The sequence below is a fragment of the Dermacentor silvarum genome, chromosome 2 (genome assembly GCF_013339745.2).
Source record: "Dermacentor silvarum isolate Dsil-2018 chromosome 2, BIME_Dsil_1.4, whole genome shotgun sequence".
In the NCBI taxonomy this organism is placed as follows: domain Eukaryota; kingdom Metazoa; phylum Arthropoda; class Arachnida; order Ixodida; family Ixodidae; genus Dermacentor; species Dermacentor silvarum.
In genome coordinates this window covers 194,298,805-194,587,162 of record NC_051155.1, presented here as the reverse complement: position 1 = coordinate 194,587,162, position 288,358 = coordinate 194,298,805, and the positions used below count along the sequence as shown (strand labels likewise).

At 48.7% G+C, this 288,358-nt stretch overlaps 1 protein-coding gene across 2 annotated transcripts; it reads right to left on the bottom strand.

Annotated features, from left to right (window-relative positions):
• Positions 1-66,875: 66,875 nt before the first annotated feature.
• LOC119442374 (steroid receptor seven-up, isoforms B/C) lies at positions 66,876-201,254 on the bottom strand. Of its 2 annotated transcripts, XM_049662098.1 has the most exons (5): positions 200,720-201,254; positions 174,628-174,762; positions 170,609-170,895; positions 166,576-166,834; positions 66,876-72,263 (listed from the first exon to the last, which is right to left on the bottom strand). In XM_049662098.1, exons 1-5 carry the CDS (start codon positions 201,063-201,065, stop codon positions 71,989-71,991), a joined length of 1,302 nt encoding a protein of 433 aa, XP_049518055.1. In that variant the 5' UTR covers positions 201,066-201,254; the 3' UTR covers positions 66,876-71,988. The 2 variants fall into 2 exon arrangements, with proteins under 2 accessions (XP_049518055.1, XP_037563157.1); XM_037707229.2 differs by lacking the exon at positions 174,628-174,762 and having other exon boundaries at positions 200,720-201,252.
• Positions 201,255-288,358: the final 87,104 nt, after the last annotated feature.

The window sequence follows — 288,358 nt, the reverse complement described above, 5'->3', positions numbered from 1 at the left end:
GTGCGAACTTCCCTAGTAAATATAAGTTACCGCGGTGAACCATTCGTTTGTCATTAGTGGCGGGTTAAGATGAGCTATGCGGTCTCTATAGTGACGCTGCGATTTTCTGGTGCAACGCCTTGCATGTGTCCTAACGCAATCCAACATTTTGCAACTTCTTGGTACTTAAATAACTCCCTTCTTTTTTGTTCTCGCGCGTGGTAGCCAACCGAACTTTATTTTGGTTAGCGCTCGTTGCTTGTCTATAACTACATAAGTGAGCGCCCTCAACCACTCGCTCTTGCTCAGTTGAGCGGAAACGAACCCTGCAAAGCGCGCTGCGAAGTCTCGTGAATTAACCAACCATTTTTTTTGTCTTGTTTGTTGAAGCAATCCACGACAATCGGTATACTGGAAGCAACGACACTGCTTTTATCGGGAGAATCCTGGCTTCTGTCGCGTGTGCAGAAGCTTCAACCTGCTCTTTCTTGTTTTTGTTTCCTCCTGGCCCTGCAGCGCCTGGCCATTCGCTGGTCCGTACAGCTTCCAGGAGTATTTTCGTTCCACCCCAGGGCCAGCTCGCTGAGTCTTCCCTATCCTTCTACTTCCGCCCTCCAGCCTTCGTTCCTAATCCACTTCCCAAGCACGCCGGTCGCGTGCCCGGCAAAGGTAGGGTGAGAGAGGCTTTCCCGCCCAGAATACGTGGCCTGCAGTGAAGTGGCAGTCACCCCACGGAGGGGGGAAGCACGTTTCCGCGGCCGCTCGTAAAGTTTCGGCGGGTTGGGGGGGTTTCGCCCGCGATGTCCAAGGCCGACGAGCAGTTTTCGTGCCGCCGCAGCACACACAAAACGACGTTCGATGTGTGTGCGTGCTGCGTGCGAAGGTTGGCAGAGGGTTCAGGCCCCGCCCCCGCCTGGCCCGGAGCCGTCCAATCAGCGGCCGAGGTCGGCCCAGAGGTCGACCAGGGCGATACCCTCGGACAGGAGGAACTTCGACCCGGGTCACGTTTTGAGCGCCGGGGCCGGGCGCTCGATGAGCCGGCGGCCCGAATCTTCCATTCGTTCTCTCCGTCTTCCTCACCCTTTCGCTCTGCTCGCTGTTCGGGCAGGGAATAATTTATAAACGCGTTCCGGGGCGTCGGCGAGCGCGGTTCCCTCTGACGGCTGCTGCTGCGCTATCCGTGATCTCGCGCGTAATCGGTGCACTTTGGCTGCTTCGCTAAGGACGCCGAGGAGAGAATAAAAGGAAGACGAGGGACGGGCCCTGTCCCTTTGCGGCGCGGATAAAGCGGGAAAGGCCGGCGTTCAACGCGAATTATGGGACCAGCAGGGGGTACCTTCCTCGAGACACTCTTTTGTTTGCCCTGAGAAACATACGGAAAATTTCGGTTTGTTTACTTGTGAACATAACAGGCTTGCTCTTTCGAAAATATCCTAACGGTTGTTGTTCGCGTGGGCCTTAGATCATTTGAATGGCTTTAGGGAATGAGCAGGCACGCCTTCCCAACCGCACGGATTAGCAACAAGCGCAAACGATGGCGCGCTGGAAATTTTTCACTTCAGTCTCTTTTCAAACTACTGCAAAGGTTTGCTGACGCTTCTCGTTTCTTATTGAAAGAAGTCAATTCGTACTCGTTCATGCCAAGACTTTGTTTCTGAAAACTAAAGCTTCTTACCATTTTATATACACGGATAAAGTACAGTAAATCACTTCCCTGCAAAAATGGAACCGGTAATGTGGCGTACCTTCTACTAGATATGACATAGAGTTTGAATAAATGATATTAATTGTTCTCGGCATATAGTAACACGTAAATCTAAGCAGCAAGTAACTCGAGATCCAACTGTTTAAAAGCATGTGGTGAGTAAATAAGCTAAAATAGACATTTAAGTGAAGAAGGACACGAGGTTGTTTTTCGTCATTTACTGCTCTTACGTGACAAGGTCAGTATCGGCCATGTAATCTAAACAACACGCACGGCTAAAAGGATCGTGTAGTTAAAACAGGGACCTCCAGTAAACCCACATTCTAAATGGCAACCGAAAGTACATAAAACAACCTGCATGCTTTTCTTCAAGTTTGCTTTGCACAGCCAACTTATTAAGGAATTCTCTATTTAACTGAACACCCCAAAATTTTACAGCAACTTTCTTAGTCACAAGAAAGAAAAAATTAAACAAATTGAAATAACCATGTTACAGTACACATGATGTGTTTTTCGTTTTAGTTCGATCACTTGGAACACTTCTGCCATAGACTCATCTTCGTTGAGGATGACGACGCTTAAGACCTGTAGAAGGCGTCAAGACAGTAGGACGCACGTGTTGCATTAAACGATCTTGTAACTTTGTCTCTAAGTTAAAGTACACCAGCATCTCATTCCCTCGGCGAGGAGGAAAGCCTCGAAGTTGGAGAAGTGTGAGTTTGACTTATTCAGAAGAAGATTAAAGCATGATCACGAATACTAAAAAGCTAGATCGCAACAAAGCTACTCGTTTAAGTGCGATAAGACAGGGTATTAAAAACTGAAGAGAGGAGGGAAGAGAAAGAACAAGGAGTCTGATGGGCAGAAGATAAAAAAATATTGCAGCCGTGCTGCGCTCCGGCGTGCGCTACAGTGCGACCTCGATATCCGCGTCCATTTTACGTGGACCATTGCCGCGGCATCCATGGAGAAGTCCAGTATACATGAGTTAGAAAGGGCAAGCCTCTGGAAACAGCAGGGAAAAAAAAAAGGGGGGGGGGGGAGCAAAGGTGCATTTGGGAAATGAGAAGCGCGGGTGGGTGCGTAGGGCTCACTGCTTTCCTGGATGAAAGGGAGTAAGAACGCTAGGGAAAGGAGGGCTTTGTGGCGGGGGAAGAGTGAGGGTTACACCCATGGCGCTTGACGTCCGGCGGAACCGTCGCCGTAGGGGTTCTGTTGTTCTTGTCGAATGCGCGGGCGCGCGCCTACTACGTGACGTGCCCGGTCCACGGGGTATCGGGTTTCGGGGCGGAGTTGAAATCGTGACGGCCTGGCGTGGCGCTCGTAAACGGAATTTGCGGCGGCCGGCGGTGCACAATTGGGTCGAATTAGCCTGCCCCGCTCCTCTCCTCTTCCCAGCTCCCCGCATCATCGGGCACCCTCGCTCTCTTTCTCTTTTACGTTCGCCTCGGGTTTCCAGTGGCGTTCCCGAATTGGCTTTCCAGTTGGCCGTCTCCGGCTCCATTTGTTATTCTCTTCTTTTTTTTATTCTTGGTTTGGGGGACTCGGATCACATGTTGAGGTATTGTTATAGCTCTCTGCGGACATTTGTCTTTGGAGGAGGCGTATTCGTATAGGCGCCACTTTTTTCCGTTTCTTTGTGCGGATCCTTTATGAAGTGCGTAGCGTATGCCGTTGAGCCCCGTTGTTCTGCGCCAGGATTCGTTTTGAGTTAGCACAATGCGCTTAGTTACGACACGCTTCTGAAAGAAAGGCGAAATACTGAGTTACCGAAGCGCCTTTCAATACTGCCAATACGGCCTGCTACACGGAATTCTTGTTACATTACTTTTCTGTCTTCAAGCTTTTCTGTCTTCAAAACACATTCGTCAGGAATGTTTTGTTATGCTGCACAGCGAGGTTAACCATAACACCTTGGGTTAAACTCAAACAAGGGTTACTTCACCGAATTTAGCTGTCATGAATGGCAAAACACGGTGAAGGCTTCAAGGGGCACACGCGAAACTGCGCTGCCAACTTCACAAGCGTGCATGTACTGTCAGGAGAAAGCCACTAAAAGGTGTAGACACGGATAAAACGTGTTCTTCCGGCTGCAGCCTTCCGTCGCGTCGCGTACTAAGGCACCACAACATCAAGCGGATGTGAAAAAAAATACGCAAATATCGACTAAAGTGTGAGGCCAGCGAACTCTGGCTGACCAAATTGAGCAAGACGAACCGCGAGGTGAAGAAAACAAATAGGCGATGTGCAAGTGTTCTCGATGTTTATTCGCAGTCTTCTTTTTTCTTTCTTCTTTTTCTCTCTTGTTTTCTTTTTTGCCAGAAATAATCGTCTTTCGCTTTCCTCGGGATCCGCTGCACTAGCGTCACTCGCTGCGCCGGCGTCGGATCGACTTGAGGCTGGCAGGCGCTTCGGGGGAGCGCACGCTCCTTCTATTCGTTAGTCCTTTTTTTCCCCTTTTCTTTTCTTTTTCTCTTTTTTTCGAGTATGCCATTTTTAGACGCTTTTAAAAAATTCCAACGATGAGACGACGCTCGCGCGGCGGCCCGTGAGGCGCGACGAAGAAAAATGAAACTTAGCTTCTTTTGTAGAAAATGATAAAACGTATTACTTCTTTCTTCCTGTTTATATTTTTCTCTTTGGTATAGCGTGTGCTCGTATGTAGTACAAGGGAGACGAGAAAACAAGATGAGGAAGAGGATGTAAAAGGTGGCACTGCGCGCGAGACAGAGAGAGAGAGAGAGTCATCTCTCGCGCTCCCTCGGGCGAACCCCCTCCCCCCCACGTCTTGCCATGCTTGACGTCTTCGGAAGCAGCTATTCATTGACTCCATTATGAATGGAGCTCTTTTCTTCTCCCTCCTTCCATACTTCACACTTACGCTGGCGAAGCCCCACACCGCCGCGAACTTCCCGAGTATAGTGAGAGACCGCGTTCGCGTTTGCAGTTCGCGGTGACACTTTCACGCCTCAAACTCGGAGAGGCGGATACATACATAAATGGTGGAGGTCGGGGAGACGCATCTATTCTTTCGTGACGGGGCTTTGTGTGGCCTTCTACGTCATAGAACTGGCCAGGCCTTATCGTCAACTGTCCGGCAACCGCCGTTGTTTGACTAAAGTCGGGCCTGCAGCACGCGCACGTGTGTGTTTTTGTCGTTGTACTGGACGACCGCTGAGTCGAGCCTTCGTGTTGTACGCGATGTCGCCTCAAGTCGAGAATATTCGGCAGCCGAGCAAAGTTGTCCGGCAGCTCCTCTTTTCTTCGTGGATGATGGAGTGTTTCCGTTGTCCCCTGTTGCGGCCAGGAGATATATAGCGCGCGCCAGCGCGCTTGGGTCCGAGGAATCTTCAAAAACAGATTTCATTTCTTTAAAATGGAGCGTAGGTGACGTGCTTAAAATGGGAGAGGCGTTTTCTGACACGGATATTGGGTGTCAAGCGGCTGCGGAACGACACGCACAGGTAAATTGACCGGTTTCTCACCTGTTCCCTTGCAGTATCTGTACAGGACTCATAGTCTGCATAGACGCTGCTATCATAAGCGGCTGACAGTAGTCAATACGCCGTGGATTGATGAACATGAAGATCACGTTCAGCACGCAGCTGTGCAATCGTAACTGGAGCTTTTCTTCCTTTTTTTTTTCGTTTGAACGAAAACATGTGATTGCTGTTGACATGGTAAACATCGAAACTGCATGTGGCAGGCAGCAGTGCTGGCGTTCGAGACATCTACCGCTTCGCTACAAAATTTCTGTAGGTAGAGCATACATTAAATGTAATAGGGGGGAAGGGGAAAGGGTGAAGGGATGAATCGGTGGCTTTATCACTGTGCGTGCTTTCATCATAATCACGAAGTGACTGACTCGTAAATTGACGAATAAATTAACAAACAATGTAATGCAGTTTCGAGCTGCTTGAGTACGCCAACCACCTTCCTACCCGCATCCTTGATCGCCGCCGTTCCTCGTCGTCTCACCTCGCACTTCGCTTAACCATATGCGCAAAGTGCCGGCGGTCGTACCGCTGACGACGCGGAATGAGCCACGGGTGTGCAGCGAGAGACGCGTTTGCGTGTGATGTGCTTGCGCCCAACAAACAGAGCAACAAGCGGAAAACAACGCCGAGGGCCCGGCCCTCCTCATTTCCGGCCCGTGTAGAGCCTCTGCGGCCACGTTATCGGCAGCGTTGCGGAACGCTGACTCCTGCCCTGCCTTCACCCGCGGCTGTGGAACATATACGCACGCACCCACGGGTGCGCTCAAGGAACCGCGGAAGGCGAAAGCTGCGCCCGTAGGCAATCCAGGGTTCCCACGGCCGGCTATGGGAACGTCGCGAGCATCCAGCGCTACCTGGCCGGACTTCAGGCGGACCCTGTACGGCTGCGTCTCCGGTCTCCCCAGGCCACTGAGTGTGAACGCTAGATCCGGCGTGACGTACCGTACACGCTTGCAATAAATAGCTTTATATGGTTTCGAAAAGAAAACGGGGGTGCATTGGGTCCATCGACAAAGGCATTAAAGAGTGGTTAAGAGAGCATGAGCAAATAGTCAGCTATTATCGCCTGATAGGCATTTGTTAAAGCATTGTAATGATGACAAAACTGAACAAAGAACCTAACTTCTTTCTTTCTTTTTTGCTCGTATCCGTTGCGGTCGGCATCATCGTGTTTTATTTGGTTAGCCGTCCTTGTTACTGGCTAGAGACCGATATTGCTGCTGGAGGATCGGTCGACGTTGATTTGGCCGCTGCCGGATACCGTGTACATTACTGCTAAATGTTATGGGCTGGGTTAGGGACATTACTGGGTTAGGTAAACTTTTCACTGGGCTTGACATAGATGGTTAACTATGAAAAAGGTAACTATGAAAAAGGTAAGAAGGACTGTTCATTGAGTGAGCGCTTTCTGCTCCATCTATGCACTGTCGTTAATCCACATCCTCGACCGAATTCGCCTCGCTCGATACATTGTCGTTGATCCACAACTTCGGCCAATAGAATATTACGCATTTATTTGGCGAGTTAAATGTTAAATATATCATGAATCTAAGTTGACGTGGCACATTCTTTTGGGGCTTTCTAATCTGCACTATACTTGCTGTCAGTAGCAAAGAATGCGATAAAACTATTCATTATTGCAGCTTTGTAACAGAAACGATACGGTATTCTTGATCACCAAACATATTTATAGCTATTTAACACAAAGCACCAATTTACGTATGGCTGTTTGTAACATGTACACGGAGGTGACGCATCATTTCATTTTACTGTTCCCTGTTTGCATTCCAGCTGCCGATAGGTGATTTCCAGTGTTGTGAATATGTTTCAAGAGGTTCACGCATCCTTCTTGCAACGGACAAAACGTGTGTCAAGTCTGCGTTCGTGGAGCATGAAGCGAGTGATATAGTTAAATTTAAAGTCTTCGTCTAAGGCAAAACTCCCTCTCGACTCCGTTTTAACCACCTCTACTTAGTGTGCGAGCCACTCTCACAAGCGACGAAAGGTAGCGTCACATCACGATAAGCGCCTGTACTCTCGTTGTTAAAAACATGTGAACGGGTTTGTGATAAGAGGAATATGCGCCCAGCGAGAACCACACTACTAAACAGAGACAGACCACAATGAAAAGAAAATTCAATGGCACGGGCAGTATTAGATGTACTTAAAGCACATTCGGGTTCGGGCATGAACTGGTAATATTTTCTAGGAGCATTAGTTTTTGCTATTAAATGCACTTTCTTTCCCGCCCAACACACAAACGTAAACGATATGCCGGCCACAGAATACGTACACTCATTCATTTAATTTTAACCGGTCGGACTGTTTACGTGCAAGCTAAAGTAGGCCCATTACCGGTGCATGCCTTCATGCATGCCGGTCTGCACCTCTTTAAAAAACGACTCCTCACGGTACGTCGTAGTAATGTGCAGCCCGTTATCGCTTAAGCAACTCAATTTATTACTTCTGTCGTCACGCCAAGAGATCACGAGTGACTCCTTAGCGCACTGAGCCGCGGCCGTGTGTTCTGTGCACCTGCCGAGTCTGTCGTTGAAAGCGCGCGGATCAGGGCAACCCGTCTCACTTGTAACCTGTCCTCTGCCACATGAGCTGCAGCCAACCATGGAAATATGCAGACCTTGCACGCAACATCGTTGGTTACGCTCTCTAACCTCACCTGGCGTTGGTAACGCTTGCGCGACTCCTCGCGGAGTCTAGAATGCCGAGGCATGCTGCATTATCACACGAACCGAGCTCTTTCTCAGTTCTTGTCTATTCTGGGGAGGTGGTATGAATCAAGCATTGCTCATGATCATCCCCTCCTAGTACAATCGCATTGTCTTTTCTCTAAAGAATGATTGTTGTTATTCGTTGTATAACTGCAGACAAATATAGTCTGCATTGAGCCTGCTATGCAAAGACACGAAATCAACGTTCAATGAATGAATAAATTAATGAATTAAATCGGTAAATAATTATTAGTGAATGAATGAATGAATGTCTTAATTCAGTATGAATGGTCATAAGTCACAGTCCCTATATTGTTTTTTTCTACATTGAAACAAAAATGTTCAATAACCCTACAAGTTGGAAGATCGCACTTAATGTTCGGCATTTTCAATGCTTGCACTGGTTGACGGGCTTAAGAAGAGCGTGACCGTCACTGTAATACACTTGCACAGTGAGAAGGCAGCACAGAAATCCTGAGTCAAAATTTGTGCATGTTGTGTTGCCGCGTACAAATCATGAACCTAACAAGAAACAATGTAAAAAAGGGTGCGAAGAATTTTGCATCTTATTTGTTTCTTTAGTGAACGAGAGAAGAGCATAGCTTGCATGTATACTGTAATTGACGTAGGCTGAAGATCGCATAGTAGTTTTCGAATTCTGAATTAAGATAAAAGTTATTATCCCCGTTATTACGTGTTGTATTAAGAACCACGCAGAAACTAAGTGTGCATATGCACATGCAAACAATCTGTCAAACAAAACAATTCTTTAGGAAGGTTCTCATTGAGAAACGAATTTTAGAAAGTATCTGAGAAACTGAAGTACTGGCAAGTTTCTCACTAAGAAATTAAAGTACTAAGAAGTAATCGACGACAGAATAAAAAAAATAAAGCCTTACGTAACACACGCCCACGCACACTTATTTAGGCTCGCATACACAATCGTACACACGCGCGCACACGCACACGCATACACACACACAATCACACACACACATGTACACGCACGCACAAGCGCGCGCGCACGTGCAGTCATGCACACAATGCCATCGTAATGTATTTTCTCTCCTTCATATCCTATGAGCTTTCCCTTTCTCTAACTTAAAGATTACTAGGGGTCCCTTATCCTACAACTAAGTCGACTTAAGCGAAAGCCCGAGTGCCACTCACGCATATTTCAAGACGACGTTTTTTTTTCGTTTTTTTAGTAATAACTCTGAAACCACAATTTACACTCATTTTTGCAAGTCATCATGTTTTTTGCAAGTCACCCTCCCTATGATTCACCAAACTCCAACCGTGACTCAGCACTTTTTTGCTGAGTCACTCTCATTTGCACCCTCAAATCTCACAGATATTTTTTCCAAGTCACTCCCCCGCTCCATAACCCCTTTATTCACTCTTAATTCACACTTTATTCACCCTTGATACACCCTATCGCTGCTTGGATCACCTTTATTCACTCTATTATCTCGGGTTTACTTCTATCACACTTGGTTTGCTCTATTACTTCAAATTTGCAATTGCCATCACTCTTGATTCACCCTATCACAACTTGATTCCCTTTCCTTCACTCTTAATTCGCTCTTATTTACTTTTCATTGTCTTAGCTCACTATATCTCATCATTACCTTACGTTTGACTCCTATCTCCCAAATAAGCCCCTTTAATTCACCATGCCCCCCCCCAAAAAAAATTCCTCCCCCCCTCCCTATATTTATTTCACCATCAATTCACACTTAATTCACCATCAATTCACTCTTAATTCACCTTTCTGTATACCAATTATAACTTCAGTTCACTTGCTTAATCATTCTTCCACCCTCAATCGCGGTTTTGTGCGCATTATCGCCTCTTATCCTAAGAGGACCATGTCGTGTCGACGACGCGGTTTTGAAACGGCCTTGAAACGGAGACTTCACCATGAGACATATAAGGCTTTCGCCTTAAAAATGGTCGCACGGGCGAACGCGTGCTGATCGCGTTTGTCAACGCCAGCAGCAGAAGAGCATCTCACGAAACACCTGCAAGACGATGAACATGAAATGAAGCTTGCTTAGCGATGCCATCGATATACGTACTTCCGTGCACGCTGAGAACCGAAGTCGTTTCCTTTGTGCTATTTCACTGACCTTCTTCATCCAGCATTCGCAAGTGTGGCATAATGAGCTATAGCGTACATAAAACAGACGCACCGACTTAGGCTTCCCCTACGTTCCCAGTGCGAGCTTGCATTGATATCTATAAGAATCCACAAATCTGCGTAAGAATGTTCGTAGCACACTGGAGAGTTTCCAGATGAAGCTTAATGCTCTTGAATCTCATTTGAGCGGCGCAATCGTGCAACCCCGTGAATCTTTCGATCTGATTCTTTAGCTCCCTCATTTATCTCCTTTCTTTCTCTCTTTTTCTCTTTCTTGCATTCTATATTTCTTTATTGCTCTCAGGCTTTGAGCATACACGTGCTAACGTCGCCATATACTGAGCATTCCTAGCGTCTTAGGAAGAGAGCACGCCTAATGTGGATTATTCCAAAACGAATAGCAAACACTTCTTCCACCTATGTGCTTCTAAGAGAAATAAGTGGCAGGAGTTATTCCCGTACGTGCTCGGCCGTGCCGCCTCCGCAGTACGTGCTAGGGCCGTGTTCCGTGCTAAGCAGACTACATAGCCCGATCCAGGAGTCCGCCGAGGGCAAGGCGTCCCACGAGTGGGTACACAGTGCGAAAGGATTGCCAGTTGCCCGGAAGGAACGTGGTTCCCTGCCCGGCCGAGGGATCAGGGTTCCGGGTTCATCAGCCAAAGTGCTTCACGCGGAGGGAGTCCCTCGGCCGGCTGTGTTTGCCAACGTCGCGGCTACTGCAACGTTCGTTGCGGCGTTGCGAAGGCGCTGGCCAGATATCCAGGCGTTGCTGTCATTTCTACTTGTTTCTCGGTGTTGTTTACCTTAGCGTTTATAAGAAATCTTGGCGAGCTTGCTCGTGTGGTACGATCAGCTTTTTCATCGCGGTTGGTCGGCCCTGTGTACGTGTCTGTATATGTTGAGTATAAGACGCCGGGACACCGCGAGTATACGCCGGGATGTATACATTGTAAACTTCTTGGCTATCGCTGGCTTCGAAAGAACACTGTGGAGCGTAGAAAAAAAAAGCGGGAGGGGGGTCGCAGTGGGGAATGAAACAAGCTTCGTATTACAATTGAAATGTGAGTGTTTGCTTGACTTCGGACTTCCAAGAAAGAACTACATTGACTTAAGGCACTCGTGCTTCTTCGAATACCCCCTTTTTATATATGATTCATACTTCTACTGAGTAGTTTCTCAATCATAATATATGAACGTTCTTTCCTCCTCTCGATTCTTCTTTTTTTTTTTTGGGGGGAGGGGGGGGGACGGTTAATACCGCGGCGCCTTTTTGTAGACTTCACCAGCAAGCGGTTGTAGGAGGAAGTAACGGACATCATCAAAGGTGGCTTTCAGCCTGTAGGAAACTTGCTATGCATTAAATAGGAATAATAAGCAGAGCGACATTTACTCGTCGTTAGTTTAAGTTAGTAATTTACGTTTCGAAGAGTGCAACGTGCAAACTCACTTGCTTGGAGACGCTGATTCAGAGCCAAGTCTCTGTGATCGATGGGATCGAACTCGTGCGGGGAAATCTGCCTTTAAGACTCGTGCGCTTGGGGCGGCATGCCTCCAAGCGCAGTTGCGGCTTCACGACAACTTGCCGGAACTTGTGCAAGTAAGTACTCAGAGTTTGATTCCGATATATAGGAATCAGAAAAGGATGTCGAGTGGCACAGAAAAATCTATGCGAATATAAAATGATGTTGCCGCTTCTATAAATCTAAGCACTCGAACATAAAAGAAAACAAAAGGTCAGCCTACTTAATTCTCTAAATGCAGCTCATGCACTTCGAGAGACAGTGTGTAGCCCTTTAAGTCATAGTGAACGCATTTTTGTACACGGCTTGCATTTGCCAGTTCTGTAACGTGCTGGCAAGGGCACAAACATTTCAGGCTGAACTGCGCGTAAATTGAACTTTCTGCAGACTCAACGTGGCTCTATTTTAACTCAGCGCGCTGGGTATTGCTACACATGACCAGTTTGGAGAAAGCATTATCGTGAATATTTAGCCGGATGTTCTGCGTTCCGTTAGCGTTGTCCAAAGAATCATTCCGTCTATATCGTGATGCTTGCAACTAATAAATACCTTGTTCACATATATGCTTTGAGCCAGTCAGTCAGTTCTTTTTAACAAAAAAAAAAAAAAAGAAACGCGACAGGGATTACTATACAATAAATTGATATTAAATTACTCTGTAATTATAACTACTCACTAGAAAGCCTACAAAACGTCATGCTAACGCCTTGAAATTCCCTCAGTGAAGTAGTCCGCCGCGCCTTGGAACAAAGCTAAGCCACTTTGACGCATTTATCGTCAGTACAGTATAATTTCTAACTGAAAAGCATGAGGTATAAATACTCACATTTCCTTATCTGTCATGTCAGCTGCCAGGAAACAAAAAAAAAAATTCTGCAGGTTTTCTCTGATGCCTCGGAGTCAAGAAGAATCATGAACACACAAAAAAAAGTAGTTAATGCACTGAGAAATATATTTGTGCTTTGGTAAGTTCACGTTTCACTCCGAGTACGAAATGATGCATTCTTTTGTCGTTTCAACTACTTTCTTTCTTTACAGCTTAAGCACAAAGTGCTCATAAGCGGCAACCAGATTGCAGATGCTTTATTGCCGACTGTCCCCGAGTCTCGGAAGGTTACACCAGAAACAGTCTATCTTGCGCCTCCGTTCCCCATATAAGCAAACTGTTACCACTGGTCTAGCCATTAATCTAACTCGATCCCGAATCTAACCTCGACTCTAACTTCTGAGCATCTTGACTACTGTTTTAGCGCACGAAAGGTGATATAACAGTAGTCCAGATGCAAGTAAACCAACTAGCCCAGCTGTCAATTCTGCTAACTTCTGAGCGCTGAGCTCATCAGAGTTGAAGGGCACTCGGAGTCGCAAAGCGCACCGATCATATCAGAAAGCAAAGAAATATCCTGACGATGTGGATGGGCAATGTGACATTTGAATCATCAGTCACCTCGTTAGCAGTGAGATAGACGGGTGATGATCACCGAAAGACTGGGAGCAGAACCTTATTGTCCAGAAGAATCAAGCACACAGGCACTACTCAAGTTTGCCCCTGCAAGTTGATCCATTCCTTAGTAATACCCGACGCGTCACAGTGCGACCGTTGGGGTCACTGTTAATAACATGCGCCAGTGAATGGTATAGGTGGTTTCAATTCATCGCCCTTGTTTAAGACGCGAGAGTGATGTGACGTTAGTCCACTAATACGGCTAAGGAGGCGAGAGAGGATCCGGATACGGCTAAGGATCCGTTCATGGCTATGAGAACACGATTGATAATAAGGACGCGATGGAATGAACGTCGGATATTCAAGGCGTTGTGGTGCACCCAATTTGGGACAAAGTGGACCCAATTTGGGACAAATGACGCTAAAAATTAGCGTCATTTTTTTTTCTTCATTTCTTACGATGCCGCATCGAAAACGGCTGGCCTGCATAAATCTATATTTCTGCAGCAGAGAACGTGGAAGTCACCAATCGAGAAGCGTCCGAAGCCCAAGGGGCGCTTTCGTGTGTTAACGATAGAACGTTCTAAATATGATTTCATCTATATCTGCAGAGTGAAAGACACACCGCCATTATTTGCGAAAATAGAATTGAGCGAAGGAGTGGAGTGGAGTGGCACGTGCTGGTACACACTCCTTCCAGCCGTTATTTCAATGATATAAATCAATACATATTCATAGAATCGTCATGAACGATGACAGTAGATGTTCGGCCTTGTTGGTAAGCCATGTACACTGAAGAATGTACAAGCACAACACAGCACACGGTTTTCTAAGCGTGTGCCGACTTGCATGTGTGTTTACATTATTGCGCTTGAACGTTATTTATGAACGACCCAATAATGCGGCTGCGTCCCGCTTCTTTTGAGGAGAGGCCCTCAGAAGCTCTCACTGACTGATTGATTGATTGATTGTTTTTTTTCACACTTCTAAACAGGCCTATAGCTCAAGTAAGAGCAAACTTTATGTAGAAGACCTGACATCTAATGCATTATCTGCAACAAACATGCGCAAGGTCATCCTCTTCAATTGTACCGGACCAATCTAGTCATCTTTCGCGACAGCGACAGCCGTGGCAACGTTCCGCATGCCCGCTGGAACTTTGGCTCTGACTCCAGACCGTGGACGGGGAGGGCGCGTTGGGCAAACAGTTGGCCAGACGCACGTGCGCTCCGCACCCACGGGCGTTGATTGCCCGACTTTTTGGCTTCTTCCCGCTTTTGCCCGCGCTGCAGCCCCAAACTGTGTTTAGTGAAACCCGAAACCACGCAGAGTGCGTGCGTGCGTATAGTGCGTGGCCGGCCGTTTTGATGATGCGCCATCTCGCAGCATCGGCCGGGCCGTGGTAACGGCAAGGTTCGCCCCCCTGGCGTCGGGCGTCGGTAACACGAGACCGCCGCCGGGCACGTGCCCCCGGCGCAGTACGTGCGCCCGAGCTGGCGTCTTCAGCGCTCGTGCACGCGTGCTGCCGCAATCGCAACAGCGCGGGCTGCCAGATGGGACACTCCGGTTCGGCCGAACGAGCGGGATAGCGGGGTTCTGCGAGGCGCCTGTTATATAGCTGTGGTGACGGCCTGGGCTCGCCCATTATATTCAGAAACGCCTGCTGGGCCGTTAGGTGTTCGGTTTGCGGTCCCGCCCTCCCCAGGCAATGAATGCTCTGTGCTCGTACGAAATATGAATGCAAAGCAGCAAAAAAAAAAACTTCTAATAAAAATATTATTGGAGGTAATAAGGTCAGGGAGGGAATACAATACGCTTCGAGCACATATATTGGCGTGATCCCGGCTACGCGGTGTTTGCCGATGGTGCATTTTTTCAGGCAAATATTTTTTCCTTTATCTTTCTCTAGTTTTGTTCATCTGTTCCCAAATTCTTTTCAAGCTTCGACCACAAGCTAAATATGAGAGCCATAGACTTTGCCAGATGGCTGAATGACACGGCGGAGGGGATTCAGCGAGAACGTACGAATAACTTCCCATAGAAAAACATGTGATGCTCTGCAGCGTGTCCCTTGCTAGGGGCATTTAACACCGTTTCTCTTATATGTTCAAGACTTGCAGGTGCAGCTGTGCTGTAGTTATTTCTTAAAATACAACAGCACGAATCACGCCGAATCTGCAGTATAGTGAACCAGCTATATTCGCTGCTACAACTCCATCTGTGAAAAACGGCCTCTGAGTTGCATGAATTGCGTGGTAATTGCAATCTTACCTGCTAAAACACTCAGTAGGCACGCAGTGTAATATTAAACGCGGCACACCAGTGGCCGAGAAAGTATAGAGTCATAAAAAGCCGCTATTGAATGTCAAGTGTGATTGGCGTGCCAATCTAGCAACGCTACTCTGTGAAGTCTGTATGAAGGCCGCGCATTGCTTGACAGTATACAGAGCGAGTCGGCAGCCAAAAGAGTTCATTGAGAAAGTTTTTCGGTGGACGCTACTTTGGATAAGCGCATATGCTTGACCGCAAAGTTCTGCTTTCGGATTACATTAGAAGCTTCCACCGGTCACAGCCACAAAAAGTGCCCGTTTTTAAAGGAATAGTGAGAAGTTCGAATACGTCGAGCACATAAAAACCGACGTTAATCGGAGCACGTGAAAGTTGACTTGGCAATCGGAGTGAAGTCGTGCTGAAATAAACGTGGACGCAAGAAAGCGTGACGTGAGGCTAGGAAAGGATTGATGCATTTTACAACCTTCCTGTGTATAGAACTGCGTCTGCAAGCTTTTCATGCCTCCACATCAACTCATACATGATTTATACAAATAAATTTAAATTTATTGCCATGTTCCGCACGCTAACGTACGTTGTACTGATATTTACTAACCCGCCCGTACGATGTACCACCGCACTAAAGCATACCTCTCAGAAATCCCAGTGGCAAACATTTGAGTTCCGAGCAGGAAAACAACAAATAAAAGAGATTCACACCTTATTCCCAACCGAAAAATTTCTTCTAACATTATTTTCACTGTCTTCTATCATTATTCTCACTGGATTTGTGGCAATCGGTGTTAACACTGATTGCCACAAATGCGTCGGTTTTTCTTTTTCTAATATACCTCTTTAAGTCTGCACCAACGTATGCCATATAATATGCTACGTGTTTCCAACTGTTTTAACAAGAAAGCAGCGTTATACTACTTTATAATTTCTTTTTACGAAAGTAAGGCAGCGCTGGCAACAACAGATGATCCCAGTGCATCTACCCAAGCCTATCTCATATGCGCTCATATCTACAGTTTCTTGAATTAAGCAACGCGAAGCTCAAATTTAGTTGAGGACCAAGCCGAATAAGAAATGAAGAACGAAACAATGTGAAGTGATGGCCACAGTGCGCATTCAAGAAAATGTCGCAGGAAATAGAATTCTTCGGGCAAGACCAATACCAACCAATTCTGATGCTGGACAGATTACTAGCAAAGGTGGCCAGCCAATGAAAAGAAGCACTTGCGAACGAAAAGCTTCGGTAATTTGGCCCCACATATTTATAAAGCCACTGGCGGTTATTATTATTTCTATTAGGTTAAGTTGGTGACTCATGCATGGATCTTCGGGTGCGTGTATTTCCGTGCATCGTCTTTTCAACAAAACCGCTGGTAGGGAACGCCCGTTCTGTCCATTCTGAAATTTGCCCTCGTTTAAATTTGCACTCATCGAACGCTCCCTGTACTATCTCCTACCTGCCAAGAAATATGTCAGTTTTTCACCGGCAACCACAATTATGGCGTCCACTGCGAAGCCTCCTTTCCTTTTTTCGCTTGCATTCATTTTCTCCGCTCTTTCATTTCCACGTGATTCCCTCGAGATTTGCAAAATGGTAAACTATAGACGCTGTATGTTCGGCACAGCTCTGTGCAACGGACATCGCACTAGAAAGCTCGCGAAGAGCACGAGCAGCGAGCCATAAGTGGGAAAAGGCGAGGGGACACGGATGTGGCGATGAGTTTGACTAATGTCTTCATGCGGGGCGGCAGCATACACAGACATACACACACGCGTATACGCGCAGAGCCTATGTGATTGGGGATATATGCACACAGCGAGCGAGCGCCGGGGTGAGCTGCGTTGTAACAAAAACCGTCGCTCCCGCCACTGTATGTGGTCGCCGAAGCCACTGGTCCCACATGCGGGTGCCCCCCCCCCCAGACCCGCCGTCGGAAGACATGGGCGTATACGCTGTGACTCGGTGGGGGTCCTCTATTATGACATCACAAACCGCGTAATCGTGTGACCGCGGGACCGCTGCCTCCAAGCCTCGGGCAGCGGGAAAACGGGGAAACGGAGGGAAATGGGAGAGAGAGAGAGAGTAAGGGAAAAGCGGGAAAAGGAGACGAAGGCAGCTTCATGATGAGGCGCGTGCGCGCGCATTCGCGGGGACAACGAAGCGCTTCGTCAGTTCCGTACAGTGCACAGCTGTTGCCACAGGAAGGGATTGCATGTACCGGTCCTAAAAGTGACCGCTCTCTAACTTCTAGGGTTCTTCGGGTTCGTACTACGCTATGTTGTTCTCCCATCGCTAGGTGAGCCCACTGCTAGCGTTCGTTAAAACGCTTTCCAAAGGACGCCTGCTTTTGCATGTCAGTGAGGCTCGTGGTGTCGAAGCTATATGCACTGCACGCAACTTGTTGGACCATGAAAGGCCCCCAGAGGCCTTAGGTCGCGGTCCCGGGGTCGAGAGTGTCTGGTTACAGAACTGCCGCGTCTGCGTCCTCCCCCTTAGCACAATGCCCTCCGCAGTTAGTCTTTCCTTTATTCGCCCGTCGCGAGCCGAGCGCGTGCGATCACTCGTGCGGCTACGCAGAGAGCGTCCGAGAGGGGGACATTGTGAGTCGCTGCGCACGCGACCGGGTATCACGCAGCGAGTGTGCCGCAGTGAGGTAACGTTACGTTACGCATTTTTTTCCACCCTGTATTACAGATTGGGCGTATAGTGGACTATGAAGCAAAGAGAACGCAGCTTTTGTTCGCTAGCCTTTGTTCTGACGGCTACGGGAGGGTTACAACCGGCGGGCGGGGGTTTTTTCTTCTTTTTTTTCTTTCTTTCCTTTTTATTTTCTTTTGTTCAACGCTGCACATGTGTGTGGCAGGGTTGACATAACTTGTAAACCGCTGTCTTCCGCTTACTTTTTGCCCGCTACTTTCCGCCCAATCCGCCCTCCGGAAGGATAAAGAAGAGGAAAGAACTCCAACTGTGAACGGCAGCTTACATGTTGCCAGGTCTCCGGATGTGAGTCCAGAAAAAAAAATGGCTTTGGCATCGGTCAATAAAAGCCCTCAGACCGCAATCGGCTTTCCATTGTGTTTATTTTGGGCTTTCTTTTTGATCATTTCTGTTAGCTAGACAGCCTGTAAGCAGCACTCGGTCTCATGAGCCCAGAAAAAGGCCGTACAAGGCACAAGGGGTATAAGTGTCGAGCGGGACGCCTTCTTTGAGAGGAACATTGTAATGGGTGGATCGTAACATGACTTCCAGTTCCAGCCCTTAATAGATTGTTACACTGGACATCCGTTACTGCTGGAGGATTGAAATAACAAAAAAAAATGCCAGGCCTGCGCGGCACACACAGGACAGTCACAGCGTAAGCTAGACGAGCGTTTCGACAGTACTACCTAGTAATTTGAATGAATGCGCCAGGAAAGCGCTTGGGACGCCGTCGCGCGTGCAAGCCAACGCGTTCCATCGCCGATGGCTAGCGTCGTTCGGTCCAGCCAAGCGGCCGACAATGCAACTACGGCTGTCACATTCGCTCCCATTGCAACGCGCCCCATCTAGCGCAATCAACGTGATCCCGAGCGTCCGTCTAGGGTGCTTCGATGCCCAGCGTCGCTTTCAGAGTGGGGACACCCACATCTTTCGGCGCCATCTTGGTTCTTTCCAATACGGAGGCGCTGGGCGTGTGGCGGCTACAGATTAACCATTGGGCAGAAAGAAAGGGCGGTGGGCGTGCTAAGGGCGATACCGACGCGATTTAAATGCAGATTTTCTACTTTGCCATCCGATAAACAGTTTGCTTGCATAGAATGCTCGTTTCAAAAGAGGTTGTCCGACCGTTTTCGCGTGTATCGCAACCTGAAGGTAGCACGATTTGTTTGCGAGGTTACCCCCTTTTTTGTTTACTCATTTCACTGGTAAACGACCCACAAATATTACGGGAATTGTACACTTGATGAAATGTCAAGTTTGAAGCTATTTTAATAGTAATCTTGCTTCTTAGTCCGTCGGTATGTTAGCGCCATCTAGTTAAGGTGGCAGCAAAACTTACAGTGTCTGAAAGGTTGCGTTTGCCGGCGCCTTAACTAGATGGCGCAATGATACAGGCGGAGGCTTGGGACCACGTTGTTTGCGTTCCGCGTCTGAATCGCATCTCGTCGTCTGCGCCTGCGCGCCTGCATAGGGCGCGTTTATAGTACATTTTCCCGCTCTTGGATGGCAAGCGCTTGCGTGGCTCAGTGGTAGAGTAGTATCCGCCTCCCACGCAGCGGGCCTGGGTGCGATCCCGGCGGAGAGTGGGTACATTTTTTCGCATTTTCGGAGGTAGTCACAGGCTACGGGGTGACGGCGGCGGCATCATCGCGACCCGAAACGGCTATTAGAATGAGCCCATAACAGCTTACGCTGTATAATTTATTTAACACCGAATTACGCAACAGTAAAGAAAAAAAGTACAATAACAGGAAGTACATTAACACTTGAGAGGGTAGTATTGCTAACCTCGAGAAATAATCAGATATGACTCATTTTCTTATTAAAAGTAAATACCGACATAGTGTAACATCTCTTGGCATGTCTTTCACAAAAATGGGAAACGCCCCTAATCCTTTACTTAGGTGTCTGCTAGTGGCACTCTCACCTCGGTGTTGGTGTACCCTGGTGTATTGTTTGGGTTAACTTTGTGTTTTCCTTGTGTATACACTTGGCCCGGCGTCATCGTCGTCAACTTCCATGGCGAACGGGACTGGCAGGAAACCGCCTCGCACAGAGGAGCGGGTGAGGGAGTGAATAAGGGCGAGGAGGGCACGACGCGTAGCCCTCTAACGGACGGCGCACGAAGCGCACCTTACGCACCCCTCCACCGCTGACGTGAGAGCATGTAACGAGTGCAGCGCGCAGCTGGGGCGTGCGAGCGAGTGACGGAGCAATTGCGCGCCGGGACACGAGAAACAAGAAAGGAAGGAGTAACGTCACCCCTCCGCTGTGTTATGCAGGCGTTCATTCTGTGTCACGTGGTGTGTAGCTCTAATTAACTTGTCTTTATTTCATTTTGTAATGAGCGGGTTCCCCTGGTTTAAGTGTGACGTCACTGATGACGTCACTTCTGCTCCAGCAGTTTCACGGGAACCTGTACTGATGCGGCGGGTATCTAAAGTGCACGATTGTGTGTTTTGGTCTACGGTAACTAGACTTTCCTTAATTGTTTCTAATTATTGCTGACCCTTAATAAGCTCTTTACTGTACTAAACATGCGCTCTGCTGTCATATCCATCATAAACCATAAGTAGAGCCATCGATATCTACCTGCTTTTATTTTTCTATGATTTATTTTTAATTTTGTCCCACCTCTGTGACAAACCGGAAGTTGGTCTCTAACCGGAAGTTGTGACGCCAGAAACAAAGAGTGTCACTCGGTGCTCGTGCCACTAAAAAAGGTGGGGCCGAATTACAAAGCTTTTCGTTCGTATGAACTCTTTCCCATTGACCAATCTTGTTCGATAATAATATGTCCAGTGTCAGGAATTTGCTCTTACGAACAACTCTAGCATAACAAATTTTGTGAATATGGGCCCTCGGTCCGTATTACAAAAAATTCACTTACGCTAGAGCATATGGTAAGAGCAGATGCTAGCCAATCATGACGTTGCACTAAATATTAGCGAAGGCGAGTGGCTAATGGCAAAATGTGCTCACGAAGTAAAAGCTTTGTGAATTCGGCCCCAGCTTTATGGTCACCTATGAATAGATTTAGGTTAGTCTGCTTTCTCTGGCTTAGAAGTGAACAGATTTTGCAAGTTCCCTCTTTTTTTGTTTGTGCGCGATTAGTAACTGATAGTTTTATGACAGAAAGCTGGGCTAGTCGGATTTCTGGTAACTGGTGAATTTCGAGCACATCGGAAGAAACAGAAAAATTGAGACAGTAAAAGAGAACAAGACAGGTTCAAAGTTGGTAATGTTAGGAACGGGTTGGCGTTTCATCTCAGCGCTGCCATCCGTTGTTGCGGGTCGGAGATTTATCCCGCCGCTGCTGCCAGTTTGTTGAGACTCGGGTAGCGTTTAGGCCGGTGATCCTTGAGCCAAAGGGATGAGTACGTCCGGGAGTAAGAGCGATAGAAAAAAGGGTTTATTCTACATATTTACAGTGGCTCCGAATAAGGAAGCCCACTCCATGGGGGAGGGGGGGGCACTTTGATAGTCTCAGCTCACTACATGTCTGAGCACATATCAGAACAGGTCAGGACACACCACTGCACTCAAGGTGTCTCCTTATAAAACATCGGTCTTCCCTAGTTGACCCGACTAGGGAATCAGATGACCTTGATGCGGCCAATCAGACGGGCCGTCTTGTTCGCTAACTCCGCCTCTAATGTTGCACCTTCGAAGCAAGGACGAGGCAATCCGGAAACAGGGGGTTGACACTCCTTCCACGAAAGTCGGTGACCTGTTTCTTGCCCACCGACGCTCATCTTGCCAGGGTCGGGAGAATGGCCTATGCACTAATCCCCGCGTCTAACGAAGGGTGGCGGTTTGGTCGGTCGCTTCTAAACGAGCTTCTTTGTCATGGCGTCACTGCCGCTGTCGGGCACTGTCGCCGTCTGGACGACGCTGATGAAAGGGGTGCCATCGGGGGAAGCACCCAAAGAATGCGCACTGCCGAGTTGGGGCGCTTGTTTGCCTGCCTCGTCAGGTGTCTGGCACTGTCGCCGTCTGAGCGACGCTCATGAAAGGGCCTGCCTCGATGGGAAACAATGAAAGAATGCGCCCGGCCGATTCGGGACGCAACAGTAACAAGAAAAATGTCATCGTCGTTGAATAGAACATGTTACGGGAGCTTTTCCGTAAAGTAACTGCCGAAGAAGGGCATTCAGTGAGAATTCTTCAGATCCTTAAGAAGACTAAACTTGGAGTAGAAAGAGAGAGAGAATAAACTTTATTTTGATGGGGCACGGAGAGGTTTGGATCCCCGTGGTGGGTGGAGCCTTCAGTCCAGGGCGCCAGCGGCGGTGGCAGCACTTTGGGCACTGGCGATCAGCTTTCACTGATCCTCCAGTGCCGAGCAGGTCAGCATGATCAGTCGAAAGCGATAATGATATTACGGACAAAGGAAAGCATAAAAAGAAGGAGACGCATACGCGCTGTGATGATTGTGGAATGGCACTACTCGTGGATGATGTGTGCCCATTTGGGTCCTTCCTACATGACTAAGTGTGATTCTATGTGACAGTCGGTTTCGTCACAACTCTAACAGCCCATAGACGTTGTATTCGGGACTTTCACTTTTTGTTTACATTATTGGCGCTGAAGAAGCTAACTCGAAGCAGTGCAACGAAGCCAACTTTCTCTTAAATTAAATATGTTTATACGTATTCTGCAAGCAAATACATTTTCTGAGTATATTATGGGCATAAATTCAATGTGCCAATTCAATCGAGCACTTGGAAAAAGTGGTATTTTGGAAACGTTTCTTTTTTCAGAAATAACTCGAGAGGTCAACGGTTAAACATAATGTGAACTCGAAGAAATTAAGTGTATCTGCAACACAGAACATTGGTTGCCTTGCTTCATTGTCAACCTCAGTCACCACAACAATATATTTTATGGTTTCTCACCTACTTACCTACAAAAGTGGACAAAATGCATGCGCCTTTCGTATAACACAACATTCATAATTCACAACTAAACGAATGAAAGTAAGTGATAACCTAAAAAAAGCCAAGTTTAATCTTCACTAATTCACGAGCAAGTAGCTTCCCGCTCAGGTGGCTCATAAAACAGTAAGCTGTGCTAATAATCTTAGTCAATGGTGGTGACCGTCATGTGTAGTGCCTCAGGGAAATGCAGGCAGCAGTATGACAATACCTGCTTTCCGGGTTTTGATTATGCCACATCAACTGATGAATTGAGATTAAATCATTAATAAAAAATTACAGGGTTATAATTTCCCCACACAGGGCACTACTGATAATAAAATCACCGCCAGCGCTTGTATAATGGCTGCCGCAGTGCTACAGTTGACCTGCCGAAGGGGACCCGAGCCCCTTCTTAATAAATGGGGGGAGGGGGGGGGGGCGCATTTCCGTCGACAGGCATCGTGAGACGGGTTCTGCCGATTGGTTTCCTTACTTGAGCTGCGGGGTTTGCTTACACGAAGTAGAGATACAATGATGCCCGCCGCTTTTGTAAGGAAGATTCTTTCGCCATACAGATCGGCATTGTGGTGAAGCCTTACAACATGCTCCCGGTAGTTCTTTCGATACTTTCGCCTATCATCGTGAGATCTGCCTTTAACTTATAAATTACCTTGACTAATATTGTACAACATATAAACTATTAACATCTATAAGCCATATTAGTACATGTTCGCATTCATCTGAATGCAAGTGACATCTCAGACAACTACAACTGACATCTCTAGAATAAACAGATTCTGGATAATGCTAGAGTTGAAAACAAATAAAAAATTGCGAGTCATCATAAACATCTTCCTGACATAGAAATATGCAAACCTCTATTTGATACGCATTGAGTAATAAATTTATAATAGAGTCAAAGGGTTATAATAGAGTCAGTTGACGTTACAACGATAATTTGACATCACCAGAATAGGTATTAGTACTGCAATAGACTTAAATATAGGATGGTTGTAATTACGATGACCCATACCTACTTACACTAACAGTTTCTTTTTGTTTTTTTACAGCGCAGCTCATAGGCGGACGTTCCTGGGTCAAGCGTCGGCGTCCCTCGGTCTAACCGCGCGAACGCGCGTGTGGCCCTGCTCGCGCGTTGGCCGTCGTCTTCTTCCAACAGCTGGCTCCGATGCCACTCATTATGCCAGCGTTCCCATACAGCCCCTCCCTCTGCGAAGGCGCTGATGGCACTGGTCAACTGCCAGTCGGTGCGGTGATTTCGATCTCAAATTCATTGCCTCAATATATGGCGAAATAAAAACACGTATACAGCTGCGTTCAAATTTTGCATTAGGGAGTATTCTTAATCGCCAGACATTTTTTTTAACAAAACGTAAACGTTTCGTTTTATTTATAAGAACGTTACACGCCGCTTTCTAAAGCTTACGGTAAACCCTACGTTCCACGTTTTTCTGGCAGTCATCCTTCCGTTTATGTTAACGCTACCACTAAGTAAAACTCATTGCTAAACAGGCATGCGTGCGTCTTAAGCGAAAGGCGATCGCAGGACAGTAAAGTGAGAGAATGGAGGCTCTGTATTGCATTAGACGAAACTCTAGGCGCAGACTATATATACATACACAAGCCTTTTGGCTCCGCTAGGTTTGCCTATTGTCTCTCGACTCTCAAACTAGGGCTTCGGACGGGAGCGAGCGCAGCTCCATCTGTCTTCGTGAATTCGGAACAGCGGAGAGCCGAGGGCTGCCCGCCTATTTTTCTTCCGCGCGGGAGCGGGTTACGACGCACGGTCGACTGTGTCACGGAAGGCAAAACCGCGACAGCACCTCTCCCGGCCAACCCAAAGTATAAAGGGGAAAAGAAATCCCCAAGGGCGCCCACGCAGGGCAGGAAAGGGTAGGCAAGCGTAAAGGCGGCGGATATAAGGAGCGATTGGAAAATTGAAAGGGATTCTTTGGTCCCGGTGCAGGAAAAGGAATAAGCTGCAGCCGAAGGAAAAAAAACAAAAAAAAAACATGAGCAAGTGTCTTGCGAAATGCGAGAAAAAGAAAGGAAGAACTGGTAAAAGAAACCAGAAGAGAGGTGGCGACAAGGAAATGTAGAAAAGCGGGCCGCGACAGAACCTTTTTCCTATATATCAGTCTCGAAGAATCGCTGTTTCGCGTCTTCCCCTTCTTTTCAGACGATGTCAAGCCTTCCCGATCGGGGCGCTCGCTCCCTCTTTGCCTCGGACCCGATATCCCTATGTTTCCTAAAAAGGGAGCAAGACCGATGACTTCTGCTCCCTTCTCGTCCGGGTGCCGCCCCGTGCACTCCCGTTATTTGCCGCGTTTCCTTTATTCTGCCTAAGTTCACCCCCTCTTTCGTTTCGAGTCTTTCCCTTTTTTCTTCGCTCTTTGATTCATTCTCTCGCACGTTTCCGGTTCCCGTGTCGAAGTTGGGAGGGCAGGAGTTGTTTTCCTCGTGTTCCGGGAACTTGGGCACCCTTTTGTTCCCGCAAAAGGAGGTGTCGCGGCGAGAGAGGGTTAGACCGCGGGGTTTGGCGTCGGCCGTTGTTTTTCCAAGGCGGCGAAGAGAAACGGCACAAAAGAACAGAAAGCTGTCTTGGGCGTCGGCGGGATCCTCTCCCGTAGATATATATCTTTGCATGCCGGCGTGTGCCCCGGGATGTCAGGTTCGCAGAAGTGCCGAATACTATGCGAGCGAAAACGTCACAAGAAAAGCGCCAAAGATGCAGAAAGGGGCAACACAGAAATCACCGCAAAGGAGTGAGTGCGGGTGCACTGCGCTCATGGTGAGCTCGAAGCGGACTCGTGCGCTGGCGGGGATTTGGAGAAAGAAAAGGGTCGCGCAGCAAAGTCCAGGGCTGGGGGGGGGGGGGGGGGGGAATCGATGTGATCGAATCGTGTCTTCCAGGCGGCGGCGTGCTTCTGCCTCTTCGCACCGCTCTTTTGAACGAAGCTGCCTCGCGGTCGGGCGGTCGCTCGGCTTTTGCCCGCTGCCTATCTACAGCCCCGTGGAAAACCTATCGACTCGGTGACGCTTGTCCCCGGCCGTGTCACTGACAGCTTTTCTTCGATTGGTATGGCGCGGCAAGCTTTGTCGTATATAACGATGGGGAGTCCGGGATGGCATGCAAGAGTCGAATGTCTCCTTGCGCGGCGCTTCGTGGTACGGGGCTCATTTGTTCACCAATGTACGCGTGTTTAGGTTCCTTTCTACGTCTTCTGCGACAAGATTCAGCTCGCTTTTGTGTTGCTAATCGCGTGGGAACGGCGCGTTGAGTTCCCGACAATAGCAAGCGGCTCATTTCTCTCGCTCCTGGCACCGCTTCAGCAGCACGTGTAGAAACCTGAAAAGATGTTGCCAGTGTAGCTGTACTTAGTCACGTTGAGAAGGAACACTTGCGAGGTTCGTTGTGCTTGGAAGTTTAATTAAGCGGAGAGAGGCGTGCTTATCCCAAATTAGCTGTACCTTATTAAAAACACGGCTGAAAATGAAAGACGAAGTCAATTACTGCGAGCAACAAGGCATCTAAGGTATACGCTCATATCCTTTGAGGAAATTAAGACCTGAAAGGAGAAAGAAATACGAGTTTTTTGGCGTCCGTATCGCATGCGTCGTTCTTGCAGTCTAATTAAAAAAATAAGAGTAAACAAAACTTAATGATGATGCTATGGTGATGCTGACATTCAGAAATAGCAAAGTCAGAAGGAAATTAAGTCATGATTACGATGACTTGTCTGGAAAACACACCCTGCGTTTTGGATATTCTGCATTCCGTACTCGCTTTTTTTACGATGTATTACTTTATTATTTCTGCCTATAATATTGTTTGCCTTTGCTAATTGCCAATGTATTGCATGTAAACTAAATATTGGGTTAATTGTTATTGTTATATTGTAAGATAACTATGTGCATGCCCTTCTGTTATGATCCCTGATGGAATCGACAGTCCAAATAAATAAGTAAAATAAATAAAGAATAGCATGCCTGTGGGAACGTGCAGCCGTTCAATTCGATTTTGTTGTGCTTACATTTATCTGCAATACAAAAAGCGTTCTATACCTTTTAGAACCTATTGCCCTAATGGCTAGAGTGGCGTTCACAGAACCGCTCGCAACTTTCGACCATTATCTGCGTCTTTCATAGAACGAGTTAAAGTTAACATAGTATGACCATGTTTACTTTTAAATATCATTGTGATACAATAACACGTATAGTATCACAGCTGCTGGGTTCATCTCAAACGGTCGCTAAGAGTATATGATTTCTGCAAGAAGACTCCCCTACCAAAAACTGGTGGCTGTCTGACTAGCGCTGGCGTGCACGACCCAATTGCACTGCTCATATTCGTTAGTATAAATTCCATGATAAGTGCATCCTATAAGCGAAGCTCTGTGCTATAACGTTCCTGCGAAAGTCGTTCTATCTTGGCCTATTGTTTTGTCTTTCATACAAGTTTTTTCTTCTTTTTTTTCTTTTTTTTTCTTTCCTCCGCATTTTGCTTCCCCAGCACCCTACTTCGCTATCGCCGCAAAGCGTGTTGCTCGCACACATGATTGTTCCCAGATGGGAACGTTTTCTGGGTTGCACGCGCTCACTCCTTAACACGTCATTTATCACCAATTAGAATATGAAGCGCGCGAACGAATCTGCCTTCTGAATAGAGCCATAACTCACGCATTCTTTCTCATTCACCGTTGTTCGAGCCGATGACCCCCTGAGGTCATGTCGGTGGGAGCCCGGGGACGCCAAAGGGTGACCCCACGCAGCCCCATCCTGTTTTCAGCAGCTGGCTCTCCAAAGGACTGGACAGAATGCTGACCGGAAACCACGGCCGTCACGGTCGCGATTTACGGTGGTGCAATAGTTTGCTTCCGGTTTCGCTTGAAAGTCCGGTCCCAGGTTCCAATCTATGAGGCGGAAGCGACGTGTGAACTTCCGTTTATATTGGTTTTGCACGGTATTTTCTGCACTTTCTCTTGCACGCACCGCAAAAAAAAAAATAAAATAAAAAACCGAAATAACGGCAACATTTTCGTTCTTGTCACAGGAAACTATCTCAGGTATGTTACGTATGGGCGAAAGGGCATGTTATTCTTTAGTACTTCCAACGTTGTGAGTCTTCATAACACGGCATACCTCAGGTAATTCTTGAACAGCCACCGAATTTGGAACCAGGGTTTCTGGCTTGATCGGACCAGTCCGCGTATCCTTAAATTAAATCAGTAATGTTTGCAATGGTAATATTATGTTAGACCAGAAGATATTTAAAACAATATTGAGCCCTTATTCACTGTGCTCTCACGCTGCTTGTCGAAAGGATGGGCATTATGTGATAGAGCCATCCTTTCTTAACTTTCCATATATGCTTACGGGGTACAGCTGAATCTCACAGGTGGAAAGCCAAAGGAAAATGTCCTCGTCCACGGTACTGTGCTGTGCAGTGTCCGCAATTCGTATGGACACACCCAACATAGCGAGCAATGCTCACTCTATTCGTGCTCATTGCCCGTGTAGAGCAGATCTGAGCATTTCTTGTTCTGAGCATGTTTTTATTTGCTCTCGGTCTTACGTCACATCTGTACATGACAACTTTTGAGGTCCTAGAGTTTCCTTGCCATTACCCTAAGTTCACCTCCTTCTCTTAAAAGAAACAAAAAAAGTGTATTTGCTTATTTTGCGTGCTTGCATGCGCCTGAACTCGGGGTTGAGTTGCGCCTCCTTCATTTTTCACTATGGCGATACGTCAGGAAGATTAAACAACGATCGAAAGCTTCCACAGAAGCGCGCCGCTCACTGAGCTTGCGCAACATCATGGGTTGCATAGTCAGGATGCATAGCGCATTGTCGTGACACCCATTTTGGGACTTGCTAACTTTTTTAACGGCTAACTCACCCTAAATAACGCAGAAAAAAATTAGGATTGACGGCTCCTAATTACTCTCCTTATTCTCTCGAGCAAAGGCTGCCGGAGAAAGTGCTGCCCGATCAATAAAACTGACGCCAGTGGACAGCTTCATACCCTGTCTTAGAGAGTTGTTAATCGCAATGTTTCCTGCAGCGTAAAAAAACAAAACACAAAAAAGCGCGCTTCATTATGTAGTGCGGTAAAGTTGCCAACAAAAGAATCAGGCACTCCTGACTCTGACATCCGCCCATGACAAGTTCCGATGTTCCTTGATCCAGGCGAAACTTCAAGCGAAACTTGTGACGTTCAAGCTTAGTCTCGCCATGGAAACTAACGTTTCTTGGCTACTGAGAGTACAGACCACCACCCGCCGTGGTGGTCAGTGGCTATGGCATCATGCTGGTGATCACCAGGTCAGGGGTTCGATTCCCCGCCATGAGAGCCTCATCTTGATGGGGGCGAAAAGCAAAAAAAAAAAAAAAAAAAAAAAAAAACGCCCGTGCACTTAGGTGCACGTTAAAGAACCCCGGGTGCTCAAAACTAAACCGGAGCACTTCACTATATACGGCGTCTCTCATTGCCCCTGTACTGATTGGTTTATTTAATTTAATTTTATACATTCATTCGGTTGATATTACATGATTATCATGATGCTAAACACGAAAGGCGTTGGAACGCTGGAACATTGTACCCGTTAATCAGTATATCAGCTGAGACCACTGCATCCCGAGAACAGTCTTCTGTATTATTCTCGTATCTATCATTCGGACAACATAGGCAGCGCATATGTCCTGTTGTTTTGTGTTCAACTCATCCACTTGTGTAGTGCTGCTAACCTCAATACTAAGGTAGGGCCACACGCGCGTTCGTTTGTACTTTTTGCCCGCGATCGCACGGTTGCACGTCACACCGGTTTAGCGCAAGACACCCACTCGCTCTATGGGAAACCTTGTGAACTTTGTCGCAAATTCTATAGTAAGAAAGCCCCTCTAATCAGACTATATACGCAACGTTAATGGTGCCGAACCGACACTATAAGAAACGACGAGAACGCGACCGACTGTTCTGGGATGTATACGAAGACGCATTTGTGGCATCACGGACTTCAGTATCGAGATTTGACTCGAGGACCACGGACTGCGCTAGCTTCCACGCTTTCATTTAGACACACATCTATGCCACAAGCCAAGCTGCACGAAAAAGAGAGATAGAAGAAGACAGAAAAAAGAAAGACTGTGGTCGCCGCTAATAGTTGCTTTGCTTCCAGAGCGCAAGATGGCCGAATAAGCAGTTTCCTCTTGACGTTTATCATTTAAGCTAATGTTCCAGCCTATGGATCGACCATCAATACCACATGTAATGAAATTGTGCCTCTCTTTCTCTCAATCTTTCTTTCTTTTTTGTTTGTGCAAGATACTGCAAATGTCTACATGCTCAGCAGATCATAAGAGCAAATATAGCAAAGAAAAAAAAATCCCGATGAACGACTCCAAGAAGTCGGGAGAGAGAATAGGAGTGTTTGGCAAGTATCCGTAACACTGCAGGCAACGTTAAGGTAGTTGCTTATTTCAAGACTATTGTTTAAAATCCTGGGGTGTTACGTGCCAAATCCACAATTAGATTACGAGGCACGCCATAGTGGGAATACTCCGGATTAATTTTGACCATTTGGTGTTATTTAACGTGCCCCTGAATTTAAGTACGAAGGCGTTTTTGCACTTTGCGGGCATATAAATGCGGCCGCCGCGGCCGAGTTCGAACCCTTGAGCTCGAGCTTAGAAGCGCAACGCCATTGCTATAAAGATAACGGTGTGGGTGTGGCTGAAGGCCGTAATTTGATTTTGTCTAGCTGATACATTCATTTCATCATACCGCGTTATTACGATTGTGCATAGCTTTCTATGGCGCAATTCTTTTGTAATAATAATCGTGCAGCATCTTCTTTCACTAATTTACTACTGCACAATGCTATTGGAATAACAACATTTGCTTGTAGATATTCCCTTGTCCTCAAATATTCTGAATGTTCGTCGCTCGGACCACTCCTCCCCGAAATATTCGTTGTTTCATTAAGTTCACATCAATGATATCGTAAAGAGTAATAAATTATTACAGTTACGCACATGACGCCGACTGGCTTTCAAAGTTGTACTATCTTGAGGGAACTTGAGGCCTAGGAAGAAAAATTAACAAAAGCCTTCACCAGATGCAAAAAGCAAAAAGAAAAGATCCACAGCCCACGATTTCTTGAGCTACTGGGTCTGCGATGACGCAGTTTTCATTCCGGTTTTGTTTCCACATTCTTGCACTTCAATGCAGGCGTTCCAATCATATAATATACTGTAAATAGAAACTACGACACTAAGAGAGTCACATGACACAGACACACAAGCTTTCTACCTGCCCCTTCCCTGTGTTCACAAAAATCTCTTACGCTAGGATTGTTCATAAGAGTATTTTATAGCCAATACTGATGCTGGACATATTCCGTGGCCCCACGCGTCGCAGGCTTACAAAGCGACGCGGGCATTGTTACAGTTCATGAAGTCGACTGGCCTCAGTGACCGATTGTGAAGTGTGGGGCAACCTCACGTGTTCATACTGCGAGTACTTTCTTCCCTCTCTCTCCTTTCTTTTCATCTCTTTAAACCCCTTCCCCCGTGTAGGATAGCAAGCCGGACGTGCGTCTGGTTAACGTCCCTGCCTTTCCTTTCTTCTTTTTCCTCCTCCTCCTCCTCCTCCTCCTCCTCCTCCTCCTTCGTGAAAGCGGCCAACAAATGTCAAATACCACCTACTAACAAAAAGACTTGTGAATACGGCCCCGGATTTTGTCTTCTGGTTAACCTCCCTGCCTTTCATTTTTCCTTTGCTTACATCACCAACTTGTAACTTGACTTTGGTGTCATGGCGCTTCGCTGCACACATTGCAACATGCACACGCAATGTTCACTCACTCCCTCTTTCTTCTTTCTATTCTCCCTTTTCATATCCTCCAGTGCAGGGTAGCAAATCAGAGGCTCGTCTGGTTGACTCCCCTGCCTTTCCTCTCCTTGATTTATCTGTCTCTTGCTCTCTCTCACCAAAATAAAGTTATTTGGAGAATAATTGCTGATGTGTTATTCGAGTATTCCTTTATCAATGCTTCGGACCGCAGGTGGTGTACTCTGCTGCAGAACCTGTTCGCAGTATTATCCATGTTATAGTACAACACATCGTCAAAATGATACTGCACATGAACCTTCCTTTGTTGGCAACCAGTGTTAGGTGTGTGTCTGCGCCCTGGCCTATTTCGGCTCTCGTGAGGCCGTATAACGCTGATTTCAAATCTGATTTGCCACGTCATCGGACCAGGCACTAGTACGATGAAGTAGAATTGGAGCAAACTGAGATAGTCCACGCTCCTCCCCCATTTATTATATTATTTTACGTCACCTGCCCCGCGATAGATACAACTACAGCTACAAAAAAAAAAAGTGGGAAACTGCGTAAATAATGGCACAGTCAGAAAACATCATGCAAGGAGCACTATTCGATCTAACAAATACGAAAGCAGTTTTGATTTGTGACGGCGACTCCTCAATTACGTGATGACTCGGCTGATATATCCATTTCGGGAACTCAAATATCTCTCCAGCTTCCCCTCTTCCCGCGTCTTTTTTTTTTTGTTTTTTTTTCTCACTGCCAGTACTGAATTTTCCTCCTTGCTAAAAGGGCGGAAGGGGAGGGGGGACTCTACGTATACGCTGCACAGTAGGGCTGTGGCCTGCTGTCCGTGTTGCACCGTCGTGTTATGTTTCACCGCTAACAACCTCTCCAGCCAACTCCCTGTGGTGGCGGCTAAATCGTTGGCGCTGTTCTCCCAACTCCGCCGCTCCGTTTCTGCCACTTCGTCCCTACTACTCCATCTCGCAGTCTCATTTGAAGGACCATGTCATAAGGAGCGTTCGTGGTTCGCTTACGCCCCTTACTTATCCTTCCGCCTGGCTTTTCCTCTTTTTATTTTTTACCCCGGAACGGACAAGGGCCATCGACGATGCTACGCGTTCGCAGTGAATGAGATGTTCGTTGCGCCAAAATGTGCTTCGGTGAGACATCCCCGCAGCTGAAGAACAGCTTCTAAATGGACATTGTAACCTGATACCTGGCACCAGCAGAAGCGAGGGAGGCTACGGTGCGCGGTCCGGGAACATCGAAAAGCTTTCCCGGCCCGTGCGGGGAAGCGGCCCCGAAGGAGGCACGTGGGGCAGCTCTGGACGCCGCGGCTCCGGAACGCACGGCGGTGTTATATGTGCCTCGTGGAAAACGACTGTTTATGGCCGAAGCAAGAGCCACAACGGCGGATGGGGCTCGCGTTTTTGCCGCCGTCCAGATATGCATTATGCCCGCTTTTTCGAGGCTCGGCATAGGCTGCCGCGGTCGTTTATTGGGGTTCGCTCGTGTTCGACGTGGGAACGCAGTTCGGGCATGGTGTACGAGCATAATGGCGCGGTTCGAAACGTGATACGGACTGACTCTCGAGCTGCCGTGCTACGTACAAGGTACGCTTCTGCGGGGTGCTGCTGTGAAAGCTTCGCGGGGGCCACGTCCATCTCCTCTCGAACGAACTCGGAGCCATTACTTTGTATCATCGATAGCCGCCGCACGTGGAAGTCTGTACCGGTAAACAGCCGCCACGAATGAGTCGCGGGGTGTGACGTCAGCGCGAATTGGGAATGGATATCTGTGAACAATGCCAGTGAGCTTTTGCAGACCTTCGACTTCTATTCTTACCACAGTCACCAGACATGCAATCTGTGTGCCAGTAGCTAGACACGTGGAAAGCGGCCAACCACCGATTGCCACCTAAATCGCATTAGCGCGCACTGTTCAGCGTCCGTTACTGCGTCCGGTTCTGCTGGGCTGTTGAATTTACGGCAAATGATCCTAAGCTAGACTGGAGGTACAGTAGGGGTCGGAACGTAGATTAGAAATTAATGGACCGATATATCGGTCTCAGTCTCAGGCTCTAACGTGACAGTAATGCAACATATAAATATCTGCGTTGCTTGTTAGTCTATGTGTCGTTTTGTGTTATCAATAAATTGAAGAGTGTACGCCTTGTAATCCAAAAAACACCTGACGTTCGTGAGCGCCCTGAGCAACTATCATCTTCACGCTTGTGCAAAGCCACCATGGAAAAGTGATTGAAAGGATAAGCTTGGAAAAGCCGTGATTATTGGTTCGGTCACAAATATTTTGGATATATTCTCTGTTCTTTTTTTCTTTTTCCTGTTATGACATGCCGACCAAAGCATGACAGACGGATAGATGAACGAACGAACGAACGAACGAAGAAACAAAGAAACGAACGGCATCAGCTCATTTCGTAGCTTATAGCTACTGTCCTGAATAAAATTTAAAATGAATCAGAAGGAGCCAGTGAAAAAAAGAACAGACCATTAAGCTTGCATCATTGACTTCGCAAAGTCCTAAGCTTACATATCAGTTTCACTATGCGCCATTTTACGACAGAACAGCAGCCGCGGCTATGCGTCCGAATACATTGCGTTAAAGCACGGTTTATCGCCCATGCATTTTTCTATTTACCACGTCAACATCTCCCTTTCTTTCTCAATTATTAAAACAAGAGCTACAGAGCCAACAGGAACACGACTGACGCAGTTTATCTAAGATGTCTCAGTGAGGGCAAAGCTAGTCTACAAAAAAAAAGCAAATTAATCAATGCTTTTACGTGCGAGTAAATCGGGAACCTCACTTACCATAGGTCAACAATTACATAACTGTGCGAAAAGTTGCCAATCTCAGACGTTGGCCCCGTTAGCCCTTTCAGACGCTGTGTACACAATTGTGTACCCCAAGATAGTGCACCAACAGCAAAAGCACTGATGAAAATATATCTTGAAACACTGTGGTTGGAATTGTGCTGCAATTTTGGATAGTATACGCAAAATGTTTTAGCAAAATGAGTTGGAAGGGAGACGGTTGGGTGTTCTTGCTCGATGTCAGTATGTTGTATGTAGTACGTGGGTTCGCTTTTTTCATTGTTTTTCACAATGTCATGCACCCGTCATAACTTTCAAGCGGCCGAATAATTGTTTTCCAAGCTTTTCAATACACGAAATAGTTGACGTTCTCAAATTTGATGTTCATGTACCGAGCTTCTGCGTGGAGTCCACATTCTGTAAACTTGACAAAACTCACTAAGAATTGTAAATTCTTAATCTTTTCTGTGGCTGTACACTTTCTATGATTCTGAAGATGCACGGAATGTAGTGAAACTAAGTTTTCAATCAACAGGATAAACTGGCGTCTGAAAGGGCTAAGTCAAAAAGAAACGCTATAGCGTAGACCAAACTGTCGTGGCATTTTATTTCTTGTCGCTGCTTCGGGGCTTATATTCACAAAAATTTCTTACGCCAAAATTCACTTGTAAGAGGAAATTCCAGCCAATCCTAATGCTGGACATATTATTAGCGAAATCAGTCAGTCAATGGCCAAGAGTACTAACGAACGAAAGGCGTTGTGAATTCGGCCCAAGTGCCCAGATTTAGCCAGCTCACGAGCGCACTCGAACGCTGTCTTGCTCGCGCACCATTATCGGATCGCGCCAGCACTTCGAGCTTATGAAGTAAGATCGTGGTTTTAGTAACACTATCTACAGTGTTTTTTTTTTTTTTACTTCGCATACTTTTCTTTTAGAAGCCTACTCGATTTAGTCTAATTGGAGAAGGGAAGCGCAGTCGAGGACGGCAGAAAACTAGGTGGGGCGATGAAATTGGGAAATTTGCAGGTAGAAATTGGAATCAGCTAGGCGCAAGACAGGGGTAACTGGAGATCGCAAGGAGAGGCCTTCGTACTGCAGTGGACATAAATATAGGCTGATGATGATGATGACGACGTCACTGCGGATGAATTTTTGGCCCAGGTGGATGCCATTTGCAAGAAAAGCCAAAGAAATCTATTCGCTAAATAAAATTAATTACATTAATTGACTTCTTACTCACAAACTTTACAGCACTATGCTTATATTGGAAAGTTTAAGGAAATCGTCGTAAAAGTCTAGGTTACATTTTTCTACACTTTGCAGTGACCTTGTAGACCGAAATAACTGGCTTCAAATTATTCATTCAATATACCTGATTACGCAAGCAGCATCACGTGCTATCCCCCTGTGATGTAGTAGGGCGGCGTAAAGTGAAGCTTCGCCCTACCGCACGATAAAGCGGTCTGTCTCGCCCCTTCTGCTGAAGTGATTACGCATGCGTCGAAGTGAGAAGTCACTCGAAGCGCCAATCGGAACGAACTCTTGGTAAGAGGCGAGTGCAACAGGTACCTTCGTTTTACGTCACACTTCTGCGTCACTGAAGGGTTAGACGAAGAGCCGCGTTTCGGGGTGCCGCGTGTGTAATTAGCTAAATTCAAGGAATAATTTGACACCAATTATTTCGGTATACATGGACATATTAAAATCTACACAGACGTAACTAGACCTTTATGATGATTCCCTCCAACTTTCAAAACAAATATGTGCTGTAAATTTTCTAACTAGAAAGCTGAATTAGTCAATTAATTGCTTACGTTTTTCTTGCAAATGACGTCCGCCGGGAAAATCATTCAGCTGAATCGAAATAATTCGAGTAAGACGTTTTTTTACAGTGTTCGAAGCAAAAAAAAATAAAGGAAAAAAAACGCTACTAACACTCAAGCATTCCCAATAGGCATCGCGAAGACGCCCAATGCTGTCGATTCCACTCGTTTGGTTGAACCTTACAGCGTTGCTTTGGGCGTAGAATGTTTCAGTGCGAGCAGGTTATTAGGAGTTTTGAAAAGCTGGTCACTCGGCTGTAGTCGTCGCAAATAGGCTAGCGAAGCGTTAGTGACGCAGAGAAGTCGCTATGTAGCTGTTTTCTTCGGGCACCTGTGCACGCTCGAGAACTCCACGGCGCCATGAAAGCATATCGTGTATCAGTTTCTTGGCAGCGTGTCAGTGAGTCTCCGCCTTCAGCGCACGCTCGGGGAAATCATGATCGAAGTTTGCGTTCCCAAACATGCGGATGTGCATTGATGCGCCAGCGGCCGGTTTTGGGTAGTGGGCACGCGGTTCTATAAATACCGTGACGCGCAAGTCAGCTATATAACACGCATACGGAGTCACGCATATGATTAACTTGTGCCTACAGACGATCTTATCCAGAAATCTGACTCGCCGCTTAAGCGCGCCATGCAAAGCGATCGATCAGACCTGCCAGTATACACCGGGAAGTTGAGACGCCTCGGGCATATGCAGTTGTGAAATGCGAAAAGTAGTGAAAGCTTGGCGTGAGAACCATTTCTTATTACAAAGCTGGTAAGAAAAAAAAAGGGAAAGAGAAACGACTGAACAACAGCACAGAAGTAAATCCTTGCTTGAGTAGCGAACAAACGATATCCTTGTCATCGAGGCTGCAATAGAGAAATAAAGAAATGGCACTTTAGCGCTCTTCAATAGTCTCACAAACGCGCTCTCACATCAGACACTCGTGAGCAAAGGCCGTCGATATATCTGTATAATAATAACGTGCGCACTACGACGAAGATTGCGGCCAGAACAGCCATCCATTTAAATTTATGGGTATATAGGCGACGGTGAAATTGTCACGGCAAATCTGAGTAGCGCCGCACGATGTTGCGTTGAGCTGTGGTGGGAGCTTTGACTTCAAAGCGCCCGTATGGAACCCCCCTACGTTCAATGCCACAGCCAGGTTATTGATTATGGCATGTGTAAAATTCGGATACACAGAACCTAACTTTCAGAATCAGAGAAGGCGGCTATTCGAAGACGACTACAAATAGTTGGCTCGCAATGGCAATTAATAAGCACACTGGCGCGCCACAGCCGGTTCATTAGGCCTGCATACTATATATGCGCCACAGTGCAAGCGAGAACACACTCGGAGAAAAAGTATGCCGGAACTGCTGCCCCAATTCCAACTCTCATAAAACACGCAGGTTTGCCGCTCTGCAGCGCCACTCTCATATAGCGACCACAGCGGCGCACAGAAAGGTCCAGCAGCGCTGCTGCAGGGACAGACCGCGGCGTTGTTGGCAGTATATGAATGACCCAGTCGGCCCTGCGCCGTGGTCTCGTAATGCCCGCTCTTTTTCGCACCTTCGTAAAGCGCGTTCAGAGTCTCTCCGCATCGCGCAGCGTACATTCCACGGCACGCACGTGCATGCAAAGGGCAGCCGACGAGCACTTTGCCTCGACGGCGGCCGCTGTATAGTCGTGCACGAGACAGGTGCATTCATCTGTGACGTGCTGTGCATAGCAGCGCACTAGCCACACCGGTGGCAGCGAAACGTTCCGCAAGAAAAAGAAGAAAACGCTCGCACCACCAAAGTAGAGAGAGGTCATGCTGATGCGAAGAGCAGAAAAAGAGAAGGCGTACGCGATCACGCGAGCTAGTGCGACGCATGCTTGCGTACATACTATATACGCGTGGTGTTTTAATCAACTGTCGCACTGAGGGGTCTCGCTGCCTGCTCTTCCTTCTCGGCTGCTTCTGCTGCTGTTTGTCGTGCCCGAACTGAGCACAGAGCGCTCCTGCTGACCACAGAGGGCGCTCCAGCGATGGGCGGTGTGGGGAGGAGCCTGGCAGGTCGCGACCTCCGCGACCTTTCGTACTGACCCCTCGACACGGTACCAACGGCTCATCGCGGCAGTGCAAGCTATATCCTAGAGCGGAGAGCTTCGTACATCTCTTGGAAGCCGAGCTTTATACGTACCTACGTACGCGCCTCGCCCCAGCAACGCCGTGGGCAGCTGCCACGGACGACGGGTACATCGGAGCAAGTCGCTTCCTCCTTCACAAGAGGGCTGATAAAGCGTTGCTTTCGTGCTTATTTTCTGTTGCCTTTATTTTTCTTTAATTATTTTTGCGCTCGCGTTTTCTGTTTGTCTTCTTGTTTCTTTTCTCTTTTTGGCTCGTAACGAGTTACCTCTCTCGTTCTTGTGCTGTTCGTTGGCCACAGATTCGCTTAAGCATAGATGACCAATTTTTTACTGCATTTTTTTATGAGTTCCACATCTTTTTCTTCTTCGGAGATCCGAAGAGCCGCTTTATCATCTCTCCAAGATTGAGGCGGCCGCATGCCTGAGTTGAACGTTTGTTTCTTGGGGGGTCGACGAAAAACATCAGTGGCGGCGCCAGTTGGGGCGAGAAGAGTTCATTCATTTCTGCTTGCTTTATTCCCTACGCACCACTCGCTGCTTCACAGGAAAGGAGGAGCCTTATGAGAGATACAAAAACACTTTGCTTATAACTTGGCCGTAGCGGTTAGGCACGGTCTATCCTGGCTTCCTTTCTCAGATTATATGGAGTGCAGGTCCACATCAGCCCGGAGTAGAGAGGCATTCAATATCTGGTGCAATGTGCAGGAAGACAGTCGTCTCTACATATGTTCGTTCTTCAGTGATTATGTTTCCAATGGGATTGTTTTTCGCTGACAGCTATAAGCAAGCCCCAAATGCCGGAGTGTCGTTCGGAATTTTTGTGATGCTTTGCCAACAAACTTACGCTATGCCTAAGTCTAACGATGTTAGGGCTGAGAAACCCGACGTTCTTACAGCTTTTTTTTTTTCTTTCTAGTTACACAAAACGTGATCTCTACAAGAGAGCACGCAGAAGACGGTCTCAAGATAACAGACCGTACAGGGAACTTGAAGCAAACACAAAGAGACAGAAAAAAAATTAAATTCAAGCAAGACTTAAATACCATACCAAAAGTGCAAATACGTTAATTTAAACAAATATAAGCAGGCAGAAAAAAAGGCAGAGCTCATGTGTGACATAAAAAGCCAAACTTATAAGGGCAAATATGCCAGCAAAGCTGCCTCGTCAACTAAACCAGAACTTAACCAATAAATAAAAAGGCAAGCTCAGTGTCTTCGATTGAAATATACAAGTGAGATCCCCTAATCGACAAGTGTACATCATTGAAACACAGCATTGCTAGAAGAAAAAGGAAACTGGAAATCTTACGGCAATATATATCCTGCAGGGAGAAAGAGAGATGCCAGCTTTGTTTGTGAGAGGAATTCTCACACGTGTTTGCAATGTTAACAGTAATTTTGACTGCAACCTTTCCAATGCGAGTTTCAAGTGGACCCCTAAAACGTTCGCCATATGAAAGTACGTTATTCCCGGGAACATCACATATAAAGGCTGCCAAGAGAATGGTGATTATTTGTGAAAATAAGAAATAAGTGCAGTATCGTAGTGGTCTCTGTTGAGATCCCAACAGCACTAACTTTTTCAACGGCTAACTTTTTAACAGCTAAATCTTCCTAAATAATGCAGAAAAGCAGTTTATGATTGACGGCTCGTAATTAATCTCCTTATTTTCTGAAGTAAAGGCTGCCGGAGAAAGTGCTGCCCGATCAATAAAAGTGACACCAGTGGAACGCTTCATACGCTGTCTTAGAGAGTTGTTAATCGCAATGTTTCCTGCAGAGCACAAAAAAGGGCATTGCATTATGTAGTGCGGTAAAGTTGCCAACAAAAGAATCAGGGACTCCTGACTTTGACAACCGCCAATGAAAAGGTCCAAGGTTCCTTGATCCAGGTGAAAATTCAGGTGGAACCTGTGACGTTCAAGCTTACTCTCGCCATGGAAACTAACGCTTTGTGGCTACTGAGACCTTCAGCAAATACAAAGAGGCAGAAAAAAATTATATTCAAGCAAGGCGTAAAAACCATACCAAGAGAGCAAATGGTTGATTTAAACAAATACAAGCAGGTCGAAAAAAAAGTCCGAGTTCATGAGTGACATAAAAAGACAAACTGACAAGTGCAACTATGCAAGCAAAGCTGCCTCGTCAGCGAAACCAGAACACAAGCCAGAAATAAAAGGCAAGCCGAGTCTCTTCAATTAAAATATACAATTGAAATCACCTAATCGACAAGTGTACATCAAGAATGAAACCACGGGAGTAATGTAGGCAGGCGTGGGAAGAAGCGCGCCCAGCCCTGTCACAATCATTCCTTTCATTATTTGTTCGGAAGATATGTAGCAAATCATAGCGAGAAAGTTTAAATGAAATGCATGGAGCTCTGCATTCTGCATTAATGGCAGTGATTACTCATAGATCTTGTCTGTAACCCATGGAATACATTTAGTTTTCTGGTACATCCGGCTTAAATTTTGCCTTCGGTCGCATCTTCAGCATGATCAGCGAGATGTCAAATATCTGCCGCAGCTGTTGATGTCGGACACTTCGAGGATGCGCCTTGGTCGTGTCTCGCAATCTGTCGGACAATTTTATTCTCGTTAAAACGTAAAACACTGCTACACTCGCCCGTGGTGTGCAGGTCCACTTGAAGCATCCGCATTCCATGATGTATCAATAAAATGGTAGTCTTGTCACGCCTTCCGTGTTTTTTGTATATGCTGAACCAGAACTAACAAGTCTAAATTCACCCATATTCTTAAAAGTTATGACGGTGATGGTGTGTCCTGGGCACATTCGTTGTTCGGAACACACTACTACACATCCCCTTCATGTGAGACGATACCATATTTTCTTCGCATAACAACGGGAACAAAAGGTGGTGCAGAAAATGATGTGCCGCAGATAACTAGCAACATTTAATCGGTTTCTGGTAGGCACGTCCCGATTCTGAGTGCACCGTTACAAAACAAGCCTTGTTGAATTCCCGTCTCTAGCCATCCTTCACCCTTAAAAAAAGCAGTAAAAAAAAAAAAAAAAAGAAGCGCAACTCTTATCACTACAGCGTAGTTACATGTATGAGGGAAGACTCACCGACAACTATACGTTAAGCTCCCCAGACTAGCTTCGATCAAATTGTGGTTTTACGGTGGTCATACATATCGATAACGAGTCAGCTATTCATTTTGGCCCCACCGTAGGTAACGCTGTAGTCCTAAATGCTCGACCATTTACATCAAATTAGTGGTCCATTACACAGTGATTCCTTTCCCGCAAGCTCACGAACTCAATCGCTCACTCGCTCGCTGTGCGCAAGAAGCTGTAGCGCTAACAATGCACCATCATTCCTAACGTGATGGAGGGAGAATGAACGCATATATTTTACTTAACCGGTATTTAAGAAGCTAGGGAGCCTCTGGGTGTGTTCCACCCTCATAGGCTCCCTAGCTTTCGAATGCCCTGCGAACAGAAGGCGCAGATGATGAATTGGTGAATAATTTTTTTGCAAGGTGAGCTTGTGAACATCTAAGAGGAAAAACGCTGTTTAAAAAAAAGAAACGTTTTAAGAGGAAATGAAAGAAAGTGGGTAGGACACTGCTCTCCGCGGAAACGCAGCGGAGTAATTTTCTGTCTCGCCTCGGGGTAGAGCTCGTATACTGCACAGAAGGAAGGGTTGTTATAGTTACCCATAATCACCGACAACTATCTCACCTAACAGCCCGGAAACGCGTTCGTTCTTTTTTTATTATTATTATTTTATTTATTTATTTTTGCCACGATGTGAGACAATACTCGACCGGGTCTCTCGTTCCGCACTGCGAAGTCTCGTCGCAATCTTGATAGCATTCAGCTCCGCCCCTTGCGTGTGAACCGGGTATTTTTTCTCCAGTTTCTGCCGGAAGTTGAAAAGCTCTAGTGTATTGCATGTGCTGCAATGCGTGTTTAGGGACGAAGAGAGGAAAACACGACGCCTAGACGTCGCTTAACTTTCAGCCTCCATGGTTAGCGTTCTTCTTTTTTTCAGCTCACCCTAGAAACACAGCCATGTTTCCATGACAAAAAAAAAAATCTAGATCTCGGATAAAAATCTCGTCTCTCCACTGAAAGATCAGTGCTCTTTAGTTTACGTGGACCTACATCGTATTTACCGAAACGTGCAGTCGATGATGAGCTTCTGACAGGCAAACCAGTAGTGCCGTACTCTAAAATAAAACAATTGTTTAAAAGAAAGAAAGGTCGATTTCTAAAATGAGCGTAGTGCGGAGGGCGTTCATAATTTTGTAAGCCTACTTGTCGGCAACTCCTGGACATAGCATGACTTTTTGCCACGCCCATAACATCAAAATAGTTGCGCCGTCAAGCCTGCAACTTTCCGCAGCAAAATGTGCTGCAGTGGCATTTACAAGGAAATCAATGACACGGTATCCGATATTCGTTGACGAAGCAGCGTTCCGTCAACGAATATCGCACTCACGTACTATAGATATTTAGGTGCCGTCATTGGCCGCAGCCTCATCTTGGTCGAAGCATGTCAGTGCACTGCGGACCGAACGATTCAGTTTTATAACCGTTCTTCTTGTTGTAGCTGGACTTATAGTTGGGGTCCCTCTTAAAAAAGTCTTTTGCAGCTACATCAGGTGCTGTTTGTGGGCTACCTACAATACAGCATGCCTGTGCTTTCCAATATACGTATAACTTGTCTTCACTCATTGGAAAATCTTTAGGCCCAAGCTCTGCGAACATCCCTAGGCATGTCACGGTGTACATCGACTTCCGGCACTATAAAGGAATCACGGGCCTGTCCAATTGAAGTTTACGTGTTGTGTGAGCCACTTCGAATTCACCTCCGGCTGCTGACTCGACACACATACCATCCCTTATCTTCAATTCAGGAAAACCGCCCAAGCTGCACCTACTCAAGCTGTCTCACTACTCACAGACGTATCATACCCTCAGACTTCGCGGTTACCGTCATCTCTTAAGTGCGACCGTGGACACTGCATAGACCAAAGTGCGCCTTCACATACCTGGGATTTCGAAGAAGTCGCGTATCCCTTCCACTGGCCTTAAACAACTCACCTGTCCCATTTGGCTGGGCTATACGACGGCTCTGTGCACATATACACCGACGAATCGGTTACCTCATGCGCCTCGACCGCGGCCTTTGCGATCCCTCAGCTGGGCACATCCCGCCAATACAAATTGGACCACAAATCGTCCTCAACAGCTGCTGAGCTTGTCGTAATACGGGAAGCTGTCCGTTTTGTCTCCTACCTGACACCACGTACATGGACTATTCTTTCTGACGCAATATCAGCGCTGCAAGCTATCGATTCTCTCTCGAGGAGAGGCCAGTATTACATGCTAGCGTTAGACATCCTAAAAATATTTGATCTTGCTCAGAGGAACGGTCACTCAGTTACCTTCCAATGTGTACCTGGTCACTGCGGCTTGACCGGCAACGAACTAACTGATGCGGAAGCAAGAACCGCTATTCCTACAGCCGTCGAACTAAAGATTCCTTACTCACGGAGCGATGTAAACTCTTTGTTGACTACGCTCATGCGATATTACGCAGCAGATTACTGGGCTCAACCAGACCATCGGCACAGGTGCCTGCGGGAAATAGACTGTGACAGGAGTTATCGCCTCCCAGCTAAAGTCAAGTGATGCCAAGCAAGCATGCTTCACCGGATTCACCTGGGCGTCGCCTTCACTCGACGCTATGCACATCTGATTGGCCGTACGGACAGCCCGAACTGTGAACGCTGCCAAGTGTCTGAGACTCTTTAACATCTCTTTTGCGACTGCCCCCTACGCATCACAGCGGAAATGCTGGCTTGGAGGCTAGCAGGCATTGGCAGGCGAACATTGTCCGAAAATAATATTTTTTCCGCAATGTGTCACCGTACAGTAGCATCAATAACTACAAGGGCTGCTCTGGACTACCTGAAGATCACTGGACTAGACGCAATTGTTTAAGTAAACCACTGTGTTAGTGTAGATATGCAGCCTTTCTTCCTGTCCTCATCATCGTTCATCACTTTTTTGTCCCCTTTCCTTTTTCCCCTGTGCCGAGTAGCAGGCCAGAGCATGCTCGCGAAGGCCGACCTCTCTGCCTTTCTAATAAACTATCTCTCCTCTTTTCCACGTGGTCAAATGCGCCAGGGACATCTTGTTCACTTCATTTGTCCGCAACGTTCATTGCCTTTCGCAAGTTCAATACCTAGTTAATTTAAAAACACGACCGCTAACATGCTGTTGCAGAACACTGACCTCTTAAAATTTCAAAAAAAAATGGCTCTAGATACTGTACCATCTCGCACGGTACCCATCTCTAAACATTGACTCCGAGACTTTTAGCAAGCGAGCTTTCTTGCAATGCATGCCTCCTTCTTGTCTGTGGCATTGCACCCGGCGGAGAAGCACCTTTGTGGGGAACTCGGACGTTCCCAGGTCTTCGAAAACTTACGCGAATGTACGCTCACCGAAAAATGACACGTAGTTTTGGCTGAAGACGTCAATAATGCATTCGCATGTTGAATAATTCTTGAAATCATCATGCACGTTTCATAATTGTAACTTTGCTTCACCACACTGCACGTCTCTCTGACTACAAAAGTGCGGCTGTAGTCAGTGTTCAAATGAATAGGTAAGGCAAACTGTGCATGATGGCGTAGCATTAAAAGGTAACGTGGGCATGGAAATACTTTCGCCACTTTCCACGTTACAGATTGAGCAAGTTAATTCACACAGCCGCTATTTTTTTATATTAACAGTGCCGCCATTTTAGTTTCGGACACTCTTGCGGGAAAGGCGGCTTAACAGTCGGAAACATATTAACGCGACAGCGTTAAGGGACCCGTGTCACAGAAAATCCGGTGTCGGCGTTGTTGTCCGTGAGCAAAATTTCCTTATATATTTAGGAATATGTATATGCCACGCCTTGCTTATGACATGTGGTATATGCGGGTTTTGTTGCCACACCATTCTATCACTAATGTTGCTCATGCCTTGTCTTACATTCTTCACATAGTTATTCCTCGGAATTTTGAGAGACAACCCACAAACAAATTTCATGAAACAAAACACCGACAGCGGATGCCTTTTATGTTCAATCTTCTCAGACTGAAATATTAAAAGTGCGAAACAATAACACAAACCTTTAAGCGTCCTCCTAGTCTGTTTTTCCTTTTTTTTCGCAAGTTATGTAAGTGATCTTAAATTGTTCTTACGGCCATTTGACCATTTATATTCCTCTTAGGGACTGCACACACAAATTTGGTTGTCATACTGTCACTAATACTTACAAAATTATTTTCTTATCATTTTTGTTTTGTTATTTCGAACTACAGTGCAAATAAAGTTCACCTGAACAAATCAATCCAGAGCAATACAAGACGCATACCTAAACCTGTGTGGTTGTTGCAGACTGGTCGTGTCTTTGTATCTAGCGAATCATTAAGTGTTGATTATAAGTCATTTTCAACAACGTGACCGAGGCACCTCAGCATTTGCTGTATACGTATAGTGAAATGCTTTATAGCAAATTACAACTGCAAACTGCAATCATAGGAAGTGATAGACAATTAAGTCAAAGAAAGCACAGGGTAAGGTCATTGTTATGTTTAATCGAAATATTGAAATAATAAGGCGAAGGAAAATGGAACTGAACGAAAATATAACTTGCTGCAGGTGAGGATTGAAACCCAGGTGCATTACGCGCGTGCTGCTTTCCCCCAATTCTTCTTGCTAACTGCAAACTGCAGTTGCAACTGTAGTTACAACTGCATACTGCGAAGTACAACTTTACAACTGCAAATTATGTAGTTTCCATACAGATGCCACTCAAAAGTGTTATCAGTTCACTTTCAGACTTACAATGAGTTCGCTCAGGATCTTTATATGTTTGTATGGAGTGTTGAATTTATTATGAAGAGAGATTAATTTTTGTGCCACTGAGAATGTGAAAACTTTGGCACATTGCTTAAGTTCCTAAGGGCATACATGACAGAATTTGATAACCCTGCCTACTGCCACAGGATTGTCTAGCCCGGTTTTTACGTCATTTGTGCTTTCTCTCCCCTCTCTCTATAGCCTTATTTGCTCCCCCTCTCCGCCTCCGTGGAAGTTAGCCAACCAGAACCTGGTTACTCTGAATTCCTTTCCATACATTCTTTCTCACGCTTATAACGGATGCAACCAAATATAGTTAAAAAAAGAACTCCAACATTTATATGACAATACAAAAAAGTAGGGATGTTTAAATACTTTAATTGCCGAACTGAATATAATATGAATATTGAAGAGAAACGACCTCCGAATATCGAATATTTCATTTCAAAACATACTGAAACATAGTAGGCATGGGACCTTCTTGCCTTCTGCATTATTTATATAGATTATTTATAGGCGTGCACGCAATGTCGTTCGCAAATGGACGTCCAGTCAAGTGAAGCGCTTTTAAATGAGAAACAACTGCTTTCTGTTATCAGATGCACCACGACAATGACAATGATAAAAATAGGAACAGCGCTTCACCACATGCACTTAGAGCGTTGAATTCGTTTAAGGAGAGAATTGTGATACCACAGCACCGACATTGTTTTACAGGGATGGAAACACAGTGCGAACGGCCAAATAGTAAATTGCGTTGCCTAAATTAGGGCAGCAAATTTGCACACATAGTGCTTAAAATAAGGAATTCAAAAGGAACGACTGAAAATCATTGAACAGTAGTTATCTGCCCCGTGCGTTTGCGTAGGAACTGGTGCCTCTGCTAAGTAACCGCAGCTCCCCTGCAGCAGAATCATTCGAAACAGTCCTCACTTAAATCGTCCTCTCTCCTTTGCGACTCCAATAAGCGTTGTTATTCCTTCCATATTGGAACGAAACAAACATTTGACAAATACGAATAGTGAATTCTTGGATCACATAGCAAGAGACTAGTTAATTCGTAATCGAAATTTCTAATATTCGCAGCACTCCGACAAAAGACGTAAAGCAGTCAACTTCAGGCACCTATATATTTTCCTGCTGAGGAAGCGACGCAAATCCAGCTATGATGTCATTTCCATTACAGGCTATGTACAAGCCGTTCAGAATGAACACATCCCCAAATTCACTTTAAAAATATCAAGAATTTTGAACTGAATCCAATTTTTGATATTTTCAATGTGTAAGCAAATTGAAATATAAGGGTTGTGTGTAGTGCTCTTGGTATTAAAGAAAGGGCTTATTTGCATTACTTCATAGATATAATGTGGTCAATAAGCGCGTATCAGGTCAATTGAGAAGCTTAATTTTTGTACATTAGGAACAACTGAAATGTGATCGTATCTGATGCAGTATGGCAATGACAGCAATGAAGCAAAGCAACAGCACGTCACCACAAGCACGTACTAGGCTGTTGTTTCTTGAATGAGCTAAGGGTACTACTGTAGCCCCGCCCATTTTACTAAATGAATACAAACACGGTGAAACTGGCGAAATAATAAGCTCTTTTTCTTGAATCTAAATAACAAATTCTTAGGCTGCACGAGGCATAACGTGCTCATTTAATGACTGGAAACTGTTGTGTAGATGTGATCTCTTCCATGCATTTGCTCATGAACTGGTACGTTTGAGCGAAAACTACGGTTCTCCTGCAGCAGATTAAATTGGAAGAGTATCCATTTTCATCTGCCTTTTTCCTTATAGAAAGTAACGACAGTCGTTATTCCTTATAGTATTGTAACACGAACAGCAGTGATTTCTCGAATAAAATACGAATCGAACAGCAAAGACTGTTTGATTCATATTCTACACTTCGAATATTCGCACACACCTATAAAATTAGTTACGTGGCTCTGGGTCTACTACTGAACATAAGTTTGGTGCAGCGCGATAGGACGAAGACGTAGACTAGATACACACGACGGTGGTGGTGGCGCTGACTCTCAACTGAAGATTTTATTGAAAAAGATGGTATATAAGCGATCGCAACCCACACAGAAACCAAGCAGCACGTGGTCAGATACAAATACGAAGGATAGCAAGGCATAGAAATTAAAAGAAAGAAATAATCAAGCATAGAAAGTTGCCAGAAAAAAAAACTAGGCCACAAAGGCAAAAAAAAAAAAACTTAAAATAACAGATTATGTAGGGTAAGCACACGTGCTAAGCAGATATGCATATTCTTTGTCCGACAACGATACCGAAGCCTGGCTAACGCATCCATCCCTCATTCTTTTAATATGAAGACTTCGCTTATTTGTGCATTATCTGTGTATCTCGCCTACGTCTTCGTCATTTCGCGCTGCACCAAAATTATGTTACCCTATCAACTCGGCCAACTTGTGAGGTTCTACTGAAATTCTGGCGTCCTTCTTTCCTTGCTATCTTTTAAATATATATTCCTTTTTCTTGTTCTGTCGTTCATTTCTGCACAATCTGCTGGCGTGAGAACATTAGCAAAATTACCCTCGGTAAAGGAACTCCTGGACCGACCAAGCATTACAATGACAAATTGTGAGGCAAGCAACGTCTACTCCGGAGCGAACACGAACCAGCTGAACTTTCCTGGTGATTCGGTGCTGCTTATTGTCTTACGAGTAGTCCTTTATATAATCTTCACTGAATGTTATTGAGTTGCTCGTAATACCCACAGTGGGGTTAAGTCTATTGTGTATATGGCAGACTCTCGTACGTCATTACGCAATTTCATTGTTCTCGTTTCCTCCCGAAACGAGATGGAGGACGCAAAAAAAGCGGACAGAAGAACCACTGGCACCCTTCCGCAATTGTCGTATTGCCCATTTCTCGCATCTATCAAATCTCCGTCCCCGTGCCAACCGGCAGAGACAATGCAACCGAGTAGTGGTCATCGCGATTCCACGCCGCCGCGTCGCTATACGAAACATATGCATTCAGAAAAGGTCATTACGTTCAATCACGAGCGCTGCAAGATTCGCAAAGAGCCTATTACGCCGGACGAACGTTTTCGGATGGAAAACAACAACAACAAAAAAAAAGGGACGGGGCGAACAACTCTGCGCCGTCGACGACATGCGCGCGCTAAACATCCGGCGCTGGTAGAACCGAGGAGAGAGAGCTGCGAATCCCAACTCGAATGGGTGGCGTCCCGTGTCGATGCTGTAGCTCGCGGTCGTCGAGCAAATTGATAACGGGTCGCACACAGAGTAGAGACGTCTAACAGCGCGCACATCGTCGGGCATTAGTATAACAAGAACTCCATTCAATACAACACCCCCGTTCCGGCAGCTAACCGACCGTCTCTTCTCTGCCACCTCCTTTCTCTTTCTCTCCTTCACTTACTCCCCGCACTGTGATCCCGCTGCCCTGCATCCCCGTTCCCTCCCAGACACTGGGCCAAATGAAGTTCCGAGCCCCGGCAGCTCGGCTGCATGCATCTGACTTTCTTTCCATCGCCCGGGGTCTCCCGACTGCTCGGATGACAGTTGGAGAGAGTGGAAGGCGACTGCCGCGCGCCGCGGTCGCCCCCATTGTTGTCCGGAGCCGCGGCTCGAGCTCGCGGCTTTTGGCCCGACCCGGCTTGTCTTGGCTTCGGTTCGCTCGCCCCCAAAAGGACGCCCCCGCGAACAAAGTGGTCGTTTGTCACGGGAAGAGAGACGACGACGGGCAACCACCGCCGCGGCGCGCCGTTGACTTGCTGCAAACCACTATATGCGTCTCGCCGAACCGAGGATTGGGGAGTGCGGGTTGTCGGGAAAGGGAAGCCAGTGGGGAGGAGGTCGGGAAGAGGGAGCGACTACTGCTGTGCTCGGGCGACGGAAACGAGCTCCGCGGCTGTCCGCGTTTTTGTGGGCCACGGGTTTTATACACTGGGCTGCCAAGCCATACAGGGCGGCAATGAGGCACGTTCTGCGTGGGCTTCCTGAATTCAAAAGAGGCGCGAGCGCCCGCGTGCGGTTTTCGCAGTGGCTGCAGCCAGCGAAACACAGCACGAGTCCCTTTCTTGCACGGTGATGTTCGCGGAAGGCATATCACTCGTCCAGACGACACGTTAATTACTCTTTAGTCATCACTGCTCCGTGGCCGCGCTCCGCATTAGCGACGGACCAACTCTGACCAACTCGGGTCAAGGATGACCTCGAGAGTTTAAATGACAACGGCGCACTTGCTACTGTCAAGAAAAAAAATGAATAAATAAAACGCAACCGACACGTGAGAGAAAGAGGGAGAACGACGTAGGCGAAAACTGTGTTGTGCCACCTCTTCTCCTTCTTTGCGCTGTGTTTCGCGCTAATTTCGCGCATTACTATGACTGACCAACACACTCGACAACACACAATCTTGTAAGGCTATTGGGTCTCTTCGCGCTCCGCGAAGAGCGCCTTACTTCACTTTTATTTACCTTTCCTAGTTCTTTTTCTTATGTATATACATATATTTATTTTGCTCACGTGCAAAGCCCTTCTAGATGGCGCTAAATTTTGTGGCCTGCATAACAGGCTGCACAGTGAAATGCTAAAAGTATTCCTCTGTGCGCTTTAATTTTCAATGCGCACATATCCAGGAATCTTGGACGTTGCCTCGGCGGCCAACTCTTGAACTTCACCGCATTGCACCAGCGTACCTCATTGGGCAGGATTTCTTAAAATTATATTTCAAAAGGCCGCGCAAATTTCAACAACTTCCAGTTAGCGACATCGAGAGAGTACACCCTTATAATAACATTGCATATTTACGGCACTTATTTGTAACTTTCCTGCAACGTTTTAGCGGTGTTTTAATCTTGGCGAAAATATCGCTCACACACAGCAAAGCGTTGCGGGTAACTTGCGACTACGTGCCGTAAATACGCATGTTAATAAAAGGGCGTAGCATCTCGACGTTGCTAACACAAAGTTGTGGAAATTCCGGTGGCCTTCTAAAATATATGTTTCTTTGTCTTCTTTTTTCTTTTGGAGGAGGAGGGGGGGGGGGGGGGGGGGCAGGGCGGGGAGTTATTCATTGAAGTTACCCTAATGCACTGCGGTGAAGGTGGACAGATAACCGAAGGGGCACTGTCCAAAATTCCGGGACATATAAGGCAATACTCGTTTCATGACACTCTGAACTGTTTGTTGGACTATTTCGGGCCATATACCTGGCCCGAAACACCCGACATGCATGAATATCGGCTGTCCTGCCTTTCTCTCACCTTCATCTCTTTTACATAACTCAGTCTGCGGACGCCCGTCAGGGCAAAATCGCCGGAGCTATATACTCCAGTCAGGTACTCTGAGCCCAGGAAGAAAGGCAAGGCCGCCACTATTTTCGCAAATAGCCTTCTCTTTACGTTACATTTCTTATAGCTTGAAAAGATGCATCAAATATGGTGTGCACCATTAGAATAGTCAAGTTATGCTTTATCTCTATCTGGGAAAGAAAGTTTAAGTATCAGTCCAGCGTTCAGCGGTTATGGGCAATTACGTAGCACGGTTGTGTTCGAATTATTGGGTAGAACATAACTTGATGGGTGCTACTACGTCGGAGCCTTTCAACGGCAGTGGCAGCCAGAGGTCGCAACATGTGGGAAATTGGCGGTACACGGAGATCATTTAAAGTAGTTAGGCCATCAGAAACTGACTAACGTGCACCAAAGCTTTCCTGTCCCGTCGTTTCTTGAATTGCTCTTCCTACAGGCTCAGTTCTCGTTAACCTCCTTGCCTTTCGTCTGTCATTCTCTACCTCATTTTCTTTTCACAGCCGAAGCGCCAAGTCGGCGTAGCAACATCATAGTTGGCAGGAGTACGCATTAGCCAACAGGCCGCTATTTACCTTAACTGTTTTCTCATATCACTCGATTTCCTTAACTGCACTTAATTTCAGTCATGAGAACTGTACTATCGCTTAGAGTGCGGAGTTTGACCTAATAAAGTCCCAGCGAGGGCAATTACAAATGCGAATCATCTGTTACCGGTGTTTCTAACCTTCCTGAAAAGACGCCAGATCAATACTACAGAACAATTTAAGTAAGGATGAACGCACCGATTGAATACGTTCGGTCATTAGCCTCAACTCACCGACCTATCCTTCCCTTCTGTTCTTGTTCTTCTGCTTTAATGAGCGGTAAAACAAGGAAATAGGTACCAGCCCAAAGCGATCAATCCACCTTCAGGAGTCACAAAGCAATTTTCTTGCTTTTTTTTTTTCGTGCTTTATTTTCTTTTCGTTCTTGAATCATACGTTGCTAGCGTTATTATGGGGAACGGAGCATCTGCCATTGGAAATATTTTTTTTATGCTGCTGCGTCGCGCAGTATTTGCTCACCGCGCCTTCGATTGTTTCATTCCTGACCCAACTTCGTGATGCCTTCTTCACGGGCTCGCTATCATTGAACAAAGACCCTTCAATGTAGGGACACGAAGAAGATGCCTTCCCAGTTTGAACCAAAACCTGTAATTTCAGATCAAAGAACAACGAGATGCCACGTTTGCCCGATGACACACTTTTGGTCTGCAATGCTCAGTGAGCCATTATATAAAGCCATTTACGAGCTCCGGGTCAATCGGTGAACGGCACGAACAGAAGAGCGCGCTTTCGACAATTTTCTGCTCGGTCATTTGATGCTGCTTCGCTCTTGCTCAAGAGCAGTGAAAAGAACTGGTGATAAACGAGAAAGGTAAGCGCATAAATCAAAATGATAGACGTAAGAAAGGAAGTTTCCTGAGGGGACGAGAGAAGCGTGCGTGATCATTATGATGTCACTGCCGTTTCCCTTAGGCAAGCACGCGCGTGCGTCTTAAGTATGCGCCAACTTGATTGATGAACACAAGATAGAGCCAAATTTTGCCAAACGAAATAGTGAATGGCGAGCTTGTGGATAAAAAAAAAACGACCTCCTAATTGAAGGAAATTTCCTTTGATAAGTGTAATACAATAACCTTATAGGAGTAATTGTCGTCGAAAAAGTGCCCCTGCTCGCGTGCACCTTGAGCTTCACCGCGTTTTATAATGTATCTTATTATTTTTTTCGATCAATATTTAAGCCGATATTACAAACGTTACAGTAATTAGAAGTTGTTGTGCATGTTTTTTTATATTTTTTTTTTTATTTTTTTTAAATTTTTTTTATGAGGGCCTGCGGAACTTTTGTGCGACGGTTATCAGTAGACACAGGAGCAGGTTCATGGTGAAATAGATAGTTCAAGTTCGTCTTCTTCTTTCTGGGCTTTTACGTGCCGAAACCAGTTCTGATTACGAGGCACGCCATAGCGGAGGGCTCCGCATTATTTATGACTACCTGGGGTTATTTAACGTGAACTACAACGCAAGCACACGGGCGTTTTTGCATTTCGCCTCCATGAGTGAGTGAGTGAGTGAGTGAGTGAGTGAGTGAGTGAGTGAGTGAGTGAGTGAGTGAGTGAGTGAGTGAGTGAGTGAGTGAGTGAGTGAGTGAGTGAGTGAGTGAGTGAGTGAGTGAGTGAGTGAGTGAGTGAGTGAGTGAGTGAGTGAGTGAGTGAGTGAGTGAGTGAGTGAGTGAGTGAGTGAGCGAGCCAAAACCTACTGCTGCGAAATTCGAAGCCAATAGCATGAGTATAGCAGCATATATCTATACCGTGACCAGCCTCGTTCGCCGCGTCTCCCCTTTCGGCCGTGGCGAAAGAGCCCCCAAAAGCAGCGAAGCGCAATCGCGCTTCCTCGTTCTCCCGTAACGGGAGACGGCAAGCAGCGGCCGTGGCCCCTTTCATCCCATCTCGTTCGGTCCAGTGGCAGTTCCGTTTCCTGTCCTGTCATTTGCGTCGGTGCAGGCGCCGCACTTTGACACTAGGGCGTGGCGGGTTGTGTGCGTGCTCGCAGCAAGACCGCGTGCCTCGGGTACGAACGGGCAACTCCGGCACGTCGACGTCTCTTCCGGCGTCATCCCGCGCAAGCCGGAAGCATGACATCACGCCGACCAGCGAGTTGATGAGCCGACTTCTCTGGAGGAGGCCTGACAATCCTATACCAAGCGTTTCGAGGGATCCCGCATTGTGAAACTGCTTTGTTGCGCACATCCGCGAGCGTTCCTCCGAAAGCGTGCATGCCATGTATGAATAACAATCACGCTTACCACCATTTCTGATTAACTACGGCCGTGAGAAACGTTTGCTGCAGAAGCTGCAGTTTCTTCGTTTATCGGAGGGTTTCTCTCTTCTCTGGTCGTTAATAATGGATGGTACAGGTAGCCCTGCAAACGCTTGTGTCGCGATGCGTAACCGTACGAAAGGGCTTTTCATTATGGTATGTTCGTTAATTTGTTAGTGAACACCTTGTACTTCTAATTTACAAAGAAACGGGCCAACGAGGACATTCGTTATTCGTGGCGCAATACATTCCCCGGAACAAAATAAAATGAAGCAATAACTTACCAGTAGCCCTTTTTAAGGAATTGGTGATCGTGTACTTACTCGCTGAAAACGCGCAACAAATATGGCACGGTTATTGGAAAGCTGGTCTCAACTTATTCTCCGCAATCTTGCCAGCGAAGAAACAAAGAATCTCTATTCGCGGGATCTGGTAATAATTATGAGGATAAAGAAAAAAAAGGGCAACCTGTGGGAAAAAATATATATATACACGTATATGCGGCAGACTTGGCGGGGCCAAGGCGATGCCACGCAGTCTACGCGCAGAGACCCGTGCCACGATGCAGCCCTGGCCCCCGACAGACGAACGGCGCCGGGCAACAGGCGGGCGCGCGCCAGCACCCCGCTTGCACATACACCAGCGGCGCAAGAAAAGTCCCCCTCCATTCTCGTTGTTGCTGCCGCACTGCTATACTGCTAACACCGCGCAAGCCCGGGCGGTTCGGGCCTTGGCACACTACGGAGAGACGCGCCGCTGAGTCCCGGGCCAATAACTTGCAAATGAGAGCAAGCAAAATTCGCCACCGCGTTGCCGAGTGGTTGGAAAAGAGGGAGACCCCGGCGAAGAGAGAGAGACCTCGCACCAAACGAGTGCTGAGAGAAGAGCCGCGGGTTCAGCTCCGCTTCTCCTCAGGGCCGCGGTCACCCTCCTCCCGGTGGCGGATGCGGTGGCAACGAAAGACGTCGCTCGCCGCTGCGCCCTTGTTGTTGCCAGATTATTATAAAGTGGTGACGACGACGCTTCGCTCCTCACTGCATCGGCGGGCGGTGCCGGCCGTTTTGCTGGCAGGCAGTCCGCCGCCGTTTTGTTTCTTTCTCGCGTTGTGTGTGGCTCCGTGTTGTGCGTCCGTTTGTGCGTGCCCCTTTGGCGCAGTGGCGCGGGCTGGCCGCGCCGCATCTGGCGCATATAAGCCGTGCGCGCACCGCATGCACAGCTGGCGCCCGTGACGTCGTCGGGAGGCCGCTCTCTTCGGGCGCCGCTGCCTCTCCTTGTCGGTTATGTCCCCGCACTTTGACGGGGGGAGACAAGAGACTTGCGTCAGGCGCGTGACAAGTGAAAAGCATCAGGCGACACGTCCTGTGTTTCGAGACGCAGGGACAGGACATGCTGTTGTCTTTCCTGCATTTTCTTCTCTCTTTTTTTTCCCCATTTTTTTTTTTCCTTTTTGTGAACCGAACCGCGTTCTGGATTCACTGAATCGAAGAGGAGGATGATGCTGCGATGTAGAAAGGAGAGTGACAGCCGCGCTGCGGGAGTGTGTAGTATACGAAACAGAGTGAGATGAACGCTGTTTATTTGCCACTGCGGTTTCTGCATTACCAGACTTAACAATAGTGCCGTTCATACGGAAATAGATCAAACAGTGGCCCATGCCCAGTTATAGCGTCTTTAAGGTATTTGACAGGCTATCAGAATAATGTAGATGCCATGTTTCATGGCATCTGGTTTCATGGGGCTACTTCATGTTGCAAAGCTAAACTGCCAGCAGCGAACACCGTAATGGTTGGCTCCGAGTCGACATCCACTGGACTAATGTTCTTGAGTCTGCCCAAAAATACATTTGCGTGCAACCATTTTTCACCTCTCGCTTCTACGGTCGCTACACCGTAACGAGAGGCAGTCAAACCTACAACCTCGTACCTAGGCAGCATATATCGCACAAGCAGCCGGACAATCGAATACTGCGGTTCAGTTGGCAAGCTTCGCTGACGGCGCTCTTCGTTCAAACCTTCCAGCAGCGCAATCAATTCGCGAAGAAGTCGAACCTAAAGGCGCAAGTGGCGTGGGAATAGCCAAGAATATCCTACACTGCGCGTCTGAAAAATGAAGGTACAGGAAGTACGTATGCGTAGGAAGCCCAATACGTGCGACGAGCGGGTCAAGAAATGCCCCCTGCCGCGCTAACGACCCGCGCCTCTTTCCGATAACCCTCTCCGCGGTACTCGGGTGTCCGACCGAGAAGCCAACGCGAGGAGATCAATAAAGACAGAGAAACAAGAGGAGGAAACAAAACAAAACAAAAGCGATGGCAGTGCACGAAGTGCAGGCGAAACAGCAGCAGCAGCAAGAGCGGGCTTGCAGGCCAGTCGTCAAGGGAACAACGGTACATGCCTCCTCCGCGGGCGGCCGCCACTCTCCTTAAGAGTTGGACGGCCAAAAATAAAATAGAATAAAATGAAGTAATAAGTGAAAGAAGGGAAGGTGGTGGCGAGCAGCTCAGAAAACTGCGAGCCTGCGCAGGCGCGTGACGATCCCTCCTCCCATTGTGTGTGGCAAACGACGGAGTGACCGCTTGGGGCAGCGACCAGGCGAGACCGGGTAGCATGTGTAACTTCGCCTCATTGTGGTTTTTCTATATCACACGCATCACAGAGAGTTTGCTGTGACACAGGTTCGCTTCTTCTGGACGAGAGAACGCAAGTGCAAGCAGAGTGCTCTGCACTCTAGGACGTTCTAACATCCCGTCCAAAGCTCGTTGTTGGCGACTACAGACGCTACATAAGTAAACTTCGTTGATTTAGATGGTAGACCATGCATTTATACGGTCGCCTTGGACCTGACCGCTATGATTTCAGTTTCTACGGCAAAGATTAGTTTACTTGCAGGTTCATAATGTGTAAGTGTACGTATAGCAGAAAAGAAATAAAAATGGGCAAAGGAACAAATCAGCGCGAAGCCTCGAAAGGTGACCAATACAGTATCTGGTTGCCTGCGGTATACTTCGGGGAGAGGATAGAGATATCCTGGAAGATGGAGTAAGAAACCAGAAACGAAGGAAATGCACGTGCACACGCGATGAAGCGCTGAACAAGTGTTAGGCAGTGCGTCGAACCGAAGTCTTTTCGGGTTCGGTTCGGGTTTGGGTTCACGCTTTTCGGTTTGGTTCTGGTTCAGCTCCGGAGTGAAAATAATAATGGCTGGAACTGGTTCGAGTATTTGACCTGAGGCTCTATTCTCGACACGCATGGCGGCTGTGTAGCAGCTGCACGGCCGCTATTTTCCGCCATGTTGACTCTCTCATTGGCTGTCGAAAGGTCACGTGTTTTGAAATTTGTGCCGGGAAACGCAAGTTTTGCAAAATGCAATTTTGCGTTTTCATCAGAGTGATGAAACGTGACGTGGAGCTGCAAATTTTATCGACTAATACTTTTTTGTGGTCCTTGGCACCTATATTGTGACTTTAGCGCTTTAAATAGAAAGTGGACGGTAGCGTGTAGAAACCTGTGCGATGCATCTGCAATATCGCGAATATGTGGTGGCGTTCCAAGATAGCCGGCATGTGAGTTTGTTGATTGGCTGAAGGAATATCCCCTGAAGAGCGTCACACAAAGGGCCATTTCGTAATCACCGAGTGTCTTACGGCGCGCTTATAAAGAGAGGGCGCACTCTACCTGTGTGTAAAACCAAATTGATTAGGACGGAGAAAATTATTAGAGTATAGGAACTAATATCAATGGAAATTCAGAACTCGTTATAAAATTTTGCCAGAAATGGAATTCATTACATTGGGCCGGTATGATGACAGTCAATTGGGTGGTCGGATAGGTTTTGCTAAAAAATAACCAGTTCGCGGAACAACTGGTCGTAAATTAGCGTTGTGTAAGCGTTTGAAAATAATATGGACTTTATTATTTGCAAAATCTAAAGGTTCTTTTTAATAAAGAGGGGTTGAATCAATTGGAAGCAATTAATTATAATTTCCAGAATCGCTTGTGTTCCAAATTTTGTGAAGCTTTATAGTTGAGGCTTGTTTTGACAGAAAAGAATCTAAAAATTACTTAATTTTATTATTGTAACTTTGATAATAACGCTGTATTTGTTGAAGTGTTCCTATTTTTAAAGCAAAGCTTTATATGGCTAGGCGAAACGAAAAAGCGCCTGTCCGTCGCCTGTGTAGAGAAAACTATCATCATCAGCATTGGCTCGAGCGTCGTCGTCTTCTTCCGCAGCTAGCTCGTTGGCGCCCCTCGGGTTGCGCTCATGCTCGTGCTCGGCACGCGCTCGTGCCACTGCTCCCGCGTTGGTCGTCGTCGTCGTCTTCTTCCCCAGCTGGCCCCGTTGCCGCTCATCATTCCAGCGTAGAATTTCACTTCTCTTCTGTCATCGTGGGCTGTCCAGAGAGCCCACGATGCGGCGCTGGAGCTTGGTCTCCCCGTCCCGACGTGGGTGCGGCCCGCGGCTTCGTCGCCTCCCTGAGAGGGGCCAACAGAGCTTCTCAGGACCTTCATTAAAGTTATTTGTCTGTCTGTCTGTCTCTTCTGTCGTCGTAATGGGGAGGCCGCGTTTACGGGGGTATGAGCCATTCATTGTCTTACGTGACGGACAGATTTAACTTTGAAGCAAATTAACTTCAAAGAATCGCAAGCGGCAATGGCGGGCGAATGCTTCTTGCTAACCACGCCGCCAAGCAAACTCGAGACATCGAACGCAAGCGACAACGGCAGACTGTGGGCATACCGTCCGTGACGTCGTTCTCTCCGTCGCAGCCGAGCATGTGTGTAACCTCTTTAAGAAACACAAAGACGTAACCAATAATTGACAAATACTTTAATGAGCCGTCGGGATTGACCCAGTCATAAATACCGAAGCCGCACCTTTCAGCTTCGCTGGTTAACCATCTGTACGAAGTGCTTGGGCGGTGATTTTTTATTTTTTTTTATTTCACGAATTCATATATACCTGTTTTCCGTATTCACTTTTAATACTGTGTTTCTTCTGTGTTAATGCGCCCTGTGTTTTCCACCAACGAGAGTCGCCGTGTGCTCGTCAACATGAACGTTCGAAGGCCTGCGAACAGCCCAGAAACAATTGTTTTCGTTGTGTGTATAAACTGTACGTACAACTGTTATCACTATAGTATTTTCTCTATTCTTTGTCTGGCACATTTTTTTAGCTCACTTATCAATTAAGAGAAGCATTCGGCGCCGTCTAGCGGGCGCCAACATCTCCTTGCATACGGTTAATTAAAAATATAAGGAGAATTGAACGTTTTGATGGTCAGAGTTTCCGAATCGCTTGCGTACCAGCCGTATCCGTAGGAGGCGAGAGCAATAATGCTAACGTGCCATCCATCCAGTTGTCAGCAAGTGCGATTGCAATGTATACGCTGGGATCGATAGTTTTTAAATACTAAGAGATCATTGGTGGACGCGAATTGGGATCACTGTACGCTGCGCGTAACCCCGTCAACCGTGCCCAGATTTAGTAGTTTTGCACTGAAGTCACCGTTAATGACCATAAATAAGGGCACGACGTGAGTGATGCGTAATTGAATTTTGTCGAGCAGTGGTTCGGGTGGAGCACGAGGCGGTGCATAAACTGTGATGGTGACAAATGTAAAACCAGGAGTCGCGCAGTTGGCTGCTGCAACCAATTTTGAGGTGTGAAATATAAATCTCTGTTATAGAAGTAGCACTGCTACAGAAGTGAATGGTGAGTCGATACAGGGTTGGAAAGTGGATGGTGAGCCGTATGGGTCATCGTGGTTCTGGAAACGCGCAGTGTATTGGGTTCCGAGTCAACTTGTTTTTCGTACTTGGTGTTGTTAGTTGCACTGCGAAGTGTTTCAGACCTTATCGCGGTTTATAGGTAACGTTCAGGCGGAGCAATTGCGGCAACCTTTATAAGGCTTAAGTCCGCCTGCAACAGACAACGCCTCTTCCGCGCGCGGCGACGAATCGACGCAAGATACATCATCTACTCTCGTCAGCGCCGCGCCCTGCAGGTAAAACTTCAGTAAAAACGATCCAGGGCTGAATCTTCGGTCTAACCGGTTCGAAACGGTTCCTCCAAGAAAGTTCCAGTTTGCGTTCAGTTCCAAGATGTCGGAAAACATAATCGGTTCGCTTCGGTCCCGGTTCGGCTGAAAATAAGAGTTCAGCTCCGCTTTCCGGCTCAATTACGGTTCGGTTACACGCCCTGGTGTCAGCACCAGTGATACCTTCCAGGTGTGTTAAAGATCACCAGCAATGTTCTTAAAGCCGTCACCAATTCATGCGATGTGAATATCTAACGCATTACACTGTGCCGGACCTCACGATTCTTGTACGCAATGAGCATAGTTTTCTTGTTAATGCGCCGCGGGCACTCAATGCAAAGAAACAGTCGATCAGTGGCACTTGACCACGCTTGTTCAGATTGGCAAAAGTAATTGGAGAATGCTATAACTATGTTGGAACTGAGGAAAGGAGAAGCTGCTCCTCATGAAGCGTCTTCTCCTTCGCATCAAAGAAGCGCTACTTAAACGGAGTGTAATACCCGCACCCTCTACAGCTGCAGCCTCAGTGACCACTTCCTCGCAGTGTCCAGGTCCCCAGGACGGTCCACATCGCACGCAACCGCACCGCGATTAACGTACTACAGACGCAAGGAAAGGCGAGCTCGAGCCGGCACGAGGGAGGCGTGCGTGCGGCGAGCGCGCCTCCTTTTTTTGGGGTCGGCCGTCGAGCGCGCCACGGTTCAGCGACCCCTTAGCGGGTCAGTCCGATGCGCTCTTGTAAATACCACTGGCGGATGGCTCCTCCTCGGCGTACACACCGGGTGCCTGCCTAGTAGTGGCCGGCCCGGTCGTCGTCCACTCGTCGTCCCGCGACGGGGGAAAAAAAAAGAGAAGCGCCAGGCTCGGCCTCGGTGCTCGTGCACGCCGAACAACTCCTCTTCGTTGCCCCCTTCCGCGCTGGTCGCGCAGTCGACATCGTTCGTATACAGTCGCGCAGGAAGTGGGCTTAAAGAGCGCGCGCGCAGCGCGGGCGCGTTTCGAGATCAGCCTGATCACGCCGTCCGCGCTGGCAATGTTGCGTGTTCCTGTCAGACCGAGGGTGAAAACGGAAAAAGTGTTTTTGCGCGCCGTTCGCCGCACTCCCTCTCTCCGTCTCTCGTTCATTCTTTCATTTGATTTTTCCCCCGCACGTGTCTCTCTTTTTTTTTCTCTCTCCATCTCTTACTTTTTTCATTCTGTCCAGCAACTAGCGCGTCGCCGCCGTTTCGGCCGCTTGCGCCGAGCGCTCGCGCGGTCGTGACGAATGTGAATTCGGCTAGTGTTGCTGGCGGTCTGCGTGCCTCGGAGAGCACATGGGCTCCAAGCGTGTAAAAGGGACCGGCCGGCGGCGGCGTGATACAAATGGGAGGTCAGCAAGAAACCACGAACTGCCTCGGCTGTTGCCTTTCGGGCCGGCAGGCGTGCATTTCCGCGCTGCGGGCCTGCATTACAAGCGCCACCCTCCGGTTGAGCGAAGTTATGAGCGGAGGTCCCCTTATAAGCGCGTTTCATATGCCTTGCTTTGAGGTGCCGAGCCCGAACTGTGCTACAAACCCCTCCAGGTCCCAGGGGTTCAACTAAACGCGCGGATCTCTGTACCTGAGGGGTGCAAATAGATCATTACAATATGGCATCTCACATGTGAATGCATAAGTAACATTCTTGGGCGGAAATCACCAAGATAAAAAGTAAGAACTGTTCGTAATTAGTCGGTAGGCTTCTGCATGTTTCCTATCACGAGTGGCCGGAGCCTCTTCTTACTACTGTAGGTTACAAAGCGCTTAATTAATACGGGCGCGGCCTTTAAAGGATAGACCGTCTTCGAATATTGTTTCGTAAAATCATTATCTCGTAATATATCTTCGTGCGCTTACATTTTGAACATTCCTTCTTACGTATAGAAAAAAACGGCAAAGATTGCGCATTGTAGCAGAAAACTGGAAATTGTGAATCTTACGATTTCTGCATTTTCTTTTTTCTGGTACTGTAACAGGGGGGTAATAGAAAATTTCACGGTCCTATTACAGTCACTACAACGACACAAGTTCGTTGATCTTGGAGCTACTTCAGGTCCCCATAGATGAACACCCTGTGACGCGTAGCTTGAAACAGTACGAGGCAAGACATTATCGTATAGCGTTGCTTCATGTTTCGTTCCTCTAAATGTGAAATCCGCGATCCCAAGGACAAGGACAACTTCATATTTTAGTAGCGGGTGTAAGCGAATTTAAGCACGGAAAATATTGATCATACTTCGTTGCGCGAAAACCTTGCACACAGCATAAATCCCAACTTCTGGGTGGTGGTGAAGGCGATGGTACCTAAAGAAGCCTTTATTTCGTCACTGGGTTGTCAACGATGAGGAAACTACCAGTATGTGGCCATCGGCTTTCTTGGATACTTCTGTGAGGACGAAGTACTCGAGCACACGAAACGGCGAGATTGTACGTTGCCTTGGTGGCAAACGACGCGCCGCAGGCTAACCTTTCATGGACAACATAAAACAAACGACACCCACGAAGCACCACAAACAACACTGTTCAATACCGTCACCCATGCACCGAGGTAATACATCAGGAGGCCAGATCCTTCAGGAATAGCGGGCGATACTTCGCTTAGCGAACGCAGACGACAAGAGACAACCAGCCAACTTCCATTTTCTCCCCCCTCAGCACACATTTCGACTCCGAACAGTGCCCGCATCTCCGAGTTAGCCCATGCGTCGGCATTCCTTCGCGCGTGCATATCGCGCCGCGGAAAACGGTGCCTCACGAAACTCGGTTAATGTGCGCCCACTGACCAACCGGTTAGTGGAACACGAGAAAACAAAACGAAAAGGGTCCTCTCCTCCTCTCGGCCTCAAAAGCGAGCAAGCGTACTTCCTTCGCGTTTCCTTCCCCGAACGCAAGCCTCAAAGAGTCAAGCGCGGGCGCGTTCGCGCGAGAAATGTGACGGGTATACAGGGCTCTGGAAAAGTGTCGGGAGGCAGTATACGTAGCACGCCGCTTTCTCTTGTCCATCTGCACGGCTGGAACGATCGGCCGCCGTTTGGCCAGTTGTTTTAAATTAGTTCTGGCACGTCAGGAGCGGCGCTTCCTGGTTGTCGCGCCGAATGTATACAGCTTTTCCTTCGGCGAGCGTATGTATAAGTCGCCGCGGTGCGCACGAACAAGGCGCGCACACACAGGATCACGAGAGCTCTTCACTGTTTGCCCGCCATCTCTCCTCTTTCGCAGAGCCGCCGGCCGGCCGCTGCTATAGAATAGGGGGTCGTCGCGTCTTCCGAGCATTTGACGCTCCCGTGATTGCCTCACGAGCCCCGCCGCCGGCGACATGCGTACGCGCCGCTCTGGCAGCGATGATTGGCGCGGCGTAGCGCAGTAGCTGCCCGGCGTCGGTAACGATCCTTCTCCCGAATAGCGGGGGCCGCAGGAAAGTATAGCAACACCGCCGATGCCAACGAGACGGGACAACGCTTGCCTTGTGGCGGGCTTGGGAAGCGTACGTGCCGGCGTGAAGCAGGAGAGTTCAGGATCCTCGACGGCACGGGCTGCAATACGGCAAGGAATAAGTAGGTATCATGCTGTCGAGGCCCACGAAAGGCAAATTTTACGGTCAGTGAGAAAAAAAAAAAGAAAGAAAGCTAGATTCGTCGTTTCTAAATAGAATCGCAGCAAAAGCAACTGTGCAATACTGGTTAAGTTGAGTATGGCATGGAGGAAGCAAGCTAGCCTGTCAGTAGAAGTTATTGCAGGGACCCATTGCTCCAATTTGCGCGTTGCGTACGATTCACTTAAACAACCTTTCCTTTTATTTTTTTTTATTTTTTCATAAAATAAGGCGAGCGCTATTACGGATCCCTCGTCAGGAATTTTGGGCTTCTAGCCTAAGCCCCTCTTTATAGCAGACACTATATAGACGACGAAAAAAAAAAAGATATTTGCACAAAAAGTACACTACCAAGCTGAACGTTACCTTTTAACGCAGGACACTCCTTCCCGTTCGTACTTACGATGTTCGAAGTTCCATCGAACAAGGAGATCACTTAGATGTCGGGCAAGCACAGTTCAGCCATTAGTGGAAGATCTTTGTGTGGTTGGTGTTTCGTTCACGTGCACCAAAAGCACGGTATACAAGAGCATGTTTGCACTCCGCCCACATCGGAATTCGGCTGGGAACTCGACCTGTGAACTCGAGTTCAGCAGCGGAACGCCGTAGCCACTCACCGTTCAAGCGTTATATATATAGATAGATAGATCAACGCGATGCTTAACAGAGCGACGAAGACGACGATGAAGACGCTGGCACATGGGCCGGATCGGACGTCTCTAGCCCTAGCCTGCTCTGTATATATTTTGTAAATATATCCTTCGCCATCATCTCGCTGCCGTCACTATATATATATATATATATGTAGTGCGATTAAGTCTCTCCGGCTGCAATCAGATGGTACATAACACTATACTATGCTACGCAAACTAAGCGAGCCAATTCACTTCGGCAAGACTGTAGCACCAGCAACGCTTCGGGACGCGCCACGATGCTTTTCCTCGGTGCATATACGGTCCCCCTATCTATACGTGGGTCGTGCCCGCGACGCGGCGGCGGGGATCGCGACGCTTGGTCGGTTTGCGCAGCGGTTAGCGCGGTTTATGCCCTTGACAGGCGGGACGGCTGGGGGGAGATAAATATGAAAGGCCTGCTCGTGCAGTCGCTCTTTTCCTTTTTCATTATTATCCCCCCCGATGACGAACCCTAAGCTTATACTATACTCTATATACCAAAGCGCCGACGATGTGTGTCGCCGCCTGCCGGAGCTTCACTTTGTGATCAACAACGACGCCTGCCTCTTTCGCTTCACTTGAATTGTGTTTCATAATTGTAGTCTGGGGCAACAAAAGATCGCAGTGGCAAATGAGCCTATTGCGAGATAATTTTATATATTTGCCAATAAATTATACGCTACCTCATTACAGTGACGTCATACTTCTTTGAATGCTGGAGTAGCTCCGGAACTATGTTTTCGAATGCGTAGGCTCAGAAAGCAGGTGCATTAGGGTTTTCTGTGAGAAACTGAATTCTTAGTATGTTAACCATCATATTTGTTTTGATGGCACAAGAACAACGCTTAACTGTATACGCACACGTGATTGCTGATTAACCTTAGTGTGCTTGTCTTTTTCATTTTCATATTGGGATATACATCTGATCTTCATCTTTATTTCGAACGAATTATTTTTTTTTTTACTCCTTGCTACTTTCCTTTTTTCATGTTACTGCCCAAGTTTGCTTTCTCTTTCAGACTTTGTCTAGCTTTTGAAAACTTATCACTTACTTTATGGCTTTACGTTTATATAATCTGTCAGTTTATAAAAATGAGGAGCCAGCTTTGCTGCTTAAAGTCCCGCTAATAAAAACTTGCCCACAGTGTCTAGTTGACTCTAGTTTTAAGCTCAATAAGCTTTTACTTTTCCCCGCCTTTTTCTATGGTTTCCTTTTACCACTTTTTCCTCGCGTCAGGTAAGAAACATAAAGAAAATAGAATAATAGTGGGAGAGTTGGGGAGAGGGGTGCGGGGTGCTTGGTTAAACAATGCTTTTCCTTTTTGCTTCGTTCTTTCCTTCTTGCTTGCTCATTTTCTTTGCCTCTATAAATTCGTGATTGCTCTTAATTTTTCGTTTTTCTTTCAATGTGCTTTCATGATTTATTTTTCTTTAACATTACCTGTGCTCTCCCCCTCTAAACTAGCAGGCCCTGCATATGACATGGCTTACGCCAGGTTCCATTAGTATCTCCTTTCCTTCTGCAACCAGGTGAGCACCTTATATATATATATATATATATATATATATATATATATATATATATATATATATATAAGCAATCTCGCATTTAGACGCAACATTCATAAAGCCATAAATCGAAATAATTCGGGAGGACTGGCATGTATGCATATATTGTTGAATCTCTGAAAAAAGAAACTTGGTGGACCAACTTCAAACAGTCGTTTTTCGTGAAACAGCACCCTCTTGCACCAGGCAGGTACCTAGATACACGAGCAATGTACAATAAAACCTTCCTCTTTATGAACAATCCTTCCGCCCTTTCCGTTGCATTCCGTTAGTGGTTCCGTAAGCCCTTCAGGGTGTGCACGGGACACAAAAACGCCAGCCGTAATTGACAACAGGACGACGGCATTCGAGAAAAAAAAATTGCACTTTATTGTGATCAGTATCACTCCTCTCCATTGCGCTATATAATAACGAATTGGTGGGTGTGAGTGCGCGGGCCACCTTCAGTTTGAAGCATGAGTACGCGCACATGAAAACCACGGTGGGCAGAAAGGAAACGTTTCCGTTCGTTGTTTTCTTTTTCTTAGTTTTTCTGTAGTAAATGATTACACCAGCAGGAACGTATTCTGGACCGCTTGATGATTTGCATGAACGACTCTAGGATTCGAAGCTCAATGCAGGGTAATCTTGGCCAGCGTCATAGACAGCATCTTCGAGCGGCCGTTCTGGCGTACATCCCCGAAGAGCAACAAAGTTGTGTAGGACAACGTTCAAGCTGCAATTAGAAAACAGGTGGTCTCTACCACTGATAATTGGGTTTCGTTCTACCCGTTATAACGTGTATAACGGGACTTTTCCTTAAGCGACGATTAAGTAGGCGTGTGAAGAGGCATTCAAGGTTGCAGCTTCTATCTTTACAAGCTAAGATTATCTGAGCAGCCTTTTTCCTGATCCGCATTTATGGCTGAGTACGAAATTTCCTGACGGATAATGTTTGCAGGTAAGCAGAACACTTACTGTGTGGACAGCAATAAAAAAAAATCTTTTTTTTTTTTTTTCATACTGGTGTCTAGACGAGAAGCAGTCCTCAGAAACGTTAAAGTGGTTAGACAGGTTTGTAGGTGGTCCACAACAAACGGTGCAACAGATGCTGACAAGTAATTTTAATAATCGATCCAACTTGAAAAAGAAAACATTCTTAAGGCTGTGTGCAAATTACCGCCATTGCAACCAGGATAATGAACGAGCCCCTTGTACAAACCACAACTACGCCTTACCTAAACGTAATCTTTCAATAACGCTTCTTTATACAAAGGGTGATCGCTGACTGCGTACATTTAGCTGTTGAGGCAAGATCAAGATAAAACACAGCTTTTATAGCATGGAACCGTTAAAGAAGTATTTGAAGTCTTTTCACTGGCACGGGCGAATTCCTAATTCAGTAATCACAGAACGGAAATGTTTCCCCTCTGTCCAGAGCTCAGTAAAACCGGACCTCTGCAATCATTCGGTGTCGTTCATCTAAAACACACTCTGGTTCGCTGCTTGCAGAACACGTCTGCTGTCACATATGGCCGCTTGTTGACACGGAGAAGAAAGTAATTCGCAGATCGTACAAACCGTTCCAACAACAAATGAACAGCGCCAAAAGTTTCCGGCGGTGCGTAAAGATTGAAAGTACAGGTGTGCAATGAACGAGGCGGATGGCTTGAACCTCTATCGCTGTCCCCAAGCGCTGAGTGAACGGGCTACGTATTACTGTAGTCAGTGTAGAGTATAACGTGACTACGCGGGATACCGTAGGCCAAATACGGCGTGCTTTCGTTCTGATCACTTCTGTTCGCCCACCTAAAGACTCTCAGTTTGATCAACGTATAGTACGGTGTTACTGTGCCTGCTCTCTTTGAAAGATTTTCTTCACCTAGATTCAAGGTAAACATTGAGTCAGTCCATGTCACCGTAAAGCTGAGGTTGCTACGAGTCAGTTATCTCAGACGAACAGCGCTAGCAAACAACTGTCCTTTCTAACTTTTTTCTTTCGGTGAAACCGAGCGAAATCAGTAATTTTAAAGTCTTGTATTCCATCAAACGGCCCGTCAACGCAGCGCTAAGGGAAGGCGACATTTTTTTTATCTCTTTCTCCCTGTTTTCTTTTATCTCTTTCTCCCTGTCTTTTCGCCTAGAATGTCAGAGGTTCACAAAGCAGAAGCGAGCAGATAGAACGGGACAAAGACGCTGTATCGACACTGATAAAATACCACAATGTGTACAACGTTCACACACACACAGGCACACATAATTGAAATACACACGCACGAATTCAGCTCGGCTGTGGAGTGTCTGTCTCCATGTACGGCTTAATTTGGCTCTCTGTCCGTATGAGAGATGGGATAAAATGAGCGAAAAACTATACAGTAACCAACGATGTCGAAGGTCGCCGAGATCACCGACTGCTAAGCTGTACGAAACACGAGCAGTCGTTATACTTGCAGTCACTGAGATGTGAGACGCTTTTGATGACGCACAATGGTTCACGCGAAAGCACGCGCTGTAGCCGGACCTCTTTCCACCGTGGTTTTTGTAACTTCCGAAAAGAAATTGCCGCAGAACTGATGGGTTAACTCGGACGATTTCACCTATAGATGAACATTTTGTGACTGTTTGGGGGGAGGAGACGAAACATGGTCGTCAGGTGTACTCCGGCACGCAAGGGCGACGTCCCTTAAGTTAAATGTTCATTGTTCCCAGCCCATGTGAATTTAGAGTTTGCGAGTTACTAAAGTATTTAAATTGGGGCAATAAACGCCTTCATCTGCCGACATACAGTTATGATGGTAACACGGAGACACTCTGCCATCACCACGTTTGATCATTTGTCTTAGCGACAGCAGCTCTTTCAGCGATTTTCGTTTATGGTTCTCGCAATAAAAAGGTAGTTGGTGTAGCCGCCGCTTCATATTTGAAGATAAGAGGGTGAAAGTGAAGACTGCTTGTGGGCTACCTAAGCACCTGCTCCTGAATGTGCTCCTGAAGCTTCCCGGAACACCACTGCTGACTAACAGACCAGTGCTCACGTTCACGGGCTTCTAAAACATGCATGCTGTGCTTTTGAAACAGTCGCCAATTTTCAACATTCGATGTTTTTATAGCCGCGTGGATAAACAGCAACTTAAGTTTTACATCTTATGGTTGCATGCATTATTTGTTTTTGTTTTTACCCTTACATGTTTGATGCTCGGCGACACTTACGTTCATTTGGCAGCAGCACTGATGTTTATGTGGTTGCGAAAGCTAGGAGATGACAGGGTGGGACGACAAATTAGAGCAACGTCGTGTCTAGAGTACAGGATGGGAACTACGTGACCTTTGAGACAATTGTAAGAGCCAGTACGCCTGTACTCCGCGGGCTGCATCACTAAAAATTTAGGATTAATCTGAGAACGGGGCGCGAGGACATAGGCTAATAACAACTTCTTTTTCATTTTAGGACCATCTAACGGTCGCATACACCTTTATTGACTCCTTTTTTTAAGTCAACTAAAAAGCTGCAGTAACACGCGGGCAGATAAGAAATCGAAAGTACTGCGAGCTCCTATCTTAAGCGTGCAAGATAAACTCCGAGAGCATGAATGAATGAGAATGGATGAGCATTTGGCCTTCGCACGTGGGTTTGATGCGTAAATTTGGCACCCATGGTCTGAATCCTTCGACACGCGAGGCAAGCCGAGCATTTGAATACGACTTCCTATATTATCACTTGAAACATCTAAGATGGTCTATCAAGCGACCTGTGGTATGGTATCGAAGCGATGAGCTCGAAGTGATTCAGCGGACAATGGGAGAAACAGTAGCGATACTTTCGAGAGATTATACTCTGGGAATAGAGAGAGCGAGTATGTATGCATCATCTGTACACTGAAAAGGATATCTCGCTATCGTTTGCCCTGCTCGGCAACATGTCTTGCTCACTGCGTTTTCTGGTCCGCTCATCAGTCACTAACGTATTTACAAGAACAAAACATGCATTGTCCGAACACACACTGCACGACATGATTGTTCTCTGCGACTCGCGAGAACTGCGGTCCAAACTGTTGAGCTGTACCTGATCTTCGGTGTTCATTACACGCATGTTCACAAGCTCATCACGTTCGCCTGATGCTGCACCGTCACGCAGTCCACTGTGACTCTGGCTCCTGTCAGCTATTTTCGGTCACCGGACGTGGACATCATTTGTGGCCAGCTCATTGATATCACCGGTGGTCTGGAAGCAGATGTGAAACGTGGCACTGCGTCTCGTTGTCAGTATGCTGCAGCGCACTAACTGGTAGACACGAGCTTCTCCGCGTAGATAAACACCGGCCAATGGTCAGAGTCCAAGCACAACAACCAGAAGCTGATCTTGACAGAGCTACTGTAGGGTCTTATAATTCGACGCTGCACAGGACTTTCGTAACACGCGGCGCTCCGATCGTATCAGGGGCTTCCTCCAAGGCCGGGGATCCCTTTGCTTTGTCAACAGCATGCAAGGATGCCTGATAACATCACTCGTGGGCCACGTATGCCAGATCTCGTCATGGCTAGCAACGGTATTTTCTTGGGCTGTGGCATTCAGTTCAAGAAACAGTGCAGAACACCTGGAAATGAGCGAACTGCAGGCGCCCTACCCTGTACGATATAGCATTTCTCTTACGCTGCCTCTTTCATTTCTTTGCTTGCATGGCTTTCAGCTTCAGTTCTGCAGCTTCACCGCGGATGTTCTGTGAGGCTCTAGACCAGGCGATGTCTTTCCAAGATAGCTTGCTTCCTCTTCACAACCCTCGACAGCGCGTAGCGGACAGCAGTTGCCGCAAACTCGCACAAAACCGGCGGGCAAGACGACTTCGCCGATGACGTTGTGTCCGGAAGCTGCTGAATGTTTTCTTCCGGTAAGCCAGGATCACAGGTATCACTGAGGGAACAATGGTGCCGAGGAACATTAACAGACCACCGGCCACAAGAAGCTGAACATTATAAGTTCACCGTCTCTGGTTGCCGACTCGTTCCGCGCACTTTTTGGTCTTTTGCTGCGCTTTCTACACAACGCACCGATTGCGCCGAGTGGATGGCCACCTCGCTTTAGCAAAGGCCGGGACCATAGGCATAACTTCGAGGACCAGGATCTCGAAGAACCTCAAGATGCTGCCGGCCACTGCTAGCCGCTGCAGGACGTCGTGGCCGCGCCGTTTCAACCAACAACTCACTCCGCAGACCTTCTTAGCGTCGCCGCCTAAACAACACACCGGGTGGAATGGGTTGGCCGCGCGATGTCTCACGATGCGCTCCTAGGAGCAGGTCACAGCTGCTTGCCGTTCCTCCGGAACGGGTCCTGAGGCATGCCAAGCACGTCAGCCGCCGTCTCGGCAGCCAGCGGACTGGTGGCCGCGACGGCGCCGGTGGCCATCGGTTGCCAGAGAGGCGCGGCAGTGGGCAGCAGTGAGGATGCCCAGGGGTCCAACGTCGCGTGGACCCCCGACGGAGGTCACTGGAGCGGCATGTAGGGCCAGTTGAACGAGCTGCCGGACAGCAGCATGTCGCGTATCAGCGTCTCGATGGGCGTCTTGCCCACCAAGCGCACGAAGAAGAGCTGCTCGATGACCTGCGAGCTCACTGTCCGTAAGCTGGGTAGCCGCAGCAGCAGCTTGCCGAACCGCGTTGGCTGGTTTGGGTACTGCGTCCGGCAGTACTCTTCGAGCGCGCACTGGGACTTCTCTTGCAGGCTTTCGATGTGCGCTACGTCCGAGAGGCCGCAGGCGTCTGCATCGGGTGGAGAACAAAAAGAGAGGAGGTTAGCGCTAAGGTTAGCCAACGGCGACGCATTTTTCTACAATGGCACACGAACACGGCAAGAATACAATACTGTCTTTGAGATAGATTAACATGGTTTTCGTTCGCAAAGGCTATGTGTCACGTTTTAAGACATGGCGATTGCGAACGAGGATAAAGGGGGGACCACTCATGATGAGGCCTGTGTCCTGGGTCACACATGGCGAGCGCCGACGCCGACTCAGAGCTCGTCATTGTGTAATCCATGCTCTGTACTCGTTGTTCGAGCTGCCTTTAATGATTCGCCAACATTAACGTACTCGTTTTTCAATTTCACTAAGAGTGTATGCCGCTGGCCGACGCCTTCGTTATCGTCGCCTTCACCTTCAGAATAGGCCGGGACGTTATTGCGAACAAATCTGGCAAATACGATCGGCTTTGTGAATCGTCGTCCAGGCATCGCGTACGAATTCAGCGACGACGGCGAGCACAAGCCTTTCGGTGAAAACAGCAAAAAGCACATTCCTAAGCAGCCAGCATTCTTTGTCGATATTCCTGTTAGGCATTGGTAAATCGCGTATAGAACGGACTACAATGGTAATGGACATCGCAGTGCAGTTCGACAACAATGACACGGTGCAAACAGAAAGAAAAGAAAGAAGAAAGGAAAGAGAGGATAGGCTCTTCACTTACGGTCGACAAAGCAAGAGAGGTGAAGCATGTAAGCCAGTCCGTTCGTCCGACCACACGCACGCAGACGCAAAAAAGAAGCAGGACAATAAAGGAAAAGAACGCCGTAAAACCGCGAGGTCGAACGCATGCGTCTAACGGTTCTGCACAGAGCCGCGCGACCGGCCGCGTGCGCTTAATTGATCCCGACGTCTTGTGTCACGGCACCAGTGCCGAACCGGCGCGGAGCAGCCGCCCAAGCTGGTCGCGAGAAGCCCTCGCTCTTTCTTTATTTCTCGTTCTCGGTTCCCCTGCGTTATCGTCTAGCCGGCCAGGGGTGTAAGCATCTTGTCCGAGGACCAGTATCCCGCGCACGCGCTGTCTCGCACCGTAGATTAGAGGGGAGGGCCGGGCAGCGCGCGCGCTTCGTCCGTAGTACATATACTACACGTCCTTCCCCGCTGCACTGTGCGTTCGGTCGAGATGGAGGCTGAGAGCTTCCTCCAGCCGCCGTGCCGTTGGTTGGGTGGCGGCGGTGTACTACTATACGTTGCTATTTCGGGAGGGCGGTGGTGGACGGCTAGCGAAGCGTACGTGCGCGCGTGCATATACATATATACGGCTTCTTCTCTCTCGCGTTCACCTTGTGACCTTCGCTGACCCCCGGCGTGTACAGTGCCGCGGCCGTCGGGGTTAAACGGCGCGGGACCTTTTCGGGCATCGTTAAGAATCCTTTATAATGCGCGCGCGCGGCTGGGGCTACGGCAACATGGGTGTGTTGCGCGTCACTGCTTCGCTCACTGTTTTACTGCGCGGTACGTGGACAGTGTACGCACTGCGCAGCGCAGCTTTTTATGGCGAACGACGCGCACACGTCGACGTCGTCATTTTCTTCCCTGCGCTTGACGGGCGCCTTCGTCAGCAGTTCAGCACCGCAGGCATTCCCGTTATACCCGTATGTGTATATGCTCAACCGCCCACAACCAAAACTACCAGCCCGCTGCTGCGGCTACGGTCCCGTTTCGTCCCAGGATCACCACGCTTGTACGAAACTGCTCGCGTACTCGTTTCTTTTATTACTTTTCCTTTGTTTGGTCGTGGGACGGCGCTGGCTATACGCGGTCCTGCAATATAACCCGACTATTCTCGTCCCACGTCGAAACTATGAGCGGTGAGTCACAAAATGGTGCTGGCGGTAGTCTTGATTTCTCATCTGGGCCACGAATGCAAGAAGCGTCGTTGGTCCGGGGCACAAAAGAATTTAAGAAAGAAGACAATGGCCAGAGCAACACGCAGTGGACCGGAGGGAGAATTAAGCGGAGGCGGGCGATCTCACTCCCGAGGCCAAAAGGTCAAGTCGTGATCAGCTATGGGGCAGGTGCCGAGCCACGGCTTGTCCGGGACGCTATTAAATTCAGGTTTGATGGTCTGCACCGTTCGTTCCATTTTACCACAGAGCAGTTATACGTTCTCGAGGAGTGTGCGCCCGCTTACGCGAGTGCAGCGTCGATGTCGTGGAGTAAATGATGGCTGCAATCATTTCACCAGCCTGTGACTGCAAGTAGCGGAAACCAATACCCCGAATCACCGGCCCCTGGAGCAAGAGTTATTGCAGACAATTTGCTCGACCTCTTTTTCGTCCGCTATTCTCGGTATTCAGCTCGCATTATTATTATTATTATTATTATTATTATTATTATTATTATTATTATTATTATTATTATTATTATTATTATTATTATTATTATTATTATTATTATTATCAGTAGTAGTAGTAGCAGGAGGAGAGGAGGCTTGAGAAGGCGGAAACCATGGCTGTTCTAATCAATGTATTAACTGTTTTTCTGATTGATTGATTGATTGATCCGTAAATGAATAGAATGCTGCTAATGATGCATTCACAGATATGTTTCGGAGAAAAGGGAATGCAGACCAATACGACGATCAAGCAAGCTTGACTAATGGCAGACTTCTTTCTCGTTCAAGGCGGACTTAGTCGCGTTCACTTTACGGTTGGAAGACGATTGAGTCATTTTGTCCCGCTTGAAGGAAAAGAACTTGCTCTGCCAATGTGGGCAGTTACACCGCAAAAGCGTATTCCCCATAAACGCTGACATCATTCGCAGCTTGCAGCACTCGCTCTCTTTTCCTAGCTTCACACTGCCGCCGACGACGCGCGTGTCACATATATATGCCCTATAGCCGCCAGACGAATCGCGTGAAGTCCCCCGGTGACAGCTTTTGGGCGCGTAGACAAAACAATCGCAGCTGTTTCACGGTGGGGGCGATGGCACAAAGCGTGCGCCGAGCCAACGCAAGCCGCCGCGTAGGGATCTGGAGGGCGCGGCTGGCGGCGACAAAGCGTCAAAAACGGAAGCGCGACGACGCCTTGTATTCCAGCGTACAATCTAGCACGCTGTTAGCGCTGGCTTCCTTCTCGGGGCAACGCTGCCCCCCAAATGCCCCCGAGGCTCACCACCGAGGAAGCGAGGGAACATCGAAACGCTGCCTGGCGGGGAAGAAAGATGGCGAAACAAAGTGTGACAGAGGGAGGGGGAGGAATAAGAAAGTCGAGATTAGAAATAAAAATGCCAGAGTGCTCTTATAACGAGAGGCCGGCGCCGAAGAAAAGACGGGGGTCGTGTCGCTCGGGTCCCTCCGCTCCTCCCTGCTTTATTAATTAAAACAAGCTCGACGAGCGGCGTTGCGGTGTCGTTGCTCCTGCCGCTACTGCGTGCTGTTGTCACTTTCTCGCTTTGTTCCTTCATTTTTTCTTTCTTCTTTTAATTCTCGAAAAGACAGACGGCAAGCGCAAGCTGTGCCGCACAATTAACGCAATTAACACGCGAGCGCCGGCGGGACGAATAGGCGTGAGAGACACCGCACTTCATGAATAAAAGCGAAATGAAGAGGGGGCTGCAGGAGAAAATCCCAGCTCCAGTGGCACTTGGCACAAGCTGTTCTTATGTCGCGTTTTTGCAGCGGCCCCTTTCTTATACGTACACAGCTCTGGCGATTACGCGCGTATGTCTGGTTACGTTGCGTACTATTGCTTATGCAGGTCTGATGTTGTCGCGGGTGCGAAAGAGACCGACCATATATGAGCGTAATACAGACACGTCGCGTCGCGGCATTATATTTCTATGTTTACCGTTGTGCTGACTCTGGCTTGTTCTACTGGATGGTCCTTGCGGCGCGTCGTCTTTTGTTTCTTCTCTGTTTCTTTCTCCGCGTTCTTTCCTTCCCCTTAGCTCCACGCAGTAGGAATACGTTCTGCTCGCTCTTGGCAGCCGGTTCCTTTCGCATCCTCCCCCCCCCCTCCCTCCACCTTTTTTTGTAGCGTCTTGTGCATGTGTACGTGCCACAAAATAATCATAACGATGATTCCTGCACTGTCTCGCGACAGTGGGCGACGTTGGGCTTGTGGCGTTGCATGACTACTGAAGAGCGAGACAGCCGCAACGAGACGTGGACAAATAGGCTTGCGTTGTCTACAATTCCTACCTGACTTCGTCTTCTGAGGTGCGATGTCTCGCACCTCAGAAGCTGTCTTGCGAACTTGGTTCGCCCGAACTATGCAGAACTCGATCGCAACAGTTATGTGTATACTCTGTAATGAAGTACGGTTTACCCCTGCGCGTGCGTGCCCATAAATTTGCTGTTGTCACAGCGATGTGAGTGGTAGTTCGCTTTGTCGACGCTGCAGCTACCCGCAAACAAATTTTCATATATAGCGGCATCGGTCTGCCAATATTCCTCCGTGGCACGCTCACGCGACGTGAGGCGGTGACGGGGCGTGACGTGACGTGACATCTGGGTGACGTGACGTGACGTGGTGTCCCTGTCAAGCGTATGGCGCACATTCAACGGCATAAATTGCGTCGCCTCGAACACGTAAATAAGTTCTGCGGAAATGAACAAGGTGAGAAGTTTTTTTCCCCCCCTTTCTTTTCATACAGCTGGACAATAAGGAAGTCTGAGAGAATGCAAATAACAATATGGTGCTAACGAACAAGCCAATGAATATAAAGCGCCGCCTGCCAAAACAACACAAAAGCGTAGGATGTTTATTTCCTGCACGTTTAAAGTGATCTGACTGCTGTTATGACTACGTTTCGAAGGGAGTGGTTAGATTGCTTTCTTCTCTTCTATGTCTTTTTTTTTTCTGAGAAAAGTGCTTATGATCATCGCTAACAAGACGACGATTCGAAGAGCAGAAGAAAATCGACCCACAAAGCGCAATATTATACTCGGCACAAACGGCGTATATGCTAGAACGGCGTATATATAGTAATAAACGATGCGCACGCTCGAAAAGCACACGTAGCCCGTATAAGCAGTCGCGTACTCAAAACCACGTCCCAGAATTGACGCTGCTATAATTTGCTTGTCCAGTCTCGCCGTTTCTATAGACTACAGAACCAACCGGCCGTTCAGGTCCTCGTCTGAATATTCATGACTTCATCGCGCGCGAGAAGTATTAAAGCGCGGTCGTAAGAAGCAAAGTGGCGAGTGGCTGGTGCGCTAATTATATTACACTGGTGCAGCGTTTGTTATTCTTCCATTCGGAACCAAGTTAGAGGCGACACATGGCGGCACGTGTGATAAGACGACTGCTGAAAGCAAAGTAAACACGCATGCAATTGGAGCGTTACCGAGAGAAGTGAGAAGAAAAAAAAAAGAAATAAAGGCTTCTTTGCTGTTCATATCATTGCCATTCACAGCTAAACCGCAAGGCACGGATCACCGAAAGCACGCCTCAGCGACGAGTCACTAATATATTTGGTCCTTCAAAGCTTCAATAAGGCACTTCATCACGCAGCTTCTTTTTTTCCCGCACAAAATTATTAGCAGCACTTCTTTTGCGTGGCATTCAGTTTGCCGCGTTCAATAGACACTCCAATCGAGAGTGTAAGGTACGCATTCAAAAGATGAACGACGGTGTCGTCGTTCATCTTTTGAATGCGTACCTTACTGCTAGGAAGATGATTGGACAAAAAAAGAAGAAGAAGAAGAAAAAGAACCTTAAAACAAGTCAACCTTTCTAGCGTCGCCCATACGCGCTGAGTAAATATTGCCTGCGAGCCAAACGTGCAGCCCCTCCGTTAAGGGGAATTTTTTATATAGCGAATTAAAAAAAATGGAGGAAGAAAGAGAGGGGACCTGTCTGCACTGAGCCGCCCCCACGCAGAACAAAGAGCAATAAATAAATGAGCGCATAAATAAACAAGGTGTTGTTGCGTCTCTGTTTGTGGCGTTCCCTGCTCAGAAATGCTGGGCACGGTTCGAGAGTGCGAGTTGCAGATTAGTCCGCTGTGTGCCCGGGACCTGGCGATACGCGTGCGCCAGCCAGCGTCAAGTGTGATTCCGTATTCAATTAGGCGCGGAATAATTGGAAGGAGCGAGGCGAAGGCGAGAGCTCAAAGTATTCCTCCTCATTAGGAATCTACAATGGCCAGTTCCTATGCATTGCACACTCCCGCCGCCTCCTCTTTCAGCGATCCGCACTTCTTTTCGCCAAGGCCCCCGCAACGCTCTGATGCGTACAGCATGCATTTGCTTTAGGCGTGCCGCCGGATGCACTGGACAGGAAAGCTGGGCGACGTAGTACAGTGACAAAAAAGAAAAAGAAAAAAGAAAACGAAAATGAAAATGAAATGAAGAAACTACATAAAGAAAGACGGCAGTTACAGAGGCCTTGCGTGTACTTGCGCGGACGTGTTGCGAGCATTCAGCTAAGAACAAAATAAGAACAGTAATAAGATGGGCACTTCAGGGAAGGCTAGGTGCTCGCCGTCCTGTAATGAATCCTCGTCGGGATACGAACTGCGGGTCTCACGTGCCGTGTATTTTTTTTTTCTTCTTATATTATTCTTGCATTGAAGCGCGCGTCGGTGGTAGTATTAATGTTATACAGAGCTCCATGCGTTTGGGATGCGCAGATACCATATGCTGCTCTCCGGGGCTAGAGTTCGTTTATCTATATTTTTTAACCAACATAAGCGAGTTCGCCCGTTGGTTATCATCTTGGTGGGCGCTCGAATAAACATTTTTATTTTTAATTCAGATCCGCAGACGCATTACGTGTTCTCGGCCTCGTATTTCCCGGCTCTTGGATCTCCTTACAAGTCTTGAAGCGGGCGTTACAGGCGTCGCCAAAACGACGCCGTGCAGCTCGCATAACAATTGCGCAATTCTCAACGGCGCTACAGCTGCGCGAAAGTTAGCGCGAAGTGTGCTACGGTTGCCGCATGGAACAGCCGGAGGGTTCCGCTCTGAATATTTATTTTCCTTTGTTCGTGTCTTGAAGATTCAGATCTGACATTTCGAGAATTTTAATTCCTCGCTTTTAGCAAACAACAAGTGTCCACAAAAGCAGAATGTTGCTTGCAACAAGCTTTTCTTCTTTTCTTTTCTGTCTTTCTTGTTACCTCTTGTCCTTTTTTCGTCTTTTGACCATTCGTTCCTTCACCTACGTTTCGTAAAACAGAACCAAGACAAATAGCCGACCACGACCTCAAGTTACAAAAAAGAAGCCGCGTTAAAGCGTGCATGCGAACGAGACTTTACGAGCTTGCTGCGGTTTAATCTCTTTCTCTATCAGTGCGTTGCGCGTTCGCCGCGATCTAGTTTTACGCGCAAATACCATATAGTTTTCTGGCCCGGAGGCGACAGACGCATTAGTTCGCGCGAAAAACGCAGCGCATGCGGTGCTTTTGTACGTCGGTGTATATGTTGCGCTGGGTCGCCGCCAACAGACAGCCAGCCCTCTTGGGATTCCAGCGGGCCGTCCTGCTTGTGCTAGGGTTGAGCGGCAAGCTGTATAGAGTGTGAGAAATCACTGCAAGGCGGCGCCGCTGTTCCGCCGTCAGCCTCACGGCGTTGCCGCGGGGTTATGTGGGCACAATAAAACAAAGGGGCATCACTGTTGCGACAGGGTTGCGTCCGCGCGTCGGGGAAAAGCGTGATTAATCGCTCGTTTATGCCGACTCCATCTCCGGCTCGCCCGTAGTACCGCTGAAACGCGTGCGTGCGCGTCTCTGTGCGCCTCGTCCGCTGCACTGACCGCCTGCGAACAACTGCGTCGGCTCGACGGCAGTGCACGCCGGTGATGTTGGGAAACACTCGCGGTTTAGGAAGGAAAAAGAAACAAAATTGTTTTTGTCACGTTTTTTGTGATCGCGTGCGATAAGGAAGGACAGACAGCCCGGGAAGTTCTGCGAGACTTGGCGCAAGGAAACTTAAGGACGAAGATAACAACAAGAAAACGGTGTGAAAGTAATTAAACTTGACAACGGCGATAAAGGTTGGCGTATGTAATACATATAATACTGTGGCACCCGCCGCAACGATTCGTGTTTGCTATCATATGCTGAGCTACTTTCCCCCAATTCTGGGACATTTCTTTTTTTTCTTTCATCCATAACGCTTTTGGCTGGCTTCCACGTGAGATCAGCCGATGCCAGGATTATTTTCTTACTGATCGCCAGTCGCCCTAAGGCAATGCGAAGAGTTTTAAAGTGAAGGCCGCCGGCGCGTTATGTTTACCTCTTATAAGAAGAAGCCTTAGAGCAACTGGTAGAGAGAAAATATCCGCCATTCACGCCCAATCAACAGTACATTTTTAGCAAACTTCTGTTTTCCCCTTTCGTTTTGTTGCTTCTCTCAGTCGAGGAATTAGAAAGCGCACGACTGATGGACGACAGAGGCTGCAGTAACGTTCATGTAAGGCACGGACCACAAGAGACGCAAGGAAAATGCGCGGAGTGCGTATATTGTTGTTGTTTTTTCTTTCTTTCTTTCTTTAAGTGTTTCGCGTCCAGCTCACTATGGATCGCGCATAACACGGGCAACTGCGTCAGAACGACGCGCTGAATCACAAGCGATGTAAGCGTGTTCGTTTGTTTGTTTACATGTTTGTTTACTTGTTTGTTCCTAGCTACCCTTAAGCACCGTACAAGCCATATCATCCAAACGAACCACACGTGGCGGAGTGGTTATCACCTCCTGAGTAGGAACTCCACTCCTGAGCTCTGCCAAAGAATCGCTCAACCTAACCCGAACTACGCCTCTCTATAACTATGTTTACTACTGCAAAGATCGCACTAGCACACTCTAACATATATAGATAGCTTACAAAACCAGTAAGCGCCCACCACTTAGGCGCAGCCCCTCTCAAGATAGCCTGCTTCCAGACAATGGATGGCAGATGGACTTAACGTACACAGGTCCCCCTATAGGGGGAAAAAAAAAGCGCTCCCTAACGTTACCAACATAGCTTCTGGGCGCGCTATATGTAAACGAAGCCACTGCTACACAGAACACCGACGCGATGATCATCGCGCCGAGCGTATACATACACGATGTGCACACGAAGGCCCACCGCGGTCGCCAAAGGGACGGAAATTAGTTTAGCTGCAAGCTTATAGTGACCGCGCTCGATTCGGCTTGCTCTGCACTTCAGCCCGAAATGAGAGGGGAGTGCGAACGAGGAGCTTCATCGAGGGCTATTTAGGCGGGCCCACCGTTGTTGCGCAGGTGTCCAGCGAAAGTGCATGCGCGCCGCCAAATTGTGCGAGGCCGCGGCGTCATTGTGCGGTAAACCAGGGCAGCTCGCCGCTAGTTCGGGTGCAGCGTGCTTCAACTCTCGCGGCGCATGTACGCATGCGAATGATCCCTATATTATGCGTATACAGAGCGTCGAGCCAACTCTCGCCGAACTACGCGTGAATATAACCGCATGGGCGACGTTGCCGGGCGGATAAAGAGTACAAGCTATACGGTTATCGTACATTCTCTTTTCCGCGGTCGCGAACACGTGATTGCGTACCTCGCCAGAGAACTGGAAGGACGGGGAGTACGCGACAATCGCAGGGCGCGAAATGCAAACTTCGCTTGGGTTCTCTTGTACGCAGGCCTGATAGCGTCTGCTAAATTTGAGTCCGCTGTTTCTAAACTTACCTCACATAAGTCGTTATCGCGATGGATACATAACGACTTAAGTCAGTGGAAATTTGCCTTCATCGGCGCGGCATCAATAAGCTCATCGCGCCGTCTACACATGTTGATACGGTAGAAACTAATCAGCATCGCCTTGCGGAATGCATATATGTCCTAATAATTAAAGTATTATATATATACACTGAAGGCGTTTTCCTGGAACTGAAATTCCGACGCCAGATTACATCTCAAGAAAGATAAAAACAGACTGAGAATGACGCTGCACTATGTCTGAGGTCTGGCGGAGGATACATTTTCAGTTAGAAAACTTATTTTTCATTTCGGCGAAATTCGCGAGCTCCACCCGATCAGTCACTCTTGCTCTATCGTTTGGCACTAAAAGGAAACTAAGATGGCCAAATAGACTTCATCAACTTTCATTTTCTTTCCTGTTATCTCCTTAACCAAAAACGACCTCGAAGTAAGGAACGCGAGAAAGAATACATAGAAATGGAACGCGCCAAGGTAAACAGCAACAAGAATTACCACATCGCGGGAATACTCTCCCGGCGTAATTTATGCATGACCAACATCCGCGAGTCCATAAGATAACAGCGCTTTGCGGTATAATAATAACAGGGAGGACTGTTGCTTGGTGTTAATAATTATCGCCGTTAACGCGCAAAAACAGCCGCGGGTCGCACCAATCATTCCGTAGAATAACTCTGGTACATTGCCAAATGGAGACTACTAATGCCCAGACACTAATTGACACTGGCTCAAGGAAGGAATAACCAGAAAGGAAACACAAAATTCCAGTCACATGGAATGGAGTTGGCTCGCGGTCACGAAACTACGTGCATACTGCGCTTGGCTAAAAAGGTCAACATGATAAGCCACAAACCATTACGGCAAACTTCACTCTTTCCCGAATTGTTGAAGCTAACCGTATTACAGTGGTGCTACTGCAGGCTGTCTCGCGGGTTTATCGCTAGCCTGAATTTGCTCGAAGGCAGTGAGTGACACTACAAAGGTAGCGCGGAACGCCGCGAAAGTAGCGGACAATGAAATGTCGAGATAAAGCCACCTATGTCAACACCGAGCGCACCTTGCGCACGCCGCTTACTCGTTTTGAAACACCGAATATTGAGCAACGTTGCGCGCCAGCGCCGCTTATTGTTATCAAAGCCATATCGCAATGCCCGTGACTGCCCCGCTGACTATCGACACACTCGGCGCAAGCCGCTTGCCACGCCTTTCTGGGGCGCGTCACGGGCGTGTCTAAATTTTTCGGACATTATCTGTCTATCCACCGCCGAATACGAACAGTACAGACGTGGCGCGTTTTCGCACCAATCCTTTTCTTTCTTTCGAATACGTTAAAAAACAATTTTTGTATACCTTACTTGTACAGGTGGAACGATAAACAAATTGAAACAACGCACCGGCGGTTTGACTAAATGACTTCTTTTTTTTTTTTTTTTTTTCTCGGCCGCCCATGAGGTAACGCCCAAGCTATGATAACCCAAGAGGGAATCTAGATTAGTCAATGAAACTGAAGGTGTGCCCACGGTTTAATTTTATGTCTTGATACCATTAGTTAATTCATCTGAGGTCGTCGCCAGAGCTCGCGAAAATCCCGAACTTTGACAAACTCGGGCCATCCTGCATAGCACCCCAGGTCACATTTCAGAATTTTAGCTTCAGCGGGGATGATCATCGGAATGTTTAAGAACACCGAAATATAATCATCAGAAACGACTACACTCCTGCGCAGATTGAAATGCGCTTGCACTTTCACCTATTTTTCTTCATACGTCCAGCCCATCCCACAAGCTGCCGACGCGCGCTAAACTGAAGTAGCGTATATCAAGCATTAATTATTCTCGCATTGATATTCATGGAATAAGCGAATCAAATGCGAAAGTCTAGGAATAAGAAGTCAACAACATAAAAAGTTTCTTTCAGGAACTTATCATATATATTAGATGGCGATCGTATAACTCGTCGCACGCGTTCACCGAATAGCTTGGCGACGCGCATATGTCTGTAGAGATCGACGACTTCTCGAGACGCTATTCGAAACAAATCTGGAATAGGACAAAAAAAAAAGGTTTGGAAGAACGTTATCCCTTTGAAGGCACCCCTACAATAGTTCCATCACGATGTGCATCTTTTCACAACACAGAAACATCAGCAGGCCCAAGAGTGTACATGGGTTCATCAAGCACTCGATGATGTGAGTATACATGCGAGAACTCGATAAAGCTCAGCGCTCCAGCAATGTACTCCGACTGTTTCAGCGCTCGCACGCGATACAACCTAAGGACAAATTGAAGTACAAAAAACGGGCAACAAATCATGACGATCTCAGAGGTTCGCGAAATCGCCCTTTTCTTACATTTCTTCCGTTTTTCTTTTTTTTCGTTCGAAAACGGAGATAGAAGGGAACAAAAAGAAACAAGTTGAGAAAGTGCGATACCGTCTAATCACGAAAGCGTGCATCCAGACGACGAAAGCATTAAGAGAGAAGAGTGCGGTAAGGAAGTAGCAAAAGTAACTCGAGCAATCATTCAGTCTGATTCGATTTAAAAAGCGGCGCGAACTCGTGAGAGTTCTCATAGCAGAGTCCCGAAAAAGTGCCGAATTTCTCACTTGCGGCGCATAATTGCGTACACGCCTTCTTCGAGCAGCCCTCGAAACATCCCACTCCCTTTTCTTTTTTTCTTTTCTCCTTCTCAAGAATGAACGAACATTCAAATTATCAAAAAACAAAGTTGGTTCAAACAGTGGACCAGGGCGAGGTTAAAGTGCTCGCGTTCTTCACATTTATTCGCAACTTCTATTTTCAACTTATTTCTTGCCATCGCTGTGCGTGTGTGCTTTTTTCGCCTCCACCAAGCGGTAGTTTGCTTTCATCTGAATTATGATTCTGCTAATGAATTTAATGCGTCCTCGTTCGCGAGAGCTAATTACTACTTGCGCACTCCGGGCAAGGAGCCCGAGCGATCGCGCCTAATTTGCATACGCTTCGCGATCACCGCCAGCACGCGATCGCGCGCTCCTGCCAGGGGGTCGCCACGGGCGCTCGCTGCAGCTGGCGAGGGAACTCACGCTAAGAACGCGCTACGCTCGAGGTGCGCGAGCGGCAGCAATCAACAAGGAGAAACAAATAAAAGGAAATTTCTTACCCTCGTGATGCCTGAGATGCGTCACTGGTGAGCATTCGCTCATTCCAAGGCGCCATACATTAAAAAACATAATAATGATGAAAATAAATAGCAAAGAAAGACGCTTACACATTCATTCGACGTACAGCGACAACTTTATGACATGTTATCTCTGGCATCCTTCCGTAAGACGGGAATCATTTCACTTTACTTTCTTTCGGTTTGTTTATCAAGGACCGCCCATTTATAGTTATGAACTCAACGTGTCACGGTGAAACGAAGAAAGAAAGAGAGCAAATAAAATAGTGGGAAAATGACAAAAAGGGTAAGCGGGGTAAGTCCAGGCATAGAGGTACGAAAACTACCCTCCATTATGCCCGTGCTCGGAAAGGTGTGAAAGTGCTTTAAAAAGTGGGGAAGTATAAGAATATGAAGATCTATACGCAAGCACGCCAGGAGGCACGCTTGCGGAAATGGCATAATCCACCTGCTAGAGCTCGCACAGGGTCCGCACTGACCTGCTTCATGGTGTGATCACTCATCAGAACATTCTGCGCCTACAGCATGCGCTTGTCGATTCAGTGATAGAGAGCGCGTTAAATTTTTAATACCCAATAAAATTCAACTATGCAGGGACCCCTTTCTCGTGTTATTGTTATTGCACATTAAATCCAAAGACAAATAAAACATGCTTGTTCTTTTTCTGCTTGTTCTTTTTTTACTGTAAAGGGAAAGCGATCGTTAAAGTCTTTTGTGACCGTTTCGTCGTTGCCACACGTCGCAAGCTGGCGAGCTCAGCCGATTATACAACTTGGCTAGTCTATGCTCGGGAGTCAGCGAGCGGAGACTATCGATGAATCGATTCTTGAACTCGGAATGGGGATACAGTGCGGACGCCGCCGTGAGCAGATCGAGTGACCCCGTCCGCATACTCGCTCATAATAATGACATAGCGGCCCGATATCACATTGGGAAATGGCGACCTGTCTCTTGTCGATTACGCCATGACGCCTGCGACTACACTCTTTTCCCATTTACTAAGGCACTGAGTGAGGCCTGCTTTGGCGCTGTACATTGAGCCCCAAGAACGCTGTAGGGACTGCTGACAATGCTTTTAGGCGGACGAAAGCGCGACACAATGACACATGAATTCATATGATCATGCTTCTTGCTGGCTCGACACCAGTTGTATAGCTCCAATGGACCCCAGTGATACATAATAATGAAATGAAGCGTCGATGACCCCGGTATCTGGTCCGTATAACGTCGGTATAAGGATGAGGAAGGCAATCCTGGAAGTAACGGAGGCTGTGACGGTCCCTGATAAGTGAGTTTAGGTTCAGCACGGAAGGCTGTGAGTTTTGAAGCCACCCAAGGCTTTCTATGAGTTGTAATCAACTTCATTTTGAGGAGCTTCGCAACGAGAAGGATTAAGTCACTGCATTCACTTTAACGTTCAACGCCAGCCACTTAGTAACGCTCTCAGCCAACTCCACTAAGGCAAAGGTCCCCGGTGCACGGCCTCATCCATCACCAACCCGAAAAGCTACGCGTGCTCTAACGACTTTTCTCAAAGCAACGGACCTGATAAGACGCTTATGGACACCCTACGTCTACTGCTGCGCGCGTGAACTATTTCTCTCCTTTTCCCGTCTTTTTTTTTTTCTACTGCTCCCTCATCTCCTCTCCCACTGCAGGGTAGCCTACTGGTCGTCCGTCTGGTTAAGCTCCCTGCCTTTCCTTGTATCTCTCAATCTCTCTCTTTCATGTATGTTCAACGCAGTTTCTCAAGGGCATAGGTGCTACTGAATTAAAACAAAAGAAGGAAGTCGGGCAGACGGAAAGAATCGTATCCGTTATGCGCACCATCACAACGACGCATTTCCGTTCGTTTGTCAGATGCTCACGAGGACAAATGTCTATATAGAATGGTAGTGCCGCGGAGTCAGCAAATGCGCGGGGAGCAAAATAACAGTAAGGAAAGAGAAGCAAACAAACAAGCACCGATTGCTGTCCGCAACACACGACGAACATTGTGAAGCAAATAATAATAATAATAACAATAAAAAGCACCGCTTTAACTTATGCATTTCTCTTCATCCAGGCAGCCTTTGTTTATGACCCGAGGAGAACAAACTCACTTCGACATTCAGGTCGCAGTTTTCGGATCGTTTATCTGCCATTCTGGGCCGCCTCCCAGCTCCCCTGCTCATATATATACACTCGCCTAGCCGCGTCCGGGAGAGGTCCCGACATTTCTCAGCGGGGGAACAACAAAAATAAATGCGCGAGGAATATACGACGCGCAAAGCTCGATAAATACAGAACCCACGCGCCTGCGTACAAACCACGTGCGAGCTGAGCTGCCCACGCGTCTTCCAGAAAGCAAAAAGGTGAGACCGGGCGACGGTGGAGAGGCAGGTCTCTTCAGGAATCACCGCGTAAAACGACGTATGCGTTCGGGGTACCGCCATCCATTCCGGAGAGTTCGTAGTGAAGGTTCACAACCACAAGAAGTCCTGCACGCACACACACACACGCGCGCGCGCGCACACAGTCTCGTATCGGGACAGGCTAGAACACCTCGGCGCACCACCTCTCACCGACCTCGGTCCCTTCGTCTTCCCTAAAGCACGCACGCGTCTCCGTGGGCATATATATAAACACGGCGGTTTACTCGCTTCGCCCCGAAGATCCCTTATTCTCTCCAATGTATGCGGATGGGCCTTCTTCCTCCGTAGTTCACAACGTCTACACGGAGGACGGAAGCGACAAGAAAATATAGCCTTCCACAGAACGTCCGAGAAGCGAGTCCACGCACAAGAAGAAACGACCAAGTTTGGGCCAACAAACGCGAAGGCAAACAAAACAAACGGAAAAGAAAGAAAAAAAAAAAAAAAAACGGGAGCGGCGCCCCGTGATCCGAGAAAAGGGCGGGGAGAAACAATGCGACCCGCATTCCGGCGTATTTGTTTTCGCAAAACCTGTCTCCCGACATCTCTTCTTTCTCCTTTCCTTCTTTCCCTCTACAGTTCAGCGGCACCCTTCGAAGTCGTGAGCTTGTGCTTTACGGTGCCGATATGTTTCGCGAGATGTAAATGTCCTTGCCACCACTCCCCTTGTTCTCACGGGGCGTGGAAGGCGGGAGGGGGGGGGGGGGGGGTTATGTGCGACGCCGTCCCCGATGCTCTTACGCCAGCATCCCCCCTCCCGCCGCTCTTCTTCCTCATATGCATTCTACTCTTTGCGCCGCTCAGGAAAAGCCGCTGGTCTCTTTTGGGTTTGCGCGCGTCTATGAATCTCCGAACCCCTACATTTTCTGACCGAGGTGCGAGCTATAGGAAAGGCGCACTTAGAGAGAGTACGAGTTTGAGACAGAAATGCCGAGACGGAGGGGGCGGGCTTGGAGCGGGTTGCCCCGAGTCGGAGCGGAGGTACCTGCATCGTTCATTCTCTTTCGGCAAAATAAAGTGAATAAATAGAAAAGAAAGGAGAAAACAAGACTGCGTTCTCGCGCGCCCGTCGCAGCGGGGACGTAGGTGAGTCGAGAAAGGCGGGAGGGCGAGTCATAAGGGATATAGCCCCGCGGTGGTGGTGGTTTGTGTATTTGCCTCTAGATGGCGTTCGCGGAATAGATCCTTATATTTATAACGCACGCGCGCCCCCTTAGACCCTGGCTTATGGATATCTCGCGAGTTTTGGCGCGGCCGCGCGATTCCGCCGGCGAGAGGCCATATGTCTTCGCGCGCGCTGCCGACCGACAGGGGGCAGCCGCTTCGTAATCTCGGGGCTTGGGCCACGAAACGCAGAAAGGAGCGGCTGAAGCGAGAGAGAAAAAAAAGAAAGATGATGAAAAAAAAAAGGAAAAACGCGGAAACGGAGCGAAACTGATGCGAAAGTGGGGACGAAAAAGCAAGCGGCGTGGAGTACGCAACGGCGAAAAGTGAAGTAAATAAGAGCGGGGACGAAAAGTGGAAGAGTGCGGGACAGCTGAAGCAACGACAGCGAGAAGGAGAAGCTGGCGGCAAACTGTGACGGCGGTGGACGGCGTTTCTCTTCCGCGCCCACAGTGGTTGAGGGGCCAGAGGCAACGGCGACGAACGAGTCTGTAAGCAAATACAAATGGTATGGTCGTCAGCGAAGCTGTGCCCGGAGAGTATTGCGTATGTCGCTCCCTATGCGCACTTGTAGCGTTTTGCTCCGTGTTGTCTTTATTTTTTTTTTTTTTCATCCTGCTCTGACGCTTCGGCTTTCCAGCATTGCTTGCATGCTCGCTCGCTAGCTTACCCGCTTGTTTGTTTGTCCGCTGACGCTATATGGATTTCGAGGGCGTTCGGCATGTTTTATTTTTTTTTCTCGATTTCGCCGTGTTGCGGCCAGAGAGAGGCTATGTGGCCATTTCTCGCTCTGATACCCCGCTCCCCCCGTATCCTCCTTTTTTTTTTTTTCGGCATTTGTTCCGGGCGGACGCTTCGCCAATGCCCCTCGGCAAGCCCGAGCGTTTGCGCGGAAGTCAATCCTTCGGCTAGCTTGCTTGTCGCGATCCCGACCATTTCTCGGAGCTCCCGGGTCTCTGATGCGAAGCAGCCGACTTTTAGGGGTCCCGGAGACTTACCCTGTGCATCGGAAGCAGTACGAGCCAGAGGCTTCGCTCGGTTGAGTTGCTGTCGCTGCAGGCGCGGAAAAGGGCCAGAACTTGGTGCACACTTGAAAGTATTTGGACTTGCAATTTGAGGTGTCCAATTTAAAATGGCGCTGTAATTCAGATGATCGCTTCTCATAAGAGAACCTAAACTGTGTCACCGATCCGGTTAACCGCTTCTTTGCGCAATGTTGTTTACGCTGCTCTGAGTGCGTTAGGAAACGGTGCTTCCGCGTTACCTCCGGCGACATTTCACAACCCCCGCTTCCACATTTTTATTTTTGTAGTAACTGTAAGCAAGACTCAGAACACGATAATTTTCAACGCTGAACAAAGTTGGAACGAGAAGTGTAGCGACTGAAACGCGCTCCGCTAAATGGCCGGAAACCATGGAAGATGGTCGCGAAGGATGAGAGTTGCCCATGTTATTTCGTGACAATGCCTACATTCATCCCTCGGATCAAGCGAGGGCAAAGACCGCAGGTGAAGAAGAAGAAGAAAAAAAAGGTAATAAAGGCACGACACCCACAACTGGCAGTCATTCTCGCAACCACGGACGTTACACGCGACTGGCGATGACAAAAGAAGGAAAAGGAACTCGTCACTGACAAAACGAGCCACGGTTATCGCGCAAAAAAAAAAAGGAAAAGAAAAAGAAAAGTCTCGGCTCAGTGGGCACCTAATCGCCCCATTTTCGCGCGCCACCACAACGACCGACCTCCAGTGGCTTTTATAAATGTCCCAGCGTTCCCCGCCACCCCGACAACATCCTGCGTCCCTCTCCACACAGCCAACAACTGTCGTCGTTTTCTTCGCTGCTGACCGACGAACCATGCCAGCGAGCGAGCGAGTTCGCGGGGGTGAACTTTGGGCGAGCGCTGGTAGCTCGTTCTCCTCCGGGGTCCATCTGTTTGTTTCACGACCACCGCCGTGGTGGTCTCACTGGACGAGGTCCCCGAGGTGTCGTCGTCGTCGTCTCTTGCAGTCCACGCAGCAGCCTCCCGGGGAATCGCTTACGACCGCGACGACGCCTCCATGCGCCTTGTTCTCCGTGTCGCGCCCTCTGGGTCTCCCGCGCACGCTGCTTCATTTGTTATGTGCCTCGGCGGTGCGCCGCGCACGCCATCGCGCAGTTTCGCGAGGCCTGGTCAAAAGGCAGTGCCCATTGTCTGTGCGTGTGCGCGCTTCTATACACGCACTTGCCTACGCACGGTCGTGTCCTTTGCCGCACATTCTGTCTTATACCTCGTCTTTTGTATTCCCTTGCTGCTTCATCTCTTTCTATCATCCTTTTTTTTTTTTCGTCCTAGCACCATCCGCTCCAATCTCGGCCTTCTTCACGCCAGTCTTTTGTCTTTGGATACGGTTGGGCTGCCTTTCTGGGCACGCGTCGTTTGCTGCTTATGGCCATGTGCGCACGCTGCTCAGGCGTTATAGTCGTCAGCGAGAGAATTTCTCTTCTCCTTCGTACTCCGCAACGCCGGGGCCACACTCTCTCGCGAGGTGTCCACGGCCTCGTGTCCATAAGGCCTCAGGCAGCCTATTCTCGAAACCGTCGATGAGGTACTTTGTCTTTCTCCCCCCGATGGCCTCTTGTCGTCGCGAAGGACCCCTGGCGGCGGCGATTTTCGCTCTGTGGGTCTCCGCGGTCAGCGTAGGGGGAGAACGCGGGATATCTATACGTTCCTCATTTTCTGGAAGGGCCCGGGATGCAGTGCGGTGATGAGGTGCTCTCTATAGGCGCCGGCCGGCTGAATATGGATCGTGGGAGAAGAGAGGGGTCACCGCTGTGCAACGCATAGAGGTTGCCGAACCAAGACTGAAGTAGACTCGTTGTCGGGAATGACTTCCGACGGGCCAATAACGCTTCCTATTATCGCTTCGACGGAAGTGACAAACGAGTATGCCTGGATTGGAAACCGGCAATCGTCTGGCTATTGACTGTATGCTCAGCAGCAAAACCATCGTCCATCTAACAATTAAAGGCACCAATACATAAGTATTCTAGAATACCGACAAAGTTACCGACAAAGAATACTGACAATTCTAGACGACCGAGCAAAAGACAATGCATTTCTATTTCTTTCGTTCTTCTTTTTTTTGTGTGTGTGTGCAGTTTAGTCACTGTACTTCAGCGGTTACCACACAAGTGGGACACAGCTCACTGAATATTTCTTTTTTTTTTCCTGCCTTAAAACTAACGATAGCAAAACCGCACAACTTATGTTATCCCGTTCCACGCGGTAGCGGAGTTAAAACGATAACGCAGCCACATCAATGAAGGATTTGTACATTGACCCGACTTGTAAATGCCGAACAAAGGTAATTGCGTCATTTGTAGCGGCCGGATCGTTTCTCGGCTTCCTATCGTCGCAATTTTGCAGAACTAGATATGCGCGGCGAACCGTGTCCGCTCAACGATGACAGATTCACTTTCTTTTCTTATTGTGCGCGCGGGCAACAAAACGCCTCATTGCGTCCGAGCAAACGCGCTAAAAGGCCAACAAGGTGAAGAGAACAAAAGCGGAGATAAAGCAAGGAAGCATCCCGCGTGGTGCCAGGACCTGCGAAGAAGGGCGCCTCGCGGCATTCATTCGGGATGCAGATCAGCGATGCGCGTCGCCGCGCGAGCGATGAAGAAGAGAAGAGATCCCGGCGGCACGCGTTTCGCCGTGTACATTCACACGCCGGTTTCCGGTTCCGCTCGATTGAACACCGCCTCTGCTTGTAGGCCTCCGGAGCGCAGGAGCACGTCGCCTTGCCCTCCGAAAAGGCGACCAGGAGGCACGCGCGCGCGCACGCTCTTCACGGACGACGCCTGAGAGGCGCTGCTGAGAGCTAGCAGCGCAGAAGAAAGGTTCGGCACGAGAAAAAAAAAACACTCAAAGTAAAAAAAAAAAGCAAAGTAACAGCGAGAGCAACGCTACAAACACGGAGACGGGTCGGTCGTGTATACGACGGAGGAGGTGCAAAAAAACAAACACGAGCGTGTAAATACACGTATATGTACCCATACGTACATGCACAGGGGCATGCCATCTTTAGGGCATCCCGCGCGGTGACAGCAACTGTCACTTAGCGTAGCCCGTAACGACCCCCGCGTCGCACCTCTCCCGATGAGGGCAACCGGCGACTGCTCAGTCGCGCGTCGTTTCCTAGGCAGCCGAGAATTTCACGACGGTGACGCCGAGCGGTGCAGAACGTGATGCGTAAGAGACGGCGCTTCGAGAGAGCTTTGAAAGAAGCAGGATAAGGAGGAAATAAAGAGTGGGAGTACTACGAGCAATTGGCATTTATACTGAGGAAGAACGCGTCGTCTTGAACTCCAGCGTGCTGTCACCTGCACGGTATGATACTTCTTTACGACTTTAATTATATATGTTTTATCTCGTGGGAGCTCGAAACAGGAATACATATGGCTGAGTACATTGCGTCAACTTCTCGTATTCTTCGCGCGAACTCTATGGGGGTGCACGAAGTCGCTTACTCTCGTCGTGCCTTCGGAGACGACCCGCGCTTGGAAACATATGCACGATGACCCCCAGCGACAGACGAGCCTGGAGAGAGGTGCAGCCATGCACGGTCGTACAAACGCAAAGCTCCTGGCTGTTGCCCGGTGAGCCCGCGCAGAACAGTCACGCGCGGCTCAGCTGTTTGTTTCGGCTAGCGAGTCGGGTGGTGCGCGCCCGCCCACACGCTTGCTGCACGCGTCGCGCCGCATAATAATTATTGTAACCCTGAGCTCCCTAATATACTTGCTTGACTGTCTTACTATTAACAATCTCCACCGTAAGCGACCATCGTAAATAAATCACTGCTAATATCTGCGCTCGAAATGACAAAGCTTGCCGGTTTTACGAACATCATTTTCGTCATTGGACGACTCCCTTGGCTAAAAATGTTTGCTATTACGATCGACACGTGCCTGTTTTTTGTCAGGCACCTCCAGCGCACGAAGTGCTTCGTAAATAAGGGTACTGTGGAACATTGTATACGGTGGAATAAAATGGAGTGACAATAAGAACATCCGACACGAAAGCACCAAGGGCTTTACGCAGAATGGCGAACTAAAGGGTGTTGATATTTGCTGTTGCCCCTTACAGTGACCGTTAATGTTTAACTTAGTCAACCGAGCTTTAACAATCGTGAGAATAATTTTGAGGCAACGTCTCGCATTTTGAAGAAATCGCAGTCCGTACACACCAGCACCGGAGAGTGATGAAGAATGTCAGAAGCTGGCAAAGCCTATATAACCCTACGCAGCCACGTGTCATCGCGTATAAACTAAGGGCTTCTTTCCGGAAGCTGCCTCTTGAGCCTTCAAGAGTCGGTCGCGGCTTAATCCCGCCGCGAGAGAACGACTCAAGTACGGCGAATGAATAAACATGGAAGTGTAGTACGTCCCCGTATCTGCGGTCACTTCGCGAGCTTTCCCGTCGCTGAATCCCGTCTCTCTCTGTCCTCCACCCCTTCCTTCATCCCTCTTTCTCTGTGAAGCATCGACGCATGCCTATGTATGAAGAACCGACCACCCCCTATCTCTACTTCGCCTCGTTCGATCTTCCTCCCTCCCGAACTTCTTCCATACCGTCTTCTGTACTCGCGCCGCCTTATTTTATGTCGTCCGGCGTAGACTTTCTTTTAGGCGCCTTTGTTTACTTCCTTCAAGTTGTCGTGATTTACGCCCCGCGCCAAATTGCGGCTTCCCCCCCACCGCGGCGCGATAGGAAGCCGCGACAGCGGCCGACACTTCTGCTGCTGCCCGCTCGCTCCGGCCAAGCTTCGACGACTCGATGGTGGTCGCCTGCAGCCTGCTCCGTCTTCCTTATCTCATCTCAAGGCGCCTTCCCCAGCCTTCCCACCAGTACCACCACCTCCGCTCCTTATCCCTCTCACTTCCTGCCTGTCGTTGTTGCACTTTTCAGTTGTAGCCTCCTCTATAAACGCGATTCCTCGCCCCTGTTTTATCGCAATATTCATTCTGTGTCACTTCTCTGGATGGATGTCGCTGGTTTCTTTTTTTTTTTTTTTTAGATTCCGCATCTTGCCATTGATACGCCTTTTGTGCCTCGGCATTTGCTTTTAGGACCCTCACGTCAACACTGCTAGTGTCGGCTTGAACGCCGGGATTACCTCCACGTCGTACGCTAACCTTGGGGTGAATAGCGATAAAGCGGTCGCACAAAGCGAGTGAAGGGAATCAAATACGTTCACGGTACACCATAATTAATTCTCTCCCTGACGAAACAGAAACTATGGACAGTTTACATCACTGTGTTTAGGAATGGGCGGAGTTTAGGCGCTATTGTAATTGTAAAGAGCGGAGCTCTGCTATATACGTGTACGCATGCAGCATTCCAACTTGCGCGCAGAAATATCAGAAATACATCGCGTGGAGCCGAGACGGTGCGAAGTAAGTTTCCGAAAGCGTCATGAAGCTCCGAGTATACGTTTCGTTAGTGAGATTCACTCCGCTGCACTATGCACTTACCCTTCAGGCAACAAAGTGCAAGAATGAATAGCGCATGCGTGAACAAGAATTCGTACAGCAGGTTGGTACCGCCACGTGTTAAGGACGCCGGTGCACCAGGCGTATACGTTAATGCCCTTCAAGCGACTGCGCTTATGCAGGCATGCTGCCCCGTTTAACGGAAAGCCCCCTTCCTAAAACAGTTCAGTGAAGTCTACCCGTCGCATATTTGTTTAGTGAATAACTTGAACCTTACGTCGTGCTTCACGGCACGCGAAAAGCGTAGGCTAGGAAAGACAAAGAGCGCCTCGATGTTCGGCCACAAACTTGATGCCCACCAAGCAGTGACGTCGTTGTGGAGATTATTATCCAGCTCGCAACAGTCAGCACGTGAAAGTTCTTCCTCTATTCGCCGCACACTCCGCCGTTCCATTGTTCTCACTCGAACAAACACGCTAATAATTTAATCAGCTAATGACGTCAACGCGCACGCCGCCCACGTTGGCCAATTATCAGGCCCGCCATGAATTGCCCAGTTGCCCCTCAGAACTATACCTTTATATATATTTTTTATTTTTATTCGGGTAGTGCTAAATTCGCGACCGCGCACAACACCTAGAACATTGCCACTGCCGTCTCTCGGCATCCAGTGGATGACGCTCGACGCAGCCCATTTGCCGGCGCTCCGGCCAACTCGTGTTCAGCTTTATTCGAACTTCCTCGAAGTCGCCCTCTCCTCCGCTCTCACATCCGCCCGCATCTGTAGCTTCACCCTCTTGCCTCCCACGCGAAAAAAAAAAAAAAAAAAAAAAAAGCAGTACAAGAGAGACAGAGAGAGAGAGAGACAGAGGTTGCTCGTGCGATATTATACCGAAGTGCCCCTCCATCGTCGTATAAACGGATACACAGCGTGCACGAAAGAAACGAACCGCCCTTCTCTTGCCAAAAATGCAAATACATATCTCCGCGCGCTCTCGCTCCGAGCCGTGGGCAGGCAGTCAGGACGGTGAGGAGACTCTCCGCCGCCACCACACTCAAGGTGTTTTCGACGTCTCATTTGTCTCTTTCACCTTTCTTTCGGCGGCAGTTCTTTTTGTTACGTTACCGCTGCTTCTACTTCTTCTCCTCGTTCTCCTTCTCTCGAGGGTACAGTTATTAGCCGTCTTAATTTTTTTTATTTTTCCACTTGCTTTCTTGTTTCTCGTTTTCCAACACACTCTTGCACGCGCCTGCCTGCCTGGCCGGCGTTGTGTTCAGAGGCGCCGCAGCGGCGTCCTTCTAATGCCATAGCCGCTGCCTTTTCTTCATCACGGTTGCCATTGCGAAGATGCTACAACCTCCTATCTCCACCACTCTTTTTTTTTTTCTCTCTCTCTCACCGAAACAGCACAAAGCAGGCATCGCTTATTGGCCGGCATTACCAATGCGGCTCTTGAAGAGGGTCAAACATCGTTTGGGTGACGACGCACTTTCTTTTTTTTCTTGCGACTCGTTTGGCACCGCTTCGTGCGCCAGCGAGATGCAGGAAGCCACGCGAGTGGTTGCGGCACGCCGCGCGTGCGCCTGTTTATGAATCGTCGAATCAAGCCGCGAAAGGAGAACGCTGCCGCTTGGCAAGTAACGAAAGCAAAAGACAAGCACGCGCCTGAGGTGAGCATACGTACGTACGCAGACGCGCGAAGGCTGCAGCGCCTTTCCTGCAATAGCCGAAACGCTTCATTCGTCGCCAATTATCGCAGAAGTCGGTCATCTCCGCGGCAACGTCCGGCGAATGCTTAAGTGCGCCGGAGGTACACGACTGTGCTCGGACTCTAACACCGCGCGCCGCTGAAGATTATATATATATATATATATATATATATATATATATATATATATATATATATACGACATAACGACGTGGCGTACGGAAGAAGGGCGCCGGCATGACCGTATAACGCGCGAATGAGTTGTGGGACAAGGTTTTGAATCTCGGATCGTGATTGTCCGCGAACGTGTGGGCGGAATCGGAAATGTGTGCGAATGTACGGGGAAGTAGATATGGCAGTGTAGAGAAGGTGCGAATCATTCTGCATTGCAAGGAAAGGGGCAGTTATTCGGGCAGATATTCACGCTTTACGTCAGAGCGTGACTTGAGTAAAGAAATGAATCTACGATGCAACAACCTTAGAAATGAAATTCTGGGCCCGTATTCACGAAGAGCTCTTACGCTGGAATTGTCCGTGACAGCAAAATTCTAGCTAATCCCGCTGCTGGAAATGTTATTAGTGAATGTGACTGATTCTTTCAACGCTGATTCTTTCAAGCACGCCCTGAAAGCTTTGAGCAGCCGGCTTCGTTTAAGGACTGGCTTCGTAAAATCATTTCGTACCGTTTTAACCACGTCAATACCGCAGTAAGTTTGGCAGCACGCGTATTCCAGATTTTGAAAAGAAAGAGAAGGTAAGAAAGGTATAGACATGTGTTCTACACAGGTATAGAAAAAGTCCACAACGTCAAAAGACAACGCGCGGCGAGAGGCGATTTTTTGCAAGCGCCACGCTTTGTCAGAGCGTGTTCTAAGTGAACGCGGCGGCAATGTCTCCCGTTAACAGAAGGGGTTAGTTTCAACTCCCTGGATAGTCATCTTGACCTTCACAACTAAGAGAACGGAACGAGTAAAACACAAACGGAAACACTGGCGTAATGGATTCTCGAAGAGATGTGTCTGGATCGCATGTGCACATATATGCTTTTTTCGTACGCGGGCCATAGCTCTTAATTTGTGTTGGGAGATTCCGTGCTACCCAGAAACCCCGTCAATGACCCCCAGGGGGCGTACAGAGAACGTTCTCGGTGAAGGAACCACCGTGGGGCAAAGAAACAAAAATACAAAAAAGGCAATGCCGCTCCAAAACCTCCTCTCTGCTTCGAACTGCGGGTAGCAGTTTTCCAAAGAGAGATAAAAAAAGAAAGGTAGTGTTATAAAGTAAGAGACATCAAAGCTTGACTAATGTCTATTCATTAAAAGCGTCTATTCCACCCACCTTTTTTAAGAACCGCACTTACGTTGACCCGCTCCCTCGGGCCGCTTTTCCCACGTGCTTGGCGGCGCTATACGGTTCTACACAGCAGACACCCCTCCTCTTCCCTCCCCAACGCCCCCTCGTGCCGAGCCTCAAATTACCGGAGCGGCATCATACACCACCCACCCGGCAAAGCGCGCATACGTACACACACTGGACGCAGAAAGAACAGCATGGGGGTCATCCGCGCACTTCATCCCCGCCTAGCAGCCTACATACGTCCAAACACTCACTCGGCACATACGCACACACACGTCTAGCTCGCGAAGAGCAAAGTAATGTTTCAGAGGAATCACGGATGCATCTGTCTATCTGTCTGTGCGCGTCCGACTGCGCGTACCTGCGTCCCGGCTGGGTCGGTCGACTGCGCTGTTTATTTACAAGCGCGGCGCGTCCTGCGAGCCCGCCGTCGTGACTTTCTTCTTTCACGCGTCGTTTTCCTCGTAATTACGCGCTTCTTCCAACCTTCCGCTCCCTCCTCTCTTTCTCTCCCTCGCACACACATTCTATCACTCTTTCTCATCTGCCTCGTTCTCACGTATACTCTCCAGGCTCATGGTGCGTCTTATACGCTCACCACCGCCATCTTGGTTTCCGAGAGCAGCAAAGCCTCGCTCGTTCATATACTCGGATTCACGCTTGCCGCCCGCACGGTAAAGCTTCGCGCGTCTACGCTTCGTGACGGTTGCCTTCGGACTCTTCTCAAAACTTCCTCCCCCAGACTGTGCACGTGCATACGTTTATGTTTTTGTTCATGCCACAGAGGCATCCTAGTCACCGCGCTCCCTATCGGGAACGATGCTTCTTTTTTTTTTTTTTTTTTGTTTTTCGCCGAGTTCGCTGGTCGCAGTCGCTCGTTCCAGACCACGCACTCCTATCCTTCGCCGGTAGTATAACCCGTCTCATTCTGCAAGGTCCTCGCCAGCCCCGCGCTTATGTAGTACTTACTACCTTGCTCTGGTACCACGTCGAGCGTGGCCTGCGGTTTCGTGAAAAATATTCTTGCCTCCCTCTCGGAGCATCGAAATTAATCACCGGCGGACCCCTCATTACCCGCCGCCCGCTCGTCCTCTCTCCAACAGCTGCGCCTGCATCGCCTTGAGGCGCAGGACGTGTTTCTTCTGTTCCATCACACACTCGCCCTCCTACTCCTGCCTAAAACAAGCCGCAAGCTACACGTTCTTGTTTTCGTTTTACACCAGGAGGTGAGGTATATAACCATTACGAACTCGGAGGTCTCAGCTTCTCGGTTTTCTTTTTTTTTTTTTTTTTTGTCATCGAGGCAGCATACGCTGACATTGGGCCTTTCCAACGCGAGAAAGCGGATCACCCCGGGCTACGTAGTTTATTGAGCCCACGCTTCAAACTGTACGCTTTAGGCGGGTCTACGTTAGTGTTTGACACACTCAATTTTCAGCCGGACAGACCTGCTGGTTGTCTTGCAAAAGGGGGGGGGGGGGGGGGGGGGGGATTGCAAGAAAATTCGCACGTTCTGGTAGGATGAACTGACGATTGTTCGGCGTTATACTTCAAATAGCACCGCCCTAGAACCAATACGAAGTACGAGGCACCGCTCCCCATAGATGAATTACGGGCTGCCGATTACAATACAAAATAATTAAATTCTTCCGTTTTACGTACCAAAGCCACGATATGATTATGAGGCGCGCCGACTCTGGACTAATGTTGATCACCTGGGCTCCTTTAGTGGGCGCCCAATACACGGTACACGGGCTTTTTCTTTTCTTTTTTCTTTTCTTTTTTTTTTTGCATTTCGCCTCCATCGGAATGCGGCAGCCGCGGCACTGTGCTCAGCAAGGCAGCGCCATATATCCACTGAGCTACCACTGTAAGTATGCATGCTGCCGATTAGTTAACGTGTAGAAATAACGCTTATCACGTGAGGAGTCTGCCCGCGAAAGTCGCAGACCGGCTGCGGATAAATTACATTAAGTTCTGCACGCCGCCCTCTTCGTCCGGTTCTTGCACTGGACAAATTTGCCTCTATTACAGTATAGCTATAGACATGCGCGTGAACTCAACGTGTATGAAACTTTCGTTAACCATAAAAATCGAGAGACAAAACAACACGTCCCACGCGGCGGTGCACGTTTCTGTGGAGCACGCTCCGACATAACCCCACTGACAATCCTACCACACTGGTCTAAAACAAAAATAGACTTCTACAACAGTTTACTGCCAGCACTCTGGAGCGCTACTGAATGCGAAAGCTCTGTGAAGCACGTTTTGCACCAAACAGCAGTAGCAACAGCCTTTCAAGTTGCACTATGCCCCTGGGTTCACCACCTCTCGCTAGCGTTCAATCACCAGCCTCCGAGAAACTGCGGAGCGCAGAAATACGGGATCAAAGCTTATAAGCTGTGAGTAAAACGACGTTCCGCATACGTTGCACAACATACACTTTCCTCCGGAGGGCGTAAGTATAAATAAAGTAAAATATATAGGCGCATACAAGCAGTCGTAAAGAAGGGAAAAAAAATCGATGCGTCAGAAGGGCGAAGAATGTATATATGCATACAAAAATGGAGAGCGCCCTCCGGTTAGGATTCTCGTAATCCTCCGCTCGATCCCACACAGCGACTTAGCCTTTTTTTCTTCGTTGTACGACCTAAACGCGCTTGTTGGTACATTTCTCAATAGCTTTGTTAGCAGCTTCAAAGTGGCAGTAAGTGAAAGACAAACAAACATCGGGAACGAGTTCGAAAACAAAGCGGATCAAGAAACGTAAAATACAGAGAGGTCGGTCATACAGCACAGCGTGTCGTACAGCATTAGATTTCAGCAGCATTGTGTGCCATGCAGTAGCCGTATTCCAGAGCCTCATAGGGGAAAAAAAGAAGAAAAAAGAAAAAAAAGAAAACACGAAGAACTTGTGGTCTCCCCGAGCCGCGGCGCAATCCACGCCCGGTCCTGGTTCCTTTTGCTTCCCTCGCTGTTATCCACCGAAAACCAAGAAACAATGCATCACGCTCTAATCGGATTCCAACCGTATGGTTCGGCTTTCCCACCTATATCTCTTCTGCTCCCGCTTCCTTCTGCGTCTCGGCGCTATGGCACAGACGGTAGGCCGCTCTTTGTCTGCCGAGCTTTGCGCTGAAAGTGCACTGAGCGAGGAAAGCCGGGAGTCCGAGAGCGAGGAAGAAAAATGGCAGAGCTAGAAACAAAAGATTCAAGGTGCTGCTGAAAAAAAAAAGAAAGAAAAACGGAAGAATACGAAATAAGGCAAGAAACTCGGCCTCTCAGCAGTCAGGCCATCCTACCCGTTGTTCTGCCACGAGAAACGTTCAGTGAAGTCGGAGTCCTGATTAGAGGAAACGACGGAAAGCTCATGAGTAAGAAGGTGAAGCCGGAGTTAGCAGGAACGGTCGCGGCTTGACCTCGCAATGTTGCTCCCTTATGCGACGCCATGTGGATGCGATTTGTGAGAAAAAATGCGGCGTCTAGAGACCACGATGCTTAGCCCGGTCTTCATGAAGCGCATAACTTACAGCTTGGCTCGCAGAGCAATCTAATCAGTGCCTAGCCAATATAACTGAATCTAGATGAATGAAGTTCGCTGGATGTTTTCCGTGTTCGGAGTAGCCGGTTTCATATTATTATTACTATTGTCATTGTTGTTGCTGCTGCTGCTGTTGTTGTTCAAAAGCTAATGAGGTGACAGGGGAAAATTTTCGTTTCCATGGGTTACTATGACTCACTCTTGCCACCCTTTTAATTCATATGCTATTTTATATGCTGTTCTTTCACCTTTGGACGGGACAAGCTATCACCGCCTCAGGATGAAGTTCGTGTTACTGCATTTTCGAGTTTTCTTCAGGAGATCTGGCTGGTTCCGTTAATTGCGTAACAGTTACACGTGAGTTCCGTAAAAGAAGAAGCAATAACAATGGATCTGGTTTAGCTGAGTTGCAGCAGCTGCAATGCTGCAGTGAAGTGGACGCCCAACTAGAAGCGAACGGGCGTTACAAAGCAACCTACGGCATAATTAAAAGAAGGTAGATTATATATCAAATGAAAATAGGATGGCTGTGACTATCCTTTCGAAGGTCAAAGTACTTGCCGTTACTGAGGTCCATAGCGTATCCGCACTAATTAGCATGGCAAGCATTTTTTAGGTTCACTTGAATGCTGCTACTATACACGCTTGCACTATACGGGTACGCACTTAGTCGAAATACATTTAGCGCTTTCGAGAGAATCAAAACGACGAGACAAGAAAAGATCCCTGCTTTTCTTCGCGTCTGCAACATTCTTTCCCACGGAAGCATACATACAGACACACACACGCACACACGCACGCGCACTCAAGTGCGAACGCACGCACACACACACACACACAAGAGCCGAAACAAGCAAACAAGAGAAGTCCACGCAGTATCCTTCCTTCAGAGAGCTGGTCGAGCGATCGAAAGGGCCAAAAGAGAAAGACAAAGGGTTGGACGTGCGAGCAACAACAGACATGTCGAAAGAAAAAAAAAATGTGAGATGAAGGAAGGAACCAAACTAAGAAAGAAAGACAACCGGAGGCGGCATTCCGAGATCTGACGAAGCGCGTCAGATAGCGCGGTAAAAAGGCAACACAGCGCGCGGGAGCGCTCCCCGTACCTGCGGAGCGCGCATGGCATGCTGGCCTCGGCGAAATAGAATTCCGCACTGGTATAAAAAAACGAGAAAAAAAAAAAACAATGCCAGAGACTAGAGGAAAAAAAAAAAGAAACGCGCGTGGAAACGAAAGAAACCGAGCGGCGCCGCCGACTCCCCGGACCATGTGGGAAGCGCGAACGCAAGGAAAGGCGGCGGCGGCGGTTGTGTTTCGGCATCAGGTGCCCTGCGTTCTCTCGGTGCGCTCCGGGGTCCTGAAGGATTTGAGTGCGAAGCGGACTGGACAGAGACACAAACAGAGGCCGCAGCCTTTGCCGCTCCGCGCCCGCAGTCGGATAACCATGAGAACGAAACCGCGAGGAGGATATGGAAGCCCGAGCCGTCTCTTCTTGGGAGAGCTGTGGCGCGATGCTGGCGAGCAGCAGTGTAGACTTGCACCCGCAGTTTCCCATGGAAGGAAGCGGCTCGTTCCATTGTTCTTGTTTGGTTTTTGTTTTTGTTCCGTCCCAGGGTCTCTTCTTCTCGTCCGATTTCTGTCTTCCTGCCCGGCGCTGCATCTGACGCCGCCGCTTGCAACGTGCGTGGGCTTTGTTGCCGGGGAGCGCCACAGCCGACGGAAAGAAAGAGAGACAAGGAGCGAGAAAATAGTGTTGCGCGCGCTGCGCGCGTACGACTTGTTGGCCTGTCGCGCGCGTGTTTGTCTTGGAGCTCCAGACAGATGCCGTTTCCAACCTGCGCGCTCCTACTTCTTCTTCTTCTTCATGTCTTTCTCCTTTCTCTTCTTCGTGGCCCATCGTTTATGCCGAGATCTCCCGCGGAGGGAGCGAGGGACGGTCATTTCTTCGTGCTCCGTTTCACTTTTTCTCTTCGCTGCAGGCAGAAAGGCAGCGCTTTTCTCTTCGTGAATTATGCAGGCTCGCGCCCACGAGATGCGGTTCTGCTTTTGTGAGGATCGAGAGATGTACGAGAAAAGGGGAAGTTGCGGCGGTCATGTCTGATCAAGAGGAGCCAGCGCGCATTTCGCTTTCGAGCTCCGCTGCATATGAAGAGGGAGGCGGCGGTCGGGACGAGTTCCCGGCAGCCATTTACCTTCGACGTGAGCCGCGCACGTCTTTACGGCGACTCGAGGGTAATCGTTGTGCAAGACCCCCGCAACTATCGGTTAGCGCGCGAAGTCGTCTTGCTGCATGTAGCATTGTGTGGCCGCAAGTAATTTGTCGCCAGACGAGAGTCGCACCTTTTTCTTGAACAGGTGTTCTGGTCTGTCCGTGCTTTATTCCGCACCATTAGGTGCCGGTTTCTGAAACTGTAGATGCTATACTGTGGTTGACAGTAGCTTGAAAAATGTAGACGTGACTGTAGTGACGAAGCCATGCGCGAGAAACAAGTTCCCAGCATGAGCAACTAGCACTTTGTCTTAAATTGAAGTGTGACCAGTGCTGCCTTTACTTGGGCAACTATGCAAAGCAGAGAAGCGCACTTGTGTATTAGAAAAATGGTCTATCAGTTGACAGCCCGTGCGAGATCTTGTTCTTCAATCTCCACAGGCTACGTCGAGCTCTCAGCCTCCGGATACTGAAATCCGTATCTCGTTATACAATCGTATATCAGATAAAAATATTTTGAATATTAATAAATATTTGCTGTGCATGCGCGATTATACGTTAAACCCCATGATTACCATACTTCCCTTCCGTTAAGTGAAGTAAGAAAAAAATCAGATGAAAAATTTGTCATGTCCTTGTCATGCGCAACATTACTAGCTGTGCCGACTGACAAAATCGAAGGTCATTGCCACCAAAAGCTAGAGTCACGCACGAGAGCAGATTGCCACCATCAAACGCAGGCAAACAACACGTGCAGACGCTATACGTATGGAGCTGTGGAGAGCCCGATAAGTATCCACGAACAGTGGGATAATACTGATGAAAGCGGAAGAGCTATGAAGAACTATAAAGAAAAACAAGGAACGAAGTCCAGAAAGAATTGTTCCGGCATGTCTCTGCCAGACACGATGAGACTATGGGCGAAACCGGAGACACGGTGACCCACTTTGCCAGGCAGAAAATTGAATCCCGAGCACAGCTCCTGGAGATGTGACACCGCCCGGCAGCGAGGTGCGCGATCGATCGCCGAAACCGGAGCGCTCGGCTACCGGCGCTGTGCCTCCGCTGTTCAAAATCGCGCATCGGTAGACGTGACTTTAAGGCAAAAAATGCGCCTTCTCGAGCGTGCAGTGCGAAAGTGCGAGGCACGAGAAGGCTGCACCGGCAGCACGTTACGTAATCCTCGCTTTCTAGAAAAAAAAAAAAAGAAAGAAAAACAGAGAGGAGAGAGAGAGAGAGAGAAAACAAGCAAGAGTCAGACATATATTCGCTTCTCGAGAGCGCGCCATTAGCCCTGTAGAACAGTGAACAATAAAAACGAGGACACACGTGCTCCAGGCCGTTGCTGCTCAAATGTGCGTTTCGCGTGAGCTCGCTCGGTATAGTTTCTTGCCGTTCGAAACGCTCGTTTATCCGGCAGGATTGCCGTAAACCGTTTGTGTTTCTCGCAGCCGAAGTTCAAATACAGTATTTCAGCAATTAATTAAAGGATGTGAGTAGATTAAAATTCTTGACACGGTTAGCCACCAGCGATGCTTTAACAGGTGGTTTTCGCAAATGGAGGATCATCTGAAAGCCAAAATTTGGCGTAAGGCATCACACAGTTATCAGTGACACGTCGTGGACATTTCGAACACAGTGGTGTTTACAAAGCAGCTACAAAGCAGCGCTGGAGCTATCAGTTCCTTTTTTTTCCCTTTAATGTGTAGTATGCAAATGAAACATTCAAACTATCGATAAGTATGTCTAAATGAAACAAAAGGCGACGGTAATTTCCTGGATAAACGTAAGAACGGGAAAGTTACTCCCGGTGCATTCAAAACTCAGCTGCTGTATAAGCACCAAGTAGTGTCTTGATGATACATGGAGATGCTCAAACTATCGTCGCTCAATGTTTTCAAGCGATGGACTTGCAAATTTAGAATGGGAGTTCAGTTGGCGCGCCAACAAAGCACCAACTAGCTGACAGCATCCGAAACTACGAAATCAGAACAATGCCCTCGCCTCCCGAGCCACTTGATCGTCGAGTTCATCTTCAACTTCGATCAAACGTTAGACAAAGAGAAAGCAAATGCAACCGAGATATAACGAGGCACAGACGACGGCGAAAGAGTAACAATGAGTAGCAAGCTTCAGCAGCCAAGACGGACGGAACTCGCATACTGAGAGAAAGTAGCAAACCGAGGTTGCGTCCAAGCGACTTCGCAACGTGACTGCACTCACAGCACGCACACTCGCACGCACACACAACGAACAGTACACGGACGGTACGCACGAAAGATTAAAGGAAAAGTAACAAGAACGTCCAGGCGCTTTCACCAGACGTGATGAGGGAGTGGGGGCGCGGGGCTTTGCAGGGAAAGTCCTCAGCGTAACGCGGTCGACCGAGGACAGGGTCATTATCGGTAATCACTTTGTCGCATCAGGAAAGAAGGAAAGAAATAAGAAAATAAAAAAATATATATGCTTCTCCTGTCCCGCCACCCCAGTGGCCACATGCGTGCCTCGCTTATCAAGCGGTTACGCTTCACGGAGGTGCTACTGGCTCTTTATAGCGGCCACGGCCCCCGCCCCCAGCAACGACCGTCCTTTTACCGTTTCTTCTTTTCGTCGGCGTCGTCGTGGTCGTCTTTTATTCGCCGGAGCAGCGCGCCGCGTTGCGTGTCGCCTTCGATACACTCGTCGCCTTCCCCTTCCTCTCCGACCGCCGATGACGACCCTGCCCTCTGCTTGGCGACCGCGGTATCTATCTCCGCGGCGGATTCAATCTTGCGTGGTCAAATCTGCTGCTGCCGCCGCCGCCTTCGACCGGCGGCCCCTTTTCACTGGACTATACCACTCCCTCCTCTCATCGCTTCGCGCGCCATTCCTCATCACGTCGCCCTGGGTTTCGCGGGCGCCCTTTGCTGAACTTTTGTTCCACAGCATCCCTCTACGCAATCCTCATCTCCTCCCCGCCACCCTAAGATTATTATTTTTTTTTTTTGTAACTATTCTGCTGTACCCTGACTTCATTTAGTACAAGCGGTGTCGGCGGACTGGAACCGAACTGGAACTGTGGATCCCTTAATTTACGACGCCGGAGTCTTCTGTGTGAAAAATGAGAAAGTTCACGTTGCTGCTACAATAAAGGTTATAAACCCTTTTCTGCCTATCTATGCGCAGATCAATGATACGCTAACCAGCTTTTAGTCCGCAATATAAATAAGTAGCATTGGCACCAATAGAGAGCATGTGTGAATTTCAAAATTTCACATATATATATAGAACAACGCAATGAGAGAAGCTAAGCAGCACGGGTTTTTCCGCGTGACACAATATATGGGCGCCACGCAAACTGAACAAGCACTGCGCGCATAAAGCGGACGCCGGAAAAAAAGGTACACGGAAACGCTGTACATTCTTTCGCTAGCACAATGGAGAGCTTCCACGGAGGTTATCGGCAAAGTGGCGCGCTTTATGGAAGGATGCGCCCACGAGCAAAGGGCAGCGACTCTTCTTTTGAAGGGTTGTAACCCCAGCCTCGAGGCCCGCAGCTGCCGGCTTTGAAAACCCGAGCGCGATAAGGTTAATTCGATCGGAAGCGCTTTGATTAATGCGCTATTCATGGGTTCCGTCCATGCACACTTTGCAGCAGCTTGGCGATTAGAGTTCAAAAGAACGAGCGAAAAAAAAAATTGGAAAAAAAATTTAAGTGCCGAAGTGTCAGTACAGCAGAAAGACCGAGGCGTCGTCGACGCGAAGTCACCGGGAGATATCGAAGCGCACGCACCAATGCCCGAAGTTTCAACGCTGCCAGGCATGAACTTGCTAAGAGACCTGTGAAAAGGTCTGAGAAGTGAATGAATATACACAGCAAATAAAAAGAAAGAAAAGCATAGAAAGAATTGCTGTGAAAGCCGCTGCTGGTAAACGCCGCGTTTGCGTCATGATCATAGAGAGTTGCATTGATTCAGGCGCGAATACCACTGCAAGGCATATTATAATGTGATGGTAAACAGCAAGCGCCCTTACAGGACTATTATTATTCAGCTATGAGAAAATGTTGACCTCAATGAAGCTTTCTTCACGCTCTCATTCACGATGATGTGCGAAGGCTAATAGGTGAGAAATAAAGGGAAATTTGTCTATGACAAAAAGGACAGCCATTCCGACGCAGTCTAAAAAGTATCAAACGAGTAAAGGAAAAAAAATAACTAGGAAACATGCACAGAAACATACCGGAGCAGTTTGGTCTGCGGAGGGCTGCTGGAGAAGACATCGGGCTGTTCTGCAGCCACTCAGCACGCGATTATTCCGTACGTCTTTAGCACACCGTTTAGCTACCTTTCCTACAACAACATGTGAAGGTTCGCAAAGCATAGAATCCCCGGTTCATATCGCATACGCTCAACGCGCAGACGAGCAATGTCCAGCGCAAAGTGGAACAGAGACGGTAAGCGAACGACGTCTGCTGCCACACTGCAAACCGACGACGATCGTCAGCAGGATAACAATGAGTTATACGGATGCGGACAGCTCGGCTATTCAATCGACTTATGCGAAGCTGCCGCTGTAAAAAATGCCACAAAGCCACTACAGGAGAGTCTGACAATCATCGCTCGGTCCTGACAGAGAACAACGTACTACATGTAGCCATGTTGCATGGCGGAAGAAACATTAATCGACGAGACCAAACGGCGTATAACGACTTCAACACAGGTTTGGGTGCCGCAGCAAAAGCGCGCGCGCTGTACAAGCAAGTGCATCGATGATGGTGGAGAAGCATAGCAGCTTCTTCCTCAAGGCGGTTATAACCCACGGGAGCAACCGATAATTTCCTCTTTTATGGCGCGGGTTTACGATGTCACGACTCTAAGATTCCAGAGCAGCGGCTGGATTGCATCGCATCTGATGCGAGGAAATGAGCGAGCAGCTGCAGCACCGGCGGAGAGGCCATGCATGGCGGCCCCAAGGGGAAGGACGACCCGTGGGCGCGCGTATAGGGCGCGCGTGGCGCTGAGAATCGCTGACGCTATCCGTTGCATCGGTACGAGCGAATGCCCGCGCAATCGCCACTTTGTGCTCGATTATGGACAGCGCTATAGGCGCATCTCACGGGGGGCAGTCGCGCAATTAGCCCTGTTCTCACGCGAGAGTGACGCAACGAACGAACGCGAAGAGCGAGCAATGCTGCACAGTCGGCGTTTATGTAAGGACCCTCCGCAGTTTCCTTCCTTCGAAAAAGCGTAATGCGATCATCGTTCGACTTCCCCGTGTGAGAGAAATTTCAGGCACTAAACGATCGAGGTAAAGAAGATCAGGCGCTTTGCGTCGCAATTATATATATATATATATATATATATATATATATATATATATATATACGTCCAATAAGTGTCGATGACTATCGGTGTCCATGAGCGCGATAATCATAACTCGTGTTTGGCCCTTGTCGGAAACCCACCGCGGGCTTCGCCTCTGACGGCGCCGATGCCGCTTGCGGCTGTTCCCGTGAGGGCGGCGCTAAGAGCAAATAAACAGCAGTTGCATTTCCAGCAATTAAAGTGACTCTGCCTGGCGGTCAAGCACGGCAGAACGGCAAGAAGTAAATGCGAACTGCAAACACCAAAAGAAAAAAGAAAGAGAAAAAAATCTCAGCTATACACAACGCTCCTCTAAGACATGCGGGTTTAGATGCGCGCGTACCAATTAATTACGACGCCCGCCGGATTCCTGCGCAGGCGATTCGTGCGGCCCCCACGGATTACGCAAATCCGCCGTTCGGAAACGACACACGAAATACACGACCGAGATGCCCGCATGACGTAACCTCGTAATACCCTTAGCGACCAACGCACGAGCTGAGGCAGTCAACAATCGAGAAGCGCGCGAGCTGGAATCACCTGCATGATCCTACATGTCCTACTTAGAAGTCAAGCTCCTTCATCTGACACAACGCGCAAGCCGTGCTAGCACGTACCGGAGTGGGGACTGCAGAGAGGGACCTCCCTATAGTAGACACGCGAGGTTTATACAAGGCGCACGCATGCTATAGAAGCCCCGCAAGCCAGGGCCGAACAAAGAGGCACGCTTTTAACATCCTCCCTTTTCCGTCTTCGTTTGCATATTGGCAAAGAAGGGAAGGAGGAGGAGGGAAGACGCGATTATGTAAGCGCGCGCCACACGCCACACTTAGCCCAGGGCGACTCCATTTAGGATGAGATCCGCGTCGCCCAAGGGGGCCACGCGAGAGAGCTGCTGGCACACACTCGAAGCCAACGAAAGAGCCCGCGCCGAGCATAGTATGTGTGTGGCGCACGCGTACATACTATACGACGTGCATAATCACGGCGTCTCGATCCACATCCTTCTTCGATCAGCCCTGCTTCTAGGATTGCTGCCTGCTCGGCCTGAAGATCTGGAAAGGGGCGTCCGAATCGTCATTGCTCGTGCTCGAATTCGGCACCGAAGATCATTACAGCCGCCCTCATGCACGCAGATCGTATAGGTGGATTGCCGCGGCCTCACCGGTAGACCGGGGAGTATTTCCCTGCGCCCCCGTATAACCACCGGTGGGTGCCGAAGGAGAAGAAGACGAGTTTCGGTGTCACCGCGACGCTCCTTTCCCGTGAATAGCGCGGCGCCCTTTTCAATTGGCTCACGTCGCCTCACCTCGGTTGTCGCAAGCGTGCACACGTGCCACGGCACGACCCGATGCCGCCGGCGTCTCCTCGGTTTGGTGGCGTCAGGAGTCATCTCTCGCGCGGTTGGCTTTTCCCGAGCATAAAGCACCGCCGCAAGGTCGACGCGTGCCGGAATTTGAATGACAATAGCCGCGCGCGCACGGCGCTAAGACCTCGTCGTCGCGCTGTTTCTTGATCCGGTTGCGCCGCGCTCGCACAGGTCCTGCGCCCCCACCTCATACGGCGCTAGACCTTTACATAAGACAGGTCGTCGTCGCGCCCGGCTATCTCGGTACGGCGCTTTATTCGCAGAAATGTACGCGCGAGCTTTCGAACCTTGGCGACGAGAATAGCGGCGTCCTCCGACTGTATACGTGCGCGTGTCGGTTTCCTTTTGTTGCATGTCGCGCACCCTGTCGGAAGCGCCTTGTTACGTCCTATACGACGAGGTCAAGGCACGTCGGGATGTTCGCGACGCGTGCCGCTCGCTCGTGACTCCTGAAACTGAGTCGAGAAAGACTGCGCGGTCACGGCCGGATGTGGTGTAATTTCTTTTTCATCGTCCGCGTCATTTCACAATAGATCTCACTGACGCCGTACGAATGCCTAAGCGCAGCTAACATTACTCAGCCTCTGTTTGTGCGACGGATACCACGTTTACACAAACTCGGCAAAGTCGAGTCGAGCTTGTGGGGTCGAAAACCGGTCTCTTCGTTTCATGTAAACGCTAGCGGATCGGGCCGAGCGAGTGTCGAGTCGAATTTTGCCCACGCGCCGGAAAGGAGTGAGTTGATTCTCCCAACGCACCTGGCAAGGTGCAAGCTAACGCGGCCGCGTTGAGCTGCGCCAGCTCGACTGCAGACTCGATGCCCTCGCGTCGTGCCCATGTAAGGGAAGCCTATAGAGAGAAACGAAACCCACATGCTTTTCAGAGAGAGCGGTGTCTGTGTTTGCAGATTACCCCTTTTGCGGGAATAAAAGGTTTTCCTCACACGAACATCCCGCTTACTCACACGACAAGCCAACGGCTCAGGTATCATATAGTGCGAGACGAGCCGCTAACATCACCCCAAGATTAATTATTCCTTTCGCTATATATATAACGGCGAATAAGCAGTGCTCCTCAATCGCACACAACGCGCATGGCCGACTGCTCCGCTGAACAACTCACGCTGACCCAGCATGCGAAGTGCCATAATGCCCCCTCAGCCGTAATCCGTGAAGCGAAAATGGCGTTAGAAAGGGCAAGCAGAAGAGGCGTGCCCCATTGCGCAAGGCCCACAGAGGCGCCACCGTCGGAGGAAAAAAAAAATACAATAAAAATTAAGTGAGACGCAGGGCGAGGTGGGCAGTGGGAGGAAAGCAAGGAGGGGGGTGGGGGTCATTTTTGCTCGACGCACGTTCGCCGCCATTAGAAGGGCGACGAACAAAAATAAAATGACGCTAGAAGACAGAATCAAGCGTGTGCTGAGGGAAGCTGTCCATTGCAGGGCGAGGCCGGAGAATGCTCACGGGCCATAACCCCGTCCCAGAATTGTACGCAGCGCAGCGAGATGCCTATATGCAGCTTGGCGATGCGAGCCTTTCAGCGCACGGTGAGGATGGACAACGATAACGAATAGCAACAGTCCTGCCTGCAGGATGACTTCCTAATCTTCCAAATCGTGCGGTATGGTGAAGCTCCTATCTGTGGTCAACAGCTTATATCTGATTACAGAGGTTAACTAAGTTGTAGCATGTGCTAAGGTGCAGCCTGCCAAAGTTGTGTCATCGCCGTACAGAAGATTGAGCCTCTAGGGAGCCTCGTTAGTGCGAAGGATCTGTCGCTAAGTTATGTGGAGCACTTAAACGCTTTATGTCAGCAAGCTTCACGTGAAGCAATTAAAGCTGGTAGGTTATGGCTTTTCCCTGAAATAAAGAAAATAACATGCATTCCCTTTGGTATAAGATGTCTAAACATATCGCTTGCCAAGTTTTCTCGTAAACCTCTCATAAGAATTATAGGCTATACAAATGCAGTAGAAGGGGCTGGAATGTATACAAAAGCATGTTCCTCACCGGCAAGCAAAGACCTGGCGGTGTCGTCGCGCTCCTGCAATGCGATTGCTCCGCCATTGTCTAAGAAATCTATAAACGAAATTCAAATAGCTGGCTAAGATAAACGCGCAAAGACGCTGTTGTCTATTCGAGTGAGGTTTACGCACGGTAATTTTTATGCTATCACTGTTGGTAGTTACGTTTACAGGACATTTACGCAGGCTGAGTTGCTGGTTCTTCTTCGACTAGCATTTGATACTGAGCACGCTGTCGTACGCCGTCGCGTTTCACCGCCCTCGCACAAAAACGGTCATGGAAGTCCCCAACATCTTCGCCGTAATTTATTTTTAACACTCCCTTGCAAACGTAGTCAGCGAAAGCTTAATAGCGTTCTTGACCCGTTGAAACAACCTGCGAGTGTTCGTCATCAGCGGTTGTAGAAAGCTCGAATCCAGTTAACGACACCTTGTTATTAACTGGATTCAAACTGTCAAAGAAGATGCAGGAACTACTTTTGATGACAAGCATGTCATCCGGTCGAAATTCCGCAACCGGACTCGGGCACTGCTCTTGTTAACCCCGTAGTCCTTTCAAGCAACCACCTCGCAATTCCGTCTGGCCTGCCATGGTAAAGGATGATGTAGCGGTAAGTGGGCCTCGAGTGACAAGGTTAAGAGCATGCACTGGTTCCGCGTGAATGCTTTCGGCCTCCGCTGCACCGAATTGCGCGTGCATGCACGGGGCAAGAAGGCGCGCGGCGCCTGGTGCAACTGCGTGCCGCCGTCGCCGAGTTCGCCCACACCGATGGCTACGCGGCGGCCGGGGAACCTGTCCCTCGTATCCGGATTCCACAGGGGGGCGCTTCTCCGCAACAGTACCCCCCCCCCCGCCCCCCTCTCCTTCCCCCTGGAAAGAGGGAAGGGGGGCGAGAACGCGCGCACGAGACGGCGGCGCCATCTTTCCTTTGTGGCTGCCCGCCCCGCCCCGACCACGCCGGACACGAACGGGCTGCTGCCGCCTGCTGCTTCTTCCTTCGCGGTGCCTCTGCAGTTGCTGTTGCGGAGGCATTCCGCGCCGGTCGCGCCACCCCCATCCCTCCACACCGCCCCCCCCCCCTCATCCATTTGGAACACACACGCGTTCTCTCTCTCTATCCTTCCTTTTTAAATTTTTGTCTAGCGTCGCCCTTTAGCGCTGCCTACTTCGCCTTTCCTGGCGTACACTCAGCCAACACTTGCCCTCTTGCTGTATCCAATCTTCTGTTCTTTTCATAGAGCGGGAGGTCGAGCAACAAGAGAGTGTCCCAATATACATTCACAATGAGGAAATTATGGTCACTAAAACGCAAACCGGGACTGTACTACTAAAGGTGCTTCGTTTACCATTACCTTCTTTTTTTTTTCTTTTTTTTTTTTTTTATGGTCAAACTCACGGCACATCTTCCTCCGGGAGAACTCGTGGCCTAGTTTGTTATTCATGATGTGGAAACAGCGCCCCACACGGAGCACACTAAGAACAGTGTGCTGACTTAAAGTCAGTGCGATGTCTTCTATCGTCATTGTGCTCCGTTTTCCGAACAGCTGCCACGTTAACGTTCTGACAGAGCACGTTCCACAAAGATCGCGCTTCCGTCGAAGCAGCAAAGCAGATCAGGGGAGCTTATACGCGGAATCATACCCTTTGCTTCTCCGCCTACTGACACGCTAGAGTACAACACAGATATCCAGGGCCGCGCCGCTTTCAAGAACATCTCACAAGATACCTTCCTCTCAGCACGAGGGCGAAGGGCACCTCCCGCTGCTCTTTACGCCATCTCGCGATTTTCTGCGCCGCGAGAGCACAACAAGTCGGAGCTCTCGAAGGACGCCAGACTCATTAGAACGACCAACAGACCTGGGCGAAAAAAAAATAGTAATAATAACCGAAAACTAAACAAACGCAGCCACCCTCCGCCCTACCCACCGAACCACCCCTTGAGAAAAAAAGCGTCAAAGTCTCTTGATCGTCAGCATAACGATCACCAGAGATGGACCGGCGCTGGTCTCCGCTTCTCTGTGCGCTTCTTGAACGTTTCTCTCTCTCTCTCTCTCTATTCTTTCTTTCTTTCTCTCTCTTCCTTTTTTTTCCTTTTTTTTTTTCTTTTTGGATACTGCTAAGAAAGTTCTTCAGGAGCTGTGTGGTGGGCTCGGACAGCAGTGGAAATCAAGGTCACTTCAAGCACGTTTGTCTCCGACCTCGTCACGCCCACAGACGCGTAATCCCGGCTTTTACCTCACGTCACCGCGTGGTGTTGAAACGTGCGCTATATAGCGATTCGAGACAACCAAAGAGACAGTGCCGGCTCGACAGGTGGTCCGCGCACTCCATTAGCTCTAGCGATGCTGAGAACGCTGCATGATGCCATGCAGCGGCTATAGACATTTGATGATCATGTTTAGATCTTGTGGTGTAAATCGCAGATATATTCCCATACTTATTTTATAGTTTTTAATTTAGTGTATTATTTAGCTTCAAATCAACAATCAGTATACACGTACTGTTAAGCCTATTGACGGTATTTCTGACTAACGGGGGAAGTGGGGAGGTGGGCTGCACATATGAAGGGGAGGGGGCAGTGCAGACTGTAGCAACTGCAGCAGAGCAGCAGCCAGATTATGTGACATGCGTGGCATGTGTGGCATGACACTGATCCCACGGTCACGTTCCTCTGCTCCCAAGCAATACGACGTACCTTTCTGAAAAGTACAGATGTCACACGGCGTGCGACTAGAATTTATATTACGGACCGTGTGGTTGGGCTGTGGTTGTATCAACGGCGTTCCAACGCTCAGGAAGGAACGGCATGACCTATTTGCTATTCACAGCTTTGAAGTGCACCAGGCGGCACATCGCATACAGTCCTGACACAGTTCTCGTAACGCCCGCACTGGTCTGAGGAGTTTTACGGAAAGCTGTCAATAAAATCGAGAAAAATAGGTGCATGCTGCCCACATAGTAGGAAAAGAGAAAGGCGAGAGTAGAAGCCCTAATATCCCGATCTCCACCATGCGCCAACAGAGTTACTTGGAGAACTTATAGGGCTGCTTTCGGCACTGAGGATCGTCTGTCGGCATGTCATCGCTCAATGATATGCTGATATACACGTGCGTTTAAGAGCTCACCCTCAGCGCATTCCCTTCTTACTTCGGATAAGCATAACAAGTATATAAGCCTGTTTTGAATAGCATATTTCTCTTCCGTCTCACGAAGCATATTCCTCCCCGCATCGCCGAACGAAGGCCAAAAGAGCAGATAGAAGCTACATGCGCCCACACACGAAAGTAAAACTAAACCGATACAAATTACTTGGCCGTGTTTGCTTTCCGGCATTACGCGAACACAGACGCCACGGCCCCCGAGTAAGCAGACCACTAATCATAACCCCGCCGCCTTCGCGCCGTCTTCCGCGTGCATGTGTGTGTGCGTAAGCGGCGACCAGTTGACATCCCGTCTTTGCCGCGCACGGCGCAGAAGAAACATGCATAAAGCAGTAGCCACCACCACACCGCCAGAGGTCACTTATTCCCTTCAACGCGACTGGCCTTGTCTGCTCGCCGCGACTCCGGTTTCATCCGGCGAATGCCTTTTTTGCATGCATACAAATTCAGATTCGAGAAGCTTACATACGGCGCGCGGAGGAGCCGCTTGCCACCGAGCTCATAGTGGCAGCTCTGTGTGTGTGTGCGTGCGTGAGCTGTTCAGCATATTCGACGTGACGAGGAATCCGTGGCGAGGGTTTCAAGGAAGCGACGATCACGATTCCCCCCCCTCCGTGTGAAGGTTCCGCTCGTTGGCTCCGTCGAGACACCAGCTCCAGCAACCCCCCCTCCTACTATACACGCTCTTTCTTTATCTTGCCATTTATTTTATCGTCCTCTTCTTTTATCTCCCTTTCCTCGCTATCCGTCTCCGTGGTGCGCTCCCTCCTTGTATTCTCCTGCGTCGTTACGGCGGTCCTCGCGTAATCAAGGCAGTTATCGCGTACCGGCATCGAATTCAATCTGCGCTTTGCGCATTGCGAGAGATGGAAGGGGATAGGGGGGTGCGCAGTGGCGGGCAGATGGGGGAGGTGAAAACGATCGCGATGTACTGCGCGATGCGTTTGTACGTAAGCGTACAGCGGACCGTAAGAATACCGGTGCGCTACGGTACGGGGGAAAACAAGTTTGGCTGTTTCAGGCCATGCCAGCGGAACGATAATGATCGCATCGCGGGAATTAAGCAAATCGAAGCCGCGCGTCTCGCCGCTGCCTTGGTTTCTCCGACTGTCCGCATTCGCCCAGCCAAGAGCGAACGCACCGCGGAACTAGCGACCTTCGGACTCAAAATGGGCAGTCGGGAACTAAAGCCTTTGGCATATGCATGCGTTATAGCGATGTGGCTACGAACCGCAAGCGGGGAACGCAGCGAAGACCACCATACGTGTGCATCTGCGAGAACTGTACAGACGAAAGCAGTGCAAAAACAACCCTCCCCATGATGCGCGATTAGTTTTCGACGACGTAAATGTCCGAGGGCGACACTATATGCCCGCAAACTGAACGGTGATTTGCCGATCAATACTGTATATATACGAAAGAAAGAACAAAATTGTGGACGGAAGAAAGGAAGGTGGGATAAGCGATACGGGCGTCCAAGACTACTTGGCAAGCACGTGACTGTATGGCGTTACCCACATACGAAACGGAAGCTGTGCGGCTAACGCCAGAGTGCCGCAGTTCAGCCACTTGTAGCGCTGCCTAATCCGACTTGCGCTAAGCATCGTCCGCTCTTGTCGTCTAGCCAAGAAAAGAGCAAGCTTCTCTGGCGGCAGTTCCTCTTGACAGTTTAATTTAAAATTTAAGCAGGGACGCAAGGACGGGAGTACATGGTTGCCACCGCACCGCGCCAGGTGCAATGCTGGATTACTTACAATAAAGCACTTCGAATAATTAATCAGTGCTGTTTCTACTATAGAGGGCGAACAAATGACTCAGCTCGCCAAGCACAGGGCTTGCGCATGCATAACGATACTTTAGCTGGCGATCACGAATTTAGTAATGTAATAGAAGAGTTATTTTATCGTACCCCGAATGGGATATAGAAGCATGCCGCCACAAGTAACATCGTCGTACAAAATGTATACGACTGCGCAAGAAGTGGCCAAGAAAAATGACTAATTTCAGAGAACGCTACTGGCCACAACTATATAGAGTACAAGCAAGAGTTCGATGGGTACCAGCTAGGCGGTTAGGCGATATAGTACAGTAAGGTCAGAGAACGTAGATTATGCGCACGGATTCGCCGTGCGACAAAAATAAACAAAAGCTTACATTTCGCCACGGCTACGCAGGGCACGCACACATATACGCACGCACGCACGCACGCACGCACGCACGCACGCACGCACGCACGCACGCACACACACACACACACGCACACACACACACACACACACACACACACACACACACACACACACACAAGCAAGCAAGCACGCGCATGAGTTGCTCAGGGGGGATGCCCACCGACCCAGGGTCAGGAAGACCTTTCTTTCCGACACTACAGCCGATACTTTCGGCAGCAGGGCACCGGCGTTGTCACCTCCGAAAGAAGCGCAAACGGAGGGCCAGGAAACAAAGAACCCGGGCAAGCCGTCAAACGGGCGACTCAACGCCGACGCACGCCAAGTGAGAAGACCCATTCTTCGCGCGACCAACTCGGGTGCGCACGAGAGCAAAAGGGCTCCTCTTCCACCCCAACAGTGTCGGGCGCGAAGCAGTGGAAGCCACGGCGGCGCTATCAGGGGCCGCGCAGGCCACGAGGGGTGGGTGCGGTCGGCCGTGCGACCGCACCCGTGGCCCGAGAAGTGCGCCCGGAGGTTGCCTCTGGCTGGTCGCTGATAAAAGCCTCTCCACGGCGGACAACAGAAAAAACAAGAGAGGAAAAGTCTGGGGCACAAGAGGTCGCTTCAGTTGCTTCAGAATCGGGGTGACTTCTCGGCGTGTCCAAAAGGCTGACCGCACCATTTCCCTTCTTTTCCTGCTGCCACCATTTATGGTTTTGTACTTGTTTCCCGTTATTTCAGTACCCGTCTCGTAACGAATTGCTCTGCAACCCTTCTGACCGGAACCCACGGCCCCGATGAGAGTGCTCCCTCTCAAGTAGTGTCTTTTTACTTTGTCTCGCATCCTTAACGAGCTCGTCACAACCAAAAGACCTAGGTGGCCGCATCCGCTCGCCGTTATTGCCCCGAGTCGGTCCTACGGTAAGGGCGTCCGCCGTTGGCTGTCGCTGTCAAGTACCCACTTTTGAATCTTTCACTTATTTTTTTTTCTTTTCACAGACCATGTCGTCTACTAAATAAAAAAAAGAAAGGACAAAAAAAGAAAAAAAAAAGAAATGCGCAGTGCGTGCTAAGGTACCTGCGCGTCCCCAGTCAAACGGACTTCTACCTCACATTCGGCAGTTTGAGAACAAGTCGATAGCTTTCACCGGCCTCTCAATTAGCCTTTCTCGCACTTTTTCCAGTAAGATCTAGAGAATTGGCCGTCAAAGAGCGCCTCGTTCTCTATTGCTATATATTTTCCAACCTAATCAGTTCGTGTTTATTTCCGGCCATTTGTTCTTGGCGCTGGCCTATCGCAGACGAACTCCCGTCATTCACGGCAGACTTTCGAAAACGTAGTACAAACAAAAATGCGAGTGAACGCATTCAAGCGCAGCGTAAAGCTTCGAGCTTTCGGCCGCTTGCCGCAGCGGTAGTTGTCAAGGAAATTTATGGGCTTCCGGGTCGTCTTTAACGTTCAGTAAGGTCTTCGCGGTTGTTTCTATACGATGCATCACTGCCGACTTCCCGAGGCTGTGTCCAAGCCAGTTCGTTAAACCCAAACCATGCGCCTCCGGTCGCGTGGAATTCGGCACGGCAATCGCATAAAACGAGGTTAACACTCGCGCACGTATTGACTCGCGCACGCCAGAAAGAAAAGAAAGCCAGCCAACACTATATACGCCGCAACACGCGGTAGATTGAAGCCGACGAGCAGTATGCGTGCTGCGCGCGTCTTAGGAATCAAAAAAGAGTTAAACAGCGATAACCACCAGGAAGAAAGCCACCTACCGAGCTGCCACGCTAAGTCAACTGAATGGGCGAAAGACGCTTCTTTAAAGCGGATTCCGCGCGTTAATACCCGCCTTGCGCGCTCAACAGGCCTTGCGTGTATGTATACGCAGCGTCGGCGAGGAGCCGGTGACTACGCACGCAGTCCCGCCGTATAGTCGGATGCCCGCGCGACAGTGCCGACCCCAATAAAGACGGAACGGATTCCGCGTGTGTGCGTGTGGACTCGCCGTGGCATTCGGCCAGCGGCCAGAGCCGAGGGTACGCCCTCGTGGGACGCTTATAAATAGTCATACACGGCACATAACTTACAGCGGTCCGTGCATATAGGCACACGAGCAAAATGGGTTTCAGCATGTACTGCACCGAATTTCTTCCTCGTCCGACGACGCGCGAGTAAAAGAAGGCTTGGTCGTCGGCCGCCAGCTTCGGGGATTGGCGCGTACAAACAACGCACACACGCACGTACCCCCCCCCCCCCCCCTCACACACATACACACATAAAACAAAAAAGTGTGCTTTTATGATAGCGACGCCTTTCTGTATATGTCGATTAGCATACCGAAGTCTTCCAGGTAACGCTGGCTACAGCAAAGTTTGCTTACAGGAGAGTAACAAAATACACTACAGTCAAACTTTCGTCAACTCTGAAGAGCGTTTAGTTCACTATTTTATTTTTAGTATTTGACGCTCCTGGTTTCCTATTTCTCTGAAGCTTTCCCACCTCATACATGGTCACTTACAGTGCTACAGGTAACACCTGCGCAACACTTTCATTTCTCGCAATGTTTGGCAAGTCAGGCGTTTGCTTGCGCCCCTGTCAACGTGTTTTCCATCTTCGTGTACAGTGGAATCGGTGACCAAAGAGCTAGTTTCACCTTCATTGACGCGCCTAAAGGCATTTTAGCGCAACAAAGACGACGATCAGCTAAAAAAATATCCACATGTAGGAAGGCTACAACAAAAATCTTTCCTCTGCCAGCATACGAGATGACGCATAGCGGATATGTATGTTCTCAGCTCGAGAGGCAAAAGAACGGAACGACGAGAAACGCGCGGACGGCAGATTGACACGTCTTTCTTCTGTGTTCTGTCTTCCAAGCAGCGCACTCAAGCAACGATTGTACGCCACCAACTAGACCGCACAAATGCTGTACTGAGGCAATACGGAGTGATAAATCTTGTCCTGAATGTCCTAAAGTAACGGTTTAGGCCCTCGACGCAAGCGAACCCCCTTCGCAACGTGCAACGGGCACCCTTCCCGGCCACTCGCTGTATTACGATCTCACAATGGTAGAAATTGGTGAGCTCTACGGCACGTGCGGTAGGCTTGGACCCGCATATACTTGCAGGACTCCGCGCATGCGCCGTTGGCCAGCGTGAGAAGCGCCGCGTCTTCGGGGAGCCCGCGGGAATCCCATCGGGAGAGCCATATGAGCCGCCGCGCACTGCACCGACCATCCGTCTTACTTAAAGGCCAGCGCAGCGGTCTCTGTCAAAAAACCGGCCAAACTTCCGCATGCGGCCGAGCCCCACCGCTGGAGTGAAGCATGAGGAACGCACGCATCGTCCTCAAGGCAAAAAAAAAAAAGCAAGAAAATATAGAAATAAACAAAGATGCGCGAAGGACAGGCTTTCAGCTTATGGGGCGTCCAGTGGTCAAGCCTGCACCATTTCGTACCACTGCAGCCTACACACAATGTTCGACGAACATCCCGCGGGAATCATTTGTACTCTTCTGTTTCGTCCACTTTTCAGTCAAGCTGTCTCGTCCAAAGTTCGACAAGATAATTGGTTTAATTGCTTAGAAACACAGACAGGCAGACACACAGCAAACACACACACACACACGCACGCACACGCACACACGGGCGCGCGCACCTATGTCCTCTTCCTCCCCAAATACATAATTAAATGAAATCGTTTCATCATGCACCACACATGAACCCGCAGCACTATTTCAGGTAACTGTATTCGTATCTGCATTTAAAATGATGCATTCCTTACAAAATCACGTAATTCAGACGTCTAGCTGAATTCATGCGGCATCACTCTGTAAGTCATCAGGTGGGATATGCGAATAGGCTAGCAACATCGCTTCACTTTTGACATTTCTACTTCCTACAATACGTAGAGTGCAGTTACCATTAGCTTTTTGTGTACAATCGCGTCAGACGCGGAGTACTGGGATAGCTTACAACCTTTCGACTCCACCACCTCAGTAAGGCACTAAGCTCACAAACCCTGTTTGTTTTTTTTTATTTTTTTTATTTATTTTTTAGCTGATCGTGCGGAACAGCCGTATTTTTCGATTCTATTCAATCTTGGAAAACAAAGTACTCGGAGAGATGCATTTATTACGACTATATATCACACTACCAGAATTGGCACACAGTTTCCAAGTCCTTGGTTCGCAAGGTCGGTACTTTTTCATCTTGAAAGCATAAATTTCCGAGAGTGGGCAGTTCGCCGGTGAATCACATGCAAATGGAGATCATAAGCCCCAAGATCGTTTCTTTCCTTCTTTCTTCATTCTTTCTTTCTATGCTTGCACTCTTGCGCAATTGAACTTAATTACATTGTTATTTGCAAGAGAGTGGAAGCAGATTTGACTGCTACATTTATGGCACCATAATTTCAGCAAAAATATCATTGCAGTCGAGTTATGTTTCATTATGTACAAAGCATACCAGCATGACATCCAGGCTAGACAAGTGCAACTGTAACGGTTCCTTCTGCTATCCTTATAAGAGGGGGAAGCTTAATGGACAGTGTACGAAGCTGCTGGAGTGGTCGAAATTTTGATTTTGCAGGCACCACGTTAAGCATAACAATAACACCCTCCTTCCCCCTCCCCCCCCCCTTTTTTTTTTTTGGTTCAATGACATCTGTCAGAAGCTGAGCCACGGCGAAGCCACGTCAAAACACCTCAAGTTGTGCTGAAGAAAACAACGACCGAGTCATGACGGTAAAATCTACTGCATAATGGAGTCTCGACTTTTTCCGATATGCAGACAGACACTGTTCCAGCTTATAATGATACTCAGGTATATCGACTAAGCAGCTAAGCGTGTGGCTTCCCTGGTTTCTGCGACTAAGAATACTACGTTCGCTCAATCACGCCAGTCAAGGTATCAACAACGAGACAAGCGCTTGTCCCGAACACTTCTTTAATCTCAGTGGCAGCTTTAAGCGGTCTTGCTGCTGAACAAACCTGTAAACAACCTCCTATTGTACCTTAAGAACCTCCTAAAATATATCCAGGCAAAACGCCGAAAGGCCATGAGTGTATGTATTCAAGCGACTAGTTCTAAAAAAAAAGAAAAAAGCCAATGAGCGCGAACGCTTGAACGCGCAGTGGCGATTACTGATAACCTCGAGACGTGCCCGTTGTTCTCTGGCGCCTGCAGAACGCGCACAACACCGAGAGGAACGTGGCAGCAGAACCCGGCTCGCAACTACACACACACACGCACACCATCCCCCAGCCACCCTTCTCCCGTTTCGTTCGCTCGCCTTTGCCGGCTAGAGGTTGTTTTGCTCCGCGCGCTTCCGAGAACGTGGAGTTTTCGGGCAGAGCACAAGTGGCGGCGGGCCCCTTCGCCACCACCGCCGCCACTGCGAAGACCGCGGCCAGACACCACCGCAGTTTGCACGATGAAAGAGAACTTTCAAGAGACGGCTGACTCGCAGACACGACGACAAGGCGAGAGCTCGAGGCCTAGATAGATAAAAAGCGAACAACGAAGAAGACTTTGAAAGAGCAGCGGCGGAAAGGGCCATTGGCAGGGAGGCTCGGAGAGTAAAGTGAACAGCTACAAGGGAGCGCAGCAAATACGTGAAACGATGAACGCTGTTAAGCGGAGGGAGAGCAAAAGAAAGTAAAAGCTCCACTAAACTGGCGTGCGCGAGGCGAGACGGACAGTTTGGTAAAGTAAATAACACGAGAAGCGGCGCGGTTGGGTGCAGAGGGCAAAAGTTGGGGTATAGAGGGCGCCTGCCTGCGCGTCTTCTAGAACCGGCACTGCAGGAAGAAAAAGTAATAATAATAATGAAGAAGCGTGTTGACGCCCTTAAAAGACAAAACAAATAAAGTTAAAACAGTGGTCGCAAGTAGAGACGCTGCCCAACATGGTAAAGCCAGTTCTTTCCAAGTTCTCCACTAAATCACCGCAATAGGGCGAGCACCAGCGAGGGTGGAAAAAAAAGTAAAAAGGAGTAATGGAGGCGTCAAGAAGAGAAAAAGTGCTGGTATACGTATACGACGCACTCCAGAGGAATGGTGGAAGTGGAAGGTCCCTAAAACCCTATAGAGCTCGTCGCCTATACTTTCAATGCACTTGTTCACTCAGAAGTTCCGTGCACCTCATTTGTTCCTTGCCTCTCGCCCTTTTGAGGTACGCGCATTTTGCTCGGCTAGAATAATTACCTGAAGCCATGCCTCATGTTGTCCCCCCTGAGCTAGCAAAACGCATTTACTTTCTCTTCATCGTTATGTGCTTCTTTTTGCGCGCGCTTGTACGCTTGTTTCGGACGTACGGCGGTGTGTTTCGACGGCTGCGGTTGCCGGCTGCGGTTGCCAGCTGCGGTTGAGCTGTTGACGTGCAAGGTTGCCGTTAACATTTTGGACGACAGCGGACGCATCCCAAGAGAACACGAATGAAAAGTCCACGTGGACAACAAGACTTCGAGCATAGAAACTAAAATGTTTCGAGGATGCAGCTTTAGGCCGTTGCTCCACTCTGTGCACAATAAATGGCCATGGAAACTGCGACTGAATGTGATGAATTGCGCGTCCAATGTGCGTAACGCAAGGACGCGCCGATTAGTTACGGGGCGCAAGCACGTATAATTCCAGTATCGCACACGGTACGCGATTTGAATTATGTTCGCGTTAGACAGCCAGGGAAACGATCATTTTTCTTTTCGCGGCCGTTATTTTTGCAGGCGATTCGCCGCCAACGGTAAGCGCTAACAAGCTATAGGTCATTCGCCCAGCAGGAAGCCAAAAGGTGGGAATTCCTCTGGTCCTTGTCGAGACAATGCAAGGTTGAAACCGCGTTTTGTGCGGAACGAGGCTGATCCATAACGGTAATGATTTTCCTCTGAACACAAGACGGATGATAAGAGGCTACAAAGTGTTGCTGTTCATTTCCTTTGGGTATTGTCCATTTTGGCGTCGCGTTGAACGCGGATTTCAGTCTACATGTCTCTATAGGCCGCGTGAAATTCTCAAGCCACATTTAAAGTAGCGTCAAGTTCCACAAATTGTGGCTTTGGAACAATGTGTGCAAATACACTAGCAAGCTTGCGATACGCTAAGTAAGCGCTCTTCCAGGCTACAACAAAGCACTACTGGTAGCACCGACAGAAATCCTTGCTTCCTCTAGTGACCTGCTATCGCAGGAAGAAGTAGCCAGTAGGCAACATTTACGCATCCGTATAGTAGCAGCCATCAAATATATTCGGCAACGCACAATCGCCCTCCGGCAAAGACGGTACAAGCGGCAAAACTAAATGGCCCTGCCGGTGCAACTAAAGCTGAAGGGGGTAAAAAAAAAAAAAAAAGGCAAAGAGAGGAAAGAAACAACGAAACTAACATCGCAACCAGATAGCGGAGAAGAGTTCACTGTTATCGCTCGAGTTATACACGACAGGCAAAACGCAGGGTAGGCGGACGACGCGCGCGGACGGCTGCCGCGATCTAGGTCAACGGCACCACGGCCTTCATCATTTTCATGCTCCCGCGAGCAAGCGGCCGGCCTTCCCAAACGACGGGTCGCCAGCGAAACGATCCACCATCAAAATTGAACCGACAACAGCGAGACTACGGCGCGCCGTTTCCTTTAACTGCGACGTCCGGATTTCACGCAAATGCGGTCGGTAAACGAGACGGCCCGAACGGGGGCGGCGGCGGCGGCCTGTGCTTCGCGATGATCGGCGACGGGGCGGGTGGGGGCCTAAGCTGGCAAGACAAATCCTGCTCCATGCAGGGCGAAGAACACAAACTGTTCCACAAGTGTGCGCGCAGCCACGCCAAGCACCGCTGGAAACAAGGGACCCGAAGGAGAGGGATCTTTGCAGAGAACGCCGAGTGGAAGCGAGAGAGGTAAAATAGCCAAGAAACGCGGCCGTTCTCTCACATCCGGAAAAAGCGGCAAGTGGCAGCGGGCGCGATGTAAAGGCGCCGCGCGCACGTGACCTTGGTTAGATTCTTTCGGATGCTTTTTCATAGCTCACTCTTCCAGTGTGTGAGTGCGTATGCGGCCGAGCTGCCGCGGCCATCTTATTATCAAGCTTTGTTTTCTTCCCTTCAGAAGGTGGGAGGGAATGGCTGGGACTGCGAGAAGACTAGGAGGGGGGGGGGGGGGGGGGTTATGCGGTTGGCATGAAGGCACAGGGGTTGGGAACATCGGAGGTGGGGGGTTGGTCGTGGAGAAGGTTAGGAAGGACATAGTGTAGAGTAAGTCTGCACACAAGTAGAGGGGTGAGGCCAAGTGTAAGGAAAGGGAATCTTCATGGTGGGGAGACAGTGGGAGGAAATAAGGGGCCACGCTTGTTTTTGGAGCCACGTTTCTTACTGCCTCTCGAGCATCTTCTATATAGATTGTGCGAGTTCCCCGCGCTATGCTCCTTTCTTCTTTTTCTTACAACTTTCTCTTATTGGGCCCTCTGAGCTTCCAAGAAGTCTGCTATAGCGGCACTGCGCGCGACCTCCTCGCCTATGCGAGCGCAGATGATGGAAGCCATGCTTGCAAAACAACAGGCGGCTGCCACATTTTCGCATCTGCCGCGTTGGCACTTCGCCTTTCTTTCGCTTTATTTTGATTCGCTTCACCGGTACCCCAGTACGCTTTCGCGTCTTAAACTCAAAGGAGCCTACGCATTCGATTCAGGCCTGGGCCTGAGCGCTGTGTCTGGATTAGGTAAGAAAATGAAAGCGCTGATGTCTGGAAACAAGACGAGCTGAAGAGTGGAAGAGCGTGAGAGTGAAGCGTTAGGATGCGGGGGCTTCGAGATGGGAGTGTAACACAACGCGTCGTCAGGCGCTGAATGCATTTTTTGTTCTTCTTTCCTGAGCAATTACTCCCTTCTTTGCCTATTTTAGTTCACCCCCTAAGTTATTATCGTCAATATAACGGCTGTTTCTGCGGCTCTATAAAGCGGCCCCTTAGACCTGCGCAAAGCATCGAGCAACCTCGCAGTTTTACACAACGATTTGGAGAAAACCCGCGACATTCAACACTAACAAGATGACAAAACAAGACGCTAACAAGATGACAAAAAGAAAAAAAGAGAAAGGCAGACAAGATTGAAGTTGACGTTTGTGCGAATGCTATATTATTATGCTCGACGTGAAATGCCCGAGCTTCACGGGAGTAGTAACAGAAGAATGTCAACGATTTACAATCCCAGTTTCGAGGCAGTTGGTCCACGTCACGATCGCGAAAACGCATCGTACAGGGTTTAGCAACAACTCGAGCGAATGCCTTGTGTAGTGTCTTGAACTCGACCTCTTCTTTCTTCCTGTTTGGTATCCGCAGACGTCGTCCTTTTACTTGCCATTTTGTGGTCATCATCACTTTATCTCTAACTTTTATACTAAATTTACAGATAGATAATCGGGACCTGACGCTTTTTTCTTCGTAGTCAAAATTCATGCCTCCACCCTTTCAATGTGAGTCGCATTCTTTGAAAAAATTGGCAGCTGTCAGCCGGCGCTAGCGCTTATATACGCTTAGTCTCGACCACCACACCAAGTTCGCCGTCGAGAGGTCTGGAGTCTAATTATCAGTTCGTACCGGTGGTGTAGTCTTCCTTTTTTAGTTGATTACCAGTGCCGGGGCGGAAGGGTTTCGTAGGAGGTGATGAGGGCCGACGAAATATTAGGGGAGAACGCGGTTAAAGCATTCGTAAAGTGTCGCTCTCGCGGACTGATACCTGCTTTAAGGATTTGATGCATAAACAGTAATTTGTTGGCGACTGAAATGCTGGTGAAAGGCTGTTCACAGACTGCGTGTTCAAAATGTGTCCGCGGCGTTACAGTTTTCTTAAAGAGAACGAACACCGTCAAAAACCCTTTACGCTAACTTCTAGCGTTCCACCTTCTTTGGCCTTTAGCACAAAGCAACTATTTATACACACAACGCTACTAACTGCAGAAAGATTGCTTCGAAAACAACATCTACAAACATGCACAGAAAAGGTCGCGACGTAGCAAGGCAGCATCGCCACGTCGACACGTGCAAGCGGAGGTGTTCAGCGGACGTCATGCGTGTCACGACCGCGAGACAGGCGTTGTATATACACCACTCCCGCTTGCTAACGCAGCCACCGCGCTGCACCGACCGCAAGTATCTTTTTTTTTTTTTTTTTGAAAGATGCATCGCCAACCAAGCGAAACTAAACCACCGCGGCCGCTGAATAGGCGCCGAAAAGCCGTGGCAGCGGCTATACAACGCCAAACAGCGCGTGCTCATCTGGCGCCTCACGATGAGCAGCCTACGCAGCGAGCCGTAACAAAAGACTGTGACGTCACGCGTGACGTTGCCGCCTACATCGTGATCTGAATGAAGCATAGTCGAGACACGTCGACGACGACGCAACAGCTCGGTCGCAGCAACAGGAGGGACGTGCCTGTACTACTGTGATTTTTTTTTTTTTTTTTACGACCTTTCATTTTACACCCTTGTTCGTTCTTTTTTTATCACTTCCCCTTTTTCTACACAGTCACTAAACCTCGACCTTTTCTCTAAAAAAGAAGCGCTGAGCGGAGAAAGCAATCTCGTCTGCTACGGCATAACTGCAGGCGTGCTTCCGCGGCCGCTGTTGTTTTTATATCGCAGCGATATACCGCAAACAAGAGCGAACTAAAAGACACTTCACATAAACTGCCCTCTGGGAGCGCAGGAAAGGCGCCCGAAAAAATGAGGCGGCAGCTACGCCGGCGACCGCAGCGAAGGCTACGCGCCATGCCGCGGGGTCTATTGCCTCGGTCTCGGCTCGAGCGACGAGTCACACAAACACTGCTCGCTCGCGCTTTGCCCCCCTCCCCCTCTCTTGCCACCGCAGTCGCCCCCGCGGTTCTATACTCGCCTGCTTGCTCCATTTGTGACGATGGCGGGCGCCCCTTTATATTTTGCTCCTCATCTTCCGCAGCCAGCCAGATAGCTCGCTGCTGCGCCGCTTTTTGTCTCGTCGCATTCTTTCGCTGGCTTATTTCCCCACCCCTCTCGCGGGATCCCGGAGCTTCCAGTGGGCGCTTCTCTAAAGAGTCGCGGCCATAATGGACCGCTGCCGAGCCATGCCAGTCGGCGGCTGCTGGAGCTATACGGCTATAGCGGTTCGAGGGCGGGAAGGAAGAACCCCGGCTTCCTACGAGCGCGATGAGTTTTGCTGCCGTTTTGTGCGTGGCTGACGCGTCGTCGCCGTCTCTTCGGTCGCTATGTTTCGCTCGTCAACAGCGCCGTGCCCGCGACTGCAGCCTCTGTGGCCTCGCTTATGCCGTATAACGGACCGCCGGGTCGCGAGCGCTTAGCGCTAGGCCGCGCTCTCTCCCTTTGTTGGGCCTCCTTGTCGCCTGCTGTCGTCATCGGCTGACGTTTTGTTGTTCTTGGATGCCCACAGGCTTGACGCGTACACAACCAGTGGTTATTTCTTTCACTTCTACGGTACTATTTCTTTGTAGCATTTTATCTCTGATTTGTAGCATTTTATCTCTGAAATTAAATTATGGGGTTTTACGTGCCAAAACCACGATCTGATTATGAGGCACGCCGTAGTGGGGGACTCCGGAAATTTGGACCACCTGGGGTTCTTTAACGTGTACCTAAATCTAAGTAAACGGGTGTTTTCGCATTTCGCCCCCATCGAAATGCGGCCGCCGTGGCCGGGATTCGATCCCGCGACCTCGTGCTCAGCAGCCCAACACCATAGATTTTCTGTATCGTCCGAGCTACTGGTGTTATAGTGGGTGTTGACGGCGCACGTACTGTCGTCTCCTTCGTGATCGTATATATTTGCGCCTCTAGCCTCAGATGATTTCGTCTCTCAGAACGATCACCAGCGCATTGTTTTTCTTCATTTCGTTGTCCCGTCATCACAGGTCACCAGCCAAACTGACCATAAGAACGCTTATGTATTCATTAAAAGCTATAGCTTATGATCGGACCTGAAAGGTGATTTCTCTTGTTTTAGATACGTAAACGCGTTTTCTGTGCCAGTGATGCATTTCATGATTAAGTTTGACAGTAAGAACGGAAGGCGTTATACGTTTGCACGGTGTATATGTATTGGCCGCTGGGCTATATCCGAGAGGTGCGCTAGTTCGTGACCGGCAGCCAGGAAAGAACTGTTTCTAAGCGAGCAAAGTCTGCACGGTGTCTACTGCCCTTTATCTCTTATTCTAATACGATCTGTGACAGCTTTACTAGCAACTTCACCGAGTAACATCCCGAAGAAAATTAACGTCTCGTCCCGCCGTTATATCTTCATTAAGATGCTGCTCGCGTGTCTTATTGAGCTACACAAACACGTACGTTCGCGCATGTGACCGGCTACCAGGCTTTACCACGCCTTACAACGTGTACGGTCGCTCTGTTCTTTACCTGCTGCTGACGGTATACGCAACGCTGCTTTTATGCACGGATAAGCTAGTCTGCTGCACAAGACAAACGTCCGAGCGTTGAAAAAAGAAACGTTAAGCACCCGCAACGCTAACGGGCTTCTAGAGTTCGGAACGGCGTCGACTGTATAGTGCCGGTCAGAGATAGTGATCACGCTCGTGACGCCACTGAGCGACGCTCGGTGTTTCAGTTCACGCACGACGCCGAAGCAGGTTTCTTTCGCGCCGGCTTTCTATAGCTGGGACCCGTTGCATAAAGACATCTGCGAGTCTCCATCACAAACATCGCGAGGCTAGAGCTCACGATGTCTTGCTCACGCTTGTGTGCGCAATGGCATTCTTCCAAAATGGCCGCCAAACAACCCAGCGCCGCGTTGCGGACGCCATGGGCGCCGCCAACAAAGCCCATAGAGGATGCCCTCGTGTAAGAAGATGGAACGTCATGCGCAATGTGGAGCAGGCTTGCCTGCCGAACCGCTCGTGCGTGCGCATTTGCTCAAACGTTCTTCGGGGAGTGCGCGCATCCAGCGCAAATAACGGGAGCGTGATCTCGAAGAGGAGATAGCAGGGGGCAGGGAAAGAAGATAGCGCGCGCCGGGGAACAGCTGTAAAGGAGAATCCGAACAAGATAAGAAGAATAAGAAAACAGAAGGGGTGACCGGCAGATATATGAGTATCATCGGCTTCAACATCTCTGTGGGAGGCTAGTAATTATAAGCCTAACGGCGTGCCCCAGCCATTAATTCGACCGCGTTGCGGTTCTGTTAAAGACGACCATCGTGGTTAGGAGCCCGCTTTGTGGGCGCGATCGTCGTTATAAGAAGGTAACAAATTACGAAATCGTAACGTGCAGACAAAAAAAAAAAGGGGGGGGGGGTATTCAAGGAGAGAGAGAGAGAAAGAAATCCAAGCAGAGTAATCACAGCTCTAATGGTTGTTACGCTATCGCTGGCCTGAGCCACGCCTGTAGATTTTGAAGCTCGGACCTGTAGTGCAGGTGAGTCCGAGACATGCGATAGTCGAAAATAAGAACTACCGGCGTTCCAGCGCAGCGTGAAGACGCACCTACGTCATCTGTATCATTAGCGCATCTGACACACTTAGGTGTGTTCGAATGTCAGACAAACAAAGCCACATAAGATAACAGGGGTGTGCGCGAGCTAATATGCAACTTCATGACAGGCCTCCTGAAGATAAATTAGGGTGCTCGACCATAAGTCATAGAGTGAGAATCGCGGTGGTAGCGATGAATAATTGAACAAGATACAGATTAGACTTCTGAAGAGACGCTGACAATATATAAGGCGCACGCGCGGTTCATATATATCTAGAAAAATATTCAAAACGATGTTTTCTTTCAGCCCTATAGACATGTATAGACACTGCTACAACAATAACGACCACAGCATCAACGTTTGCAATTCAAAGTCTTGCACGCGTTGTAACTGCATAAGCGAAGCTTGGACACTGCGCACGTTTCTTGTCTAACAAGGTCCAAACAGAGCAAGCGCTTCACGCGTTTACGGTATGTAGGGACAAACACGATAGACAAGACATAGCACGCGCTGAAAGCAATTAACCGTAAGTTACGTGGCCATCGCCCACTATTAAAGTCACTCAAGGAGGAGAGGTCAGGTCTTGTGCGCTCGGCTGTCGAATACGAAGGGTACCGGACGAAGATAAATAAAAAAGTGGATGCACGTCATTAAAGTATATCCCAAAGACGCGTGGGTACGGGACGCTCGTCGAAGGGCGAGTGAGAGTTTCGGGCGTGGTAGACATCTCCACGTCCGTCACGCCCGACGGCTGCTGACGCCGCCAAGCGTCCCGCACGGTAGCTCGCGCGCGCTTTCGCTTCCTCACAGCCTCGCGCTTCTGTCGACATGTTTCGCCAGCGTAACGAGCTGCGCTGTATATACACGTGAAGAAGAGAGAGAGAGAGAGAGAGAGCACGTGACGCTTTAGCGCGAGCAAAAGCGTGCCGGCGCGTCAAAAAATCAACGCGAGGCGCGACTTCGGCGGACAGCTCGCACGTGCGAACTGGATCGCCCTGAGTGTGGCGTACTGCGTATACAGCGCAGATTGCGTCGCCAATTCTTGTTTAACTCTTGTTTTTTCAATCATTTTAATGTAAGGGCGCGACGGGTGGTCGCTGTACGCATCATATCTTGAGAAAAGAGTCACATGTAGTATAACTTTACAACATACATCAAATGATCCACGTCAACGACGGTAACCGCCGACGAGCACGTCTTTCTAGACGAGGTTGGGTGATAGGTCTATAACGGTGATAACTAGATTGCGAAGTGTAAACTCGACGCTAACATCGGTTGATCGACGCCAACGGTATATTTTATCGAAATGCTGAAAACCAATTCACGCGGGACAGAGCAGCCGAGCCATAGTACATTGAACGATTGTAGTCTCTGCGAAGTGTTCAAAGATTTAGTAGAACAACCACAGTAGCTCTCCTAAGCTTCAGAGCGCCAAGCGCTCATATAAGCAGGACCCGACGACAGACCATTCCTAGCATGACCGCGCGAACGCTCTGATAAAAGCGCTGTTATAGACAAATGTCCAGGTACGAGGAAGATAATCCAGCAAATTGAACTTCTGAATACAGCGCAGGGCCCATCATCAACACGCGATATCGTCTTCAAGGGATAAGCGAAGCTTTGAGAAAGGGGATTATGCGTTACGCGAGCACGGCTATCCAAATAGAGCCGTGAAACGGGCGCAGCGATATGTTACAAAACCGGTGCGCGCCGTCTATCGTCCTTCGAAGCTGCAGCTGACTAATTGAGTGCGAAGTTCGCCTTGCCTTCGGTGCATCAATAATAAAAAAAAAAAGAAGCCTGAGCAGCAGGGATCGCGGCGGAATAGACTCTGCACACATATAAAAATGAAATGTTAACTGAAAGAAATAAAAAAATAAGAAAGAAAAATCTAGGGGTGTTTTAAAACAAACACGAGCGTGAGCGCAAAGTTCTGGCAAAGAAAAAAATGAATAACGAAGACCTGGAAGGCGCCACACGAGCCGGTTTTGTGACATTCGAGGCGCAAAAAAGCAAGAACAAGAAAACGTGAGAATAAAACGCGCAGATTTCTAAAGCGGCGGAAGTTCATGGTAAAGAAGAAACAAGGAAAGAAGAAAGAAGAGATCGTTTCTTAAAAGGAAAGAAGCGGGGCGTCAAATCTGTTCTGCCGACCCAGGTCGTGTCGCAATTTCGACGACGACGAATTCCCGCTGCCGCATGAAAATTATTAATAACCTCTTATGCGGGCGATGTAATCGAGTGCGCGAGGCGACGGCGGCGGGCGCCGCACAGGCGACGCCGGTCAGCCAGTCAGGCAAGTAAAGAAAACCATAACGCCCAATAGAAAATTAAAGAATATATTAATAAAGGAAAGAGGCGACCAATAACTGCAAAGGAACAGAGGTTGATGATTCTCAATTGCTTCCTTCTACCGCCTTATACACTCAGAGAGCCTTGACGCAAGCCTTTCTTCATCATTCTCGAAGAGTGATTTCCATTTACTTTTCAAGAAAACCACATATAGGAAAGGGAAGCGGAGGTGATTTATCGATTTAATTGTTTCGCGCAATCTTGAAGTTCTCGCCGTGGCGACGCCAAATTTATATGCCCCGCTCTAAAACGCTCTTTTTTTTTTACTTTCGATGTACTTTTTTTTTCGACGCACTTTTTAAAGTAGCAGCGTGTTAATCGTTTCATCTACTGCCGACTTAGTATAGGCGCCTAATTGTTTTTTTAATGTATACTGTAAGGCAGCGCATCTCGTGATTACATCAAAGGTGAAGCACATAATAACATCAGTATTCGTTCGAGAGTAAGCTTATGCACACGGGGCCGGCCTATCTCCCGTGTCACGGAAAGTTGTAAATAGATTTATATGCGCTGCATTTCTTCAGTGTATACTCCCCTTTCTTTCCCATATATACTTCAATCCTGCCCTCACGATTACGAGTTTCTCCCATCTCTGCTGGCTGTGTGTTCGTGCAGCACCTTTGCGTCTGGCAGTGGCGGCGAGCGGACCTTTTTCTTTGATGCTGAAAAGCAATCAGACGAAAACGAAGACCGGATACAAAAACCAGAGGCTGCATCCTTCATCATCAAGCTTCGGCTTAACATAAAGTTTAATATTCTATCCAATCTGTTACTATGGTAGGCGGCGGAACATTTTCATTAATTAGGAAAGGAAGTAATTATGGCTTGGTACTAGCCGCGAAAGCGCGACTGGAAGACGGCTTCTTGAAATTAGTTAATTACCATATATTTTTAAAATAATATCTGCTATAGGCTACAAGTGACTCCTATGCTTGGTAGCAGAGGGAGATGTCACCCTACCTCTTTTCTATCATTAATATCTAAAGATCTCATTTTGAATAACTCATTAACTGTGGCAGCAATAACGAATGTTTCACGTATGCCTAAAAGCAATCTTCAGATCGATCAATGCATAAAATACTTGGGTCTTCTTTGTAATCAATATTTTCTAGCGCTTCCAATGATCTTTGCAGATCCACCGTGGAGACTCAGTGGCTATGGTTTTATACTGCTGAGCACATTGAAAATTTGGTTTCAACGACCAAGACCACGAGCTAGATAATGGCGGCGAAGATAAACATATTCCGGCTTGTACGGGGCGTAAACTGCCGGAGAGGACGACGTTATCTTGGCAAAACATCAGTGGCTATACTCTCGCAGCTAAATTTAAGTTCCATGCACTGTCCGTGCACTTTGCTAGTGGTTTCCGGTGCTTTGAACAGCGCAGTAGGCCTTATCGAGTCGGGGTCCTTGGTCTCAAGTGATAAGATAAGAAATCAAATTGTATCAATAGATAGGGACAGAATGTTTATACAGTAAAAGCCTTAGGGGGCATGTGAACAGTCGACAAAGTTTATCTACACGGCGTCAAGCATGAGGCGAGCATACAACAACTCTCTTGCCTTGGTTAACAAGTTTCAACAGCAGTCGTACGTAGAATATCAGTCGTCTCCCTAATTGAGAAATCGCGCTGTTTCTATTGCATACTTCCTTATCACAGGTTTTTGCCTTCTCCCACGTAGAGCGCAGTTTATAGTTCTATGTCAGGGATCTCAAAGCACACGCATCCAAGTACTTGTTCGCTGCGCATGCGGCGATCTTGACTGTCAGATTTCTAAACTTTCCGAGACTTAGCAAAACTTCTCGACCGCGCCCTGAAATCATCATAGCTTGGCTCTCAAGACAGACTGGCCTTACGCGACAACTTGAAGCTGGAAACACTTCGAGGCGCAGTCATTTTAAATATAGTTATACTTCAATTTAACAAAACCTGATTTTACAATATTTTGATTTCACAAAGTGATTTCATTTCCTCGACACATATTCGAAGGGCCTAATACGTTAAAAATATTGAAGCAATCAAGTTAACTCAATGTATAGTCTGATTTAACGATGTTCTATGTGTAAAATACATACCGGGTTTCAGTACAGGTGATGGACGCATTGATCTGTTAAGAAGGTTTGCCCTCCCACCAGGGAACACAAGACAGTTGCAGCCAGCTGAGCGGTTGTATAAGTTGGAAGGGTTGCAATACCAGTTAAATCTTGCCAGCAGAAGCTCGTTACCCTGTCACGGCGGACGACGTTGCCAAATAGTGAAAGAGAGAGAGAGAGAGAGGGTCCAGGCCATAGTTGTGAATTTTTGTGCGACGGCGGCTTAAAACTGAAGAGCGCCACCGCGTCTCTGCAGCAAAATATATCCGCGCAAGGTTACAACCGCCGCAACCCACGCCTCGCTTTATCGCTGTTTATTCGTTAATGAAAGAACCGCGACGAAGCCCCATAAGCGCGCGACCGCCGCGCACGAGTGTCCGCAAAGTTTATACTTTGACGACTCATAAAAGTGCCAAATGGGTCAGGAGCCATGCGCCTGCGAGGGTGCCAGCGGCCAACAGCGTTCGCGCACGCAAACAAAGGCGGATACGGCGCGTCCTCCAACGCCAGCTTGGCCTCAAACACTCTTGGTTCAACAGTGCTGCTTCGAAACATCGAGTGTATAGTGTACCCTATACATATTGCGGAGCTCAAACGGTTGGCCGATAGCGCTGCAGCAGCAGCAACAACAACAAACAAAGAAAAACGTAGCGCGGATGCGCTACGTATAGAGGACTAAAAGCATGGAGAGCCGTAAAGAAACCGTCGAATAGCCGGAAACGCACGAAGCTCCTCGCACGGCCACCAAGACTGCAGCCAAACGAACTCACCCTAACTACCGCGCAGAGCTTGCAGAGAGCGCGGCGAAGGAACAAGAAAAGCGCAAGGGCGAAGACACCCGCTGTGGCGTCAGCCGCGAAGATAACAGAAAGCGAAGAGCGGCGCCGCGTAAGAACAATCGGGGAGAAAAGCCTAGCCTCGCTCGAAGGCGGGTTTTCGGTAATTAAGAATCAATAGACAATGGGCCCCCGCGCGGCTTGCATGCGTTGCCGCCGCGGGCGACTGGCTTGCTTTCGCGAGCCATCCGGCAAAATAGGCTTCGCGTGCTCGCTCGGAGTGTGTCCGTACGTGCGTGCGTGCGTGCGCGCGCGCGCGCGCTTGTGCCCGCGCTTGTTCTCCATATCCGCGCTGAAAATAAGGGGGACGCAGGCGGCGAAGTGGCGCGCGCCCTCGTGTTCGAACGTGCCAACACGTATGCAGATGCGCGGCCCGGCGGAACAGGCATACTAATGCGCGCTTTCGAGCCGCAGAACAGGGACACAAACGGAGTAATTACATCTCTTCGTTTCCCTCGTCTTCTCTCCTGGCACGGCGCAATGGTCGGTTCTCGTTGGTTCCCCGCGGTTGCGTGCGCCTACAGCGCGTGGCCTCAAGTCCCTCCCTCTCTGTCACTGTGCGTCTGTAAACGTGTGCGCGTGCTAAGCACAGACGCTTTTTTATCGCGTCTTCTACATTTGGCCGGAATTTCCAGCCGTCTGGTCGTTTTTCCAGTCGAACCGTGCCTTTCCGTCCGATATATCTCCCCGCTCTTTGCTATTTGTGCTCTTTCCGAGTAATTAATTTCCTTTTTTTTTCATAATTTTCACCCTAAACTACCACGCTCGAGCGAAAACCTGGCGCCACCAGAAAAGAGAGCAGCGGTCCGGTCCGGGTCGGTCGGCTCCTTTTCTTTCTTGCATCTGCGCCCTTCCGAGCGCAGAGGCGAAGGGTGAAGTTGGGTCGGCGTGTTCGTTTCGTTTATTATCATTAGCGAGAACGAGATCGCCGCGCAGCGCTCTGACGAAGTTTCCCGAGAAAAATTCATTAGCTGAGTCACGACCGGTTTCGTTGCTGAGCTGTCTGTTGGGTTCCCGCAACGGGAAATGGGGAGCAAGTCTGTAGAACGGGAGATATACCCGGTGGGGGCCAAATCTTTCCGAAGCGGCGTGAAGGGCGCAGCTTTAGGCCGCGAGCTATAACAATACTTTGCATCGGAAATCACGACGCATGCGCGATCATCTTGCGAACATCGGGCTATCAGTGTGTTCTTTTGCCACGCGTAACCATTACTTTCTGCGGTAATACGCACGCGCACAGCAGAGTGCAACCCTCGAGTTCCTATTACTCAACAGCAGCACAGGGTGGCTTGCAGTGCTGGAGGCCGGCGGATGGCGGTACAGGAATGGCATGACGTGCGACTTAGTGTCACTCGCTCTTCAAGGCTGTCCACTATGGCTTACGACTTCTACCAATTTGGCACAAAATGAAGTGCATTCCACTTCAGACAGCGCTCAATTCGCTAAATAGAAAGAAAGAAAGAAGAAAGAAAGAAAGAAAGAAAGAAAGAAAGAAAGAAAGAAAGAAAGAAAGAAAGAAAGAAAGAAAGAAAGAAAGAAAGAAAGAAAGGGAAGAACTTATCAGCAGGCCCATGAGAACCACATGAAATTTTCAGTGCGATGTGCGTTTTGGTAAACACGACTGGCAGCAAGAAACAGATCAAACCTTCATGCATAGACAAAAAGGCACGAAACGATATGGTAACGAAACAAAGCTACAACGTACGACCACTAATTATGTTGCTTCATAACCGGTTACGTATTGCGTGGGCGTAAGCTCAAATTAACACATTTCCGCAGGTCATTCGTGTGCAGACTTCGATGAAAATCTCGTCTATTCAATATTTTTCTTTTTTTTCTTTTTTTTTTACAGTCTGCCTGCATGCAGTGCGGGCGCCACGCTTGGCACCAATATCATGCTCTCCTAGCGCACTGTATAACACTGCTTTTCATTCTTTTATGCACAGCAACCGTGACCAGTCGGAATTGTATACACTGCACGCACCACGACAGCCTCCTCCAGTTATTCATTCGCGCTAAAGCGCGAATTCCAACGTACACATCGTATGAATCATGGGCCTTTTTTTTGTGACAACTATCCGCCGGAAAGTACATATTCCCTGCAAGGACTCGCCCATGTTGCAGTAAGTGGCGCGGTTCTTCAGTCTAAAGCATCGTTGGGCGAGCGGCGCAGCTTTTGACTCTGCCGTCGCGCAGGCGTTAAAATTCTACACTGACCATACCTACAGCACCGCTAAGCTGATTAGCAATTCATTACTCGGCGCACCCTCGTTTCCAAGGTTCCCGGCTAGGAGCGAGGCCCTCTTTAATCTACCCACGTGGCTCTGTGGTACGCTATACACTCCATTGTTTTAAACAGGCGGCAAGTAATTTGAGGCGGCGACGTAATTTCTTTCTCCGTGGTGTCAATATTCTCAACGGTACATCAAAGAAATAAAAAAGAAGAAACGCGAATGTGCTTAAATAGAGTGGGTTATTAAGCTGGAAGACATTCAGAATAAGTGTGCACCAATTCATGCTTAAGAAAGGTGGTCCGTGATCCTTCAAGAACTCACGAAGACGGCATGGCCATAATAATTGCGCAAGGAAGACCTTGGTTTCGTAGGGGGCGTAAACCCTAAAAGTAGGCCTTATTTTAAGCGCTAGTTTCTTGCTTGCGACGCACATCAAAGCTCTCCGTGCGTGAGTGCGTAGCTCGCTACAGAACGCTCGTCAAAACTGGCTTTCCCACAATAAGAGCACGTTTGGGGAGAAGCCCGCTTCACGTACTTCCGTCTTTCGACAGGCGACAGCCGGTGTATTGGAAGAGTTTAGGGGTGCGTGCTGCGTGTAACCTAGAGCGTTAACGTGGCAATGGTACGTTAACAATTGCCTGCCTGGTAGAATCCGTGACGTATAGTGGCAATGTGTTCACAATAAGTTTAATCGACTTGAGAGAGGCTTCCCGCGAAACACATGTTGTGCTTCTTGGACTCAATAAAAGAGCACATTCGACTAAAATTTCGGAGAATAGAACGAAGGGTTCTGTCTTCAATTTCCCGACATTTTGCATTTGAACAGACATTGCCGCACCTTGTAAATTCAGATTATACTCAGTCAGTTGCTTTTCCTCGCAGCAATCTCGAGATTTCGTTCACGCCGCTTCCTTCCATCCGGCAACACGTTTTAAATAAACAAATTGCTATAGTAGTCTGCGAGCAACGCCCCCCCCCCCCCCCTCTTAGTTGCACTGAATATATAGCATCAGCAAACTATCTGACCTCCGAATGTAATCAGCTTCGCTAATCATTTTAATGATGTACGCAGGAAATCAATAAAACCTGAACTTTAATTTAGCTGGATTGAAGGAGGAGATGTTTCGCAGCTAACGCGATTGAAAAACCGTGCAGTAGCTTTCAACGCAAAGCATGCATAAATACATTACGAACGACGTCGTAGCCGACACGAAGTAGCAAATCCGGTCGGGAAGACATCTGACAGTACGAATCAGCCAAGAGCTCTCCCGCGTGAGCACGGTGTCACACGGGTCGGTGCGCGTTCGGGACGAAATCGTGGTCGGCAGGCGGTGTCGGAGAATGATGCTGCCGATGCCGCGGAAGACAGATAGATACCGATGATGGATCTGCTGCTTTAGAGGTTGAATACTTATAAGGACCGATACTTTATGTGTTACTCTTTTGATTTGGTTAAGCATTTCATTATTTGTATTCATCTTGAGGTTGTGCACAAGTATAAACGTAGGGACACACTAAGTAGCTTTTTTTTTTTTTTCAGACCTACGCTGCACGACGTACCATGATCAAGGCGAGTCGCTTAATTACGTCAAGACAAAGTCAAGTTTTTTTTTTTTACTTTTTACTTTTTTGGCTCTGGTTAACTTGAAACGGAAATAAATGTTCGTTTACTGAACGGCCGACTGAATCAGCGCAAAGCAACTTCTCCCACATGGGTTTGAGATATTGTATTATGTAAGTGTCTGCGAAGAGCGGCCCGAGAATAAGCGATGGAACAGTTTCCGTATGCACGGCGCCGATAATAACCGGCTTCCTACTTTCGCGTTTAGGAAGGATTACACTAGCAGCACGATGTGCATATGTATAAGGAAGATAGTGAAGCACTGCAAATTCGAGGGACGTTGTCCAGGAGCTGAACAGAAATACTAAAACTGCTGGTCATAGATAAGCGCCAATTATCGACTCCTAATATGCTTCCTCGTCTGCCTTATTGAAATGTGAGCTCCGTCTCTATCCCGACTTAACCGTTATCACAAGAGGGGGCACCCGTAAGGTGCTATTGGCAATCCGCGGCGAGTGATACGCATAGCGGCGTCACTGCAAGCCACTCTGAATAAAAGGTCAAGAGGATCAGCTCCTCTCTCTTCCCGCGCGTGTCGTCCGTTTTGAATGCAGCGAGCGACGGCGAGGGCAGCAAAAAAAGACGCGGAGGCGCTACACCGCGCATCCAAAAGCTCGCGCGTCACCTCGTAGTCGAAGTGGGGGGAAGCCTGCCCCCCTCGCAACCCGCCCCACCTTCCTCTGGTCTACACTTATGCTCGCAAGCGCGCTCTGCGCGCGCTCTCCGTACACTCTCCGCGCCAGTGATCCCGTGCAGCGTCGTCAAAGCTGCGAGCGCGCACAATAAAATGGCTTCTTCGCACCTGTCGGCCCGCGATTTTCAACGGAGAACGGTCGCGGCTCTGTCGCGGTTATGGTCGGCGCAGCACCGGACAAGTGGCAGTTAAAGGCCACCCCGACTTTCACGAGGCGGAAAAATATGCACAAGGCGCCGCGACATAAATGACAGCCGCGACGCGCAGCGAAGTTTATCCGGCGTTTGAACGCCATTGAGCGCGCGCCCCTTTCTGCTGTCTCTGGCAGGGCTGCCGGAGGCCACCGGTAAGCCAAGCTACAGTTTCACGCAATGCTGCATCCAACTTGGACGAACGGAGCGTATTTGCCGCAGCGGCGAGGAACCGGTTTCGCGGCCGCCGTCGGCAACAGCGGGGAGGAGGAGGAGAGAGGAGACAGACCTGCCGGGAGTTCCAGGTCAAGGACACCGCACCTTTGCAGGCTCGAAGAGGAGGACCGCATACGCACAGACGGACGGGCGGCAAGGCTTCGCGAGGCGGCGCTGCGAAGGGCGTCGGCGGTCGCCTAGTGCGGCCGTGACAAAGGTAGCTCGCGCCCCGATGCCGTAATCGCAGCGAAACGCCTTTGTTGTGACGGCGAGTGACTGCAGAGTGGTGGCGGGAGCGCGACCCTGCCTCGATCAAAGCCGCCGCAGGCGGCCCCGATTAGCGGACGCTAACGTTGTGCGCGCGGCTGCGCGTTCCGCGACGTCGCGCTTTGACCGTGGACTTCTCGCGCTCCTTGTTCGCGAAGGATTCACTGTGAGACATCCTGCAGTTCGTGGTAATTGTCAGGTTTGTCGCGCCCTTTGTAAGCGTCCGACACATGTTCGCTGTCTGTTTATACCTACCAACGTCCCTTCTCTTGTTTGCTGTCACGTTTCACGGTCACCTCGCGAGCCCCGTCATTTGAGGATGCCAGCTTGCAATCCCAGCTCATGGTCTCTATGAAGATTAGGTGTGCCGTATGCGTCCAGAGAACAGAGGTTGTGTAAGGAAATTTTCAGCTTCGCTACACGACCTCGAGGACGAGTACCATCCATTGGTAACTTGAAAGGGTCTGAAGGCAAGCTCGTTGGTATGCATCCATGGTGGAAAAAACAGCGCTAAAAACACGGACAGAAGATAGAACACAGGACGAACGCAGTCCCGTGTACCATTGGCTCCACGCAAGTGTGAGAAATCCTTGCCACGGAAACCGTTCGAGTCATCTGATGGAACCTGGTATAGAGAACGCGACTGCGGTTCGAGGAACGCCTGCTGGCGAGAACAAGGGGGCGTCGAGCTATAGCATGCCTGCACTGCACGCCCAGCTCGCCTGGAGTTCGCAGTCACGCCGAGAGCGGCGGCGGTGTCGGGTAGTTGACCTTCGCGGTGCACGCCTATCCGTGGAAGGAGGCGAGCGATTCCCCTCGTGGCCGAACGGCCACTACACTCGCCAGCGTCGTCGTGCATCGTTAGCGGCGTGCGATGTGTCAGTCGGCGACGACGCCGATATCGGGGAGGCCACCCGTCGGCAAGTTTGACGGTCGGCTCGAATCGATCTCGCAAATGGAGCACGAAGAGAAGTCGCTCGGCATGCGCGTAGGACGGGTCGCGGCCTCTTTTTTTTTTTTTTTTTCCTTCTTGTAAACATGACTATTGTGCGTTCGCCAGTCCGTTGCCACTACGTTATTTTCCGATTTTTCATTCCTCTAACATATCGTTCTCAAAGTTCTAATGTCACGTTGACTTCAGTATTCTCACTATACTCTTCCTTTCTTTTCGTTTTCTTTCTTTATTTTTTTCTGTAGGTGATACGAAAAAAATTAAGCCCAAGGTTAACTGGCTGGAATGTTTGTTCGTCACACAAAATTACGTCAACTGCCGTAGCTTGCCGTCGAAATGTCACAGGCGATAGCGCTGCCTGTATTTATTTGCGTGTGCTGTACGTCTTTCGCCACTGCCATCGCGTGGTCTTTATTGTACGACTAATCATCTGCTCTACGCTGCCGTCATCGTCAGTGTTTAGCGTGCAGCGCGGTAACCCCCACTCTATAAAGCGAGTCAGTGAATCTTAGCGCATGCAGGTAGCCTACAACCTTAGACGAAAGCCACTGATTCCGGTTATTAGTTTTGTGAGCCGGCCCAAGTTCAATGCAGGATAGCATACCTATAATTATTGATTCATTAGTTACTTATAAAGATGTCTGTTATTGCTGGCTACACTTGCGCATAAATACTTCAGAAATACAGGTTATCATATGAAAAATAATGGGAATCCCTGAAGCAGGCTTCTCCTCGTGGAGTTTCGTGCTGCGGAGAAGCCAGCTTTGAAGAAAGAACGAGCTACGCACGTACGCAGGGACAGCCTTCGAAGTGCGTCCGACGTATTCTACCGCTTCCATTTTTTTTTAGGCTACACGTATCAAAAAGCAAAGAATTGTCAGGAAGGTAGCGCAATTCCACCACTTCGTGTTGATCTCTGGAACAGATGCGCATTAAACCCATTAAAGGCTAAATAAAACATTCCTCACTTACTTCGAGATAAAGCTATGCTGAAAGCTCATTAATATCGCAACGCATTTCCGTATGCATATCTCAAAAGCGGCCCCACACAAGTCACTACCTAGAGAGCAGGAGCGATTCCTCCGAGCTCTACAGGTTAACACATTTCCCCACCCAACCAGAAACCACCTCATAGCCCCTACACAATTCTCTCCGCAATGCCGCTTCTGCGCAGAGCCCGGGTCCCTCAGGCACATAGTAGGGGGCTGCAGAGAGGCACCACTCAATCCTCCGAACCCCTACCACACCAACGAGCTTTGGGAGAGAGCCTTGGCCAGCTCCGACCTCGAAGATCAGCAACGGCTGATTGCGAGGGCCCAGGACGCGGCCCGAGCTCAAGGCATCCTGGAATGAGGACGCCTCTCCAAAGCTGCATTTATACATTAAAGATGTTTATTCTCTCTCTCAAAAGCGGTTCTAGACTGAAGGTAGGTCTGTCCAGAGAGCCCACGACCTGGCCGCCGAGTTCCACCTCCCGGTCCCGTCGTGGACGCGGCCCGCAGACGAGCCCCATTAGGGGGACTTGCTCTTCTCAGGACCAAATAAAGTTCAGTTCAGTTCAGTTCAAGGTAGGCATTAAATATGCATGATGTCAGCACTCATGAATTTGTGTATATGCACACTAATGTAAATACACAAAGAATAAGCCACGGCTAATTAGTAGGCTGAACATTGATTTTCCCGAACAAGTATTGTTTCGTCCAATCAGCTGATTAGAGCTGCATAACCTCTCACGTAATTCAAAGAAGCAAAAATGAGCTATCTGGCACATGCGATTTTTCAAATATCCGTTTAAACAGCCGTTTTAAAACGCAGATATTTGGCAAATACGTGAGACTCAAGGTTTCTAGCTAGGACACTTCATGTTTGCCCTCGTGAGAACGAGAAGCAGTTCAAGAAGAATAGAAAGCACACCGCCTTTTCTTTAGCGACATATCGTATCGTTCTTTATTTTTTGCTTTTCAATTCAGCATACAGTCTAAGTTAAATTTCATCTTCAAACTTTCACCAAGAAAGTAAGCTAGTAATTTTATATTTCTAGGTCGCCCTTTTCATCGTCGTCAGAATGTTATTGCAAGAGGAAGGAAGAAGCAGAATCGCAGCTTGTGGGATTCATCATCATCACCACCAAGTTTTGTTCCCTACCTCAGTTCAATGCAGTGCCATCAATTGCTTGACCTTATGCATTGTCTGCGCCAGGGTAGAGGTACCCCCTACGGTAAGCTATGGCTTGTCTCAAGGGGCTAGGAATGGCTAGCAATGGCAGAGGCTGTAGGGCACGCAAACGTTATGCTTATTTCGCAATGTCAACAATGCCCGCAGCATGCAGGACTCACGTAATCATGCGTCTATCTCATAATTTCTGTCTTCGCTTTCGATCCCGCATTACCTGATTCACGTACGCTTCGATTTCGTCTCCACAACAGCTTAGAACAAGCAGCACCTTTTGCTAGCACAGCTCCTAATGGATTCGTAGGATTACGCGCGAAGATGTCTCCATTCTGCATGCATTTGCATAAGAAAAACGCCGCCTTCATCAGAAGAGCTATCGGGTTCATTTGCTAGTTAGTACGCGTGCTTCGCAATTGTTTACCGAGCGTAGCTCTTCTAACCAGTTTACAAGCGAGAGCATTACAAGGCAGTGAAGGCGGATTGCGATGGTGCTTGTAATTACGCGCGCAGCCACTTTACGACCGACTGGTAAGAAAATAACGACGCGCACTTGTTTGACCACCGTATTCCAAGCGGATCCCGCTTCGTCAGTGACGCAACAGTCGCCAGAATTCCGGCACAGTATACGACAGCACAGTGAAGGGCAGCCGTGGCACTGAAAGCAAAACACGACGCAATCGCCTAAGCGTGCTAGAAACAAGCGGTCAAATTAGCATTCGACACGCCGCGCATGAACGGCTTCGGAGGGGCTTTCGCCGTTTTCTCTTCTTTCAGTCCGCTGCTCTTTCATTTATCTTCGCTTTACGTCCCCTTCTCGGTAGAAGCCGCTTCTCCAACTGAAACATTATGCCTGTGACGCTCATATATAACCTGCACGCACTAACACAAGCAATTGTGCCAGCGGGACGTGTCCTTGAGCTAAGACGCAGCGGCTAACTATCCAGTCACGCGCAATCTCAGTAATACCTTGCAGCGTTGGCCGAAGCGAGGGCATGTTTTAGAACCGCCAGTCAGGGGCCTCATGCGCAAAAGTTCGATTACGCAACGTGTAAAAACATGTAACAAGGTGCGAACGGCTGTATGGTCGGCTGAAGAACGGGCCAATCACGTGATCCTGTGTGACCTGTCCGCGGCGCCGAATCACAACAGCCACCGGCGCAAGGCTTCTGAAACGAATCCGAATCATGAAGCGTTCTCGAGCCTAACCAGCTTTGTGTATACGGCGCGCTGTAGCACGGCGGCTAAGGTCCGTTCTGTAACTTCCACGATGCTGCACGCTTTTAATGAAACAGAGTATAGTTAGCACTCGGCCGCGGGGCTTGCTCTCCCGCAACCCATGTCAGCGCCGAGTTTGAGTAATGCTCTCGAAATGAAGATGACCCGGTGACCCCGCTATATAGCTATAGTCCGCGGCGGGGCCGATATCGGCGGCGCGCGCTGGACCTTTCTTCTGAACGTCGTTATCGCGCGTACGCGGCGCGGACAGCCGCGCGCAAAGCTGCATGGAGGCAACGCCGCGTGGGGGCCTATACATACCCGTGCGCTTCGCGACCTTGTTCCAACCTCCGGCAGCGCACGAGGAGGAACGAGACGACGCCGCAGCCGCAATTTCTAGCACCTCGTCTTTTGTGCCTTTTCTGATCGATTCCGTTATACCTCTGCGGCGGCGACGCGACGTTACACACACACAGAGAAAACAGAGAATCCTGTCCGGGCAATCTGCAAGGCGTTACATGAAAGCGTGCAGTGGAGCTTGTGGGCGTACACGCACATGCAGTGCTGCCGTCTGTTTCCATGCAGGTGAAACAGATTGCCGTCAGATTTTCGTAATGCGCGCGAATAAGGCCGTCCACATAATTAGCGCAGTGGCGAGCTTCGTATGGCCATGAGCTTTGTGCGAAGGCACAGCCAATACTGTAGGACTTCTTTTCGAAAGCTATTCCTACTTTGAAAATCGGAAGTTAAAGCTATTTATAAGCGAACAGGATGTAGACAGCCACTGTTCAAAGCCAGTATTAGGGCATTAGTTATTAGTCAGTAATTAGAAAACTTGGGCACCATCCGTGAGTCTTTATCACGCCGGTCGCTATATCATGGATGGTCAGCGCTCCTTAATATGAGACCTATAACTGTGACATCCCATCACTGAGCCTCTTTCTTCACAAATCCTGCATCTTGCCTGGAGAAAACATTGGTTTAGTGTACAGGCACTGTCGTATTAAAAACACCCGACTCTTCGCGAACAAGCTGTCAGGATATGGGCGTTTTAGTATCACCCCTTTTATTATTTTCACTGCAACAGCTTCAACCTAGTAAAAGATTACAGTAGAGCTACCACGCTATACAAAAGCCTGTGGGACTATAGTCGGGGCCACCCCGACTTTCAGTAAGATACGTATCATGTTGGACAGCCTCTTAATTAATCTGCAAAATCAATATCTAGGTGGGCTGCAATTTCGCCATACCCACACTAATTAAAGGAGCTCGAGATGCACTCTTGTAATTCTCATTTGCGCCGCCTGCACTCCAGGTTAAGGTACCCAGTGCCCACTCATGACAGCACTATCACGAGAGCTGATAAATTCGACGGATAGCGCATGTCAAGCTAATGATTCCAGAGGCGTCGACTAATACGATCGGTGCGCTTTGTAAGGGACGAGGCCTGAAGTCCAGCGCAGCTACAGACATAAGATACATAAATCCTTAATGGAGTAACCTCTCACTCTCATAATGTCGACGGCACTGCGCGTGGCGTTAGGGCTTTTAATTGGCGCGTTTATTCGCATCATGAAAGTCCAGGTTTGGCTTTTCTTCTGCAGCGCGCTGCCAGCTTGAAGACACAGCCCAACCGATGGAGCTAGCATCGCCACATTTTAAGTAACACTTCTCCTGCGTACTCGACTCAAAGGAACAGACCCCGCGTCTCCATACACTTTACGTTGTTACTGTAGAGGGACCCAACGATGGAAACTTTGTCCGTGGGAAGCAAGAATTATACCCTGAGAAAGAAGAGCCTTGTGAACACGGTCGTACAGCTCATTTTGCCTCTACGAACCTGTGTAATAAAGTCTCTATTTTTCAGGACAGCGAGCGGTAAACCTAAACAATTGCGCAAGCTCGCTAAAATTGAAGCCCTCCGTCTACTTTCCACACTCTAGACGAGGAGTCGGCCATCGAACAAGTTAAGGAGGCTTCTCAGAAAGCACGTTAAACTTCAGCTCTTTAGAAAATCCGGAGCTCAGCCAATTTCCTCCGCGGGCATCAGCCCCGAACGCGCCCGAGGAGGCAAGCAAGGAACAGTTGCGAACCAGCAACGCTGTATATAACGCGGCCAGTCCCCCGTCTGATGCTCTGTTCTTTTGTCTTTCTTTTCATCGATAATCGTTTGGCGCTTCCTTCATGGTTTCGAGTCTCTTGTCGTCTCCCGTCCGTACCAAGCCACTCCTCCAGCGTATCTTTCTTTCTCTTTTGTCTCTTCTCGATGGCCGCCTTTTCTGCGCTTGCGACATCAATGAACGCTCGTCTAACTGCGGCAAAGCGGCAGTCGCGCGGCGTCTCGCATTTCCTCCATTTTTCATCGTCTACTCTGAAGGGAAGGCGAAGAAGGAAGAGAGGGGATGGGGGGCGTCAAGAACGAACTGTTTCGTCTGCGCCAAGCCCGGAGAAGAAGTCGAGCCAACGGCCAAGCCAGAAGCCAGAGAAGCAAATTGCCTCAATTGCCTCAATTTCGAGCTGCATGCGCTCCGCGCCGGCCTGCGCCGAGGCCGCGAACCGTGCGCGCAGCCAGCCCATCGTTTGTTCCGTTTTCGCGTGTGTCCTCTCTTCTTTTTTTTTTTTCTCTCTCTCTCTTTCGCCAGCACTGCTTTCATCCGTCTCTCACGCACACTGTCTTTCGAGCTCGCTTTATGTGCTTCATTCCGACACTGCCGCCAACCAAGGCAGCGCGTCGTGTAGCGAGGGATAATTGGAGGGGCCTACTCTCGAAAAATCGCCTCCTTTAAGAAAGGCATGCACAAACGTCTCCCCTGTCACTGCGCCCCCCCCCCCCCCTCACCCCACCCTACACCCCTCCCCCAATTCACCTTTCCGCACGCCCTGTTTTCTCGATTCCTTGTCTTTGTGTCTCCCCGTTTTGTTGCCTCATTCATTCGTCCACCTTGCATGCTATATTTTGACGACTAGAACACCATAGTGCCTCTACCATGCGCTGCACCACACTCCGCACGGAGCTGTGCATATACGACTCTACCCCACCTCCCCTCCCCCTCTCGGCTGCACGACGTGGAAAGGACGCGCGCGCGGTAGCAGCGTCTTGCTCGCGTGTAAGCGCGTATTCTTAGCCTATCGCCGCCGTTTATTTTCATCTTCTTGTTATATGTTTTTGTTTCTCTAGCCACCGGTTGTCCCGAGGGCTCGAGCACGTGCCACAGAGCGCGCGTTCCCGTCCGAAATTAACGCGGTGGCTGTAATTCGCCTCCCACAAAAAAATAAAACAGCCTTTCCCGTACACTCCATCTTCCTCCTCCTTCATCACTACACACGCACTTCTACCCCACTTAGCTGCCAGCAGCGTCCAGCCAACGACGAACTCCGTCGTTTCGTGCTTTATTTATCTCGGCGTTCTTTTCTTTCTATCTCCCCTCCTTCCCTTCCCTTCCCTTGTTTTCTTTCTCTCCAAGCGTCTCTGAAACAATGGACCGAGCAAGCGAGCAAGCCAGCCCGCCATTCGGTGGAACCACGTCTCCGTAATAACAGTAATGGCGTCTCCCGCGGCGGAGTAGTATATGCCGCGTCGAGGCACGGCGAGCGAGCGATGGGTCGCGCAAGCTCCGTACCTGGAAGTTTCCGACAATTTTCTTCCAGATTTTTGTTTGTTTGCTTGTTTGTTTGTTTGGTTGGTTGGTTGGTTTCTTTCGTTTTGATGTTTTCGCTCCTACATACGCTGGCGCGCTGAGCAGTCTCTGATACGCCCTTCGTATTCTCTTGCTTTCGTTCATCTTTCAGGGTGCGTGGTATTCCAAGCCGGGCAGTCATCGCCTGCGGCCCGTTTGTTGTTCTTGAACGTCGTTCCTCCCAAACTATCCTTTCTCTCTTTCCGTCTTTCCATCTTTCTAGCGTGGCGATCCTGCGGCTACAACACCCGTGTTGAGAGCGGCGCGATACTATACACCGCCGAGATGTTCCCATTGTTCGGCCAAAAAGTAATAGCCCCCAAGTGGTTGTGCTGGTGTCGGTGGCGGCTGGCTAAGAGAGGGGCGCGCAACTTCAAACGGGTTGAACGCGCCCCGGCGCGTTTCGTGCGAGGCATGTATACGGCCGTCGTGCACGGCATCGCAATGATTACGCCGCCCGGTTTGCCTAGACAACAGGTCCTTCTTCATTGCTGGTTTACGGGTATAAAGTTGCGTGCCCTATCTACCCGCGAGGCGCTTCGAGCGTTGGTGCGTGCACCGCCCAGATTCACGTCGACCATGGGTGCGCCTCTGCCTCATTTTTTTTTTTTTTTACCCGAAAGGATAAACTAAAAGCTGTTACGCACTATAGGAGACACGCACGAACTGTCACGTGTGTACGGAAGGGAGGGACCGCAGTATAACGGACGTCCCAACAGGCTGGGTTCGTTAATTTCCGTCCTTGCATTTACGCGAGGATCTAGACGTTTTCTCTCGTGGAAGTATATGGTACGCGGTCGAATGCCGCTATCGCTCTACCTCGCTTTGTTGGCGCTTCGGGAACGCCTTTCGCAGCCACGAGGATGTTTAATCTCGAGATAATACGCGCGATAAGTAACCGACATCAAGATCGCGGCTACAGCGAATTGGGATATCCATGGATGTCGTGTACCATGCGGCCCTAGTACGCTTGTGCAGTTTGAGACGTGCATCGGCTCATCAGGCGCCACTGCCCAACGCTTGTGTTTCTACGTCCAGAGCCTGAAACCGGGCGGCGTAATCATCATCAGAGCTCCGTGTCCTCTCTAGTTTTGCTTCTTCTCCCGCAGCCAAAGCCGTGATGGCCGTTTTCGCTCCCGGCCAGACGCCTTCGCCCTGCAGCTCCTCGGTGCGAGGTATCGCGTTACCGCTTCCAGCGTGCACCTCTGCAGCCGGCGCAGACGTTGGCACAGACACACACAACCGACACCACCGAGCACGGCCACGCGGAGAATCAGTGGTCGCAGTTGAAGCGTGCAGTACGATAGAGGTCGCTGGTATGCAGCTTCAGTTCAGGCAAAGCAGCGCAGTTGTCGCAGCGTACCCTTTCATCACCCCAGATGCTTGCTTCTCTGCCCTAGTTTGTTTCTTTCAAGTTTCTGACATCTGTCGGCGTTTATTGTTAAGAGTCCACTAAATCAATAAAGCTGAAGCACAACGTCGTTCCCTTGATGTTCTGCGCTCTAACGTCTAGTATAGGCCAAGCTGAAGGTGCAAGAACGCGCGGCTCACCAAATACGACGCCGCATATGTCGCGCTCAAGCACTCGCCGTTCAGCAGCGGAAGCCAGTATCGACCGCTGCTGCACGGAACTGCGCCGGCACGCAGGGCGTCTTCCGCTCGTCCTCCTCCGCCGGGAGTCGTGTCGTCGTCTACCCGACCGAACAAAGTTCGGCTGCGGCGGCGGCGCCCTCGGAGGGAGAACCCGACACGGCGAAGCAGCTCGCTTCCTTTCTCGTGTTCAGCTCGGAAACAGCCAGGGTCCGAAGGACAGTGCCTGCAACTCCTCCTCGCTTTCCAGCGTGCGCTGCCTCTTTGCTCAGGCATCGGCAGCGGCCCCTGTACTCTCTTGGTGGTTTCTATTTCTTCGCGGATTTCCTTTCCTCGCGAGCGCTCCCTGCAAGCCAAAAAGGACGGTCTGGATCTCGCGTCACTGCCGTTCTCAGACACTCGCCGTCGAACGACACAATACTGCCACCCTTTCTGTACCTACACGCATGTGCGGCCCCTGTCATTAACCATCGAGTTGTTCCCTTTGTCGCAATGAACCGAAATCAATACGGGTTGCACTGCGCTGTCGACGCAGAGCACTGTGCGGATCACACTGTCCCTTTCTGGGTGGGAAGACAAGCGCGCCGCTTTATTTCGTACAGAGAGGCGTAAGAACAGCATTCTTCGGCGCCCTTGCGACACGTATAGTCCTGTAGCGCCCACCGACGCTGCAACGCGGGGCGCTTTGGTCGGCGCTCCCAACCGGTGGCTTGGCACCGACTGTCAAGGAAGTAAACAATAAAGAAGCGCAGCGCGTGCTCGAGGCGCAAGCTCGGCACGCGCAGTGTTGTTCCAGGAGCTTGAGACGCTGGTCGTCGCAGCCTCCGCTCGGCTTACTGCCTTCTGAGTAGGAACGACGGCACGCGGCTCGTTCACCGCCGTCACGTTAATTCCTACAGTCCCATTACATCACGACGAACGCATCAGCGACACAACTTCAGTGAGTCGCGCGTTGGCAGGAAACAAGGCGCCAGGAAAGCAAAATTAAATGACTTAACGATCCGATCGATCCGGATCCATTTCGCGAATTGATTTCTGTGACGAGATTGTGCGATGGCAGCCCGCTACTACGAGCCACACACTAGCGATCCCTCCCTGTTCGACATATTCGCAGTCCCTGCAGAAACTACCTTTGACAGTGTGTCTATTCTTAGTTGTAATTAATTGAGAAAAACTCATCAAGTGTTACTTCTAAGCAAGACACGGACCTTGGAAACGATAGACGCAGCAAGGCAAGAAAACCTAACATATTATTTATCCCCCCTGTGTCTGGTGCATGCAAAAGGGCAGAAGGACGCGCACCTTCCCGCTCTGAGGCCTTTCACAAGATTCTTGGCAAGCCACAACGCGCGCAATACCGAACTTGTCCAAAGCACGAGCGGCAACGCAGCTGCGTTCCGTAATTGGCCGCGCGTACAGATATATATATATATAAGCACTCGGCTCGGCCCGTGTAGGGGCGCCCGTGTACCGAGACCTTGACGAACGTTTCTCGGCGCTATAGTGTCGAAACACGGCGAGGCACCTTCGCTCGAGCGCTGCCGCGCTTTCGCGACTCGCAGGCACGCACTTTGGAAAACGGACGCGAGCTGGGCGATGTTTACGCGAGCGGTGACTAAACGGGAATCATCGGGAAAAGAAGCGCGCTCGTTAATTACGCACGGCGGCGTCGTGCATACCTGCAGTGCGTGCGTGCGTGCGTGCGTGCGTGCGTGCGTGCGTGCGTGCCTCTGTGTGTGTGTACGTGCGTGCGTGCGTGCGAGTGCGCGTTTGTGCGTGTGCGTGTGTTCTTCTTAATGCACGAGCATTTGGAATGTCAAAGTGGGAAAAAGTGTATTTGTGTGAAGTGTGGGAAGCCGATCACGTGGTAGAGGTAGAGAGGGAACGGCAGAGCATATATATATATATATATATATATATATATATATATATAGTGTCCCAGCTATGCCGCAGCACGATTTAAAAAAGAGGAACGGCGTTACGCGTAGCAAACCTAGTGCGTATTGTTTCCAGTGCAGTGTAGTAGCCGCCAGTAATTTTTTCGTTACTGAGATTTAATTAGTTAATTGTAATATAATTATCTAACTCGAGAAGTAATGTCCTAATTATCAAAGTGTCAATGAGAAAATTGTAGAGCAACATGAAAAACTCCCGATACAGCTTTCTGTTGCTCAATACGTGCTACATAAATGTGTTTTTCCGAGTCTGAAAGCAGCCCGCGAATACACGCAGAATTGCCGCGCGACTATCCGCTCGAGGCGCTTTGCGTGTATTCGCGGGCATCTTTCACGCTCGGAAAAACACATTTATGTAGCACGTACTGAGCAACAGAAAGCTGTATCGGGAGTTTTTCATGTTGCTCTACAATTTTCTCATTGACACTTTGATAATTAGGACATTACTTCTCGAGTTAGATAATTATATTACAATTAACTAATTAAATCTCAGTAACGAAATAATTACTGGCGGCTACTCCACTGCACTGGAAACAATACGCACTAGGTTTGCTTCGCGTAACGCCGTTCCTCTTTTTTTAAATCGTGCTGCGTGATAGCTGGGACACCCTGTAGAGTGCAACTGACGGTGGTCAGCACAACTAACTGCGGTCAGAAAGAAGCGAAGCGCTCCTTCCTTTCAACCCTTGTCATCTATTAGACCCGGACTAGCATGCCAAGAATACCGCTACGCTAACTTCTCCAGATACCATCTTAATACCTCTCTCTTGCAGACTTTTCGTGACAGCGAAGTCTCATGGCCGTGAAAAAAAAAAACAATTGTTATGACGACTGACAGCATATACAACACAGCACGAACGTGTAGTACACTCTCTTTATACGCATGTAGTTCTAAAAAGAAATTCTATAAACGAAAATCCCAAACTTATTTTTACCAGTCCGTGCGCGCCACGTGTTCCCGTCAACCGTGCACTAATAACGCGTGACAGACGATGCCCTTCTCTCTCTCGAGCGTTGCTCTGGATTTGGGCTTCCTATAACGCGCGCACTGCAGGCTCGTATATTGTCGCGTGTTTTTTTCGCCCAGAAAGAAGCGAGGTTTTGTGGCGGCCAGCGGTGGGGCCCCGTCGACTCTTGAGGCGCGAGCGGCCGATCCCGAATGCGGACGACACTCATCAAACCAAATTAGCGGCCCCGCACAAACGGCGCAGCCCTCGACAGAAGCCGGCGAAAACGAAAGTCGTTAGCCCATTTCCAGACTGGCGTTAGTTTTCCCTTCCAAAGTGCGCCTGCGGCCGCGCCTTTCGTTCTCCTCTCCCGAGTCCAATTAGCATTGACGACTTCTTGGCCTGACGCTATGTGTTCCAGAGAAGGAACCACCGCTGCTGCTTCTGCCATCTGCGGCTAAATGTCGCCCAAAAGCGGCTCCGTCGAGGATAGAGCGCCGCTTCCTCGATTCGGTTCATCTTTTTTTTTTTTTCTGTCTCCCTCTTTCTCTCTTTTATATTCATGTTCCTTTAATGGGCCGGCGTTTCCTATTCCACTTTCTGCCTTCATATTTCTGTCCGTGTACACACTATACCTGCTGCGGGGCATTGAACTGTCCCGCTATATCGACAAATTGACCCGCGGCCATTCCGTCGACCAAAAAAACCGGCTCTGTTTGTATCGGACTGGAGCTAGCCATAGGATCGCTCGCTGGACCCTATTCTTCCTACCACGCGTGCGAACTATATCCCTGCATAAGGCGCGTAGTAGCTAGACCGGCGACGTTCTGTTAGCCAACTATTTCTGATGTGCTTGTAACTTGTACACTTTTATCCTCAAACCGGAAACGAGGTGCACAGTTTGATACCGAAATACGTATGTTTCGGTATCGGATACTTCGTCTTATTGGCGCGCAGTTATGACACCCTTGCTCAGAGTTGGAGACACATACTGGATGATCCACCGGTATAGGCAGAGTTAAAGGCGGCGGCGGTTCAGTATACAATCCTAATTCCCATTCCTTGTTTTCGTACACGTCCTACAGTGTGATATAGAGTTAATGCTGGGCCACTGACGCCATTCATCACGGTACGCAAACGCAGTACTTATCATTAGTCGTGTTTAAAAACACTGAAGTCTGCACATTTCTGTGTAACAATCTCACCATGAGTTAACAATAGCGGCCGGCTTATATCACGCATGAGCTCGACTAGGGGAGATGCCGCCTCAAACGCACGACATCAATCAGGGGAAGCAACCGTGTAGGCAGGCGCCAATAACGACGAACGATTACACACACAATCAGAGCGACTGTCACGGGTACAGTTCTTTAAATAAAGCACTGGCGAGTATCTCGCGTGGCCTGGGACATATGAATATGTAGCAAAAAGTTAATTTCATCTCTTTTTTTTTCTTAGTAATCGTAGCGAGCGTGACGGTGCTGTCAGGAATGCGACCAGTCCAGTGTAACTTGGGGTCGCCAAACAATGTAGCCTGCAGTTGCTGCAACGCGAACTCGGCGGCGACGATTCACCACAGCTGCTGACACCTGGGCGTGGCATAGACGCCATGCAGACGAAACTAAATTTAAGTAGGCCATTTTAAGAAGCGTCGTCGTACGTGTCCCTGTCTATCAATATGCCTATCCTACACGTACAGATCGATCCGCTTCCAAACGTTGATAGGTCTCGCGCTGATAGCCTTTAACACCACAAGATGTCACGCGGTCTCCCGCACTCAGGACCTCGCACCTCCGTTCCACCGCCCTTTGATCGTTAAGCACATGCCATGCATTCATCGGCCCCAGCTGGCCTCATTTGCATAAGGCCAGCCGAGCGTCGGCGGCGCGCCTCGGGTTCTAGCCAGGGTCGCGAGGTGGAAGGGGCCGCTATTAGGCGACGCTAACGAGTTGCCCTATTTGAATCAGCCCCGACTAAGCTCAGCATGCAGCGCCAACCTCCCTGCTCTCCTCTATCACACACTGCGCCCCCTCCTCTGCAAGGCGCCTTGTTTCATGAAACAGAGGGTGTAACTTATATAAAGCGCAGCGCCTGCTTCGCGCAACAAGCGCCCCTTTTGCGAGGAAATAGCGTGGCCGCGAGCACGTTACCGTTTATGTACTCCGCGGTCTCGAGGTTCTCGAGGTTTATATAAGCCTTTCATCGACTATGAGCGTAATTACCCGAGACTTCGTCTTAATAGAGTCCCAGGTGCACGTTTTAGAACGGTCTAAAGTAAACGCGCTCCCTATCGAACACTTAAATTTTAACAGCATTAGATGACTTCGTCCATCTCGTGCACTCAATCATTGTAATACTTCATTCAAGAAAACTTCATGCTCGTGCTCGTGTCGCGATCTACGGACATGTAATGTTGGCGGACGTAAGCGCATCATATAATAGACTGTTCTTTTTTTTTCTGTTTTCTTTCCTGTGTCCACTAGCATGTGTGTGTTTGTGTGTGCATATACTTGTGCTACAAGAACTTACGTGCTGCGTCTGCGCAGCAGAAAGCGAACAGCTTTCTCGGAGCACGCGCGTTTCGAAAGACCAGAGAGACGCGAGAGAGAGCTCGGGATGTCTCTCTTTCATCAAGTCGCCAAGCACGCGGCGCGGTTTTTCTTTCCTCGTCCAGAAGCCTCGTTGGCAGGGGCCGCGTTCAGCACACGCGTACACAGCCCTGCAGGACTCCTCCGCGGCATGCATTGTCCGCGCGCGCACAACAGGAGCAGACCACGACGAGTGCAAAAGAGAAGAGTGGCCGCGCGACCGCGCAACTACGGCACAGAAGCTCTCCCACTGCGAGTCCAGCGTATACGTAGTACAACGGTGTTGCTGCTACGTCGTGGCACACTCGCAGACACACGCACAGACGCTCTCACGCCTGGACGAAGAAGGATCGCCGTGCCGCTGCATGCAGCACCGCACACACACACACACACACACACGTGTCGGCGAGGAAAAGTGCGCGCGAGCCGGGAGGCAGCGGCAACTGAGTCGTGTCCATAAGCACCCACGGCACGTCGGGTCATCAGGCTGCCGATCTCGGGCAAGAGAGGAGCGGCGGTGCAACTCGCGGGAGCACCGGCGAGCAAGCAGCTTGACTCGCCGGCGCCCGAGGAACCATCAGCGCGAGGAGCGGTGCGAGTCATCATCGTCGCTCGCCGACGAGAGGACTTCTCTCGAGAGGCATGAAGAACGCGCGCCCGCGCACCGCACTGTTTTTTTTTTTTTTTTTTTTTTCGGGAGCCGCGCCGTTGTATGCCAGCCTTCTAACTTCCTATACGCCTGCTGGTGGATGCCATTGTTCGCGCGCGCCGCGATGATCTCTGTCTCGCCGCGCGGGTGCTCCCACGATGAACGAGCTTCGCGCGGCGTGGAAGTCCGAGGTTTAACAGAAGGCTGAAGAGGCCCCGCGGACCGCGTGTACGATCTGGCATCTGTCTCTGGTCAACGCTGATATATAGGTGTTCTTCTTGCAAATAAAAAATTGCTCCCGGCGTGCTACAGATTTACCGCTGATGTACTAAATATTATTTGTACTAAATGCGCAATTAGCGCTCTTTTTTGTTCACCACTGTCTCAACGCTCGCAGAGTGTTCTGGCTTCGAAAATGAAGCCACCACTCGATTCCGCGAACGACCTCCTCGACACGCAACGAACCCTGAAGAGGCCGCAAGTTCATGCGCGGGCGAAAGTTGACGTGCGGAGAAGCAGTCGCTACAGCTGCATGCGCGCGCGCCGAACACCCACGCTCGCCAGCGAAGCGTGTCACCAACCAGCGCGCGGACATGCACCAATCTGGCCAACACGGCAACGACGACGACTGCAGCTTCCTGTTTCTTTGTTTTTGACCTTTCCTCGTCTTGCTTTTTCGTACGCGAGCGCACTTTTTTCTTTCTTTTTTTTTTTGAATTTTTTTTTTTTTCCGTGCTACCGAGTCCGGTGTACCAACTGTGGGAACGGCACCCGCCGGCGATCAAGGCACAGTGCGCGAGGCCGCACCAGGGCCTCCCTTCTGATGGGCTCGACGAACGAACCCCTTGCCAAGCAACGCGTCCACGCGCTTCTGAGAAACAAAGGGCCATGGTCGCGACCGCAGGTCTCCCCCCCCCCCCCCCCCCCACCCCCTTCCTCCTCTCCTTGTTTGCTCTTTTTGCTTTGACGTCACGGAGCAGCGCGTGTGTCTGCGGGGCACTGAAGCGGTGAGCGTCGAGCGGTGCTGCGTGCAGTGCGCTTCGCTCTGCGTGCTCAACCTTTCGCGGCTTGTCTTCAGTTTACCTCCACTTCTGGTGCACTTCTAGGTTCCTTCGTCGTGCGCCGCGTGTTCGTTCGACTGATGCTGAGTTCGTGGCGCTATTGCTTCTTTCGTTTCCGGTTCGGGATAGAGAAAATGACCCTGCACGACGCTTGCGACGTGGGCCGCCGAAGTATATATATATATATATATATATATATATATATATATATATATATATATATATATATATATGAGGCTCCGTTTCCTTGCTCAATCTGCGAATATATATCTCATACTGAGGCGCCTCTTCTGAGTATCTGAGTCCGACCTTAAAAGCCTTGTAAGCGAGCACAGGTGTGACGCGTGTGTAAAACACTCCATGGAGGGGGGAAAAAAAAGATAGAGAGGTTCGCCTACAAAGAGGGATAGAAAAAATAAAACACATACATACACAAGAACATAAATTATTAATGTATAGCCGGGAACAAGAAGGAAACATCCAAGAAAGTTAGCTTATTTTTATTTTTTTTAGTTGCGAAATATTATCCCGAAGGAAATCATTTGCACGACCACGGCAACTTGCCCGCTCATGTGTTTTCGCACGCAACAGTCATGAATGTTACATATCGTTCACATTGTTACATAACAGTGCGTCTACGTCACATTTCCCCACCCACACTTTTCTGCACTGACTTACAGTCTCCTCGGTGCACGCAATTAGCAGCACGTCACTCTCCTCCTGGTGGACGTTGCAACCACCGTCGTTCCTTGTGATGTCGTTGAGGAGTGTATCCATTGGTTCTTTATCCAGCTTATTAACGCATTCTTACGTCAACGCCCTTTCTGACGCTCAAGTGAGAGAAGACAGATGCAAAGAGAATGGATAGTAAAGCGCGAGCAGCTTCAGTGAGCGCACGTCAATGAGTGTACCAGCGTCACCGATATCAAGTCAGCTGGGTAGGGTTTTACATTTCGGCTTGCGGAGAGAGACGGTAGACGCCACGTGTCATTTGCGTTGTGTCGAGGCGGCGTTCGGCGATGGTGTTCGAAGCACGCAGCAAAACGTTTACACCACTTTACCCAGTGATCATGCGCCGTAAACGTAGGTCGATGATGGTGATCATCTCCCTGACATATACATAAATAATAGAGCTCTAACCTCGATACTCCTACACAAATAAGCATCAAAACATGTACGCCTGTACACAACTCCAGACTGCGTTCCATACATGATGCACAACGACGCGGAACGTACAGGCGTCAGCGCATGTAGTCGTATAAAGCGGGTAGCTAGGAGTGCGTGCGTGTGGTCATCTTACGATGGCGTGGTGGCGTAACCACACCGTCGCTATTCCGCAAGCGTCGTGACCCTGCTGCTCGATGACAGAAGTCCCGCGACATGTCCCAAACCCAATAGGGGGACGAACAAATAACAAAATGGAGAAAATGAAGGCAATTAGACGCATTCTCAACAATTACTCGCCCATTTACTGCGATTACCATAAGCACGCGCAGTTAGCATTGCAGAAGCTCGCGTTTTCGTATATTTTGCTTGATACGGGCGACGCAGTACACCTTCGCAGGGCTACTAACACATGCGAGGGCGAAATGTCGTGCGGCCTTCACATTTCCGTCGTGCCGCGGGATAGCGGAGTAGTTTAGGAAGCACTCCGGTCATTCGTCTTAAGAAGAACGGCGCGCAATCGGCAATCCATCCACGCATGCTTTAGCGCTCCGATCAAGTATATAGCCGACAGCCATGCGTGCGAGAATGCAGAGCGGGTGAGTTGGGGTTCACGCGGGCGTCAAGCCCAATGGGTGCGCAAGGCGGAAGATTCACCAACGGTAAAAGCGTTCACTGTTGAACCGGTTCTATAGCTCGGAAAGCCTAAACTGCTTCGTTGCCCCCCCCCAACGAGACGCCACGGCCCGTCAAAGGCAGTGCGAAGCGTGACGGCGACGCGGCGTTAACAGGCACGAAACGAGTCGATAAACTGCGACGGCGAACATTCATCAAATACGAGTCTTCGAGCGGGGCGCGCTCGCTGTAGGTGAGACGAGGAACGCCAACTGCTCTACCGCCTTCCTGTGCCTAACCAGCCGGCGGCACATACGCATAAAAACGACTGCGTATATAAGATGGCACGAAGAGGCAGTCAATCGAGGGTAAGCTAGACATATACGTGCATCATATACCTTGTCATTACTCGGGAGACTCGAGGAACGGGCTGGCGCCGAGGCTTCGCCTAAGAAATGCACCCGACCTCTCCTTGGTATGCGCGAACTTCCTCGCCGCGAGGCACGCCGCGTGTGTTTAGCCCCACATTCGGTGGCAGGTGAGTATCTAACGCGACGCAAACAATGTGCGCTGTAGGAGCTATAAAAGGCCAAGCAGGTTACAGATTCGCCCGATGCACGTTAGGACCTTCGAAGCTGTCAGTCATATTCGTGTCGTTATATGTACTACCACTATACGTTCCCGGAGCAAAAATGTGGGTCAAGGAAGAACAATGCGCATAGTTTCTTATTCCTTTTTGCCGTAATCTGGAAAAGAGAGCACTACGGTTCTTTGTGTTTTGAAGGTGTACAGTCATATCTACTTTTTTATTACAGGGCAAGACACCTTAAAGACGCACCCGGTATTTATACTGATTGATAGCGGAGAATACCGCGTCTATTGTTTCCTACCATTCGGAGCAGTACCGATATTCCCTCCCCGTCTCCCTTCATCCCATATCTAGCTTCACGACGGAGCTATTTTTCACGGTATTAGCACAGATATCAGCTTATGTGCACAGCATGGTTGATATTCAAGCGCGAAGTGTTCAATTGGCGCTGCTATTAATAGCATGCCGCGGAGGTTTCTCGATTTACTAGTTCTGTCCATTGAATTTCGTTCTTACAGCACACGTGCCTCTTGCTTCGAATGTTCCGCGGCAAACTTCTCTCTTCCGCGCCTGGAAACGTGACCCAAAGCGGAGTGCTTCGATCTCCCGCTGTAATCCACGCTATCCGGCGGATGGTGATCATCAGCAGAGCATCGTTCGCAGCGCCGCCCCTTCCCATTCTTTTAAGCCCGCGTGCCGTTTCGCCCAGCGTCGTCTCGCGGTCGTCGTTTCGGCGCGTGGTGCACCTTCCTCTCCTCTCTCACCGTAGACGCGACCCCCCTCTGTAGCTGCAGAACCAGTCTGGCGCCCAAACTGGTCCTCCCCTCTCTTCTGCTGCAGCTCCTCGCGTCGCTGCTGGACACACGAGAGCAGAGCAGAGGCTTAGTAGGGCCGAAGCGGGTCAGTGATGCCTCCGCCGGCAGAAAACCTAGCTGACCCCGTTCCGATATCCGCTGGACCGTCTCCAATCGCTGACCAGCCGAGCTACACAAGAAGAAGCCTTTCTTTTGCTTCCCCCCCAAAAAGACTGCTATTCTTCGCTTACATTTATTTCCACTTCATTTCCCCCAGTTCTTTTTTTTCCCCTCTCGTCTGCCTATTTCTGCGCGGGCATTCTTTGCGTGAGTTGTTGCGTTGGCCAATTCGTCCACTCTTTTATAGCGAGGCCGTCCACCTCGCACAGGTTTGTACGGCAGCACCAAGCCGCGAGGAAAAAATAAATCGAGGTAGATATAATAATCGAATGAAAGAAAGAAGAAAAGAAAGATTAAGGAGGCGTGTTTTCTGTTTTCGTCTCGGTTCTCCTATGTCCGCGTGACCCCGCGAGTCGTTCCCCGAGACGCAGTGACATATCTCTGCTGCGTGCTCCGTTTCATCGCCGCGGTGTAGGATGAGCGCTGATATTCCTCGTTTACCTGGAAGTGGGTCGCAAGCTCCGGCTGAGGATAGTTAGACGACGACGAAACGAGATCTCTGTACAACACGGGCCGACAAAAAGTCGTCACACACTGAGCTCGCTGATTTCGCTGAACGATCAGTCGAGGCGGAGTGCGGAGCCGGCCGGATTCTGTCAAGTGGCGGCACCGTAACGAAGACCGTGGGAGCTTTATCATCGGCTTATCATCTACCCTTTTACCTGCTAGGCCCACAAACGTTGGTGACCGGCTCCGTTCGTCTGTTGCCCTTGAGTCAGGGTGGCTTTTTCAGCTGCACTTAAAAAGCAGCATAAAAAATGCATTTCATTTTACTATAAAGAGAAGGCATTGTGCCTAAGAGAAGGCACACATCTCTAGGAGGAAGATCAAAACCACTTTTTTTCCCCTTAACTAATGTGCGAGTGGAATGTCTCCGGGAGCTAAAACAACGCCAGAAATAACACAAAGTTTTTAGTGGTCACTCTCCTTGGGGACTATACTCGAAGAACCCAGTATACCATGAAGCATCCGCGTGTTTCCGTGCACAAGTGGCAATCTGTGGCGTGCCTTCCGCATTGTTCCGATACAGGAAGGTGGGTCGATCATTGCTATCTATATGCTGCATTCTATATGACGAGAACACTACGCGTTGCCCTACAGAAAATCGAAACAATGACAGCGGAGGGAAAGCTTCCGTCAAAGGAGTAAGCTTGGATTAATCCTACCCGCGGTAAAATGCAAGCTGATTCTTGTGTTGTGCACTGCCAGATACTTGACAGTGTTCACATACCGGCATTCGAATGTGTGACGACGCGGGAAGAGTTATCCCGGAGCAGGAAACGGGCAATCCGTCAAAGCAAGCCGAAGATGGTGTAGCGCTGTGCTGGGCGCGTTCTCTGCATACTGGAACGCGGCGCGTGACAGGCGACGTGAGCAGTCTGACGAAGTGGTGCGTGCGCGTCTTTTTCTTTCTTTTTTTCTGAACCTTGTTTATCGTCCCATCAACCTGCCGCACATATGCACACCTTCGATCTCTTCTCGCCACCCCGCGCAGTGTTGGTGTCAGCGGCGCATCGACACACAGGAGAGATCAGCGGCGCGGCTTTTGCCAACGTGAACACACACGCGCGGAGGAGAGAAAAGATCACGCAAGTTTCTCGGCCTTGCAGTACTGGAGGTGCGATAGACAGCAGCGGCGTCTCGCTTGCAGCCGTATATATACTGCAGTTTCCTCTTCACGAAGACGGCGCAGCAGCTGACTGAACGGGCAACAGGGAAACTCGGGCGAAGACGCGCACAACGGACGGCGCAGCGCTTGCGCCGGTCTGCTTAGATGAAGAAGAAGACAGAGGCGTGAGAGAGGATGGGAAGTACCGATACGCATTGTCCAGAGCGGCGCGGCTTTATAACAGGCCAGGGCTTGCCGACCGAACGGGCGAAAGAATTGGGAATGGCGCGGCCCAGTACAGGAGCAGCATTCACCTCCGTCGGCGCCGCCATCGCCGTCGGCTACTTTGGAGAAGGCGCCACTACACGACGATATAGCATACGAGACGAGAGATTCGTCGCGCTTTCGAAACTCGCGCACGCGCGCTAGCCCTGCGGGCCCCGGCAGGAGCCGCCGGGCGCCCCGTTTGCCGCCGTGTCCTCAGGCGCGAAGCTGTCTTCAGGTTTGGCGAAGTCTCTAAGGTGCTCTTGATTCTGTCTTTTCTTTCTATATCTATTTTTTGCCACCGTTCGTACGCGTGTAGCGCGGCGGCGGCAGCTGCGCGAGGTGCGAACGAGACAGAAGGGCGGGCGCCCTCGGGCGCCTATCGTTATTACGACGCAGCAGTAGGCCCGAAGGTGCGAAAAAGGAAAAAGAAAAAAAGAAAGTAAGAAGATTAAAGGAAAGATGTGCATAACTGTGCAAAGGACGGACGACGGCTATCGTGTCGGATCATCTGAACCGATTGTGCACGGCTGCCGTGCCTATAGCTACCTACCCTTCCCTACATCTTATACAGTTCCTCTTTTTGCATGAAGCGGGGACGCGCGCAGCCTTCGTCTGCTCTTCTTCGCCCCCTCCCCCCCCCCCCTTCCCCCGTCCGTCCAGGCTCACAATTTCGTCACGCGTATTTTGTTTTTTCTCACTCTCCTTCTTTTCGCACAGACCTCGTATCGCGCGAGTTCGAGACCCACGAGCGCATTCCGAGGAGCTTGGACCTATTCGGGACGGACAGCGCGCGTGGCCCATTCTGCGCGAAGGATGAGCAGCTACTATTACGCTGGACCTACATCGAGGAGAAAGAGAGAGAGAGAGAGAGAGGCAGAGGCCATTCTGGCGTAAACGCCAAGGCAGCGCAGGCAGGACACGCCGGCAGCCCTATAGCGCCAACGATGTCTGCGTGAATAACGGCCGCGCCGCATTTTTCCCGTCAGGTGAAGAAAAGCTGCTGGACGACATATAAGCACGCCGCGCATGTATAGCATCGTGAGAAGCGCGCTAGATTAGGAGATAAGGACAAATCGGATCATCACGCCGTCTGCGGCGTGCTGCTTTAGCAGGTTTGTTCGTTGATTACAAGGCAGCCAACTTGTTTGTCCGCCGTAGGTCAACAGCACACTTCCGCCAACGGCATCCTTTCTTTAGCGGAGCGCGATTCTGCCTGGAGCGCGTGCAAACAACATGATTGTAGTAAATATTGGCTCCGTTGTGTCCGAAGTACGAGGAGGAACGCGTACTATGCGTAAGTATGTAGACGTCGGAGAAACGTCATTAGTCTAAGTTGTTGCAGGAAGCGCCGCGTTAAAATCGTGAACACGGAATCAGATTCCATCCAGTGGGCGCTATATACAAAACGGTGCGATAGGCGTGACTGTCATGCATGAAAAGATTGAACGGTCATTATACGGTCAAAAAATATCATTTTCAGTGCTGCAGAGGGCAACTTAGGATTCAATTTGCTGTTCCCGCACCTGGAACAGGCACACTAAGATTAGTACGTATTGATTGTTCGCTTAGTAACGTCCGACGACACGGTTCGAGCACTGTCGCACCATCACTAACAGTTTGCAGCATTTTCAGAACGAGAAAGAGTCAGGAAGCGGTCGTACACCACGTTCTCATGATGCAAGCTCAATTCTAACCTTCAAATGCAAGCTCCCACACTTTAAATGTCGCCGTGTACAAGTGGACAAATATCCCCGACGAGGCATAGGTGCGCGAAGCCGTTTTCATAATCACCCTTGGCTCCTTAATCAAACAGCTTGAAACGCAGCAACGTCCCACATCCGAAACCGCATTTAGTGCTCACTATAGGCGAGGCGAACGCTAGACTTAAAAGACGCTTCAAATAAAGCGAGCTAAATATGCAGACAGTATTACATATAATAGCCGACACGACACTAATGCATTGATAGTTAAGAAGAAGCATGTGCTGTTGACATAAACCTAGTCAAGGTAAACTGAAGCACTCGTTTGCCCTTTCCTAACGGCGAGATTTAGAATTGAAAGGCGAGTTTCGGGTCCGCAGCCTCTCTTCTCTAATCGCTGAGCACGCAGTGACAGCGTATCGCACCCGCAAAGTAATCATGCACAGCTTTTTCAAAAAGGCATACAGGATGCTTCGCGCCTTCATCGTTCTGCTGTACGCTCCTGATACTCCATTCATCTGTACGGAAAGTACGAGAGTCCTTTTCATTCCCCAGGGCATTGGAGCTTTGGCACACCACAGGAACTCCTTTAAAAAGCCTGTAGTCAGCATGTCGGTCGCACGCAACGTAGCCAGTATACTTTGTACAAACACTGTCCATAATAAACTCTGTTTGCGTTTCAGTTTATGGTGACAGTACATATAAGCGGCGCCTCCTGTAAAGCACTGAAAGCGCGTGAAACAACGGTTAGCGCAGAAAAAAAAAAAGTGTGTTCACAACTAACGCCGACAAAAATGTCCTGCGGTCCCATGTTTGACTCCTTCCTACACGGCCAAACTGCGTGCCTTGCGCAAGGAGAGGAGGACTCACCGGTGGTGAAGAGAACGATGGCCTTGAGGCAGCTGTATTCGGCGGCGTCCACGTGCAGTGCCTTGAGCTTCTCGACCTGCTCCTGGAAGATGCGGATGTGGTCCATGAAAGCCACCACGCGGTCTGCCGCCATGGGCGACGCGTGAAGACCCGCTGCCGCCAGTAAAGGCGCCACGTGCAGCGGCATAGAGCACTGCGACGCGTTCAGCACGAACAGCTCGCTCCAGACCAGCCGCAAGAGCGCCACCTGGTCCGTCACCTGCGACACAAAGCAGCGACACACAGAGCCTGTCAGCGGCAGAAAAGACGTTGAACACTCAGGCGCGCCGTCCAAAAAAGGTGCGCGTATAGACAATGTGACGCTCCTAAAATGAGCGCTATTAATGCCCGTGAGCAACAGGAACGCTAAGTCAGAGCTAACTGGAATGGACAGACACTTTCCTACGCAACTTATTTACGCAAGATGTTGTAAGCGTCTGTTTTTTTTTTTTTTTTTTATCCTGTAGTTTGCAGGTCCAAATTCACTTCGCATAAAACGAACACGAAGGTCGCCCCCCCCCCCCCCCCCCCCCCCCCCCGTTTTCGCTGGCCTGACCGCGTCAGCCAGAGTTCTTTCTACATGGTGGTTTGAATTCCAGAAGCGGCACTACCGGTGTCAAAGTGTATGCCTCTCTACCGAAAATGAAAGCATGTCCTCAAGCATTGTCCTCAGATGCCCTTCTAGGTGTCGGAAACATTCCATCGCTATAGTGCTGTCTGAGGCTGGCGTGCTTTAGGTATACACTCCAGTTAAGCTTGCGCAACGTCCGTGAAGTTCAGCTCCTCGCTAAATGTATACCACATTCGACGTCGCCCTTGTCATGGACAAGCGTCTTTCCTTGGCGCTCAAGGCACTGAAGGAACAGTTGTTTTTATGCGATGGTTGCGCATGAAAATAACTCATCTCTCGTGAGATGAATTCGACACTGTGTTTTCCAGGCCGAGTAAAGAGCCCTAAGCTGATCACGCATTTGGTCGGTTTAGGACCCGGTAAAATCAAGTGTCATTTCTCTGGTCTTTATCAAGACGCCTGAACGTATTGTCTTAGTCAGAATGGCATGTGTGATGCGCACCCTACGTGCGCCTTCTAAGCACCTGCATGCTAACACGCTCACAAGACAGCGCACGGGCGTTTCATTGCAACAAGTGTTTCACTGACTGCAGTTAACGGAGTATCTGTGCGGTTTTGGCGCGAACACCAAGAAGCACAGACGTCCTGGCATCTACACTGTAAAGGCGGCCTCGTTTCACGAAGTGGTAACTTTGCTAGGCCTTTATGATGTAGTCCAGGCACCGGACTATAGGAATAGCTTAAACGAACCCTTCAGGAAGTCCTTAGTTTAACGAGACTGAAGTAATAAAATGAGAACTAACGTAGACGGTCACAAAACGCACGCAACGTGCGACACAATTTCGTGACAGGTTTCTGTTTATAGGGCCCGTAGATGGCACCACCGATTGGGTGCATTAATAAAACACAATAAATACTTTAGCATACGAGGCTGCCTCCGCAATAGCTCCGACTTATTTTCTGTGCCCCCGAGGCGCGCGGTGAAGGAGACACAGAAGTACACCTAAATAACAACGTCATCCAGACTTGGCAGGCAAGTTGAAAGCCGCGTGAAAAGGGCCGAGTCAAAAAGGAACGGCTCTTCTCGAGGCGAAACGAATGTTGCCAGCTAAACAAGTCGCCAAATCAGTTCTGTTTTGTTGCTTCTTTCTGCAACGCTTCAGTAGCTAAGTTTTTTTTTTTCTTCTTTACTTCAAAGGCGCGGACAGACTCACACGTACACAGCCATGGCGCGATCTATAAAGGGGAAGCGCCAAAATTGTGCGGGGTGCGTGTCGAATCGGCCGAATAAGAGGACCAACTGGCGTTCACGGCGATTACCAATTGGCGCTGGACGTTGCAGAGATAACTCGGGACAGCGCAGAAAAAGAGCCCATCGGATGCCGTGAAATTAGCTGTTACACGCGCCTCGTGCACTGCGCCACGCCATGCTCGCAAATTCGTGCATGGCCAGCACGTCGTTCGTTCTTTTCCCGTGTCACTCGTCCACGTATGCGGAGACGACAGGCAGGCACTCATACAAACACGCAAGAAAAACGCGAGGGAGGCAGTTCGTGAGGATGAGGACGTGTGAGATGCGACAGACTCTACCGCGAGCGCATATGTGCCCACGTATATACGCGCATCCAAGCAGGACGCCAAGCCGGACGGTATTGAGACGTCGTGGCCGAACGTAGAAGACAGGAAACGTCAGTATACCGCGTCGAGCGAACGGCGTCACGTGTATCGCGATAGCACATAACGTCGCGAATGCACGTCGATCACGGTGACACGGCCTAAACGCTCCTAATTGCGGCGATGGGCAGAAGCCAGCCGCGTAGCCGGTGGTCGGTCCTTCTTTCACGGTTTTCTTGACACACGCACACACGGGTCAGAAGAGTTGCTAAAACGGGTTGCGTGTCTCGCCTGTGAGCTACGTCTGAATTGGCTTCACGGGCATGACATTCGGTGCACGCACACCCCGCTACGAACAAAGAAATACGTGGAGGAAAACAGGAGGACGACGATTGTGGAAGCCGTTGGTCTATGCAGGCGGGCGGCAACATTATTTTGTTTGTTTGTTTCTTCGTTTCCATCCCTGGTACACGAAAGTTTTCCTCGTACAGCAGAAGAGATTAAGGACCGGAAACTAGACCCTCAATGGCCATTATTTGTATATAAGCAGATGCCGAGCCAATTACACGAAATAACGTCGCTTAGAGTTTAAAAATAGAACATCGGAGAGGTCTACGCGAATACTAGGGGTCACAAGAAACAATGGCAGCTTTTACTTCCTGAAGAACGCTCACGCAAGTGAAAAACACCGTCAACTGCTCACATAAGAAGATCGTGCGTGAATTGAAAACAATAGATTTTGCTTTGGGAACCAAGCGTTGTAAGAAGCAAGATCAATCAAATATAGTTTACATATATAGTGACGTGAAGGGCCAGCAGCATCTTCCGAATTTGACATCAATAAATGTCCGCCTGTGTTATAAAGCTATATTTACATAGCTTTCGACTTCTGTAATGCTTCTATAGACTGTGTTGTCAGCGAGCTCTCTTGCTTAGATTAATAAATGAGGGTATGAATCCTCCCCGAGCCTTACGGCACCATTTCTTTATGACATGCGTGCCAGGAAAGGGTACACCGATGAAGGTGAAAGGTCGTAGTAACGAACATTGAAAACAGACGAAACATTCTGTCTAAAGCATTGACAACGCCACTGCAAACATTTCTCGGCGTGCCAAAGCGTGACGTCCTAAAGTTGAAGTTACAGGCAACTTTTGTTTTACGAGGTGACGAAAGGTTGCTGTAACGAAATGACATAAGACGAGACCATTTCAGCGTTCCTGCTTCAGCTGCATCCATACAGGTATAAGCTAAACTCAAGCAAAGCATTTGGCGTTCTTGTATCACAATAACGTAAAACAGTGACCACATATGAAGAAGCGACTCGTAGATAAGCCTATATAGTTTGGAGAAATCACAAAAGAGCCTACAGCGCGTTTCATCGCATACCTTCAGTGGCGGTGCTTTGTAATTAAGCACTCGTACGTTCATGTCGCAGTTTCACGATAGCGCCAGAGAATACCTCTACATGGCTATACTCTGTTTCAAAATGACGTGGAGCCCAAGTGGAAAACAAAACGTGCTGTACCAGACTGAGCATACGGCGCTCTGATCGGAGTGACGTGCGGCGTACGTATCCGGACACGCGCTTTCGTACAATCGCACTCCTGAATGGCTCAGGCCAGTTGCTTCCACTGCGGTGCCATGCTGTTCCTCGGACAACGTTTAACACGAATCTCAACAAAAACTCACGGCACTTGCATTACCCCTCGCCATTCACGTTGCACCACAGGGCTTTAGCCGTGTAACACAACGTATACGCGCTGGCAAGCACGCGCTAGCGTATGGAACACAGAGATACAGTGACTCACCTGCAGGTCCGGGAAGAAGGGGATGTTGCGGGCCCACTCGACAGCGCTGAAGAGCAACCTGGCGGCCAGCTCGCAGATGTTGTCGATGCCCATGATGTTGTTCGGCTGCATGCACTGCGCGTACCGGCTCGGGGGGTACGGCTCGGCGCGCAGTAGCAGCGAGATGAAGCTGGACAGGTACGAGTGGCCGTTGAGCGCCGCCGCGGCCGCCGCGTCGCCGTTGCTCAGCGACATCTGACCCGGCAGGCCACCATGCTGCGTCGGCGGCACCCGGCCCCGCTGCACGGCTGCGAGGGGACACAGCGTGCACGCGGGCGAACTCGTCACTACGGCGTTGGCCGACGTCAGAGGCGTCGACGACGACGACGTCGCCGGCACTAGCCGTTCCACGGACAGCGCGTTGGACGCCGGATTGACGGGCATGGCGTGGCGGGGGCCCTGCCCTTCGGCACTGCGCTAAGACTTCAGACGGGCCCACGGGGAGCCTGAGACATGCTACGAAGTGCCGATCTCGGTCGGAACGGTGCGAAGTGTGCTTTAGACTGTTCGCGGTTTGTCGTCAACTGCTTTCAGAAGTGCGCAGAGCTTTTGTTGTGCAGTATGGGCAAAACGCGGCGCGTCACGTAAGTAACCGACCGTTTGCAAAGTTGTGAGACTTAAGCTGGAGTAAGGCAGCGACACTCATCAGTCTTGATACCCTGTTAAACCCATGCACCTTAGTCGACTGCGTCTAAGGTGTGTTTATGAGGAACGCAGTAGCGTTCAGCATCACTAACCGTAGCAATTCTTCTTTAAATCAAGCAAACTTGCACAGCCAAGACCACCAGACAATGTATTGTCGCCCCGGGCACGCTTGTCGTCGCGGCTGCTTCCAGAACACGACTTGTCGGACAGCTTGGCAGGCTACGCAATGCTAAGAGACATCACGTAGCGCTACAGAGCTGAAATCATTGTAAAACTGTTACTGCGAGTCCATTTTGGTAGTCAAAGGAACGGAATCGGTATAAGTCTCATTCATCCGTTCCGCCACTTCTGATCGTTTCCTGAAGCGCTTTCCCACGCGCGGTGACGGGCAACAAGAACACGGGCTAAAAGGGCGACGCTCGAGGTTGTCCCTGCATTAATGACGTGAGAAATTCCACTTCGGTGGCTGTACACTGGCACCGTTGTACTACTCTCGCACAAGGAAGAGCGGCAAGGCCAAAATTAGTCCCTCGCGGCAACTCTCGTATGACAGGGATAGAGGATCTGTAAGATAGCGGAATATGCCTCGCGGAGACCACTTTCGCGCGGGGACCTTGGTACAAGGACAACAGCGCAGGCGTTATCGCGTCGCGGCTGTTGACCCCTAGCTAAGATAGGCAGAAGCCAGATGCACGGGAGGCGTCCGCCTGTATCCACCCTCCCCAAGTATCGAAAGACGTTCCGCAGCCGCGCCCGGCACTGCCAGCGGTGGTTGGTGTCGGTGGACAGCAGACACGATTCATGAGCGAGCCCGCTCCGCGCGCGAGCTAGTAACTTTACACGACTGCTTGCGGGCGCCGCTGTGGCATCAACGCCGTGGCCGCGAAACGCGCCGGCCTGATAAGCAACAACTTACCAGCGCGCCTCGACAAGTGGCATCTGCCGCGGCTCTATGGTTCGCGCGGCGAAGCCGTCGTAAAAGAGTGCTCCCACTAGTCTATGGCGCGGGGGCCCGTTCGACGAAGCGCGCATGGAAATCGATTGGAGCGCATATTTTACGAGCTAGTGGAAAGACACAGGGCGCTGTCTTATTAACCGCGCCGCTGTTTTTCGCACGTGCCGACGGGCGGAACTTAGGAACACACAAGTCTATCGAAAACCGAATTCGAGGAGCTGCCTTTCGGGAACGGCAAAGCACCGCCACAGTCATTTGCAAAGTTCGCGATGAGGCCGCAAGTAGAACGTGATACGACAGCAGTTTCAGCGCCACGCCGTTTGAGGAAGATGAAAAGGCGGCGTGGCCAACCGAGTGAGCGAGGGCTGCCTGCTCGGATCAAAAGGAGAAAGCGCGCCGCTCCCGCTCTAGCTCCGCTTAGACCGTGCCGAAGCGACGCGAACCGCTCAACGTCTCTAAAACTAGAACCGCGATGGATGGCGCCAAAGCTGCGGGCGGCGTGGATAGATCAAAGTGGAGCTCCAGTCCAAATGTCAGCAGCCGCATTCAGAAGCGCCAAAGAAATAAGAAAGCAAGGAGAGAGGTACGCCTCGCGAAACACACTGATCACATCAACACGTTTCGCCGCGGAGTGACAGCTGTCCCAATGGCGCTTCAAAGTGACGGGGAGGATTTCGACGAGGAAACGTCACTTCGGGAAACACCGCACGTCAAAAGCCGTGATGCTGCTGTCCCGTCTTCGCTGCTTCGGTGGAGCGCGCTGAGCCTCTCGATGGCGCCGGCAACGCCGAGTTCTAGTAGAACAGGTGAGCAGCGGCTGCGACGTCTACGACGACGACACGGGCGCGGACAGGCCGCGCTGTCATGGCCGACGGTGCGCGCACAAAGAACAACAATCCCGGGGGCGCGTGGGTGTCGACGGCCAGCGTGCGGCTTCGGCGCGCGCACGCACGCTGCCGCTGACGACGTTCGGCACCGGGGTTCGGCAGCGTGCCTCGAACGCCGGCTCCAGACTCGGGCTTCTCGGGGTTTGGGCTCTCCGCGCGAGGTTCGGAAAAATCGAACCGCGGTTGCTTTCGGAGAGGAAAGGGGGGAGGAAAAAAAATCGGGCCGACCGATGTCGAAGAGGAGAGGAGAAGGCGGTCCCGCGCCCTCCTCCTCGTAGGCTGCCGCTTCCCCTTTCTCTCGCTCTCCGTCTCGGAGCCCGAGTCCCTCCCTCTCCTCCATACTCGCGGTTCAAGTCCGCCGTTCTCTTTCTCCCAATTTCACCCTTGCCACCCTTTTCTCCCTTTGAGTGTCCCTTCTCCCTCCCGGAGAGAGCTCTCTTGGCGGCGGCAGGGATGGCTACCCTATGGCGCTGCGCGCGGCCTCGTCGGTGGGTGGACACTGGCTCCCTCCCGGACGCGCGGGGGAGGGCCGACGGCGGCACTTGTTGATACAGTTCGAGCAGTTTTTCCCGGGAAACGCATGCGCTCGGAAGCGCTCCGCGTCGAGAGTGGGTAGGTGGGTGGAGGAGTCCGTTGTCCTCTCCTCTTTCGTAACAATGGCGCGCTGCCGTTTGAGAAAGCACCGGTCGCTAGGAGCCCGAAGGCGCAGTTATACATGCACCCGCTCCTTGTCAAGACGTCACGTCTCGTCAGCGACACGGCGTTAATTTGCTCGAAGCGCTGAACCGCGGGTTGAAGGAGTGACAATGTGCCCACGGCTCGAAACTTCAGCTGATTAGCACGAACATGTATATATGTAAGCGGTATGCTGTACCGTATTAACGCGTTCGAGCTAAGATCATTCTGCGCCCTTTCAGTTGCCTCGTACGGGTTTTTGTAGTTACGTCTTCCATGAAAACTGCGGTAAGCATTCAGCCTTGAACGTTCCGAAAAGCCCAGGGACAGCTACTAAATCTCCCGCCCGACGTATGCAATGGTTGTTTAGAAGCTTGTTTGTCCTTACGTGTCGTGTTGTTCTTGGGTATCATGCGTCCCGTTCCTCTTGTCTATAGATACGTCGAACTAATGAAAGCTGCATTTGTACTAATGGGACCTGATATGTGGTTACATTTCTTTTTCTTTCAGTTTTCAGATCACGACATAAAGCTGACGTCATCTGCGCCGTTTCTTCGCACAGTATAACGCCACACGCAAATAATTCGCAAAGTGATATGCTTCTACCGATTTCTTAGCCACACATGTACCATTACACTATACTTAGAAGTTAGATACGGACACAGATACACTCCGGAAAGGTTTAGAATATTTAAATACTTTCGTGCACAATTACAATACCGATCATGACTGGCTTTTCGGAGAAACTGTCACAAGTATTTTTTTTTTTTAATGCATGACGCGAAAGCATCGCAGCCTGCCGCAAAGGCAGAACGTACCTTCAGATAGCACCACGGTACGCTCTTCGATCAGCCCTAGCAGGGACGACCTAGCACCACTTTCTATGGGTACCGAGCACGCGAAGCTGTTCCTGCAGTGTGGTGTCGCGACCCTGGATTTCGTCCACGAGTGATCTGCAAAGACAATGGGCCTCGCTGTAGACTTCGCGCGGGAAACTTAAGTAGCGCTCCTATACGTATACAGACATAGCGGCCCTATTGCAAAGCCTGTAACGCGGGACAGGGATACTTTCAGGAAATGAAGCTGCGCTTATTCTTGCCGGCTCCTTACCTAACAACATAGGACACAAGTCAGTACAAACGTACTAACACTGTCGAGGTATTGTGAATGGCAAACTGTAAAACGAAGTGAGCGCTCACGAATTAAATGTCGTGTCTTATTTTTATTTATTTATTTATTTATTTATTTCGTTTTCTATGTCGCACATGCGTATACGTAGCAGAACAGCGCCTACGCTCAACGGGCGTCCCTGAATCACTGATTGTGGGAGCACTTTAGATGAGCGACCAGATTCACAAAGCTTTGACTGGACGCCACTGTGGACTGGTCGTCGGCCATTATATGACACCACGATGAAGGTGATAACGAAGCGATAGTCGCCACATTAACCCCCACCCCCACCCCCCTAATCACGAAGCACAAATAATTCAGAAAACTTTTGCTAATCTGAATCGTAATATATAACAAAGTCGGGAGGGGAGGATTGAGTCCGAGTTGAGAAACAGCATTGGCGTGTGAAACGATTGGGAGCGACGAGATATTCAACTGTATTGCACCAACGTCGAAACAAATTGCGTCACATCGATGAAGTTTCTCGCTAGTGGAATCGAGTTTAGCGCTCTGGTATAGTTGTCGAACATGGCTCCCAAATGCAGATTTTTCCTGTTGGTGTAATCCGAGGAAAGTCAAGCATTTTGCCTTAATTAAGGGGAACAAAATAACGCGTCTAGGGTTAAACGGTTTGATGCAAATACAATACGATAACTGAGTTGAACACTCATTCAGTGTACAGGAGGTGGAATGTCTTTTTGCCTAGATTGCGCAGCTTACCTGGTTGCGACATCTTGCACGATTTTGTCCAACTATAGAACATCTTAGAAACCGTTCGGTACTGCACGTTTTTTTTTTCTTGTATATTTAGGAAAGAAATCAAAGATACATTCACGGAGATTACGAATTTGCCGAAGGCTCTAAGCCAGCATATAAAGCGGCACCAAAACCTGGTAGCTAACTGCAGTAATTGTTAAACGCGCTATGATTGCACACAGCGTCTCGATACGTCGTCATATATAGGCGCTTTTCCCGTGTACGTCTCCGGCCGTATCGACGTAGTATGTATACGTCAGTAAAGGCCTCTCACTATGAGTTTGCCGGAATTTCGTTCAGTGTTTTACCGAGGTCGTCCCTGGGCATCCTGGTGAGATCGCACGGTTGAGGTCGCGGGTTTCCGTGCGCCTGCTCTTGCGTTCCTGGTTCAAGACACTGAGAATGCGCTTAAGCGACCTTTGGATGTCTGCGCACTGTACATCGAGTCACTAAAACGGAAACTATAAAATCGACCACTTAATGTGTCACTGTTCTATCTTCCTTTTCCTCTGGCGCGTCCACGATATCGGCAGGAGGCACTTTATTTCTTTTCTCTCACTCGCCACCTACATTCATTTCGCGGCAGACAATCTGCCACCCAGACAAATTGCCGGTGTACACTTGTTAAGTAGTTTGCTCTATAGGGAAGCGTGTTTTGTCTTTTTAAGTGCGTCGCGCATGCGTCGTTCCATTCATCAGCAGTTGGGCGTGGCTAAGCGATGGTCAGGTGCGTCGGTTTGAATCGCTATTACGTCCGGTACTTTCAATAACGCGAAGTGCGTAGTCAGTCAGATCCGCGTGCTGGACAAGTGGCCGTAATTTTTTTCTTCCACAACAGCGACGTGGTCAGTACGCTTGTGTCGAAGGCAGAATATTTAAAACCCAGTGTACCACTTCAATAAATAGTTAAACAGGTCATGCAGCTTAAGACGTTTGAAACGTTTTGCGGCGTTGTACAATTAACATTAGGCGCGAAAGCTGATGGCAAAAAAAAAAGAACAAACGACCTAAAACAAGGATCTATACTTTTTAAAAACCTCCGCATAGAACTATGTCGCATATCACATATGTTACGAGAGTTCAGTAGCCTCTTTATTACATGGCTTGTTTTATAACACCACACCGAACAGGAACATACACCGGCGATCAACATAGTGGTTATCACAGCACCCGCATATTGAACAACGTCTTGTGGGGACTATACAGTCGCGTCAGCTTTAGCGCACTGCAAACAAGCACTATAGCTTCAACTTAATACTAGTTGTATACAGACGTCAAATCCCGCGCGGTCCGCTCCGTTTTCGATCGACAACTGTTTGCGCTGCTGTAGCCTTGCTTCTGCACCTTTGATTTCCTTTGCCACGGTACGCACTCTCCCGAATGTGCGGACAAAACCTTCAGCACGATCTTCTGTGAACTTCGCATTGTAGAGCGAAATATTGGGGCTGATTTGCCGTTGCGTATACCGCGATGCATATAGCGGAATGGGGCCCCACCAGTTTCTTTTTAAACCCATTTAGCTTAAAGGAGGCGGGCAATTATCACACGCACTTAAATCGCCCCAATGCAGAATATAGAACAGTGCAATTGCCATGATGTTCCACTGCGTAAATTACACTCGCTTGGGCGTACGCTGTAGGGATGTCCTATTCCTTGCTTGTCAAGATTACATGTAAACCTCGTAATACAGGCCGGTATCGGCTGCTTTCGGAGATGATATAATTTTGCGCGCGTCACGTTTTTGATTCGTAATGAAAACTCCAGTAGCGATCACCGTGCTGTTGGCTGCATGTACAAAAACGCTTAAGAACGACAGAAACTGGCCGTACAGAGATATATGAAACCTGTGAAAAAAAAAATAAATAAACGGTCGATCAGGCTTTCACCGCGAGGTAGATAGACACGAGTGACTGTTCGCTGGCAACTGATATGACATCCGGCAAATCAAATGAATCAAACACATTATATATTTCCTATTGGGCGCCAGTCCTCTCTTACCGCATTCTAACGCTTGCGTCGATGTTTTCAAGGCTGAAGCTGCTTTTGGGCAACAGCTCGGTACTGTGTACAGCGTGTACCGAAGTTCGAACGCTTGCTCACCGAGAAACAAATACATTCCCTCCTAATTTTATTTTTCTTAAGATAAGCCTTATTCAATTCCTTACCTGCAACGACAACGACCCCTCCACTCCTGTATTTCCTCAAAACTCGTTCCAAAGTACGAAGGGCCTTACCGCGTCTTGGAGAGCGAACGTCCCCGGTGAATTTTGTCATCGAGCCACTTTCTCCATCTGACGACATGCGCCGGCGTGGACGTGACCTCGTCCACGCGGCGCGTCTCAAGCCCTACCGTGACCCTCTGCCAGCAACATCTTAGGTCGCCAGGATGGCTCTTTTTCTGCGGGGGCGATTGTGAAGAAGAAGACGCGCCTCCGTCCAGCGGCATCGCCAACGCTCGGCCCGCTCTGCTCGCGATGTTGGTCGCTGGCGTCTTTGGAGACGGTGCTCTACGCTGCCTCGCCGTTCTTGGAACTCGTAGCGTTGCAATACCGGACTCATTGCAAACTCCATAATGGCAACTTCGTAATTCCCGTTTACGCCACAGCGCACAGACGAAGCCGTGCATTACAAGGAGCCACATGATCAGCAAGCGCATCCCAAGACTATAGTTCTGAGCACGGGTTACGAACCTACTGATACACGTAAGCGGGGACAAGAACGCAACGGCTACCGTAGAATGTGAACAGCAGTCCCCGCCTTTTCTGCTTCCGGGAAGCATTTATTTCGTCGCTTCGACATAAACAACAACAACAACAAAAAAAAAAAGAAAGCTCTATAGAGAGACGCAGGCACGAACAGGCGGCATACGGGGCCTCCCACCCTCCGAAGACAAGACCCAAGGAGTGCTGAGTGAAGTGAGCGAGCGAGGTGCTCGGCCGAGCACGCTGGGAGCAAGTAAAGCGCCCAGGGAGCGCACGTCAGGTGGCTGCGAAGGGGAAGCGAGCGGAGCCATGTAGTATGTAGTGTACGCCGCGGTGACGAAACGTGCGGAAAGTGCAAGTTGTCGGGGTCAGCCGCCCCGGCGACACCACGGACAAGGGGGAGCAGGGGGAAAAAGAAAACGGCTTCGCGCGGTCGTCTTCTCTCCTCGATAAAACGAACGAGTATAGTAAGAGCAAGCCAGCAAGGAAGGGCAAGCCGCCGGCTTCCAGACCAAACGTAGTCCCGCGGAAAAAGAAAAAATGAAAAGTGCCCCGAACCGGGCCGCCCGCCGCCGTGCCGACCGACCCTGTTTGCGTTCAGATAGGAAGGGACCAAGGTTAACGGCTGCCAGGGACAAAGGCGACTCCGGGGGTCGCTGACTCCCGGACTGGTGGTGGTGATGGTGGTGCAGAGGAAAGGAAAGGGAGGAGGGCGTGGGGGGGGGGGGGGGGGCATTCCAAGCCAACGCCGTCATTACGGCCGTCTGATAGCCGGGCGTCGTCGACGGTCGCTGCTGCGCGAGGCCCACTGTGCCGCTTTTGGTGATGCTTCGCTTTAAACCGCGCCTGCTCGCGCGAGCGAATGCGAGCAGGAAGGCGAAGGGGAGGGGGGGGGGGAGACAGTGCACGTGTCACGAGCGGAGGCGAGTGCGCATGAATTCACGCCGCACTTTGCCGAAATCCTCTCCCGCCGAACGCACATATACTATGCGGATGTAAACGCGGTAAAGGAAGTGTCACGCCCACTCAATGCTTTCCTGCGCGACGATGGCTCACTGGACGCTCAGTGACGTGCCTCCGTGTATTGGGAGCTCAGACGAAGCAACTGCCCTGCCACGCTAAAACATAGACGTGCGTGCATGAAAAACGCCCTACACAGACCAGCCAGTCCGCCACCGCCACAAAACACAAGGCGAACTGGAACGAATGCGCTGCCAGTGGACGAGGTGTTTGATACATTCGGCTATGTCCGGCGATATGAAAGATAAATAAAGTCTTCTCCCTTCCCTGTTTCTCTCGTATACAATCTTGACAAGTTGACACTGGCGGCAGCGCAAACCGAGGAGGCCGGTTTGTTATCTCCGCCCAGTGGAATCAACAAAGATTCCGCAGATTCGTGGCCCTCGAGGAAATGAAGAGAAATGTCTGGCGGTTTCGTAACCACTAACAAGCAGCGCCGCGGCTGGGAAGCTGGTTGCGTGTAGACATCAAGAACGCGAGCACATATGCCTTATCGTAAAATGTGCACGGTGTGACGAAATGTACAGCACTTGCACTACTATGGCCTCACGGCAATATAGTATATACAGGGTGTCCCAGCTATCATGTACCAAGATATAAAAATATGCAAATGCCACGTAGCTGGAAAGAACTAAGGCAATGTTGTTTGCCGTCGCTTGGAGATACGCGGGTTATTTTTTTCGCATTCCGCCTAATTACATAATTAGTCTTAATTATATCATCAACTTCTCAAATATTATAAGTAGATGAAAGGTGTCAGAGAGAAAATTGTAGAGCAACATGAAAAACTCCTGATACAGCTTTCTGATGTACAATGCGTGCTACATAAAAGTGCTTTGCAGAGCGTGAAAGAAGCTTGCGAATACACGCAAAATTGCCGCGCGACTGGCCGCTCGAGGCACATTGCGCGTATTCGCGGGTCAGACGTCAGTGAGCTCTCCGTTGCGATGTTATCTGTATTTGTTTCATTCCACTATCTATCTATCTATCTATCTATCTATCTATCTATCTATCTATCTATCTATCTATCTATCTATCTATCTATCTATCTATCTATCTATCTATCTATCTATCTATCTATCTATCTATCTATCTATCTTAGCATTATCATTTATCCCATTACATTTTACTGCATTACTTGGAGAAACGGAGCAGCCGAGGTACTCTTCACCTCATTCTCCCCACAGCAGCCAATGCATAACAGAACAAAACAGGATCTCACTCCCAAGTCGACCACCTCCCGAAAAAGCGACTCTTATCCGCATTCACGGTGACATTCCACTCAAATTGTTTACTCTTCAGATACTAACGCCCTGGTCGCAAAAATCTCAATCACGTCCATGTGTCGGTGCAATATCGCCACTGCAGATAAGCAGCAACCTGAAGAAGCACTGCACACGTAGACGTCACAGCATGTTTTCCACAGTGCGGCTGATTTCCTGAGCGCTCGACTTGAACTAGGCGACTGGCCCCTGGGTTTTCTTTCCTAGACTTCCGACTACTAATAATTTTGCTAACAATCAGTATATTCGCAGAAAAAAGCGCACGGATACCAGTGCCAATTCTTCATGCGCTCACGAACACCCGCCGGCGCTGCCCTCTTTTCACAAAAATTCGGTCACAGCTCGATGTTTCATGGCGTTCCTGGCTCCGGCCATTGCCACCTCTCGAAATGCAATGCAGCGCAACGCAAGGTGTAATGAGATGGGGTGGTCACGTGACCTGTAGATGTTAGCTAGAAGGAGGAGGAAGCAGTTTGCAGGCATGCAACTCTGTATTAACGCCGGCCCATTTATTTGCACATGAGAGCCCGTTGAAAGCCCTGGGTTAAACGCGAAAATTTGATCTTAGCCGAGAGGTCGAGGTTCGCTGCCTCTGCCTCGCGTATACTATGGTACGATGGGGCAGCAGACTGTTCGGAATATATGTAAATTGCATCGCGTTCGCATGTTAGCGAATCTTGCAATGTGTGCGTGTGATTGCGTGTTTGGTCGTTTTTATCTTTCTCTTCGTCTTTCTTCCCTCCGTCATAGGCATAAGGTAGCATACCAAGCCATGTAGCTCCGAGCTAACGTACACAGTTTCTTTTTTTTTTTTCATAAAACGTTCGATATGCTGATTTTCAAGAGACGAGATAAGCGATGAGATCGTACGCTAAGTAAACGCTGAGGGGTTTTATAAATAAGCTGCGCGTTTATAAATAAAGATAGCGCGACGACGGAAATGGGAAATATATATAGATCATGCAGATGGTTTACTGCTCTATAGCATGCCACAACACAGCACGATCAATCGAAAACAGGTGTACCTATGCCGCGCGCCTCTTCGCCCCAGAGCTTGGTATGCTTACTCCATATTGTACAGTATCGATCCTGAGCCCTAAAAAAAGGCCTCAAGGCTTCCGTTCCTGCGTCACATAAGAAGGGATGTTTAAAAACAGCGCACACGTGAATGCACCGGCTCTTCAGTTTTGTCTCGCTGTATATATCTTTATCGATTTAAATGAGAGTCGTTTCTAGAAAGTCTTCCCTTTACTTATGTTCATCTTGCCTTTCTAGAAAACTAACTTTAGCTACTAAAGTTTGCGGTAATTCTGCGCTAAGCGCACCCGCACCCTCGTGCGCGCGCATTCATTGGTTGCGATAACGTCGGCACCAGCAACGCTGTCAAGAGTATACCGACCAAATCAGCCTTTGCCCCGACTTTCACCACCTGGCAGCCGCGTTGAGTCGAAGAAGTAATTAAACTAGGTTATCTAGATTAAAATTAGATATATAACACCAGGGAGTATACAAAATCGGCTAGAAAAAAAATGGATGCACTTGCATTTATAGTTGCAAGACATCCGGCCTGTAGTATGCATGCACTTGCGATGCAACAGGCGTAATATAATATCGGCCTTTGAAGATGACCTCTACAAAGCCTAGCTGCCTCCGAGTACAGGTGATTATAACTGTAACGAGATATTTCAATTAGGTGTAAGTTAACTCCGCCAGAAGTTTCGTACACTAAACATAATCTGAGCCCGATAGCAATCGCGCACCACGGGAAATAATTACGCCAGATATAAGGGACAGCATCGACGCAGCCTAAAGGAAATAAATCTAAGGGAAAAAATAACTTCAGCAACTACGAAGGGCGGGAGGCCCACAGAATACCGAAATCGCAAGAACTTAATTTTCTGTAAAGCTATAAGACACGCTGTGCAGTACCGTCTTGCGTATGCGTGCTCTGTTGGTAACCAATTAACCCTCCACTTTTCCCTTCTATCCTATGCTTCACCGGTGTCACGATTTTATGTGTTCCAAACATCAAAAGTGATTTGATGAAACAAACAATTCCGCGTAACGATTATATAGTAGAAGACGCACTGCCAATAATCGCTACCTTTATTTATTTTCGTTTTCCTTCGCTAAAATTGATACAGAGTTCTAAAACTGGCTAAACAACTTTCGCATAAGACATCCGCCATCCTCTAACTTCGCTGTAAATCTGCAAGTTATAGTGGAGTTAAATTACTTAAGCAGCACCAACGGACCGCATTCCGCAGTTGGTCAAAACCACGGGCACACCGGGGCCTCGTCAGTCACCGATTTGGAAGAGAGAGAAAGAAGGAACAGCGACGTAGCGCAAAAAAAGAAAAAAGAAAACTATAGCCACTGAGAGCGCTCGGCGCGCCACCAAACGCCCACGTAGCCTACATAACGACGCGGAGCGGTCGAAGAAAAAAAAAGAAAGCAAGAACGGGCCACATACTGCTAGCCGGTGGTGCGTCGAAGAAGCCGTTCGAGCCTAGGTCATTCGCGAGATAATTAGCTCGCCGCGTCGTCCTTGGAAAGGGAGACGATTGGCCCGCACTTTGCGCGGGCACGTCGCCGCCGCCACGGCGGTGCTGCCACATCGCGTAATGCGGACTTTCCTCCGGTTACTGCGACACCGGCTCGCATCGGCCGCACATATGCATCGTGGTTGGAAGGAGGAGGAGGCCGACTGTGGGGAGATGCGTTTTTTTTTTTTTTTTTTTTTTTTTGACCTGCCCGCGGCAAACTGCGAAATGAACGTTCCAAGAGCGAACGTGCCTTACCGAGCGGTGGTAGCTTCGAGAGGGCACGGAACTGGGACAATTAGGCAGGCGCATTATTTGCGAGCCTTTCTGAGTGTCGAACGTAATGCACACACACACACACACACAAAAAAAAATAGACAAATAGAATAACCAGAGAAAACAACGATTCAGCACCGTTTTTAACAACCTTTACAAAGTGCGTTAAGTGTTCACGCAGATCTTCATCAATAAAACTGTGATATGCCTACTTGTATGTTTTTATTCTTTAATGTTTTTTTTTTGCGTATGAACAGGTTATTTCAGTTTATCATTACCATAATGAACATCTCTATATCTTCTCTTATGTCTCATCTTCAACGCTCATTGCCTCGGGCGCCCAAAAGCGGGAGGCCATATAGGCCTTCCTCTCCCTCGCCAACTGATCAGTTTCGCGTTGACTCTCTTCCCTTTCACTCACACGCTACAACTCAAACATCACTTCAAAAAAATAAATATCAGTAGCGATTTAGCGGCAAATGCGAGAGAAACGCGTAAGCATTACGTCGCCCCTCTCTGAGGTCCCGGACCCGTGTTTTAAAACGCGTTCACCACATTGCAAAGTATTGCTCAGGAGCTCACTGTATACACACGTCCTGCCTCTTCGAGCGAAGTGTAACTGACGCTGGTCCGGTGCAGACTGCCGTCAGTTGCACTATATATACATATATATTTATATACCTTTTTCCCACTTGACACTCCCTAATGCTCACGCATTAATACAGGCTGTTTCTAATTCTCTGAACAATAAGCTCGTTATGCATAGCTACTAGGCAGACACAAACGTTACCGCACCTTTGATCGTAATGATCCCCTCCGGCGCAAGAACGAACTATAAGCGAATCGGTCACACAAGGTGATAAAAGAGCGAGAGAGAGAAAGAAATAGGTATACTCCCTCGACTCCCGTGTATCTTAGCAGCAATTACGACTGTAAATGCATATATCGGTTATGTACCAGACAAGACGTAACAATTTAGAATATGAGTAAATCATTTCGAGAGCATGTGGAAAGTCGGGAAGCGCCGGGGACTTCAACGTTCAGGACAAGCTCCCCACACATTACGGCTTCACATAAGCGCCCCAATCTGGTAGCAGGCGCCTGCAGCTGGACACCGTCAGAAGGTGTAGAGAGAGAGAGAGAGAGAGAAATGATACATAGAAAGGCAGCGAGGTTAGCCAGAGGTAGTTCCGATTGGCTACCCTGCACGGGGGGAATGAGTAGGGGGATAGAAAGAGAAAGAGAGCAGAAGGTGTGAAAGAGAGAAGGTGAAAATTCGCGTATATAGGGTCATACCGAGATGGGTCAACCACATGTAAGAAACCCCACTTTCACATCTCGCCTTGCCTGTCTCCTACAGCACCGCAATGCATGTCACCTTTCTTGCATATACAGTTGCCGCCTAAGCCACTGAATGCGGGAACTACTGCCGCAGTTAAGCGTGACAAAATGAATGTGCCGAGATAACGTACATATTGACGCGTAAGCGTATAAAGTGCTAATGAAAAGAAATATGCGCGACGGAGTGGCCAACTCTCCCTGCAGGACTGCACCAACCGGTCAAACAGCGTGGCGCGCGCGTTAATGCGCAGAACTCGCGCACCTATACGCGGGCCGACGTTGAAAGAGTGTCAGTAGAGCGCAGGAAAACGCACATACCACCGAGAATTGCTGTTGAAGAATCGCACCTTATTTGCGGCTGAAAGCTGCAGTGCCGGAACGCGAAATTGCCTCGGCGTATATACCGGCGCGGCCACGGTGTGTGTGTGTGTGGATCATTAAGAACAGCTATGGCGCCGCCGCATGGTTAAGTGGGCGCCCAGTCGAGGGCACGCACGCAGCGTCGCGACGATAGGCGACTTGTCCGTGAGAAAGATACATGGCGTTCAGCCGAGAGGCAGTGTCACGCGTAACTGACTTCGCGGGCGACATCTGATTCAACTCGCGCTCGAAGTTGCTTTAGTTTCGGTTTACTCTTAAGTGCTTATAGAAACACCGGGATGCTAAAAGGGCACTCAAGTAGAATCCGCAAATCTCCCATTAAGGAGAAACCACGAAGAGTTCAAGTGTCCCACTTGAACGAGATAGCATGCAGCCGTGTATACGACGTCGGTCGGGAATTCCCCCATTTACTCATAGCAACACTTTTCCTCCTGCGTGGTTATTAACATCTGAACGTGGCGGCGTTTCTTAACGTATGAAGGTTGAAAAAAATTAATTAAAAAAACAGCTTTCTATAGCCGCACGCAGCCAAAGCATGTATGCATCGCATGCAGTGATCACTTCTCAACCGAGCATTATCTCTCGCCCCGCCCCTTACCTCCGTGCTATGCTATTCTATGCTTGGTAATAACTCGCATACGAGAGCTTCCTCGAGAAAGTCTGATTCCCAGGAGAGAATGACCAATGACTTGGTATTTAACTAAAAACTCGGTGAGCATGGCGCACACGTTCCTTACGGCCGACCACAATCAAAAGTGAGTTGGCGTTAAACGCGGCTTGAAGGGGTAACAATTCAGAATGCCCAAGGTGTCACGCACTTGTAGTGCGACCTCTAAAAACAAGCGGCAAAATTGTTTCGCATAAATCCTTATAAAGTTCAAGCGCCCAAAGAAGTATATAACGCCTTCTCGTAAGAAACGATATGGACTCGTCGCCACAGTACGCACGTCTGCAACAAACGGTTAACTGCGCCTCGATAACTCGTGGGTTCGCTTTGCGTACTCCTGAATGTATACTTCCGAGACTTCTACGCACGCTGTCCTGGGAACTGAATGTGCCGAGACAAGACTATCTCTCGTTCAACCATCCGTGTGAGCGCGCATGCACGCACACACATACATACACACACTCTCTCTTTACACAGAGACATCGGTACTAGCGGGAGACATTAACGAGCTCACAAATCACGTTTTACTGCTGCGCGGCCGAAGAACAACGTCGCTAGCACGCAATCCGCGCCCTGCTGAATTAATCCGGGATTTGCTCTAGGGCGAATTCGTAAGTATACGTTCCCCGCAGGCACCAGATTCTTCGATTCGACGGGCAGCGGACCGGGGTGCATGTGAAACGGGAGCGCTGCGGCGGATCCGTACGGTGCGAGAGTGCGCGTTGTCACCCCGTAAAGGCACGCCGCATTTGCGATTTGCTTGTAGGTCAGGTCGGTGCGGAAGCCGCGCGGGCGTGTTCGCGGATCGTCATGGGAACGAGAGACGAAGCTCCTCGCGCTCTAGGTGGTCCCAGGGACAACTCGGCGGTGCTGCATGCGGCTGTCCTGCAATGCTATCGAGTGCCTGGGACGGCCTAATAACGTTAGAGTGGAGCGTCCCTGTATGGGCCGGCATCGCAAGGTAACGAACGGCGTCCTGCTGCATTAACTCGGCGTAGGCGCGCTGGCTCAAGCTCTTCTTTACGAACGGGTGGCGGGTATACGCTATTCAAATGTGCCCAGGGTATAGCATAGACGCTCTCTTAAGCGCCCGTTAGAAAGATGCACGCAAAGACAGAAATTTATCGCAGAACACGTAGCACATTACAAGGACATGTAAACACGCACATGCGATAGAGGTGTGTGCGAATGTGTGCCTGCGTGTGTTTGTTTGTTTAATGCAAACTTTTAACTTTACTGGCTCGGCATGCTGTATTGTAGCGCGAGTAAGATTATGGTTGAAAATGGTACACACACAAACACACAGACGCACACACGTATGCGCACAACTGACTAATTGAGTGGTTAAGATTCGAGTTCCACATGGCCTGTTTCGCATTCAAAGCTAGTAGACCGCCCGCGGCGCGATCATGCGCTGCCAAGCGCCGTGCTTTAAATATAGGAAGGAGGTGAGCTCCAATCCAAGAACAGCCACGATACGGGTATCCTTTACCGTGAAAGTTATTTGCTGGCATGACGCCGACGCGCGAGCGAGAGCTTTCAAGGGTTTAAGCAAGATGCACATGGTGCAATTCCACGTGCAATCAGGCCTACAATATATCGTATCAACAGCTCCTTCCAACAAACTTTCAACAGGTTCTATCATGTTCTAGCAGCTATATCTTGCTTATGTTGCGCACATGTGTACCCTACTCGATGCGAATCACCAAGTGACAAGCACACATGCGTCAAAACCGAGCCCTCGAACGTCGGTTCCTTCGGCTATTGCAACGTGGTCGAATCTGTCGCGAATAGTTCGATACTGTTAGCAGCTTTGGAAGCCAGAGTGATCGTACGACGAGTCGGACGGTTCTCGTTCACGTCGTATCGAACGTTGGGGCATACCATCTGTCTCCTGCATTATGCCTTCACTGGATAAGCATATCCCAGATAAAAAATAAAACGCGAGAGAAAGACCGTATGAGCGCCGTGTTAGTTCTACTCATTGAAACATTCTTCAAGTTTTAAACAATGCCCTTGGCATCGTGCCGCCAAGCATTGTGATTACGTGATCATATGTTCTCAGAGAAAAAAAGGAACTCACAAGGTTCCACAAAAACACCTACAATTCTGGTGTTCGAAGCAGAAATGTAGAACTCCCAATTCCTCTCCTAAAAACTCCTGCAGTGCTGGTGTTAAAAGTAGCAAAAATAATAACACCTCAGGTTACTCATAAGAACACCGACAATAAGGGTGTAAACGAAAACACCGTTTCGATGGAGTATTATACGTTCCAGTTAGGGTGTCTGCTAAACGACGAGCTATATACTATAACTACGATGTTGAGCTATTTGGTACATGCCTGTCGATGACAGTGGCGCAAATGTTTAGGAAATGAAGAAAAGAAACAGAAAGGAAGAGCGCGAAGACCTGTCGGTTTTTTTTTTCCTTTCGTAAACAATTTCACCATAAGCCGTAAAGCATCTTTTTTTTTTTTACCGCACTATTTGTTATACTGCACATCATACTTAAATAAACACGTGCAGTCGCTCTCACTGAAGAAGCTGCATAAGCTGCCTGTGGAATTTATCGTCCATAATTAGCAGTTCAAACTTTTTTACAGTGTAGTTACATAATGTAGGCCACAAGTGCTTGCATCTGTCAAACGCTAACGGATGGAGAGCTGTGGGGGCAGTTTAAGCGCCAGAAAAACAATAGGATTTGTGTGTGCTCGATCTTGTTGATTTAGTTGGCTGTTTGTATGCCTCGTTTCCATTTAGGCGCGTTTTGAAGCAGAAGAAGCTCGAAGTTAATAAGGCAGAAGAGAGGTGGCTGCAGTCAACCCCAGCTCGTGTAGCATTTTCTGACCCTTCCTCACCGAGTGTCATTTAGCCCGAAATGTGAGTGCAGGGGGCAGTAACATTAGCTTGCACTCCCATCAAACGCAATGACCAATTTTTGCTTATATTCATGTTACGCTGTATAAACATACTCCCTTTCGTAATGTATATCCTGTCCTGAAGGCACACAAAGCGAACAACCAAACAAACGTAAAAGAAATAAGGCGATTGCAACGAGACATTTTAGGAACAGTTTATCTATGCACGCATCTTTACACTCCGTTCTAGCTCCCAGTAGCAGCAAGTGGGCGACAGACCTAGGGCACCAACCATTTCAGATTCAAAACTCTGTTCGTTCTGACTTCACGTGCATTGATTGATTGATTTCACTCCCTAAAACTATGACTAGGCTACTATGGAAGCAAGTGCTGAGAAATCCTGACTAATTTCGTCCGCATGGGCATTCATTAGCGCTCATTAACGCAATTTCAGGTGGGAGTAGAGTATTTGGACTCTACTCCCACTAGAATGTAGGGCCAGGGATGAAACACGCGACTTCGTCTGCGGTAACAAAACCTCACTTTGCCACGAAGCCAGTGAGTGCAGTGAATGCATGTGTAGCTATACGGCGGGTGTTGAGACGGGAATGAGTTTCCCGTGAGACCTTCACAAGGAGACATAAACAAAAAGACAAGTCTGAAAACATAAATAAATAAAACATTGATTCCTCGTGTAACCGGGGGAACAGTATGAAACGATTACTACAATTTAAAAAACAAGAAAACAAATGAGAGGCATACCATAATGGAGCGCGCAGTTATATCCAATGCACTCGATCAATATGTTTCTAATACTGATTATCTGCATTGCATAGAGCGCAGTGTTGAGAGTAAAAAGCCGCACGCAAGGCCGCTCGCTCTCCCTTTCTGTGCCCACAAGCATACACACACGCGCTGCATTTTAAATTCACCATCTGTCATGACGAAAGCCGTTTTCAGCGTACTTCGACGCGTTGCTCCGTTCTGCAGCTTCACCGTTGCGCGCGATTTCCACGCGAGGCTCGCAGCGGCCTTTCTCCGCTGCAAGCTGTCGGAGAAGACAGCCCGGTCCCTCCAATCCTTGGCCCAGCGCGGAAGAAGCGCTCGCGTCCTCCTCCCGGCTCCCGCGACGCTCCGGAGAACGTAATCCCGCTAATACTTTAGGCTGTATACGACCGGCGTGTTCGCGAGCGTCTTGCGACGGAGGCAAATCTCCTAGCGGTCCTTTAATCCTTTCAGGTATCCAGGGCTCATCGGTTACCTTATACACCCCGTGCCTTAAAAGCCAGGCTGGCTGGCTGGCCCGCGTATTCCGCTGCCGCTTTGGGAGCGCTATATGCACTGCGCCGAAAAAAGAATGGCCTTCCATGTGGAGGCGCATCGTTCTTCCTGACGTTTTACCGAACGTCCGTCTGGCTAAGTGGAAATATAGTATACGTCGCCAACGCGGGCACGTAAAACTCGTACAGTAATCACTCGTCAATCACGTCAGAGTATAGAGTAACCATTCGGACAGATAGTATACCGCACAAGCTGTCAGCTAATCGACAAGCGGGAGCTTATTGGCACGCCACTGACATATTGAGGACACCTATATGAACTGTGTGCGCAGTGCCTTTCACAAGACCGCAACCTGGAACAGTCATGAATTGTCACGGCGCTTATAGTGCGCGGAGCTCGCCGAATAGACAGAGATACGAGAATCCACCTCCTCCCCCCCCCCCCTTTCTTTTATCTTGTTTTGTTTATTGAAGTGAAAATTTCATTGTAAATGTTCTGACATCGTATGACTGCTGACTATACTCGTCTTCATTTAGGGACGGGCTTTAATGAATTTAACACCACCTCTTGCTTCGTCGTTTTCTCGCATCTGGGGCCTATAATTCGCAAAGCTTTTAGTTCGTAATTAAGTCGTCTCTGTCATTGGCTGGCTGGCTGTCTTCGTTAACAATTTATTCAGCATCAGAATTGGCTGGAATTTTCTTTCACGAACGATTCTATAGCGTAAGAGCTTCTGATCGATACGGGCCCTGCTTCACTTGTCAATCATTCGCGTTATTGCATACAAAATGTTTCGAATTCTTCACATTCTTGTAAAGCGCGGTTCCCAAGTGGCTATGGCGCTCTGCCGCTGAGCACGAATGCGCGGGTTCGTTAGCGTTCAATTGAACACGAGCAGATGTTCAAATGAACAGCCAACAGCGAGGCTTCGGCAAGTTAAAGCACTTAATTTAATCAATTCTTAATTTACTTATTTACATCTCGTAACGAGAACTGAGCATGCGCGTACCTCGGAGCTGCTATCAATAACCCATAACGATAGTACAGCAGTGCAAGAACGCGACGTGCTCGATATACTCTTATTGCACCGAACGTTCTCTTGAAAGTCTCGACGACGCGGCATGCATGCGTATAATACGCAGCACGCTCCTCCGAGGCGCACCTTGACCATGCCCTAGAACATAGCACACGCAAAAATGAGAAAAGCGAAATAGATAAGCACACTCGAGGTGTCTCCTTCTCCAAGATCGCGTACAGTGATCTTCCTCTGGAAGGGCAGGGCTTACAATGTAGATCGCCGTAAAACCAGTGCCACGTGGCGGAGTGTGTATATATGTGCACGACGCCGTTAGGTTTGCGCGTGAGAGGTCGCGTCTATATTATGCAGTATACGTAAACGTCCCAACGATCCATATAGAGCAAGGTTACACTCAAGTGAAGAAATAAAATATATTGATACAATCAGGGGAAAAGAAAGAAGAGCAAAGAAAGACGGAGGAATGCCTGTCGGCACAATCTCAAAGCGGGGAGAGCTTCCAGAGCGCCATTTATCACCGCTCAATCCCGCGCGAGTGCCCGGGTAATGACGGCGCCGGCGCACTGCCCGCTCCTGAACCTGCGCGCATAGCAACGTGGACACGCGCGATGCATATGGCATCGCGCCTGCAGCGCCCGCGGCACCCTCACGCGCGCTTGCGCATACGCTCACGGCGAGAAGGCTGCTAGCGATCGGACACTGCCGCGCACGGAGTATATGGAACCAGAGCGCGTAAAGATAGCCGCCGCCACCACCACCGCCGTATACCGTATGCAACGTATGTATAGAAGGCGAGGGGGGGGGGGGGGGGTGTAGAGCGTCCCGCAGGAAGATATCTCATTCCGCGCGTATGCTTTGTACGTATATACTTGCGCACGGGCCGGGAATTGTCATGCATATGCGCGCACGCACGATCTTCGGCGACGCGCACGGCAGCCAGCAGCAGATCCACGCCGGAAGGAAGTCTCGCCACGCGAGAGGTATCGCGAGACCCACAGGGTGTCGTGTATGCGGCCCTCCTCTGCAGATCAGTTCTATACCGCCCCTCCGCTCTCGCGATATACTCGACAGAGACGGAGGAATGCAAGCGGCCGGCGCCGTTTGCAGGCGCCGCGTGCCCAACCGGACCTGTGATCGACGCCGCGCCAACTATCACGCACGTGTTGCGCATAGCATATCCCTTACTCATGTGTGTAACCAGTCGTGCTGTGATCGCGCGTGTATGCTCTTCCTCGTGTCGCTGTTGCAGTTAAGCGTGAAGGAAAGCTTCGCGACGAGCTGCGCGGGGCGGTGTAAGAATAAGACTATAGCATGAGTGCTCTCACGCGCTGCCGCCGTCTCGAACAAGAGTCAGAATGAGTTGGCGTAAATTCTGCGACTTCCGCATAAAAGCGATGCGGCGACTCTGCCAGAAAGACGAACATGGTGGGCGTTCGATGTGAAGGATATCGGCCTTCGTGGCCCGTGGAGCATACACTAGCAATTAGGTGGAAGTTAAACACTAGAGCTCACTCACCTATTCAATGAGACACTTCTTCCCTCACGCACATACGCATACAAGCACACATACCGGTATTCTGAAAGACAGGACAGGAAGTAAGGCCAGGGGCACGTGCCCCCTCCCCCCCCCTCCCCCACTCAACCTCTAAATTTTTCAGTGTATACCAGGATGCAGCCGCAGCCTGCCCTCTTGTCCCCGGTCAAGTGGATGCTACCCCCCCCCCCCCCCCCCCCCCGTCCCCTGACGAAACATCGCTGGCTACGCCACTGAGCACACCGTGTTTTAAATAGATGTTCCAATAATGTTCGCTTCCTCTGTGTCATATATCCATCAGTAATACTGATAATGTCATTCTGGACACTTGGTACTCTATTCACAAACAACTAGAGTGACAAGCGTTCCACGCCAACTTAAAGTGGCTACCGTAACCAGAAACTAAGCACGCGACGTCATGCTCAACGCCGCAGCTACTGAGTCACCCCGACTGGCCCAGTCGTTGTCTCCATAATATTCGAGCAGTATAGCGTTCGGAGTTTCATAAGCGCGTTAACCTGCGTGCCCGCTAAAATGAACAAAAATGTTCACCTCACAGCCCAAGATTGCCGGCTACCTTTCACTGATACTAAATTGGTTCACGGTCACCAGACACATGTCGAACCACGGGGTCACGAACATCTTATAAACGCGCGAGTCGAATTCGCGCTGGCGCGACGCGTGCATTGCTCGAAGTTAATGCGCGCGTGCACGCTCGGACTGGCGAAATTGTTCTAAATACGTGCAGACCTCCAGATGGGACCTTTTATTTGAGGGAGTGTAGAGGGTCAGGCAGACGGGGAAGGGCACGCCTTTTTCCGCGTTCCGGCCGCGCCGCCGGTTCGCGCAATTCGCGTTTGGTTGCGGAGCACGTACCTGTAGCACCAACCGCCCCGCCGCCGACGGCCAAGTCGGCACGTATCCTCCGATAAGGCGCTCTCTATCCCTCCGGCGTGCACCCCCGTACATGTACCACGTTTCGCCCGCGAAGTAGAAGAAGAAGACCGCGCTCTGCATGTCCTCACCGCAGCACACGGACATAAATAAAAGGGGAGAGGCATAAGTGGCGGTTTCATATTTCATGTGTCGAATCTCGGCTTCGTGCTGGCTTGCAGCGTCAGCGGGCTCGAATGTTCGAGCTATTGGAAATAAAGAAGAACACTCAGACTCCTTCATTTTTCGCTCCCGGCACCGAAGACTACATACGGGATCACTATCAACCCTGACGAAGGTATTAAAGGATGCCGTATACGATTGCAGGTGTGGTGTGCGAGTTATAAGCTGATTAGGAGGCAGTCGCGACCGCAGAGTTCTTGTGCGCGATGGCAAATCGATAACCGGTTTCCGCGATAGACGTAATGAATCATTAGAGACGCCAGTTGCCGATGCACTTTTCTTGCAACAGGTTAATTCTGCGATTCAAAGCAAATTAGCGAAGTAGTGCGACACAGCTTGCTCCTCTCGCTCGCTTTGAACGTGTACTCTGCGATTGCTACGAGGCAGTGGTGTTTCATTGCTTTGCAGCAGCTGATTATGACGTCTGCACGTCGTTTTGTCACTCCAGTCTTCAGTGGTTTGATGTAAAACCCTTGACACGTCGCCATCTGTCAGTACAGCAATTGCTGGAAAGCTCTGCTCATCGTAAATGAAAGAGTAGCGACTTAAATATTTCCCCCCAAAAATCAAAGGTCCCAACCGGCTCATTGTTCTTTCACTGTGCAAGTTGTTTCTGTCATTGCCAAAAAAAAAAAAAAAAGTAAAATGCCAACAACGTCCACTGTTCGCTCATCCTATGCATGTAACTGTGCTGCCAGTACAGACTTTCGAACGGAGCATATTTGCACTCAGCATCGACCATCGAAGAAACCCGGGGACAAATTCACAAAGCTGTTCCTTCGTAAGTGCTCTCTGCGATTGTCCGGTCGCCTTCGCTAATGATACGCCCAGCATCGTGACTGGGAGGAATTTTGTCTTACGAATAATTCTAGCGTAAGACCATTCTTACGCTAGAGGCCCCGCACTTAGCCCGCATATGTATTTACAAGGGGCACATTTCAGTCTCCTGGACAAAAAAAAAAAAACATCTGGTCGGTCGTCGTCGACATCGGCTACAAATCAGAGAACCTGACCAAAGGAGATCCATAAAAACGTCTTCGGTGCATCTGGGTGCACCGTGTATCTGCAACAAGGTTAGGGACAAACACGTCAGCTCCTTGGACTGCGGTGAACAAATGTGCCGCGCGGCCCGCCGTATTGCGCGTCGAGTCATAAGCAGCCGCTAATTGGCGCAGTTGCTCCGTGAAGAAAAACGACAGCCAGTCGAGCCGTATCTTTCTCCGCTCCCCTCGCACTCTTCTAGCTTTATAATTCAAGTTGCGGCCGAGTCTGTGCATTACGTCACCCCGCGAACCACCTTAGGGTTAGAAAAATACACCGGGTAGCGGGAAAGCCATCTTTGTGAAAGTATACGGCGCCCAGCGAAGGCGCGCGCTCGCATCGTGAGAGGGTGTTGCCCACGAGCGAGTGAGCTTCAAGCGAGAGTGGAAAATAAAACAGAAAAAGGAGCCAAAGGGAAGTGGTGGACGGAGGGTATATAAGCGTGATGAACCACGAGAAAAAAAAAAAAAAAAAAAAAAGGGAGAGACGCCGGAGATAATCCAAGGTCGCAACATGAGCAATCTCCTCCGTGATAAACTGCCGGCGCACGCATGCATATAACGGCTTATCAAGGCTTCCGCGGGGGACAATGCCAAGTGGGACGCTTGAGCAACGCCGAGGCGGACGGGCTTGCCCCGCGGTTCTTTCACAACGTGCCACATAGACTCAAAACATCGACGGCCATACAGCACGTGGCTCCCCATGCACACTTCGCTCTAACGCTGACGTATACGCTTATCTTGCCGTCTGCCTGTACCCTGTGCGCAGGAAAACTATAGTAAATACATTCGTAGGGGCAGCACACAGTCATGTTCTGCGTAACATAGCACCCACTGCGCATTCAAGAGGAAAAACTGACTTTGCGTTCGGTTATAGACGTTCCTCACAAGACTGTATACAGTTGACATGGTCACCACATATACGCTACCTTAAGCAACAACTTCTTTTACCCACATCTTCTGCGCTCCAACAATGCCAGCGGATGCTACGTTGCGTCACTTCTTCGATTATACACAGCGCTCGGCGAATGTCTCCATCAATACGAGCTACATGCTCTACATGATCACTTCCAAACAAATATAAAGATCTCGGAGGTAATGCAAACGAAAACACTCAGGATATGTCCTGGCCTCATGAGGACTACACTTCAACTATATGGGCACGCTATAGCAGGAAAAAAGCGCCTCTCGTTGTCAATTCTATATTAACGCAGGACATATCGCTCCTGAGCGATACGTCGGCCGAGTGTCTTCCACCATATCCTCTTGTTGGCACATATCTCTCGGAAAACTATAGTGTACGCATTGTGCTTATTGACCTGCCAGGCTCAACTGAAACGTGCCCAATAACCGTTGGGTGAACACTCACATGTCCCTACATTTCAGTGCGCACGAATGTGCCTCTGTCTGATCACAAACTTTCACTGGTAGATGGCGTATAAGGTTACGCGACATTTCTGTAAGCCAATATTTCTTTCAGATCAGTTCGCGCACATTTTGCGTCATGATTCCCCTGGCGAAATGGTCCCATATGCGCTCACTTTTTCGTTTTCGCCCTACAAGTAAAACGTATCCGACTACATGCATATGACAGAAAACGCTTCAATAATACCACTGATCAACCGCTTCCAAACTGTGCACTCTGAGTTTGATTATATCACCTCTCTATGTCAGAAGCAAGGTCTTTGTTTCTGAGCATAAGTTCTGAGGTGCTTCTTGAACTCGCAGGTAGGAATAGGTGAGACGTAAGATTCGGACTGTGCATATAGTAATGAGAAACCAGTAGTATACCTGGCATAAGTAGTCTAGCTGGTGTGCTAGGCTGGAGGATTTCCTTTCCTTCCATTTCAGAAAAAGATAGCAATCAGTTATTACTAATATATCTCATTTTGTAACGGTCTGTGCTACTATGTTCAATTGCATCGTTATTAACCTAAAAGAAGCTATTACATCTTAGATAACGACGGCGCAGCTTTATTATATTCTTTGCCCCGATGTAAATTTTAGCGGCGATGTGGTCACAGGCGCATCAAAAGTGCATTTAGAAAGAATTCAGTAGCCCTGTCAAAAAGACTGACTGATCACCTCAAACAAAGCAGTAGTTATGATATACTAATGATATTTCTTTGCAGGAGCGTGCGAAGCTTTCTGTTTATCTTAAAATAGTTTCTTGTTTAGCTTAAAAAGAGCGACGCTCTCGTTCAACACATATCCGATCCTTTATCTACTAAACAACGCTATGGTTCAAGAGTATCTAAAGTCGGAACGACATTAACCCGACTATCACAGCAATTGCGCACATTATGCTTATTCTACTATCTACATGTATTTATACACCAGCCATCGACACCTCGCTCGGCTCCTTATCACTCTGCATCTACTTCACCAGATAAATCATAACGTAAAGTGGATTTTTCGGAGTCACTGTAGAGGCGTAACGCCAATAACAGGTGAATGCTTGCTAAGAAATTAGACAAAACCAGGGCAGTCTCTCAAGTCTGCTCCAGTCAATACCTACAGAATGTCTTGTGGACTTTGAAAACCCGAGAAAGGATTCGCATTTAGCAGGTTGCCAGAAATAACATGCAGGTCATAAATATGCTTCGTTAGAAACTGAGGCCAAAGGCAGCGAGCATAAACGACATCTCTGGAAGATATCATGCACGGCGGACTGTCAGAAAAGAATTTCACAGGTGCCGAAATAATAAACGATAAAGAGTATGGAAATGTGGCGCCAATATTGATTCTAACAACCATCATTCTGGAAGAACGCCACGGAGGACATAAACGCTTGGCAATACTTGATGAAATTCTCTCAGTTGCTTGGTTTATGGAGAAGCAACAAAAACCAGTGTAAATAGAAACAGAGAAATGGAGACAAAAAAATAAATCCGCCTTATAAAAGCATCGTGGTCGGCTGCTTTCAAAATACAGTCTTTTCACTTTGAACAACGTCTCGAATGCTTTACTTCAACATACTGTCAGCCCATGTTCTGTGGAAAATATGCGTATGCTTTAGTATACATTCCCTTTACGTTTCCAAGTCTGCATGCGCATTAAGAATGCAGCGAGAAGAGACTTTCCCTCATGTGTAAAGCGCGCATTTGTCCACCTTTATTTGAACACCATACGCCCGCTGCGTGCATTTTCAACGGGAATGAGATTCAAGCGCGTTCAAAATTACTCGCCTATCTGCTCCGACAGGGCCAGGCAAATTTACGTTTGTCTTTCTTGTCTCCTTTTTGTAAGTGCATTACGTTATTTCTCTCTCCCTCTCCTTGGTTTCCTCTGCGATTGCTTCCCGGCGCTATGAATATGTATACATGCACGGCGGTTCGATTCCCACAAAACGCGGCATTCGGTCGCTCGGGCAAAGTGAAGGCCGTTCTCGCGGAGCCGTTGCGAAGCGAGATGCGAACGCGAAGGATATGGATGGCCGTAATCACTCTACAGGTGCACCGAGCAAGGCGGTGATCCAAGCACAGACGCAGCCATGTGGATAAAGCTCGGGAATATACCGCGGCGCGCCGCAATCGACCACGAGAACGAGGCGGGAAAGAAAAAAAAAAAAAAGAAAAGGAATTGAAAACGGGACACCGAAAAAAAAAAGTATGAAAATGGGGGGGGGGGGGGGGGGGCGAGGGAGGTGACAAGAGGATTAGGGACCCCGCGGCGCGCATTCACTCGGCAACGAAGAAACGGACGAGAAGTGACGAGCCATAAAGGGAACAAGGTCGCATTGAAAAAAAGAGAGCCCGAGCGGGTATTTAGCGAAGTCTTTGCAACTCGACAATGAACGGGGGATCCGAGAGGCTTTGTGGCCGGAAGAAAGAAACACAGAGTGTTTTTTGCGCTTGCTGTTCTGGCATGCGGTGTGGTTCGTTGTATAGGGCATGATTTACAATAATGATTTAGTGAAAAGAAAGAAGAAATTATGTGGTTCTTATCCTCATTCTTCTGGACGAGCTCGAGTGTCCGCGGTAAAGTATAAACAAGGCAATGAACGCGGATCAAACCTACGAGGCAACTGGGTGCGACATAAGCAGGCTACAGTCGCACGCATTGATACAGTGCGCAAAATCTGTGTGCTGTTTTGAATGTTCCGTGGTCACCGGTGAAAATAAAGTGAAGTAACACTGTATTAAAGGACGTTCACGTGTCAGTATGTTTCCATAGCTTAAACTGACTAAATGTACTTTTACAGGGAATACCGCACAAGGCAATAGCCCAACACAACTCTGATTACGCCAGAGTACCCGCATAGTATATGCATAGTACACATAGTATATGCGTGCGGTTACTCCGGAGCAGGATTTCATATGCAGCACTCTTTCTCGCGACAAACGGCTTCAAGTCTGTTGCGAATCGTGCGAATTGGCGTTGTAGAGTGCCGGTGTGGGCGCCGCGGCAATGCAGGCACCAGTTAGGAAAACGCCGATGGTTAATGGCGCCGCGGTGGCACAAGCCGATTTAACGCATCCATGTATACGATTAGACCTGCTCTCTTTTCTGTTCAGGAGCTTACAGCTCGAATGAAGCAACCACGCCTTAAACGATAGCAATGATACAACACTCTCGATGTTAACGACACGAAATGTCATACAAGACACTTCGTCTTTAGTTTTTTTATTTTTCATTTGCAAGTGCTGTCTGCGGTGCCACTGCTGAACCCTTAACCCTCCAATATTCTAGGACGCGTGTGAAGAAATGCACTAAGCACTTCCTTTAGGTTGCCATGCAATCCGGCTTGTGACCGATATTTCAAACCGAATTCGAACTTGGTGATGCTATAATTTCGACGGTGAAATATTGAACTTGTCGACTAATCCTGCGCCTTTCGTTTCTTTTTTTACCTTTATGGTGTACCACCTTCCTGAATCTCATTACTTGCATCACAATCGCTGTTTTCGTTCTTCCAATGCCGATGTTATTGAATACGAGACTGCTGGGCAAAGAAAATAAAGCAGATCTGGAAGCATGTGTGTGTATGTACAGCCCGACAATAGGACCGTGCAGTGCAGAGCCAAACGGGCACCGGAAAGCGACGGCATTGCGTTGGGATCTTGCCAGATGACAGGCTATAGCGGTTATATTGAAAGCGAATGCTGTCAAAAGCGTCAGCGCACTCTGACGCTTCGTGGGACAGCGCTGAACGAGCCGGGACATGTGAGATCGCGCGCGGGATGTCCCACGCGCGGAGGCGTGATCACCCTTTCCGTGCCCATGCAATTGCCGCGAAGATCCTGCTGTATTTGCAAACGCTTCCTAGCGGTCGAGCAAGTTCCTGAAGCAGTTGACGACAAGCACGCTGCCGACGTGACCTTGAGCCGCGCGAACGAGCAACAGAAAGCCGAGCTCGCGCAAGGCCAAGCGCCGCGTAACAGCGCGGCATGGTCGGGCACGGACGCGAGGCGCGTCGGCGAGTGAGCCTGAAATCAAAACAGCAGCACTCACCGCCATTCGCACTGAAGTTACATCACACTCTTTATGAGATTAAGGTGCGAGTTAAAATTGGTATGTTAAAGTGGCAAAGATACATCCTACCTTTCATAGTGGCCGGGCCCGCAATCACGTGTCGTCAAACGCGCCGTGGAACAGCACAAGGCACACAAACATCGAACAGAAAACAAAACAGAACTGCATTGCAGATGACACCGGTGCAGGCAGGGGCGGCGACCCCGACCCCCCATTGGGGGCACGGGGCAACAATATGCACACGACACGGCTGGGGCTGAAGGAACGGGTGGGGTGGGGGGGGGGGGGAGGCAAGGAGGGGGGTGCAACATCCGAGCAAGTGAGCAGGTGAGGAGGGGGAGGGAGGCATCACAACGACGAACAGCGACGACGACGATACGGGGGCGGGTGGGGGTGCGGGTAAAAAGGCCCCGCGATGCATCAGACACGTACCCTCTCGACGCATGCCCATTTTGAGACACTTTTTGAGGCGGCAGTATTGGCACTGGTTCCGGTGGTGCTGGTCGATCGGGCAGTTTCGGTTTCCGCGACACGTGTACGTCAGGTTGCGGCGCACGCTGCGCTTGAAGAACGACTTGCATCCCTCGCAGGTGAACTGGCCGTAGTGCTTGCCCGAACTCTTGTCGCCACACACGACGCACTCGATGTTCGCGTGCTGTCCGTTCTTGTCCGACGACGAAGACGAGTGCGGCGTACCCGGGGGCAGCGGCGGCGGCAGGCCGATCACCAGGTCGGCCGGGTCCACGGAGTCTCTCCAGGGCGTCATGGCGAGCGCCATGGTGCGGCGTCGCGCCCAACGCGCGCGCCCGCTACGCGCACTGGGGGCTGCTACGGCGTCGTCGGCGGCAGCAGCAGCAGCAGCAGCAGCAGTAGGAGCCGGGAGGCCACCTCCGGCCGGCCATGGTTCACGGGGCCGATTAGTGCGTCTCTGCGCGGCGCCCCCCCGTGCCGCGGTCGTGCCCTGGCGGGATCTCTCGGGGCACGGGCGGGACCCCGGCGCTCATTGGCTGCTGGGGCCACCCGACGGGCCGCTGCGCATGCGCACAGGTCCCGCCTCCCCCGGACTCCCCCCCACCGGCGCGCCGCCGCCGCCGCCGCGGCCGCCTCAGCAGCGCGCGTGGCTGCCGGGCAACGAGGAGCCTCGCTGAGGCGCTGTGCTGAGGAGGGCGCGAGAAGAGGTGGCGGGGGGTGAGAGGTGCGGAAACCTGCGCGACCTGGGACCCTGGGTCGCCTCTCCCGAGTTGAGAGGTCGCGGAGCGCGCGCCGTTGCTGTCGCCTCAGCTCCTGCTACTGCTGCCGTCTTCGGGCTCCTGCGGCGGCGTATTTGAGCGGCGTGCCGCCGCCTTTTGTCGCCCGCCCCGTATACAGACCTGATCATCGCTGAAGCGCGTGCCTCTTGTTGAAGTCGAGTGCGGGCGTGCGCGCACGCGTCCGCCGCACTTGGATTTTCCGTGATGCCGTTTCCGGAAAGGAGGACGCAATTTTGTCGTTGCGAAGTGATTGTTGCGGTTGAGTCCGGGGAATATTAAGATATGTGATTCACATATGTTTTTCTTAGAAATATTTTTCGTGTATAACTTCTAACAATTTTTTTTTCTGAGTGCTCTGCTGTCATGACAGCGCGCGAGCTCAATTTCGGGGGGTTACGCTTCGAGCCTTTATTGCCCGCTTTCCGTAGCGCTTGCTGGCACTGGCACCGACGTAGAAAAAGTTAAATGTCAATATTATAGGCTTTCGTCTTTTTAAAAAGCCCCTCCCCCCCCCCCCCCCCCCTCACGGCAATGTCCAAACCTTAAAACACTTCATCGTATATGTACGTGAGGTTCTTGTTTTCAACTCTATGGCTTTAGCTATTGGCCAGCGCATGAGCTCGGGTAATTAGCATCTTTAATCCGAGGAGGGGCTTTCACTTTTACGCGGTCATTGCATCTGAGGAAGCTATAGGTCGTCTTTAAATATAATTACTTTTAGACCAGGGGAACACCAGAAATTAATGCGACTTGGCTGAAGTATACGTGCATCGCGCGAAGAGATTCCCGCATTGCAACTACGCCTATTGTGGGCCCGCAGCAGCGTCTCAGTGGCTATGGAGATCTGCTGCTCAGCACATGGTAGCGGGTTCGACACCATGCCACGGCGGGTGCATTCAGGTTGAGTCGGATCGAATGCAAACACGGCCGCACTGTGACGTCCATCGCGGACGTAGGACTCCAATGACGAAGTAACCATTATAGTCATGAAAATACCCTATATATGCATCTCTTCAGTAAGTTTCCAAATTCTGAATTTGGTTCTTTGAGAAATATTAAATATCTTCTTGTAAAATGTGTACGTTATTTCCCAATGCAGATAACAGACACGTCTAATTGCTGTACGGGGCAATGATTAGCCTCGACTATCAAGCGGTGATCGCAAACGGTTTTGCTCCCATGATGGCATATAGAATCAGCAACTACTTAAGATCCGTGACACACAAAATGTGACTATATACAGTGAACTCTTGTTAAGACGAACTTGGTTAAGCCGAATTCTCGCATATAAGGAACAGCATAGAAACGTTTCTTTGGTTTTCAATAGACTCAATGCAAAAAAATGAGAAAAAGTTGCTTAAGATGAACCGCCTCAGAAGTACTCTTCGGTTAAGACGAACATTCGGAGTGACCGCTACCGATCCTGGAGGCTAGGGTGCCAGAGCCTGCACCGATGACCTGTGAGGAGGCAGATGCCTGCTTGAACTCCCTAGTGAACTTTTTTCCAGCAGCACGAAAGCACAGAAGGATTTGTAAGGCCATTAGGTGAGGTGACGTCGTTTGTGTCTGCTCACCGATTTGCACAGAAGCGACAAACATCCATCGCGAACTGGAAGAAACCAAGCAAGAGTACCACTTGAAGGCAGTTTTCTATTAAGTTCAGCTAAATAAGTTATTTTTGTCACTTTCCACCCGTTGTAAGTCTACTTCATTTACCATTTGAAGTAAGATGAAGTTCTGTTACAACGAACTTCTGATAAGGCGAACAAATTTAAAATGTTTGTGTTTAAAATGTTTAAACAAAAATAATTTTTGTCTTTCCGACTGAAATCGATCGCAGCGACACAAAAAATGTTCGATGGTTCTCTTCACAGCCGCAGACGTCGCACGCAGCACTTTCGGTTATTCCAATCAAAGCAGAGTACGCCTTCGTGAAAGCCACTCCCAACCACAGCCGCTATAGAAGCGATGCCTCACGTCGGTGAATCCCGGGTGGAGGTCGGAGTTGGAGTGAAGGGTTCAGTTCGTGAAGCCTGGTGCGCCTTATATTTGGGGTGTTCCACTCTGTTAAAAATAGCTTGCGTGCCAGGTGACGAAGCTGCCTTGCAGCAGTCTGTCCTGGAAAGAGGAATGGGAACGCTCTGTTGTTCCTGATGTGACTCTCGGGCAGCTTTGTCTGCGTGATCGTTTCCACTGGTCCGGCAATGGCCACAGAGCCACTGGAGGATAATTTCGTGGCCTTTCTGTTTGACGTCGTGGTGCAGTTTGACAATTTCGTACGTTAGCTGTTTGTGAGCTCCACGCCAGAGAACTGACTGCATACTATGTAAAGCCGGTCTCGAGTCGGAAAACACGGCCCATGTACCAGAACTCTCTGCGTCAATAAATTGAAGCGCTCTGCGCAGAGCCGTGAGCTCTGCAGCCGTGGACGTCGTGACATGTGACGTTTTGAGTCGCAGTGTTACTGCTCTCGTCGATATAAACACAGCATCGCCAGAACTGGTCGATCTGTCCGTATAGACGTGTACGTGACTACTGTATTTCTCGTACAACATGAGTAAGCTCAATTGTTTTATGTTCCATATATATCTATTCCATAGATAGAGGAAGGGAATAAACTAAATGGGAGCATTGCTTCACGCAGCCAGCCTTCGCAAGCCAACTCTCGGTGAAACCATTCCCTTTAATTCGCTTTTTTCTGCATGGCTCAAAACGTTGCGCCAACACATGACCCTGCGCTCGGTGAATTCGGCTCAGTGCAAGTTGGTTCCCGGTATAGGTCTTTTCCGATGTGCAGTTGTTCGGCCGGGTGCTTTGCCTACCGCTCCGTGCATGCATTTTCTTCCAATATGATTACGCAATTTCAGTCGTCTATTACAATTTGCACAATTTACGTCTTCGTAAAATTACTGTGCCATGACCACCTGTTGGGTCGGCTCTTCCTGGCTTCAATTTTATCTTGCTACACTCCCTCCTTTCTCCATGCTGTCTTCACTTGGCTATATATAGGTAGGCGAGAACAAACCGTTGTTCTCGCTAAGAAAACCAATAAAAAACAAGACATAGACAAAACTATTGCTTGTTGCACATTGTGCATGTACGACAACCCAGAAGGCCATTATTGAGCAGTTTGACGCAAATGCGGCGTAATAATGGTGCACCATTAGTCCACAATACGAAGCCCCTCTTGGCCACCGAAGAGTTCCATTCAGCCTGGCGCATCCGTCAACAAAATGGGCCATATTGCACCTCCCTCTTTATAGTGGAGAAAACGTGAGTTGCATCGTGTTTTGTTCGCGGGTGTGGCACGAGCGTGTAATCCCCGTAAGGCAAGGAAAAAAAAAAAATTGGCAGAAAACATGACGCCATCCACCATGTGACAATAAGCGCACCAACTTCGCAAGCTCGCGGAGCACGCTGCAGAAAAGCAGAATTCGTGCGCCGTTCTTTCGGGGTGGGGGGGGATCGGCGAGCGCTCCCAATGACCTCAACATTCCGAGCCGCTTTGTCAGCGAGGGATTCGCACCACCCCACCGCGACATCACCCCCCCCCCCCCCCCCCCCCGATCGCTCTTTTTCTCTTCCTTTTATCCCGGTCGTTCGCGGCCATATTTTGATTCATTCAGTCACCCGCACGCGTTCTCCCTCGGGCGTTTTCTACATAGCTCCTGAATATTTGCTTTTTAATATGCGCTCCTCCGCCGACCACAGGCCCGCGACCCCCGAGCTCTAGACGCACGCGCGCGAACGCGACCACGCATTTCCTTTTATGCACACCCCCTCCTTCCACCTCGTGGTCTCAGGGGCGCCCACATCCACCCCCTCATATTTTCGCCCCCCCCCCTCCCCCGAACGTATCACGAGTACTCACCGAGTGATATTCTCCGGGTCTTTTGCGCCCCCCGCTCCCAATTTATCTGTTCGTTCTTTTCCCCTTCGTTAGTGAGGTCGCGAGTGGGCTATGTAGTTTTTCTTTCTTTTTTTTTTTTCTGTCGCCGCGCTAGACCCTCGCGTTGCGGCTAGTATAAGGGGGCAATGCGCGCGGGGTGTAGTGTTAAGACCGCAAGGGTCGAACCTCGGGGGTCGCGCGACCGACCGCCACCGCCGTTGGGGCTTTAAACCGCGACCAAGCTCCGCTTCCTTCCTCCCTATCTGCGGCTGAGGCGCGCCGACCATCGCTCACCCGTCGTGCGTCTGTGCGGCTGGCGTCGTCGTGATGCCCGGAGAGCGGGTCGCGCTTGTCCCCTTTCCTCCTGTCCTTGCCGTGTCTCTTCCCCGCGCCGACTGTGTGGACGCCGGAAGCCACGCTGTAGGGAAGAAGAGGAAGTGGCGAGAGAATGAAAGGGGAAAAAAAGGGAAGCTCACTCTCGCGCAGATGTGTTAGGGGAGGAGAACAAAATTGAAGGCAGAGAGAAGCCAAGGTCTCCTCCTTGCCCTGCGCGTGACTCATAATTTCTGTTATCGTTTTTCCTTAGTTTTTTTTTTTTAGGCGACTTCCCTCCCTGTCCGTGTCTGTGCTCGCCGATATGGGCACGTGTGTTACGCAAAGCCGTGCATATATATCGCGCCCCTCTTACGCACGGCATGGTGGCGACGTCAGACAGCACGCGAGCGGTGTGTGTGTGTGTGTGTGTGTGTGTGTGTGTGTCGCGGGCAGCCCTGCAGAACGTAACTTCGTGGTCGTTTCTCCACTTCGTGCTCTGCTCTCGCGGATGCATGCGTTGCTTTCGACTGCGTTGCATTGCTTACCGTTGTTTACGTTCTATATGAGGGGCGCACTATGGCTGTCTTAACCAGCCCTCATTAAGAACAGAATTACGTCACTCATCGAGTTCGAACATAACGAAGTGATGTCCCAGGTGACATTATTTTTTTTCTGGTGCGCAAAAGATGCATTTCATGAGAGGCTGTGAAGCGTATACGTATACTATACTCCGCAGTATGAATTCGTTTCTGTCTATAGCGGTCAAAATTCTATATATGTCATGAATTACTTTCTATACGCTTAATTTTTGGAAGAACCATTAACCTGAAATGAGCAGGAAGTAGTAATAATGATCAGCTTGATAATGAGGAAATGAGCCTGCTGATGATGCTGAGGACGAGTTTGAACACTTCGAGTATACCCGCATGTGCCGAGTGTCAGGGCTGAATTGCCGCCAGAACAAATCGACGGTTTGGCTGAAGAAGCGAGTTAGCTGAACAGAAGCAACCGCATGCATTCGAAATATAAACCGCTGTCTACAGCAAGTGTACACAGGCTTGTGTAGTATGAAAGGTCAGAAAGGACGGCTACTGATGCGGTAACTGAGTCACTGTCTAAAGGCGTCCTCCGACACCTGTCGCCGACGCTGCTACTTTCTTGCTTAGTCTCTCCTCTATAGCTTGGTTTGAGTATGGTGCAGCATCTGCAACATTGTACACAGACGTCCATCATATACGTCATCACGCTATGCCCTTCTTCTCCCACGTATTTCAGCTTTTTGGCCCAATTAATGACTTTCACTCCGTGCTATATGCTTAAGTCAGTTAGGAGATCGACCGTTCATGAAGCAATAGGGCTTACAACATTGATCTCTGGCGTCGTGTACGCAAAACGTCGCATGATCGCAACTGCCGCTGTTGAAGACAACTGGATAGTGCTACTGCCTCTATAATAGCGCTCGTATAAAATGTATATATGGGCACACGTGTTAGTGCACACGCATTCACAATCCGTTGTTTTTCCGTGTCCTTACAGTTCCCTATTTTCCCTCATCCATGTGTAGGTATCTCACTAGTTACCCCCTTTTCGCCTCTGTGTCTTTATCTGTCTTGTGTGTATGTTGGAAGGAGGGGTTTGCAGCTAGGAGAAAGCTATGTACAGAATCTCTTCAACGCGTCGCCGGAACCGAGTATAGTCCGTGCCATGGGCTATACACTTTCTCAGTTTGCAGATGACTTACTCATATTTGCTTACAAATCTTTGAAGTAGTCCGGATTCGTATGCACCATTATAAGAAAATAGCGAACGGACAATTATGGGTAAATATACTTAAATCATGCTAGATTGTCGAGTTCACTTTTTCACGAAACGAACTGTAAACCACACTATATATAAACTCGCGAGTTCACTTCTGTTTGTGAAATGCAGAAGTTCTTTGAGAGCTGGATATCGTCTCCGAGGACCCACATGGTGTGGCGTCATTACCCTTTCTTTAGAGGTAAGCAACGAGAAAGGCAATGACACCGCAGAAATTAGCGCCGTATACGAAGAAACAATCATCGCCCATTCACCACCGGGACGAGCCCAGCTTCATCCAACGCACACGGTCCTCGCTCGCGGGCCTCCGGGCTTCTATCGCGCACGGGCCGGCAGCACCGGCAAGCGGGGCTCTCTGCGTGCAGCCATGCTTGGTTTCGGCAAAAGTCGAAACGATTCCGATTTTTCTTCTTCTCATTTTTCTGGTTCTTTTATTCGAGCGCAACCCCAGAGAACAGGTTTACGGCGGCTGCACGGGCCCTCCGCTTTGCTGCATCTCCTCGAGTAGGGGTCAGACAAGGTCACAGGAGGTCACTGGCCACCTCCGCTTATAACGGCAACACACCGGCCACGCTCCCCTTAGCGTCACACCCCGCACGCAAGGGCGAGTGCCAGTTGTGCGTGCGTGTGTGCGAACGTGCGCCGCGCTTGTTGAGTATGCGCACTGGTTTTTTTCTTTAAAGAGGGCGTGCTCCTTGCTCCCTCCGTGGCAGCGGTTCCCTCTGCGCGGTGCAGGAGGCACGCACTGGGTTCGGTTTCCCGCGGCGTCGACGCGCAAACCGTCCGGTGAAATGCAGCCGTTGTTTTTCTCCTGTCCAAGATGTTGCATGGGTGTCCTGAGGAGCTCCCACACCTTGTTTGTTATCATTACTCGTATACTGCCCGCTTAGTCAAATCTTGCTCTCATTAATTGGCCCGCAAAGCTGCGAAAGCAGAGCTGATTTATAATGTACGCTCAGCTGACACGGGAGTTGAGAGAGAGAGATAGAAGTCATAAGGGAAAGGCAGGGAGGTTAACCAGGCTGAACCCGGTAGGCTACCCAGCACTGAGGGAAGGGAGAAAAGAGCTTGAAAGAGGAGAACGATGAGAGAAGTTCACACCCTACACAGCTACATAGTCAAGCTTTCATCGCTGAGTTAGTCGCAGGTGGTTATACAGGCCGGTTCACCTCATAAAACGCAGCAGTGCCTTCGTAGCCTTGCACCTGGCAGACGTACGAGGCCACGGGCTCAAGATCTTCTCCTCCGTAAAAGGCCGGTCGTCTAACTGCTCCAAAGTCGAAGTCCATACGCACATACATACTGTGCCTTGCACATTGTGCATAATAATGAACTGTGCATCAGTACGACCGTAAACTGTATAACCTCGTTCCGCGATATATATATGATGCTGTATGGTTAATGTTATTTAATTCCGTACGTTATAAACATCCTGTTTCCTCGATCTCTTGCTCTGCCTTTGTTATATAGTGTTGTGCTTATAGCAATTGCAATTATGGAGTCACTGATTGTTCCTTCTCGTATGAGCACATGTGACATCCCCGTCTCAATACAATATATAAAAGAAAGAGCTCTGCTTGCCCCAATGTTATATACATCGCATACGAACAATCAACGAAGGACACCAACAGGACAAGCGCTGTATTATATACATATATATTCACATCAAACAAATTAGCGTGACAGCATGTCCTTATGATCTACTTCTGTCTTTGGTTAGGAGCGCGACAATCTACATGGGAAGCAAGAGAAATGACAGGAAGGTTACAGTGCTCGTTTCTGTTACTTTCTTGCTTCCTATGTAGATCATCGCGCTGCTAACCAAAGATGCAACATTGCCAACATGCGCCTTCAGCCACCCTTGCGAACTGTTTCTGTCGTTCCTGGAATATCGTGATCACCAGTCATGTATGTTCGACTATGTTGTTATTTATGTTAATCGCTGATTTTTTTTTCAGCTTTAGCTAGAACTTAGCAACCGATAAATTTTCCCGATGACGCGATCTTGTCTTCTGGGTGTTGTCGATTATCGTTCGAGTTTGCATCTTCGCGTTAGCAGTCCCGTGACTCGAGGCCATCCGAAGTGGCAAGCTTAGAACTTGACGCACAAGTAATATATTAGTAAATGAACTTGTTCAAAGTTTCTACAACCATTACAACAACGCGAAGTAAACACCAAATATACCAATTATTTTCATCCATTAGAATTGTTCCAGGAGCTCGAACACAAAAAACGATTAAATCTCGTCCACGCAGGAAGAGCAGCGCTACAAGGCGTCACAGGTAGAAATGAGCCCACACATATTCTTTCCTATATTATTCCGTCCTCTAGCGCTGCCTTTCTTGCCCGCCAGTCATATTTAACCATCTCACTCAAATTTAAACGCTTTTGGTTGCTGTTCAAGGTATGGCCCAGGCTAGTGCACGTTTAAACTGACACAACCAATGGCTACCACCTAGGGCCCAAAGATGCCGTTTTAGAAAGAAAAAAAAAAGAAAAAAGAAAGGAAATGAAATACTGTGTTGATGAAAACCACTTGAGGGTTGTAATTCCTCACATATAAGGAATTCGTAGTGCAACGCTTTGTGACCCTCTCAGTGTCCTCTTCCCCCTCATCCATTTTATGTGTGTCTTTCTGTTCATTACTGCGTGTCAGTGAAACCGTGTCTACAGGTACGTTATACTATACTACTTTTGTGCAAGCTAAATATTGCGTTCGTTATAGCGCGTATACGTGCAGTGCCTGGGCCCGTATTCACAAAAATGTTCCTATGCTAAGAACTGCTCGTAAGAGAAGATGTCAGCCACTCGTGATGTTGATCATATGGTTATTGAAGGTAACCCGTCAACGGCGAAGAGCACTTGCGGACTGTAAGTTTTGTGAATTCGCCACCCATGGGCCCGTATTAACAAAGAGAACTTACGCTAGAATTGGCCGTAAGAGAACATTTCAACGAATCCTGATACTGGACATAATATTAGCCAACTGCAAAGAGTGCTTACGATCGACTCAGCTATGTGAATTCCGCCCCTGAACTTTAAATGTCCCGTGCTGCTCTACGTCCGTGAGCTTACAGGACAAGGGAGAAGCCGATGTCACATGAAGGCGCCGAGCTCCATCTATTCACTTGGTAAGAAAAAAGTAGACAATCACAGTTTGGCTGCGTAGGTCCGATCGTCGGGTCAGTGCATTCGAGATAGTCTGCTGCAGTGGAAAACGCGCGTTCGCGTCTTCGCAGTTAGCACGCACGCATGAACGCAGAGAGCGGAAAAAGAAAGCCATCAGCTCTACCGAAAAATTTTAAGGGGCAATAAAATGAGAGAAAAAAAACTTGACAGGATGTTTAATAAGCCAGAAAAGAGGCAAGAGCAAATGACTGGTGGTGACCTGCCTTGAAATTCCCGCACTAGCAGGCCGTGACGTCATGAATTTCGACGGCGTCTCCTCGGGCTTAAAGTATTTGTAGGCAAAGATGGATTCTATTGTATTCTAAAGGAGCCGAAGACTGAACTTTTCAAGTTTCGATAACATTTATTGAGCCACAATAATCCAAATACAAAAAAGAGAGAAATCCATGACGTCAGATTGACTTACCGGCGCTGCTGCTAAGGCGCGAAATAATAATAATAATAATAATAATAATAATAATAATAATAATAATAATAATAATAATAATAATAATAATAATAATAATAATAATAATAATAATAATAATAAAAGAACTTACACTTTCATTTTCCCTTCAATTAATCAACATATCACCGAGAAATTAACGAAAAATGTCTTAAAATCTCACTTTACCAGTTTAAACTGTTTTACCATTTATCTGTATAGTGTCCCGTTAACAATGGCAGGGAGAAGCGACGATCCGCGGAGAGAACACGGAGACGCACCTCGCGCGTTGGCGAATGGAGCGTGACGCTGGTCTCCTGCCGGGCGCTTCGCGCTACGCTGCCGCCGACTCCGCCACCCGGCTGCTGCGAAGGCGCGTGGCATTTTTCACGAGCACGTGTCCCGCCTGCACGTGCTCGACCGCCGCGCGCTACCGGCTGTGACGCGCCGGTCGCATGCCCCGCCCTCTTGGTCGCGTTCGCAACTTTGATTTCCCTCACGCGGCGCACTCTCTCTCTCAGTAGCTCACGGGAGCGCCGACGACGCATGCTGGCTCGGAGAGCGGGCGAGAGACGACTCGCCCGCTCTCATTCTCTCAATATGCAAATGAGTTGCCCCAGGCTGGCAAGAGATGGCGCCGCGCTTTCGGGCGCCATCTGCCCGCGACGTCGGAGGCGAAGTTGGGACGCCGGCGAATTTCTGTCCTAAACGAACACGATGTGTTGTGCGTCAGTTATGCCGGTAGTGTTGCTCGTTGCGTACGTATACTTCTTGTTTTGGAAGGTGAGCGCTTTAAAGCGTTCAAATAATTATCGCGACCCAGTGTTCACAGCAAATATGCTACTGGCATTGCAGCCAACTAGGAACTAAATGAGGAATTGGGTGGAATTTAAATGTTTTCTTCCATGGAATAAAAAAAAAAGAAATGAAATGAAAGAAATTAAATGGGATAAAAGTGCAATAACAAGGCGTGCTGAAAAGTGACCACCCACTGAGCCCGTCTGAGAGAGACGGAGGAACATAGCTAGAACGAGCTCCATCTTTTTCTGAAGGGAACATTTGATCAATTCGTGCGGCGCGTTTCAGTGAAGATGCCAATTTTCTTTAGGGCGGTGAAGCATAGGGACATAAGCGTGTTGCTATTTGGCAACGTCAATTTAAATGATTTCAAATTGCGTGATGCTCTCTAATTAGCGCACCAAATAAGCGAACCTTTTGAAAAAGTCTGTTTTTAAGATTTCTGTGCCAGTACGTAACGTGCAGACACAGACATTTTCTATTCCTCTTCCCTGACATGATAATTGGGTTCATGATAATTGGGTTCAAAACGACAAGAAGAGACGAGATGAAACGGTATGAGAACCAAATTCAATAGCCAGATCTTTTTTTTAATTATTATTTTAGATTCTGGGGTTTTGAGGCACACCGTATAGTGGGGGACTCTTGGATTAATATTGACCGCCTGGGGTTCTTTAGTGTGGACCCAATGCAAGGTACACGGGCATTTTTTTTTTTTTTTTTGCATTTCACCCTCACCGAATATGCGGTCGCCACGACTGGCATTCGATGCCGCGCCCTCGGGATTAGCCACGCAACGCCCAAGCCACTACCCCACCACGGCGGGTCACAAGCTGTTTAATATTCCTCATCTCTCCATAAACTTTACCGTTGCGCACTTACTAACTCATATCAGTGGGAACTCGAAAACAGATGTGAACGCGGAATCGAAGTCGGCCAGTGTTCAAGGCATGCTCGCCCCGGTGCAGTCGTCTAGGTAACAAACGTCTTGATGTATTGACGACCAAATTGCCGCGGTGAAATGAATTCGTGCTTAACTGCTCACATTCCGCAATGTCTCTAGTGCAGTCGCGCAGAAATTTCGTAGAACTACACCGTGCATTTCGTGGAGCAGTTTGGTGATGGACACTTTTGAACTGTTATCAGTATCAACACCGTCAGAACCGTGATTACTAAAGCTGCGAAGCTACGTTTTAGGTTGAGAGAATTGACTATTAATGCTAATTAAGCAGTGCCATGTGCTCCCTGGTGTCTAATGCTGATAATAATGCGTAGCTAAAATAACTTGGAATTAGCTACTGGAACGTCACTAATTTCTACTGAGACGAAATCAGGTTGCTCCGTATCAACGTATAATAGACCGGTTGTCGGCATGGTCTCTTTGGGCTTACAGTTTCGAGCTTACAGTTTCCACTATAAGTCCCCCTCTAAGAAAAAAAAAAACCGTTTGTGATTCGGGAGCTTCGAAATGAGTAGCTAATGTAGTGCATCTCCCCGTCACAACGTTCGCTAACCGACTTCTCTGCTCCCTCGAAAAAATGGCACGTGCAATGACGATGATTGTGAGGACACTTTGGTCAGACAGGGCGCTTCATTACGGCCTCGTAAGGCAATGCATTCGCCTCGTTACACGCTGTGAACTATTAGTTTGCGTATACTTGGCGGATATTATGAACATTGAGTTTCTCCGTACATTATAGGTTCATAAGATAAAAAAAAAGTGTGATGCGTTCTTTTTTTTTTTTTTTTTTTTGCTTGCACTCGTGGAGGAACCAATCTAGTGAAGCGGTTTCTATACGCATGTGCTTTCTCTTTTTCGAGTACTTCCGACGCACCGAGAGTGCACCGGGATTGCATGAACAATCCAGGCAAATGAGCCGCAACAGTTGTACTCGAAGAGGTGAGGCAGGTGCCGCGATGTGATTGCGCGGAGCGAAGAGTCGAAACCACCCGGAGCGCGCTCATAAAAAGCGAAAGGAACTTCAGAATGAAGAGGAGGAAGGGAGAGCGCAGGTTGAGGAGTGTGTACAGCGAACAGCCGGAGTCGCACTTAAACAGGAAGCACAGACAGCGGGAGCAATTATACGGTCCGAATAATGAACTCGTTAATTTAAGAGGCCGGCTCTCTTCCTCCATCCTCAGTCGCTTAACCGAGAGCAGAGGAGCTGATTGCCGCTATATAGAGTAAACGCGGCGGTCATTTCTGGGAGCAGTTGAACGGTCATTAGCTGCAGAAGCCGCGCGAATCGCACGCGTACACGCACATACATATAGGCACGTGAAAATACTCTGTATAGTATATAGCGGCGAGGATGGATCGGTCAGTCCTTCCCGATTCTTGGCCGCACGCACGCAGGAGGTCTTGCTTACTCGGGGCTTACTCTGTCTTTTGCGTTTATTTCCTATATACATACACTGCCGAGGTGATTCGCGTGAGGCAATATCGGTCTCGTTCTATTAACTTGCCGGCGCGCCGTGGGCCCAATGAGCTACTGCATCAGCTGGCGACACAGCCAGCGTGTGTGTGTGTGTGGTTCGCCGCACCTTTTCTCACTGCCCCCCCCCCCCCCCACCCTCTCCCTCCTCTAAACCTCCGTGCCTCTCTCTGACATGTCTTTTGGAGTTCCTATATTGCCTTTTTCTGCGGACCATTTCCGTGGAAATTACGCCCGGTCGCAGTCCTCGCGCAATGAGATTCGTCGTTCGCCTGTCCAAAAGAGTATACAAAGCAAACTGTTGCGAAATTGTCATTTTCTTGATCTCTGCACCAGCAGCGGTTGGTATAGAGGCGAACGCTTTTTGGCGGCCCGTCTTATGTGTGCGTGCTTCGATGTTCAAAGCCCCTCATCAGCCTTTTATTTCTTCTCTCTCCCCGCGCACACGCGCGAAGTGTCAGGCGACTCTCAAGACTATAGCGGCTTCATTAAAAGCTACGTGACAATGCAGTTGAGGTCCCGCTGCATACAGTCTTTGGAGGTGAACGCGCCTGATAGGTAGCCTCGGACGCCGGTGGAAGTCAGTGCGTATGCGCAATCATCTGCGACCGTCGCAATTAAGCTACAGCGGTTCAATTTAGTCCGTTCTAAGTGAGCGTGCTCGGGCAGCAAAGTTATACAGCTCTCGAGGAGGCGGTACAATCAGGCGGATAGCCCTCATTATGGTACGCACCGGTGGGACTCATTGTTGGTATCATACTTTGAAAGCCTGTGAGCGATAGGACAATAAAACATTTTCTTTCTTGTGTCAGGCACTGCGTTACTTATTTCACGTCCCGTGGTTCTTCTCTCTGCCTCTTTTGTTTTTTAAAGCTCATGACAGCGCCGCCGCTTAAATCGACGTCCGTATATAGCCGCAGCATTCTGTTCCCACACACGAAATTAAGTCATTTCGCTCGAATGAACTGCGCCACCTTTTTTTATAGTTCTCAAGTTGCATGGTAGCTTAGACATAGTACGTTCCGATTCACCGATTCTATACGTAAAGCTTTGCATATTCTTTACGTAGTATCGAATGCATGAGTTAATGGTTATAATTAGAGGCCGGATGTGTAGGCACTAAATACTGCTGTCTTAGGGGCCTATAACAGCTACCATTTAAGGCATATATAGGCGCCAATTGCTGTACTTTAGGCCTATGTATAGGCTCAATAAATAAACCTCTCCCGGAGCCCCCATGTATCCTACCTAAAGAAGAGACTCCTCCCGATCAATCACCTTTTCAAAGCCATCGCCGGAAAAGCATGGAGACCGTCGGTGCGTTCTATGCTGCAACCTATACAAAGCGCTCTTCATGGGTTTCTTGCGTTACAGCACTCAGGTGTTGTCATGCGCCCGGAGGACAAACCTCAGAGTGCTTGAGAGCATGCACGCTCAAGCACTTAGAACTTGTCTTGGCCTACTGCGATGCGCTTCAACAGCCGCAACAATTGCCATCGCCAGGAAACATCCCACCAGTACGTATGTCGCCACAGACACTCTTCGAAATCATCTTCGACACCTTTCCCGACTACAGTCTCAACGCCTTGCTTCTCTCTCGGAAAGTAGACCAGATGCAACTTTTTCGGGCATTGTAACCTCCTATCGATCTTCTCTTCCATCAGACTTCACGCCTGCAGCAAGATCACCTTGTCCTTTGGGGTGTCTCCGGTAGCCACAAGTGCGGCTTTCCATTCCAGGAGTTACAAAGAAGTCCGACTTGCCTACTTGTGCCCTGAATCAAGCCGCTCTACATCTACTGCATGATTCCTACTGTGATCAAATTCACATTTACACGGATGGCTCTTCGACTCTGACCAGCTCAATACTGGTGCGGTAGTTATTCCGTCGGCATCATTCTGCAAGAAGTTCAAGATCAGCCACGTCATAACATCGACAGGGTTTGAACTTATCGTCCTCCGTAGCGCAGTGCTTTATGTGTACGAACAATCACCAAATCAATGGGCTATATTATGTGACTCAAAGGCAGCCCTACAGTCACTCTTATCAGCTCTGCGCCGTAGCCCACATGAACAATTGGTAGCAGAGATACGATTGTGAAATTCATTTTATTTTCTCAGTAACACGGTATGAGGTAGGCTGCGTAAGTTAGAAGATTTATCTGAAGTCTAGTATGGTACTAGGCACAAGTGAAAAATTGTGAAAGCAGTGACAAACAACCACCATCCCAAGACTTTCGGGTTTCATGTTGTGTCTTTTTTTCATGGAGTATTAGCTTGTATGGAGAAAGAGGAACGGCCAACATCCACCGAAGTTAGTGGCGCATACTTGTTCTTCGGAACGTGCGATGATTCAATGTCCCCTGGAATTGCCGAATGTTCGCCAGTCAGAACCTTTGAGCGTTCTGTCAGTACCAAAAACCCGCGATTTTTTTCCGAGGCAGGTTAAGGTTTCGAACTAACCCTATCGGCAACAGATCCATTAGAGATGGTGCCGCACCTTTCCAGAACATCAAAACAAATCAAAACTTTATTTGACATTATGTATAAAATATCAGATGCCGGGACAAAAATCCATATTGAGCCCCACACTCACGGAGGGTCAGAGTTGCGCCCGAGCATTCAAGTTTCTAGAAGATGTCGGCTCAAAACGCGAAGTAAGCGCACAAGTACGCTATAAGTCACCTTCATATGCATGATAAAGTGTAACTAATATGTTTTTAGATCCATAGGGTTCGTGCTTATATGTCAAATAGGCATGATCAGAACGAAAAAAAAATTAAAAATAGCCATGTCGCCTACAGCTCCTGTTTCTTTCAGTGGAAGAAACACATTATTTCATATTAAAAAAAAAAAGGCTTCTTCTGTTTATGGTCAAACAGAATTTTTCTTGATTTGAACAGAATTCGTCGCCATACGGTAAAGTGAAACACTTGTCATCAACACTGTGTGCGAAATGAGACTTATTGGTCTCTTTATGTCCTCCATTAACATTTGTGTGCAGCTTCACCTATATAGGCAGGATAGATCTCGTATGCGCTATACAATTTATCTGAGTTTCCTGAATTAACTACAGCTACAATCAGGGCGAGTCACGCCGTTCAGAGTACGTCTGTATAAACTCGTAAAGTCGATATTTGGACGTGTCGCGTAGTGCCGGGTGTCTTGGTGCCAGATTTTTTTGTCCGGGGGGTGGTCCCATCTTACACGTTCTATATACGTAGCGTGCTTATCTGTACATATATGATCTGCTACAAGCCGTATCACAGCATTTGACCCTTTCGTACTACAGAAAGCTGCAGTAATGAGGGAGTAAGAGTTACTTACCTTAATGGAATTAACTATGTAACCGTTTATTTTTCTCGAAAATTACGGAAAAACAATAAACAGATTATTTTGATGAAATCAGAAAAGACAGAAAACAGAAGACAACAGAAAATATATGTTACGAAAATTGCCGCGCTTTATCTGCTTTCTTGTTCGCACAAAAAAAAAACGAAAAAAATTTTACAATAGTTATAATAGCGGAAGGGTATTGGCGCTGCTTCGTTACTCTGCATATGGCGTGTAGAACCACGTGACATTATCATGCAACAGTGGTCACACTGGTAAAGTGAACTACTGGAGACTTTGAAATGGCTAATCGAGGATTTTCCACCGGTTGGATTTGAAATGCCAGCTACATCTCTCTCGAAAAAAAAAAAAAAATCCGTTGTTGAAAGTACATCAGCCGAAGCAAAAGAAGTACAAGAAGTTAAAGGGCTTTTCGGTTTCAGAATTGAAGAAAGAGAACGATGGAATGCTAGGCGCCTTGTTCAGCGTCCTTACGACTCCTGATGGGATTCTATGCCGTCAATATTTACACGAGCCCGACAATCTAAAAATAATAATAATAATAATAATAATAATAATAATAATAATAATAATAATAATAATAATAATAATAATAATAATAATAATAATAATAATAATAATAATAATAATAATAATAATAAATGTGTGTCCACGGTGGCAGCGCCTCGGTTACAGATTCTGTGCTCCCTGTGCGCACCAAGGAGCTTGAGGTGATTCAAGAGTAATCTTGCAGTGAGCCATCTATATACTGTGACACCGCTTGGAACCATGCACGCTGTGTGTGTAGCCCACACGCACGCGTACTTGGCGCTTTGTAACATTGAATCCAAGAGAGCACAGCACGGTGCCGCCTCTTCGCTTCAAGCTGAAATACTTCATATCGTGAAGGCACTCCCTAACATCAGCGTAAATCAGTCTACTCCTTTCAGGTGGCAACAGTATGCTATAAAACGTTCATTAACATTACAATGTAATACATTAGAAGTTCTCTGACAATATTTAATTAAAAAAACAATAAACGTATTTTACCGCCACATACATGCGACGACGCCGCGGTGCATACCAAGGCAAGATCGCAATAATCCCCTTTGCATGACTAATTTACGTTATAGCAGGAGCATGTCTATAGCCGTAACTTGGACAACACCAGTCTTAACGGTTAGCTCCTGCGTGTTTTGCATGAATACGCGGTCATCTGCGCACATTCATCAAGTCTGTCGGGTACATTTACGTGTGCTGGCTCATCGTGTAATTATTAAGCTAGCACTATCTAATCACGCAGGTTGGTAAAAGTAACGCTGTAATATTGTAACCACAACCCTAATCCGGACCCCCTATACTCGATCCACTATTACCAAAGTAAAACAACTTATGTTCTCAAGTGCTTATGAAGCATGGCCTGGAAAAACATGCCCTGCGTACGCGCTCAATAATGATTTAAGGGCGCAGCATGGATGTTCTCTTCAAAGTTACGCCCTATGCCAAAAATAAGTGTCTGAATTTAGAGTGCTTCAAGAGCCGAGTCCTCTTTCGCTCGATTCTATTAGTGAACTGAATAAATAATTTATTATTATTATTATTATTATTATTATTATTATTATTATTATTATTATTATTATTATTATTATTATTATTATTATTATTATTATTATTATTATTTTCAATCAGAACACCACTCTGACCACTGATGAAGCGTGATGAGAAAAATAATTGGACGAACATCATTACGTTGCCCCGGACTCTTTCACAGCGAAGCTATGAAAACAACGAAATACGTCTCTTTCTTCGAAAAATTTCATAAAAGCTATATTGCACCTTTTTTAGGGAAGACGAATAATTTTCAGTCGCCTATATATATGTATATATAGGAACCTTCCCTTAAAATAAAGTTATGCCGTGACCACTTCGTCAGACAGTGCTAGCAGTCTGCCGAAATAAGAGCGAATACATTTATTTGAGAAAACGTCGCACACTTACGTCCACGTGTTATAGCCTTCAGGCACAAACCCTAACTAATAAGCGACCACGAGCTCTTTTCTGTATGCATGAGTACAATACTTGTAGTGTATACATCGCTCGAGATATTGACCAATAAACTGGGGCCAAATTCACAAAGCTTTTCGTTCGTAAGTGTTCTTTGCCATTGGCGGGTCGCCTCCGCTAATAAAATGTCTGTAGCATCAGAAACCGCTGGAATTTTCTCTTAAGAGAAAATCTATCGTAAGAGCGTTTTTGTGAATACCAGCCTTGAAGCTGAAATTATCTGGACTGGTATTCACGAGAGAGCTCTTACGCTTGGACCTAATATTAGCCAAGGCGGCCGTTTGATGGCGAAGATCACTTACGAACGAAAAGCTTTGTGAATTCAGCCCCGGTTACTTCAGTGAATGCCTTGAGATGAGCCCATGTTGCTTATTATTTATACCTATGACAATTTTTTTTAAAGCGAAGCTTTCTACGGCTCACTCTTTAGTCCGTGAGCGCCGAAAACGCACTGCAGGAAAGCCAACTTGCACAATGCAACTATCGGCGCATCTGCGCACCCAATAGAACAATCTGCGCATCTGCGCACACAATCGTAGAGCACTACATTTTACATTCACAGTTGTACCGATAAGAACAATGGGAACTGCAACGCCACGTTACCCAGATGAACTGTATATATCTGCACTGCATTACGCGCGTCACGCAATGCATTCCCGGCTGTCACCATGGGTAGGCCGCGTGTGCAGCGCACGGCAGAAGAGGCTGCCGTACGCGAATGTAAGCACGAGCGCGATCGTGCCCGTTAAGCCGATCTGTGTATCGGCAACAGCATGCAGTCCGTGAAAGTGTGTTCGTGTAATCAACGCTTACGTGATCTAAAATAAAGGCTATGCAACTTAACGAAATGTGTCTTCATTCAACTTCAACGTTCAAAAAGTACAATCCTAAACAAGCAATTAAATCACATATGCATCGAATCGGGTCGCTCAGCATTTCCTGGGTTCGTTGCGGGGTCGTTGGCTTTGGACTTGAGACTTTGATTCAGTTTGCGTGGGACAAAGCTTCGCGTTCAATCATCTTTATTTAAGAAAGGGGCTTTGATTTTTGTCTCTGCTTTCGGGGAAACGTCTCAGCACAAATTTTCGCCTAAAACGACATATAGCGTCCGCCGAAATCCTCTTATTATTATATTTTTATTATCATGACAGTCAATGATGCACTGAGGCCGCATCAGTGATATCGTTTCCATGCTATCGTGCCTATGACCACAGCGTTTCGCAAACACCCGCCGCTGACCTCCACTCCATTAAAGAAACAAAGAATAAGACACACCGGCCGAGAGGTACGTTATTAGAGCCGCCATCATTTACATAGCGCAGCAAATTAAAAAGCAGCCATCAACAGCGCCTTTTCAGTGATCACCTTGCGTGTGTGAAACTAGAAGGGTTTGTCGTCTATACGTATATTCCTTCCCACATGGGCAGCTCCAGCGAGTGGCATGTACTGTACACTTGTCACTGATATATAGTGAGCGACGACGCGCTCGATGAGCCTCGTTTATTATTGTTATTATTTTCATCCACACCTCTCCTCTTGAGATCCCTCTCATATTTCTTCCTTTTCAACCTATACATCCTCGCTCCTTAACGCGAGGCCACCCACTCGCCGAGGCGCTTATTCAAACACTCTAGCGTAAATCACGGTTCGACCGAACAGAGCGCATCGTGCATTCATGAGCGCGCCCTAATGCCTGACAATCCGAAAGCCATCATGCATGGCGCAGCGCTCTTCCTCCCTCTCGACGACGACGCTCGCGAGGACATCATCGCTCGCAGCCGTCGCTGCGTGCGGCAGATGGCGTGGAGACCAACAGTCAGCCTCGTTACATGCAGATGAGAGGCCCAACACACACACACGCATAATAATCACGCGCGCGCACGAGAGCCGGAGGCCGCGAGAGCTGTCTGTTCCACCACCACCGCCGCCGCCGCCGTGCAGTCCACGTGCGGTGGTCTCTGTCGCTGAACTAACCAGACCGCGCGTATACCCTCCACACGAGGCGGCTGGGTGCAACTGAAAACCCGTGCAGGGGATAGGAAAAACGATGAAGAGGCGAGAGGCAAAAAAAAAGCCAATCTGTCAAAGGAAGAAAACGAACGCGAGCGTGGAGCACTGTACGAGGGAGAGAGCTGCCCCCCCCCCCCCCTTTCCTGTAACAAAAATAAATAAAAGAGAGATGGGGGAGAGGAAAAAAAAAGCAGAGAGGTTAGCCGGAGCGTATCCTAAAACCACCGTAGCATGATGGATGATTTCGAGTGTATACCCGCGGTGTGCCCGCGACCCACCGCTGCCGCACAATCTAGAGCCTCCCCGCGATCACCCTCACTAACTGAACCACCGCCCCCCCCCCCTCCCTGCCTCGCTTCGTTCGCTACCCTCCATACGACACCCACTAGTTCCGTCAGTCGGCTGCCCGTTCGAACCGCGATTCTTTTGCCCGACAAAACGAACCTCTCCGCAAAGAACACCGTCCCCCTTTTCCCCGCTTCGCTATCCCCTAGAGGGGGCACCCCCGTCTGCAAACCGCAACCCCAGCCTGCACCGAGGACTCCTTTAAGCGTAGACCAAAATTCCGAGAGGAAAGCAAAAATATAGTTAGAAGAAAAGTATACTACGGTATAATAACCAGGCGAGTCCGTCTGGCCGAGGCTTCCTTTTGTGGCGGTTTATTACTGGCGCCTTGTTTTCAATTCTCCGAAACGGGTTAGCGGGGAGGTGGGGGGCGACGCAGTTATCATCTGGTCCAAGAGCTCCGGTCGGTCGGGAGGGCAAAGCGCGCGGGCCGCCTTTTCAGAAAGGAGCACTGAGGGGCGCCCGCAAGTGCGCAAGGTCTCGGGGCGTTTCTTTGATGTCCTCTGTTTCTTTTATTTTTTTTATCTTTATTTTTTGTTCTCTCTCTCTTGCCGTTGGGCTAATCATTTTTTGTCTCCCGCCACTATATGCCACCCGCTGCAGCACCGCCGAAGATTGCTAATCGGTAGAAAATAATTCTCGCGCTCTTTACGCACAGCCGTTTCCAGGAACTGGGGCATATCCGAGCTGCCCTTGCCCGATCGAAGCGGCAGACAGTCGGGCTTACCTGATGACTCTCGCTTTCGACCCAGTTGGTGGCGGATGTAGTTAGTAGTGGGAATGCCAGAAAGACTTTACCTAACGAAGAATGTAGCAATTCGCGCCTCTGGTGGAGTACTTCAGAAATACATTAAACCAACATTGAAGAAGAAACACCAAATGACTTTTGCTGGCACAGTATTGTTTGAAATCCATTTCGGCGTATAAATGTGGGTCTATATGACGTATAGAGAACGAATCCCCAAATTCCCGCCGTACCTGCAGCGCCAATGACATCCTTGTAAAGTTGTGAATTGTGTGTGTATACCCGTGCAAAGTGTGAACTTCGCTCTTTCTTTTCATTTTTCAGTCCCCTTTCCCCCTTCTTCAGTGCAGGGTAGCTAACCGGGCTCAGCGTGGTTAACCTCCGTACCTTTCCCGTATTACTTCTCTGTCTCTCTCCAGAAGCTTCTAAGTGCGAAATTCAGCCTTCGCTCACTTTCAACTTTGATAAAACATTCTTTTATCGATAAAATATTAAGTATATTCCAGAATGCGCACTGCAAAAATACTGAGCTGTCATGGAGAGCGGATGAAATAGTTTCAAGATTACGTCGTTCGCCTCCCCCCTTTTCTTTCTGTTTTTTTTCTTCTTTTTTTGTATTTGCACCATTTCTTACACTCAGAGCCATGACTCGGCTCGATTTTATCTGTATGCATGACTGATCATCATCATCATTATCAGCCTATATTTATGTCCAGCGCAGGACGAAAACCTCCCCCTGTGATCTCTAATTATCCCTGTCTTGCGCTAGCTGATTCCAACTTGCGCCTGCAAATTTTATAACTTCATCACCCCACCTAGTTTTCTGCCGTCCTCGACTGCGCTTTCCTTCTCTTGGTATCCATTCTGTAACTCTAATGGTCCACCGGTTAATGGTCCACCGGTTATCCATCCTACGCATTACATGGCCTGCCCAGCTCCATTTTATCCTCTTAATGTCAACTAGAATATCGGCTATCCCCGTTTGCTCTCCACACCTCTCTCTTCCTGTCTCTTAACGTTAGGCCTAACATTTTTCGTTACATCGCTCTTTGTGCGGACCTTACCTTGTTCTCGAGCTTCTTTGTTAACCTTCAAGTTTCTGCCCCATATGTGAGCACCGGTAGAATGCAATGATTGTACACTTTTATCTTCAACGACAATGGTAAGCTCCCAGTCAGGATTTGGCAATGTCTGTCGTATGCACTCCAACCTAATTTTATTGCTGAGATATTTGCCGTTGATCCTCACTCCTAAGCGTCCCCAGTCTAAGAGCTTAAATACTTCTAAGCATGCAGTGAATAGCATTGTAGAGATTGTGTCTTTTTGTCTCACCCCTTTCTTCATAGGTAACTTTCTACTTTTCTTGTGGGGAACCAAGGTCGCTGTGCAATCCTTGTAGATATTTGCCAAGATATTCACGTATGCCATCCTGCACTCCTTGATTATGCAATGCCTCTATGACTGCTGGTATCTCTACTGAATCACGACATGACGGATAGCACATGATTAATTTGTATTAATTTTTTCTAAAAGCACTCGGTTGCTTAAAACACAGAGGTACACTCGCACACGCACACACATTCACAAGAAAGCGGAGGAGAAAGAAAGGAGGCTGGCTGCAGACACCATAAATTTATCACTGGACTGTGGACACTGGAGCTGAGAGTAGTTTGTGTTGAGTCATGCCATTAATTGTCCGTTGAATCTGTTCAGAATACTCTATATAGTGCCTCAATACGGCAGGCTCTCAGAGTGCTCTGGCGTGAAAACTTTCTCGTACAATAAGTGGTAATTTTATAGACTTTACCTGCAGTAAGGAATCCGTCGAGCCTCATATTATACGCACACGGAAGTTTAACAGGAATAGTCCAGGCGTTCTCAGAATTGCTGAGGCCAGTGAAAGCGTGTGCAAATTGCTCTTAGCATGCGCTCTCGCGACAATTGTGCGCTGTTCAGCATTACGTTTCGAAGCGGCTCTCAGGCCTGCGTCCGTGCGAACGTCTCTCCTCTTCATTATATACTCAGCGCCTTTGTTTCTCGCCCCTTGTTATTATAAAAGACTGGCGCGATATGAGCAAAAAAGCACCACCTCAAGTATAGAGGAGATGAGAGTGTGTTGCCCGCATAGGAGCGGTCGCGAGGCACACAGCTCACGCACGTTACTGGACAGGCGAAAGGAGGCGGCGGGGACGTCGCGCGGAGGTGTATGCGGGGAGCAGGTGCGGCGGGCAAGGTCAGCGGCGACGGTCGCGCTTGGCTGACCCGGGCGCGGCGGTTGTGCTCGAGTTATTCCGCGACCATTGGGGCGCTCCGCCGGAGGCGAGCGAGCTAGCCAGGTCCGCGCGCTCGATGACCGACAGCGGAAGCGCATCGTGCAGCGCACAAGAAGGGAACGACCCGAGAGAAGGAAACGTCAACGTCCTCGCTGCTCCTGGAAGACTCACCTGTCCCCTCTCGACCACTGCCGAGATTACCCAACCCTACGCGTGTCCATTGTTGGCGGTGGTATGCGTGAATGAATGAAACGTTGGAGACGGGGCCAAAGACGGTGCTCTCTCTCTCTCTCTCTCTCTGCCTCTTAGCGTTTGCTGCCGTCGCTTTTCTTTCTGTCTTCTGTTATTTTCTGGCAGGTGCGGCCGTCTCGTATCAAGAACGGAGCAATTACGCGTTTCGCAACGACCAGTTTCATAGTTTTTCCTTCTTGGTAGCCGTTGGACAGTTCAAGCACATCACTCTGCAACGGTCGCTTGGGTAAGCGTGTACGTTCTCTCCCTGGCCTCCCGATCTGTCAAAACGCAGCAGCAAGAAGAGGGAGGCAGAGAGAGAGAGAGAAACAGACACAAACACAGGAGCTTTAATGGTCGCTTGTCTGAGTTCCCTCGTACTGGTGTTACGACAAATTTAACGCGGTGGCATGTGGGACATTCAAACAGTTGAAACGGCACCTGGTGTTAATATCATAACCAGCTTCGAATATTTCTGCGTGTAAAGTGAGGAGAACAATTGAATGAAGTAGCAGAAACTACAGGCATATGCAGAAATGTAGCGCATTCATGTGCAGCTACATGAATGTAAAAGTAAAAAGCAAAAATATTAACTATCGCCGCCGGTATTGACGAAGCCTTTGACGACTCAGTTAAAATTAAACAGGCAAGTACGTACGTACCCTGTCTGCTCCTCCGATCTGTCACCACCCAACTGAAAAAAATAAAAAAAGGCGAGAAAGCAATGCATGCATAGAAATGCCTAAGCATCATTTCCATCCCTCCCCCCTCCCACATTGAGCACACAGGGGCACCGGTTCAACGAGCACAAGCCGGAAAAGCACACTGACCGAGGTGCGTGACGATGCACTTCGACAGCTCGACAAATGGTACGGCGCGCAAAGGGACTGGAAAGAATGAAGCCCACAAAAGAGGCGTCAAAGCAAGTTGAAGCCAGTGTTAAACGAAACAGAACGCAGAGGGAATACCAGAGCAAAAGTTTGCCCTCATTGTGAAAAGAAAAGGAAGTCACAATGATAAAAAAAAAGCAACTGACGACGAGGCGCTCTTCGAATCCAAGGTCAGAGTTCCTGAACCCAAAGGTGGCCTCGGGCACCGCCAGACATGCGTCAGCTACAGGAGCACCGCCGCGGGACGGTACAGGGTGATGTGGGGGGGTGCTGGGGGGTTTGCGTGGAGTGCGGTGAAGGCTGCGGTAAAACCACAAAGCGCGCTCGCCCCAGCTCCTCCATTCTGCGGTGCGTGCGTGTGTGTGTGTGTGAAAGGCTCCTTTCGGCGAGCTGCACGGCTGGCACGTGCCGCTCCAACACGTCGCCAACAAAGGCGGCGCGGCGGCGCGGCGGCGACGACGGCAAAAGAGAGCTCGGAGCGTGGCGCGGCTGCAGAAAAGAAGCTCGTCGCGCGTGCAGTCGAGAACGCTCCAAAAACGTGACCGACCTTGGAGCCCAAACGTTGTGTGTGTCTATACTGTATACACACACAACACAAACGGACGGGGTGCACACAATACTCGCGCCAACCAAGCGCCGGGCAAGTTAGCAGCGTTGATTTTGTGTGCGCGCATCTCTGCGTGTGTGTGTCTATGCGCGAGCGGTGGGTCTCTCTTGTGTTGCAGTTCCATGGGAAACGGTAGCTCTGGAAAAAAAGGGTGTCGAGACTCGCTAATTGACAACGGCTGCGCGTAGTCGATCATGCGGCGTCGCCGCGGGAGTTTGGGTTGCTGAAAGAGGTGTGGAAGGCGACCGCTGTGTTGATCATCGTCTGGCTGGGAGCCATCAGCCCTGTCTATATAGGATTTCGTGTAAATAACTGCATCGCTTGCTTTGAGCTTGGCTGCGTGAACGTACACGCATAGGAGAAAGAAAAGCCTTGGAGTCGCGGTGGAAAAAAAAATATAAGTATTCGCCTAATAACAGGCAGGTTAGGCAAAGGCAGAAAAGAATAATATCAGCGTTTAAGGCTTCGAATCCGTTAAATGTCGTCAAAACATGTATCAGGCGTTACAAATGCTGTGCAGTGGATAGAAGTTACTTTCATTAATTTAGAAATAGCGTCCTCAAGTGTCTTTGGGTATACCAAAAACCCCAACTCCCTTGTGCGCCTTTTTCGTTTCTTTCTTTTTTTTTTTTTTTGGTGCTCTCTTTGCGTTCTTTTGTAAGCCTAGCCAAAAGCGTCCGCTTACTTTGGGCTCCCTCATTCCTAAGAGAGAGATAGAGAGAGAGAAAGGGAATGAAAGCCAGGGAGGTTAGCCAGTGCAAGTACCGGGTGGCTACCCTGTGCTGGGGAAAGGGTTAAGGGGAATAAATGGTGATATTATTCCTAAATATTCCTATTAGCTTTATTTGAAAAGAAATCACGCGGGGATTTTAGGAGAACTGAGGGAAAGGGGAACATGTCGCGCGCAAGAACCATCATCAGTTCCATTCGTACACGCGTACACTCATATCATTTTAGGACAGTGTGGACTACGACTGATAGTTCGCGCACACGAATGTTCCATTTTTCATGTGAAGCACAGCGCACTGGGCACAGCGCACGGACAAAGAATTAGTCATCAGCCTGAACGATAATTCACGAACAGTCTTTAGGTTGAGTGCTCGGGCAGTGCCGTTGCCTGTACATTCCTTATGATCTATCCATAGAGCTGTTTTTCTGCTCACATCATGAACCGGCCAGCCCAAATGCGCACGCTTTTGGCAGGTTAATTCGCTTTTAAGTTATCGTATCACAAGAGCTCTATCCTCTTTTGTATACCATATTCGACAAGTTACACGAAGCGCGTAACGCGTCCCGTTTTTTCTGTGCTGAATACGCCATCGGTGCGAGTCCTTCAGAGAGAAATACGACGCCTTGGAGACGGGCACAACGCGGACAGCACGGCCGAAAAGCCTCAGCAACAGAGCCCCAATCCTTCACAAGACATGCCCTCTCAGACGGGACGGAGCGCGCAGAAACTATAGCGTTGTTGCAAAGACACACCCGCTCTCTAATGCGCTACACATTTTACGCGGAGCCCTCACGATGGACGCAACACACACACACACATTATACTTCCGTTCGGCGGCCTGGTCTGGATTACACCTGTTCCCAGCTAGCATGCAACCTGCCCCTCTGGCCCGCTCAACGGTGGCGCCGCATCTTTCCACACACACTGTCTCTCGGACCGCGCAGCAGCGCGCTCCACCACGCAGCTACGTACTATATACGCCGCGTATTTTGCTACGGAGCGTTAATCTGCGCTCTCCCTCGCTTTTCCGGTGTGACCCGACCTTCGCGCGGCGTCGAAATCGCCCACTTCCTGTGCACTGGCCACCCCTGCTCACGCGAATGGGTGGACAACCGGCCGAATCACGGCAGAAATAGCGCGCCGTTTACAGACACACGCGGCCTGGCGAGCGTGCAGGATGAAGCCAGAACCAAAAACATGAAGAGAAAAACAAAATGGACGCTGCTGCGGACTTAATGACGATGGCCGGCCCATTCTCATCAAGCGTCGCCTCGGCGCCAGCAGGGAGCGTTTTAAATCGAGGCAGGTGTGTGTGTGTGTGTGTTGTCTCCGCATTATGCCAGAACTTTTATGCGGGCCGTCTTTGCGTCTGTGTATGCGGACGCAGTTTGGGCTGTCGAGAGACTGCTGCGCGCGTAGACGCGTACTCGGTGTGCGCGGTTGGCGTAAGCGGAGCGTCCCAACAGGTCGGTCTGGCGGCGACCAGGTGAAGGCAGCAGAGCGGAAAGACAATTGAATAGATAGCGCTCGCATGCGTGCACTGGACCTTTCGCGCTGCTGTGTGGGGGAGTGGGCGGTGGTGGGCGCACGGAAAGAGAGCGATTGAGCAGAAAGCGGAGGAAAATAACGTGAAACAAATTAAAACTATAGAGGACGCTTTGCAAGACGTCGGCGCGGACGCGAAGACGTTAACGAAAAGTGCTCGTTATAGGCCTTCTGAGATGCCATTTGACGCTTATAGTTTAAGGCATCATTTCGTTCGCTAAACGTTTGGGACGCAGATCCCCTGGCTCCGCGGGTGCAGGCTTTTCCCAACGAAAGAGATCATCATTCCGATGATGACGTCTTTCCCGGTCATTACCTTTAGTTTATTAGTTAGCTCAAAGTACGTAGCAACATGAAGTTCCAAAGAGCAGCATTGCAAAAACTATGCTCCAACTACTGCCATTCCAGAGCCTGAACATTGAAGTAGACGGGCGGACTGACCAGGCAGACACAGACACACCTGTTCAGGTGTGACGCATCATAAGCGATCAACTGCATACTCAAAGCTACTTGATAAATAGTATAGGGCCAAATTTAGACCATGCATGAAGTTTTCTGAGGCGAGTGAGAGAGAGAGAAACGAAGAGGGAAAGCTAGGAAGGTTAACCAAGGACGTTCCCGGTTGGCTACCCTACACTAGGGGAGGGGAAAAGAGGAAGAATAGATAAAGAGAGAAAAGAAACATAATATAGTCAGTCATTCGCAGAGCCAGTTGCAGAGGAATCTCCGCTGTCACAAGTGCTAATTCGGTTTTTGGAACTGCTCACCATTGAAAATCGTCTCCTAAGAGAAGAATTAAGTAACATTGTTCACGAGCATGACTCAATGGTCCCACTCATGGAAAGCGTTAGTGATGAGAGTAATACATAAACAAATAATAAGAAATATATATAACGGACACACGCATAGTCTGCCGGCCTCGCACACTAATTCCCATAGAGGACTTATACAGGGAGTTTCACTTAACTTGGGCCAAACGTTAAAAATATGCAAATGCTACGTAACTGGACAGAACCAAGGAAATGTTGTTTGCCGTCGATTGGAGATACTCAGATTATTTTTTGCATTCTGCCTAATTAGGTAATTAGTCTGAATTAATTAGTCAACTTCTCCATTATTATGATTAGATGAAAAGCGTCAATCAGAAAATCGTAGAGCAACATGAGACACTTTCGATACAGCTTTCTGTTGCTCAATGCGTGCTACATAAAAGTGTCTTTCCGAGCGTGAAAGATGCCGCGAATACACGCAAAGTGCCTCGAGCGGCAAGTTGCGCGGCAATTTTGCGTGCATTCGAGGGATTCTTTCACGCTCGGGAAACCACTTTTATGTAGCACGCATTGAGCAACAGAAACCTGTATCAGGAGTTTTTCATGTTGCTCTAAAATTTTCTCATTGGCACTTTTCATGTATGAATTATAATAATTGAGAAGTTGATTAATTAAGACTAATTATCTAAGTAGGCGGAATGCAAAAAATAATCTGAGTATCTCCAAGCGACGGCAAACAACATTACCTTGGTTCTGTCCAGTTACGTAGCATTTGCATATTTTTAAAGTTTAAAAGCCCAAGTTAGCCCACACCCTGCGTGTGGTTCGCAGGAAATTGCCCTGAGGGCCTGTCGTAGTCGATTATTCTACTGAGGTAATGCAGTGTCCCTAGTGCTTCTTCCATACCGCCGCGAAAATGGAAAAACGTAACTTGAATTTTATATATCATTACAGTAAAGCAGGCACACACGAGCTTAGAAAGTTAATGCTACAAACAAGCAATATAACAATAACCGATAACCTATTGTTCTCTAATAGCGTTTGACAAATAAGGTTTTGACTGTCGAAGTTAGGGAGGCTTCGCCAGTTGTCAGCCCTACCTATAGATAGAAGTACCATTTTCACAACATCTCAGTCCAATAGCCGCATACTGAAACCAGCGAAGCCTCTGTGCTGTAACCGGAGATATCCTATAAAATTTCACCGCCCATGCACCCCGTACAGATGGTAAACCTGCAAAGCTGAAATGTGCGGCTCCGGTATGAGCCAAACGTGATTTCTTTCTTTCTTTCTTTCTTTCTTTCTTTCTTGTCCCTGGCTCATACCCGCATATTCAATGCGGATATGCGCCACACGTGATTTTATTACCGTTAATCGTGACGTAACTGCCGAGCATGTGACGTTATTGATGTCATGACCCATCAGTCATGTTAGTCACACATTCGTACCCTTCCATGCCAATTTAGGTTTATTTCCGCCGGAGGGTTTCTGTGGTCGGACCACGAGGAAGGAAGGAAAGAGTGGAGAAGGAAAGGCAGGGAGGTTAACCAGTTCAGCACAACCGGTTTGCTACCCTACACATGAGAGCGGGATGAGGGCGACCACGAGTGTTTCGGCCTAGGCATATACAGCTTCGCTGTAAAAGAAGGTATTCACATTTGAATCTTGTACTTCTGCTTCTCGGCCATATAGCCATAGGAGACCAAAGCTTCTTCCGCTGTTAGTCGGAAGCATAGATGCTTTGGGTGGAAAAGCGCTTTGTCGCTTCGACGGGACTTAGCTTTCTCAATAAAAGTCGCATACAGGCTTCTTCGGAACAAGCTATCAATAAATTTTGGGGTGCCTGCACTCAACAAACAAAAACAATTTTTCTCGATCCAACACGTGCCCATGTGACAACAATCACGGTACTCCCGAAAGCATTGTCGGAGTCAAATAATTTTATCGGTCGAGAGGCGCTCAGTTGGTCTTTGTAGTTTTTGGTTCATGCTGCAGATTGACGTCGACCCCTTCAATGCGTCGCAGTCTGTGGGGCACCTTTTACCAATGCTGTGAGTCTGTGACCAGGGGCGCTATAACGTAAAATCATTCCAAACTGTTTTGATTCCAAACTCCTGACGTCAAACTCCTGACGTCGGTCACCGCCCGACGCAAGCATCGGGCGGTGACCCGCAGCGTTGTCTGAACAACCCAATCAAACACTCTCCTCGTTAATAGGAGGTAACCTTTGTTCGCTTTCAAAACCAATAACATTGTCTACACTCAGCGGTTTTTCTTTTCTAATTGGCTGACAAGATGCGAGGAGCACGCTCTAATGGAGAGGGTTTCGATGGGGCCGAGCTAGCACAGTGAAAATAGATAACCGCATGAAGAGGGTGGTGCCGGCTTCTGCGATTGGTCCGCTTCGCCTTACTTAGCTTGCGGTGGCTGGTCGAAAATCGCGGCGGCGTGCAACGGAAGGATAAGAATGCCGCTAAACGGATCCTCAGCAAGGAAGAGTTGGCAGAGCGATGTCGTATACGTGCCGAAAGGGCTCGATAACGTTGTACTGCCACGCAAAAAGGTTTATCATGTGCAAATAAATACATGCTCACCGGCAGGTGCGAGTAGCGAGGGCCTGAGCGATCGGCGGGCAGCCATCTTCTATTCCTTTCGGAACGGCGGGGCAGCCTGTGGCTATTCAGAAAAATTTTCAGTTTTGTTCGGCATATTAATGCATTCTTTTCGCGTACACGTCACTTTGACGTGCGAGTTTTCGCGGTTTTGTGACGTCGCGTGACCGACAGGCGAAGTTGGGAGTGGCCATTGTTTTGACCAATCGTGGAGGTTTATTGCAGAAATTGGAATCAAAACAGTTTGGAATCATTTTACGTTATAGCGCCCCAGGGTTGGACGATTATGGTCCTGCAATAATTATTGAAGATTTGCAATTAAGTGAGGGTCGCTTTTGGGTGCTAATCCTTCAGTCCGTTCCTGCCTTTTTAAACTAAATTGAGGGCGTGGAAGGAAAAATTGTCATCCACGTAACGGTAGAGCGAAGCTACAAATGAAGCCAAATTCATGTTTCTCAGAAAAAAAAGTTTCGAGGTTGAAGAAAAATTTTGTCGTCGTTCGGGGATCGAAGCCGGGACCAACACCTTTACAGGGCGTTCACTCTGCCATCTGAACTAACTAGGACGCTAGCAGATTGCAAAGCGAGGGCGAATCAAACGAAAACTCGAAGCACAGGGACACTTCATGAATATAACCAGTCTTTCCGAAGATCGCGAGGTAGAGGAGAATTCATCGAAAGAAAAATTGCCATTCCCCCCAATGATAACATGAAGCTGTAACAAAAAGAAAAAGAAAGAAAAGCCTGCGGACATTTGTTACTCCTAAAGAACTCATTCATGTTGTAAAAACGTTTTGTACTCTCGCGCATTGGACTCCACCTCCTCCAGACTGGGAACTTGCGGGAGAGCTTCGTAAATGTGCACCATGCACTTCTAAAACGTTGCCTTTAAACGCGCCTTGCGTTGTACTTATGCCCTAGTTTAAACTTGCAGGCAGGCTTCAAGCAAGAGACAAAGTTCGGCCGTGTACGACGAACATCCTCGACGCTGGATGCAGAGATGACCGCGCTCGAAAGACTAATCTGCGCGAAGAACGACATGTCACTGTTCTGTTCTTTCATATAGTGCCACAGACTCGTCGCCCATTGATCAACACCGGATGGAAAATCCTTTGTCCCCATTATCTTTATTATTTTTTTATTTTTCTCATGATTGATCATGCTCAGAACCCAAAGTCCTTCATGAATTGGCTGCAGTGTATACTGGAGTGTCCTCCCCCTGCAGAGCGCCGGTCGTTTCCGCACCATGTCAAGGCCGCAAACGATAATGAAAGGGGAGGATCTCGCGGCGCCAGCGGTTCGTCCGAAGAGCCACATAATACACGTTTGGGCGCCGTACAACAAATACACGTAAAACTTCATCTGTGGCTTTGCAGACCGACGAGTATATACACGAGGCTTCTCCCACGGCTGAATTGATGAAATCAGTATTCGCGCTTGGACGGGTTGGCCCGCGTGATTGATTTCTCGACTAACGCACCTACCTTTTGTGTTTGCCATGTACTTCGAAACTGTCTGTTGATTGGTGGGGTTGAACGTCATGAAGCAATGCATTGAAATATGCCGTAGCTGGAGGGCTCCGGATTAACTTTGATCGCCTGGAGCTCTTCAACGTGCGCTCAACCAAAGGTTGGCACAGTATAGCGTTTCTGCATTCCGTCTTACCGCGGAATGCAGCCACCGCGGGGCCGAGAGTCGAACCTTGTGCTCGTCAGAAGAAAGCCATAACCACTGCGCATCCACAGCTGGTTTGAAACAACCCTCGTACGCGTACCATGCACGCACAAATGACTTCCAGCCTCCGGCTTTGGTTCGAAGGAGCGGCTTTCCTCTCGAATTCGGCTTTAGCCTTCACGACATGTATAGTTCTTCCGATTCACTGCTGCTGCTACTTCTGCTTCTGAAATCTTTGCTGGCCGCCTGATTAGCATTCCTCGATCGTATTCCGCATTCAGTTGGTTCTAAGTAAACTCTACAGAATGGAAAGAAAGAAACACAGAGAGGGGAAAGGGAGAGGGGTGGAGGGGGAGGTAAGCAACTGGAGTAAGGGACGAAATGCTGACGGCCGTGCACGTGCCTTCGGCTAAGAGAAACTTCGTTTCCTTATACCACGCGGCGCAAGGCTTCTTTTAGTTGAACAGCTTCTATCCTTAGGCTTCTTCTTCGTTCTTTGTTTCTTCCTATCTTATCAGCTGTACCTTCTGGTGGATGTTCAACTCTGGGCGGTTTCTTCTCTTTCGACTAGCCGGCGGCTTTTGTAACAACGGGCAGCTACTGGAACTACACAGCGGATCGTTTTACTGCTGAACACGAGAACTGCCCTTCGCTTAAACGGTTTCCATGTTCTCTTGCGTTTCATTTCCGCTCCTTTAACTATATGGCTTGATCCTTGATCGCTGTTTTTTTTTTTCGTCTTCCGTCTATATGCTTATCTTAACCGATGCTCGTGCGGCCGGACGGTCACTGAACGTGCGCCAGGGAATCTCCGCGACGAGAGAAGCGATCACGGCCACCGTGGCCGGGGACACGGCCTCTCTGATTCCCCGCGACTCGGCAAGACCCGGCCCCGGTCGGAGGGGAGTTCAAGACACGCCCTTGCGTTGTTCGGTGTCACAGTCTTATGCTGCTCGTTTCCGCTCTTCTTCTCCTTCTACTTTTCTTGCCAGACTTAAGAGAGCGGCTGTCCCGCGCCCTCGTCTCGCCTTTTTGTTTCTGTTGTATACTCCTTCTATTTTTTTTTGTTTTTTGTTTTTTGCTCGAGCATCTTCTATGGGAGTCAGCGCCGAGTTCGTGTGGCGTGGCCCTCGTTTAGGTGAAGCCCCCGCGTCTTATTTTCTGGTGCCACTTCCCGCCGCTGTTCTTGCCTTTGTCTCTCTTTCACTCCTCTCGTTGAATTAGATTCCGGAGGCAGCGACGAGATTCGTGGCGGCCTTTTCATCTGATCCGCCGCACTGAACGCAAGAAGTTATACCGCTGCTCGAAGAAAGTTGCTATAGATGGCACGGACCATGTTTTACTCTCGTGAATTGCTGTTTGTGCCACTTGCAGTTTTTCCGAGTAGCGTTCGGCGTTGTTTGCTTGACTTGTCACGAGCCTATATCCCTCCCTGCTCTCGGATCCAGCTGTTTGTGTGAGTTCTGCATTGTTAATGAAAGGAAGGCGGCCCTGCTGTAAAACCGTGGGGGCTTCTTCACGGACTGCTGTTGCCGTCAGAGGTGTGCGGATTATTTTGCTGTGAAATGGCTACTGAAGAATAGATTGAAAATCCTTAAAGAGGCGTGCGTGTGGCCTCTTTATTATGGGACACAAACTGAATCGCTTCTGGACGGCTACATGGAATGAGACGAAGAGGAGAATAGAGTCGTGTTGACAGCCTGACAGTTTGGAGGCATCAACAGCAACAACTGTAGCAATCATATTGCAGGCACTGATATTGACACTTTAATTCTCTCCATAACGTTGGGCAAGAGGTGAGTATACTAGAATTACACGAAAAAACGGAGACGTTCATACGAAAGACGCCAACTATAGCCCAGTGATGTAAACGGTATTATTCTCTCCAAAACATTCCGATGTAATTTTAAGTTTCGTAGTTACAAAAACTACTCTTTTTACCCGCACTATACAGACTGGCTGTAACGTCCCACAGTGGTTCATCGGCTGCGGTCCTCTAGCTGCGGATCATAGTTTCGTGTGTTCCAACCCCGGCCGCGGTATCCGTTTCCTGGGGCGGGTACTCTGTGCGTATCTTCGTGATCATCCCTGCACGGGCGCAGTCTTGGTCTCAGAGATGTCGGCCGGGCTCAAACAGTTCAGCTCTTCTTCGTTCGGTGTTTTGATTGGGCACTGGTTTGAAGAGTCTCTGCACCAGGTACTCTGGCTACATTCAAATACACACACGGGTGTGAGAGTGTCTGAAGCTTTTCTAGCACCGCGCAACTGTGATGAGCTGATGCGTACTGCTCAAAACACTGCGAATCTTGATGCAAACAGAAATGGCGCTAGCTGCCGTTGTTATTCCTTCACACCTGGGCGAAGTTGCGTATTTTCAAGGGATCAGCTATACCGATCAATATTGTGAATGAGATATGTTTTGTGAAGTTCATTCGACTCAATATTACAGCACCGAGATCCAGCTTCGGGGTCCGTCTTTTGCGTGACTTCCTACGTAGATTTGATTATTCTCCCGTTTCTACAGCAAATACCAATTAACCTGTCGGCAAAAAGACTTAAATTTGTTTCGGCTTCCGGTTACTCGCAATTATTCTTGACGTTAAAAACGCCATAAAACAAATAACGGAAGTCTTTCGAGGTTGCATATACAGGTACTCTTCTATATATACATCCACGTATATGTGACCAAGATCCTATAACAGGAACCGCGTAACAGGAACCGCGTGAGTATGGAAATCAGCGGTTTCGTCCGTCGCATCGTAACCTGTCTTGGTGAAATAATGACGGGCGCGCTCACGACTGACCGCATTGAGTGGCAGCTCCGATTAGAAGTGCTATGACGAGTCCACGTTGAACCCGGGACAGCTAGAAGTCATTCGAGGCGGCGTGCAATGAACACGTTCTTCACGCTGCGCAGGCAGCCCACGTACCTGCTGCTTACTGGTCATTGGCACCGCTGTAACAGGTCTCGGGTGTGTTTCCGATGTGTCAGTCTATAAATAGGATGCAAAAGAGGCCCCACTGTGGCCGCTGGGAGAACTTGGATGTATACGAACGTGCTGGCGGAGGCAGCATAGGTGATATCATCACGTGGTTACCAAGTTTCGTGCAAGCAAACTTCTTTTCCTGTCGCGCAACACCCCACTGACTCATGACGTTGGAAAGAACAGTTTACTCGACTATTGAGGCTTACAGGAACAGCTTAAGGAACTAACATATGAAGACGAGGCTAGGTTCCTTGGTGTAAAACTTAGACGTGGACCGGATGTATGTTGGATGTACCATCCTCGCTGCAACAAAGTACACTTTTTCTTTTTCTTTTTGAAGTTTTCGCGAGCAGAAGGAGCATGTAGCCTGCTTGTCACTGTTCTCGAAAAATGTTTAATTTTGTCATTATTACATAACCAAGAACTTTAGGCAGCAGTCTTCGCATTTGACAGCCACTGGCAATATCACTTGGACATCAATTCTAGTAGCTGAAACCTTTAAAGGCACGGCGGATGGAAAAAAAGAAACTATAGAGCATCCCGCCAAAATCAGTGCAAAGGGCTCTACAGGATACCCTAAACGCACAGGATTTCCCACAATCCTAGATGCACGCTTTACAAAGTGCCCTATGGAAACTGTTTTACTCGCTACTAAAAAGCTTAACAAGCTATCTCGGCTAACGGGTCACAATAAAGTAAAAACAGATTGCCAAAACAAGCTTGACACTTTGTTGGGTCCGCGTAAAACGCCTGCCACTGCATTAAATAATTCAGGCTGAAAGAACAAAATTGCGATGTGCAACATTCGCTCGAAGGACGACCGTGAGTTCATTAAGTACACGTGGGTGATCCTTTCCGCTAACTGAATGCATGGTTCTGAGCAGGGAGAAACATTGCCTACGAGTAGAAATCACTGAAGCAGGAAAGATAAATGACTCAGGCGGTGCTCTCGTGATTTGCACCTCCTCTGCACCCTCGGTAAAAAGTATAGTTCATTTTTGTGCACGGCGTGGGCGTAAATAATCACTTTGCAAACTTGACGATGGTGAGATAGATGCCCGGAGTGACGCGGACAGCGCACAAGAGGCACCACAATCTTTGCACCATTGTTTTCTGTCGTTTGACGAGCAAAGGTATAGATAGAACCACATGGAGGGAACAGACAATCAAGGCAAAGGAAGCACCAGGGAAATTATCTGTTTTTAATGCTATACCTATGTAGCATTAAGTCAGTATATAGCCTAATGCTATATACTGACTTCACCCACTTTGCAGGTATCCAGTTTCTAACTGAAAATGTGGGCCAGTACCAAAGGTATGCAGTGCAGTAAGAAAATGTGCGCCGATCCCGAAGACTGTGCATTTTAGCCAAGCGTCCCAAAGGGATACAGCTGTCACGGGGGAAGAATGCTAGAAACTCGCACGTGACGCAAGAGCCAGACGTTTCGAAGACCGACTCTGGCTCGAATGAAGGAAGGAAGGAAAGAGTGGAGAAGGAAAGGCAGGGAGGTAAACCAGTTTAGCACAACCGGTTTGCTACTCTACACATGGGAGCGGGATGAGGGGAATGAAAGATGGGGAGGAGACAGAGAGAGCACATAGCACAGCACATACATCGTAAGTCCCAGTCCGTCACTCTTGCGTGATACGTGACATCACTGTCACAGCGGCTTGTCCAAGCCCGTTTCTTTTAAAAACTTCAGTAGCCCCTTCGTCGCCTTCAGCTGCGATGTCTTCTGTCGACGACATGTGAGAATCGTTTCAACTGACATTGGTCTATCGTCAAGGTGCGCTAGAACGGACGCCAGGGACTGTCTGACTCTGGCTCGAGATATACATGCATGCGATCGGGGTATCATGATTAGAGCATTGGGGTGCTATCCTGGAATAGAGAGGTTCGATTCCACAATATAGGTCACACATTTATTTATACAATAATGCTATAGGCGGACTTTGGACCCTCTTGGAGGTATGTAACATGACACTCGAGGGTTTTGAGCATACGAGTGCGTCACAGTGTGCCCAAAATCGCAAGTTTGAAAGATATACGAAGTGTAGAAACGTCACTTTAGAGAATGAGAGTGTGTGAGGTCGCCCGTAACGCATGCGCACGCAGATGTCGAGAAGCCACAATCATCACAATCTAACTTCGAGTTAGCGCTGCTTAGTTCTGATCTAGTCTATATCTTTTTATCGAAGTATAGAAACAATAAGAAAAGGTAGTGACGGTTTGGCCAAGCCTGTAGGTTGACACCAGACTTATGCCGCCAAGAAGGCAATGCGATGACTATGGTGGCCTAAGAATAGCGTCGGGGCAAGGACAGTTGTGCAGACACTATGCACACTAAACATTTGAGCAAGCGAGCGAAAAAAAAAAAAAAACAACTGCTGATTGCGCAGTTAGTGCTTGTAAGCCCCCCCCTCCCATTTGTTTTGTTTTGTTTTTATAGACGATCCAAGTACAAAATTCTAGTAAATATGTGCGATTAGTTATTGCGGTTACCATATTCATTTTATGTTCAGGCTGGCTACATACAGACCTACCTCAGACACGCAGGAAGATATAACGCACTTCTTAATTTTTTTTTTACCCTTAGTTTCCGATTGCCTGTGGCGAGCCATTACAACTCGGCTTCATTAAGTAACACTGTTGAACAGGTGTATTTGTACTGTCAGCGTTCGTGGCTTTCAGAAATTCTTTAAAATGAACCGCTGGCCCTGGAACCATATTAGCAATATTTACGGTTCAAAATTAATGATTAACAATGAATATTTCCCGACTTACTAATCTGTTATTCGACACTTTCAATGCGCACGACTGCACGCGCCGCCTGAACAGTTCTTAAGAGCCGTCGGTAGCGTCAACAAAGGACATAGACTACGTATTTCAGCACTATAGTGACAGTATGCTACGACATACGCAACAATCGTGCAGGCTCACGCGATGGCCGCATCAACAATGGCTGGCAAGCCATGACCGCCGCAAAGCGTTGAGAAATTAACAAGCTCTTCTTCGTGCAGAGACGACCTGCGAGAACCGACAAAAGGCGGCAGCCGAGGGCCACGACTGCTCCGCCGTTTCGATTATCTTCGCCGTCTCGCTGCGACTGCGGCCCGCCCGCTCGGTTTTCGGGCTGTCCGTCCAGTCATTCGACAGCAGCCGGATGCCAACGCCACGCGCACTCTCGCGGCGTTAGATGCTCCTTTTAGTTCCGTGCAGTGCCGAGTGAAATAAGCATTCTCTTGCTGCAATGAGTTTGATGCCTCAAAATTATTATTTAGGCGAGGAAAACTTAACGGTGAGGGAGGGGGGCATAGACCACAGCAGCGTTTATGATGCGCTGGAGCGAGTTTTCCAGTTGTGGATAATTCAACAAACCTATTACTAATTAATTAATTACTACATGAATGTAGCTTTTACTAAAACAACATTTTTGAATAAATAAATCTGCTCTCCATGTCCAGAAATAAAGATGAACAAGTTCTAGTTTTCCTTGATGAGGGGCTTTTGGACATTACATGCAGGGTAAATTTTATTCGTTCACTCGTGCACCAGCGCTCGTCTCGCTCACGAGCCCGTCGATTGTCGTCAAGCTAATACTGTGTTTCTTGTAATTCGCCTATTGATAAAACGTATATATCTTGGTGACGCCAGGTAATGTTTATCTCCGTCTCGTAGATGCGTCTAAGCTCCCAGGGCGATCCACTGTCAATTCATAGTAACTGTGAATATTCAGAAAAAGGAAGAAAGAAATGAAAGCAAATATAGCAGGGCCTGGATCTCAATCAGTTGATAGTTATCTCAAGGGTTTATCTGTAGCCGAATGCTCCCACATACAAGTACGGAAACACAATATTTGTAGATGGTATAGATGTGCGTCCTGTTCAGTGCGTTACGCCTTTAGTCCCCTTGTACGGGTACAAGGGGACTATCGAGATCCGGAGATCCGGCTATCGACAAGGAAATCCGGCTATCGGCTCTGTGCACCATTCTGCACCAAATAGCTGCTGCACGGAAATCCGTCGAGCGGAAGGGAGGCACGTCATGCAAGAAGCGAACCGCGCCAGCGCTGGTCCATTCTTTCGCAACTGGGAGCTTCTCTGTACCACAACGCGGCGGTCCTTCACGGGGCGCGTGTTACAATCACCGTACATCTCGTTAAGGTCGTCTCATCCTGCAGCGGCGATAGAAGATGCATATGTGCGCGCTTGAATGACAACCGGATTTGGCCCTGGATACATGCATGCCGTGCAGCGTCTTCAAGGCGCTTATACTATATGGTTCTACCCTCCACGGCTTTCGCGGCTCCTTTCTTGCCTTTCCGAAGGAAGGCGTTGGTTCACACCGATGTTTCAGAGCGTGAATGACGGCGCAATGTGCGTTCGCCGAGTGCAATATAGTAGGTGCATGAGTTGAGTGATAGTTGTCTCTCTGTCTCGCTCAGTGAATCCAATGGAAACTGGATCTTGCTGTTTGTATCGGCCTTTTTTTTTTTAATGTACTGCTCTCTCTTTCTTGCTTCTTGTTAGAGATCCATTCCTCTGGTCACTTCGTGCTCCAAAGCATAAAACTCACCGACTTGCTTCGGAGCGTGATATCAAGGGCGATGACATTAACCTCGGTTATTTAAACAACAACAACAACAACAACAACAACAACAACAACAACAACAACAACAACAACAACAACAACAACAACAACAACAACAACAACAACAACAACAACAACAACAACAACAACAACAACAACAACAACAACAACAACAACAACAACAACAACAACAACAACAACAACAACAACAACAACAACAACAGCAGCAGCAAAAACAACAACAACAACATATGAAATACAGCCGAATGTGTTCCAGTTCTCCTGGTTATATATATGGGTTGTTTACGGTGGGTATTTCTTTTATATATGCAAACAAAACTTGTATGGTGCTAACCACCGAATTTCTAAAATGTTCTTTCAATTCAAGGGCCAAATTTTTATGAGTTTTTGTATGGGAAGAAGAAAACAAGTAAATATCCGTGATTGAGTGAAGCTGCCACTGCTTCGGTAGCAAGAGAAGCAGCGATTTCTCACACCAAATGTATTCTTTTCTGTAATTGCAGCTATCACGTCCTCGGACCTACGATATGCTTTATCGCGCAAGTCGAGGCTTGTCAGGTTTCGCAAGGTATCATGAATCTGCAAGCGAGGTGGTGCTTGTATTATGCTATCGGAGCATAAACGCAGCCTTTGACGATAATTATTGCTAAATGATAGCTCGGGCGCATCGCGTCTAAGCCGCCTTTTCATTTTCACCGCCAAATGCGGAAACTTCAAGACATGCATGGTCGCCACAGGGCTTATCGAACTGCTAAGCTCTCGACCGCTTTTTCAGCGCCAGCGCATCGTGGGAACGCGCGTCTTTTGAAAGGAAAGAAAGAACAATTCGCCGTCTTAGGCTATACAGAAAAGAACGTCGTTCCTCCGAAGATTTAGAGATGTGTCGCATAATCATCTGTCCGCGGAAGCGTAAGTGTCTGGAGCAACGAACGAACGAACGAACGAACGAAAGAAAGAAAGAAAGAAAGAAAGAAAGAAAGAAAGGAAGAAAGAAAGAGTAAAAGAAACAAAAGAAGAGCCCCAGTATGTGAGAGGTCATTCAAACGGCGCCAAACGCTGCGCTAATAAGGAAAATAAGCCAAAATCACAATCACATTTGCGGCACTTAGGGTCTGCGAGGTATACGCTGTAAGCGCCGATGAACAAACACGTGGTTCCCCCACTTCCGAAGAGACGCCGCCAGCTGTATCCCCTCTCATTAAAACTGCGCACTGTTGCGGCGCCTACCGGGCTGCAGTACCAAGAGGTTTGGTAAGCGCGCGCTAAAACAACGTAGTTCCATGCTTCGACTCCACTTTTGTAATGCATACGGCGGTATACGGACGCGCCGCGGACGGTGTCGGTGCAGGCGCGTATCTCCACTTCGCAGAACGGTAGTCTCGAACCGCACACCTTCGGCCGCACTGCACGGGCAATTCGACATACGCATTTATGGGGGTGTGTAGGCTTAAGCCGACTTTGGCGATTGCGACGAAGCAAGGTACAAGGCGAGGGGAGGGGGTTGAACAGCAGGGATGAGGGGGCTCCACATGTGTCCGTCGGCGGTGGTCCGATGTCCCGTGGTCGAAACGGGACCTTGTAATAACGGGGTACGCCGACGTCGTTTCGAGATGTCAAGCACGTCGGTGTAATCAGTTTTTCTCCTTCTTCTTCTGGCCGTCGTGTCGCAAGCGGGCAGTGCAGAACGTATAGTGGGGGGACCGTGGGAAGCGTGGGCTGTCTCCGAAAGCGCGCGTTTAACCCCGAGGCAGGTGAAGACGCGCCTTGCAACGGCGCCGACAGCCCCCGGGCGTCGTCGCAAGTCTGAGACGTTACCGTATAGAATGTACGCACACCTCGTACCAAATGGAATCGACCGCGGAGTCTGCACGTATACGTGTAGAACATGTACGCAAGCCCGTGTCTGCTCTTGCTCTTTTGGGGACCCCAACTTTAATGGGTCCACTTAAGGGGTGGCCCGGCTGTCGACATTCCTGGAGGAAGAGGGCTGGATGTAGAAGCTTTAATCGCACGTATATCGTCGTCATCTATGAAAGATCAGCCCTAATTGTTACTTGGTGCGACGAAAGCCACGGGCAGCGCTGTTCCCCGCTGCACCGCCACCTACCTTTAATTCGGCTCCGGAAGAAGGATTTCGATGAACCTCGACAGGTTGGGTGGGCCCGCACGTAATATTAAGCGTACTGTCGCTATAACTGATTACGAAAAGTGCCTTCGATCATTGCCTGTTGTCCGTTATTTCATCACCCAATTCATTTACGAGCTATACGCGTAAACTTCTGTACGTGCGGTACGGTAAATTTATTACTTTTTCATTGTTCCTTAATGACTTCTGCGTTGTTCTCGAAGTCAAGAACCTTCTGGACATGTATTTAATATCAGTTTTGGTAACCAGTGCAGTAAAAACAGGATAATTCAGCTAAGATGGATGGCGCGAATGAAGAAAAAAAATATAACACTTATCTTTCACCTATGAGGAATACGCGGCCTTAATCAAAGGCTTACGTTCGATTTACGTGGTAAAGCAGCCTGTCAAATCACGAGGCGTTCTCGATTTATTTATGAGCACGAACTTTATAGCTATTTCGTAATAATAACTTGATTGGGTCATATTCTGGTTAACTAAGTTTGCTTAAGATGCTCAATGTCGTACTAATGTTTATTGTTTCGGCAGTGAATTTGTTCCACGTACGGTGTACAATGAACGCAACTCTAATTGCACATCACTCGACATCCCATGCCTTCCCTCATAAGAAAGAGAAGTGTTATACTTGAGCGACAAATAAATAAATAAATAAATAAATAAATAAATAAATAAATAAATAAATAAATAAATAAATAAATAAATAAATAAATAAATAAATAAATAAATAAATAAATAAATAAATAAATAAATTGTTTCACTGAGTAGAGTAGCACTTTAGTCTAAGCGTATTGGTTGGTTGATTGATGCGGGAAGTTTATCGTCCAGAAGAGCCACTCAGGCTATGCGACTCGCGGTAGCGGAGGGCTCCGGATTGATTTTCATCATGTGGGGATCTTTAACGTGCACCTAAATACAAGTATACGAACGTTTTTGTCTTTCGCCTCCATAAAAACGTGACCGGCATGACCTCCTCTGCTCACCAGGAGAACGCCATAGCCACCAGGACACCGCGGTAAGTCTAAACGTAATGGTTGCCCCACCAAAACTGCAGTTCAGAGGGGAAATTAACTGGCATTCATTTGCGTTGAAACATAAACCCACACAGACGGGACGCTGAAGCAACAGTCATCAGCCACGCTCTCGTACAATCTCGCAGTTCCCGAACAGTCTCACCCCTATCAATTCCTTACCAATCCAGTCAAGTCGCCGAATGAGTGTTTAAAAACAAACATTAACGAGGTCGCCAAAGAGCAAGATTGCGCCTGCTTATCAGGGCACGAATCGACGAATAAAAGACCGGTCATCGAGCGATGAAACAAACGAACGAAGATTTCGTACCTGCTGAATGGATAGAGAATTAAACCCTCAAATTTGTGGACATTATGCACTTGAGCTTCAGGGGCGGAATTCAGAAAGCTAATCATTCATAAATGCTCTTTGCCATTGGACCACTGACTTCCCTATAATAATGTGTCCAGCGTCAGTATTGGCTGGAATTTGCTCTTAAGAAACAATTGTAGCTTAAGAGCTTTTTGTGTGTACGGGCCTTAAAGAGTACAAGTATCGAGAAAAGCACGTGAACACTACATAAATTTTTTTTTTCAAGATAGCTAGGTGATCGGTGGTGTGGGCCGCAAGGCTAGCTGACCGTGCAAGGATCATTTTTCGCATTCATGAATAATGAATAACCAGTGATATTTGAGTCGTTTCCCTTGAAACAACTAAATAAAGATGCGTTTTGGCGTTAAGGACGGTGGAATTCAAGCGTAGTTTGCCCGCGAGAAAAACACATATAGTGCATATAAGCAAGTAAAAAGGAAACTTCCGCGCGATGCACCTTCTATTCAACAGATGTAAGTTACCTCCCCGATCACGGTTGACTGCCGCACCGCTGGTGTAATTTTAGCGCTATGCTTGAATGCGCGTGGAGAGAAAGTGTCGACCAGCAGCAGAATGCGCGGCTATTGCCCGGCAAGCGAGAAATCGACGCGAAATATCCCTATACATGCGCTAGCTCAGGCGTGTCGTCACTGCCCTGGTTTCTCGTATTGCCATTTCATGCTTTCGCCGAAACCAAAACATGAAAGCTCGTTTTCTATTTAGCGCGCATGATATGTGTGGCTGAGAATGATAGAAAAAAAATGCTGGGTCTCCAATAATCGAGAGTAGATCTAAGCATGAAATGGCTACCGGCAAAGCCGACTGGCACCGCGACGCAGGCCTGAAAGCTTACTGAGCCGAAATGAACCTGTTTTGAACTGAACCTCGTTGCAAGTCTCGTCTCGGCCAAACAACCTTCCGCGGCGCGCCGGCGCTGCCAGCCTGGTCACGCAGCGTGGCGCCATCTCTCGAAGGAGGCGGTGCTAAACCCGCGCCGCGGAACTCACGGACCGCTGGCGTGTTGAAAGAGCACAGGCAATCCCGTGTCAGCGCCAAAAGATGGCAATCAAGCGCAACACCACAGCAACTGGGCTACCGCAGGCGGGTAAGTATGGTGCCCTGTATCTGCCTTTTCAATGTTGCTATTGTAAATGAGAAATAAACCTTAATTCAGCGTACTAGAAGTTACAGCTTCAGTGTTATCGTGAACAAACATTAGGAAGAAACCGGAAGCAATATTTTTGTAACTTGGTTGGGCAGTAACTAGCGTATGTGATGCGGTCCTGTACAAAGGGTTTGGGGGCCAGAGACCGCATTTTTTTAACTGTTGACTAGTAGCCCGCATGATCTCACTTTGTTCTCGCAACGATGCCCGGATAATGGCTCTGGCTTTTAGCTCAAGGTTTCCTGAAGTTCTGAACGTCGCCGACAACGGGGGCTAAAAGCATTTCATGCTTGAAAAAAATATGGTGGTCGACCATCCTTTAGTGATGATTGGCAACATTAATGCAATTAGCAATCTGTCTTATGAATGGTGGGTAATTGCTGCTGATACGTTTTATATGATGAATATTATGAAAATCGGCACATAACCAGTGCCAGATGCCTAATGTTCCATATCCTCAGAGCAGCCCATGTCGGCGTCAAAGAGGTTCGTTGAAGAACAGCACGTACCCAGCGTTTCATGCCCAGTGACCTCAGCACAGCAGACCGATGTCGTACCCGTTTGACCATTGACTACCCAGTGAATAAACTTGGCGGTAAATAGTTTCGGCGTGGACATATATATATATATATATATATATATATATATATATATATATATATATATATATTATAACAGCATTCTCTGGGAACTTCACCCAGTTTGCGGTATGTATATATATATGAATATATATATCCTAGAGAATGCTGTTACACTAAAAAAAGAAAAAAAAAAAAGACAGGCCAGTAACAAGGGGAAAGGCCGGCAGGTTAACAACTGTGTCTCCACAGTTTGCTACCTTCTGCGTGGTGAGGTGGATGGGCGAGTGAAAGAGAAAGGATAAGAGTTCAGATTAACGAGCGACATGCGAAAATACATTGTAGTCGAACTTTGTCTCTGTTCTGATACTCGCTATGGTGGGAAAAGTTTTGGCGTAATGACGATGCCGATATACTAAGCAGCAAGCTATATACAGGGTGTTTCAGCGAACACTTAAAAAATTCCTAAAGGTTGCCTGTGGCAGATAGCACAATCCTAGTTCATGAGCTAGTCTACTCGAAGAGGCGGACATTACTTGCACAAGAAATTGAAATGCATAATCGAATAATTAACAGAAATTCACTAATTAAGTTTTAACTAATTACCTGATGGCTCATATTGCAATTTACAAATTGTAGCCGTGGAGTTCGCTAGGCGGATCCACTTGGAACGAATTCTCGGGATAACACCAGTTTTGAGATATCAATTCCCGAACTTTGCGGAGAAATGCATTGGCGTTCCAGTTAGACTCTTAACAAAACGTCGCTTTATGCATTGAAGCACAAAATTAACTGGAACGCCAATGCATTTCTTCGCAAAGTTCGGGAATTAATATCTCGAAACTGGTGTCATCCTGAGAATTAATTCTAAGTGCATCCACCTTGCGAACTCCACGGCTACAATTTGTAAATTGCAATATGGGCCATAAGGTAATTAGTTAAAAACTGAATTAGTGAATTTCTGTTAATTATTCAATTATGCATTTCAATTTCTTGTGCGAGTAATGTCCGCCTCTTCGAGTAGACCACCTCATTAACTAGAATTGGGCTATCTGCCACAGGCAACCTTAAATAAATTTTGAAAGTGTTCGCTGAAACACCCTGTATATATGTACACATAATTATATGCACGACGCGTGCAGTGCTACTTGTTTTTCCTAATTGCAAACAAAGTTTTTAAAGGTATTCACGATAGATATAGAGCGATTCCGTCACTTCAGGTAAAGTGTTTGAAGAGGATAACACCACTTCTGTTTTCTCTTCGCTAATTAAATGTTTAAATGTTTAATACATAGGGCACCTGTTGCAATTGCGGAATGAAACCGGGCACAGAAGTCATATCCACTTAGCAAGTCACGATGCTAGCGCAAGTTTCAATACATCCGCTACAAAATCTCGGAATATGTTTGCGTCTTCATTTTTGTTCCGGTCAACATTTTTCAGAAAAACCTCCCTGGCGCACTGTGGCACAAAGCTGTCAAGTGCAGGGTTAAATGAACGGGGGATACGCGCTCGCACACAAACATTTAAATGCGTGCACGCACACTTGCCTATATATACATGCACAAATGAATAGGTACGCTCACGCACAAATACACACACACACACACATACGACAGCATCCACCGCACAGATAACACATAAAATACACACATTCAGACATCTACTCGCACACATTCCCGCACAAACAGTCACGTGACAACACCCAGCAGGCCACTGTAGTTGCTCCTACGTTTCCCACAGCTGAACAATTAAAGGCAGCCGAAGCAACGCTATATATATCGCCTAGAGGTGAACAAATGGGATCGCGCTCCGGTAATTACCCGATCATGTCTTAGGGGGCGCCAGTGGCACCTGTTCGACAGCGTCAAACAGCATTGCAGGACATGCACCAACCCTTAATGGCACTTCGCCGGCCGTCTCCTATATATACGAGTTTCAGTCTGAGACGTGAGAACGCGCCTCTTCAGAGATGAGTTGCGTCGCCCCAGGCCACTGTAAGCCCCGTAACACTGGACGGCGCGTCTTCACGGCGGCTGCTGCATCAGCGACGACGACGACGACGACATTTCCATTACGGCAGACAAAGTCCGGACGCACTCGCACGAGAAACCAGTTGATTTCGCAACGTCACCGGGGGCACGACGCGTATAATAAACACATAAACACGCGTCGAATGGCAAAGGCTGCGTCCGTGTCCAGCGGCGCTTTCGGTCTCCCATGACGGATTGAGCCGTCCAGTGGCGGTGGTGCGTCGCTGCAGTGTTCCCTGGTTCTCCATCGAAAAAGGTCCGGCCTACAATATACCATCATCTTTCTTTAAATTCTGACCCGGTCTTATGCGCTTTTTTGTTCTTTCTTTTTTTTTTTTTCACAAGCGATTACTCCTGAGCGGGGACATGAAAGAACGCCCCAAATACCCTAGGCACGCTTCTAGTGTTCAGCATGTCTCGCGTAATACTTACTCGCGCTTATTTTTCTCTTATGTTGTGCGGCTGGCGCCTCGTGAGTGATCAGCTCATGTTGCTGAGGCGGCATTCGCAGGCAGTAATTGCGGCGAGGAAAATTCATCCCACCGTTATGCCGCCGTTGCCTGAGACCTCACGGCCGACATGTAAGGGCACTGCAGGCGGATCTGTACGCCTTCCTCGGCTTCTCTTCAGGACACGGGCTTTCGGATGTGTGCGCGCGGCAACTTATACGGCGCCCCTATATATCGTTTCCATCTCGATCGGCTGCTCCGCAGTTGCCGAGTAATTAATTCCAAATTGCGGCGCATTAGCCTTCTGGTAGGACAGGAGGTCCGCTTTAATTACGTCATCATGTTCTGTGAACTGGACCACTTCACGCGGCGCTTATAAGCGAACGGGGAACAACGCACGTACGGTGGCCATTCTTTGTGTTGCAACTGCTTTGATTGGTTCAGTTCGTCTTGACGTTCACCTCCATGATACCGTGTACGTTGCGGTGGGAGGTTTCCTGCTCCGCTTACTGCTTCATATTCGCTTGTAAGAAACGGTCACAGGGTTTCCTGGTAGGCCTGTGTGGGCCACGACAAACAAAATAGAGAGTAAAAAAATATCAATACAGATTTCGTTTTTGGATATATGCCTTGTCGCTCTTTGAATCAGTGGTATAGTGCAATGACGAACTCGCGTTTTTAAGGCAATATAAAGAATCTATGCCAAATCCACTTTCCGCCTTTCGCTGTCCACGCCATGTTCTTGGAAGGCCATGTTATTGGAAGGGCATTTATTTCGAATGCGCGTGAACAGGGTAGCTTGCAAGATGATCCTTCTCCGTCAACAAGGCAACCTGGTTGTGCTCAAGTAAGCCCAATCATTCCCTATATAGACGTGTTGCGGGAAACACAGTTTTGATAGCAAACAAGAAAGGAATCACGAAGCCAGTCACAACCACTATTTTTCGGTCTTTTCTTTAGAAGAAATGGCTCTTAGGTGACAAGTTTAGCTCCTATAGAACCTCGCGGTCGCCTGATATGTACTGGGCTGGTGCACGGCGTCCACGCACGAATGCCCAAAGAGGCAGGCAAGCATGCTTCAGCATCGGGTCGATAACACAGTGACTGTGCCATGTCGCCACCACATTCACCTGAAGAAATTCAGGAAGTAAGGAGCGTCACATGAGTACCGGGTTCACCTGCGCACTTTAGATTAAAACGACGCAGTTACGCATGTCTGCGTGTTGACAGCTCGGCGCGAGAACGCTGTGTATACGCATCCATGTCAGCCCTCGAGGGGAGTCACCACGTTGCGACACACCTGGCTTTCGCGATGAAGAACACACGAAGACGTACTCGCCACAGGCTGACGGCATATCTCCTTCCTCACTGGGATGTGATGCAACCGCTGGAATGCCCTTGGACGGGCATGTCGACGCGGTCGCTAGTGGCGGGGCGCGATTTGAGAGATCGGCGCCTCCGTCGCCGTATAGATAGTAAGTGCAGCGCGTCTTGCAGTTGGTCGACGATGCGTCTTCATTATTGCACCGCGATACCCCCACCGTTTTCACGAGCTGGGCGTGACACGGCGCCCTGGGCGCTTGCGCACATGCACGTGTGAATTGAGTCGTTTCTTGGAGCGCGTCGACGCTCTTGCGGACTCTGCTGGCGTGTGGGGCCCCGCGTGCGGCGTTCCTTCGGTCAACCGATTGTGTAATAGCGATGTAATCGCGAGTGGTATGTGGCTTAGGTCCCGTCTGTTTCCGCGAGCAACTAGACCAGGCGCCTCGGAGCCAAATTATACGCCGGTCATCGACGCCTCTGAGGCGGATACCATGCACGGGCCGGGCAGCGAGGCGGTAACGAGGGCGGCGTATACTGCGGCCTACTTTAGGGCTTTTACAATTAGTAGAGAAGCATTTACTCTCCTTGCTGGTATGGAACTAGAGAGGTGGTCCGCTCGGCTGCGTGCCTTTTGCAAATTGAGGCAAAATTCACATTTCTTACCTTACATTAAGATGCTTTGTGGTTGGCTGGCGCACGTACACATCGCCAAAATACGGGAAGATCCGTTTGACATCATATTTAAAGTAATGTTGAGACGATAAGAAATATTTCGGAAAAAGATATGTACGCTATAATAACTTGACATAAATTATGTCATATTCTCTACATTGATATTGTTCATATCTGTAATGTGAGACAACATTAAGAAAGGTGCACCAAACAACCAACATGCCGTGCAATGAATAGCAAGCAAGGCCTTTATTTATGTTTAAAAGGCCTCCCTACAGGACACAACACACACTGGTGAATATATTTTTAAAGATCTATGTACAGCCACCCAAATGTTCATCCACTTCTATAATGCGGGTAGGAATTTTTGAATTCCGCTCAAAACAGTGAATTGGTTTTTATAAATGTAATTTGTGAAACAATTCGGTGAGTTCCTCTATATAGCGACAGAGAAAGAAAAGAGGAGAGAGGTTAATCAGGCTTGCGACCCTACATTGGGTGAAGGTGCAGTGGAAGAAGGATATATTGCACAAGAGAACTTTCCTGGCTGCTAGCCTTGCTCGGCGTGCCGACAACGCGCGAGATTATAAGTGTGGAAGCACACTAATCCGAACAGATGTGACAATAAAGAGCGGAGGTGGTGGTATAGTTCTTTAAAAAGGCAGAGGGGAGTGCGTGGAGGTCATTAGGCGGCATCACGCACTTGATTGTATATATACATATGTAAACCTTGTCATAATAGAGCGTATAGCTCAGGTGAAACTGCAGGAAACATTTTAACTCAGCTCGAGCTAAGAAGGAACGCAATTATAAAACGCAATAAGGTGGTATTTACTCTAAAATGCGCTGCGAGGAATGAGCGCACAATAAGAATAGGAATGCTGTTTCGCGCGCCAAGTTGCGGCCTCCAAAAGTTGCTGATTCTGTTTAATCACGTTTGCCGGAAGTAACTGGAGCTGTAGGAAAATGGCAGCCGAGTGACACATACGCGGCCGTGTGACTCTTAGAAGAGCCTACGCGAGTTTTTGCGACCGTTCGCAGACTTTGGCCTCGCGATCTGGCGCGGATCGCGTTTCCGCGCGCGGCCATGGCCGCGCCTTGTTCATTAGCAGCGGCGCGCGAGCGCGTGTGTGTATTTGCTGTCGAGTCGGAGCAATACGTCGACCGCGTGCCGGAAGCCGTGGACCCCCATTTCCGGCGAGCGTGACCGATGTCTGGTCAGGTAGCGTTTCCGGAAAGTCCGCGGCATGTTTCCGAAACGCGTCGCTCCCCTAGCGGAGCGCGCGTGGGCTCCCGAGCAAACTTGGCAGCCAGTTCCGGTGCCCGGACGCTAGCTGCAACGTGGCTCTGTATAGTATATACAGCGTCAAACTCCGCGCGTTGGCGTGCACCTAGCTGAACACTGCCTCTAGGCGCTCTGGGCGTCGAGATATCCAAGTTGTTGGCTCCCCGTGCATCTGTCCTCGCTTTTCCTTCAAGGGTTAACGCAAAAACGAAAGCCTGAAGTAATTATTATATTTTTTGGATCGGGACGAGTGCACAGAAGCAGTGCGGGAGTCTAGATTTTTTTTTACTTAGGACTCTATTGAATTCAACTCAGCTTGGCAATTAATACAGGAAAAGTGAGTCGTAAGAAATGCTTGAAAAGACGGCCATTCCTTTAGAAGACATAGAAGACACGCGGAAAATATTTAGGTTAGCACATCAGCCTCAGTGGCAGGTATCACTCACCAAACTGCGCTGTGTTTCCAGAGTGTGTTTCGAATGTTTAATACGTTCTCTGGATAAACATACTACAACAGCTCACTAATCCTTTCTAGTGCATGCACAGTGCCAGTGAATCAGCTGTCAACCCGCTGCTGTTGAATCCCTCGCGCGGCGAAACATACTTTGCTGTCACCATACAGCTGCACTTCGAGCCACGTTCGACAATGGCACCACTTTTCTTACAAAAGTTGCCCGTGTTTGCAATTACTACTGTAGTTTTAGGCTTTTGAACCAAATCATGTTTAATTGAGGTGTGCTTGTCCGTGTCTATCTCTTGTCCGTCTATTATTTTTGCGCCAAAAACCATTTCTAGCCATGTACCAGCTAGCCCGACAGCACACGTTATTAATTGAGGTGTGCGTTTCGGCTATACGATTACCCTTATTACCCTAAATCTTGATCTTGTAATCATCATCATCATTAGCCTATTTTTATGTCCACTGCAAGACGAAGGCCTCTCCAAGTGATCTCCAATTACCCCTATCTTGCTCTAGCTGATTCCAACATGCGCCTGCAAATTTCCTAATTTCTTCACCCCCCCCCCCCCCCCCCCCTACCTACCTGCCGTCCTCAGCTGCGCTTCCCTTGGCATGGCACCCATTATATAACTCTAATGGTCCACCGGTTATATGCCCTACGCATTACATGGCCTGCCAAACTCCATATTTTAATTATTTATTTTTCCTTCAGTAGCAACTAGAATATCGGCTATCCCCAATTTGATCTCTGATCCACACGGCTCTCTTCCTGTCTGCCTCATAATCAGAAGTGGGTTTGGCACGTAAAACCCCAGAAAGAAGAACATTTATTGGTACATTGCTCTTTGCGTGGTCCTTCACTGGTTCTCGAGTTCCTTTGTTAACCTTCTTCTTTTATTTCCTCTTGAATACGGGGCAATATTGAGCACGAGGTAGCAGTCGAACCAGGCTTTTGAGTCAGGCTCCTATATAGGTACATGGCGGGACGCAAGACAACGCTATAAGACATAGCACGTGTGCTTCACCTCCTCTTGTCCTGTTCAAAACCGCGGTTTCTTCGAACCAGTATATATATACCAACTCACCCAAGCTAGCATTCACAAAGCTTATCGGCACCGTGTTCATAAACGTCTCCTACGCTATAATTGTTCGTAAGAGAAAATCCCAGCCTGATGCCGGATGTCTTAATAGTCATTGCCAAGGGGCACTTACGATCAAAAAGCTTTGTGTATTTGGCCTCTTCTTTCTAACGGATCTTCGCCAGTGGCCAACCGGCTTCGCTGATACTTCGCGCAACATCATCATTTTCGCTCAGCACCAGGATTGGCTGGAATGTTTTATTACGAAAAATTCTAGCGTAAGAGATTTGGTGTATACGGGGCTCTGGCTTTCTACTGCTTCAGCTTTGCAGAATCTGTCATTTGTTTGTAAAGCCTTATTAGACGACTCAAACCATTGCTGCGGGTAGCCAGAGGTAAGGCAAGCACATAGAGAAGGGATGCACGCAGGCCCAACACTTCGAGCACAGCGTTATCAGTGTGCAAATAGACTTGTATACAAGCGGCTGTCTTGAGATTTCGGTGGAGGCGCGCATCGTGTAAAGTTTCTGAGTAACTTGTAGCAAGAACGCGGTCGCTTTCGTACGTGGCAAATAATACAGCGTCGTTTTACTTGCGCCTTTTCATTGTACTACATTCATTACGTTGTCGGAGAAGTTCCTGCTTTTTTTTTTGCGAAACTACAACTTTAACGCTATTTGAATCAAACGTTACTACACAATAAACGAAAATATGTAATAAAGAAAGAGATGAAATGATAGATTGCGAGAAAGAATCGTTATGACGGCTCACTTAACACTTAAGCACGAGAGAAAGCGTTGTTGTTCTCACCATAATGCACCGCTAGAGGAGAGCTCACGAGCAATTAGTTCTTTTCTTCTCGCCCGGAAAGCATACAATGCAGTCGTAATGACAGTCTGCTTAGACGATTTCAAAGGAAAGAAAAACGGTCGTGCGAATTTTACCGTTACGTTTCCTTTCTCTCATTTTTCACACGCAAGGCAGAGGGAAGCAAGCTGGTCCTCTTTCATTTCCTGTATTTTTTTTCGATGAAACGTCAAAAAAAAAAAAAAAAATCTTGGACCAGGGACACAGAGATATGCGGTGAGGTCCCGCTTCCTTCATCTTCCATTCTTTCATTCCGCAACAGTGCGCGAGTTTCACGTATACAGTTTAGGATTAAAGGAAGAGAAAACGAAACCAAAATGGGGGTAAGAGAAGGTGGGGGGCTCTCTGTATACAACCAGCAAAGAACAATTCCGTGCTCGAGAGTACAAAACACTAATGACACCGCACGTGCGCCGGCCGCGCACAATGGCGTCGCCGATGCGAGCAACAGCGCGTCGGCATTGTCGTCCGCGGGCCCCGGGCGGCGTGAGAGCAGCGTTCGCTTACGGTAGCAGCAACCGGCCAGCATCAGCAAGCGAGCGAGCAACCAAGCAAAGCCGGCAACGCAACGGGCGTTGTGTGTAGCGGCATGTTGCCGGACTTGGGTTTCGCTTTCATTGCGACTCGGGGTGTCGCCTGTCACGATGGCGGCAGCGGCGCCGCCGCATTAGCCTAATGAGACTCTTGTAATTGACAAGGGCGGAAATGTGCTCTCGCATGGCGGATGCTGTGGAAGCTGGATGCCCATCATTCCCCCTTGCTTCCTTTGTTTTATTATTACGTTGTTTTTTTTGTTTGCTTTTTTTTTTGGGGGGGGGGGGGATTGTGGGAAGGGTTGTGCGGTGAAGGGATAATTGTTTGTCAGCTATAGACGACGGTGTGCCCGCATCGTCGCGATGGCGTGCTTGAGGAGAAGGAAGGCCGCCGCTAAGACTCTAGCCATCCTTGTTCGATACTGCACGACATCCATCAAGTTCGATGACGGAAAGAAGCGAGAGTATCGAAAGAACGAGAAAAACAAATGAGAACAAACAAACAAACAAACAAACAAACAAACAAACAAACAAACAAACTAAAACGCAGGAGCTAGGTGTATTGTAAGTCTCTCTAAAACAGTGAACTGTTTAGCGCTGACAGGCACGGACACAAGAAGGGGCATAGGACACACGAAGCACTTTGCGTATTTTGTGTGTCTGTATCTGCTGGCGCTAAAATAATTTCAGTATAAAATAGCCAGCTCGCCCAGCTTACCACCCTTACTTTCTAAAACACATATAGATAATTTGATCGTGAAGTTCACAAAACACTGTACTTGCGCGGTGGGGCACGCAAGTTCCGGTGGGGCACGCAAGTTTTTAGCAGGATGCGTGTCAATGACCTATATATGTAGACGTTAAAGGGCCAAGAACGAAAATCAAGAGCATCAGTTGTCCCAAGCTTCACAAAGCTTTCATCGTACAAAAGTACCACACGTATAAATTTTGTGGAGTCGTGAAGCGGAAGGCTTGTCAGTTTTGCTGGCCATTGCTCCGGAGATGAGGGAATGCAGGGTTGGCTGTTTGTAAGGGGTAACTTTTACCAACGCCGGGAGCGTTGAGAAGGTGCCCTCAGACACACATGAGAAAGAAAGAAAGAAAAAAAGAAAGAAGGAAAGAAATACGACCGCCTTTAAATTTAAAGGTCCCGATGCATGGACGACATTGCTGGTTTACCAAGTTTTCCCAGATCGGTTAGCGTCTCCGTGAAAGGCTGTGAGAACAAATTGCACGCGTTCAAGACGGGATCTTTATGTGCGGCGGCTTCACGCTCCAGCCAAACGTGTTTTAGAGGTCAGCTCGTTCCTAATTTCGATAAAAACAGCGACAAGAAGCCGACTCCGGCCAATGACGTCTCACTTTCTGTCCGGCTATATGCTCCGGCACTGCGGCAATTTAGCTTAATCTGCATTGCAAAACCACTGCGAAAAATGAGTCTCTACCCCTTCGGGCACTGTATATAGTGCTGCAGTTACCAGCACCATGCAGGTAACAAGCCTGTGGTTACCCTCCCTTGACCGCGCGTCGATAGAGACGTTTATGGTATATATAGCCAGCACCCACACCCTTTAGGTTCTGCCGCGCTACACCAATGCACGCTAGAAAGTATCTATGCGTGGTATCATTAAAACTGTGCAGTGTGCCAAAACCAGTGCCGGCGTTAGTCAATCGTTAACTGATTCCGGAAAGCTGTTAACACGCCTCTGGCAGCAGCCCTCGCAGCCTCAATGCCGGCTGTTTCGATCAACAAGACGAAGGGCACTTGGCAGTACAGCCCTGCTCCTAACTGGTTAAGCTGTACCGGAGTCGACGCTTCATTGGCTGAGACCAGCTGCAGCTTTCACATCAGTGCACGGTTTTGGTATGGCAGTGTCCGGGACGTATGCGGTAAAGCGACGTTATAGGTCCTGATGAAGGAGGCGTGAACTTTGAACCTCTCCCAAAGAGCCGCCAGCGGTGATGGCGCGCGCGCTGGCCTGCTCTCGCAAGCGTGCATCGAATGCGTCAGCACCACCACCCCGCGGCAGCGGGATCAGAAGCAGCAGCAAGTGGCCCTCGTGGCCGCACAAAGCGGGCGCCATATATCGTGTGTCGTCGCGTATAACTAGACCATGCTTTCGAATTGATTTCTATAGGGCTTGAAGTCCCAGACCAATACGTTGCCTCAATATCTTGAACCTCCTTCTAACATGTGTCGGCGACTTGGAAAAGATTAAACAGTGCACTCAGTTCCGCCGGCACGCATCCTTTCCTCAGGTAAAATGCGATCATTTTTGATCGCAATTTCTGCATACTTGAACTAACAAGCACGACAACGAGTTTTTTTTTTTTTTTTAACTATAAGCGTTTATTAGCAGACGTGCTGCAGGGGAGGACTTTTGATTAATCTCTATTTCTTTGTGTTCTTTAACCTTCGCCGAAAAAATTTTGTGCACGTATGTTTTCGCATTCAACATCCCCCTCCAGCCATAGTAATGCAGTCGCCTCAATCAGCACGGTATCGAACCAACGGCTCATGCGAAGCACCACGTTATAGCCGTTGAACCGTTCTAGTATAGGAAATCATCACTTCCTTTCTCTAAGGAAAGCTAAGAGAAGGTGTCCTCTAAGCCTGTCTTTCATATAAGCCACTGGCTGCTTAAACGACACTTTTCTTCAAGCAACTCGCAGGTGATCTGGAAACGTGCGCCCGATATTGTGTCTATCCTGCATCTGGCTAGAATGTGCGCGCTCAGACCAGTGACAACCAGTTCCGCACGCGCGGAGTGGCGCCGAGTTTGCGACGAGTGCTGTATACGATGCCTAAACTCTCGGTCTGCGTGATGTGACCCCCTCCTTCTATGCTCGAGAAGGCCAGAACTCCGGTGGCCGGCTCGGGGTTCACTTATACCCGGCAATATGCGGTAGAGCAGAGGCGAAGAAGGCATGCTGGGCGAGGTTGGTTCGCGTGCGGGCGAGCCGGCTCGTCCGTCGCCGCAGTCGCCGCCGTTGCCTCCCGGTGCGAAGACGCGGGGTCAAGCGAGGTCATCGCGGAGGCGACGCGGTCCGTCCGAAGGTCGACGACCCCCGGGGCGCCCTCCTCTCAGTGGGGCGACACCGCCTCCCGTGGGCTACTTTACCCGGATCTTGTTGCCCGCTCTCCGGCGGCCGACGACGACGCCGGGCAATCCCTCCCTCCCCGTCGGCCCCCTTCCACTGTTCTTTCACTCTTGGCCGCTGTGTTTCACGCTCCACCTTTTCTTGTGTCGGTGGTGTGTGTCCGGCGGCCGCCACCACGCCGGCCTTCTCCGCCCGTTCGGCTGGGGGCCGTAGCTGAGGTTTGTGCTCTCAATCGGAACCGGGCGAAGGACCAAGTGTGGTAGTACATGCAACGCGAAAGGCCAGGGCTCCCTCGCTTCACCAAGTTCCTACTGCTCAATGAAAGCAATGACAAATCTGCGAAGAAAAGGTTCTCCGACGTGTAACAGGGCCCACCCAGTTACCAAGAAAAAGAAAAGAAAAATGGGTGAGGGAGTAGTGGGGAGGGAGGCACGAGAAAAGAAAAATACTAGAACGCAGATTTAGAGAGAAAGAAAAAAAGACTGATTGAGAAGGACAGCAAATAAGGACCTCAGCCAAGCCAACTTTTTGAGACTCCGCTGCAGACAGCCAGGAGAGGGCAAAAAAAAAAAAAAAAAGAAAATTGAAATCTATACAAAAAAGGGGGAAGTTGGTGCACTTCATGGGCTTTGTTTTCAGCCCTACATTCGTTACCAAGACCAAAAACAACAATATTAAAAAAATTTTTAAAGCAGTCTCCGGGTTAGGATTCGGAAATTCTAGGAAGTCGCTGCCCGTGCAAGAACGGACATTTTCTGCGCTACGAAGAACTGTTATTTATGAAAACTGCGATCTCGTTGGCACTTCATAGCTCAATGATGCACCTCTATTAGTAGTTAAAAAGAAGACACAAGAATTAACACTGCAACTGAAAAAATCAACAACTATATAGATATGAGACTTCCAGTTATTTGAAGAAATCCACATTGAAAAACTCAACTTCGACAACTTGCGAGGAAAGCTGTGCTACGCTGGAAAAGTTGTTGATAGCAGCGACTTCGACTGCCAAAAGTGAAACACGAAAATAACGCTTCCTTCCGGGTCACAGTGAACGAGGACGTCTTCAAAAAAAAAAAAAAAGGGGGGGGGGGGCACACCTTCACATTAGTGGTGCGAAGTCTGAGGAAACCGCGAAGCTGGTGGCCCTTCTCTAGCTTTAACTTGAATTTTCATTAGCTTCCACTTGGTTCTCTGTTAGCTTTACTTTAGCATTTTCATTAGCTTTAGCTTGGTTCTCTCTTAGCTTTAACTTAGCCTTTCTATTAGCTTGGCTTTTCCAGGCTTTAGGTGGCGGTGCTGGGGAAACTCTGGATCGGTGCGAAGTCTTCGGAGTCGCACTCGACTGGCAGCGCGGCGCTTTTCCCGCTGCTCCTCCTCTTCTTCGGGCATGACGATGTTCTTCGGATGACCCATTTGCTCGGCGCAAACACACGACTCCGGAGTGACGTCATTGCCTAGATTCGCCCCCACGCGGCTGTGGGGAGAAGCTAGGTAGAGGGAGCGAGCGGCGCTGCTGCGGAGGTTAGGCTAAGACGCTTGGTTTCAGCCTCCCCAGCTCTCGCTTCAGTCTTTCGGAAGCGACGAGTGTCCAGTTCTCTGGTCGAAACCGGCCGAGCCGCCGCCATAAGCATCGGCTGCAGTCACGGACACCGGGCGCGTTCGGCGCGAACGCGGGGAAACGCGGTCGGCGTCGGCAGCGCCCACTACCACCTGCCTCACTCCTCCTCTCCACCTCGCATCCGCTAAGCTGCGCAATGCTATATTTATACTCTGCTTTCACTCTCTCAGCCATTTCTCCCCCAGCTCGGCGAAGTAGTAGTACAGTGCCTAGAATTCTAGGCACTGTAGTAGTAGTATGTGAGGAGGTGGCGCTCCATTGCTAGGCGACGCCCGTGACGTCATTGCAAGGCGGATGAGTTTTCTGCGTGCACCACCAGATTGCCTCCAGCTTAAACAGCTTCGCTGGTAAAATCAACTCAGAAAACATTTGGTCGAAGCGTTGCCTGTTAATGGCTTTCCACGGCAGGCACGATGCATCCAGGGATGTCAGTGACAAAATAATTTATTTTCTGACCTCATTATTGAAGTGCTTCAGTTTTTTACCAAAATGTTCGTAGTCTGCGCACGGAATCCTTCTATTTCTACGAGAACGTGCTAGCCTGCTCATACCATGTTATATACTTAACTAAAACTTGGCTTTACGACGACTTACTGTCTAAGAATTACTTTCCACCGGAATACATACTTCATATATTTGACCTAGTGTATGATGCGCGTGTTGAATACGGTGGTGGTGGGCTAATTGCAATGCGGAACAATATTAGCGTTATAAGGTGTGCTGACCTTGAAATTGTATCAGAAATTGTGTGGGTTGCGGGGAAAATGTGTTGCCCTGTGCAGCTTACTTCCTCCCTAACATAGGTAACGTGCAGTTCTATGAGCATATGAATAACTTAGTTGAAGTTATTGATGTTGTAAAATAAAATGTCCTGGTATAGCTCGCGATATCAATGTTCCGTATACTGTTTGGGATTCCTCACGCGCGACAACCGTATCTTTATCATCCCCTCGCTGTGATGCTCTGTTCTTCTTTATCGAATTTCCTGGATTAACTAAGTATAACGCGGTTTCAAATGCCGCTGTAAATGTTTTAGATCTGATTCTGGATAATTTCTGTGTTGCTGAGTTTTATGTTGCTGTTGGCGGTTTAGTTCCTGCTGAACAATGGCATGTTCCGCTCGAATTCTAAATTTTTCTAGAGGCGATTCATGTGTTGAGCAAGCCTGTTCGATGACTTGTTTTCCCGAACGGACGACTATCCAATTCTTTACCACTATTTGAATGATGCCGACAGGTCTGAAGTGTAAAACATGCTTTGGAAGCCTTCATTCCCTGAAAAGAGTTTAATCCAGCGCGCTATCTTGCGTGGTTTTCCAAGGAATTGCGCGTTTTATTTCGTAAAAAGTTAAGTTACTATGGGAAGTCCAAGAAAACAGAATCATCGAAGTGGTGCGAAAAATTTAGGGTTTGCGAAGCCAGGTGAAACGAGTAATTCGTAGAGACAGTGATGCATACATTAAGTTTGCCAAATAGCGCGTAAAATGCAATCCCAAACATTTCTGGACCTATGTAAAAGATCACATTTCTGAGCGGGCTGAGATAATAATGTCATATATCATCCTTCTCGTGGCATTCTTAGAAAGTGCGAAAATATCGCCAATGCGTTTGCTGTACATTTTCCCTCGGTTTTCTTGAATACAGTGCATGCTCCTAGCTCTGGGGACGGGCCGCATAGTTTCAGTGATCATTTCAACATTTCATGTTTTTCAGAACACGATATCGCGGCGACCGTAAGTAAGCTGAAGACAAAGCATTCTCTTGCTTACGGCCGAATATCAAGTTTTATTATGACAGGCTGTTATTCTATTTTTGTGCCTCTCCTTAAACACATTTTTAACCTTGCTTTGCGTACGAGTGCCTTCCCTTCTTGTTGGAAAAATGCAATTGTTACGCCAGTTCATATAAGTGGCTGCATAAGCGGCATCAAAAATTATCGCGCGGTGTTTCTCTTGCCTCCGTTTGCAAAAGTGCTTGAAATAGCTATGTTTACACATCTGTCGTTTTTCTTTGAGTACAAGATTAGTATATGCTAACATGGTTTTGTTCATGGTAAGTCTGTGGAAACATGCCTTGCTCCTTTTCTTGATGGTGCGGGACCCGTTGTTACTAATCGGAGATAGACACAGTATACTTGGACCGGTCAAAAGCATTTGATGTTGCTTCTCATGACCTTCTTATCCATAAACTCTTGAGTTACGGCGCTACTTCCACCCTGTGCATACCGATTAAAGATTAAAGTCCAATAGGTTAAATTAGGTTCGCGTTGGTGTTAAGTGCCTTTTGCCTTACGGATCAACTTCCGACGTACCGCAAGGATCTATCTTAGGTCCATTATTTTTCAATTCCTTTGTTAATAATAATCAACAATGTTTGCGTCATTCGCGTCTCCTTTTGTACGCTGACGATAATAAATTTTACTGTGAAATAGAACCAGCGCAGGATTGTGAAATATTGCAGGAAGATGTGAATTCTGTTGCGGAGAGATGTGCTTCCAACGCTTAGCACATTAATCTACTAAGACACCTGTTGTTTCCTTTAGTCGCTCGATAACACTTTCTTTTGAAAAGAGCGAGATGTACGCGCGACTTAGGAACATTACTCCCGTCTTACATTCGAAGAACATGTTTCAAGCACTGTTAATGCATCCTACGGAAAGTTAGGTATCATATAAAGAATGACAAAAAAAATCACCGCATATCCACGACGTGAATGATGATGAGTGGGCGAAGCACCGGGGGATCATTCGGATAAACCAGAGCTACGGACGAGAGAGAAAGAGAGCGCGCGTCGGGAACGAACGCTCTTGTGCACCGCAGCGCCCCTAGCTACGGACGAGAGAGAGCGCGCGTCGGGAATGAACGCCCTTGTGCAGTGGAGATTGTTGTGGAAAAGGGGTGAAAAGTTGGGTTAAGCGCAACGCGATAACTGTCTCTCAATAGAGGACACCTCAACCGCGTTGCACAGGGGGGAGGTGGGATTGACAGTTAGAGGAGAGAAAGATCGCAAAGGCAGCAGCAGCAGCATCCGAGGCGCCGGAGGCGCGTGAAAGGGGAGGTCAAGGTTTAGACCCGGTCAGTGCATCGCGGCGCCCCTAGCTACGGATCAGAAAGAGAGAGAGAGAGAGAGAGCGTCGGGAACGAACGCCCTTGTGCACCGCAGCTCCCCTAGCTACGGACGAGAGAGAGAGCGCGCGTCGAAAACGAACGCTCTTGTGCACCGCAGTGCCCCTAGCTACGGACGAGAGAGAGCGAGCGCGCGTCGGGAACGAGAGAGAAAGAGGAAGAGAGCACGGCTGCGCCTCTATAGCGGGAGCGGCGAGTACTAGCGTGGCTACGACGGCGCGACGAGGGGCAAGGCTCGACCCTAAGGAGCTTCGCCCCCAAAAAGTTTGCGAATGTCAACTGCGTTGTTTTCTCGTATTCTTCTTTTGTCCGCTTGAAGTTAGAGTTTAGTTATGTTGCGTGGCACTGAAATAATTCGACCAATGTGGCAAAAATTGAATCTGTTCCACGACGTTTCATTCGTATCCTGTACGATTAATTTCTGGGACATCATGTATTTTATGCCTATGAACGTGTACCACGCATGTTCAATATTAGACCCCTAGAAATAAGGCGAAAATATCGTGATTACTTATATTTGTATAAACTAATTCTGCCTTCTGCGGGCCTCGCTCAAACTTGCGTAATCCCAGCATTTTCTACGTGAATTCAGCTTTATACTCACTCACTCACTCACTCACTCACTCACTCACTCACTCACTCACTCACTCACTCACTCACTCACTCACTCACTCACTCACTCACTCACTCACTCACTCACTCACTCACTCACTCACTCACTCACTCACTCACTCACTCACTCACTCACTCACTCACTCACTCACTCACTCACTCACTCACTCTTATTAAAAATCGGAAGTATTGACAAGTATAATATGTCGATGCCTGCCCCACAACCTCAAATTGCAATGCACATGAATTAATAATGATGATTAGTGGAGAAAGGGGGTTGAATAAATATGCATTACCTCTAGACGCTGTGGGCGTCAGCTAGCTGTCTAGAAGAGTTAAGTTAAATTTAATGACCCCACGCGAAAGAAGAAGATAGGGCAGGGGCTGGAATCGTAATTTCACTTTCATTACTTTGGACAACCAATGTTTTCTGCAGAAGAGCGGAGTGTGCATCTGCTCCTGCATTGCTCCCATTCTCAGTGACTAATTTTTATCATGTTTAGACCGTGACATTTCACTACAAGTGCAAGGCACTGCAGTTTTTAAGATAATTAGATACGTTGATGACTTTCTAATGTTTATTGACTGCTCTTCTGATACCTTCATTCTGGAAACAAAGAAAGCATTAGAAAGAATTCAGAAGTTCTTAGTTCCCCTTCAAACTACTCATGAGTTGCCGGTGGAGAGGTCTATTCGCTTTCGTGATCTTCGCCTGAGCTAAATTTTAAGATAAGCACATGTGTTGGCCGTATGAGCCGCGAGCTAACAAGCGACTTCTGCCATATACGCCCGCACATTCTAAGCTTATTAAACGGGCCATTATCAGTTTGTGCTTCAAGAATGCCTTTAGCAAGTCTTGCTACCATTTAGTGGACGCAAGTTTTAAGAATCAAACTCGACGTTTGTCCTTGGCTGGATATCCTAAGCTGGTGCAGGTGTCTGTCGCGGAACGCATTTAAAGAGAAGCGCGACCCAGCACGCAGAAGCCAGTTGCCGATGTCCCATCCGGCAAACGCCCCGAAGTAGGGTAGGTGCTGGTATAAGTGTTGTACCCTACATGCACGGGGTATCCCATAACTTGAAAAAGATGGCCCAAAAGGCAAATGTAAGAGTTGTCTTGTCTGCTTCCAGGAAGCTGGAGCAAGCTTTGCAAATTGACGTATCCAAATTCCGTCCCGTCCGATAAGTGCACTAAACATCACCGCAAAAAGTTCGTCGCGTGTTTTTACCGTGTGGTGTACAACCTACCGCTTTCATGTTGGAAGCCATAGATCGGGCAAACTGGGCGGTGCCTCAATGATCGGCTCCGCGAACACCGCAATAACGTAAAAAATGGCACCGGTGGGTTCTCGGCGATTCATTGTCGCGATCATGGCTGCAAACCTATCGAGGACCTATTGCACGATTGTGGCCCGTGGCAGGACGCAACTCATCCGTGAAATAACTGAAGCGCAGATGATTGCAAAATTGGGTGATAAGTGTGTTAGTTTCCCTTCACTGGCTCTCACAGAAAAAGAACTAAGTTTCTTGGAGGCGGCATTACTTGGCTCATAATTATGTTACACGAATGTGTAATCCTTTCTTTTTTATGCTAAGTGCATGCGCAGTCTATACTGCTTCACATATATAAATCGATTCAGTGGCACAATAAATTTAGTTGAAAGTTTGCGCTTGTGTGTGTTCTTCTCGTGCACGTCCATGTCTTTTTGTTGCGCAATAATTACCAACTTGCCCGGAATGCTGCTCTCATTCAATTTTCAGTCTTATTGTACAGCATGACCATTGTTTTGTAGCGTAATTGAAGGCGTTTGAAATTGTTTGAGTATTTGTGTTTTCCAATGGAAGTAAGTCGGTAAGGAAGCAAGTGAAGTACGCAAGCGACAGAGTAAGTGAGTAGGCAAGCAAATAAGTGAGTGAGTAGAGTGACTGAGGAAATAATAAATAAGTAAATAAGTAATAAATATTTAGATACGTAAATAAATAAATATACAAACGCGTATTGCTGTTCGTGCCATCACCTGCAGCTATATTAGAGAACAAAATTGTAAATATAGGCAATTTTCCAAATCCAATCTGGCACTAATCGTTTCGGAAAGACTTCTGTATGCAAATGCTATATTATTTGCAGAATATGGGAGTGTGAATGCCTCTCTCGGTCCAATATATACTCTGAGTCGTCATGCAGTAGGATGATTATGCAGTTTTAATGTATCGCGAGGCTCGTCAAATCTTTTATGTTTCAGACCGTACGCTGCTCGCGTTTCGATATGAGTCACTCGCAAAGCCACCGATAGCAGCATATAGAGGCGACGTAGAAGATGCGGTCCGCCGTTCAGATCATTATAAAAGGACGAAAGCATGTTCACAAGTCCATTTATATGGAATCTTGTCAGCCGCAGCAAACCCTTTCGAGCTCCGCAGGGTGGCATCTTTCCATTCATTGAGACTTGAGCTGTTGAAAAAAAAAAAAAGGAATATCTTATTCGGTGGAGATATGCTTGAAAGCAGATTAAGGCCCTGCTAATGTTCCATTGATAGGGCTGCCTTGGCGAAGTGAAAATATTTGGCCTTTCGTTTTCTAAAGTCATTTCGAGAAGGGAAACATGGGTAGGAGGCGACGAGATGAGAACAAGATAGAAAAAAAATACACACACACAAAACAACATAACTCTGGAGCGTTCAGAGAAAGTTATAGAGCAAATAAAAGAAAATCGCTTTGATGTGCAGGGTGTGAAGAAAAAAAAAGAAACGAGGGGGAGAAAGAGGTGAATGCGATCTTTTCAATTTTAAAACGCAACGGCAACGTAAGAAGCGAAAGGGTTGTGTGTATAAACGCGTCGCGCTCTTTGGAACGAATAATATAATATGCTCGGGTTCGTGCAAAGTAAATAGAGAGTCATTAAAACGCCATAAAACAGCCGGCGCATGATTTTTTTTCCCCTTCCCGTTTGGTAGAAGCCAGAGACTGACATCATTTAGAGTCAAAGAAACAACTTATCGCAACCGTTTCGGCCCATCGTCATCAGAAGCAGCATCCGCAACGGTGACGCAGGGGGAGGGAAATCCTGCAGAATGGCGGGGAAGACGACTGCTGTCCTTTAATGTTGTCCTGTTCCTTTTTTATTTTCATTATTTTTCACACCCCCTGTAATCGCCTCCAAATGCGAGCAATTTATAGACGTACTACGGTGGCGCGTCCGTAGCAGTCAGCTGCGGCATATTTTTTAACGTTTTTGTTTAATACCGTTAAGTCGATTAAAGAGAAAGAGAGCAAAAAAAAAAAAAGTGAGAGGCACGTCATTGAGAGCGCGTGCACGTATATTGTATTTCATTTCATTTTCCTGCGGATACCAGCAAGTGAGAACGCCTAAAATGTCGCTCAAATTACGGCGGCGCAAGCGGCGAGGAAACAAATAAAAAATAAACAAAAGATGTAAAAAAAAAATGAATGTTGCAAGCGTTGGCGAACGCGTGCCTGTTATGGTATGAGCCCGGAGTAAGGCTTTCGTTGGAGAACTGGGAAAAGTCGAACCGCCGTCACCGAATATATATATATATATATATATATATATATATATATATTGCCGCTCTGGGAGTTCTGAGCACGGGGAGTTAGTTGACTGCGCGGAGACCGATAAGGAGAGTTTCTTTACTTGATAAACGAAACCAAACAGAAGCGGGCGCCGGGATTCTTTGGCGGGCACATTAGCGTCGCAGATAAAGATCTTGACGACTACGCAACCGCCACCGCTGTGTCTGTAGTTCCGCATTCGGTCGCTGCGGGATTTGTGGCGCCAGCTGAGTAGGAGAACTGGAGAACTGGGTATTGGCGACCGTTTTGCGGTGTCTAATGTCAAAGAATAACGAAGGGATGCAGTCATTGCGTCATGGCTCGAAGTGCGCAATTTCTTTTCTCGTGGTTGCTAGCTAATGGGACAAACGTCATCTCGGGCATAACGAAATATATTTGGCAGCGGAACTACAAGAGGTGTTCACAACCCTTTATTCGGTTGCTAACATTTTGCGAGAGAATATGACGAAGTCCTGTTCAGCAACAAAAATTCTCGAGGTATGCAAGGCGTCAGAAATAGTGAAAGCACCACAGGAAAAGTCTGCTGATGCTATTAGAATGTGCACTATATGGTTCTAAATGTTCTAAAGGACCGCACCTTAATGCTGAGCAGCCGTGTCCAGTTCAGAATGCATACGAAGAGGGAAAATGAACTCAGAAACAGCACCTACAACTAGCAGTGAACGCACCTAAAGTGCACTGTTGTTGCTAAAATTGGGCCTCAAAGGTTAAGTAAGGTCAGCCTCCATTTCCCCTCAGTTTTATGCATTCTGCTATAATAACCCCTCGATTCAGCCTTGTTAGAACTAACGAATTAACGCACGTAAGAAGGAACGTCCTGCAGCAGCATGCTATAGTACGCTGTGACGGCAGTCTTGCTGTGACATTGCAAGATAACACAATGTAAAAAAAAGTAATGTATAGGCCTATAGAAGTTTTAAAAGAAGCGTTACCCGTATGAGTATCGCTTGTCTTAGAATGTGTTGGGTGTCTTAAGATGTCTTAAGACATCTTAAGATGTCTTGTCTTGGACCACGCAAGGGTGCTCGCTCTCTAAGATAAAGCATGAATGATCAACAACGGTAGAAGAAAGGATATCGTCGAAGCAAACGTTTTGACAAAGGAAATTGTCTTCGCCAAGCCAGCGACCCTGCTGTCCCGATGCAGACAAGTCCTCTTGTCGAAACTTTGACTTCAGCAATGTCCCTAGTTCTGCCCCTGTTGATCACTTCAAGTCTCCATCATCTTGTGAACGTCTGTGTTGTTTGGAAAACATAGTGTATTTAGATTCCTTATACATCGCAAAATAGGCATGCGCGTTCTTCCGAGTGCCGAAAACACATGTACTGTCACTATTCTTTCAGGTGTACAAGAGCGCGAGCTCTCAATAGCTCAGCGTGCAGTAAGACAACACAAAATGAGCTGTTCCCGAAAATGACGGTGTTCTTATTTGCCTTTGTGCTTTAGATTGCATGGGGGCGCTCTGTTCTCGAGTGCCACTCCTAACGAAACCATCCGAAAAGAACCTCCAAATGTGTATATTTTTTTCACAAAAAGCGACAGTCGTAATGACGGATTCCGTAGTCATTGCAATTAGGTCAGGTACGTGATACGATTACTGCATGTTACGATCGAGTTCCTTTTAGAGCGCAGCTGTAGTTAGGCGCCCGTTGCTGCGGCGAGCGTCGACGTCCTGCGGCATCCCTCGTAGCCGAGAGAACGAGCACAGCGAAGGATGAAAGGGCGAACGCGGAGCGCAGCGGGGGATGAAAGACGGTGACAGCGAAGAGAGCGCGAAGAGGGCACCGTATAGGAGGAGGGTGCAGCGGAACCACGAGACGGAAAGCGGAGGAGGAGGGTATATGGCGAAAGCGTGAGAAGAAAAGCGCAGTGCCGCGTAAGACGGGCTCTGCGGCGATGATGGCAACGAGATGGCGCCAGAGTAGCGAGCGTCTTGTGTTCCCCGATGACGCAACCGGTACCATTTATGGAAACAAAGCGCTGCATTAGCGGATGTGTCTGCGGCTCGCGCCCACGCGTCCCCAACGCGCTACCTGAATCGCGCCCACGCGTCCCCAACGCGCTACCTCTCTCGATCTCCCGATTAGCGAGGAAGTCGCGCCACACTTCGCTCCGTTTGCAACGCGCCGCACGGGACAGATTGTGCGCGCCAACAAATATATCGCAAAATGAAAACACCTATAGAGCTGCGCTCAAAATTCCCATTAGAGAGTATCATAATCACCGGCGAATTTTTTATGGAGCACCGTCATAAATTTAAAGTAAGAAAAATATGTTTGCCAAAAAATCAAAATGAGATGCAGAAACAAAATAAGTATACAGGGATGTGCGAATATTCGAGATATCGAATACGAATCGAATGTTCTTCGCTATTCGATTCCTATTCTATCTGAGAACTCACTATATTCTAAATCGTCGAATATTAGTTTCTGTTGTAACCTAAGGCCGCAACAATGCCCAATCAAGGAGTCTCGGAGAAAAAGAATGATGGAAATAGGGCGCGTTCTTAATAATTATGCTGCAGGACAGCCGCAGTTGTCTTGCATTTCCAAGTTTTTAAGTTGATCCGAGGTCCATCTGTGAACGGTATGACACACATGTATCAAATAGCGTACATAATCCATATCATTTGCCTCGCATACTTGACGCAGACGATTATATTTCACTTTGTTTAGAACCGAGAAAATATTATGCATTCGATTCAATATTAGAATGCAGTTTTCCTCGAATATTCGTATTCTACTCAATTCGAAAATTTCCCTGTTAGAACACCCCTAAGCACAAGCCATTCCGCGACCATGAGTTCTGATTGTCGTGCATGCAAAACTACGACTTGATTTGGGCAATGGGGGCATTCCTGTTCGGGAAATGCGACAACAAAAGCTGGGCGAATAATCTTTAACGGGAAGTTAACGCGCTCATTTGAGGCCGTAAGGAGACCACACAGAGTGAGACGACTGTCCCAATAGAGCGCATTCGCCGCGAGCATGTTGTCAGTCTCGTTTGGCCAGTGTCTCGGATGACGTGAAGACGAGAACAAAAACAATACAAATCGTGAGAGGGCTACCGTTTGACGCGCTGGGTGCCATAATAGCCCCCCCCCCCCCCCCCCCCCTCTCCCCGCTCCATTAAATTTATGCCGCGCGTTAATACCATACGAACGGTGGACCCGTTTCTTCGTAAGAACAGTAGCCCCGGCCGCCGCGTTCATTCTTTTTGATCTTGGGGGTGAGAGAGAGAAACAAACTGCCAAGCCGGCAGCCGTCTCCTGACAGCGAGCGGCCCGAGCGGATCCAGTTTGGAAGAGATTGGAGGCAATCTGCTGGCGAGTCAGAATGCAAGTATCCCCCATTACGGCGGTGATCGGTCGGCAGCGCGTACACTACAGCTTGCAGCGGCGCTCGACGACCAATAGGGTGTCGTATATGGCTCGACCTCCCCGAGGGCAGCGTCGAAGCCGCGCCGAAGGTAGCACGCGAGCGAACATCGTCTACACACACTTCGCGTGCTCGTACTCGTATAGTTTCGGGCGCGCGCTCACAACTTCTGGTGCTCGGCGACTCCCCTACGGCGATGTTTCCCAAGCCGATTCGGATTCGAGCGCATGCATGCTGTACCGATCGGGAGCGTTCTTTCTGCTGTTCTTTGCGCGTGGGCCGTTCATTCGCTCGCGGCGGCGGCGGCGGGCAGATGTGGCGCGAAATTCACGCTCGGCAGCGCGGCTGTTTGGGCGCCGTCACGCGCCGCGTTGCACGCCTTGTAATCACGGCAACAGCGCGCGCGCGACGCTCGTGTCGAGCGGAGTTCGGCGAGTCTTTTCTTGCGGAGCGAGTAACGACTGGCGATTCGAGGCGGCGGCTGTGACTGGGGAGGCTACGATAAATTGTCGGGGGCCCCCCCCGATCAACCTAAGGCCGGGGCTCTCTCCACTCCCTCTTATTTTGACAATGGGGGCCTCCTGAACTGGACCCGTCCACCATGTTATTTTGGCAGCCGTGATAACTGGTTTAATCCCGTCGCACCCCTCGAGCTGTCCTTCCCAATTTCTTTTCTCTCTTCTTTTTTTTTTTTTCGTCTTTTTTTCCCCACCCGCTCTATAGCTTCAGTCCTCAATGTTATGCGTACACTCTGGTTTTGGAAGCGAGAATCTCTTTTTCTAAATTTATTATTTTTTTCTTTGATTTTGTTACGGGCTGGTACCCTTTCCGTTCTTTGGTATGCATGTGTACTGCGTGAGATACGCTGTTCTATTTGTGCGGAGCGACTGCCGTGCAGATGCAGAGGTCTTGGGGCTTACATGTGACCTTTCGTAGTTATATATGGTGTCGATATCTCCACCTCGATCCCTGTGCACGTGACCGCGCGGAGAATGATTACGAGGAGTGAGCAATTGCCTAGCTGCTCACGAATTGCGGATAGGCATGGGGTAAGTAATCATTGCAGTATTATTATACGGTAGTTACTGAGCCTGGTATTTATTCTCCAGTATAGTGACTAGCACCAACGCATTTATTTTTGGCTCCTTAAGGGTTCAATTTGCACATCTCTTCGATCTTCCTGATGCTACCAGGCACTCTTGCACTCTTCAAGACTTCGCACCTGTCTTACACTTATATTCTTCGTGAGCACTCTCTCTGGAGAGAACTCCACCTTCAATTGAAACTGCGTACTCGCTTCCAAACACTATTTGGACGTCGGAATTCCTTTCTCCCCCGAAGTGTTTCCTTCTCCTCTAAGCGCTAAAATCTCACTGGTGTCTAGTTTGCACTAGCCAGCGGTCAGGTTTAAATATTGCCTGCTTCCTTGTTTTTTGATGCGTAAAATTGTTTGGCCCCAGTAAAATCTGCCCGTCATACGAAAAAGTGTAATCCTTCTATCTGCACAAAAATGCATAGTTTCCGAAGTTAAGACATTTAATGGTTATACCAGTGTAAACGTAGATGATTTATAGCTCTGTAAGTTGGTTGGTTGGTTGAAAAACTATATTGTCGTAGCTTTATAAGTGATAAGGAACAATTGAAAAAAAAAAAGAATTGATCAGAGAGAATACCCACATGATCAGATTTGTCATACCCATAGAGATACATAGGGCTCCGTAAAAATGCATGGGGAAGCCTATAGTAGGGGTGGGCCAACACGAATTGTGCGGGTGGGCCAACTGAAATTTGGGTGTGGGTCAACTTGAAATTCAGGGGTGGCCAAAATGAAAGTTGCAGGGTGGGCAAACTTGAAATTTTGGGTTGGCCCAACTGAAATTTAGGAGTGGGCCAACTTGATATTTAGGGGTGGGCCAGCTGAAATTTTGGGGGCAACTTGAAATTCGGGGGTGGGCCAACCTGAAATTTAGGGGTGGGCCAACTTAAAATTTAGTGGTGGCCCAACTGAAATTTGAGGGTGGGCTAACTTCAAATTTGAGTGTTTGCTTACACTTACTTGGACAACTCCAGTTGAGTTTCTGCATCATTTTTCTTCACCGTCATTCTTTTGTTTGTTTATTACTTTTTTCTTGCAGATGATTCTGAAAGACTTCCGCGTGCATCTTGTTTTTCATCAGTAAATCACTCTGTTACTGCTTACAAAAGTAAAAATAAAACGACAAAGCGTATTTTCATCTCTGAAGACGTTTCAGCGAGACGCAGCCTCGTAGTCTTGCGCAGCGACGCCGATGGCCAGCGCATAATAGCGTCCGCTAAGCGTCGCGATCACCCGCGGAAGCAAACCGGACGACGCACCGGGGCCGCGCGGAGTGCAGCTGGAGAGCGAGGGGAAAGTAGTAGTAAAGTGTTTCAAGTCTTCGACCCAAACACGGCCTGACAGATTACCCATTGTTGCCGACGAGCGTCGGCGCGAGCAACAATAAGAGCATCAGAGGGATTCTCTCCTCCCTGCTCGGCACTCTCACTGCAGGAGTTACGGGATGCGACCCTTCTTCTTTTTGGGTCCTGCTCGTAACTGCTGCGCATGGATTCGATGGCGGAATCTTCCTTCGCGGGCCCATCCTGCGACGCTAATACCTTATTTAGGGCCCCTTCCTTGCCGCTTTGAAGGCTGAGCTCATATAGTTTGAAAGCAGTAGAGGCATCGCTCGCTCCGGGGTCCCACTGGGCGTAGTACCACTGTACAGCGCTATAGAAGCTCACCGCGAAGGGGGCGACGGAGACCGTCGGCGAGCGAGCGTCGGCGCTGTTCCGCATGGCGGCGTTTACGTCCGTCCGGTCGAGCTCGTAAAAGGTGGGACACGCTAAACGTCCAGCCGCGTCCGTGGTCATGCAGGAAGTCATAACCGAGATACTTGCGAGCGCATAAATGTGTCATTTAAAAGCGCTTCTTTTTTAAACGCGATATACAAGCGCACGCGGTAGCGTCGGGCGAAAGGAACTTTGAACGACAGGACGCATCGTACGCCGTTGGAGAGTGAAGCTGTAGAGGGTGAAAAAAAAAAAAAAAAGAAAACAGGAGCAATAAAAGAAAGAATAAATGTACATATGAAACGCGGAGAAGAAGCACAGTGGTGTGTGTGGTGGTGGTGAGCGGTTTTGGGACGGTTGTAAAATGGTCCATAAAGACGTTGCTGGCCCTAGCATCGTTTCTTTCATGGCAGGTCTTTTTTTTTTCTTTTTTTTTCTCTCTCTTCCGTCCTTCTCCACTAGTTGGACGTTGTGCTTGTGCGATTATTATAATACACAGGCTGCACCTGCCATTCGGCCATAAGGTTTTCTTATCGGAACCTATTGAAAGCGGTTTTTGTTTTGTATCATTCCACAGCGGCTTCAAAAAAATTTTCTTCTTCTTTTATCAGGTTTAGGTTACGGCACGCGGTATGTCGAAGATCGTTCCGCACTGGTCAGAGAGGATCTTAAAGCTGCAATCTTTGATCGTTTCAATAAGTGCGGAAGATTTGGTCTCTCTTTCTTTTTCTCTTCAGCTACCGGTTTATGGTTATTGCTTCTCAATACCTGGCCTGTATCGTCATGTACTTATCGCGTGAAGCTTGTCCGCAAAATGGGGCCTCTGCAATTGCTTGCTCTCGCTTCTTCTCTTCAGAAATAACGTTATACGTGGCTGATAACAACCTGTAGTATAGTTGAGCATAAGCCATACAAGTCAACGAGGCTGCATGATGTGGTATTAACATTGCGCAACGTCTATGTGTTGATTTCATCCAACAAAACTGTTCGTCTGTGACAGCTGCACCAATCTGGCATTAGGTTACTCTTTGCGCTACCTAAAGCGACTGCTCGTTCTAGTCGTGGTTAGTATATGCTATTTAAAATACTGCCTTTGTACAGCGCGCTCCGAACCTCGCACTGCACCATGTAACAAGTGGCTATGTAGTGCGATTGTCGACCCTATATTGTCTACGCAAAGATTCTGAATGCATTCAGAAAAACCTGCCTCACTATCACTGTGCAGTCAGCCAAGTGGCGAATCAAGCTCGACCAATTTACTATTATTGCTAAATATATCTCACTTCATCTTAACCTTTATCGTCGCTCGCATAATCCTTGAAAAACTATGAGTAATTCGGCCAACCCTTTGTTGTTCTATTTATAGGACATAACTCTTCGTTACAAAATTTGTGTACGGAATTTCCAACTGGTTTCAGCTGGGTGAGGCTGCCTTCAATATTATGACAGGTAAAGCAACGTAGTTCCATAGGCTAAAGAAGATTACGGAACTATTAAACAAGAGCAGTTCTATTGTCTGTCGTCCCGAAAAAAAAATTAAACCTGGCTTACCCGTGGCTTTAGCTAAAGTTAAACGGCTCGGAAAATCGGGCGAGCCGTTCAGAAACGGTTACGCACAAGGAGCATCGCTTCCTGCATCTTGAATTATACATTCCCAAGCCAAAGGTACCACACGGCACGCACACCACGACGCCGAGGAGTTACGTCAAGTTCGCCATTTTTCCCGGAGTCTCGCTGCACTTCTGAGGATGCGATGCGTGCTCGCCGTTCTGGACGTTTCGGGCCGGTTTCCTCTCCATGCTCGCGGCAGCAGCTTTATCTTAAGTGACTGCCCGCGAAGAAAAATTACCCCGGGCACCCTTTGCTTATTGCCCATTGTCTCAATGCTCGAACTGCTCTCCGCTGGCTTTTAGGAGCAGCAGCAGCAGAAGAAGACTCGAGCAGCCGTACCGCCGCGGTTGCAGGGGCACCGCCGCCGCCGCCGCCGCTCTAACAATGGCGGCATCGCTAATAAGCTTCCGCTCTGCTTTTAAAGCCGCTGAGCGCACGCCGCTGCCCTTTTGCTGTACAACAGCGCTCCGAGCCGGGCCTCTATTTTGGGCAGGCGTCGGCCCCGAGTCTCCTTGGCCATCTTCGCTCCTTTATCGCTCAGGCGGTTGCGATTTCGCAGATTCCTCCCTCCTCCGTCCCCAACCTCCTCGGTGTTGAACGTCACGTTGTTTTCCACGCTCTTGTTTTCCTATTGTTTCATTCTTCTTTGTCTTTCTTTTTTTTCTTTCCTGGCTTTATGCCTGCGAGCGAGCGTGCTTCCCAGCTAAGCTTTGCAGTGTACGTGCACGCCGCGGGTTCAATATTCCGTGCAGTGTTTAGCATGCAACTTGGGTTGGCGGCTAGCTCATTGGGAATAATCAGCTGAGCACATAAGTCGTGCTCTATCGATTAGCCTTGCATCACGAAGCTTCATCCACGACGTTGTGCTTTAGTGACTTTTATGCGCGAGAGATAACACTGCTATAAACAATCGGGGTGCTTACATGCAGAGCCGTCTTGAAGGGCCGATGGGTATAGAATCATGAAGTAATCGCTTGACCTGCGGCTTAAATTCATTAGAACCGCAGGGGGGCGATAGAATTAGCAATTATGTTCTTCTTCACAACCGATATTTCTTATCGCAGTTTACGGCCCGGGGAACGCTTTTTTTTTCTTATTCTTCTTCAACGCGTCATTCAAAGCCGTCGCTGCATGTCTGAAAAGTTGAACAAGGGCATTTCATTTGCACTTTGTGTTTGCAGAAATATTTTAACTTATCGTGCGTACGAAGGGAAGACATTCTCGCTGCTTTCTTGTGGCCCAATTATTGCACAAGTAAGCGAAGGAGAACAGCCGGCACCATTCACAAACCGTGCCATCTCCTTCGGATACGTTCAAGACATACCTGCAAACCATGCACGACGGGAAGACCTGCCTTTTCTTAACAAGCCTACCAAGCACCGGCCTAGAACCAGTGTTCAAGTCTCTCCAGGTTTACTGCGAAATGTAAGACACTCGAAAAAATAAACTGATTACTTAAACGCCCGGCGCGGTACGAAACAGCCGACGATTAACCACGGCCCGAGCGCGGACCGTGCCACCCGCTTCGTCGACAGGGCACATCTGCACCCTTCCGCTCACGCCGCGTGCCTTTCTGGCAAGCCTCGCGCCGCGTGTACGAAAACGCGCACACACCATGCTTCCACGGTTTCTGGTGCGCTTTTTTTTTTTCTTGACTCTCTCAACGGGTTGGTCCTCCAATTAAGCCGCGCCGCGCTGAGCTCTACGCTGGCTGGCCGCGCGGTACGCGCTGCGCCGGACACTTGGGAAAGGCGAGCATTTGTTACGCGGGGTGGTAAGGTGCGGAGGGAAGAGACCCGCACGTGGCACCACCGGGGGAGCGCCATTTTTATTGCTTGTCCGAGGCACCTGCATGCCGGCCACGGGGCGGCAATTTTTAGACGGCGCGGGCGTCGCGACCGCGGGCACTGTCCGGCCCCCGTCGCCACAGACGCTCGAGCGCCGCGCGCTGAGCGAGTGTGCTGGGCGGAAGGTGAGAGCATTGGCTCCTGCTGTGAACCGGGGCCCTCCGCCGAAGCTGCAGGCAGCTTTAAAAGCCTTTCGCGACGCTGAAAAACGCGCCACGCGCCAGTGGCATGCAGTGGTTGTGCTGCGACTCTGGTTTCCAAACTTGAACGAGGGTCGTAGTCGTGTTTCTGTGCCTCCTATTCTCTCCGTTTCGTTCACCCCCTCTGTGTACCGTCCCTTGCCCGCCTATACTCAGTGTCTGGAAAGGGCGCAGCGCTGCGGAGAAAAATGAGAACGTGTCTGCAAGAGAGGAGCGCGAATAATTTTTGGGCGAAAAAAAACAAACAATGAAGTAAGGTTGTCCCGATGGGAGCTAGCTGTGGGAACGAAGAGTGGGCTTTGCCTTACATGAAGGGAAGTCCTGTTTCACGGACGCTGGGCATAAGCGGGTATGCGGAGTGTCCGTACGTTTGCAGGTGCCGAGTAAGTGCTTGAGTCGGCTGTTATATACAGTGTGCATTCGACGCCTATGTGAGCACAGAAGGAGGGAGAAAATACCAGTATTCTTTCGCTGTAGGAACGAAGTGGGCAGAAGCTGTTTAAATTAAAGCGTTCAGAAAGCGGATGCAAAAAAAGAAAAGAAAAGAAGGTAGAAGAAAAATAAACGTCGCATATTTTCTTATATGGCCTTGCGAAATAAACTGAGTGGTATAACATTCGTCTACACTCACGTCACTCGTAGAGTACACAACCATCACACCACGCTCATCCTCTACAAGCCCTTTCTAAAGCAGATACGTGTTATATCTGCAGTAAACAGCAACACGAAGGCTTCTGAATTCGGTTATCATCATTATCGTCGTCACCAGCACCACCAGCATCACCAGCACCACCTTATTCGTAACCACGATAACGGTGTGTTTTAGGTACACTGCAGGACGAAGGCCCCTCCCCGCTATATACAACTACTCCTATCTTGCGTCTACGTACTCCATCCGATGCCTGCAAATTTTCTAATCTAATTACAGCACTCAATCCTACGCTGTCCTTAATTGCTTCTGCCTTCCGATTACTCTGACGCGCCAACGGTCATCTGACCTAAGCTTAGTCTAAGCTAGAACCTAAGCTACAGCCATTTGATGCCCAATCCATACTGCAGTCTTCGTATCTTTTAACGTTACACCGATTAATTTACGTTCCATCACTCGTGGCACCATCCCCAACTTCTTCTCAGGTTTCTATGCAATCCTCCCCGATTCAACGCCGTGGGTTAGTACAGGTATAATGCAATTATATATTGTGCTCTCTTCAAGGTTATCGCTAAGCTGCCGTTAATGACTTGAGAGATAGATGTTACTTCGTTAAGCATACGTTATTTTGCCTGCTACACACTGCAATATATTTTTCTGTGCACTGCAACCAGTTGACACATGATCTCTGCCTCACCACATTGACTAATTAAGAACGGATTCCATCGTGTTACATATAAATTGACATAATGAGCGCTGGTCTGGGATGTACAGTAACGCCCCGGCGGAGCAGCCTATGGATAGCTATTCCTACCACTTGCTTGCACTTCCGGCTCTGCGTTGACGTCGATAACTGCGTCTTTGTTTTTCTAGACCTCGCTGCAGGGCGCGGGGAAAGAGAGCGTGCAACTACGTTTTCTTCTTTCTTTCTTGTTCAACGTTATTTTTGCACCGTGAAAAAGTCTAATCTCGCGAACAGGAAGAGATAGGTGAATCATTTCGATGTGTCAGATGAACCCGAGACGCCAACGTAATGAAAAACCACCCATTCAGGTGTTTTTGTCTGAAGTTGGGGGCAAGCCGGAACGCTTCGTAGGAGGTTTCTGGAGGAATTGGCCCTGGAGTGGCGACGTATTTCGAAACAAGATAGCTCAAAACTAAAAAAAAAAAGGGGGGGGGGGGGGGAACGCTCAAAGCATCGTACACTGACAGAAACACAGAAAAAAAATGGATGGGAACAAATATAAACGGAACGACCGCGTACGATTATATATACGTTCGGTCCTCGTAATTCAAGTTTTTCGAGAATACGGCAAAGATGTACGGAGTATTTTCCCTTTGAAACTTGTTTATAGCATAGGCGTCTCTACACACCCCAGGTGCCTTGAACAAGCAAGAAAAAAAAAAAAGATACAGATGCTGTGAAGGCTAGGGAGCCTACATGCAAGGCTCCTTAGTGAAGGCATGAAGTGAAGTGTGGTCCGAGCCTACAACAGCGCTGGCAACCGGTTCCGGTACGCGACGCGATCGCTCCATCAAACACGGAGCCACGTTCCATCGGTCATCATTCATTACGACACTTCGTGATGGCCAAAACTACGGTCGCGTAAGCATTTTGAACGTGGTCTCCCCCATGTCGAGATCTTCAATTCACGCTGGGTTCGTGAACTCAGCCGTGTGCGCCTTATCTGCTTTGGATGCCAATCGCGATGGCTTGTCGTGCCCTGCGGCTGTTGTCATCGAAATTACTTTCCGAGCGAGTAACTTTGTATACCGTTTCGCTTCCTTCATCATGTCATAGTAAACTGCTAATAAAAACAATTTTCTTAGAAGTACTCGAGGTCTGGAAATGTGAAGGAACTTTGTAGTTATTTGAGATCTTACATTAACTGAAGTAATTTTCAAGTCCACTGACTCTCTCGAGGTTCCCTACGGCTGAGCAAGATTCCGGTTAACCTGGATGACGGGAGTTACTTCGCATAAAAAAAGGAAAGAAACTTGAACTGCCACGACAAATGTTTGCGAGTTACACGACAACCGACACACATACCTACATCCTCACTCCTGCTAGAGCTAGCCGCAGCAGTATAAAAGCTGTCGAAGGCAACGGCCACACGGGTGGCATCATACATCGGGCGAAAAGAGAGCTTTTTGTGAGGCGTGCATTCATTGCCGACAATCCTTAGTACTCGTATATTTCTAAGGTTACGCCATCAAGTTTGTTTGTTCGAATTCGTTCGGACTGTGTTTTACGGTTATGTATATATATGCACACTCGGCAATTTACTTTGTACATGGGATACGCGGGGCAAACACTTTGATTATTTTTTTTCGCGTGTGTGCTGTATTGCACATGCCGAGAGAATGGCGAAATGCTTTGCTTATAGTTTTCAGGTTTATCATTCTGTAACCTACCACCCGGGAGTAGCTTTACACAAATTGCCTTTGTCACGTGTAGATGCCTCTGCAAGGCCTTCGCAAACACCCCACAGCAGAGAAAGGTTGCGGGGAAGTGAGCAGACAACAGAGGGTATTCAGAGTTTCAGACACATACTTGATATTCAGTACTTTTGGCTCTGAACACTAATAATACGGTGAAAAGCGTAGAATCTTTACAGAAGTGTTTGTTGATGGTCGAGGTACTCTCAAAATTAAACTGAGAGGTTTTGAAACGTTAATAACCTTGCTAAAGTACACGGTCCATTAAAGAAAACCAGTGAAAAAATTAAGCCATAAAAAACGACATAAAAAACAAAGGACGCGGACGACAAGTAAACAAAAATTTGGAGGACGCTTAAGCTTCGCCTTCAAGATTGGAACGCGATAGCATTCAAAGATCCTTGACTGTTTCTCACACTTCCCGGCAACTGCAGCTTATGTAACCGTAATGTTTACCGGGAAACACTGGTGGTGAACGCTATGCACGAAGGAGCGCTTTCTGGTAGAAACGCGGCCTCTTTCGTGGGCCGGCCTTCTTTTATTGTTTGCACCTGTAATATTTCAGCCTGAGAAGATTTAGCATAAAAGGCATGCGCTGTCGGTGTTTTGTTTCATGACAATTGTTTGCGGGCTGTCACTCTGAATATTCCGAGGAAAAACTTTGTAAAGAATGCAAAGTGTGAGCAACTTTAGTGGTAAAATATATTTGGAGGGCCTTCGTGGTTGGGGTTATTTTCTCGGCCGCGGGCGGCATTGCCGACGCCGGATTTTCTGCGACACGGGGCTCTAAACGCTATCACGTTAAGAAAAGTTGCGTTTGCTCTCTTTATATGGAAAGGAGGAAAGAGACGCTTAATTCTGCAGATCTTCAGGGAGCACGGCGCAGAGCTGGCGCTGAGCCGTGCTCCCTCAAGGGCTGCAGAAGATAGCGCCAACCTTACCCTTTCCCTCAAGAACCACTTATCATCATCATCATTATCAGAGCGCGCGTTTGCTCTCCGACGTGCGTTCGCTCCCCGTGAAAGCGCGCGTCCCTCGCGCATACAGCGTCCGGAACGCGGCGACGATTGCATCGCCGTTGACGTCATACGGAAGGAACCTCACGGCGACGACGACGGCAGAAATCTGCTTTGGAGTGTCCATATAATTTCTATCGCAAAAAAAATTGACACGTCATTCCGGCTCTGCGAAACTGGATGTCCAGTGAAGCTGTTGCAAAATCACTACACCTGCTGATGGCTGTATGAAATGTTTTATTACTTTAGAGTAGTAGCTGTGGTTTCTCGCGAGCCCTACCTAACTCTGCGTGGCCTACTCATAGCAGTGGTGCAACGGGAGTGTACGTCTACAGGAGCGGCAATAAGGGCGGTTCAGTCATCATGCGAAGTATGACGGGAAGTACACGGATTTGCCTAAACTTCGTCCATCTGGCTTCAAACGGCCTCGTGATTTTGTACGCTCGTCATTTTCAAGAAAGTAGTGCGTAATAAATAAATACACATTATTAAAAATGTTTGAGGGCGGGATTCGAACACAGGACCTCTAGTACGGAAGTCCGATACTGAGGCCATTACGCCATGGACGCATGCATCGAGAAGTGGCCTAGAACGTGCTTATGAATTTCTCGCGGGCCAGTCATCAAATTAGTGATTTTGGCTGCTTGCTTTGTGCTTGTTTTTTTATTGAAGCGAATGCTGTTGTGTATGTTGTATGCGTGATTCCAAAGAATGTACGGACATTTCGCTTCACGTTACTGAGTACTTGAAGCCTGCTTCACTTCTGCCGCGGGCCGGTCCTGTATTGCATTACCTCCGCGATCGGCCCACATTTTTGCTAACGGACGCGGACGCCAAAAATGCCGACCAACTAGAGGCTAACAGCTTCGCTGCAAAAACAACGGCAAGATGAACAGACATGTCTTCTAAAAAAGAAACACGTGGCCATTACGTTGGCTTACATCTTCAAGTGTTCTTGTACTCCCGGGTGGGGTATGCGAGAAATCTCATAAACGTAGTGAAATAAGAGAGAAGCATTTAATTCTGCAAAAGGAATGGTTAGCCCCCCTTTCGTTAGACCGTAGGCAGTCCATAGAGACAACAGGATAAACTGTAAACGAGGCAGAAATTCTAACCCACTGGTGTTCGGTGACGTTTTAACAATAAATCACAGGCGTGTCCCTCTTCGGTGGCCGAAATGTGAGGGATTATGTAAAACTGTCGCAAATGCCTCTTCGCCGAGCTCCGAACAAACAATTAAACGTTGGCCAAACTAAAGCTCTGCGTCTTTTAATACGAGGATGTTTCAGAAGAGAAATGAGTTGAGGTCCAGAACTGCCGGCAATGGGAACTCTACCGTGAGGCATAGCAGATTGCAGAACAGAGCCACTAGTTTTTATGAATGGTGCGCGAGCAAACCTCCGAAGGGGAAACGAAAAGCGCGATGGCAGTAGGGGGAAACAAAAGGGGAGGGGGGTGTCTGGCATCGTCTTGCCGCCCCCCACTGACGCAATGCAAGTTGCCGCCGCGTGTGTTTATTTACAAGCAATTAGGGTAATTGTCCTCCCTCGTAAATGCTTTCGGTATGAGCAGGCGCCGTTGGAGAGAGAGAGAGAGAGAGAGAGAGAAGAGGCGGAAAAAGAATTCTCTCTAGGATGACTCTGGCATCCGCTCACGAGAGGAATCCAACAACCACGCAGTCGCCTGTCATTAGAGGGCGCGCTTGGCGGTGCCCCTTCAATCGCTATTGCTCGCCACGCAGCGTGGTGGCATTTGTATTCGTCTCTGCTCCTCCGGGTGGAAGTGTTGTGTGCATTTAGGCGCGCGGCATTGTTTCCGCACTCCACAAAATTCTCTCTTCTCCCCCCCCCCCCCCCCGCCTCTCTCCCCCTCACTACCTTTTCCCCACTCCACCCCTTTGTGTCGTTCATTACAGCGGCCATTTCATGTGCCATTAGTGAAAATGAACGCTCTTGCTCCACGGAGGAAGCAGCGGCGAGACAGTGTGGTTGGCCAGTGCGAAAACGAATGGCGCCACAAAACATCGAGCGCGGTGTTGTCGCGGCGTTTTTTTTTGTCTGGCCCTAGTGGTGGTCGAGAGCGGGAGGGAGCGGAAACGGAATGCCATTGTTCTTTGCCGGTTCGTTGCTTTATATAAGGGGGAACTCAGAAATGCACCATCTGGATGCTTGCACGTGTTTCCGCGTTGCCTTTGATGCAAGCACGCTTGCATGAACACTTTCGTTACATAACTGTTAATGTGAAAGCAAAGTTTTTCTCGCGAGCGATAATGTCGAGCCGTTAAGTACAGAACAACGTTGGGGCAGCTGGTGGTATATCTTGCAGTATCAGTTTGGGAATCAACTTTTGCGACAGCTGTTTGCCTTCCCGACCACGCGATTGTTGAAATAAGCCTTCACGAAGGTTCAACGAAAGCTGAAAATGAACCTGTGCCCGCTGCTGTATACATTGCTTATGAGTAATTTCTACTTCTGTGACGACCTTCGGGAAAAAGCCATTGAGCACCAGCGCACTTTCGGGACCGTGTTGTGATTGTAGTGCGTATCAGTAATCTTCTTTTGCATTACCGGTGTAATGACATCTATTGGTTTGTCAGGCCGTTTATTGTGATCATGAAGAAATCAGTCGCATGAATTGTTTATTAAAGTTGAAAAGACTCCATAAAATGGGAGAGAAGTTTTCTTAAAGTCATTTTTTATATGGTGTGGTTCCTTTATTATTGATTGACTACGTTTTTGGGACGTATTTATACTGGTCTTAATTGAAACATGACATTAAGAGGCAGCGCTGTCGGCAATCTTTTCAGCAAACTTGACCTTATTTAAAATCATAAAAAAGTTGCTTGCCTTCAGGACATACAAGTATATATGAACAACACATATTATTTGCTGGTCCTGCCAATTTACAGAGTTAAATGTAAATGCCTGACAGAACTGTCGATGGCAGGGTAATTCATGCTTAGAGAAATCACAGATTTGCAAAAGTACAGTTGTACCACCAATATATTGGCGTGTATGCTTACGCCAATATATTGACCCTACGTGATATAAACTGCGCACTAAGCCTGCCGACAAAGTCATACACGTATAACGGCCTCTACGGGGCAAGAACAAACACCAAGCTGCAAGCGCAGAAATTTACTTTGTGACCATTTTTATCAAGCTGTACTTGCAACAACGTTTTTCTTTGTTTTGTTCCTTTGTAGAAGAAATGGAAAGGTCAGGAAGACTGCGATAAGGTTGAGTCATACTCTGAAAAGAAAAGAATAAAACGTTGAAGCTTAGCGTCACGACACATAACATGCATCGCAGCCGAAGGCTTCAATCGAAGAGGCGAAGTTTCACTTTGCGAGTAGGTAAAAGAAAGAAAGCACAATAAAACAGCAAAGTTAAAGAAAAGTGTGGCAAAGTTCGGCAGCAGTACTTGGATAGCGGCTGTGGGGGCAGCGCCCAGGAAAGCAGGGGGAGGGATTTCAACTGAGGCCGTCGAGAGCTCAGGATGACTGATCTGGGGCTAACCGTCCGCGACATAGCCAACGGCACCGGCGTTGCTTGGCAGCGCTATGCCGATGATCGGGACCCCACTGCGGAAAAATCGGACCCTGGACTTTCGAGTTGGTTCCGTTTCGAATCATTGCTTCCGCGAGGTCCCATAAGCAGCCCCTGGCCCGCAGTTGCGCGGCCAGCAGACCGCATCGGGCTCCCAGAAGAAACAACCAAACGAGAGGAAGTCGAGGGCAGAGCTTTGAGTGAGCGCTTGACAAACAGATTTTTCAAAACCGTGGGTCGGAAGTAGCGCCCTTTTCCGCGGAAGTTTTTTAAGCAATGTGGAGAACATCGGTCTTGTCTGAGTCATCACCGTCGCCCCCTCTCTTTAATATACTGTGTCCTTAGCGTGGTTAGGTGGCTGTTGTTGCCACGAGTAATCTAGGAACGGATGACGTTTCTCAGTTGGCTAGGACCAGATAATAGAGAAGAAATATAGTTGAAGGAATCAGCTAGCGCAAGACAGGGGTAACTGGATATGCAGTGGACATAAATATAGGCTGATGATGATGATGATGATAGTTGATGCATGTGAAGCTACAATATACGCAAAAGAATTGAGTTGTTGCGCACGGTCCTCTATTTCCTGCCACTCCCGTCCCTATATTTATACCCTCCCTTCTCTACAGGAGAACGTCTTGACCGGAGCTCACAACCGCTGTCCAGCCCTCTGCAGAAGCCAGAGTCGGCGCCGCTGTTGCTCGATTACTTGCCTGATCATATGGTAAACGGTGTGCTAAACCGAGCAGCTGAAATGCCCCGCCGGTAACACTTAATGTGACGCCCAGAGCCGGCCTTTCAATGTCCGCAGATATGCCAACAGAAAACAACCATTGGATGTGTGGACGCGAGCTCATAGACAAAGAGCAACGACACTCCGAGACTGCATTTAAGGCCGGGTTGGCCTGTTACTATACTATGCTCCGGACTACTGAATATTGCTTTCTTGTGTGACGCTGTAAATATTAAATATGTTTAATGAATGACTTTTCTTTCTCTAATGTCATACCCTTGTCCATTACTCGTCTACCTCACCCAACATCAAGAAACGGAGTCCCCAAGCTGTTCGAGCAACCGGCGAATCCGTCATCAGCCAATGTACTTAGTTTACCGTTGCCTTCTTCCTCAATGTGTCCACCAACTGTAACAGAAGAGTTTCCTCTGCAGCATGAGCATTGAAAATGAACCGTGTATAGGCTCTCAAGCCATCGCCCAAACCATGCCGAAAAAGCAGGAAAAATATTTTATTTTGTACAAATGACCATTCATGTACTGCTTTCAAGATGCGACTCCGTGGCGAAATAGGTGGCGTCGCATCAGTTTCAGAACACATACTACATTTCGTTCAACAGCCTCGCACTCACAGAGGCATCCTTTATTCTGAGCGCCCAAACGCCCGCCGGCCAACCGTCTGTCACCCGAACTCGAGCACTAATTGCCATCGCGCCACCTCAACCTTCCAATGGCCCTTATCACGACACTTCCCTGACGAACCACAGCCCACAGAGAGAGAGAGAGAGAGAGAGAGAGAGAGAGCCTCCACCCCCGACTCCCCGCAGGGGATCGCCTTTGATGCTCGAAACGAGAGGTGGCCCCTCTCAGACCGTGTAGCCTAACCGCGACCATCATATAGAGATCCGTTGCGTGTGATTCTTCCTCTTTGCTTTTTTTTCTTCGTTTCTTTCGAGGCCAGCGTTGCTAATACAGTCACGGATGCAAACCGAGGCGTCAAGCCGCAAGCGCATAAAGCGTGCCGGGGCGGTGCGTATCGCGTTTCGTCCAGGACCGGTTTAGGGTTACGTATGGGGACACGTAATGATCTCGCGGGACCGACGCGGGATGGGACGAAAGTTGGGCAAACCCACCGGTGGCCACCGTGTCATTCAAGAGGTTCTCTGCGGAGCTGGGGTGACCACGAGGATGCAAATAGATGGGAAAAGGAAAACTAAAGAAGGAAAGACACCGGTCCTTTCCTGTTCATCTGCAACTGTCGACCATGTGGTTGGTGGTTTTTCGCCTCTTGCATCGCGTTGTGACGCATCTGTTGTCGCAGCTTTGATTGACGCAGTGTTCTCGGTAGTGACAGTGATCGCTTTCACTTCTTCCAAAACAAGCTTTGTCACTTGTCGCCGTTTTAATATAGCAGAGCTTTGATCTTCCTGAATTTCAGAGAAAGAAGTGGATTTGGAGGGATCGTGTGATAGCGTGCGCAGACATGCATACACACACAAAAAAAGAAATACTCAAATTAGAAAAAAAAACGCAGTCGGGGTGGAACAAAACGTAATAAAATGACGATTAGAAAATTACTGGCTTCTAAGCACTACCGCCTGATAGTATAGACTAACGGTAGCCAACAGTCATTCTACAGCTCGTGTTTCATTTAATATAGTGCTTGGTTACGTTGTCTCTAACAACCTCCGATACATTTACTAAAGTCTTCGGGCTTTATTGGTCTCGCCTTTTGTATTTATTTATACATTACTGCTAGCCTTGGTGTAAGCTGTAAGCAGGAGTGGGATACCAAACTCAATGACACGATACATTTCGTCAGAGAAATATGAAAACAAGTTAACATTCTCAAACTATAACGTATAAGAACACTGAACAAGGAACACTATAACAAACAGCACAATCGGTATCTTTCAGATTGCTCTAATTATGTTTCAGGTTCTTATGTTAGAGATGGCGTTGAAGGCTGCGTGTGCACTATTTTGCGTCAAATGCACTAGTATAGTTTTCAATTCGCCGTCCTTGCCTGAATTGAATACTTGCAATAAAGTGCTAACCTTGGCCGGTTCGTACATGTCCGAAAAACTGAATAACACCGCAAAGAACGGGACGTGCAGAGTGCAGCGCTTCGTCTGTCTCAATGTGCACGTCCCGTTCTTTGCGCTGCTGCTCGTTTATTTCAGAATACTTGGAGACACAAGTCGTTCGATATCATAGACTAACCAAACTAATTACCGGCAATCCTTGTGCGATTGGGAATCGATAAACATATCCATCGCTG

What these genes read in the sequence shown, in the direction of transcription:
- LOC119442374 (XM_049662098.1), bottom strand. Translation starts at nt 201,065, where the DNA reads ATGGCGCTCGCCATGACGCCCTGGAGAGACTCCGTGGACCCGGCCGAC. An exon ending in TACCGTGGTGCTATCTGAAG is followed by an intron (nt 170,896 to 174,627) that starts GTACGTTCTGCC and finishes GTCCCCTCGCAG; the next exon opens with CCGTGCAGCGGGGCCGGGTG. An exon ending in CATCGTTCTCTTCACCACCG is followed by an intron (nt 72,264 to 166,575) that starts GTGAGTCCTCCT and finishes CACCCGATGCAG; the next exon opens with ACGCCTGCGGCCTCTCGGAC.